At 40.8% G+C, this 225,985-nt stretch overlaps 6 protein-coding genes across 8 annotated transcripts; 4 read left to right on the top strand and 2 right to left on the bottom strand.

Annotated features, from left to right (window-relative positions):
• Window positions 1-9,146: 9,146 nt before the first annotated feature.
• On the top strand, window positions 9,147-207,549 carry ubb (ubiquitin B). 2 transcript variants are annotated; one of them, XM_012957522.3, is made up of 3 exons: window positions 9,147-9,252; window positions 11,511-14,707; window positions 206,213-207,549. In XM_012957522.3, the coding sequence occupies exons 2-3, from the start codon at window positions 11,517-11,519 to the stop codon at window positions 207,129-207,131; spliced, it is 4,110 nt and encodes a 1,369-aa protein (XP_012812976.2). In that variant the 5' UTR covers window positions 9,147-9,252; window positions 11,511-11,516; the 3' UTR covers window positions 207,132-207,549. The 2 variants fall into 2 exon arrangements, with proteins under 2 accessions (XP_012812976.2, XP_012812977.1); XM_012957523.3 differs by lacking the exons at window positions 9,147-9,252; window positions 11,511-14,707 and adding an exon at window positions 205,619-205,714 and having other exon boundaries at window positions 206,208-207,549.
• Window positions 19,369-43,291, bottom strand: LOC101734873. The gene is made up of 19 exons (XM_018091447.2): window positions 43,111-43,291; window positions 42,525-42,663; window positions 39,997-40,139; window positions 37,704-37,821; window positions 36,869-36,997; window positions 35,219-35,445; window positions 34,956-35,058; window positions 32,666-32,740; window positions 31,656-31,795; window positions 31,345-31,498; window positions 30,290-30,365; window positions 29,551-29,640; window positions 28,250-28,340; window positions 27,007-27,099; window positions 26,139-26,167; window positions 25,065-25,153; window positions 22,606-22,692; window positions 21,057-21,151; window positions 19,369-19,638 (listed from the first exon to the last, which is right to left on the bottom strand). The coding sequence occupies exons 1-19, from the start codon at window positions 43,174-43,176 to the stop codon at window positions 19,477-19,479; spliced, it is 2,106 nt and encodes a 701-aa protein (XP_017946936.1). The 5' UTR covers window positions 43,177-43,291; the 3' UTR covers window positions 19,369-19,476.
• trpv2 (transient receptor potential cation channel, subfamily V, member 2) lies at window positions 67,592-108,050 on the top strand. The gene is made up of 18 exons (XM_002938256.3): window positions 67,592-67,653; window positions 67,751-67,922; window positions 69,139-69,365; window positions 75,001-75,301; window positions 78,167-78,309; window positions 86,061-86,213; window positions 91,653-91,793; window positions 92,890-93,179; window positions 95,799-95,975; window positions 97,753-97,911; window positions 98,657-98,752; window positions 98,842-98,912; window positions 99,007-99,172; window positions 100,087-100,153; window positions 101,199-101,494; window positions 103,111-103,238; window positions 104,238-104,344; window positions 105,357-108,050. Exons 4-18 carry the CDS (start codon window positions 75,081-75,083, stop codon window positions 105,449-105,451), a joined length of 2,310 nt encoding a protein of 769 aa, XP_002938302.3. The 5' UTR covers window positions 67,592-67,653; window positions 67,751-67,922; window positions 69,139-69,365; window positions 75,001-75,080; the 3' UTR covers window positions 105,452-108,050.
• On the top strand, window positions 123,327-168,518 carry itgae (integrin subunit alpha E). Its single transcript, XM_031896662.1, has 32 exons — window positions 123,327-123,442; window positions 132,618-132,735; window positions 135,794-135,909; window positions 136,980-137,047; window positions 142,085-142,202; window positions 142,302-142,376; window positions 143,232-143,306; window positions 144,800-144,921; window positions 146,062-146,213; window positions 147,368-147,521; window positions 149,443-149,590; window positions 149,673-149,740; window positions 150,902-151,043; window positions 151,428-151,570; window positions 153,320-153,460; window positions 154,490-154,705; window positions 155,752-155,891; window positions 156,411-156,535; window positions 158,261-158,406; window positions 159,790-159,918; window positions 160,531-160,604; window positions 161,061-161,193; window positions 161,386-161,487; window positions 161,767-161,846; window positions 162,168-162,245; window positions 163,336-163,408; window positions 163,485-163,592; window positions 164,395-164,463; window positions 164,757-164,858; window positions 165,665-165,760; window positions 166,491-166,601; window positions 168,083-168,518. Exons 1-32 carry the CDS (start codon window positions 123,400-123,402, stop codon window positions 168,128-168,130), a joined length of 3,513 nt encoding a protein of 1,170 aa, XP_031752522.1. The 5' UTR covers window positions 123,327-123,399; the 3' UTR covers window positions 168,131-168,518.
• On the bottom strand, window positions 173,965-181,891 carry tbl2 (transducin (beta)-like 2). Of its 2 annotated transcripts, XM_031895900.1 has the most exons (8): window positions 181,684-181,731; window positions 179,827-179,954; window positions 177,958-178,142; window positions 177,194-177,340; window positions 176,810-176,958; window positions 176,204-176,330; window positions 174,802-174,954; window positions 173,965-174,509 (listed from the first exon to the last, which is right to left on the bottom strand). In XM_031895900.1, exons 4-8 carry the CDS (start codon window positions 177,214-177,216, stop codon window positions 174,053-174,055), a joined length of 909 nt encoding a protein of 302 aa, XP_031751760.1. In that variant the 5' UTR covers window positions 177,217-177,340; window positions 177,958-178,142; window positions 179,827-179,954; window positions 181,684-181,731; the 3' UTR covers window positions 173,965-174,052.
• bcl7b (BCL7B, BAF complex component) lies at window positions 182,580-192,857 on the top strand. The gene is made up of 6 exons (NM_001103072.1): window positions 182,580-182,696; window positions 184,979-185,054; window positions 186,236-186,314; window positions 189,352-189,504; window positions 190,152-190,231; window positions 191,455-192,857. The coding sequence occupies exons 1-6, from the start codon at window positions 182,605-182,607 to the stop codon at window positions 191,542-191,544; spliced, it is 570 nt and encodes a 189-aa protein (NP_001096542.1). The 5' UTR covers window positions 182,580-182,604; the 3' UTR covers window positions 191,545-192,857.
• Window positions 207,550-225,985: the final 18,436 nt, after the last annotated feature.

The raw sequence follows: 225,985 nt of genomic DNA, 5'->3' as shown, positions 1-225,985 counted from the left end.
GCAGGGTTAAAAAAAGACTTGGAACTAGGATAAAATACCTGCCAGTCCAGAGTCGGTATTACAAGAGTCCCGCTCTTTTACATTATAGCACTGCCCCTTGTGTCACGCCCACCCGCCCACCACAGCATGGGCATTAAGAACTTTTACAAAAGGTGGCAACCCTACTGAGAACTGAACTTAGATCAAGGATAGACAGCCTTTTGCCAAGTCAGAAATAAGATTACCCGCATTCTTCCATTTCCTGAAATTGCAGGCCCTAATGAGCTTTGTCATTCATTTCTATTTGCTGCATTCTTATAAAAGTAAGATCTCATGAATAATCTAGAAAGGGATAAAGAACACATCCAACTGTGACTGGTTTCATAAGCTGACCTTGGATCTCTCAGATTTTACATTGTGCCTGAAGCCTTGATTCAGCAGAACATTTCTTAACAGTGAATCACAGTTTCCTTGTGAAGGATTTTTGGGCTGAACCCACTGATATACACACAAACTGACATACACAAGAGGCGATTTAAAATAAGAATAGTTTAACAGGAAAGACAATAACAGTCACACACCTGCATTCATATGAAAGTCAAGTTTCTGTGTTATTGCCAAAACAAGCATATGAAACCTACAGCAGTGTTACTCAAGACTTTTTGTTCAGGGAACCCATGTAAACCTGCCTGACTGACATATGGCTGAAAACCAGTTTAAATAAAAATGCCTTTATTACAAGTCAATGGACAGCCATGTAGATTGAGGTACAGTAAAGTAGGTGAGATCCCCCATATGAAGGAGCACACATCAGCTGGAGAACACCAACCAGATTATCAGGCATGTCTGAAGCTCATTTACTGGGTTCAGAATATGCAAGACAACCCCAGGGACACATCTGGACACCAATTTTATTAGTTGGAAACATGAGACATCAAGCCCATCAAAGGTCACCACTGTTGGACTAGAGTAGTGGATACACTTCATCCAGGGCTGTAGTGGGAAGTGATGTCATTGCACAACATGCTGCACATGATGTCACTTCTGTGCTTGTGATGTCACTTCTGCCTGTGATGCCGACCAGGTACCCCCTACCCTCACTCTTCTGCCAGTGGAATTGATAGGAAAGTATCCAGTGGCAGTGAAAAGGTTTTTTCTTAATTCATTTACCATATAGGCATCCGAGGGCTGTCCTTCTAAAGCTGCCGCCCTAGGCACAGGCCCTCGAGTGCATTTATGGAAAATACAACCTTGACTTCACCATCTGGCAGTATAAGGGTGAAGACACAAGGAACTACTAGTAGCAGCTACCTGTCACGCTACAAAAATAGACAATACTGGCAACTAATAATTGTCACTACATGTGTTTTAGCAGAGGCAATTCTCAGTATTGCAGGGTATTGGCAGGGTATTTTCTGGCATTTAGTAGCCATGACAAGTAGCCGCTACTAAGTAGCTCTGTGTGTCTTCACCCTAACTGATGTGTCTAGTTTTAGTGTATGCCTGAATTTGCAATATGAGAGTGAAAAAGCAAAAGCCCTGAACCCAACCCAGCTGAACACCCGTGGGATGAATTGAAATGCTGTTTGAAACTAGGCCTATCCCTCATCATCACTAATGCTCTTGTGGCTGAAAGGAAGCAAACTGTTACATATTTTGCATGTTTATCTGTAACAAAAAAACGTTTCACAATCAGTATTACAAAATGACAACAAACAAAATCATTAGGAGGAATAAACCAAATATTAAAGAATACAATGAATAAGGGCTTCTTGTATATGTGGGAGATGGGTTAGGGCTAAAGGCCCCATACACTATAAGATCCGCTCGCTTGGCGATGTCGCCAAGCGAGCGGATCTTCACCCGATATCCCCACCTACGGGTGGGCGATATCGGGTAGAAAGTAACTTAAAAAAAAAGGGCCAAACGATCGGATTACATTTGTGGCTATGGGGCAGTCGGTTCGGGGACCGCATCAACGAGCCGATGCGGTCCCCGATCCGACCAGATTTTCTAACCTGGCCGATCGAGATCTGGCCAATTTCAGGCCAGATATCGGTCGGCCAGGCCGCTTTCTTCTGCCCATACACGGGCCGATTAGCTGCCGTGTATGGGCAGCTATAGTCGGCCCGTGTATGGGGACCTTAAGATATACGGAGCTACTTAATAGCAGCTACTTGTTTTAGCTACAAAACGCCAAAAAAGAAAACCCTGCCATAGACAATACTGAGAATTGTCTCTGCTAACACATATGTAGAGACAATTATCAGTAAATTATCAGCATTGTCTATTTTTGTAGCTGTACTAGTAGCTCTGTGTGTCTTCACCCTTACTAAACAATGACATTCTGGCAAATGCCAGAGGGGCTGCTGTAAGATGCCATAGAGTACAGACAATGACTATTTATTGGCATGGTGGGGGGTAGTTTGGGCCTCTGTGTACTTGAAATACCAAGGCCTATGTGGAATCTCAGTCCATACCTGTGCTTCTTATAGAAGAATCTCAAAACATTCAAAGTCTCAAGCAGAGAAACAGGCAAGAAATGTACTTGACCCCCAGAAGTCACCACATAAATAGACTATTGGCATCTCATTTGATAAAAATAGGAAAGCTTTCAAGCAAGGCCATCTGAATTGGAACAAACAGTTTGATATATTTGTTACTATTTAGGTGTAAATAACTGACTGTACTTTTTGTTTTCTTTTATTTAATACAAATCTTTTTGTACGCTATGAAATTCAGATATGTATCCTACCGGTTATTGTAGCTTTATGTTCCTCGCCCCATGAATCAGGCCTGTTACACAAGGTAGCTGTGTTCTCTGGCGTACTGGAATTATCTGTGTTTGCCTGCACAGTCATGGGATCTGGAGGCCAGCCAGTTCTCTGTTACAAGAAATGTTTTCCTGTTCCTTGAGGCAAGTAAAAGCAGCTCTTGCACAAACGTCATGTGAAATTAGTATTGAGAAAAGGAAAGTCATCCCTGCTATAAGAAATATGGCAGATTACACTATATACATTTCTGTTTTAAGACTAGTATTTGGAAAAACAGACGTTATCTTTATGGAAATGTTATACAGGTCTTAGAAAGGAACAACTTTAGATAATGGGATGCACAGTCCGGAGCCATACACGAGCTAAATTATTTAAAGTACATAATGTACCATGTAAATTGCAATATTTTATAGCAGCATATATAATTTATCCTTATAAGGCTCTGCCAATTTTACACTGAGCTGCTCACAAAATGACCACAGCTTGGTTTATTGATTCCCTACCCCCCATAGCTTGTAATGTAGGCAACAAGAAGGTCAAAAACTAAAGATTTCTTCCATGAAAGCTGCAGATGTTTCCCAGAAACCCTCCCGGACCTGGCTGAAGGGTTGTGGGACACAGTTGCCAACAGTTTACTCTTTATATCTGAATCTCTGTCCCTGGAATTTTTTTCATATGCGCCAGTGTTTTGTGTTTCCTAAAGCTTCCCCACAACACATAACACAGCCAGCGGCTGGTGTGGCCTCACATGATTTTAACTACATTTCCACAAAAAGAATGATACTTCAGTATCACAAATGGTAATTATTGCTTAATGCCATATTCCTCATGTAAAATCCTATATTCTCTTTGTTTTTTCTAAACATTACATAGCTCATTGCTGTTAATCTCTAATCGTTATGAGCCTATCCCTCCCGCTTATCATAAATTCCATTTACAGCTCTTTATGACGTAGGAAAATGTAACCTACTACTGATAGTCTGAAAGTCACCTGATTGCCTCACCCGCTCATACGACGTTCCAAATCAAGAGCAACGTGACTGTAGCAAGATCCCATTAAATCTGGGTTAATCTTTGTAGGAGACTGGATTTGTATTCAGCTCTGTTGCTCACATGCATGTCCTTTCAAATGGTTTACATCTGTATATAAGTCAGCTGTCCCAAATTATTAACTGAGATCTCTGAATCAAAACATGATGATCACTGAGTACTTGGCAGGCTGAAGCAAAAAGGCCGGTTGGGCAATATTATCAAGTAGGATCCAACCTATCAACCTATGATCCAACCTATGGTTCTTCAGTTATACTGAATAACATCTCCCACCCCACCCATGCAAGCCAAACTCACCTTATAGTCACAGTCCCTTCCCTGAGGCTATTATTCCCACTGCTACTATAGGCACCATCTCTCCCTACTATACCTGCTATCCCACAGCCACAGTCCCTTCCCAGAGGCTGTTATCCCACTGCTACTATAGGCACCATCTCTCCCTACTATACCCACTATCCCACAGCCACAGTCCCTTCCCAGAGGCTATTATCCCCCCACTGCTACTATAGGCGCCATCTCTCCCTACTATACCTGCTATCCCACAGCCACAGTCCCTTCCCAGAGGCTATTATCCCACTGCTACTATAGGCACCATCTCTCCCTACTATACCTGCTATCCCACAGCCACAGTCCCTTCCCAGAGGCTATTATCCCACTGCTACTATAGGCACCATCTCTCCCTTCTATACCTGCTATCCCACAGCCACAGTCCCTTCCCAGAGGCTATTATCCCACTGCTACTATAGGCACCATCTCTCCCTACTATACCTGCTATCCCACAGTAAATAACAGGCTGCATGGCCACATTAATCTCTGATTAAAAATACCAGTGATGGACACCCCCCCCCCCCCCCCCACAATGTGCTTAAAACAGGTCAAAAACAGTCGCCGCCATTTTTAAAAATCCTATTGCCGTATGGGACAAACTGAAATTGTTATAGCTGTCGTGATTGCTTGCCACAGTCAGATTTTTAAAAGTTGCAGCAACTAATCGCCCTGCCTGTCTTTTGCCCTTAGAGCTACTTGGACCCCCACACCCGAAGAGAGCTCATTCTTTGTGAGTACATTACATATCAATTTACATGAAAGGTCATTGGGCAACAAGCCCAAATGTATATTGGTGTTTGAATATAATTTACTGAGGGGGTAGGGAAGCCATTATATCATTGCATACGATGTTCTGGAATTGCTAGCTTGCTGTATTTACTGCATCTGTAAACAAACATCTGATTGGTTGCTGTGGGTTACTAGATGTGCGCAAACGTAAGACTTTTCAATTATTCATGATCCCCTAGATCTGTAGAGACACTGTTGTGTTACACAAAGCTGCTATGAATACAAGATGAGCTGCTGCCCCTGTGCATTGAGTGTGCACTGCTAGTATTCATGTCAGGGATGCATCACTGAGTACTGCATGACACAGCAGATCTTTGTTCCACGTATGCACTGCTCCACCACACCGCTTCCCGCTCCACCTCACAGATCCCCCCTCCCCCAAAAGTTTTACATAACACTCCTTTACATTAAAGCTATGGAAGTCTATATCAGCTTTTGTTCTAAATAATTGCAGTATTAAAGTCTTTTCTAAGGATGGTTCAGATAAGAAAGTTTACAGACTGCTTTCCAAAAGTTATGACTTGGTTATGAATTGGTATGCCACCTGGTCAGCATTTTATTGGCCAATATGCCTGTTGTTGGTGTAATTTAATATTATCATTCATTTATAAATAGTGCAACACACATTATACATCATTCACATCAGTGCCTTCCCCATCGGAGCTTAACATGTATGCCAAAAGAGAACAGGGAAAGCACACAATCTTCTTAGACCTAGATCCCAAGGGAAGAAAAAACTACTGTTATAGGTATAGCTTTCAGTTCAACCAGGCTGTCTCAGGCCATGCTGGCTTTTCATTTAACTAAGAGACTATTGGAAGCAAGTACATATGGAGCCTAAGCACAATACTAAGGCAGCCATACATGTGTCAATCTTATATACTCTCCAACAGATCAGCCAAGGGGGGAAATGAGTGGAGAGAATAGAAAGGTTGGGTACATGGGCATGGGTCGGGATCAGCGGGCCTCCATACAAGCACAGACCCTGATTTTATCTGTGCATGTATAGCCACCTTTACTATGACGCACCATGAATACTCACTTTTGATTGGCTCTCAGTAAACTAAGAAGATAGCATGACTAGTGACCACATAGATTTCTTTAGAATTGGAGGCAGGCCAGACTATGGCGGCCAGAAGTCATAACGCTGTAACAGTAAGTAAAACATAATATTAATTGCATCTTATTTTTAGGGATTGTAACAGAATCCCTTAATTAGCAGGATGACTATACATCCCCTTTAAGCTGTAAAGCATTATCCATAAAACCCTGTTTTTTTCAAACATGTTTATTTTTGTAAAGAGAAAGCAAACAATGTGATCTGGAATTATCTGCCTGTTTCTAGGTGTGCCCAGAAGGGAGAAAAAAAATCACTTCTTCCTCATGACTGTGAGTCACGTAGGTAAAACAGCTTTACATCTATGTAGAAATAAAGGTTTGAAACACCGAAAAACATTTAACATAAATTGAAAATATTTACTTAATGCAACACATAATGCAAAAAGTGTCCAGACAACCCTCTTGGAGTCTCTCTATCTATAGTACAGTGTTTCCTAACTCCTGATGTCCTATCTATGGCACAATATTTGTCAACATTTGCCCCTTTATACAGGTTATCATGTTTCTCAGCTCACCCTGTGCTGTATAATGCTTTTCAACGCCTGCTGTCATATCTGCTCCGCAATATTTGTCAACTTTAGCGCAATTAATTGCACAGTGGTGTGAATGTATGGAGTGTTATTCATATGAATGCCCCACAAATTATACATTTTTTCTGTCACACAAAAATTCAGAAACCATTGCACTGAATACTGGCAGAAAGTCTTCACTAAACTGAAATTCCAGTTTCTGAGGGTGAAACTACAATAGTTATTTAGAAAGTAAAAGGGAAAAATAGTCATTAAGAAACTAAAACAGAACAAATAGTAATTTACTGCAGAAAGCAAAAGAGAAAAGTCCATGACATTTCAGAGATACAGTAGAGATTTTCTTTAAACCAAAAAGGTGCCATCAGTGATATGTTACTATCAGTGGCATGACTATCATACAGCAGACACCATAGGGAGGCCTGAGAAAGAAGGGGGCCCTTATCCTGGTAAGGATTCCACTTTCCATTTCCACCCACCATCCCGCCTGTGCCTGTCCCATTATATCTCCTAGTTATCTCTGAGCCAAAGCAAGCTCATCCAGGAGGAGGGTTAGGAGTCTTGTAACTGAGAGGGCAGGTCAGTGCCATCAAAGGCCTTCCAAAAATGTTTTGCTGGGGGCACAGATAAGTGCTATTACACCACCTTTAAACAGTCAAAACGTTTGTGTGCCCTGTGTGCCATTAACCAAATGTCTGTTTTCATTTAATTTTTTTGGCTGAACAATCAAATCACATATGACTTGGTCAACCACATGGTCTCTATTTTCCTCTTGTTGGATTTGCACTCTACTAAACATCACTTGGTCTCTTCTTTTCCATTTGCACTCCTGATCACATTCTGTTATCTATCTTCCTATCCTGCCAAACCATGCAATTTACTTTTTTCAGCAGCTGCTATCACTCACCATGTGTTATGCCATGTCTACTCATAGTAGGAGGGTGGGAGCAGCTGCACAGTTGTTAAAAAAAAAAAGCAGGGTAATTTAAAAGTTGGTCAGGTTTACCATTTACTGAACATCATGTAGGGATGTACATGCATAGCAAAGAAAGCACTCTTTCTGACCTTAATGGTGTACTAATGGTAAGCATGTAATTCGGTCATACACAGTGGGTAGGCCCGGACTGGCAATCTGTAGATTCTGGCAAATGCCAGAGGGGCTGCTGTAAGATGCCATAGAGAGTGACTATTTATTGGGCCTGTGGGGGGCTGTTTGGGCCTCTGTGTACTTGAAATGCCAGGGCATATTTTGAATCCCATTCCAGACCTGACAGTGGGGCTCATTTACTGTCCGGTTTTGTCCAGGCAGGATTCTCTAAGAATGGCGCTGCGATTGGGAAATTGCCGCATCACAGCCCACCCCCCATGTCAGTCATGTCATGCCAGTCCCCGTGATGTTATGCCCTGCCTCCCTACCCGGGCAGGAGAGGGTGCAACCCTATTTACTGATGCTGGACAAATTTGCACCTATCAGAGTTCTCAACTTCTAACTTTAGGGATTTGAGGGACCCACACATTTTGGGGGCATGGGTAATGATGTCATTGCATATGCGCAAGGTTTACACAAGGTTAGATTTATTGAGCATGTGAACAAGTACCTTTGCAAGTACTAGTACTAGTACTCTAGTACTGCGCATCAACACAATATTTTTGAAATGCTGAAAACCAGGGCTTTACCTTAAGTATTGGGTTTCTAGGGAGAGTTTACAGCGCTGTCCTAGGCAGTAACCAATAGCAACCAAACAGCTTGCTTGGTAGCTTATTACTACCTCTAACTGGTTGCTATTAAGTACTGCCCTAGTCAAATACATCCAATATTAGTAAAAGGGCCCCACTGAGTAATGTATAGGCCCAACTTCTGGCTGGTACAAGGTGCCATTTATTGGACAGGGATGCTGTCTATGCAGTAGGGCTGCACTCCCCATAGTGAGAGGTGGGTTCACATTAACCAGCTGTTTTATATCTTTATCATTTTCAAATATTGAATGACAACTCCAGTGTCCCCAGTGTCCTCCAGTGTTTCATCAAACTGAAAAGCCCTGATATACATTCCCTAAATATAACCCTGTAACGGGTTGACTCACTAGGACACTACATGCCCGTACATGCCCTCTAAAAAATTGGCACTATGAAATGTTATTTATCCCTTTGTGTCTCATCACGACGGCCAAGCAAGCAGCAGCCATTACCACACAGATGCCTGGGCGGAAACGTCACTGTGTACCTTCTAGAATCTGCCGGGCGGCCCTAGTAACAGTCATTGCGTCAACTCCCACCAATCAGCGAAGGGCCGGACCCCCACCCCTGTTGCCTTAGAATATTCCGGCAGTCGCGACAACAATCTGTATTTTGTATCCTTCCGCATCGCTGTGTAGAAACAGTGTATTACCTTAAACATATTTGTAATTTCTAAGTATAACACCTTTAGGTTAAAACCTGCCGCTGCGTGACCATAAACTACACAAGTGGAAAGCGAAAGTTTAATTTTTGAATTACCAGCCTGACTCCTGGAACTATGTTTTCTCTCAGGCGCATGAATACGTTCTCGGTGACGTGACATGATTCCTCAAGGCTATAAATAGAGGTGTCTGGCGGCGGCTCGGGCTATAACCGATGAGGAAGCGTCTCCTGTGTTATATATAGCGGGACGAAATTATTTATTCGGCGTATCTAAAGCACTTGATAAGGTAAACGTTCATTTATTTTATTTCCTAGTTTTTGACTGTATTAATATGCACTGCTTTTATTATTTTGTGCGGTTATAATGAATCGGGACTGCTATAGAACTCTCTTTAAGCGGGAAGTTTGTGGCATTTATATAAGAAATTATTTTTTTTAGTTGCAGGCGAATACGTCCCATTTCCTTATGATGCTTTGACGCATATTCGAGTCTAGGACTCAAAATCTTTGCTTTAGTGTCAAGCTGCTTTTTGATCACTTTAGGGTTTTGTATGTAAGCAAAGCATTGTGGGTATTGTAGTCTTGGAACAGGAGAGGGGGGATGTGCTGAGAGACCCTGGACTTGCAGAGGGGCTTCACAGTCCGGCAGCTGTATGGCAGTCTATCCTTAATAAGAACCATCCACTTCAGATGAAGGGTGCTGGGAGTTATGGGCATGGATACTCATGGGTTAACATTACTTTAAATACGACTTCAATTCTAGGCTCTATTGGGCATTTATTAAACTGTTGCCTGGGCTACACCCCCTTCCTAGAATGAGACCAGTGCTATATTTGATGGGCATGTCTCATAGTCTAAATATGGAAGGTACATTCACAACATTGCTGTTATGGGCACATTCAGGCACATTGAGTTACATATACTGGGTGCCAGAAGGGTCAAAGTGGGCCAGAAAGCTTATTTTGTGTGTAAGGGTAACCAAACTTTTTCACACTTGTCTTTTAAATGATCCAGGTTTATATTATATCCTATAAACTAAAATTTGAAACTTCCTGCCTGATAACAGTAGCAACAGTGTATGGGTTTGATTCAGCTGTTTCGGTGCATTACGCTTTGTGTGAGTCAGGTTGGGACCCCTTTAACATTCTGATGATCCCTAAAAATATCATTTGGCAGCTTTTGTGTAGTGCCCTAAATGTTCAGCAAATTGAAGTAATTTTGCAGATTGAGTAAAAGGCCCTACTAAACCCTTATTAACTAGAATATGTTACATGGTATGTTCCTTATCTGTAACGTTGTAATACTGTTATGGGCGTGTATTCTTGCATCCATGATTCAACAATGCCACTTTAAAGGAGGATTAACATTAGCTTTCAGTGATGCCCCCTAGTTCCCTACCTTTTCTGCTATGTTCTAGACCAGTGCTGTCCAGCTTCAAGGGCTGGAGTTTTTCTGGCCTACATTGTGGAGGGCCGATAATGGAAGCCAGTTTTGGCCACTCCCCATTTTTTACTGCACGCATTACAAACCACACCCATATTATCACAAGAGCTTCTAAGACCATACCCACATTAATGGTTGCAGTGCAGCAAAACCCCAAATGGCTGGTGCTCACTGCAGGGATTTCACCCTTTATTCATAAATGAAATATACTCTTAAAATCCCTATGCCTCCCCTGTGGATAGCACAGCAACCCCCTGCACATAATTACACACCTTAGGGATCATCTAATGGCTATTTCCAACTGCTAACAAACTCCCAGAACAAACCCCTGCCAGGTTCACCTCCCACAATCAGAATAGGGCAGGCAGGGGAACACTGCTGTTCTAGACTGCGGTTAGTTAAGCTAAGTGGACAATATCACAGTTATTTTATATAAACTTCACATTAAAAAGGCTGATTAGTAATTCAGATTTATTACATGGCAACGTGGACACCAGTTCTTTATATATTTGAGTTAATAATCAGCCTATTATCTGTCCCTTTGACTTCACCTGCTTTGTGTTTTGATGATTAGACACCTTCTTGGCTTAACTTCCTATAGCATGAAGAGCAAACTGTGTCAGTGCCTTTCCTAATATGGGCAGAGGAGAAGATGGTGGATACTATGAACAATTTTAATGCATGCATTTGCTGTTTCAGGGCTCCTGAGCTCAAGGTCTCTAGTACAGCAAGTTTACATTTTTTTTTTTTTACCAATGATCTTTAGTTCTTTAGCTTTCCAAGGATAACTTGAAATAGATCCTTGAAAGACAAGGAGTTTTACAGGTTTCAGGCTTGAGCCCACAGACCCATTTATACTTTTTTTAAAGCTTGTAACTATTTATCCAGCACCTGCAAAGCTTTTTATGACCAGGAAAGTCCTGTTTATGAAAGGTTAATTTCTGCAGTTTTGGCCAAACTCATGAATGACATTTAAATCCCTATTCGGTGTTACTGGTAATGCACAAAAAACAGTTTACCAAATTACTGTTTAGCCAATGACTGAATGCATTGCACATACACTTTTGAACTGCTTACTGAGAAGGTTTTTGTTTTTATTTAGGTCAGAATGCAGATCTTTGTGAAAACCCTGACTGGCAAAACCATTACCTTGGAAGTTGAGCCAAGTGACACAATAGAGAATGTCAAAGCAAAGATCCAAGACAAAGAAGGTATCCCCCCAGACCAGCAGAGGTTGATCTTTGCCGGCAAGCAGCTGGAAGATGGCCGCACCCTTTCTGACTATAATATCCAGAAAGAATCCACCCTGCATCTTGTCCTTCGTCTGAGAGGTGGAATGCAGATCTTTGTAAAAACCCTGACTGGCAAGACCATCACCCTGGAGGTAGAGCCAAGTGACACAATAGAGAATGTCAAAGCAAAGATCCAAGACAAAGAAGGTATCCCTCCAGACCAGCAGAGGTTGATCTTTGCCGGCAAGCAGCTGGAAGATGGTCGCACACTTTCTGACTATAATATCCAGAAAGAATCCACCCTGCATCTTGTCCTTCGTCTGAGAGGTGGAATGCAGATCTTTGTAAAAACCCTGACTGGCAAGACCATCACCCTGGAGGTAGAGCCAAGTGACACAATAGAGAATGTCAAAGCAAAGATCCAAGACAAAGAAGGTATCCCTCCAGACCAGCAGAGGTTGATCTTTGCCGGCAAGCAGCTGGAAGATGGCCGCACCCTTTCTGACTACAACATCCAGAAAGAATCCACCCTGCATCTTGTCCTTCGTCTGAGAGGTGGAATGCAGATCTTTGTAAAAACCCTGACTGGCAAGACCATCACCCTGGAGGTAGAGCCAAGTGACACAATAGAGAATGTCAAAGCAAAGATCCAAGACAAAGAAGGTATCCCTCCAGACCAGCAGAGGTTGATCTTTGCCGGCAAGCAGCTGGAAGATGGTCGCACACTTTCTGACTATAATATCCAGAAAGAATCCACCCTGCATCTTGTCCTTCGTCTGAGAGGTGGAATGCAGATCTTTGTAAAAACCCTGACTGGCAAGACCATCACCCTGGAGGTAGAGCCAAGTGACACAATAGAGAATGTCAAAGCAAAGATCCAAGACAAAGAAGGTATCCCTCCAGACCAGCAGAGGTTGATCTTTGCCGGCAAGCAGCTGGAAGATGGCCGCACACTTTCTGACTATAATATCCAGAAAGAATCCACCCTGCATCTTGTCCTTCGTCTGAGAGGTGGAATGCAGATCTTTGTAAAAACCCTGACTGGCAAGACCATCACCTTGGAAGTAGAGCCAAGTGACACAATAGAAAATGTCAAAGCAAAGATCCAAGACAAAGAAGGTATCCCTCCAGACCAGCAGAGGTTGATCTTTGCCGGCAAGCAGCTGGAAGATGGCCGCACCCTTTCTGACTACAACATCCAGAAAGAATCCACCCTGCATCTTGTCCTTCGTCTGAGAGGTGGAATGCAGATCTTTGTAAAAACCCTGACTGGCAAGACCATCACCCTGGAGGTAGAGCCAAGTGACACAATAGAGAATGTCAAAGCAAAGATCCAAGACAAAGAAGGTATCCCTCCAGACCAGCAGAGGTTGATCTTTGCCGGCAAGCAGCTGGAAGATGGCCGCACACTTTCTGACTATAATATCCAGAAAGAATCCACCCTGCATCTTGTCCTTCGTCTGAGAGGTGGAATGCAGATCTTTGTAAAAACCCTGACTGGCAAGACCATCACCTTGGAAGTAGAGCCAAGTGACACAATAGAAAATGTCAAAGCAAAGATCCAAGACAAAGAAGGTATCCCTCCAGACCAGCAGAGGTTGATCTTTGCCGGCAAGCAGCTGGAAGATGGCCGCACACTTTCTGACTATAATATCCAGAAAGAATCCACCCTGCATCTTGTCCTTCGTCTGAGAGGTGGAATGCAGATCTTTGTAAAAACCCTGACTGGCAAGACCATCACCTTGGAAGTAGAGCCAAGTGACACAATAGAAAATGTCAAAGCAAAGATCCAAGACAAAGAAGGTATCCCTCCAGACCAGCAGAGGTTGATATTTGCCGGCAAGCAGCTGGAAGATGGCCGCACCCTTTCTGACTACAACATCCAGAAAGAATCCACCCTGCATCTTGTCCTTCGTCTGAGAGGTGGAATGCAGATCTTTGTAAAAACCCTGACTGGCAAGACCATCACCCTGGAGGTAGAGCCAAGTGACACAATAGAGAATGTCAAAGCAAAGATCCAAGACAAAGAAGGTATCCCCCCAGACCAGCAGAGGTTGATCTTTGCAGGCAAGCAGCTGGAAGATGGCCGCACACTTTCTGACTATAATATCCAGAAAGAATCCACCCTGCATCTTGTCCTTCGTCTGAGAGGTGGAATGCAGATCTTTGTAAAAACCCTGACTGGCAAGACCATCACCCTGGAGGTAGAGCCAAGTGACACAATAGAGAATGTCAAAGCAAAGATCCAAGACAAAGAAGGTATCCCTCCAGACCAGCAGAGGTTGATCTTTGCCGGCAAGCAGCTGGAAGATGGCCGCACACTTTCTGACTATAATATCCAGAAAGAATCCACCCTGCATCTTGTCCTTCGTCTGAGAGGTGGAATGCAGATCTTTGTAAAAACCCTGACTGGCAAGACCATCACCTTGGAGGTAGAGCCAAGTGACACAATAGAGAATGTCAAAGCAAAGATCCAAGACAAAGAAGGTATCCCTCCAGACCAGCAGAGGTTGATCTTTGCCGGCAAGCAGCTGGAAGATGGCCGCACACTTTCTGACTATAATATCCAGAAAGAATCCACCCTGCATCTTGTCCTTCGTCTGAGAGGTGGAATGCAGATCTTTGTAAAAACCCTGACTGGCAAGACCATCACCTTGGAGGTAGAGCCAAGTGACACAATAGAGAATGTCAAAGCAAAGATCCAAGACAAAGAAGGTATCCCTCCAGACCAGCAGAGGTTGATCTTTGCCGGCAAGCAGCTGGAAGATGGCCGCACACTTTCTGACTATAATATCCAGAAAGAATCCACCCTGCATCTTGTCCTTCGTCTGAGAGGTGGAATGCAGATCTTTGTAAAAACCCTGACTGGCAAGACCATCACCTTGGAGGTAGAGCCAAGTGACACAATAGAGAATGTCAAAGCAAAGATCCAAGACAAAGAAGGTATCCCTCCAGACCAGCAGAGGTTGATCTTTGCCGGCAAGCAGCTGGAAGATGGCCGCACCCTTTCTGACTACAACATCCAGAAAGAATCCACCCTGCATCTTGTCCTTCGTCTGAGAGGTGGTTGTTAAAGTGAAAAAAGACTTTGCTTCATGTGATTTGTTTGTTCACGTTCCTTAACAGTAATCTTGTATGTTCTAAATAAAGCATTTATTTCTCACTTTGGTTATCTAGTTGTTTTGTAACTACTCTGAATATTATATATAATTAATATGTTTTAAACTTCACATTTTTTACCCAAAAGACTTGGCTGCATTAGTGTTTTTTTTGTTTTTTTTCCCCCAAAGTAAAACTTGAACATGTAATTTAGTTACTAGGGGCAGTGGTGCTGAAATAATGACATTTTGATCATGCACTCAGGCTTTTGTAAAAAAAAAAATCAAATGTTGGCAGGGTCCATGTGATCCAGATAGAAGTCCAAATGCTATACTGGAAAGCTTAAAACAACTTTATATAGGAAGCATTAAAATCAACAATATCTTAGCCCAGTGATCCCCGACCAGTTGCTCCTGAGCAACATGTTGCTCACCACCCCCTTTTTATGTTGCTCCCTGTGTCCTCAAAGTGCTATTTTACATTTCTTGTTTTGGAACCACAGAGACCATTTTACTCCAAGCAGAGCCTCCTGCAGGCCAGCAGTCCACATGGAGCTACCAAATAACCAATCACAGCCCTTATTTTGCATCCTCAAGGAACTTTATCATGCTTGTGTGGCTCACCAACACTCTTAACATCTGAGCGTGACTGATGTGTAGAAAGGTTGGGAATCCCTGTCTTAGCCTGTCTGGCTGGTAATACCCAGGTCTGACTCCTGTGATCTATGCATAGCTTTTGTGTACTGCTCTTCAAAAACAGCCATCAAACACACTCTGGGACTGAGAAGTAAGGAGAAATATCATTAAAGACCACAACAAAAAAAACTGCAGCAATCTGCTCAAGAAAAAAAGGCCCAGAAGAAAGAATTTATTCATAAGGGGAAAAGAATTGTACAGAACAATTGGTTTAGTGTTTTAATTTATGATCTCTTTATGCTTTTAAAGCACTAGAACATGTAAAATGATTAGGATTTATACATCTGGCAGCACTTGTGGGATTGTTTTATCCAGTCTCCAGCGCCATAATCTAGAAAATCTAGGAGTTGAGGCAGATTACAGTGGTCCAGTTAACTAGGCCCCGCTTAGCTTCTGTATTCTGCCATGCAATTTAACAGTTTAATTACCTTGGAAATGCCTAGTTAGTCTAAATAAGGCTGTGTTTGCAGATGTCTTTGCAATTTAATGTTCCTGGTCAGTTTCTAAAGGGTTTCTAGGGTCCGCCTATTAAGTTAATGGATGGTTGGTTTTTTTTTCATACCCTCAATATTTTTCTCCTGTTCAGCTATATGTAACTCTTGTGAGCCACAGTCTAATGTAAAAAGACTTGGAGAGCAACACAAACATAAAAGTTCATGGAGGAGCCCAATAAGGGCTAAGATTGGCTATTTAGGGGCCTCTGTGCACACTTAGCTTACAGGGGGCTTTATTTGGTAGGAAATCTTGTTTTTTATTTAACCTAAACTTGCCCCCAAGTCAGGAATTCAAAAATAACTCCCTGGTTTGGGGGCACTGAGAGCAACATCCAAGGGGTTGGGGAGCAACATGTTGCCCCCGAGCCACTGGTTGGGGATCACTGATGTATCTGCTGCAATAAATGTGGCTACTGAATGTGCTCTGTCCTTTAGTGGAATCCAAGCAGTTATGGTTCTCAAAAACAGTCGATCCCCTGTGCCCATCACTGGAAGGTTCATTGTGTTACAAACTTATTAGCTGCCTGTGTATGAAGCCAAAATGTAGCAGTTATTTGTTGGGGTTCAGGCAGCATTAAAAATAGTGTGCAAGAACATGGGGTATCTAGATGCGGTTTCCTATATAGATTGGGAAGTTTATTTAACCACAACAGGCTGTGTTTTTATCATGCATAAGGTTATGCTAGCTCTCCAAGGCTAAATTAGGTGTGAATGAAAATAAAAATGCAAGTGACCTGTTTTTTTTGTTTTTTGAGTAGTGTCCTAAGCACAAGGCCTCCATTAAGGGTGTGGAGTATTACAATGATGCAGGGCATTTTTGCTCTCACTAACATACCCACTAGGCTTTCTATATGGTGCTATAAAGGTCCTCTCCGTTTTGACAAAACAGTCAGGGTGTAATGTCTGTAAGGAATGGCTGTTGTGACCTGAAATAGAGCACACAAGTAAGTGGGATAAAGTACAAGGGATATAGGCAATTGCACCCAGGTTATATTTCCCTTTGTGATTCTCATGCATACCAGAGAACACTAAAGATGGGCAATTCCTTCCAGCTCTGCAGTGATCCCTGATTATAGTTTAAGGATAGTGGAAATGTTTGTGCCTTTTACTTATCAACGCCATATGCCATTTTTAAAGGCCAAATTGTACAGCCCTGGGTGGCATAAGCCTTATCTCATTTGGTCTCAAAGGTCACTAACCGATTTAGTCAGGGCCTGATTGGACACCTACGCGCAGGGACAAATCAGGCTGATGGGATGGCACTAGGGGTCTACTGGGGGCCTTCAAATGAGGAGCCCCTAAACTGGCATATGCAGTACTAGTCCAACAGACTGGCTGATATTTGGATGGATGATGGTCAGAGGGTCCCATACACAGGCCAGTCTGCTGGAGTGTGGAGCTGTAGTTTTCTCTTCATTACCAAAAGCATTGAAGGCACAAGTATCACACTTTCTGGCTAATGTCGCAAGACTCTCAATCACACTGCAGAGTTTTATGGGTGTGTTCATGACCATACGCATGCAGTTATTCACATGCTTCTGTGTGGGTAGCCACACATCATTCCACATCAAGTAAACCTTGTTTAAAGGAATAGTGTCATGGGAAAACATATTTTTTTTCCATAACGCATCCATAAATAGAGCTTCTCCAGCAGAATCTCGCATTGAAATCATTTTTTTTTTTATTTCATGTGGGGTTAGCTATATTCTTCATTTCCCAGGGTGCCACAGCCATGTGATCTGGGCTCTGATAGACTTCAGTCTCACTTTACTGCTGCGCTGTAAGTTGGAGTGATAACCCCCCCTCCCTCCCAGCAGCCAATCAGCAGAACAATGGGAAGGGAGCAAGATAGCAGCTCCCAGTAGGTATCAGAATAGCACTCAATAGTAAGCAATCAAAGTCCGGTTTGGGACTCTTCCAGTAGTATGGGTGAAGGAGAAACAATAAATTACCTGAAAGTAGTTCTAATGTGTTGTGCTGGCTCCTTCTGAAAGCTCAGACTCAGGCACAATGAACTGAGATGGCGTCTACACACCAATATTACAGCTAAAAAAATACATTTGTTGGTTCAAGAATAAAATTTTAAATGGTAGAGTGAATTATTTGCTATGTAAATAAAAAGTCAACCATAAAACCATCATGACAGAATCCATTCAAGGTGCTTGTTCTGTAGTCTTAGGAGCATCAGATATGCTGCAGGCCTATATGTGATCCATTGGACATGCAGGGCTATGCGGGATCCATCGGATCATTACATAGGATCCATAGGGCAAGCACCTTGCTTGGACCTGGACCTCGCCTTATGGGATTCTCAAACTTCCCTCATAGATATCTGGCTGATTTTCGGACAGGTATCTATCAGGTAGGCCAATACATTGCTGATATGACCTGGAGTTGCCAAGTTGGTAACTTTTATCAGGCCATAAGCCTCTTGCAGCACTAAAACAACTTTAACCCCACTAACCATACTGCTCTGATAAAGGAATTGCTATTAAGTAAAGGGTGGGTCTCCCACTAGTGGCTTATGGCATTAAGAATGGCCGCTTAATCCCATGCCATTAAACACATTATACTAATGATACCATGCAAATCTTTTGTTGTGTACATGGCCACAACCTTTGGAAAAAGGCTTATCATATGCTATTAGAGGCTCAGTAATGGGAACCTATTATTATCCCTATATTCCTAAACCCTGTTGTAAAATATTTGCACACAAATAATTTGGTTCTGGGCAATTTTCTGTCACATATGATATGAGTGGAAGGGGTCCAGGGACTGCACCAACTTTTATCAGCCCATGTATGGCCAACTTCACCCATAAAACGCTCTGCCCTGCATCTTGTGGTGGTACAGTAAATCCTTAGCCCACGTCACCTTGCTCCCAGTGTAGCTTTGTTTTGGCAGTAAAAGAAGCAAATGCCGTGGGTTGGGAAATTCCTTACTGGGAGTTTTATTAGAACATAACAACACCAACGTATTAGGGGAATTCAGCCACTTAAGTGCGCAAATGATATTCCTTCACCAAATATAATCATGTATTGCTTATACGTTTCTAATTACTTTTTGCAGCATTTGGACAATTTCTTAATATTTAGCCTAATCCAAACCCTTGTAGTTACGTGACTGGTGTCGTAATACTGTTGTCCACAGATCATGCCATTTTTAAAACCATACTTAAATTCTAATATACAAATAAGGGTTTCAAAATCTGTTTGGTATTTGGCTATTTGGGGAGTATTCCATATTGGGGCCAATCTAAAATGTATAAGTCAGGCGCATCCCTTTGGTTTAGTCAGCTGACTTTCAGATCTAAGTATAGGCCCACTTAAAGTGTTAGCATGTTAACGCATGGGGTCCGAAATGCTTATAAATTTCCCTCTATTGTCCCCATGAATTTCACCAGTAATGGACAGCAAGAATAAACAGTCAAGACAATGTTCTTCAAAAGAAAATAGATGTATATATACACACAAAAACCTACACAAACCCTGCTAGAGGGGATGCCAGCAAAGCATAGAAGCAATGTACTCAAGTACAAGTGTTAGAATTCATGATTCAGGAAACCTTTCCCTTGATTTCAGAGAAGCTGCATAGCGGGCCTCTGTTTTCCTTTGGACGGCCAACGTTAATCTCCTTGCTATAGCGGATCTCTGTGGCTCCTGTACCCTGTCTAATTCATTTGTATCCAGTTCGTGGCCCAATATTTCTATCTGTAAATAAGCAATAGAGCAATAAAGCACAGGCGGCGTGGAATGGCACTGGGTTTATGTGGGCAGTTATAATATGTGCATATTGCACAGAGTAGCAATTATGTATGTATGAAAGTTGAGTTGATACCAATGCTGTTAATAGGGGTGAATGATAACAGACATGAAGTCCAAAATTAACCTTAGTTTCAGTGGGTAGAAACATTTAGGGTGATGGCCCACGGACAGAATTAATCTCGACTATAGCTGGTGACTTCCCAAAATGCCTTCCCAGCAGGAAACTTCTGAAAAGAAGCAATGCAAATGCCTTTCTACCAGCAATTCACTTTATTGCCAGTAGGAAAGCATTTTGGGAAGATTAGTTGCCTGTGGATTTATTCTGTCCGTGGCCCATCACCCTAAAGGAGAAAGGTGTAAAATCATTGGGGGTGGCAAGTTGTTAGGCACTATTCCCCATTCTATTTCTCACCCATTACCCAGGGCTTGGGCCTCGTCTTCACACCAGCCCAGACGTAACCTGCAGGGCTTAGGCAACAGCATGCTCGGTAGTGATGTACGGGTCGGCCTGATACCCGCGGGTTGGGTGGGTTTGGCCCGACCTCGCCACATCAACTGCAGGTTGCTGGCAGGTTCGGGTTGAGCGGTTCCGATCACCCTCCCCACCCACAAACTTACACTGCTGGCTTCCGCTTCCGGCTCTCTAATTTATAGGCGCACGCCTGGGTCTATATATAAGAGTCTATAAAATAGAGGGAGGAAGCCAGTTTGAGAGCAGCTGGATTAAAGTATTTCTCGACCCGCACATCACTAATGCGTGGTATAGAACTTTATTCTGGAATTTCTGTACAGCACAAGTGCCCTGCTAGAATTGGCACAGGATGAATGGAAAAAGATGGCTGTGTGGTGCTCAGCAAACAGTAATCCAGGCTGGAAAAGAGCAGTGCCAGTCATGTAAACAGGTAAGCAGCTATGTTCACAAGGTGCCTAACAACTTGGCATACCCCCAATGGCCTTTCATTTCCCTTTAAGGCTAATAGTGCATGGGACATATTCTGTGCTGGCATTTTAAGATGGTGGAGAAGCCCCTAAGTGCCCCTGTGCAGTCTTTGGTTTTATTGGATGAAATCCCCTTGTGTCTAGCAATGGCAGGCAGGTTTGGGCAGAAAATGCTCAGCTGGGAAGCAGTTGTGTTTTTAGGCAACAATGGCATCTCCAAACCAATAACGTAACTAAAGCATCTGGGGCACAGGTGCAGGCCAAGCATCTGCCCCCAACCCCACACCTGGGTCCCTGGTGCAATCGCAACCGCAGCAGTTCCACCCCGGGGCAGCTCCAAGGATACCCGTGGCCCTTTCATGTCAGTGGGGAGGGACTTGCAGCAGGGTTTTTGATTTAGGTAGCGGCAGTTAGTTATTTATTACCTCTGAATTCTTCACATCTTCTCTGTATTCTTTCAGATGCCTTTCCATAATTGCATTTAAAGTGTCCCGTTCAGCAAAACTTTGCCCATTAACAACTGGAAAATAAAGGGATCACCATATATTTGAGGGTGTACTTGCACGCATAGTGAGTAAAGTTACTGGGATGCTGCTCAGTAGCCCAATGCCGTAAGAGTCATTAAAATAGTTCACTCAGAGCTTAAGTTCCCCTTTAAGTGTGGCCATAGCAAACTAAAACTTACAGCTAAACACAAAGCACAAATAAAAAGAAGCTAATGTGCTATGTGCCCCCACGACTGGCCCTGCAAATGTAAACCGTCCCTGTACAATTCTTAATGCTTATTGGGGTGCCGCACAGGGAAAATGGGTCATATCCCCCATAGCCCCAAGGCATGGCTACCCCAATTTTTTGGTAAACTTTAAAGAGTAACTAAATCCTCCTGATAATTTAAAGGGGATGTAACTTTGAATTGTCCTTTGTACATTAAACCAATTATAAGCAATTTTTCACTTGGTTTTTGTGTACAAAAGAATATTTAACATAACACATTAGGCTGACTATGGAATGTCATTTTTCAAAACAAGCCAATGAGAGATGCCCACTCTTCTTTAGGTCAAACACTACTGATTTACATAACAAAAACCCTGCAGGGTAAAGCTGGCCATACACGTGGCGATCTCACGATGTTTCGTAAGACCGTCGGTCGCACGAAACATCGTCAGATCCGCCACACACCATTCAGGGCTGAATCGGCAGGTAAGGAGGTAGAAACAATAGGATTTCTACCTCCTTCTGCCGATTCAGCTCTGAAGGGAGAATTTTGGTCAGGCGCCTTCTATGGCGCCCGATCAAAATTTTCTAACCTGGCCGATCGGCGAGTCGACCGATATCAGCAGCTTCCTGCGATATCGGTCGGCTCGCTGACATGCCATACACGCACCGATTATCGTACGAAACGAGGTTTCGTACGATAATATCGGTGCGTGTATGGCCACCTTAAGTATTTTAAGTGCTTAGTGCTACTCAGTCACATTGTTTTCTTTTTATTTTAATTGCATCACAGACTCAAAGTCATTAGACAGTGTAGGACTCACGTACAATGAGGGGCCTTGACGTGGCACGTGAGCTTACATATTTTGGCCAAAGTGTGGTACTAACACCTCATTTTTTGTAAAAATTATTTTTAAAGGCAAACTAAGCGCTGGCAAACTTTCTTTCTCTTTGTGTATAATTAATGGCTTTTTATCGTTTATAGCAGCTGGTCAACTCCAGATTGTAGGTTAGACCGAGCGCTGGCACAATAGTGTGTTTCTAGCAGCTGGTCAACACTACAGCGTGGGTTAGACCGAGCGCTGGCGATTTCTTTCTGTGTTTTAAGTATTTTAAGTGGCTTCCATATATTGTACAGCTTTTTCCCTCTGGTGTGTAATAGATGTATATGGCCACTAGAGGTCACTATTGCTGCATGCCCCAGTGGTTTGTAGAAACAGAGGCTGTTGAAACTTCACCATTAAAGAACAATGATCTTACTTGAATCTGCAGACTCCATTATCTGTTTTAGCAGATCAAGTGCCACGGAATTAGATGTTTTTCCATTCACTTCTTTAACAGTTGTTGCTTTTGAAGGCAAACAAACAAACAACCAAATAAATAAATAAAGCATAAACACAATGCATTCTACATAACTCTATATTGATATACCTTAGTTTAAAAATAGAATAAAGTATCAGTTCCTACAAAATATGTTGGAAGTTAGAAGAAAAGTTGCAAATTGTATCCTGGTTTTCAGAACAGCTGTCCAGGTGAAAATTGCCTCCAAACTATGAAATCCAGACAGGACTTGAAGTAAATGACATGGTACTCAGTCAATCACTGTTTGCCACATCATGGCCCTTTCCCTAAAATCAGTGGCTGCCCACAAGTCATCACCCGCCCTGCTCCCTGATATTATTGACCGGCCTCTCACCTGGATTTCAATGAGCCAAAAGGTGGCAACCCTAATAGGGCTTGTGCTGAAAATAATTTTTGCCTACTGTTTTCATTAGAAAATATCTATGGTTTCCATTATTTCTTGCTTTAAACAGGGCCCCACCTCCACCCCCAACCTGCAAATGGACAGCGCCACAATTGGGGAACCTTGGCTATAGTTCATTCCTACATGCACACATTTAGGGAGTAGGGGGGGCGGATCAATGATGCAAAGGGGTGAAACTATGAAGCTGGCTGCTGGGTGCGATGGTCTTGAAGGGCGGATTTTTGTGGGATAACGCTAAAAAAAAGGCAGAAATGGGATGGAGCAGGAGCAGAACAAGAGGGAGGTCATTACTTATTTACCAGCAAATACATTGTCAGTTAATTCGTGAGTCAGACATAATCTGGGACTGCCCTAAACTCTCCTACCAAAAAACCCAACCTAGGAAACCTGAATCAAGTAGATTCATAACCCACTACTACAATGTAGACACTTTAAACATAGGTATTACTGTTTTACCATATGTTCTGCACGGAACCAACTGTTTACATTTACAAAAGGATGAGGCCATAAACCATCATGCACACTCCCTTGACAAGCTACCAATGTCAAACAGGATTATCTTTTATTGGTCGCCAACATATACAGTGTCTGTAGACTTTACTGGGGTGGAGCAATGGTAAATAAACAAGGGACGTTATAAAGAAGATTAACATGTAATGGCAACAAAGAGATTATTTTTAGAGGAGCCATAATGTAACTGGGTCCTGACAAATCTCTTTACCCTCTTTATAACAGAATATTATTACTATTATTACAGACAATGCATCCCGTAATAGTCTTTTAAGCACAGTCATAACCAGGTTCAGATTTGTGGGCAATACACAAAGGCTTTAAACTAGGGCAGAACATTTGCAGGGGCAGCATGCCACCTGCAGACTGTATTAATACAAGTAGAAAGAAAGGAGCCATAGGGGATTGGGGGCATCCTCACTGTTGATACACAGTTTCTCAGGGGTGTGCCCCTTTGCCAGGCCCTTAGAGCATTTTTAATACATTTTTTGACACAATAAATCATGGAGGGATGTCTCTGTATTGAATTACATCTACAGGTATGTTCCAGTTCTGTTTTTGGATTAGCTGTATTAAAAGGATTCTGCACAGGAAAACATGCATCAGTTAATAGTGTTGCTTCATAGTTATACATATAATTACATAGTTAAGTTGGGTTGAAAAAAGACCAGAGTCCATCAAGTTCAACCCTGCCAAGTAAACCCAGCACACACAAACTTATACTTACCTATCTATACACTCACATACATAAACCATATACTGTATACAAACATCAATACTAACTGTACAGTAGATATTAGTATCACAATAGCCTTGGATACTATGCTTGTTCAAGTTCAAACTCATCTAGGCCGCTCTTTAGGCATTAACAGAATCTGCCATTACCACATCACTAGGAAGGGCATTCCCCAACCTCACTGCCCTTACCATGAAAAACCTACTATGCTGCAGAGCTCAGCTCTGAAATCAATTCTTTAAAATAAATGATTTTTTTTTATAATTAATTTTAATATCAGACTAGCCATATCTTAGTTTCCCAGGTGCCCTCAGGCATGTGACATGTACTCTGATTAGCAGTTCTCTTGTGTAGTGCTGGATTCCACTGAAAGCTCAGACATAGGCACAATGCACTGAGATGGCACCTACACACCAATATTACAACTAAAAATTTGTAATTTGTTCAAGAATAAAATTTTAAATGGTAGAGTGAATTATTCACAATGTAAAGAGTGTAATTTAGAAATAAAAGCTACACCATAAAAATTATGACAGAATTCCTTTCAAGTTTATCAGGCCCCATAAATCTTTACATTTACTATATCACAATCTTATTCTATTTTATTTAGTTCACTATAATAAAATAACTTTTATTAAGGACCATGTCCTGCCCTAAAGTTGCCTATTTGCACAAAATGGAATGTGTGATGACATTATGGGCACCAACCTGCTTGCTGCTCTGGAGATGCTGGAGGTGCAATATGCGGAGTCTCATTAGGCGCCTGGGAATTTGCAGAAGGTGGAGGAGCAATAAGGCTGGAAATAAAACTCATATAAGATTCTACTGTATTGCAATACAATCCTACATGGAGACATCTTTATAACTTGGTACATGGTTCAGATATTTATCTTTGCTATCTTAGGTTTGTGCCACATGATTCTTTGCCAGTGGCTTTAAACTAATGGAGAAGGGCCTACACTCAGCAGTGATTTGCATTTATTCTCTGGTGACAGGCAGACTCCATAAACACGAATGCCAGTCTGCACTGCTGAGCTTCAATGAGATAAAAAACAATGGCAGAGAATAACCTGTGTGTGCTATGACCTCTAAAAAGGCATTAACTAATGGTTGCATTGGATTGTTGACATTAAAATGACCTCTAGAGTATGCATTTAGTTAAAAATATCTTTAAAATTCTGACATAGAGTATGATATCTGCTCTTTAGGGCCATGTTGTACTGGGCATTGTCACTGCCAGCAAAGGGAATGGATAAGCGCTTTCTCCCACGGTGTAGGTATGCTAGCAGAGAAAATGCCTAGAGTGACATAGCATGTAGTGTTTTAGGGGGAATCCAGACCCAAAAAATTGGGTATTATATAAACTTGATTCTCTTATCACTTTTGCAATTTACATTCATTTTCCATTTTTAGTGGGTTCTGAGTTATTTGTATTTTTATACTGCTAATAGAGGGTTTAGCTCAAAAAGTGCATAGACTGTTAGAGATGCTGACCTATTGAGCTATTAAGCCAAACCTACTAATAGTGGTCCAAAACTGCTAAAATCTCAGAAATGCCCAGAGGAACACTCTGAGTGTGTTTACATTAATGAATATTTAGGGTTTAGATGTCCTTTAAGCTATCAGCTTGGGTACCACTTTTACCGTAGGGAGGGTGTTTCCCAGTCATAAGAATGGGTTACTAACTTTCCCCTTGACATTAATGTTCCTCCCCCAGCTGTTCACACATGGTAGCAGGTTAGGGAAACAGAATAAGCAAATAAATGAGATCTTAGACATTACCTTTCCATGGAATATCCACCAGCGGATGTCTGAAATCAAATTCAGATAAAAATGTAAAATTACACTTCTTAGTTGTTAATCCCTTTAGCCATTGGTTATTTCATATTATGAAAGTATACAATATAGTGAATAATGTATCCCCTATTGTAAAATATATGGATATTATAAGTCACAGAGGAGTTCCATGACCAAATAAAGGTACACGGCTGAAGTCTGAGTGTTTTTATGCAGGTCATGGAACTCGGAGATGACTTCTAATTTCCTTATATTTTACAACAAGGGGTACATTATTTAATATAATACACAAACTTCAGTGAGTCATGTGACAGAAATTACATAACTAAGCACAGATTATAACTGATGACATCACTATGCACTGTTTACAGCATATTCATAGCTGCTGTCTATTATAATACACAGCAGTTATGAATATGATGTAAACTGTGCTTATTGATGTCATCAGTTATTATCAGTGTAATCGATGTGTAGTGCTGGCTCCTTCTGAAAGCTCAGACTCAGGCACAATGCACTGAGATGGCGCCTACACACCAATATTACAGCTAAAAATATACATTTGTTGGTTCAGGAATAACATTTTAAATGGCAGAGTGAATTAGTATTTATTATCTAAACAGTGTAATTTAGATAATAAAAATTTAGAAATAAAAATAAATAAAAAGCATGATGGAACCCCTTTAAATTTCAATAAACTTGTCCCATAGGGTTATAGTTTGCCCACTGCTGTTGAGCTTTAGACTGATCATGGCCTGTAGTTTGTTGCAGCCTGGGGGTCATATGAAAAGAGTTTGTGTTTTTTTTTGCCATTTATTAAAGCTAAGAATTTGACACAATTACTTTAAAACCTTACCGGTCTTTGCTGCATTAGTCTCCTGATTTGCCCTTGTAATTCACTTATTTGTGCCTCAGCCAGTTTCTGCTTCTCATAGCTCTGCTGCCGTTCCTACAGGAATCCAGTGTAGCAAAGAAAGCACAATGAGTTAGACACGAGCTCAGGCAAAGGGCCCTTGCAGTTTTACATCAAAGTAAAATGCAATAAGCTACTAGAATATATTTCAAATCATAATACTAAAGAGTAGGGTTGCCACCTTTTAAAACAGTAATTAACAGCAGACATGGGGGTGGCTACAAAAGGGGGCATTCTGTGAGGCAGAAGGGGCGGGACAACGAAGCGGGTGGCAGGGGGATGATGTTAGGAGTGAAGCTATTACATCATGGGTGAAGCGTTGTGTTTAGGTCTGGTGCCAAAAATTATCAGATTGCCTAAGGAATTCTGAAGCAGAGGCTGGGGGCATATTTTATTTTTTAAAAAAGATTATAAATCTTATATATAGGCACCCGAGGGCCGCCCCCCCAATACCTTCTGCCCTAGGCACAGGTGCTTGCATGCCTATATATAAATACAGTCCTGCATGGGCGGCTACTGCATGGAAGAGAGAAAAAAAGGTACTTTTCTGGTGGATCTGGGGCAGATTGGTGGATTAAGTGGGTGAGCCAGGGGTTGAATTTAAGTGTATTACCAATTTACCTGCTAGACCTGTAAAATATAGGCCAGGAGGCAACCTAACTATGCATTTGTACCAGCAGGGTTTTATGTGCTATAGATCAATTAGTACGCCTAAACAATCTATATTCCTAGTGAGTAGCCACTAACACAGAAAAATGGAAGATTGCATGCCATGGATGTCTTGTATGGCATAGCCTAAAGCTGGTCCCCACAAGATCAGGTTGATAGTTTATTGGTCCATGCATGGTGCCCTCAGGAAGTTCTGCCTGATGGATATGTGTCCAAAAATCGGCCAGCCATCTATTGGGCAGCCTGGCTGGAACCAGTGGCAGGCAGAAGAGGCACATGCCTAGGCAGCAACTCTGTGGGTGTGTGTGGGGGGGGGGAGCACTAGGCACATACCTTTTCTGTCTGCCTACTCCTAGTTCAGGATCCTGGAGACTCCATCCATCACTCTCTGGTGAGCTTCAGGGGGAAAAAGGTGATTGTGGCTTGCATTGGGCAATATCCTTTTGGGCAAGGACTGCATCCTTTTGGGCAGGCTGATGTATTGCCAGCTTAAGTGTGAAATTAGGGGGTGCCAAACCTGCATAAGCTCCTTTTCAAGATGAGCTTTCTGTGCATCAAACCTTTTCTTGGTGTCTTCAAGTAATCTGTTGAGCCTCTCTTCCTCCTGCCTGTATATCAGAGATATGGCAAAAGTAAAAAAGTTCTCTATATAAAAATAATTTACCATTATTACAGTATATATACAGATCCTGACATGGCTAGACAAAATTAAATGCTATATCCGACATTAGTGAATTAAAGTGATTATCTAAAGTATCTAAATTCAATAATGCGCTCTAGTGAAACCAGAGATTGCACTTTATTGCTTTTCTGCCACACTCAGTAATGTTATTGATGATAACTGGTATCAGATGCAAGTAACAATGTAATGTTTTCCCTTCTATTTATTCAATCAGACATCACTTAATCTTATAAACTCTCTAAATTAAATTTCTGTATGACCTCAAGACACAAATGTCTGTTTGTTCCCTGTATCAAAACAAGTGTTCCTGAAATTGTGTTGCTTTATGAATGACCTTCTCTATTTATCTGGGCACACTCTGTTGTTGTGATTCATTTTAAAGACCTAAATAATTGATGTTTGACTTAAATGTGTCTCTGTTGTGTGTGGGAAAATGCTGGCTCCTTCGTGACTGTGAATTTACAATTATTGTGTTTTTCATTTAAAGGCACAGTTACCCTTTTGTATTTGTCAAGGAGACATCTTTAGAGAAGACTGCGGCATTGCCTTTGTACTCATAAACAGCCATTAACTGTGCCTTGGTCCCATCCAAAATCCACCTGCCTCTTGTAATTATGTGTGTTTTTTACCAGTGGGAGGAATTGTCTTATTCATCAAATATACTGACCTGACTTGATTTCTTGATCAAGTATTTATAGACTTTTAAAAGGCTATTAAAGACACGTATAAGTATATATATTAGTGGGCCTGGCCGGTTCTGTACAAATTTAGGGTGCAATCAATCATTGAATAGAATTCGATATGGGTGCATGATATTTTCTAGATGTAAGATAAGTGGCACTATATTAAATACCATATCCCACTAGGGCCAGATTCATTTCAGTGAGAAAAACGTTTATCCTGTAAAAATGAACAAGATTCAATTTGAGATACAATTCAAGTCAGTAAAACGTCTTAAACTTTAGTTTGTGAAAACTGTTTGTTTGTGGGGAAAAAAACTGGAATTGAATTGGATCTTGTCCATGAGTTTTTACTGGATAAACCATGAGATAACTTTTTCTTACTGAATTGAATCTGGCCCTAGGTTTCCTAGCCTTGGTTCCAGTTGTTACATCCTCCCATAAATTTTCCTTTACTTTTTTTGTTCTTGTTCTCGAAGACGTTGTATCTTTTCTTCTGTTTTCTGTCTCTCTGCGACTTGCTTCCTAAGCAGCTCTCGTTCTTCTCTGTAGTGCCAAAATATAGAGACATAAAAACATTAATCCCTTGGCCAGTGGTGTCACTAGATGTTACTGGGCCTCACAGCAAATTCAATATAGGACCCCAAAACATTGGTAAATTAACCTATTCTACCCATTAATTAGGGGTTTTCTGGGGCCTCTATGCTCCTGGGCCCAACTGCAAGCACTGGGTCTGCTTCATCTGTAGTTATGTCTCTGTCCATGGCCTTGACTTTCACAAATAAACATGAAGGTGCCCATGCCACCAAAGTATAGGATTCTGCATATAGGTGAAAACAAGCATAGCAATTAGGATTCAAAGGGACCCTGCTTCACCTTATTCTACCCTGCTACATTATTCTTAGGACTAAATTCCTGTTGCAGGGCATCCGTCAAACAGATTCAAAACGTATAAATGCAGGGGCCCTTATAATTGCTTGGGCCCCAAGCAGTGCTGAAACTATGGGTAAGCAATAGCATCATGTGCCTTGGGCATGTTTGGGAGTGCATAACCAATACGATACGCGACTAATCTCCCCATGTGCCACTGCCTGTCTACTGCAGGCACACTAATTATAGCTAATCTGGGTGGTTGCTGTGGGTAGGTGTGCTGATGCATCTCATTGTGTTACCTTATGTAGATATGTCAACTCACCTAACTTGCCTTCTGTCTTGTGGCCTTTTTCTTTGTGGGTCTGTTGTTTTGGAAATGTGACTCCACAATGGGGTGGCTTGAAATACATAACATAAAATAGATCCTCTTATTAAAGAAGGTATTAATCTTGCATTCCAACCATTTGTATATTGGTCTCTATTTTTTTCTTACTCATTATAATCTGGGTCTTGGATTCATTTTTTAAAAATTCTGTTTTGAATAGTATGAAGAAACCAAATGCCATACCAATAACATGGGGCACATTTACTAATATGTGAACTGAGGAATCATGAAGAAGTCATTAAAATACTACCATAGTTACTAGATACTTTCATCAGTGCCATCAGTTCCTTGTCTTGCTGTTGATTATTATGTTAAGTTAGGGTTGCCACCTTTTTCTGTGACTAATACCAGTCTTGTGGGGGTGGGGTTATGATATAAGGGGTGGGGAAATGGGTGATCTGGGTGGGGAAAGGTAAATGGGGATGGTAAATGGGCAGGGAAATGGGTAGACTGGGTGGAGCAGAGGTGGGTCCATAGTTATAAATGGGTATCGGCATTCGTCAGGGAACGGAGGGATTTATTGGCCTTTACAAATTTAAAGGCAAGTGTATTGCTGGTAAATTTGCAATACTGGTGCTGGCCCTAGCTGGTTATTTACTGGCTAGGCCGGTCAAATACTGGCCAGGTGGTAACTTTATGTTAAATCTACTAGCAGGCACCAATGGTGTCTGCATGAGTAGCTATGGTCAACGAAGTGATCATATGGCAAAATCTGTGCCCAGTGAATTGTTACTATTTCTAATGTTGACCTTGAGTGTTAGGAAAAACCTGGTTTGTATAAGTTGCTGTATAATGGGGTAATTTCCCTGCTTTTCTATATAGACCCTTTCTAATACATGTAAGTTTGAACCAGCTTATTAGTACTGACACGTTTTTTCCATAATATGTACATGTGTTCTTAGCATATAAAATGTGTTATCAGCATATAACATGTCATTTGATGTTAAAATCTTGTAGTTTTCTTGTTTCTAGATCTGCTATTATTTACTCACCTTGTGTTGGGTCGTGCACCGGAAGTGGGCTGCTTCCTTCTCTGTTCAACTGGCTAAAGAGTTCAGAGTAGAAATACTTATCGATTACTATCTGAAACTCATCCACAGACAAAGCAGGACCTTGTGTCTTAATCACTGTTTCCAATTCATGGTGCTGGATAAGAAAAAGGAACAAGATTAAAATGTCAATTTTAATACCATATATTACATAAACACTTTGCAAGAATTTATGGAGCTGAAGAGGCTAAATTTACTATGTAAAATGTTTTATTTGGTTGTAGTAGTTAAAGACTTAGTAGTTTTACACTTACAGAAATGCAGGTGCTGAGGCGATCGTGCATCAGTATAAGAAATGCCAGGCTGAAGGCGGACAGGCAGTTATAAACAGGCTCATTAAGTCCTAAGATGTACTGGTCCCAAACATATAGTAAAGTGTTCATGTTCAGATAACCTATGATGAGACATATGGTCTGTTAGTGTACACAGCAAGGCCTAGATCCTCTGGAACAGTGGTTCTCAACCTGTCGGTCGTGACCCCTTTGGGGCTCAAACGACCCTTTCACAGGGGTCGCCTAAGACCATCAGAAAACACATTTTCAATGGTCTTTGGAACCGAGACACCTCTCCTCTATGGTTGGGGGTCACCACAACATGAGGAACTGTATTAAAGGGAAGGTTGAGAACCACTGCTCTGGAAACACACGCTGGATTTGGTCCTCTGGGATTTTTATGGTGCCCAACCTGATGAATGGCTCCTTTAATTAACAGGGGGATTATTGGATAATTCATCCACTAGATGAAACAATTTGGGTAACACTGTACTGGATCAAAGAAGGCAGAGCTCATGTAGCATTCTAAAGAAGTAGGCACACCTCACTAGTCAGTTGGTTTACGTCTGTTGTTTGTGTTTCCACTTCATTTTCAGGCACCAGTAATCTAGGATGTTGGGTAATTATTCACACAAATAAAGGTGGCTGGGCATTCACAGAGTTGAGAGTTTAAGGCAGATCATGTCTGGCTATAACTAGGATTGCCAGGGCAGGCCTTGCAGGGCATGACCTAAAATGTTCTGATTTTGAATTTGGAAGGGGAGCTAAGGTCAATGAACAAGTTGGAGTTTTGTTTGGACAACAGATAAATGACTTATCCACACACAGGGCTGATAGCAAGCACACTGCAATAAAAACTAGGACAGTTGCACACTTCATTATGAATAGGATAGAAATAGCCAGTATTGGAATGGTTTGTGCATCAGTAATGTATAGTAATTCAATAATAATAATTCAATACTTTGCTGGAAAGAAATAAAAAGAAAATATACCTACAAAGAGGACCTGAATGACTGGTTGTAACATCTTGGTTAATCCCACCTGGAGAGCTTCTTCTGGAGTTTTGGCTGCAGTTTAGAAGGTTAAAATATAATTTTTAATGATCATTCTGCTCTGTTCCCTGTCCAACGCAGATGCAATGTATTAGACAAAAGTAATTCTAGCTCCGGGCTGAACTTTCCCTTATTATAATTTTTTTTTTGTTACACAAGAGATAATACACCTTGTGAAGTATAGGATACTGGCCATTAACAAGTATTTCATTTGATGGAACAGTGATACATTTGTTTTTTATTATGTGTTTCTATCTTCTGTTTTTGCTTATACAGTGTAGTTTGACCTAGACAGCTTTTAAAAGGCTTATTTTTATATTTCTTTCATGGATTTTACACTTAATATATGATAAATGTTTTGTGTTTTTGAATAATTAGTACAGCCCACGATTTTTAGTGCTAAAAAATACAATTCATGAATACGAAAATAATACAGTAAATGGGCCCCATAGTTCCACACATGTCTGACCAGTAGCATTTTTTCCTATTTTAACATGACTAAATGATATGATGAGGATGCTGATGTTGATTCTTATGTTTGTTGTTTTCTTATATATCCAGATGTGACACATAATTGCATAAATGGGCTGACCTTCAGTACAAATTGGAACATCAATGTGTACGTTCTGCATGAAAGATAGATGTTATTTGCACTTTAAATCTGGGTTTCTTGTTTTGTCCATTATAAAATAGACTTTCTTCAAACAGAAAAACTGGGAATAGTTCAGATATTTACTTTGGTAATTACAAAAGTTTGGTATGATTGCATTTTGTCAGGTGCTATTTAAACCAGTCAGTTGCAATTAGTTGGGCTTGTGCATGTCCATCCTGCTGCCTGATCTGTCAGGCCCTCCAGCTCCTCCCTTTATCTGCCTAATGCAAAGATATGTATTTTGAGGTTAAAAGAAATGAGCTACATCTGATAAGGTTACACCTTTGCCTGCAGTGATCCCCAACCAGTGGCTCAGGAGTAACATGTTACGTTACCCTTGGATGTTGCTCTCAGTGGCCTCAAAGCAGGTGTTTATTTTTTAATTTCTGGTTTGAAGTTTTGATTGCATAAAATCCAGGTGTACTGCCAGAGAGCCTCCTTGTAGGCTGCCAGTTCACATAAGGGGCTACCAAGTAGCCAATCACAGCCCTAATTTGTTACCCCAAGGTACATTTTTCATTCCTGTATTGCTCTCCGACTCTTTTTACATTTGAATATGGCTAACGGGTAAAAATGGTTGGTGACCCCCTGGTTCCTTGTGTAGATCTAGTGGTAAGAGTGACTGGAATAGTTCATAATAATAGCAGATAATGCGAGCGCACAGAGAAGAGCAGAAATGGAACTCCTGTAGTTAGGTGACATTGAGAGTGAGAAAGAAATATTGTTTTGTGCTGGAAAAAGGGCATGGGATGACTCTATGCTGTGTGTGCATGCAGTATTTATAGTAGTAAAGGGAAATAGAATAGATTGTTTTGGTTTTTGTGTTAAAAGCAAATAGACAATTATACTGGGTGTGAACTGATATATCATCTATTCCTTATTACATTGTTTTCAAAGCAACTATTGTATTATTAAACAAAACAAGCAACACATCTAGCAATCAGGTTAGCCTGCAGTGACCATTAAAGTCAATGGTTGCCTTGGTCACTGGAACATTTTCTCTCTGGCTTAAAAACATGCAACGTCTTTAAGTTTGGTTCAATCAACAAAATGTTAAGTATTTGGATAAATCTTTAAAAAATTGTTTAATTTTTTTAAATGTACTGTATGTATGTATGTATATCTTTATTTATAAAGTGCTACTTATGTATACAGCACTGTACAGTAGAACAATAGATTAATACAACAAGGTATTATTAAAATAATAATAGATAAATACAAAGTATAAGAATAAATACAGTTGCAATAAGTTAGAAATCAAAGAGACACAAGGACAAAGGTGCCTGCCCCATAGAGCTTACATTATTAAATTGGAGGGTAACTTTCAGATACAAATAGGAGAATATAAGTTGTAAGTTACAGTGGGTGACACTGCAATAAAAGTGCTGAATATAACTGTAAATGATCAAAATAGAGTCTATGGGAGATGGCTTATTCAGAGATTTTTGGATAACAGGATTCTGTATAACAAATCCCATACTTGCAACTGAAAATCCCCCCATTAAACAAATGTTCATTATGGCAAAATGACAAGAGAAAGTAAATACTGAACTGACACTCTCTGACCTCAGTACCTACCGAGTGATGAGTATATATTTTCTATGGTATGTGCCAAATTTTGTGCAATGTTCTTTAACAACTGCGCCATTTCTTTAAAAAGACCATCACTACGCAATGAAACCTTATATGAAAAGACAAAAAGCATTTGTCAATGTAAAATCAGACTAGGCTAAAATGTGTTATACATAGTATAATTCAAATATGGATGAAATGTCATAAAATCATTATAGATTTTGTTAGTACAGTATGTTTACATATTGCCAGTTATTTCCTATATTTACCTCAGGGGTATGTGGCCTGTGCATGATAGATGGCCGGTAGTCCATAAAAGCCACATATTCTTCAACCAACTGGGTAGAACTAGAGTCAAGAGATGTTCTGGGGTTACTGTCTAAGGCAACCTGGACCAGAGGCAGAAGAAGAAGATACTCTGGCTCAGGAAGACTACCCTCCATGTGCTGAAGCTTATGGTAATAAGATAGAACATTACGCATGGTCCTTAAAACACCTTTAAAAAACAAAACAAAAAAAAACAACATTTATATGTATACAAGGTTATCTATTCCCATTCATCAGACACAAAGTCAACTCAGCACTGCGGAATATGTTGGCGCTTTATAAATAAATGTTAATAATAATAACTATCAAATGACATGTCATTTCTTTGTCAACAGTTGACTGTTTCATAAATACTGTATGTCTCCATTTAAAAAGTCTATCAATGGGGATGTTTTTCTTTCAAGCTATCCTGTACCATGCTAGAATGAACAGTCCTGCTAACGTTGAAGAGATTGGCATGCAAAGCTTCTAACTGTGAGGCCCTCCTTGTTACCATCAATCCAGAATGTTGTTGTCAGACTCAAAAAGAGATATTACATGGAAGGTCCAGACTAGAATTCAAAATAGCCCTAGCATTTCAGTTACACAGAGGCCTAAGCAGCCCCCCAGAGACCCAATAAATAGTGACATCTTACAGCAGTGATCCCCAACCAGTGGCTCGGGGGCAACATGTTGCTCACCAACCCCTTGGATGTTGCTCTCAGTGCCCCCAAACCAGGTAGTTATTTTTGAATTCCTGACTTGGTGGCAAGTTTTGGTTGAATAAAAACAAGATTTCCTACCAAATAAAGCCCCCTGTAAGCTGATAGTTCGCATAGAGGCGCCTAATAGCCAATCTTAGCCCTTATTTGGCACCTCCATGAACTTTTATGGTGCTTGTGTTGCTCTCCAAGTCTTTTTACTTTTGACTGTGGCTCAAGAGTAAGAAAGGTTGGGGACCCCTGACTTACAGCAACCCCTTTGGCATTTGCCAGACCTGGTACAAGGGGCAATCTGGGGTGCTTTGTCTTTGCAAACTTGCCTTTTTACCTTTTTATGGGCTATGCAAGCCATAACTACTTTGCCTTTTCTTCCAAACAACTCAACAAACAAGCTAAAACCTATTTGACACATAGTAAAATCTGAGTTCATATTAAATTAGGAGGAAAGGTAAAATCAGTGGGCTTCCCCAGACCGGTGTGGGTTTCTCCTAACAGGAAAACCAGCCAGGGTATAAGGTATTTTGGTACCTCCCAGTGATTGTATCATTCCTTTTTCTTTAATTATAATTTCTGGCAGAGTCATGGTGGTAATGGTTAGCACGTTTTCCTTGCAGCTATAGGGTTCTGAATTTGAGTCTGACCTGGGAACTATCTGCCACAGGGTTGTATGTTCCCCCTAAGTTTGTGTCGGTTTCCTTCTGATGCTCTGGTTTATGGCCACACTTCAAAAACATACAGGCAGGTTAACTGGCTTCCCATAAAAACAAACCCTAGTGTATTGTGTAAACATGATAGGGACAACTGAGGCAGGGACTGACTATTGTAAAATGCTGCATAAACATGTCTCTCTAACATAAGCTGTCAAAGCATGCAATGATTTTGATAACTTACTGTTATTTGCTTTCAGATGTTGAAATGCATGGACTTTAGTCAGTATATCTTGGCACTGGAGTGAAATATCCCTGTCCAGCATAGATCTGGCCTTGTTCATGGACAATTGCTTCAGGTATTCCATACGTGCTGCCATATTTCAACATAAAATATCATCAACAGTGGAACAGAAACATTATATATCTATGCACAATCTATTTCTTGACAGAGTAAAGACTATGGGCCTGATTCACTAAAGTCCGAAATAAGGAGTGCTATTTATAGCATGCGTTAAAAATCTTATCACTTCTTATTTTTCGCTCGATTCACTAAAAGGACACTTGTCATAATTAAGAAGCGATGTTCTTGGCGTTATTTATCTTGCGACGACATATTTTCAAGCAATATATTACGCAGCGCACAACATATTATGCAGCACGTTGCTTGAAAATATGTCGTCGCAAGATAAATAACGCCAAGAACATTGCTTCTTAATTATGACAAGTGTCCTTTTAGTGAATCGAGCGAAAAATAAGAAGTGATAAGATTTTTAACGCATGCTATAAATAGCACTCCTTATTTCGGACTTTAGTGAATCGGGCCCAAAAGATCTTCTGCTCTCACCCATTATACATATATATCTTGTTAGCTTGATGCACAGAATGTCTTAATGACATATATATATTGATAATGGGTGAGTGCAGAGGATCTTTTGTTGCTGTCTGTAAGAATTTTGTGGTCACAGCCTCATTGCTCCACGGCCTAATGGTTTAATTTAGTGGTGAGCATAACTTTCCCCTTTTTGCTATAGTATATATATAAGTGTATATATAATGTATAAGCACAATTTTCATACCCTTTGTGTTGGACAGTTGCAATTTCCATACTAAATTTCTTATGGAAGTAGGTAAGGGCTGATTGAATAGGACACGGAGTTTGAGTTTCAGAGATGGTCTTTTCTCCAGTATGTTCACCTGTGCAAAATATACAGAAACCATGATGCAATGTAACATATTATATTAAAGCTTGCTAGTTTAGGTCTTAATCAATGGCCATATTTCAATTTGAGGTTTTTGAGTTTCTTCAAATTTTTTTTTGTTTCTTTTGTAAACCAAATATTAATCAATTCCATATTAATCAATAAACAAGCATTCAAATTTTATAATGGTTTATACATTTTGTATACATAAAATATAGTTCTTCTTTAATATATATATATATTGAATACTATCTGTTAGATAGATGCTCAGTTCCCAAGTATGCCTAATTTATTATGCCTTATTTATTTATAAAATATTATGCTTAATAATTATCATCACCCCTTCCTCTGTCTAATTTCCATACTACAGGGACATGCCAAAAACCATTATGTTTTTGCTCTACCGGAGGAACTCTAACACAAACATGAAGACAACCTGTAAAGCTCTGGTCAGAATTGAACCCAAAACTTCAGCACTGAGGGGCAGTAAACTGTTGTAGAAAAGAGAGACACAAAAAGACAGCATTGGCTCTCAAGACCGTAGTTCTGTAGCCAGGCAGTCCCTAACGGCTTTGCTTTGGCATAACCATGCCTAGACATAATTGAAGAGGCTGGCAAAGGGCACTAAGGAACAGCTGCAGGAGAACATTTATTAGAAGACTATTCCCTGAGCGGGATTCATAAGCACTTGTTGTAAAGATCGTAATGATTAAATAATGTCTGCATCCAGCGGGCCATGGAGATGTCACCTAACACCATGTACAAGTAATTAGGATGATAATAATTCCCTTAGGACATTTTTCAGACCTTATATTATGTTATAATTTATTGAAGAGATATTGAGTCACAGAATAGTCCTCTGTGAATGAGCCCTCCTTTTGTGAATCCAGAAAACAGTATTTTTCCTTTACACATGCACAAGCACAGCACAGGGTAGAGCTTTTTTTACTGATATAATCTTGGTTTTATGCCAGCCAGCACCAGTGCAACTAGAATTTACTGGGGCCCATAGCCAAATTAACCTACCCTCAGGTGGAAATATGCGGGACAGTACCACATGGTACAGCAAAATGCTGTCTGTAAGAGATACACTTCCAATATTTTAACTGGAAGTTCATCTCATCTGGAGCTGATCACACAGTTGGCCACTGTGTACTGATAACCTGGCCCCGCTCAGCCCAGTTGGAGTGCAGGGAGCAGCATTGGTTTGGCCATCTCTGGCATCAAGGGACACACAAATGCCCCTGTTAGGGTCCCCATAAACTCTAGGAGCAAGTTTTATTGAATAAGTAATAACTAAGAGATAATCCTGATTAAAAAAATATATATCAAGGTTCCTAACACAGCAAAATAGGTATGGTATCTGGACATATATATATATTCAGCATCACTATTTGGTCAGGATTAAATATTTTTCACTATCTTACTAATCAGGGCTGGAACTAGAGGTAGGCAGAATAGGCACCTGCATAGGGAGCAACAGAGCAGGAGCGTTAGGCATGTACCTCCTCAGCTACCTGTCTACCCCTAGCACTGTCCGGCTGAAAAAGTGACAATGTGATGCCCCCCCCAATTGTCACAATCGCGCATCGCATCGCCGCTTCTGTTTCACATCAACCCCGCCACTCGTCAGCGATCAAGTTCTGTCAACTATTTTTTGGTGTATGTAGAATTATGTACTTCCGCAGTGCAGTAAGCAGAGTACAATTTAGATCAAAATTGTGGTCGCAAAGGAGAAAATGCTCTTGATGCATTTGTGCTGTGCCTACCGCAATTTCAGCTGATTCAGCAAAATCAAAGCAACTGCATGCACATTTAGATGCAAATTGGATACAATTGAGTGGATGTCTGCCTGGCATCATTTCTGATGTGTGGCATTCCAGTGCCATCTGTGGCCAATTCTTTAGGCACAAGTGTGCTGCGCCTATTGATGCTGGGTGTGAAGGGAACTCTGGGGACTCTGGAGGTGGCGGCTCCCCTGCATCAATAGGCACAGCAGCACATAATTTAGAACTGAAGGCAGAAAGGATTGAGTGTAACTATATGACTGAGGGTAACTATACAGAAGTGCAATGAGTACCTTTGTTTTTACACAAAACTGAATGCAGGGTAATTGCATATTGTAGAGAATTGCATATAGTATATTTATTTCCAACAAATCTTTACTTACCACTCCATCATAAATATGCCTAGTAACTAAGGCAGACTGATTCTTTGGAACGTCACTGTCTTGTACTTCATGAGCCACAGAGCTGTATAAATTCTCTTCAAGGCAGGAGCTGATATGGGTGGAAACCTTATTGTAAACGTCTCCTGCAACATCAATCAATCCATTAAAGTTCAAACAACCTGCCTGATTCAGCAACAGTGAAATCAGTTTGTCCAAGTGAATGACTTACAAGTACTAAAGTTTTAAAAAACCATTTTAATAAACAGTAGTGAATATTTCATAAACCTGGTTCACAAATGTAATTATTATTATGTTTTTACCCAATAAGCCTGTCCAAAACTGGGACAGGTGACAAATCCAATTTTGGTACACAGCATGCACAGGCTTAATTACCCTTTATGTGAATGGCTTATTAACATTCACTATTCTGCTTCTAAAGCTGGCCATACATGGGCAGAACAAAGCTGCAGATTTGGTCCCTTCAGACGGAATCAGTAGATTATCTCCCTTCTGTATATAGCACTGCCCTAGGACATCGTCCCCGTGCACCCAATTTCTAAAAATGATCCCTTAATCTGTATACTACACCCAGTCTAGCTCTGTCTTGCACTCCAACCCTTTCACTATAAACAAACCACAGACTGAGGGACAGGTACTAAATATTTGCTAAAGGCCAGAAATAGGTATAAAATGAGTATCTGCCTTCCACTTGTGCCCAGCGAATGCTGAAAATATCTGTGGCTGACAAGAGGTTAATGTTGCCCAGGGCTTACTGTAAATACTGCAATGTTTATGGTGCAGTGTATCAAATAATATGTTGGCAAGGGAACTGAAAGGCATGTGCAAATTAACTTATTTTCATAGCAAATAAGCAGTATTGCCCCATGATGAATCATTGTCAGTTTGTGTGCATTAAGAGATATTAGCTAGAGGCATTCAGGTTTTACTCTTCCCTATATGCATATAAGGTTGCTGTTCTGGGCTTTGGCTTCTTTGTTCTTTGTTGTAATGTAAAGTTATAACCACACCAGAACCTCTGGCTCATCATAATGTACAACTGCAGTCACATAATCACTAGCCTGCCCCCTCTCACCACAGAAAAACCCTCTGATAAATTTCAGACCCCAAATCAAGTCCACCGGTTCCCAGACACAATGGCAACTCCCACACATTAATGGCAACTCCATACTGAAGTGTCAGATTGGTGCATGTACAGTATGAGGCCAAAATGTCTGGGATCAGCCAGATGGTGGGTAGGTTTGACAATCCCACTGGGCGAGGACCTCATTGGGGCACTGATATGATCTGTATCAAGTGCCTGGTTTGATCCAATTGTTGGTCTAGACTAGAGGCAAAACAATCAGATCAGTTTGATTTGTTCACTATATGTCTGCCCATGTCTCCAAACCAGCAGATCATTCAGCGTAAAGCTGGCCATACACGCACCGATGATATTGTACGAAACCTCGTTTCTTACGATATTCGTTGCGTGTATGGCGGCTTAACGAAGCGACCAATATCGCAGAAGGCTGCAGTTATCGGTCCAAGCAAAATGTACATTCAGGGCTGAATCAGCAGAAGGAGGTAGAATTTCTATTGTTTCTACCTCCATACCTGACGATTCAGCCCTGAATGTCAGTGGTGGGGACGACCTTTCGTGCGACCATTGCTACATGTATGGCCAGCTTTAGGTTGTCTTTCTGTGTTTGCAGGGTCTGCTGTATGGAAATTACACCACTGCAGCCTCTGTATTCTATTTTACATTAAACAGCCACATCTTTCTGTACTGCACTGCACTAGCTTTTTATTTATCACCACAGGAATAATCAAAATTAAATCCTGCATGGACACTGAGTAAATATTCAAATCTCAAACTGCATGGAAAATATCATATATTGGGGCTCATACAGTATAACTTTCCAGCGCTCCTGCTCTGTCACTGATTATTGTCTTGTGTGGAGTTCCTCAGATTGACTATTTCTGTGTTGATATGCAAAAGCTGCAGCGAATGATAGTGCCGGATTTGTTATCTGGGTGCCGCTCCCCACCCGCATTTTCGCGTCCATTTAAACTCACGTAAACTCACGTATGGAGCAGTGGGGAGAGGTCCCTATTACTCTCCCCACTGCCGCCAAATTTGTGCCGCCCTAGGCCAGGGCCTTTGTGGCCTCGCTACAAATCTGGGCCTGCCTATGGGGGCCAGGAGATAAAAGTACAGAAGGTAAAAAGTGTCCATTTTGAATATGTGAGAGCACAAAATGTAGACGTGAGGAACAGGAAGTATTGAAGTTGGCAGTGTTGGTGGAGGGAGAGCATTTCTTTGATGGTGGTGCAAGGAATTCACAACAAAATATTTATAATAACTGCTTTTTAAATACAAATCCCCCACCCACCCCACTCCTGGTACATGCTAATTCATGCTTTCAAAACACACAGGCATTCAAACCTTTACCAAATACATGGCACAAACAACCTGTAGAGTAGAACTGCAAGACTCTGCAATCTCTGCAACACAGCTGTGAATGTACCTGTTTGCAAAGCCTTGGCTGCTTTTTCCAACACAAATACTTTCTCTGACTCCGACAGATCTGTGAATTGTTTAATGCTGCTTTCATTCATTTGCTGCTGGACGGCATCATGGAGTCTAGAAGAGAATTCCTTCCATATCTGCTCAGAGACAGACAAATATCTAAGATTTTATATATTTATATGCTCATTGTTTTCGATAGCTTACCAGGGCTATATTTTTATATAGGTACCCATGGACCAGTGCATAGGGTGGTAGCTTTAGGGGCCAGATGTCTTATGGGACATTTGCTCTGATCCTGGGTTTTACTGTCGTATAATAAAAGAAAGTTTTATTAAAAAGTTAATAATATACCAGCACCCTTATGTCTTCACTGGATACATAAGGTCCAGAGAGAGGGCAATTCCAATAAAATAATATAATTACATTTTTTATTGATTCAACCAAAATGGAATTACTATAAATCAATCATTAAAATCCCATTTTTTAGGCAGTGACTAAGTGCAAACATTTTTTTGGGGGGTGGGGGGGACCACATAGTCAGTGGGTGAACCCTATTGCAGGGAATTCAGGAAAGGCCCATGTACCTGGAGGTTCTGAATCTGTGACTTTGTGCTTTCCAACCAGGGGAGACTTGCTGAGAAGGCTGCCATGTCCTCTCTGTGCTTGGTGCCTGCACAAGGATTGGACTGTAACTGTCACTAAGGAAGGTAACTAAAACAAACCATTCAGAGCAGCGTTGGTCTGTACCAGAACACTGCAGAGCTAGTTTGTATGCTATTTACACAGCGATACACAATGGCTCAGGCTACTTCAGGTGCAAGGGAGGGGCTTGGTTTTTATTATGCACTTCTGTACTGGTTAAATTGAGCGATCAAACATAATTGCATTAGATTCCTACATTATAAAGTACAATAAGCTCAGGCTTTTCACAGGTAAAGCAAATCTCATCCAATAGAGATACAAACAGTAGAGTGCAGAATAAAAAAATTCAAAGCAGATTCATTTTAGATTTCAATCCCCCCCCCCTTGGTGCTGCTGCTTCAGTGCAATTGTGGGAGAAAAAGAATAATAAACTTCTCCTTATCTGTAAACTTAAAACACTGCGGCTGGGAAAAAGGGTTTGTTCATACTGAGCTCATTATTTGATTATAGGGTTTGGGGTTGTAAAGATAAAACCAAAACAATCATCAATTAGTAATAAGTAATGCAATTACTAGTAATGTAATGTAATTTCTAAAAAAAAAAAAAAAAGTAAACCTTTGTATAAATAATCTTTAAAGTGACTCTACCTACTTCGCTCTCAGCATTCAGTCTAACCTCTTTTAAGCAAAGCAAAAGCACAAATCTGCAGCACAGATCCTCCATTTCCTGTACGAGCGTGATTCTCTGCCCCCTTTAGTTTTCTGAGGAGTTACCTTTCATTGACTGCCTAGTAAGTCTTTACTGAGAATGCTTGAAAGTCCTGCTAGCAGGAAAGTCATGATGTGCAGGTTGACAAAAAGCTCAACCCAAACCCATCCCTAACTCACACCCTCTCTAACCCACTAAGCCCATTTACTTTGGACTATGGAACTATGGACATATTTGCACCAATGCAGTAACCTATAGGAGCCGAGCAAGGATTAGCCTACTGCAGGAAAATTTCTCATAGGTTGTTGTTAGTTTTAGCAAATGACCCCCGGACATCGGAGGTTGAAGCTTCCCGGCACTCTATACTCCAGATGGCGATATGTGATTGAAATTTGACTCATAGCACATTACAGGTATTTACTAAGCACTACATATTCCCAGCCACTACTTAAGCAATCAAAGTGCCCTTTATACCTCCCAGACACACCTACATCCTTACCACATCCTGGTTCTTACCAAGGCGGAGGCATATGTTTAGCAACATGTTTCTGAGTCTCTATTTGTCCTACAGGGTAAACAAGTGGAACCGATGGTTTGCCAGTAGCATTAGTCTCTTCTTATAAGGCATTAGGCATACATATAATATTTCCATTATTTCATACAATACATCAAAAATGTGAGGAAAGGGTTTTACTTGGACGACATGATAAAACTGGTTACATTAGCAGTGACGGGCTGGCCAGAATGTACTGTATATTGCATATAGGGCTGCCAGTACCGGATTTCGCCAATGGGGACCCAGAGGCTGCCCCCCTTCCCATGCCCCTTCCCTCAGCCACACTAAACTGAAAGCATTGGGTTGGCCATGGGGATGTCAGCTATTAATGTGTTAAGCTGGCTATATACAGGCTGATAATTCCTCCAGACCGAGCCAGCACCTTATAGGTTTACTGATATCTGGCCAGACTAGGAAAAGGCCAGTAGAAGAGGTACATGCCTAGTGCCCCCCCTACTGTTGTGCGCTAGGCACGGGCTTCTGCCTACCCCTAGTTCCAGGCTTGCATAGTGGAGCTTACTGTCTCAGGTCCCTATCACATACACTATGGTCAGTTTTATCAGGGGTTAATTAACCTGCCTGCATATTTTTGGGGTGTGGAAGAAAACCAGAGTACCTGGAAGGAACTAAAGGTGGCCACCTTAACACAAACATGGGGGGAACAAACAACTTCTTGCAGGAAGTCCAGAACCTACAGTACAGAGTTGGGTGTCCATCATATCAAGACCTGCCAATTGTAGTGAATCTAGTGATACATTTATGAGGCTGGTTCAACTTTAAGTTAACTTTTAGTATGTTATAGAATGGCCAATTCTAAGCAACTTTTCAATTGGTCTTCATTATTTATTTGTTATAGTTTTTGAAGGGTGTGCCTTCTTCTTCTGACTCTTCCCAACTTTTAAATGGCACTGACCTCAGCAGCCAAATATATATTGCTCTGTGGGGCTACAATTCTATTGTTATTGTTGGTTTTATTGCCTATTTTTCTATTCAGGGTCCTCTCCTATAAATATATCAGTCCCTTTTCCAATCCACTCCCTGGTTGCTAAGGTAATCTGAATGCTAACAACCAGATAACTGCTAAAATTCCAAACTGGAGAGTTGCTCAACTAAAATAAAACAATTCAAAAACCAAAATAATAAAAAATGAAGACCAATTGCAAATTGTCTCAGAATATTACTCTCTACATCGTACTAAAAGTTAACATAAAGGTTAACAATCCCTTTCATTGTTCGTTTGGCCAGATTGCCCACCTATTTACACTTGCCATAATGACCCATAAGTAAATCAGTGTGAAGGTGGCCAGAGAAATAGTAACTATACGCAGACAGACTGGCCCTGGTACTTTTTTGCATGAGCTCTGCTGATACAGCAGGAAATACTAAAGAGCATTACGTATTCTTCCGTGAGCAGATAAAAAATCACTGATAAACTAATTGCCAGACTGCTGAGCGATTATTCAGCAAATCCCCCCCTAAATGATGGCAGAAAAAAGAGAAGCAGAATGACAGCCCATACCATCCCTCCATGTTCCGCTGCCTTCTGATTTATTTCCCCATACACAGCATGGCCGCTGCACACTCAGCAAAACCAGAGGAATAGATTAATGCTAAAATCCCCAAATCATTGGGATCGGCAGTTTGTTTTATTGATACTTATTTGTAGTGTGGGGTGCATGATCTGACTGAAGGATATGTATACATTGGCACAAGTAGCTCATCTAAATTCAGTTTCTAGCCTCATGTAATCATTTTAATAATGATAAATATGTGGAGCAGTAGCGCTGACTCAAATATTCTGTGTGGTTTCAGCAATACAGCAATTCTGTCTCTGAGTGTGTGACAGGGGATGCAGCTCTCTCCCATTTATCAAGAAATCTGCCCATTAGACACACTATGTAAATTAGTGTGCATTGTGGGTGGGCAGTCATTACCAGTATAACAATAGGGGCCTAGGTTTGATTCCAACCAGGGCACTGTCTGTAATGAATTTGTGTGTGTGTTTTTCCTGTGCTACTGTGGGGGTACTCAGGTTCTCTTAACTGCCCATGTATGGGGCCCCCCGACAGGCCTTCCCATCTGATATCTGGCCTTAAATCGGCTAGATGTCTATGAGGCTGGCCACATTGGCCCTTGCTCCTACTTTTCCTATCGCTGAGGGCTAAATGATCGCATTAGCACGATATCACCCATCCAAGTTGGGTATATCGGGGAAATATTTACTAGTTTGGCGACCTTGCCAAATGAGAGAATCTTACCGTGTATGGCCACCTTAAAAAGGAACAGTAACACCAAAAAATGAAAGAGCTTTAAAGTAATACAAATCTAATGCACTGTTGCCCTGCACTGGTAAAACTGGTGTGTTTGCTACAGTAACTCTACTATAATTAATAAAATAAGCTGCTGTGTAGCCCCGGGGGCAGCCATTCAAGCTGGAAGAAAGGAGAAAAGGCACAGGTTACATAGCAGATAACAGATAAGTTCTGTAGAATACAATAGTGTTTTATCTGTTATCTGCTAAGTGCCTGTGCATTTTCTCCTTTTAATGGCTGCCCCCATGGCTACATAGCAGCTTATTTATATAAATTATAGTAGACTTTCTGAAGTAAACACACAACTTTTACCAGTGCAGGGCAGCAGCACATTATATTTTAGTTACTTTTATACACTTTCATTTTTTGGTGTTACTGTGTGCAGCTAATAGGGCCTTAGATTGTAAGCTCCACTATTAACTGAGCATCAACTCCCAGCAATTTTAGTCAGTAACAAGTGTTATCTAGTAATAGGGTGGCTACCTTTTCTGGAAAAATACCAGCCTTCCTATATTTTTGTTTTTTCCCCTACTAATAACATTGCCATTAAGCACATATTTTTACCAGTCAAACCCAGATTCATCCACTTATGTTTTCCTAGTTCTGAGAATTCTCCATACAAGCTTAGTTGTCAGGCAGTTGTTACCATAGTCCTATACATAAGCCTCTTGCAGCACTAAAAGAAGCTCTAATCCCACTAACCTTACTGCACTAGGGAAGTAATTGCCATTAAGTAATGGGTGGATCTCTCACCAATGGCTTTTATGGCACTTAGAATGACTGCTCAATCCCACGCCATTAAAGATGTGTACAAATAATACAGAGTTTTGTTGTCTACAAGACCACAAGAGGCTTATCATGTGCCATTAAAGGCTAAATAATGGTATTTGGCTATTTGTCCGTTCATTTGTAAAATATTTTAATTCCAAATAATTTGGTTGGCACAATGTTCTGGGTATAAGGGGGCTTGGGACTTAACAGTCAATTTGTGCCAGTGTTTGATCAGCCAAGTCACACTGCACAGTGGCTTTGGATACACATAAAAGATCACTCAAACTAAAATACTGGAGCATGTAGCGTTACACTAGTAAGCAAGGAATTACAAGTCCTTACATCCCCAATAGACAAGGATGAGGCCATTGTTATGCCAAGGATCTCATTTTAATGAGGGCTATAAATAAAATTAAAGTTGAAGCCTTGGGAAGTAGTCATGGGTTCCCCCCCCAGACACACACACACGCAGAGCTTTAGAAAGAGGAATTTAGAAGAGGAAGAATTGTTGAGCTCTAACAAAGATGGCAGTGTTTTCTTTCAAGCAGCAAATTCTGGCTCCAGTGGGTTACAGTGCAAAGCCACAGCTAATAAACAGCATTGGGGGGAACAAATTAATCACTGTGCGTTCAAAGATTTTGTGAGAAACCATTGGTCTCGGGGAATTACTCACATCAAAAGCTCAGCAACTATCTGCATGGGAGATCTTACACTGGAACTGTAGGATCATCTACAGCAACTGAAAATACAATCTAGAACTCAAGTAAAGTTATAATAGGATTATTGTAGTCTTAAGGGGGGGGGGGGTGGAACAGGAACAGACCAGCTAGTAAGCTTTGGCCCCACCAAGAAACCTAGTGGATTTAGTACCTAGTACAAAGGGATTTAGTACTTAGTCACAAACTCAACCAGTACAGAGACTTCAGAGGTAGACATAAGAAATAGAGGGACCCTTATGAGCCACTTCTGGTGGAGTTCTGAAGAGCCTAGGGACCAGAAGCAATAAAATGCTTGTGTAGGGGCACCTGAATGTAAAAGGATCCAATGAAAATAAGTGCAGATAGAGGATGGGTATGTCTGGAGAAGGAAGCCTAATAATGGCATTGATGGTTGTTTTTGGGTTCAGAGTTATTTTATTGAACATATTCAATAAATAATATTTTAAATAGGTGTGAGGTAACAACCTGCTACATACAGAATAGCATTAGACCCTACAAAAACCACTTTAAATAGAGGAACTATCATGTAATACATTATATTAATAATAATGCTTCCCCCCAAATATTAGAAAGCTAAGGTACACTGATAGGAAATAAATCATTTACAGCTGGGTAATGTAATAAAATTTACCAGATCCAGTCACCCATAGCAATCAATAGGTAACATTTTTAATACCAAAGTGGTACCTCCACCAGTGGCAAGGATTTATGTGCTCTCTGTATGGGGCCTAACAGGGGGCAATTATACACTCCAGCACTTGTGCCATACTGCCAGGGTGGGAACTGGGAATCAGCAGAGGAAGCATGTGCATAGGTGCAACAACAGGGGGCAGGGTGCTAGGCATGCACCGCCTCTGTTTTCCTTCCCTAGTCCAGGCCCTGGGTGAGATAAGAGAGGAAGGGAGTTTGTGGCCCTGACCGCGCTAGTGCACAATGGTGACAAGTGGAGGGTGGGTGTGGTGGTGCAAAGATCGTCACTCACAACTCCTGAAATGGGCTGGAACTAGAGGTAGGCAGGAGAGGACCTCAACTAGTGGGGGGCGCAATCAGTGTTCCCTCTAAGCGTGTGTGCAGCCAGTGCACACAAGAATTGTGTGAAAACACAACATTTTGCATTTATTCTGATCTGAGCACACATTTTTAAAAACTATGCACACAAGAAAACAATTTATTTGTGCAAATTGCTAAGGAGGAATTAGAAGTAACACTGGGCGCAATCCCCCCCCAAAAAAGAAAGAAAAAAAATCGAAAGAAAAACAATAAATATTAATCTTACTCATGGGAGTAAGGGGTTAAGCGCAGGTACAGGAGGCCTGGTTTCCTCTACAGGTGATGCTGCTAACTGGTTTCAGCAGACCTCCGAGAATGGCTGGCTTGTTGGCCTTCAAGTGGGGGGTGGTGGCGTCTAGGTGAGCGAGCTGTTGGGAAGTGCATGGTCTGTTGGACGGGTGCCTTGGGAGCCAGTATACCTAGATTCAGATCTGATATTAATTAAACATTTTCAATGGTTTAACTTTATTTGTTAATGTAATTGCTATTGAAAGCTGTATTTTCTGTTGTCTGGTTATGGCAGTAGAAGTAAATTCTCTTCAAGTGCCATTAATCAACTGTTTCTGCTACATTGTTTCACGAGTCAGAGCTAACAGTGCAACAAATGTGAACGGCCAGACAGATATGGCATCTAATAGCAATAACACTTACACATAACTAAATATTGGTAGTCAGTGTATATGTTTGGGTGGAGGAAAAATGTCAATTTCAGCATGGCATTTAGAGTTTGCATTTGTCAAGCTGAAGCATAGCTTTAATAAAAGGTAAATTAGTACATAGAATCCCTTGATTTAAAATAAACATGCATAAGGACTCCCTAATTTACATAAAAGGAACCACACTGGCTAATTTTATTCTTCTCTGATTATTGCTGTAAAGACACAAATGTCAACATTACTGCCAGGAAAGCGTGAGTGAAGCAGCACTCTCCTTAATCAAATGTAGCGCTGTATAACCGAGATGCCCGGGAATCCATTTCTGTGCCCTGCTCAGCACATTATTTGCCATTGAGTAACAATCTTCTGGGTACAGGCATGCTGACCTCAGCTCCTGAAATGGCTTGTACTTAAGAACATCAACTTACATTGATCCACAAACCTCATAACGGCCAAACATTGCTGTTCCAATCACAAACACATCTAACAACCTCACAACTACAATATTAATAGACCCATCCAGGGAGCTCAGTAGAATATCATTTCGTGTATAGATTTTATGACAATGAACTAGAAGCTATAAATTTTAATTGTTATTTCATGTTTTCTGTAAGTATCACATTCACATACAGTATGTTAGATGTTTTCCTATAATAAAGGGGAACTAAAGCTTCCCACCCACATAAACACTGGCCCATTAATCGCTGCCACACAAGGCAAAGAACAATCACTGCGTGCCAGGATTTTCATCTGTGGAGTTTGATAACTACCTGTAATATTTATGCAGATAGAATAGATTTCCAGCAGTTGTAATTTTATGATATTTATTACACTAAAATAAATTTCTAACAGTTTGAAAATGGTTTTAATGAATACTCATTTAAGTGTTAGTCAGTGTAGTGAAAACACCTACCTATTGCTTTCCGTCCCATCTTACCATGCACCGACTGGCTTGGCATTCACCTGTCAGTACACACAGATGGATTTTGGCACCAAAATGTTGATTTTTGCGTTTTCAAGCCATATTCCGCCTTGTCATTGCATAGCGCTCACAGAGTGTGACACTAAATTAATGCTATTAAATTTAAACATACACAAAAAATCATGTGGAATTAGTAAAAAGAGAAGAATAACTTGACATTCCTTTACATAGAAAAACATAAATGAACTTTGAGATGAAGGTACCAAGTAACCAAATATTACCATGATCCAACAAAAGAACGGAGCTTCTAGGGCTGTTTACTCAGGTATGGTAAAGCTTTCTGCAGAATAAATATAGCGTTCATAGCACAGGCATATCAGTTAATATCACAGGTGTAACAGTTATATAACAGGTGTATTAATTCATAGCACAGGTGTATCATTTCAAATCACAGATGTATAACTTGATAACAGATAAGGCTGATACCATACGGCCGTATTCTCGCAATGACACATTTGGCCAAATATTTAACATGATTAGAGATCAGTGAAAAGGTTATTACCCAGATGCACTGACATAGCTGAGGCCCACTGATTACCACTGACTGCATTAGTCACGTGTGAAATAAAAATAAAAGCTGAGTAAATAACTGAATGCATTAGTGCTCTATGTTTCCCAGACTGTATTTGCAGTGTGATGACTCCAGGGACGCAGCATACGGAAGTCTCCAATGGGCTTTGTTTACAGAAACTCTATTTGGAATGGAAATAAATGATGTGTAGATTACAGCGTGGGAAACTGTACACGTGAGAGGTTTCTCACATCTATGTTTGGGTTTCCCAGTTCATAAGGTTTCAGTGCCATTTTCCAAATACAGGATCATGTTTGGCTGGATGTAACCCCACCAGCTACCTGGGCCACCCCGCCTGATTTACTAACACAAAGAAAGAAGCCAAGGGAACAAATACCCTGCCCTGCTGGTATTACCTTACATAAAATGAAACCCCATTGTAATGGTCACATAATCCACATCTTCCGTATTAAAGCAATTTTTATTTTTTTTACTGGTAACTCTACAAATAAAATATACAACTGAATCAAAATTCTCATTTATCAAAAGGTGAAAAAAAGTGTAGAGTGCTAAAAAAAATAGTTTCAATTTCCATGTGTTTTACTTCAATGTACGATTGTTACCTGAGCGACATACTTCAGTGTGGCATACTTTCTTTTACCAAAATCAGTGCTAGTTCTATAGTGCATAGGGCAATCATACAGGCAATTCTGTACCAGTCTTATTTTTGCATTTAATATACCAGTGTAGTGTAGATTCTTTTAAAAATGCCTTTTAAGGACTATGTCTATATATAGCATGCCCATAAACAGATGTGAGGCTACTAACAATGGAATCTTATTTTTCATTTCAACAAATAATATCTTTTTTACACTACATTGTTCCCTAGAGTGATCACTGCTAGTGAAGTTACCACCATGTACATGCCATATATCTATTCTGATACAATTCATATAAATGCCATTCTTAAATGCCTTTAAGAAGGGCCTGGATGAGTTCTTGAACAATCAGAATATCCAAGGCTATTGTGATACTAATATCTACAGTTAGTATTAGTGGTTGTATATATAGTTTATGTATGTGAGTATAATGTGTAATGATACTGGCAGCTTCCCTACACAATTACACAGAGCAGGCTGCCCGTCATAGTATGGCTTTCCCTCAATATTATAGGCCTTCCTAAGAAGGAGAATCCCAAGCAGGTCCAGGCTGAGCTGCAGTTAAATCAATTACACAGAAGCTAAAACAGCCCACCACAGGTCTCTGGCATCCTACAGCAGCCCCTTTGGCATTTGCCATTATATACAGGCCTGTGCCCAAATTGGCATTATAAATAGGGTGACACATAACTGAACTGATAGAATTTAATGCACATTTGTTGAGAAAGTTTATATGGCTGATGGTGCCATAAAGGGGCTATACAAATTTGTAGGTGCACTTAGCACTATAAATCACTCCGATTAGGCAGTAGAAATCCTTTAAATGAGTAATTTACTTTATTGCACCCAGGCTACAGTAGAACCTTGAATGGTTTTTTTAAGAAATGCTGTCATCAAAATAAAGAATCTTTACTAATAACAGCACTGTGTAATGCTATGTAGTTTGGTGAAAATTACCAACACTCTTACTAAAGTGAATGATTAATGTATGTATGAAATCTGGGCACTACTGTTACTGTGACAGAGCGCTATTAGATAAATGTAAAGCTTGAATGGCTTGAGAATTAAAGGGATGATTATGTGGTAACAGTATCCCTTTAAATAAACGGCTGAAGAGTTAAAACAGGTTTGGGCCAACACCTTCAAGCTCCTAGCATCCTACTAATAGCCAGATAGCTACTAATGACTATAAATTAAATATACCTGTTATATAAACTGTTACTGTATATAGACATACTCTAGGGCAGGGGTCCCCAACCTTTCTTACTTGTGAGCCACAGTCAAATGTAAAAAGCCTTGGAGAGCAACACAAGCACCATAAAAGTTCATGGAGGAGCCAAATAAGGGCTAAGATTGGCTATTAGGGAGCCTCTATGCACACTATCAGCTTACAGGGGCTTTATTTGGTAGGAAATCTTGTCTTTATTCAACCTAAACTTGCCCCCAAGTCAGGAATTCAAAAATAACTCCCTGGTTTGGGGGCACTGAGAGCAACATCCAAGGGGTTGGTGAGCAGCATGTTGCCCCCAAGCCACTGGTATGTATGTGAGTGTATAGATTGGTAGGTGTGGGTTAAGTGTGCTGGGTTTACTTGGATGGGTTGAACTTGATGGACACTGGTCTTTTTTCAACCCTATGTAACTATGGGGATCACTGCTCTAGGGAGTATAGGGTCCCATTTGCTGTATGGTGGCACATTAATAGTTCCTAATAAATCTCACCATGGTGGGCAAAGATTGTAAGCTCTGTGGAATATGTCAGAATTATATAAAGGATAGTATTCATGTTTGTTTACTGCAAAAAGTGTCCCCCTGTTTGTACCACGACAATACTGTAAAAATGTACAATGTTGTGCGTGTAGTACCAATATACAGGTATGGGACCTGTTTTCCAGAATGCTCAGGACCTGGGGTTTTCCAGATAAGGGGTATTTCCGTAATTTGAATCACCATACGTTAAGTCTACAAAAAACTATTTAAACATTAAATATACACAATAGAATTGTGTTGCAACCGAGAATGATTCATAATATCTTAGTTGGGATAAAGTATTAGTTATTGTTTTATTATTACAAAGAAAAAGGAAAAACTCCAAAACTGTAATTATTTGATTGAAATTGGGTCTATGGGAGACAGCCTTTTTGTAATTCTCAGCTTTCTGGATAATGAATCCAATACCTGTATCAGTAAAGCTATAAATACATACATACTAGAAGAAACTATTTTGCATATTAACTAAATATATATTTTTTTTTTATAAAATAATATAGTATATAATAATATAATAATATAGTATAGTTACTTTTATAAAAAGATGTATTCACATTTTTATAATAAATTCTACCACAAAAATTTGTGAAGCAGAACAAAATAACTGTTTTATGCTTCAGAAGAAGAATGAGAAGACTGCATAGAATAGATAGTGTTCTCATAGACTGGAATGGATAGTTTTATGCTCTGATATATTTTTTTTTTTACAGAAATTCTTTTTATTGCTTTTATCAGTATATGGGAGTGGGGTACAGAAAGAAGGAGGGAGGGAGGGGGAGGGGGTACAGCCATAGTTGAGTTTTCCATATTATCATACAAAAAAATGCCAGAGTATTCACATATATAATTCAAGGTAAATCAATTAGGTGAGCGTCCAGCCAGCCTCCCCAGATTCTGTCATATTTATTCGGTTGGCCTTTGGATTCATACGTAAGCTTGATTAGCAGAAGCGTTTTATTGACCAAATCTACCCATGTAGTCTTCTGAGGGGGTAGAGGGGCCATCCAATGCATAATTAACACTTTTTTGGCGCAGTATAATAGTGATCTTACCAAAATTCTTGCATAGTTAGTTGGAACAAGGTCATCCACTAGGCCTAATAGATATTTCTGGTTGCAATAGGGGTGGGAGGGCCAATGTGTCTATCATATATCTGGTAATTTTCACCCAATACCTGCTGATGATAGGACATGCCCATATCATATGCCAGTATGACCCATCCACTCCTCCGCTTATTTAACAAATAGGGGCTAGTATTTGGCCCATGCAAAATAGTCTATTCGGGGTATAAAAAGTTCTAAGCGTAAATTTATGTTGAATCAGTCTGTCCCTGGTACAAATCAAAAATGTATTTATGCTCTGATATTTACTACTTTTGTTATACAAAACCCTTTCATTGCAACACAAAATACGCTATGTGAATAAACAACAGCATTTGTAAAAGCCAGACATCTTTCTGTTTAATTTTAAAATAAAGATCAATAAAGTAAAAGCAGCAAATGTGCTGAAGTTTCTTCAAAAAAGAACACTGGATATTTAAGTTGTTTTGTAGACAAACTAGCTGAGAATGAAAAAGGTATCGGGCAGTTGCATCTAGAAGTTTCATAGTGAGGGTTAAGTCACTTCCAGAATGCATTTGAATCCAATTCAGTGGACACAAGCCTGGTACACCTAATTATGCAACCCGCTATGGGAACCCTGGAGCAATTCCCAGATCCAGGATGGTGACATCTCCGGGGTTCCCCTGCAGGCATAGGTACAGTTGCACAGCATTGATCAGAATATGAATGGAGTAAAAAAGTAAAAATCCATTGCTCAGTAAGGAGCATGGTGCCAGGACACACAGCTGGCCTACCTGCCTCCCCCTGCCACCTAATGTGCGTTGCCTATGAGAAGCATGTTTGAAAAATTGTAATATTTAGTTGCCCTTCAAGAAGTCCACATTGATGTAGATGTGAGTTAGCTGCAGCCGCTATACAAATCCAGAAAACATTACAAAGAAGCTTAAACAGCCTCTGTGGCACAGAAAAATTCTTATTAAAATCACCACAATGTATATATTTCTAATAAAGTTTTCTAAGTAAAAGATTGTGACATTAAAGACTGATTTATAAAAATAATTCTATGGCTGGATTGTCTATTGTAAACAGTGTAACACCATATATATGGCCCCTGATAACATGGGGAAAACATAAAAATGATGTGTTTTGTGGTAATAAAAAACTTGCTAATGTAACTTTGCTCATGCAGGATTCTTCTGGTGGGCCCAGACTCTGGCAATACTATCACCATTCCCATCGCTTCTATTTACTTCTATTTACCTTTTATGTCTGTGCATAATTGTGAATACTTCTGTATATTTATAAAAAGGGTCAGATTCCTTCTCTGGGTTCATTTTGTGCAGCCTGCCTCCATCTTTTGCCTAGGGCAAAGCCACTGAGTAGCACGCTGTCCTGTAGAGCAGTATCCCAGGTATGCATGTGCTCATCCAGTTATAAACATTGCATGATCATAGGAAGGAAGAGAAAAGTCTCTTTAGGAAGCAGTATAAGGCTGATGTCCCACGGAGCAAGTTAGTCGCTAATGATAGATCTCTGTTACTGCAGGCGAATGCTCCGAAATGCCTTTCAACTGGCAACAATAGGAATTGTCGTGCAAAGTTGCCTGCAGGAGGAAACTTTCCGCTACTTTGGAAAGGCGAACCGATATGTAGGTCTTTCCCCGGTGGCTCCTATTGTTGCTGGTGGAAAGGCATCTCAAAGAGGTTAGGCTATTGTCCCACACAGTGAGTATAGGTGCCCATACACGGGCTGATTCTAGCTGCCGATATCGTCCCCTTAGGCCGATTCTAAGGGGGACAATAGGCTACCTTTAAAAAGTAGTTCCCCCCCGAGAAAAGTGTAAAAAACTTAGGGGCCCATTCATTAAAGTACAACAATTCCGATTACAAAAAATTTGTATTTTTTCGAAAGTTGGAGCTGCAGAGTGCCATTGAGCCCTATGGGAGACTTTCCTTGGGCCTGGTTGGGGCCGCAGAGTGCCATTGAGCCCTATGGGAGACTTTCCTTGGGCCGGGTTGGAGCTGCAGAGTGCCATTGAGCCCTATGGGAGACTTTCCTTGGGCCAGGTTGGAGCTGCAGAGTGCCATTGAGCCCTATGGGAGACTTTCCTTTGGCCAGGTTGGAGCTGCAGAGTGCCATTGAGCCCTATGGGAGACTTTCCTTGGGCCAGATTGGAGCTGCAGAGTGCCATTGAGCCCTATGGGAGACTTTCCTTTGGCCAGGTTGGAGCTGCAGAGTGCCATTGAGTCTCATGGGAGGCTTCCAAAATCATGCACTAAAGGTTCAAAGTCAGAAAGTTTTTTTGTGCCGTTTACAATCGTTCAGATACGAAAATTTTGTACCTTTCGGATCGTACCACAATAGTTTCAAACGACCACGATACAAAATTTTCATGCTTTTACCGCACATCAGATCGGATTTAATCCGAATTTTTACGTACTTTTAAAAGTCCGCAATTATTTGCCCTTCATTTGAGAAGACTGGAGGTAACTCAGCCAAAAATGCAAAACTGCATAGCCTATCTAATGCACAATGAATGTCTATTTTTCTAAATGAGAGTCGATGTTGGCTGATAATTGCATGTGACAGCTATGCATTTTTTTACACAGAAATCTTAGTAACGGCTCATTAAGTTTTACACATCTAAATAATAATGTACAAGTTGTGGCTTGCTAGTAATATTGTGTAAGCAACCAACCCCCTCACTCCAGGTGCCTTTTGTCCCCTCTTGAGATTTGCATTCCACCTTCCTAGAATTTGGAGAATGTTAGGGTATTAAACATTTCACTGTCTGTTACAGAAGATACTCTATATTGTTCATTTGGCTAAATACACAGAAGCAAACAACAAAATACATTTATGGATGCAAAAAATATTGCATAAGACATTAAAGGGGTTTACCTTGGCAACCAGGCAGTGGTTTAAATGAGAGTCTGGAATAAGAATAGGATGGGGCCTAAATAGAAAGATAAGGAATAACAAGTAACAATAATAATAACATTGTTAGCTCACAGAGCAATAGTTTTCTAGCTGCTGGGGTCAGTGACCCCCCTTTTGGAAGCTGGACACAAACAGGTTCTACACCTGTATATATAATTGTGTATATTATTATATTAATTGAACTGAATAGGGAAATTACAGGATGTAAGAATGTAAGGACCAATAACCATATGTCAATCTAAAAAGCGTTAAGAGAAAGAAGATATACATTCATTAATAACACTAATTAACTAAACTTTACCCATTTAAATTGATTACATGTGTATATATATATATACAGAGGGAGAGAGAGAGAGAGAACAAATGTAGGTACCGCAAGAAGCCTCTCGCACAGGAATAATTACATAGTTCTTTATTGTAAATTGTGAGCTAATGTTTCAGCTGAAACCTCAGCCTTTCTCAAAGCTAAAAATATATATACATATATCCCTATACAGGTAGGGGCCTTATGATCTATATGATAACTGGCATATTTAGGTGGGACCTCCCAATGCAACTGTGCTAAATATATCTGTAGAGGGCCAGTGTTATCTATATATTTACCCAGAGGGTTTCATTAAACCTTTTATATTAAAACCCGGTAATCCAGTCCTCAGACAGAAATGTCGCTGGAGTACACATCCAGATACACAACCTGTAGCTTTCTAGCAATTGTTAAACTACAACTTCCACATCCCCCTGTAGCTTTTAGACATGAAGACGCCCTTTACACCCATGCACTGTCCTTTCCAGATAAGTCAGTTTGTAAAATTCAGTAAGATGTATGGAAGACTGTAGGTCTTAAACAAGATCTTTCTTTTTCTCACACTTCACAATACCTTCAATTTCTTCCCTAAACTATCCCTCACTCCTTTGCTTCTTTCCCTGTTTCTCATAGATCTGACTCCTCCCCTCACTTCATTTTTGTTATTAATAACATTAACTACCAACCATCATCCCCCAACATGTCCCTTACACGTTTCTGAATGTGAAGTGGCTGCAGACATGCACGGGCTATTGGACCCTACAGATTGGCCAACAGTAGCTGCAAGTTGTAGCTGGCACATGTATACAAAGTGAAGCTACAGTATCTTATTGTCCTTCTCATACTGCCCGCTTATTGTAAAAAGTATGTTCAACTCTTCCCTCTTACATGTGTGTTCTGAAGCCAATATACCTGTAGGTAGTGATAGAAAATTTTTCACCAGGCATGGATTCGCAGGGAATTTCTGTGTTTTGCCATTGGCAGATTTTTTAAAAAATGAAGTGCATAAAAAATATTGTCACACAGTTTTTTTATGCTCATTTGAACATTTTATCCATTTCATGAATTTTTCACTGTTTCGCTAATCTTTTCTAAAACATTACACATTCACACATCACAAAATAACTTAAGATTAATGATTTGTAATTCTAAACCTTTGTTTTGTTACATGTACAGATATGTTTGGTGGTTTTGTTTAAAAGACATTCAGTTCCTATGGGATCTGCCCGTCTGTCTCCCTTTCCAGGCCAACATCACTCATTGTCTTTGTATTCATACAAGGTGATCAGGAGAATGAAATTACTCACAGCCGCTATTGCCAGGCCTGGGTGCATTAAGGGCCCTGTTGGATAGCTACCTATGCGCAGTTTTATTATATTGTATGCAATAGAAGTGCAGGTAGGGCCCCAAAAAGATTTATGAGTACCTCCAACTTTATATCCCAGTGTAAGCCAATTAGATGTGATGCATTATGGATGCTTTGCTGATCCAATCTGTGTGACTCTTGCTATTGCACTTCAGCATCTACAGAGCTGTCAACCCCCCCCTCCATTTTTACAGGAGTTACCCATTTTTGAAGGCTCTCCCGCCCCCCAGCAGTATTCTCCCAATTTTTCCAATGTCTCACAAAATCCTGGATGAATATTTGGGTGTGCAAGTGCAGTAAGCATTCTGTGATGTCATTTAATGTGTTTGCGCATGCACAGACAGAATTTTTCATCTTGACTGGTGATTCAGTGACGTCACTTCTGGGTATCAGGGGAATATTTTGCAGCATCACCCCCCCAAATACCACAGCTGTCAGGTTGACAGTTCAGCATCAATGAGAGACCAATCAAAACAGAGAACAAACCCAGATCCTTCTCACACAAAAAAGGGTAAAATGTCTGCAAAAGATTCACTTTGTTTCCAAAAGGTAATTTGTCCATACTCAACCCCCACACAACTACACCCCAATTATACATCACACAGCACTGGCAACCTTATTTTATGCTAAGAAACTTATAATTACTTTTTATTATAAAATGGATAAATCCTGTCTTATTAATCATATAGGGCAGGGTAACAGTGAACACTGAACAAGTTATCATATGTTGCTAGAGGAGCCCCTCAAAAATTAAAAAAAATGGTTGGATGCTAACCCAACTGTTAACCTCCCCGGAGACTCACTATAAGTAGGGAGTCCCCCTATCCCTAATTGTGCTTTTATCTGTAAGCAATATATCTTGGTCGATTGAAGTAATTGTCTGAAATGGGTCCCCTTTGCTTCTTCACAAATAGATATTTGGTTGTCAATCATCATCTTGACAGACGTCACTTATACCTACTGTTTAACTGCTGCATTACTGACTGCTGCATTTGAATGTTCTTTGATGTTATAATGTTCAAAATGCAAAACAAAAACCTTCACAGTTCAACCCAATACAGTATGAATAATCCACCAAAATGACACACAAATCTGTTACAGTGTATGTGGTAGCAAAGTGCTTTCTTCTCATAAAATATTTATTGCTGCTGAGAGCTTGGCAAACCATGTTCGTGGCGAGGAAACATTGTTGTTCTGTGTAATGAAAGTACTTTCAAATGACCAGTTGCCGAAAATGATAATCTTATCCTAAAGACAAGATTGAAAGGACAAGATTGAAAGGTATCCTCCCTTGCTAAAGAAGCATAAAGTCTGCTAATAAAATTGTAGCACTTTCATCCATGGGCACATAAGGATCTGGGGAAAGGCCACATGTAAATAGGGAAAGTAATTCCTAAATATTGGAGCATATTTACTAAAGTGCAAAATATGAAATTTGAACAAACTTTCTATTACTAAGACTTAGGGACCCATTTACTAAACAATTTTGAGAAAAATGTGTATTTTTTTCTAAATTATAGAACATTTTGGAACGTACGTAAACATTTTGGTAAAATTCCACTAGTTTTTTGTGGTTTTCGGTAAATTTCCACGAAAAATTGGGATTTTGCGCAAAGAATATGAACATTTGAACCCTGACAGTAGGGTTGCCACCTTTTCTGGAAAAAAATATGTATTGTTGGCCTGAAAATATATCTGATGTAAGAGAAAATTCACATTTTAGTAAATATGCCCCATTGACCAATTTTCCATTGAAATAAATGTGGTTCCTTGGTGTACCATGATGTGCACTTTGTGAGCTGTTTGTGTGTACAAAGTATGGCCACATTTAAAAAATATTCAAGGCCACTATGGCTGCCGGCAGCCAATTATTACAGGGGACTGTTACAGAGCAAATTCTGCAGACAGTACAGTGCATGTAAGATTCTACATCATAGTCAGTGTTACTTTCTCACTTTCAGCTGGCATCAATCACTGACCATACGCAATTATCTGGATGTCAAAAGAAAGGAAGAATTCACTAGACCTAGAGCAATACAAGCGTGCACCCTATAAATGATCTGACAGACTCTGTTGGGTACAACAGCTTTCCTGATGCCGAATATCTAATTTACTGGTGTAATGTCTCAAACACACCCTGATCTTACTCGCCCACACTCCTCAGTAGTATTAGTAGGGAAGGTCTCCAGGGGCAGTAATTTCCTTTAATCATTTGCAAATCAAAAGGCATTTTTATAATTGTCGCTTCCGCAGAAACAAAGAGCATTTTACAGACCAAATGTAAAGCTGTTTATTGATATGATTATTAGTGCAATTCCCACTTATATTTCTTTATTTTACACTTACTGCCAGTAGAGCCAAGCTGGTTCCCCTTGGGCCATGCCCTCATTAAACTTTTCTCTGCAACTAATGTCTCTGCTGGTGTTTTTTTCGAGTGTATTGCTCCATGGGGAACAATGGATTATGTTTTTGTTAACTTAGCCTTTAAAATGCAACTAATGATGTAAGTGTACCAAAATCATGTACATATGCTGGTCTCTTGGTCTGTATTTAAACATGTTGCTCACCACCCCTTTGATGTTGTCTCCATGGCCTCAAAGCGGGTGTTAATTTTAATATTCCAGGTTTGGAAGAAAACTTTGGAGGAATAAAGACGCTAGTTTACTCTAGGAAGAGCCTCCTGCTTGCTAGCAGTACACATGGGGCTACCAAATCCCTGTTGTAGACAATGGTAATTCCAACCAACTGCTAATTACACATTTTGAATGAATATTCAATCCCAATTTGCCTACTGCTATGGGTTCTGTTATCTAGATACCTGTTATCCAGAAAGCTTATAACTAATTGAATAATAAGTACTGTGAACAGAGCTAATGAGTGTAAAGCACCATCTTGAACCCCAGAGTACTGAAAATGCCAGAGGGCACGTGGGCATATGCAGCACCTTCCCCAATACTGTTTATTGTAAGGTAATGCACCCCATGGATACATATGTAACAATTTCTAATTTCTTTTCCCCTTTCTCCCCCTGCTCACAGGTTTTGGGTCCTAAGCTCGAAGCCTTGCACAACAAGATCGTGGCAAGGCAAAAGGAGCTGGAAGAAGCTGCAAAGTATGTATTTTACATGTGACATCTTTTCCACTTTTGACACATTAAAGCAAAATAAAGAAATGAGTTTCTGTTTAAGATCCTGTTTAAGTTTTCATGTCAGGCTTTTGGTGCTTTTGACTGCTGTCTGGTTGCTAGGGCTTAATTACCCCAGCAACCAGAAAGCTGTTTGGGAGTTGAAATGAAAGATGAATAGGAGAGTGCCTGAATGGAAAGTTACACAGTAAAAAATAAGAATAACCTTAAAAATAAAGCTTCAAAGTCAGACTATTTTTATGATTGCTGGATATCAATCTCAGTGGCAAAGCAGAATGAGGCAGAATATGGAGGTTAATAATTTATAAAAACAAAAAATATATAAAATGAGGATCATTTGAAGAGTTGCCTAGAATAGGACCATGTAAAAAATGGTGAACTTCCCCTGCAAGCAAGGTTGTCCAGACTGACATTATCCATGGTTTTGCTTTTGCAGTAGTACAATCCAATGTGAATAAATGATGCATCTTTTACATTTCTGCCAATGAGGAATCCTTTTACAGTGCCACTACTTACACTGTTTACTTAATAAGCCAAACTGGGTGTTAGCCACATCCTGTTCCTTCTCTGTCACAGTACCGGGTACTTTGCTTTAGAGCAGCTTATACAGTCACTTTTAGTCCTGGGCATTTAGTCAGGCCCTCACCCTTCCCCATGCACATGAATCTCCAGTCATACTGTATGTTTCAAATAAAGCTTGAGCTATTGATCACAGGCTAAGTGGCCACATCACAAAAAATAATATAACTCAGGAACGTCTAACCTGTTACTTCTGCTGAACTACAGGTCATAGACGGTCAATGGCTGTCAATGGGATTTTGTAAGTTGCAGTTTAGCAAGTAGCGCTATATATATATAAAAATATTTAAATATACATTGTATTATTGTGCTTTTACCGCAAATTTCCACAAGGTGCCCTGGGCACAATGCCTTCCTTGATCTATTGCTGAACAGCCCTAACTATAATGTGTCATACCGCATAAATATTTGCATTTATATCAGAAACACCTGGTTTGTAGCCTTCCAGCTGTTATGTTATAACGGAATTAGTTGTTCAGAAACAGCTGGAGGGCCACCAGTTAGACATTTATATTTTAGTTCTTTTATTTTCTCTCCAACTAGGGCCCAGGCATCTTGCATTTGGCAGCTCTCAGTCTTCCAGGTCTGTACTGAGATTCAGAAAAGGCCCTGGCATCTCAGTTACACAGACGCCCAAACAGCCCCCCTACCAGCCCAATAATAGTGACTGTCTATGGCATCTTACAGGTGCCCCTCTGGCATTATCCAGAATTCACAGACTGTCAGTCTGGGACTAAAGTCTACTCTGATAACTGAATCTCAGCCACAAACCCCAGAACTCAGGCTAGTACTGTATCTCGTATTGTAAGTATAATAGATGAGCCTATGACTGTGACTATGCCGCGCAGTGTTGTCGCATCTGGTTCCTGTGATCTGGCACCCTGTTTCTATTTACAGGATTGCTCATTTGCACATATACTCATCAACTCTCAGCTTCCTGCCTCCCCAGCGGCTGCTAATAACCGGCTGCTTGAAACAAGGGAGAAACAATTTGGTAGCAAATTAGGGTGAAGTCTGAAATATATATCACTGTTCCTTACTGTAAATGCTTTATCTCTGAAGCAGACATTCTATGGTATATAACATACACTAGGTATATATTTATGGCTGTAGCAGTCACCATTCTGGGAATATCTACTTCATTCTCACACTTTTAACCCCAATTAGCTTTCAAGCTAACCTGATCCTTACGCAGCCCTAGAGGAGCAGCACCATCGTTTGGTTACATTCACTTTATTTTCTGGCAACTGTGGGTTCTGGCAAATGCCAGAGGGGCTGCTGTAAGTTGCCATAGACAGTCACTATTTATTGGGCTGGTGGGGGGCTGTTTGGGCCTCTATGTACTTGAAATGCCAGGGCCTATTTTTAATCCCAGTCCAGACCTGGTTGGTTGCTCTCATACATGTATATACATGCATACACACACACACAAAATCTGACCATTGGACTGCAGTTAGGGATGGTTTAATTTTTATGCTGTACCAGGCCCCATCCGTCAAAATATGTATTGTACCCTTTGTTTAAACCCAGTTATTAACATTCAGATAATGGGCTTAATCTCTGTAACTGGTGCTTTTGTATCTTGTTCTATCAGCAGTTTCACAACTTTCAGGCATAAGGGATTTAAGAAATAGACTGGAATAAATGGGATAGACATGCAGTCTAAAATAAGATCTCTGGCAACAGACACCATTGTAACAGGCAACATTTTAATATCCTTAAAAGGAAAGTACAGATTTATTTTAAACCAGCAAAGTGTTTAATAAAAAAGTGGATAATAAAAAAGAACTTCTCTTCCAGTGACTTGCTGTTCTAAGACCCGTCCTAAACATGTTGTAACAATGTAGTAGTAGTCAGACATATCTGTCTATTAATCTATTAGCTCAGTGCTGTCCAACTTCTGTTGTACCGAGGGCCGGAATTTTTCGGACCTACGTGGTGGAGGGCCGATAATGGAAGCCAGTTTTGACCACTCCCCTTTTTGAAACCGCACCCACTTGAAACCGCACCCGTGTTATCACATGACCATACCCATATTAATGGTTGTAGTACAGAAAAAACCTGCCATACTCTGCCTGCCCTACCCTGCCTGTGTGTGTGCCATACTCTGCTTGCCCTACCCTGCCTTTGTGTGTGCCATACTCTGCCTTCCCTACCCTGCCTGTGTGTGCCATACTCTGCCTTCCCTACCCTGCCTGTGTGTGCCATACTCTGCCTGCCCTACCCTGCCTGCGTGCCATACTTTCACTGTGTGTGCCATTCTTGGCTGGTTTGTGCCATACTTGGCCTGTGTGTGCCATACTCTGCCTGCCCTACCCTGCCTGTGTGTGCCATACTCTGCCTTTCCTACCCTGCCTGTGTGTGCCATACTCTGCCTTCCCTACCCTGCCTGCGTGTGCCATACTTTCACTGTGTGTGCCATTCTTGGCTGGTTTGTGCCAAACTTGGCCTTTGTGTGCCATACTCTGCCTGCCCTACTCTGCCTGTGTGTGCCATACTCTGCCTTCCCTACCCTGCCTGTGTGTGCCATACTCTGCTTGCCCTATGCTGCCTGTGTGTATGGCCGCCAGTTGGACAGCACTGTATTAGCTTGTTTGCTCAGGGCTGCTTGCCACTGTCCCTTAATGAGGATACATTTGACTTCATCATGTCTCTGCAAGCCTCCCCTCCTCCTTTGTGTGTTCTTGTGGGAAAACTGCTCAGTGTATCAAACCACGGAGAGCAAGGAGCTGTATGTGAGACTGAGATAAGAATCATGGCTCATTAGCTCTTCTGAAGGCAGGACATAAGACTAGACCAGAATGAACTGTACTGCAGACCCAGTACTCTAGTGTTTAAGGATCAGAGGCAATGTAGCCTGTTAAACACAAACTGTGACTAGCTAATAATAGAGATGTAGCGAACTGTTCGCCGGCGAACTAATTCGCGCAAATTCGCGGACTTTTGCCGATGTTCGCCACTTTGGGTTCGCCGCGTTTTTTTTTGGCGCCGCGTTTTTTCGCCTTGGTTTTTCCGCCGCGTTTTATCGCCTATGCATATACATAGGAATAGCTTGCGGGGTTTTTTTTGGCGTTATTTTTTGGCGTTTTTTTGCGATTTTTTTTTTTTTGGCGTTTTTTTTACAAAGTATTTTTCAGAGAAATTTTAATAATAGCACAACCAGTGGCGCATCAGGAACTTAATGGGGCTAGAACTGAGATGATACAGAATTTGACTGGTCTGCACACCCTTTATCAACTTTTGGCAGCAGCATCCTGCAGAGATGGCAGACCCCTCATTTTACACAGAAGGGCTTTATAGTTTGGTTATTTATGTATTTGCCTTTTTCACCGTTCTGTCTTTTTTCTGCTCCCATGGCTGTTGGTCCAGGGTGGCACTAGCTTGAGGGTTATTCTACCAGCAGGCCCCAGGCTACATAGGAACTGGAGGTAATTTCTGAGGTTTTAGTAAAGTCATTTTTGTTGAACTCAAAATATATCCAGAAAAAACACTGGTCCAAACCAAGTCACTTACAATAAAAAAAGCAACAGAATAGGTTTGTAGGCATGAGACCAGACAGAAGATTGTCCAGTCTGATTAGGGATGGATGGAGGCTGCAAATGGAAAGGCGAGAGAGGAAGATGAGACATATATCAGCATGAGCAGTAAGAATATGTCTATATCTTTATAAAATAATTGCATAAAAACTTAGGGTTATATGGGAAACATTTGAGTGATTCATATTATATAACAAACTATTAGCATGCCATATTCCACTGTGTAGTGCACTGCATAGTCCCATTAAAATTTGTGTCCTTTCTTTACAGATATGGTTTTCTCTTTACCCTTAAAGTTGTTTTACTTACAGTTGCTTTATGGTCTGGTTAGAAAAAAATCTTTAAATCAAGCAAGGGTTAAGAGGAAATATAAAGGCTTCCGCTTATTTTCTCAAAGTGTCGTATTGGAAATATATTTAGTTTGGAATAATATGGTAGTGGTTAATGCTATATTAGTTTAGTGTGTTAAAGTGTTTAGTTCATTTGGGGATTGATAAGGAGGAAAGTCTAAATGATCACTATACATATGGAGAGAACAGATAAGGGGGAAAGCTACGGTTGTCTGAGATGGTTCTTTATGGAGGTAACTCTTCTTCAAATTTACAGATTTTAGTCTATAAGGGGCATTTTAATGTGTGAGTTGGCCTATGAGTGGGCAATAATATTATCCAGGAAAACCAGGTACAGTTGTTTACAAATTGCAAATTTACAAAAGCATGGCAATTGAGCTATGCTGTGATAGGCTGCTTGGTGATCCCAGACACACCCCTGATGGATTATGTGCTTCTGAGCAAAGCCTCTTGTAGCTGGCAGAATGCTGAGACCTTTTATTGGACTTATGCTTGAATTTGTGGATATGTGGTAGGGTGATCCTATTCTCATGTAATCTTATGCTTTTATTTTAACTCTAGTAATGGAAGCTGTTAAACATTTATATTTTGTTTCACATTCTGTTTAGCTTATAAACATTGAGGGCAGGAGTTGGGGCCATGGAAGAAGAAGGGGAGCTCAAAAGATTGGCCTAGTGTGGTCTAGGGTGGCATAAATAGTATATTCGAACCCCTTTGGGCTGCCTGCTGCCAGAAATGAAATCTGCACTGCATCTGGACTTCTACCCCACAGCAATAAAGGTACACATCATCCTAATGTATTATATAGCAACAAGAAATTATATATTTATATACCTGTAAATTAGCAATGTTTCTTACTGGACTGATTGCATTGCAGTCCACTGTTTGCCCCTGCACTGCGTGTAAGAGCCTGATACTCTGTCACTGTATTATACCCAAGTGATTGGTCCCTGTATTGTTGGTAGAAGCCACTGTATTGATGCTCCTAACTGTAAGCCCAGTGTTGTTCCTATATTGCTTATAACAGACCAATGCACTGCTGCTATCTTACTGCCTCGGGTTATATATTGTGTGTTTTATTCTGCTGTTTTCTGTGTAGGCTGGGCATAAGACAGCTCAGAATAGTACCTAGGCACCCAAATATTAAAAAAACCTTTACTATAACTTTACTATGCCATTTATGCTGCAGCAAAGTGCCAAACTTTTTAAGTCTTTGTGTACATTGTATCTTTAAATGTACTGTGCAGCCACCATAGCTTGAATGTGGCCATGGGAAAAAAAATTAAATAATGTCTTTACTAAAATGTTTTCTATCCTGGGCTTTTATACTGAAGTACTGTATGGAGTAACCTAAACTTGCAACAGGGATCAGTTCAGTAGTGACTGTTGGGTAGTTCCTCATTCTGTTAGGTCTGTGGTTTTCACTGGGTGCACTCCCATCTCTTTGCTATGAATAGTTCAGCAAGCAAAAGAACATCATATCTTTTCACACAAAAGGCTATCTAATTGTGGCAGATGCTTCCTTTGCTCAGGCTGTATACACCACCGAGAGGTATAGATGCACAGGAGATAGGCTTGCAGAAATGACTGGGGCTGCTGAGATGTGTGATTCTGTGTGTGTGTGTAAGCAAAAGACAAGCATTACAATGAGTTCCACTGGAGAACTGAAAAGCAGCCCTGAGAAAAGGCACAACAGTACAATGGAGCAACAGAGAGAGGGAAGAAAGGCAGTGCTTGTGAGAGCCAGAAGAAGGGGGTTTCAAGTGAAAAAAAGAAGAAGGGAGGTATAAGCAGAGGAGGGGAAAGAGGGAGTACACAGAAGGCACTGGTTGTTGTGCTAGGTGTCTGTGGAGTGACACAGAAGCATAGGAGGACAGATTTACTGAGGACAGAAGGACAAACAGAGACCTGAAACATCCCTGGACATAGAACAAACAAGGAGAAATGCTGTTATTGTGCCATATCAAACTCATCTATCCTTCACTCTTCTCCTCAGCACAAAGGGTTAAGCAGACCTACTCTTGCAACGTGACTTTTAAAGGCAGACTGCCCATCCAATGGCATGCAAAGACTTGTAGATGGGATTTTTAGGCTGTGGAATTCAGAGAGGTGCCTCACCATTACTGCAGTGCTCTGGATCTCCATCTGACCTCATCACAGACTCACTTGGGGTGTGAGGATTTGTTTGCCTTTTCTTCCTCCCAGGACAGGGACTGAGATCTGGTAAGTCATTTTTTTTTCTCTCCCCTTTTTCCTAATCAGCCTTATGAACTTAGTTTCTAAGAACAATTCAAAGTTTCGCAACATAATGAGCACTGTAATGAAAAGGGTCTAGGAGAATGTTTGTGCCTCTAGTTGGTTTAAGCAGATATATTTATGCTAGAAGTTGTTGAGAACCATTACATGTTCTGATGGGGTTGCAGAACCTTTCAGGAGGGGACTGATGTATTAGTATGATTACTTACATACACCCATTGCTTTCTTTAGTAATTTGCAGAGTACAATCTGCTGATCATTTTACAGTCTCAAATACAGACTCAGTACTTATTTTTGGACCCTTACTATTGTAACTAGTACTATCCCTGGGCTTTTGTTACCCTATTGGAAATGTGATTATTACTGTACATTCATATTAGAAGGGAATATGATGTCCTCATTGCAGTTCTTAAAACTTGATAAAACTCACAACTTTATACATTCCAAGTGAATATTTTATTACTGTTACATCAGCTATCCCTGTTACCCACCCTTCTAACTGTACTTATCCAGATGGAGCCCTGTGGATTGTGCTCCATCTATTCTCTCATTTTGCTCTTCGCACCTCTGTGTTAGAAAGAAGCTGGAGTTGGAGGCACCATCACCGCTGCTGACTTTTACAGCTGTACAGTAGGGTGTGGCCCCTGCTCTGAGCTTGAATTACTGTTAGTATGTGCAGGGGAACAGCTTTATAGCTAAGTTTACAATATAATCACATTGTGTTTTACTGAAAACAGACCTCTGGGAGTACAACTTTAATATTACACATAATACAAATTATCAGTAGTTTTAAAGTTATTTGTAAATATAATTGCTACTGTCTGTATCTGTCTGTCCCATTCTATTCTGTGCCCTGATGTTGCCCTGTTAAGACCATAGAAGCCAGCTGATAAACAGACCTGTAACAAAGCATACAAGGCTGACAGAATCAGCAGTGAAAAAGTGCTTTCAATAGACATTATATTTCCAAGCAACTTTAAAACTACTGAAGATGTTTAATGAACATACTGTATATTGGAAAGTTGCTTGGAATTACATTCTATTTAATCAAAATCTTAGTTGTGGGTTTACATCCATTTTAAAGCACATAGATGGAAACAGAGATTTTTGGGGGCATTTTTTTTGAAACACGCATCTGTACAAACTTGCTGGGATTATGAAAAAGATGTAGCTAGGGTCAAGGGAAATGCTTGAGTTTGGCTGGAAATATTTCTGTTCTTAGTCAGCAGAGAAATGCAGACTTGTAGCTGAGGACTCCCATTAGCACTGTCTATGGAAAATCAGGGATGCTGTTCCAAATCCTGGAAAGAGTGTAGGAGATTCTGCTTCCCCGGTTGTCCATTTTTGGTCATTTATAAAGGCAGGAGAAAAGGAAGCATATCCTTTCCCTAATAGCAACTGTCCCACCAAGGCAATACTTGTCTGCCCTGACTTGCTTTTATTGGATGTGTCGGGTATTTAATAATGCTTTAATAATGCAATAATTAGTTTTTCCTATTTATTATTAATAAACATAGAGAAATACTCAACCCTCTGATGGGTCTGGAGCTGTCTTCTTATGACACATATTACTATTATCCTTTATTTAAATACTGCCAACATATTCTGTAGCATTACTCATCATTCACTGACCCAATGAAGCTTACAGTCCCAGTCCCTATCGGACACACTATGGTATCTATTATCAGGAGCCAACTAACCTGCCTGTATGTTTTGGGAATGAGAGAATATTCATGCTCCTTGCAGACAGTACCTGGAATCAAACTGACACCCTAGTACTGTAAATGCTAGCCACTGCGCCACCACAGTTCTCTGTCATTTCCAAACAAACTGACTTACTGCGGCAGTAGCCATCTTTGGGGAGACGTGACTATGTCTGCAGTTCTACATCCACCAGCCCCGAGCCATACGTTGAAGCGAAAAGAAAACTAGCAACATTAAAGGAAAACTTTATTCCAAAAAAAATATGTCACGTCATGAAAACATTTTTTTTTAATTATAATCAATAAAATAGTCAGTAACTTTTCTAAAATAAAATCTAGTTTAAAATCTACTCTTTTCTAACCCCTCTCAGCAGCCTGTCTGCCTACAGGTAGGGTTTAGGGCTTATTTGTAAAGATAGATGATAAATTGTTCATTTGAAGGTTTCCATTGCAAACAATTAGCAATTAGTTTTGATCAGTCTTCTACCACTCAGAATATGACAGCAAAAATCTGATTGGGTGCTATGGGCAACTAACAGCTTCTATTATATTGTGTTTTAAATGGGCAGTTAGTGCTTAGGCTAATGACACACTAGTTGGTTTCTCCCCTGGCATATACACACCAGCTGAGAATTGCTGAACAGCTACCTTCCAGTAACTAAATATATATGTTCACTGACAGACATGGGATCAGCCCATCAACATACAGAATGAGAGGATTTCAGTGTGAAAATGCTGAAGTATGCTTTGATTGGTGGACCCCGAACCTTTCAGTGCTCACATATTCACTTAGTGGATTGGTATTTATGCCAGCAGAGATACCAACATGTATGCAATTGGCATCCTTGTTTATTGGTCTGTGCTCTCTGTTACTAGATGATATAATCGATTTAACTTTCACTTAAATTAACTTGCTGATATAGGGGTAATGAAGAGTAATTTGACTATTATTATTAACATTTATTTATAAAGCGCCAACATATTCCGCAGCGCTGTACAATAAGTGGGTTTCATACATTGGACATACAGAGTAACTTATAAAGCAACCAATAACTGATACAAGAGGTGAGGAGAGCCCTGCCCAAAAGAGCTTACAAGACTATTTAAATGTACAGAAGTTTCAATTTGTTTTATATATAAAGTTCCTTATTGCCATGGTGTATTGTTTTTGTATTCATCATAGTTCCTCTGTAATGTTACATGCTGTACACTGCTAATTTGCCCAGAGAAATAGGTCATGGCTGTCAGGGATGGCACCACCTTTACAATGTTCTGCATATGGGAAAAGGTGCCAAAGCACATTATAAAAGCATGGAAGGAAGTTAAGAATCCTTACTTAGTGTCAGTGTGCTAGTTCTACAAGTTTTTATTTTCAAACAATATGGATCACTTCCTGGTAATTTCAGCACAGCCTTCTGACATTGTGTCTAACTGAGCCAGGCCTCCATGTCTTGCTACAGACAGCAGCTTTAGGCGATAGGTCAGTGATCAGGGGGCCCTTGCACTATTTCTACACAGGGACCCTATGTTCACTATATCAGTCTCTAGTGGCAAGGAAGAGTCAGGAGTATTGGAGAGGATAAAGGGGGCATGGGGCAGAGAATATGTTGCAGGGAGTAGGTAAAGTCAAGCAAAACAGGGCAAATGGTGATAAAGATAGTGTGGTGTGTGGGGTATAGGGCAAACAGGCACTGATATACCCAAGTTGGGGATGGAAGTAAACTAATAAGAGGGTGGCTAAGGTTGGAGTGGAAGTAGGGCAAGGAGGAGTTGGTGATGAGCATATAGAGGGGTAAAGTGGCAGAAGTGAAAAATAAAGGGGAAGAAGGGGTAGTTGATGTTAGAATATAGGGAGTGACAGAGGTGGAGAATAAAGGAGATAAAGGGGTACTTAAGATGAGACTATAGAGGGGGTGGAGTGCCAGATGGAGAATAAAGGGGAAGAAGCATTGAGGTAGGAGATATGGGGAGGATGAGCTAAATGAGGTTAACTGCAGATGATGGGTACAGAGTGAGAGGGGGGCGAATTTGGGGGAAATAAATAGAGCAGAAGGTTGAAGGGCATACAATTTCTTTGCAGCAGCAGATCTGCCTATAGCTGTGCCCATTACCATTCATTGAGGCCTGGCCTTAGTCAATGCCTAAAATTCTAAGCTGCCTTAATAATCAGCAAGCATGATTCCTATTTATAAAAAGAATAATAATCCTTAACAGAAAAGGAACCTATTGACTTGTCTCTAAAGATGTGCGAGGCTGGCAGTCATTGCATTATTAAGCTGCGTTTGAGTACCTAGCATGTCAATATGTCTGCAGGATCACTGCGTGCCAGTTAGTCGGCCAGAAGCATTTAGGAAACTGTGGTGGTAAGCATGGAAACTGTGTGCAAAGCCTCCGAAAGGGTGTGCAGATAAGGCATGTCGGGCGGGGCACTCACATACACTCTCTATGTGAGGAAAAACACCATGTCAGCATGTTTTCAAATGCACTTTTCTCTCTATATCTACATCTGTAGCCTCCCTTTACTCACACAACAATGCTATTGCCTTGGAGGAGTGGGCCAGTACACAAGTGTATGAATATAACCGTTGATTTTTCAAATAAATGAATTTCTGCTCAGGCACCCAAGGGTCTTCCCCACCCCATGCTTGTTTATACCAAGAGTGGGTGCTGTGGTGCCACTGATGCAGGACTAGGTGGGGGCTGGATTTGCTCTTTGGGAAGGCACCCATAGGGCAAATCCAGCCCCCACCTAGTCCTGCATCAGTGGCAACACTGAACTGAATCATTTATTCAATGCTTTTTAATGGATCCTCGATAAGGGCCCATGTATAGTATAGCATGTGGTTGAAGCAGAGAGGGGGCAGGGTTACATAGTACAAGGCTATGGATCTATGGGGGATCTTTAATAGGCATTTCTTTTTAACAATACATTGCCAAATGGGATTTACTGCCCACAGTCTAACTGGTTCTTGGACAGTGAACTCCAAATCCAAGATTCAAAAGTCTTCATTGGTCCTAAAAGTTGAGGGATATTATGGATTTAAGTTGGCTCGCCCTGATCTACTACACATCAAATGATTATGGCAGCTCTGACTGACATCCTGGTATTATCCATGTAAAACTTAGTTCAGAAAAGCCTCACAAAATAGAAAATTAAGGCAATCACACAAGTGTACAAAGAAGTTTAAATTAATTCTGTATTGGGGATATGATCCACTCTAAAGGGGAACTCCACCCAAACACAACATAATTTCAAGAAACTTTGCAATATACATCAGTTAAAAAATATTCATGATTTCTAATGTAATATGGTTACCTGGCCTACTTTAATACTCAAAAAAAAACGTTGACTGTAACAGTAGTCCTCAGCCTGTCTTCAGTTGGCCTAATCCATGTGATGTCAATAAGGAAAGGAACATCACAGTGCAATGCATTGTGGGTTATGTAGTTCCTGCATGCTGTCTGTAAGCTGTGGAGACATTTTTACATCAATGTTTTAGTCTCTTCTCCCCTGCCAGGATTTCAAATGATGCAGAAAGAGAACTGTTTTACAGCTGGATTTCATCTTATAAAAATGGTATTTATTTATACTTTTTGAAGGAACAGATTACAGTGATAGGTATATTAGGGGTTTCTGTATTTGTGTGGGACTCTTTAACAAAGTTTTGTTTGGAAGCCAGAGTTCCCCTTTAAAGGAACAAACACAGACTTTTGGTTTAATCCCATTGTCTATGTCATTCAAATAAAAACATTTTAATTTACAGAAGCATCCAGTCCATGTCTGTTCCATTCCCTGTACACCTGGCTCTCAGGTAGTAAGCAAACAGAGAATTATTTGTGTGCGACAAGCTGCCATCCCTCCCGCTCTTACACAAATATATGCTTTGCCTGCGCTCTAGGTATCAGCAGATGCTGTTTGTTTAACTACCTGGATACTCATCACACGTACTGAACTGCAGAAACTCTGCCTGCTGCCACCATGTCGGGTACAGACTCAGATGGTCCCCCGAATGGGACACTCAATTTCGAATTCCATGATAAGGATTCCCAGGCGGCGTTTGACAAGGCAGACAAGAACAGTGATGGAAAGAAAGAGAAGAAGCCTCCCATGAACTCGGCCATTCAGAAAGAAAGCGACAACTACTCACCTCTAATTGGGATCAATGTGAATTTTTTGCCAAAAGTGACAGGCCATGGAAAGTAAGTGACTGCTGCACTTTCTTATATTCCTTTCCTATTGTCCACATCCTAACTTTTATAGAATATAACTTCATTGCGTCCCATGTGCTTAATATACAGTATATTTTCTCCTATCTCATAGGGGGATTGCTAGTTTTCAGAATACTGAATTTTTTGGTTTTTACAAATATTTCTTCTGCATTCTCAGCTTTCTTAGACCCAACCTGCTAATTCCTGTATGTGGCAGGTGATACCTACTGTAATGAAGGAAACTGCACCATCATAGGCAGCTACTTTCTTTTCTAACAATTGTCCCCACCCAGGTGTATATTCTACAACTCTGGCTGAAACTGAGCCTGCCTTTATTATAATCATTTCCTATTCTAACCTTTGCTGTTCTTCCCAATTACCGTTTCTTTTGTACTTTTTTCCTGAGACAAGCATACCAAAAAAAAACAATAAGAGAAAAGAAAAACAGGGAATATGATCCCATCATTAATACAAATCTTAAGCCTTTCTCAGATCTCTACCCATATGAGCAGAAGAATGCAATACCGACTTTAAGGGTGGTGGTGGCCAAACATGTCAGACAAAGACTTATTGTAGGCCAAAATTATATATTACAGTTTATTTGCTTTTATGTCTAAGTTGTGACCCTCCAGTTGTGTATTTTAGCGACAGCTGGAGGGCCAAAAGCTTGACCCCCCTATAGTACTGAAGTAGTGCATTTCTAAGCAAACAGGTCTATTTTAAGGGGTTGTTTACTTTTAAGTAAATGCTTAATATAATAATATGTTATAGAAATAACTATTCTTAGTAATGTTTCAGTTGGTCTTTATTTTTTATAGTTTTTAAATTATTTTCCTTCCTACTCTTCAGCTTTCATATGAGGGTCCCTCACCCCAGAAGCCAAAATACCATTGCTCTGTGAGGCTGCAATTTCATTGTTATTGTTATATTTTATTACTTATCTTCTACATAGGCCTCTCCTTTCCATATCACAGTCTCTCATCCATGCCACTCCTGGGTTGCTAGGGAAATTCAGACCCTAGCAACTAGCTAGCTGAAATTGCAAACTAGAGACCGCTGAACAAAAAAGTTTAACAATTCAAAAACCACACATAAAAAAAAATGAAGACTAATTGCAAAGAGCCAGAAGAATAATTTGTGCTTGAAAACCTTGAGTAATAGCAGAGAAAATATATTATCTGTCAAGTGTCACATGTTCTTCCTGTTTTGCTATACAGTATATAATGGCAGAATATTCCCAGGCAGCAGTAACTAGGGAAGAAGCCAGGCATTCTGTTCTGAGAGTCTAGTCATGCATACACTGGCTTTCCCATGGTTATAAGCCAAGACTGAATCTTCCCACAGGGCTTTAGGCCAGTCAGCGGATAACTGTATTGATAGCCAGTGTATGGCCAACTGTAGTATCCTCTGTTTTAGAATTACTGTTTTCCGTATTTCTCCTTATTGTCACAAACCTCAGCACTTTCTTATTAGCTAAATCCCTGTGTATAAGTTACCCTTTTTACTTTTATCGCACTATAAAAATACAGATTACAAATGCCCACACATAGCAGGCACTTGAGTGAATTATATTGGAAAAATACAAGAAGTCGTTTATGTTTTGTGCAGCAGCAGCAGAAATTATGCAGAAGAGCAGAAGAAAAACAAATAAGGAATGAGATTATTCCGTGACATGGCCCTGAGATACGGCCTTGAAAATGTTATTATGTCTGATGCATTTATCATAGAAGAACAATATTTTTATAGGGAAATCACTGTAAAGTAGTAGTCCTAGTGCTAGCAACTTTCAATTGCAATTCAATATTTATTCTTTATATTTTCTGCCACTTCCTCCTTTTCAGTTTTTAAATGGGCGTTACCCCAACAGCCAAAAAATTTTGCTCTTGATTTTTTTTTTTACTTATCTTTCTATTCAGGTCTGTCCTATTCATCTTTAGTCTCATTCAAACCACTGCCTGGAAGCTAGGGTTAATTTGGACCCTAGCAACCAGATAACTGCCAAAATTCCAGATAGTGGCTGAGCAAAAGCTAAATCATTCAAAACCAGAACAAATTAAACATGAAGACCAATTGGATATTTTCTTAGAATATCACCATCTGCATCATTCTTTCATAAGTTAATTTAAAGGTAAACTATCCCATTATAAAACCTCTCACTGTAGGTGAGGTGTATTTCCATTTGCACTGGATGTTATATTACATCTGTGTAACCTCTATTTAAGCTCAATACCTGCCTTCCTGCACTAGTACCAGTAGAACATGGGTTACACTGTACTCTCTCACCCAGAATGGGCCTTCACTAAGTGGAATAGAAAGGTGAGGGTGTAACTACACCTCTCTTGCTGCCATACAGAAAATAAAAACAGAGGGTGACAGAGGTTCTTGCAAACAACCAAATAACAAGTGTTTATTGAACATCCACAGGGTTTACTAAGCACTGAGAAGGACAACAGCATCTATGCCAGCTGCATTCTTAGATTTTCTTGATTTCTATAGAAATCATGTTCTGGAAGGAGCACTCATCCAAACATGTATACATTTCCTGGGTCCGAATAAGGATAGCAAAAAAAAGTAAAAAGTATTGCATTCATTATTATAAGTTACCGAGAAGTTCCATGACAATATAAAATCATGAGGCCAAAGGCTAAGTGCTTTTATACAGGTCATGGATAATATCCTCATGTTTTACAAAAGGGGGTACAGTATTTATTATTATACAAAAGTTTCATTGAGTCATGTGACAGAAATGACATCACTAAGCACTGATGACATCACTAAGAACCCATTAACAGGATACAATTTAAAGGATATTTATCACAAACACAAAAATTATAATTTATTCGATTTGTTTTGCAGGCAGCCGGTCCTTGACCCCTCTCAGGTTTATGATAGAAACAGGATCTTTACTGCTGTAACTAACGGTGATACCCAGGATCTGGCTGGGCTTCAGAACTATCTACACAAAACAATGAAACGTTTGACAAACACCGAATTTAAAGGTAGGGATGACATTGGCGTTTCCTCAATCTCAGGTAAAAACTCCAGATCACTGTTAAAGATAGCCTTGTTACCTTTCTAAAATCAATCCTGGCCTTCCTCTCTATCGCTCTTCTGTATTAATGACATTACCATTGAATAATGTTTTTGCCAGAGTTTTCAGCCAGGTGCCACCTTAGGTGTAAATACAGTAGATACCCTTGTAAACACAATAAAAGCCATATAAAATCTGCTGTAGCTGACCTTTGAAGCGATATAGGTGGTATTTTTTAATGAAAAGTGTTTGGAATAATACATTCTGGTGTTACTAACCTCTGTTGCACACTCCATATTAAATTGGAACCATTTTGTTCTTGGCTGATGTTTATATATTTCCTTAATCAGTCTAAAACAATTAGCATGGGTGCAGGTAAGGGCAGGGGAACACGGGGAGATTAGTCACCCGCGACAACGGAGATTTGTTGCGGCGTGATTTGTTGCAGCAATGCCATCCCACCGGCTAGAATGTAAATCGCCGGTGGGATGGCATATGCGGCACCACAATTTGCCGAAGTCGCCAAAGTTGCCTTGAGAGGAAACTTCGCTGATTCAGCAAATCACGGCGCCGCATATGCCATCCCACCGGCGATTTACATTCTAGCCAGTGGGATGGCATTGCGGGGAGATTTGTTGTGGCGAGACTAATCTCCCCGTGTGTCATGGCCCTAAAAGCAGCAATGAAAGCAAACAACCAGTGTTCTGCTGTTTGCAGTGTTTTGTTTTGTTTTATACATGGAAACTGGTTATTCAGAAAGTTCCGAATTACGGGAAGGCCATCTCACATAGAGTCCATTTAATCAAATAGATCACATTTTAAAAAAATGATTCCCAGTATCTTGTACTTAATCCCACCTAAAATAACATTAATCATTATTAGAGACAAAACAATCCTGTTGGGTTCATTTCATGTTTAAATGTTTTTTTTGGTAGACTTAAGGTACAAAGATGCAAATTACAGATAGACCCCTTATTCAGGAAAACCCCAGGTTCTGAACATTCTGGATAACAGCTCCAATACCTGTACATATGTATATACAATGGTCTGCCTAAAATAATAATATACCCCCACAAAATTTTAATGCAAACTCCTTGATTAAATGGTTCTGATCTTACCGTGCCCTGCGCCGATCAAAGGATCAGCAAGCATTGATTTCTCGTAGTAATCAGACCAGATTGTTTGCATTTCCGTTGTATTTGTACTTTACTTGGCCTTAGAGTGCTATCAAAAGGGATGGTCTGTACGCTGTGCATAATGAAACACACCCACTGTGCCATTAGACAATGCCCTCTGGCACACCCATTACAGCACCTTCTTTAAATGTAAAATAAAATGCAGAGGCCATTTAGAATGTTTTTAATGTATTAAGACACAAGCTAAATTGTTAATAGAATACATTTCTAACATTCCAACAGCCCATAGGGAAGCAAAATCTAGCAATCACTCGATGGTGAAAAATTCTAGAGCTGACTGAGTGGTTGGTAAGGCCCCAGAAGACAAAGGCGGCTATTAAGATGCGCAGTTAATCCGGAAGACTAGATGAGCCAGTTGTTTCCTTTTTGCCATTAGATTTCCTATCTCTTCCCAGATGGGTGTTGATAGACACATAGTGAATATACTGAGAGAATGATGATCACAAAATTCCAGAAAGATTCATTGTTAGTGATGAAACTGTACTTGCATGGCCATTAAAAGGCAAACCTTGACAATCTCTCATTCAGGTCAGTTTTATTGATTGCATAGGTAACCATTATACTATATATGAGCTATGTATTTGCCATGTGATTTCTGTTTTTATCCTCATAATTTAAAATGTCAATGTCTGAAAAACCCACAATAGTGATTTCCATTACAATATTATTATGTAGGAAATACTTAGCTCAAGCAATCCATGTTCCATCCATGTTTTTATGCTTTATGTTCAAACCTTTTCTCTCAATGTTTAGTTGCTACTATTATATTGGTTACATCTTTGGGTAGGTTACTATCATCAAAAGGGTTAAGGTGCCCATACACTTGAAGATTCGCTCGCTTGGCGAGGTTGCCAAGGGAGTGGATCTTCACCCGATATTCCCACCTACGGGTGGGCGATATTGGGGAACATGTGGGCTAATTCGATCGTTTGGCCCTGGGGGTAATGATATACATTATAATGGCGGCAATGGGGCAGTCGGTTCGGGGACCGCATCAACGAGCCGATGCGGTCCCTGATCCGACTGAATCTTTTAACCTGCCTGATCGATATCTGCCCAATTTCAGGCCAGATATCGGTCGGGTATGACTGTCGTTTCTGCTCCTACATGGGCTGATAAGCTGCCGAATCGGTCCAAGGGACCAATATTGGCAGCTACATTCGGCCCGTGTATGGGGACCTTAAGGCATCAGTAAAGGTTACATCTAAAAGATAATACATTCTAATACAGTAACCACAGGTTGAACAGAACAGCTGACCTAAAACATTCCAAAACATTCATTTAATTAATTTATCAGTTGTATCACTTATTGACTTGCCTAAAATGAAAACTGACATTAAAGGTGGCCATACACGTTAAAGTTACGGTCTTTCCTGCGACCATTTGCAGGAAAGATTGCTCGTACTCTCCACTAATGTTCAGAGCTGAATCGCCAGGAGATATACACAATAGGAATTCTACCCCTATCTGAGGATTTAGCCCTAAACGCTTGCCGTTGCTTGTGCGCCCAATCAAAATGTTCTGTCCCGTCCGATTGACGAGACAACTGATATACACGGCTTTTGCGATATTAGTCGCCAATCCAATATACATGCACCGAATGTTGTTTGAAACCTTGTTTCATATGATAATATCGGTGCATGTATGACCACCTTAAGGTGCACATTTACTAAAACGCTAACATTTCTCATTTTTTTATTTTAAAAAATGTAACTCATTTCCACAAATGTCTGACATTAATTTAAAAGTCTGAACTGAACATGCCCGTGCTGGAAAGTTGCAGAAACTCCGAATTTTCCGTACTGTCGCACCGAAACCTCTACTGTTTAAAATTGTCGCACAAAAAAACAGCGTAAAAAATCTGAAACCTCTGAAGTAAAATAAGGATCCTTCAGGGAACGGAAGGGAAATCTCTGCAGGTTTTAGTTGGCGAATTGTCAGATTCAGATTTTTAGCCATTTTGACGCATAGTTAATCTCAATTCAGGCCACTTCATCTGTAATTGTCAGTTTTCCTTGCATACAGACACCACTTAGTCCTCCAGCATTAGTCACATGTAACGGCTGCTGAAATAAACAGAAAAGAGGGATTGCATGCACAAACCCATATATCTGACAGAAATAGGATCCTCCAACCCCCACCCTAAGGCTAGTACAGATGTTTACAGGAAGAGGTCCCTGATCAGGGTATTGAGAGCCTTTAACTAAGATGACAAGCAAAGCAGAATCTTCCATTTTAGTCCAGAGCATATGACTGAATAAAGAATAATGAGATTCTTTGACTTCCTTTTTACTTCTAAAGCAGTGCTGTCCAACTTCTGTTGTACCGAGGGCCGGAATTTTTCCGACATACGTGGTGGAGGGCCGATAATGGAAGCCAGTTTTGACCACTCCCCTTTTTGAAACCGCACCCACTTGAAACCACACCCATGTTATCACATGACCATACCCATATTAATGGTTGTAGTACAGCAAAAACCTGCCATACTCTGCCTGCCCTACCCTGCCTGTGTGTGCGATACTCTGCCTGCCCTACCCTGCCTGTGTGTGCCATACTCTGCCTGCCCTACCCTGCCTGTGTGTGCCATACTCTGCCTTCCCTACCCTGCCTGTGTGTGCCATACTTTCACTGTGTGTGCCATTCTTGGCTGGTTTGTGCCCTACCCTGCCTGTGTGTGCCATACTCTGCGTGCCATACTCTGCCTGCCCTACCCTGCCTGTGCCATACTTTCACTGGTGTGTGCCATACTCTCTGCCTGTGTGTGCCATACTCTCTGCCTGTGTGTGCCATACTCACTGCCTGTGTGTGCCATACTCTCTGCCTGTGTGTGCCATACTCTCTGCCTGTGTGTGCCATACTCTCTGCCTGTGTGTGCCATACTCTCTGCCTGTGTGTGCCATACTCTCTGCCTGTGTGTGCCATACACTCTGCCTGTGTGTGCCATACACTCTGCCTGTGTGTGCCATACTCTGCCTGTGTGTGCCATACTCTGCCTGCCCTACCCTGCCTGTGTGTGCCATACTCTGCTTGCCCTATGATGTGTATGGCACACACAGGCAGCCTACAGTGACACAATGCTGGCACTGCTCCTACAGTCTGCACAATAACTATATATTAAAAAAACTTTTTAATTGAAGTACCACCTCAGTATATGTTCTTTTTGTAGTGTGCAGGGATTATTTGTGGGTTTCTACTGCTCCTGAGGTGTGAACAGGGGAACAATGGAGGTGATTACAGCCTGAGCCTGAGGTGTGAACACTGCAGGGGGTGAACAATGCAGAGATTAAAAGGTGTGAACAACACAGGGGATTACATATTTAAACAATACAGAGGGATTACAGCCTGAATCTGAGGTGAGAACCATGCAGGGGGGCAGTTAATCACAGTACTGATACCACTTAGAGCTTACACAAGAGTAAGCCATCAAAGCAGCCAGACAGGTGGGGGGCCACACAGAGGGGGGTCGCGGGCCGCCAGTTGGACAGCACTGTTCTAAAGGATTAAAACATTGTAAAATACTTAATAAAAGGCTAATCTTGTTTAGAACCATTAAAATATCTGTTTCTTGTAAGTGCTTCCAGTGGGACAATGTAAAGTTTTTTCCCCTAATTGGCGAGTTCACTACATGCAGTTTAGTTTTTACTTCTGATTGATTTCCAACACTTAACGGATTATTCTCAGAGCTTCTATCAGCTGCACTTTGTAGCGTGTCACATGGGGCATTATCAGCTGAATGTTTGTCTATGAAAGATGTTAGTGCAATGGAAAAATACATCTCAAAATCATAACAAAGCATTTTAATGAGCCAGCTTTTTAACATTTGCACTTACAGTCCAAAGTAGGTTTAAGTGCTACAGTTAAATACCGAACAAATAAAAATGCAAGCTTTAGTTGTTGCCTGGGAACATATTTATGCATTTCTGAAGCTAGTAGTCTGCTTTACAAAGGAGAGAAGGAAAGCAGAGGTGCATTCAAATAAATATATATGTGAAAAGTATATTTTATGCCCATAACAAAAGTGCTGGGCGGCTTTCATTGAAGCAAATACAAAATGTTCCACACCCGGCACACCAAAGTCAGAGGGAAAATAAACAGCCATGTGTAAGGTATAAGCCAAAATGTGCACTACTCACAATATGAAGCTAAATAGCTGCTAAAAGACCATCTCTATTGCACTTGGTACCAATGGCGTTTCTGGGGCTGCTGCCTCTTCTCTCATGCTCCGCGCTTACAACTTTTGCGTCAGAGCGGATCCAGAGGGGGCGCAACTCTATAGCAGAGAGCACAAGAACTAGAAAATGTGGCTCTTAAAGTTACCAGAGGTGGGTATTTGCTGCCCCTGGTAACTGGCAACTCACTTCCGCCTGAGGCAATATTCTCACTTTGCTTCATGGCAGAAGCGGCCCTGCCTGATACAATAATACATTACTGCCAAGTAATATATGCTTACTGTAACCGTATTGCTTTCGCTTGATAACAGATTCCAACAGGGTCTTTATCTTCTATAGTACAGGTAGAGGATCTGTTATGCAGAACACTTGGGACCAGAACCCTTTATTTAAACATTAAATAAACCATGGGATTGTTTGACAGCAATATGGATTCATGCAGCTTCATGTTTTATTATTACAGAGAAAAGGCAAATAATTTACAGAAGTTAGAATTATTTGCGCATAATGGAGTCTAAGGGAGACTGCCATCCGGCAATTCAGAGCCTTCTGGATAATGGGTTCCTGTAGTTCGTCCATTAGTCTGCTAGAACCTTTCTGCAGGGCAAGTTGTATGAGAGAATGATGATTGTTAGTGATAAAGCTGTACTTGCATAAAAAGCAAATCTAGACAATCTCTTATTCAAATCAGTTTTATTGATTGCACTGAGTACTAGTATACTTTAAATGAGGGATGTAATTACCTTGTGCTTTCAGTTCTTATCCTTCTGATTTATAATATCCATGTCTGAGTAACCCACAGTAGTGATTTTCAGTACATTACTAATATGACACCTACTAAAACAGGAAATTCATAGCTCAAGCAACTTGTTCCATTTATGGTGGGTTACCATCATCAAAAGGTGAGGCATCAGTTAAGATTACATCTTCTAATAGATGAACCACAAGTTCCCTTTCTGGGGTTCCCATCTGTTAAAAGACCTTGGTCCTAAGAGAAAATTGTCCCCAGGAATTCACTCTGTCTGCTCTTATTTAATCAGAAAAGTCCCCGTGTATGGCTTTCTGTATCACCCTCCCACAGTTTAGGTTGATTTAGATCAATCCTGAAGGCCAGTCATGGTGTGGAATAATTTGACTATATTGGTTAAAATACAGTCTCATTATTTGAAGTTCAGTGATGGCTTTAGGTGCAGTTATTTGCCATACCTATCAATGAATGGCAAGATATGCCCACCTAAGGTGTGTGATATTGGGCTGATCCGATTGTTTAGTCCTAGGATGATCAAATCTGCCTGATTTTCAATATAAGTATACTTAACTTATGTAACAAATTACCACTTGGGTTCTGGTCCTTTTCACGTTCAGATGTCATTGTTAAGCAGGCACAAATGGAACAAGGCAATTTCACTTGGCCTCCAATTTGCAGCTACTAATACAGCTATACGCTATCCATGTTACATATAAAATCATGAAAAGTTCTAAAATCCTAGCCACTGTTTTTCTGTGACATGGGCATTGATTAATCACTCCCCTTTCATTAAGCAGGTGTGGTTTTTCATTATAATTGTGCTGTTTCTGGCATCCCGTACTTTCTTTACTTTGAATAAATAGGACAGAGATGATGAGAAGGAATAAGATTTGCAAGATATTTCCTACTGTATCTGGCCTCTTAGCTGCGGGTAAAAATTCATACAAACTGCACACAAATTTCCACAGTAAAATGCTAAAGGGCTCTCATTTGCTAACATATGTGCTGAACTAAGTATATTTGCCAGTAGCAACCACTCGGCAGTAAGCTTGGCACAGTCTACTCAGTTGGAAATGGAAAAATGAATCAGGAGCAGAAGGAGCAGAGCAGGACCCTCTGATCTTGTTTTTATTTTGTAACTCTTGTTTATTAATACATGGCTGGAACAGTGTCTAATTCACCACTGAAGTTACGCTGTTAGTGGTCCCCTGCAATTACTCTGGAATGCTGGGAAATAATTTTGGTTAAATTATTTCTGTTTCTGTACCTTGAACATTGCACTTTTTATAGTATATGAGCCCCTTTGAGTTTTACACAGTAGGAGGGCTATGGGTACTGTTAGGAAATGCCTGGCCAAATTCAAAGACAACTGCAGCTTTGACATTGCTAAAACTACAAGCTGAGCAAGTAAAACCTTCAAGGTGGTGGGGGAAAAAGGAAAATTTTTATCTCAAAGGGGAAAGGGGATTGCCTGTGGGAAACCAAGGCCTCATGTGCCATCATCCTAAATGGTAAACCAGGGAAACCTTTCTGCTGGAGCTTAACATTATCTCAGAGCAAATGCTGATAGTCTCCCTATTAAATATGGCATCTGTTTTATCTTCAGATCCAGACACAGGGAAGACATGCCTGCTGAAGGCTATGTGGAATTTAAAGGACGGGATGAATGACACAATTCCGATACTGCTGGAAGCTGCTGAAAAAGGAGGATATCTGAAAGAGCTTGTTGATGCAGCATACACGAATGACTACTACCGAGGTGAGCACATTGTCATAAGCCAGGGATTTTACTTATAAAACATTAATTCCATTGGAAAGTAGTTTTGCGTGCAGTCATTAGTGGCAGTTGTTGGCTTGGCTGTGGTTTTTAGGGATGTAGCGAACCTCAAAAAAAGTTTGCAAACTTACGCCAAAAAGTGTGAATATTCGCGAACTTTGCGAACCCCATAGACTTCAATGGGAAGGCGAACTTTAAAACCTAGAAAAGCCATTTCTGGCCAGAAAACTGATTTTAAAGTTGTTTAAAGGGTGCCACGACCTGGACAGTGGCATGCAGGAGGGGGCAAAAATTTCTCTGAAAAATACTTTGTTGACAGAGCGTTGCGTAAAACCGCAAAGGCAGCTGGCAGACCTAGCGGAAATACGCACTATTTCGCACTATTAGCACCATGGAAATGGGATTTGCTGAAAAACGCCATGTTTGGCTTGTGCGGAGTTTTTAGGCCGAGAAAAAACACCACGCGAACCCAAATTGCGAACATACGCGAAAAGTTCGCGAACACCCGATGATCGCGCGAATTAGTTCGCCGGCAAACAGTTCGCTACATCTCTACTGGTTTTCTCTTTTGTGGGAATGCATATCTAGAAGTTACCCAATGATTTTTTTCAGATGTTCTAGATATTCTTGCAGCTATGACTAACTTACACATGCACCAATATTTCCTGATATCTGTAAACTTGCTAAGGGGTCCCAGTCTAAAGGTTGGACTTCCAGCAGGGGGAATAAGTCCAACAACCACTTGTCCTTAATATTCAGAGGCAAACATTGTCTCATGATTGAGGTGGGCAAAATTACAGTATTTCTTTTTGTTAAAACTTTATATAGACAGAAAGTGCCTATTTATTAAATGAAGCTAAATAATGGCAGATAGCTAGAACTCGTTTATTAAAGGTCTAATAGTGATGCATGGGTATAACTTGAATTCAAGCATCTTATTTATGACATGATTATTATATAAAACAGCAGCAGTGTTCCAAGAATGAGTTAAGCGCTATTTCAGATACTGAGAGAACAGCAGAATATTTTCCGTTTGCTAAAGTCATTTATTTGTTTCCATTCTATTAGTTTGTGTAATTTGCATTGATCTGGGGCTTTTAAGTGCAAGGAAGCATTTCCTTGTGTTTGTGGGATCTTGAATTTGGCAGTCAGGGCCCACGCAGTCCTGCCCAGCACTACAGCCAACTCTACACAATATAATGGATTTAGAACCCTACCACTATTATACGTCTCTGAGCTCTCTAGTTATCACTTGGGAGATCCTTATGTGTGGCATTACGCATTATATCAGTGGTTTTCTAACTGTGGGGCTGGCCTTTCTGTGTGTGGGGGGGGGGCTCAGTCTGTAGGTCAGTTAGGGTGAATGAAGATTTGCTGATTTGAAAGCCCAGCAGAACTCCCCAGCTAGCCATATGTATATAATGCTTTATCTTGCTCATGAACTAATTATATTTCATTATATATATTATATTTATGCTTCTCAGTTTTCCTATAATGAACTGCTTTACATTGTGCATAAACCATCTACTTGTAGGAACTTTACATGAATTGCTTTATGTTGCACAGATACCTGTATGAGCCAGATATTTGAACGAACAATATTATTCCCACAAACATTTGCATCATTATTGTGATGTGCTCATATAACAGGCGCCAGTATTGGCATGTTTCCTGCCTAGATTAAGTTTAATATTTTTCCTAACATAACATACCATAACATTTAATGCTATTCACCTCAAATATTGATGGGTCTGCTTTGCACAGTTCTCTCAAAGAGATTTGGTACGAATCAGGGACACGTCTGAAACATCCAGCTAGCAGGGCTGAACTAATTCCAATTTATGTTAAATGCAATCAGTGCTGCCCTGTATGAATTTCCAAGTGGTCTAGTCACCCTAACTTAGTGTTCAGAACCTGACAGTCCAATTTTTACCCAGACTGTCAAGTTCAGAACTGCCTGCCCAGATATCAGAAGACTAAAAACTGGACAGGAATCTTCTCTGACTGATGCTTAATTTGGCCAATCACAGGCTGTCGTGCAAAAGCCCTGTACTCTAAATGTCACCCCTAATGTCATCAACACCACCTCTGCTATCTCCTGCTCCACCCCCTGCCCTCCAAGGTTGAGAGGTGACAACCCCATTTGTACTACTATGTTTTTGATCTCTGCATGGGAAATCCGGCGACCCACCATTTGTTTTCTTGTTCATGTTGTAAGACAATAAATTGGTAATTGTGTTTCACCACAACAAGGTTGTCTGGTCTGAGTTAGAAGAACACTTTTACTCATGGACATGATAGGCCTCTTCAGTTTGAGACTTCCAAGACACCCCTGCATTAGAGTTTTATATATATATAGACATAAATGTCCAGATTGCTGGGAAGTATGGTAGAAAATGACCAAACTGCCTCATCAAATCTTAGTTCTAAGGTGAACACCACACATTAAAGTTTCATGCCCCTGTGTAGCTGCAAGTGACTATTGACAGAAGCATTTTGTGCATAAATAATGTATACATTTATCTAGATGGTCTCTCCTTGGCTGCTAATATACAGGCCCCGGTAGCAACAAAACAGCAAGTCAGTAGAAGTAATTAAGAGAAACATTAGACAAGACTGCTGATTCACAGAAAAGCCTGATACCAAGAGACTGATACTGTTACGTCCAATACTCTTCCTCCTCAGGCTGAACATGCAGTTCTTGGTACAGAAATCTTGTAAAATATTCTTGATGCCTCAGATTTGAATGTGAAGCAATCAGTGTCAGACTGGCCCACCAGGATACCAGGAAAAATCCCGGTGGGCCCAGGGGTCAGTGGGCCCTTCTGCTCCTGGCCTGTTTCGTGGTCATTCCCTATTTCAGAATGGGAAGAAAGAGGAGAAATAGAGGGAAAAATAGATCCTAGCATGTAAATAAAAGAGACAATGAGAATAAAGAGGTTGGGTGAGGAAAGGAGGAAAATAGTTTGGAGAGGGGGCCTAGGGTTCAAGGTTTTCTGGTGGCCCCTGGGGTCCCAGTCCGACACTGGAAGCAATACGAACACCACAGATTAGAAAATGGGGGGCCTGGGAAATACAGAGAATTTGCCGTCCCAAAATTATGTATATTAAAAACATGTACATTATTACCCCATGTGGCCCCTGCGATTCTGAAAAAATGCCTCCTCTACCTTAATAAATAATTACATGTGTGCCTTAGGTATTGTTTGCCTCTATACTAAGGTTACATAAATACTTTATCTGGGAATACCAGCCCACATGCCTCTCTTTTAACTCTTTAGTAATTACATTGGCAGTAAGATGAATAAAGTTTAGTACACTGACCCACATCAGTATCAGAATAGTAACTGTCAAACAGTGTCTCTCAGGAATGTCAATGTTGTTAACCATACAGTGATGGAAACTTAGTGTAAGTGGCCAGAGGAAGTTGTGTCAATGTTGTAACAGAAGGAAGTATTTCTTTCTACACTAAAGTTTTATAAATAGGAACATATGGAAAAACCTGCTCAGTTTTCTTACTTTGGGACTCAGACAGGGCAGTTACATTTACAGCCTCAGTGCTTTAGCCAGGTGGCAATATTGATATTTTGATAAAAAAAAAAGTGGCTATATAAACTGCCTCTCACACAGGTAGATGGTATATGGAGTTCTGGATTAGATACAGGGTAGGAATTATTTCATATTCCTCTAGCTCTGTAATTCTGCATTTCTATGAAATCAATATGTATTGGAAAATAGTGACCTAAACTACCATCTAAGGGAGATATTTCCTTATTCACTGCCAAAATATCTGGTCTTAGGGCCGTGACACACGGCAGATTAGTTGCGCTGTGACAAATCTCCCTTGTCGCGGGCGACTAGTCTCCCCGCAATGCCATCCCACCGGCTAAAATGTAAATCGCCGGTGGGATGGCATACGCGTTGCCGAAGTCGCCGAAGTTTCCTCTCAAGGCACCGCGTATACCATCCCACCGGCGATTTACATTCTAGCTGGTGGGATGGCATTGCGGGGAGATTAGTCACCTGCGACAACTGAGATTTGTCAAGACCCTTAGGTTTACTTTAATAAGGAATTTTAGAAAACCAAAAAAGATTAAAGCAGTGTCAGAAATGGTGCAGTCAAATCTCCAGCTATAGATATGAAAAAGATTGATAGGTTTGCTGGCTGCACCTTGTAGGAATGTTAATGCTCTGTGTGGGTGTTTTATGTTCCTGTACAATGATTTTTCTTATAATGTGTTCTAGTCTGAATACATTCTAGTCTATATATATAGTGCACAAAGTAACCCTATTGTAAAATACAAGAATATTATAAGTCAATGAGGCATTTCATGGCCATATTAAAGCATAAGGCCAAAGGCCGAGTATTTTACAACAGGGGTACTTTATTTATTATAATACACAAGTTTCGGTAAAGCTGGCCATACACGTGGCGATCCGACGATGTTTCGTACGACCATCGGTCGCACGAAACATCGTCAGATCCGCCACACACCATTCAGGGCTGAATCGGCAGGTAAGGAGGTAGAAACAATAGGATTTCTACCTCCTTCTGCCGATTCAGCTCTGAAGGGAGAATTTTGGTCAGGCGCCTTCTATGGCGCCCGATCACAATTTACTAACCTGGCCGATCGACGAGCCGACCGATTTCAGCAGCTTCCTGCGACATCGATCGGCTCGCTGACATACCATACACGCACCGATTATCGTACGAAACGAGGTTTCGTACGATAATATCGGTGCGTGTATGGCCACCTTAAGTCATGTGACAGTAATTACATCACTAAGTATCAATTATTACTGTAGGTGGGAAGTGTGGGATCTACAACAAGGTGAAGCCACTGCTCCTTTATAAACTATAGCAAACAAGGGAAAGTTGGGCTCACCATTAGATTTTAAACCATTACGTGGGGGAGCAATGAGGCTGTGACCACAAAATTCATACAGACAGCAACAAGAGATCCTCTGCACTCACCCATTATCAATATATACAGGACATTAAGACATTCTGTGCATTAAGCTACTAAGAAATGCCATTACCTTTAAGCAAAACAGGGGTTGTTTGCCCATATATTACAATATACTTCAAGCTGGCCAACTATGTCAGTCATCCCTGGTCTGGCCAGTCCTATACTCATTTTCATCATTAAGAATTGTACTGCTTCATTATACATTTAACAAAGGGACTGAGTTTTACCTGCAACTAACTTGCTTTTCAAATGGTTGCTCTTTTATTGGCTTTAATTGGACACCACTAAGCGCCGTTTATAAGGATATAATTTACAGGATATTTATGGCTCTTGTTTAATATAAATGTATATGTGTGTGTATATATATATATATATTTATTTATTACAAAGTACAAAGTACAAGTCAAGATTCTAATTTGTTGATTGAACCTGTGCTTCTCCCCTCCCACAGGCCAGACTGCGCTTCACATTGCCATAGAGAAGAGAAATATGCATTTGGTGCAGCTTCTGATAAAAAGCGGCGCTGACTTACGTGCAATGGCTGAAGGAGACTTTTTTCAGAAGAAGAAGAAGGGAATTAGTTTTTATTTTGGTATGTTAACTTTAAACACTGCTTCCTTTTCATAAGTCCTGTGAGTGCGGAACCCTTCATTGCCGTATTAGCTCTCTGTTTGGACTTGCACCCAGACTCCTGTGGTTTCATTGATGTGAGTGCCAGCTATTTTTGGCCATTTTATATATATATATAACATAATAAGGAGAGGGCACACACCACCAAAACAAAAGCTGCCTGGGTGTCGGGTAAGGTAGCCACCATGTAAAGAAACAAAGGACTCAGCACTCACAGGATTTGCAGAAAAAATAAAAAAAATCTTTAATGTGCAAAATCGAAAAGATTTTGCACATTAAAGAATTTTTTACATTTTTTTTATATATATAGTGCTACAAATGTTTGGAAAGTGTAATGACTTGCAAAGGCTCCAGAAACATGCACACAGCTAGGGAAATACTAGCAAGTGGGTCCGTGCTTTCTATACCACAGCACAGCCTAGTGGCCAATAATAGAATAAAAAAACACCTTTCATCCTGACTTTTAGGAACATGCTGTACCTTTGCTAGCAGAAGCAAAATGGCATCCTCCTGTCTTAGGTATACATTTAAATATAGAGAATCTTTTAATCATCCTAAATAGCAACAATAGTAAAATTCTGTATGGTTTATGAAATAATCACGGTCATTGTCACCCCCCTCTCAGCAAAGTGTCTCCCAATGTGCAGGCTTTGTAAGGCAGCTCAAATTCATCATGTAACTCCAACACAAACACAGTTATTTTTGTATTTTTTTTAGTTTTCCAGACAGAGAATTTTTAAATATTTATATTTAGAAACTCTACTTATTTCAATAACTTACAGGATTTTGTTTCCATGAAAGTTTCCCTTCAAGCAATCTACTCACTAACAATCTACTTATCATTTTATTATTATAACAGCCCCCTGCTCCTGCACAATAGTGGATAATCAGGATTTATGCAGTGCTGGTTTAGTTTTTTTTTTTAATTTTGGTTATTGCATTATTATGAACTGATTATCAGACAGAAACATAAAATGATGGTGTTATAAAGCAGAGTATTTAGTTACAGACAGTTGCTTATGGTTTTTATTTCTTACTCTTAAAATATTCTTCTACAGGAGAGCTCCCTCTCTCTCTGGCTGCCTGCACAAACCAACTCAACATTGTGAATTACCTTCTGGACAAAAAGGCTGACCTTGCTGCCCGGGATAGCCATGGGAACACCGTCCTGCACGCTTTGGTCTTTGTGTCCGATAATACAGAGGAAAATACTGAAATTGTTACCAAAATGTATGATGAGATCTTAAAGAAATCAGTGAAAACTGATCCGACACTTAAAATTGAAGAAATTACCAATTGGGAGGGCCTAACGCCTCTGAAACTGGCAGCAAAAACTGGTAAAATTGAGGTATGTACATACAAACCTATGTAATGAATCCCCTTCCTTTAACAAAAAAAGTTGGGGGTTTTAAAGGGTCTGACACCAGAAAGCGTAAAACAATGTATTAATTTATCATCAAAATCATCATCATTTATTGTATTTAGTAATCAACTGCATCTTATAAAGGAGCTAGACAATAATAGGCATCACTAAGCCACCAAATGACTCTTTGGGCTTTGCTACCCATCTGAAAGTTCAGTTATGAAGTTGTGATAAATGGATCAAACGTTTCAGAATATTTTGATTTTTTTTTCTATTTCTGCCCATGTAAGGGGAAAAAAGGGCTCAAAACAAGCTCCTCAAAAATCACATAGCCCTGTCAATTATTACATCTCCCCACTGGTTACTTGGTAGGACTGGAGGAGTCTTTCTCTGAGAAAATATTGTGACCTACGCTTTTTAAAGAGGACCCTAACAAATAATTCCAAATTCTTTTTGAATGTGCTAGTTAGGCAAAATAAACTTTACTTACACTATATAAATGATTTAAAATCTTGACATTCAGTCTTGAAATTTATGTTTATAAAAGTCAGCGGCAGAAAAATTTACCAGGAAATAAAGTTAGAGCAGAAATGTACATTAAAGAATATTATTCACATGTTTTGCAGTTACACTTTTGTAGAGACGAGATGCAAAAATAGTTTTTCTTAGACATGCTTTGGAAAACCAAACTTTGCTTGAAAATTATTCCAGTATATACCCAGTAGTCAGTAGTTGTAGTCCCTTTTGGTTGCCATGATTTGAAAGCAAGTTTACTTTAAAAAGGCAAATGAGAGACAGGAGTAGTTACCAACTGGAGTACTTTCACTGGGGAAAAGTGTCAGTGCTACTGCTCCTCTTCTACCAAACAAAATGACCAGCACCATGTGATGGTGGTTACATAGTTACATAGTTACATAGGGTTGAAAAAAGACCAGAGTCCATCAAGTTCAACCCATCCAAGTAAACCCAGCACACACAACCCACACCTACCAACCTATGCACTCACTCATATAAACCATATATACCAACATCAATACTAACTGTAGATATTAGTATCACAATAGCCTTGGATATTCTGATTGTTCAAGAACTCATCCAGGCCCCTCTTAAAGGCATTAACAGAATCTGCCATTACAACATCACTAGGAAGGGCATTCCCCAACCTCACTGCCCTCACCGTGAAAAACCACCTACGCTGCTTCAAATGGAAGCTCCTTTCCTCTAATCTATAGGGGTGACCTCTGGTGCGTTGATCATTTTTATGGGAAAAAAGAACATCCCCCAACTGCCTCTAATCCCCTCTAATGTACTTGTACAGAGTAATCATGTCCCCTCGCAAGCGCCTCTTTTCCAGAGAAAACAACCCCAACCTCGACAGTCTCACCTCATAGTTTAAATCTTCCATCCCCTTAACCAGTTTAGTTGCAGTCTCTGCACTTTCTCCAGCTCATTAATATCCTTCTTAAGGACTGGAGCCCAAAACTGCACCACATGGTTGCTAAATAAAAGTTCTTCTTGAACTCCTGATATTGCTTAAAGGGGTTGTTCACCTTTGAGTTAACTGTTAATATGATGTATTAGATCTCATATTATGAGATTAATATACTCAGTCAACTTGCAATTGGTCTTCATTTTTCATTGGTAGTTTTTTAATTATTTCAATTTTTGTTTTCAGCTCTCCAGCTTGCAGTTTCAGGGGCTATCTGGTTGCTAGGGTCCAAATTACCTTAGCAACCAGGGAGTGGTATGAATGTGAGATTGGTACATGAATAGGAGAGGGCCTGAATAGAAAAATAAGTTATAAAAAGTAACAATAACATTGTAGCCTCACAGAGCAATAGTTTTCTGGCTGCTGGGGTCAGTGACCCCCATTTGAGAGCTACAAAGAGTTAGAAGAAGAAGGCAAATCATTAAAAAATTATAAAAAAATAAATAAACAATGAAGACAATTAGAAAGTTGCTTAGAATTGGCCAATCTATAACATACCAAAAGTTAATGTAAAGGTGAACCACCCCATTAAAGGAAATCTATACCCCCAAAATAAATGCTTAACCAACAGATAGTTATCATATAAAGTAGCTGATTAAAGTATCGTACCAAACTGGAATATATATATCAGTAAATATTGCTGTTTTACATCTATTCCCTTGAGCCACCATTTAGTGATGGGCTGGGTGCTCCCTCAGAGATCAGCTGACAGGAAATAATGCAGCTTTAGGGCTCTGGCACACGGGGAGATTAGTTGCCCGCGACAAATCTCCCTGTTTGCGGGCGACTAATCTCCCCGAAATGCCATCCCACTGGTGAAAATGTAAATCGCCGGTGGGATGGCATATGCGGCGCCGCGATTTCCCCGAAATCGCATAAGTTTCCTCTCAAGGCAATACCCCACATTTTCGCTGGTGGGATGGCACTTCGGGGAGATTAGTCGCGGGCGACTAATCTCCCTGTGTGCCAGAGCCCTTAACTGTAACAGGAAGAAATGTGGGAGTAAAAGACAGAACTTTGCCCATTAATTGGCTGATTGTTTGGGTGTATAGTTTTCTTTTAATTAATTAGGATTTTGATGGCTACTATATCCTTGATGTTTTGCTCTCATGTAGTTGTTCAAACACATCCTTCGTCGGGAGGTGACTGAGCCAGAATACAAGCACTTGTCTCGAAAGTTTACAGAATGGACTTATGGCCCCGTGCACACGTCACTTTATGACCTTTCATCTGTGGACACTCATGAAGCCGATTCGGTCTTGGAAACCATTGTTTTCAAAAGCAATGCCAGTGTAAGTCTGACCTCTGTGTGCAGATACTGCAAAAATGTTATTAGAACAACAAATGTAAAAGATGTATAAATATATATATATATATGTAGCAAGGGGTTCTGACACTTGTACACTGCAGTTGTGGAATTTTTACCAAAATGCCTCAGAAACAAGAAACAAGGCTGGTACTAGAAAAACCTGACCAAATAACAAAAAGTGCTGCAGTTTGCTTTATTCAAAAACATCTCAAACATAGACAGCCTGACGCGTTTCGCGCCAAAAGGGGGCACTTAATTATAGGTACCATACGGTACCAGGTTTACCATAGCCATTCTCACTGAAATGTATTTGGGTTGTGTATTGTAATGCAGTGGAATGTAGGGAAGCTTCTCTGCACTTTTTGGTTGATAGTGTACATTATTAAACCTCAAGCACCATGAGAAATTCATAACTTATAACTTAAACCCACATATTTTATTTTCTGGCCCTGGGTGGGTGGAAGTTGAAGGTGCTAGTGCTACAATGTTGGGAGGTTGCAATGAAATGATAATAAGAAAAAAATGAATGTGTAAAGGGTCCCTGTGTTTTTCCAGACTCCTGTGCAGATGCAACAGCTGCATAAGTTATATGCCCCCTGCGCCCTACTCCATTTATACTGAGCTGCTACATACAGTATCTTAGACCTTGGTAAAAATATTAATGCACATAACAGAGCCTAATAAATTCAGTAACTAATGCTTGCTTAACATGTCATATTACAAGTCGAAGTCTGTCATCTCCCCCTAAGCTCTTGAACATCAGGTGCTACTCTGTGGTACACAACATTTATTGTATATCTCAATCTTGAGGCATCAAATGGGTAATGTAATAAAAATGACAAAAGTGTAACAAAGTCTTAAAACCCATAGCTACCAACCATGTTTGTTTTTAAACAAGTGTTTGCTAAATGCTGCCTGGTTATTGGTTGTTATTGGTTATTGGACCTGGAGCAAACTTTCATTTATATACCCTCAATGACTTGATCAATGCAATGGTCAACTGATGTGGCTCATTAGTACAATGTAGTGTTCTTGATTTGACTGGCAAGTATACTGTATGTGTTGGCAAATTTATCTTTTGTAATGTCTTGAAAAGGCTTAGTGTGAAAGGCTTCCAAGTGGCAGCTAAGCACTTTCTAGTTAGTGTTGACAGGGTAATATTGGCAGCTTAGTTCAGTATGGATTGCCTCAATTGACACTCTCTACTGTATCGACAGCCATATTTAGGTTCTTGCTAAGCACTTGGTAACTTAGCATAGCCTCAGGGATACGATACATGGGCAGTTAAACATTAGATACCCATTACAAATAAAATTCTATTGGCATGAATAGGAAGTTCTGCAAACCACCCACAATTAAGGCCAATAGCTTGTAAAGGACCCCAGCCTGCTCAAGAGATTAACAGAGCTCTTGCTATAATCAAATTTTTTAAATTAAATTGAGCCTCCGAACATAAAGTATGGTGGGACTGGCTGCACAGATCTGTCTGAAATTGTTATTGGCAAATGACAAGCATGCATGTAATAGCCCACCATTCTGAATACATTACCAATAGCGATGAGCAAATTTTTTTGTCAGGCATGGATTTGTGGTAATTTCCCCTTTTCGTCATTGGCAGATTGTTTTGTAAAACGGGTGCAAAAATTTTAATTCAGCATTTCTCAAATTTTTGCAAAGTTTCGTGAATTTTATGATGAAGCAAAATGGGACAGATGAATTCATCACTAATTACTAATACTTTCCCTGTATCTTTCCTGCAGAATCGGCATAACATGGTTGTACTGGAGCCAATAAACACTTTGCTGGAGGAAAAATGGGAAAATTTTGCTGGAAAAATATTTTATATCAAGTTTCTCTTATACATTTTATACATGATAATATTCACAGTGACTGCTTACCATAGGCCGCTGCAAGGACAAGTAAGTAAAGGCCAGAGGGAGGGTATATTAAAAGGGGATATATTTATTATTTTTGCTTTCTGTAGCTGTTTTTTAATACTGTGTGTAACAGGCCCGGACTGACAATGTGGATTCTGGCAAATGCCAGAGGGGCTGCTGTAAGTTGCCATAGACACTCACTATTTATTGGGCTGGTGGGGGGGCTGTTTGGCCTCTGTGTACTTGAAATGCCAGGGCCTATTTTGAATCCCAGTCCAGACCTGATACGTACATAAGATATTGTGTGAGTGGATCTCATTTCTTTGCACAGATGTATTTGCAATACTGTTGCTCATCCAACGACTCTAAAGAAAGTGCCCACTAGTGGAGAGTTTAACAAGAAAATACCTTTCAGATTATGGTTCTCTACCGTTAATTTATTCAGCAAGAAAAACCAGTCATAATTTCTATTGTTTTCAACATCAACATAAAAAAACAAAGCTTACTGAGCGCACAAAACATTTTTTGTGTCATGTAGGTTACACTGCACAACATATTTCAGATTTTTCCTTAAAGTAAGGCAAAATATTTCAGCATCTAAAGCTAAAGATAGCTTTACCCATTGATCAGCATGTCCCTTATTGTCTGCAATATCAAACTGCAATTAAATAATGCCCAGAAACAATTTGTTTTCTGCTTGAGCCTCATGGGTTTGATAGTAGAGTGTATTTGATTCAGTGTTGGGAACAATGCATTGCACTTGTGACTGATTTTGTTTCCTTCGCAGCCACCTTTTCCCTTGGAAGGGACAGCTAAAGGCAACCTGCGCGTCATTGGAGAAATTATCATGATGTTTGGAGCGATTTATATCCTTATATGTCAGGTACTGAAATCATTGCAATCATTATGTTATCACATGAGTAATGAAGCATAATAAGCACATCTCGTTTTTTTATTTTTTTCTCAATGCAGATTATTTACTTCTGGAAACGGCGCCCTTCCCTGCAGATTTTAATGATGGACGGTTACTTTGAGATACTCTTGTAAGTTTTTGCCTATTTATTAGCAAGCATTTAAAAACAAAATTATAGGTGTAATTCCTGCAATAACCAGCAAGACCTATATTTACCTCCCCAGTTTTCTCCAAGCGCTTATATTACTGTGCAGCGGTGCCACTTACCTGGCGGGAAGCGAAGTGTACGTGGCGCTGATGGTTTTCTCATTGGTGATTGGCTGGGTGGATATGCTGTACTATACCCGTGGTTTTCAGCAGACAGGAATCTACAGCGTCATGATCCAGAAGGTCAGAAACAGCATAGATCTTATTCCTATAAACAAGATCAACATAGATTTTATTCCTGTAAACCAGTGATCCCCCAACCAGTGGCTTGTGAGCAACATTTTGCTCACCACTCCCCCCTTTTGATGTTGCTCCCAGCGGCCTCAAAGCAGGAGCCCATTTTTACATTTCTGGCTTGGAGACAAGTTTTGGAAGCACAGAGACACAGTGTTACCCCAAGCAGAGCCTCCTGCAGGCCAGCAGTCCACATGGGCTACCAAATAGCCAATCACAGCCCTTATTTAGCATCCTTAAGGAACCTTTTTCATGCTTGTGTGGCTCACCAACATTTTACATCTAAGTGTCATTCACAAATAAAAAAGTAAAAAACAGTATAACAAAGACATGTATCTTGCTTGGCTCCCTAGGGCAGGGCTGCAATTTGTAAGGATCTATCTATTTTTCCCCTGATACTCCTATCAGTTGGCTTAGAAGAAATGCTAGTCTGTTACCCATGTGCATTCTTGTATACTGTAACATCCAAAAAATTGATACTCTCGCTGTTATATTTTATCTGTAGTTTAACTGGACTATCCAACTAATTGATGGCCAGAGATTGGCCCGTTTGAATCTACACATTTAAGAGAACATTGGATAATTGCATAATGGTCTGATGACCATTTTGAAACCATTATGAACCATGATGAAACGTCGGATTCTTTTAAAACAATATGTCTAAATAAACATATGATGGTTTTTTTTAAAGGGTGTGCCGGCCACTGAGCATTTTTTGTTTTATATATATATATATATATATATATGTTGGTAGATATGAGGTGATTTCCATGTACAGAACAGAAATCATTATACTTTGCCCATTTCTCTTTTTCGGTTTAGTACTGCATGTTACTCACAGCACGTTGCTTTCCTGTGTTTAGACAATCCTGCGGGACATGCTGCGCTTCCTCTTTGTCTACCTGGTCTTCCTCTTTGGCTTTGCAGCAGGTAATGAACTGATTCTACTGCGGTCTCTCCCAGACTCTCTTGTAGTTCTGGTGGGGAGGAGGGGGGGGAGTTGACTTAAAGGGATAGTTCACCTTTGGGCTAACTTTATATATAATTTCCTTTTTTTTTCATTTTAGCTACTTTAGCTACTTCTTCTTCTATACTTCTTCTTCTGTTATATTGTTATTGTTACTTGTTGTTATTTATTTAACTCTGTTTAGGAGCTGGATTACTACTTGGTACAGGTGGGCCTCCCTGTATGATGGAGGAAAGGAATTCCATGTTGAATTCACATACACACTGGGGCGTATTTATTAACATTGGAGACAAACATTACTGCTGATGTTGCCCATAGCAACCAATCAGATTTTTGCTTTGTTTCTTAACTTGTAGGTGACTGTTCAAATCTAATTGCTGATTGGTTACTATGGGCAACATCACCGGTAGTGTTTGTCTCCAGTGGTAATAAATAGTGATGAGCGAATCTGCCCCATTTCGCTTTGGCGTAAAATTAGCTAAGCAACAAGCAAACTTTTTTTTGGCCGTACGCATTATAAATTGGCTGTAATAATTGAAAAACAATATCTCAGAGTATCCTTATTTTTTTTTTCAAATGATTTTTATAGGATAAAACATTCATTATAAATTGGTTATACATATTTCTGTAAAGACAATGTAAGATATGTATATAGTATTATATACTGGGTTGTAACTCTAATTTTTATTTCAGTAGTGATGTATTTAATAGGGCATACAGTATGTTCTGAGTAAGATAAGCATAGGAGTCATTATGAAACAAAGGCTGAGAAATGGTAGTTATGGTGATTAGTGACATAAAGTTTTTTGTAAATGTTATTGAAAAACAAGCAAAGTGGGCTTCTGAACCTCTCTGGGGAACCCAAAAAGCAGCAAATAACACAGAAATCTGTCAGAAGGCTTATAACAATAGGATGCCTAAGGATCAAGTAAAGTCTGTATGTGTCTAGTTAGTCCATGGTAACCTGTACTTGTCCTCTAATGGCTCATTCAATGGTTTTGCCTTCAGCTTTGGTGACCCTGAATGGGGAAGCCCCTCAGGAAGCAGCAAATGGAACGGAGCAGAGTGAATCAGGCTCGTCCTATGGAGGGCTTTATATCACTTCTTTGGAACTCTTCAAATTTACCATTGGCATGGGAGACCTAGAATTTAATGAAAACTTGAAATTCAAGCATTTCTTCATGTTCCTGCTTATCCTCTATGTAATCTTGACCTACATCCTCCTGCTGAACATGCTCATTGCTTTGATGAGTGAAACAGTCAGTAAGATATCCAGTGAGAGCAAGAGCATCTGGAAACTCCAGGTGGGTCAACTTTGATCTCATTTGCTCTGTGACACAATGGTGACCATTCATCCGCCAAGTGCAGCGCATAAACCTTGGCCAATTTGGACATTTTTCTAGACTAAGGTACAGGCATCTGATACCTCTGCATAGAATGCTGTATCTGGCACCTTGCTGCCAAAGTCTGTCTGCAGACCTCATCTGCCTGTTTGAAAAGTAGATTTGATTTAGGCAATGCAAGGTAGCAAAAATATGTCAAAAAGCCCCATTAGATTTAAATGTATTGGGTTAATAAAGAAGCCTGTGTATGAGTAAAGATCTCCCTTAATTCTTGCAGGTGTTGCAAGGCTTTATTTAGAGGAAACCACAAAACATTCTACACTTGGGGGCTGCAAACCAAAGTGTCACAAAGGAAGCAGAGCTGATACAGAGATAGAGCAGTGGTAAAGTTGCATTTGTACAACAAGACAAGAGGATATGTCTCAGGCATTTGCAAATATATTAATCACCAGGGGAAGTAGGCTAATGGCAAAGCTTTCATTTTAGGCTGAAAGTTTCCATCATGTAGAGAAAGGTACAGATATACAGTATTCATCCGCTGCCATAGCTCAGGTAATGACAAGGTCTGCCATGCAAGTTGTATCAGAATCCAGCACAATAAACAATACACAATACATGAAACAATATCCTTGGGATGGCACCTTTTTATTAAGGTGGGAATACATGGGCAGATTTAAGCTGACAATTTGGGTCCTTCAAATCGATTCGGCAGCTTATCTGCCTGTGTATGGGTACTCCTGATGGACCTACTTGACCAATATCTGGCCTAAAATTGGCCAGATATTGTTTGGTTTTCCTGTCGGATCATGAAACCGCATCGGCTCATTGATGCGACCCTTGCCTCAACAGGTTCTGTTGCTGTCATTGGCTTGAGAGCCAAACAAACAATTTCCACCATGTTGGTGGAAAGATTGCTCATTTAGCGACCTTGCCAAACGAGTGGATCTTATAGTTTAAGGCCACCTTTACATTTTTTTTATTCTTTGAGATACAGGTGTCTAAAAACTCTAAGGGGAAAATAAGTCTGACACAATTGCACCCTGTGGTTTGTCACCAATCAGCCACAATCTGAACATGATCTTTAGGTGCAAGGCTGCTGTGCCTAATGACTAAGCCCATGGCAGGAACCCTGGAATATCTGCTTGATTGTGGAAGTAGCTCCCTGCACACTTGCACGTGTTTTGAAACTGGAGGCAGGATGGATGCACTGGCATCCATACACAAATATAGGGGAGTTCAAAGAGTGTCTTTAAATGCTAGTACCTTCAATGAATGGTGTCAGTGTGCACATTGTTGTAAATGAGCCCTACTGTTTTCATACACCGTATATATGCAACCTTGTTGGTACGGTGGGCCTAAAGCAAAAGATGAACCACTTAGGAAATGGCTGAAAACCTCAGAAATAGCCCATCGCCACTTACTATGATCTGCCTACAGAGCCCTCATGTGTACCCATATTGCCATTCTTTGGTTTCTACAGTGGCTAGTTATTACCAAACCAATGTCAATGACACATTATTTATCCAAAGCTAGATTTATAGCATCTCCCTTGTGTATTGTTTTCTTTATTTTTACAGAGAGCAGCTACAATCCTTGATATTGAGAGGTTTATTCCTCGCTTCATTAGAAAGAAGCTAAAAATTGGACAATGGCTGACTGTGGGAAAAAGTCCTGATGGAAATCCTGATAAGAGATGGTGCTTCAGGTAAGAGAAGGCTAAGATGGGAAAATTCTCCTCTGCAGTCATGTTTTGAGCATGGATAGGTGGGTGAACAAATCCTCATGGGAAACTTGTTTTTTTCAAAACCCATCAGTTAATAGAGCTTCTCCGGCAATTACATGGGAGTAGGAGAAACAATAGGTTACCTGAAAGCAGTTCTAATGTGTAGCGCTGGCTCCTTCTGAAAGCTCAGACTCAGGCACAAGATGGCGCCTACACACCAGTATTACAACTAAAAAAATAACATTTGTTGGTTTAAGAATAAAGTTTTAAATAGGAGAGTGAATTGTTTGCTATGTAAACAGTGAACACTATAATTTAGAAATAAAAAGTACACCATTAAAATCATGGCAGAATCCCTTTAAATAGCCACAGGCCAATTACCCAAAAGATTAATTCCATTTAGGATCATTGAACGTGCCTTTAATCTGCTAACACTCATATGGAGTTATGTAATAAGACATTAAGTTTGCCCAGAAGTAGTACCCTATAGCAACCAATCAGCAGGAAGCATTTAATGGACACATGTTTAAAAGCATCTTATTGATCACTATGGGCTACAGTTCCTGGGCAAACTTAGTGCCTTTTATTACAAATGGGGGATAATCTGTTACTAGTGTGGTGAGATGTAAGTTTTCACAGGGCAAACGTGCCATTGGAATGCTAGTTTTCACAACCATGATAAAATTGTTCCCCATTATTTACTTGATTCACCTCAATATTTAAGATTGTTTTTAGGAACAAATATACACTATGTGGTCAAAAGTATGCAGACCCCTGCCTCTTTAGCATCTAATTCCAAAATTAAGGGTATTAATTTAAAGTTGGTGCCCTATTTTTCAAATACTTTTTTAAAATGTGGAATAAATAAATAAATAAATAATTATTACATTACCTTTCATATTATTTCTTACATTCTCGATACATTATCACATGTACAGCTGATACCAGGCAGATACTTATTATCTTTTTCTTGTGCTTCAGGGTAGAGGAAATGGTCTGGGGATCGTGGGAGAAGGACCTCGCCAACATAAATGAGGAGCCGGGGGACACAGAGAAGGGGAAGCTCAGCTCATCTAAAAAAACTCCAGGTAAGGGGAATTTAGAGCACAAATATTTTCTGACTATAATGTTTTTGTAAAATAAAATGTATGATGTTGTTAAGTTTTGTGGACTTTTGTATACTTTCTGTGTAAAAGTAATTTCATTCTGAACCCCAGCACTTTACCTTCAGCACAGTGGTGTTTTAAAAATAGGTTCCCTGAATCTGAAGAAAAATATGATATGAAATATGATTTGACCTGGTTAACTCTTAAACAAAACATCATGTCTGACTCCTCTATTCAGCCTTAACAGCTACAACATCCATCCATTTGAGAAGCTAGTTATATTTTTCAATAAGGGGTAATACCATTTTGAGATTATTGGTGTCATGAACCATACAAATATGTTGTGCTGAGCATGGCAAGGTATAATGTTACAGCTGCAGTATACCTACATGTTCTTGTAATGCTCTCACAATGTTTAGTTAATGTACATTTATATATATATATATATATGACGGCAGTCACAGGAATTTCCACAAATCATAAAAAGTCACTAATAGAGAAAAAAAGGATTTCCTTTTTATTAATCCAACATTTCAGTTCCTTCCTGGAACTTTCGTCAGGGAGACCAGGAAGGAACTGAAACGTTGGATTAATAAAAACCTTGTAAGGAAATCCTTTTTTTCTCTATTAGTGACTTTTTGTGATTTGATTGTGTAAATTCCTGTGAGTGCCGTCATTTTTTGCAGCTGTACTTTACCTTTTTGCACAGGCACCCAGGTTTCAACCCCCTTCGCATGGTGTGCTACCTTTGCTTGGATTATATATATATATATATATATATATATATAATATGGAAAAAACTAAATTGTGTACCTGTGTCAAGTGGATTTGCTGTACAAAACCCATGAAGACTATGGTCCCATATTAGATTACTGTCCAGATTTTGCAGTTCCACAGTGTGGTACCGCTGGCCACACCACCTCATAGATTTTGGCATCCATATGGTTTATTTAGTCTTAAAATGTAGTATTTTATCCTTTTGTACTATTTTTAGGATGGACTCAGCTGGTTGCCAAAGCTCGGGAAAAATCAAAGGAAGAGGAAGAAATGCCCCTCAATACTGTGTCTACAAGCAGCCCAGCGGTGTAGAAGCCAGCACTGACAATGGCCTGATCCAAGGAATATGCTGTCAAAGGATTCTCTTCTCTACTCTCTACTGCCTACCCAGGACATGAGACATTGATTCCCATAGGTTTAGGGAACTAGGACATTTCTCATTTAGTTATTCCAAGACTTTCATCTGGAAGCTTCAGTGCTGATAAGGGAAGAAAATGTATTGAAAATACTAGACTGATATATTGTCAACCTCTGTTTCATCTCTCAAAATCTGCTGCAAAGTGCAGAATGCAGCACTGCCATGTGAATGGTAGCCCTGTACTTACTATATGTGGTCTTCCACTGATAAATACATGGCTAGGAGTCAGTGGCAGTAATCTATGATGGCAAACTGTTGGCTGCATCTTTAAAGCTGCAGTAAATTGTGTGCAAAAATTATTCTAGTGGCATACACAAATGACCATGTCATGATCCATAAGGAGCAACAAGCCTCCATCTGGGTGACTTCTCTAACTGCCTAGTATAATATTTGCCTACAAGTGCAGGTAGGGCACATATTGGCTTCTGGCTTAATTACTCATAACAGAGTCTGCAGCCCTCTGGGCAGTGTATGGGACCATATATTATGCAGTCCTCTATAATCAATAGCTGATCAGGAGTGGGTCACATACTGGTCCAGCTGGGCTGGAAATCCTATCAAATAAGTTTGTGCCTGAGGAGCAAATGAATATATCAGATTTGTTTGGGATGCGTATCAAGCAAATATCCTTTTGTATATTAATCTGGATGAACAAAGGCATCTAGCCATGTTACATACAAAAGAAAGTGTTGGGTACAAGTGTATCCCCATCTGGGATACTGTTGCTACTTGTTCCTGTTAACTTAGTATTTAGGAGAACAGTGTGACAAGGTTTCAGCATCAAGCAATCTGTCTCACACTCAGCAGTAATAAACACCATTTTTATGGAAGTCAACTCTACTGTTGCTCTTTGAATGGACTAGTAACTCAACTGGGCGATTTGACAACATTGTAATGAGGCAGTAAAATAACATTTTACTGTGTGTAGAGCTGTGTATAGCTTAGGAACATCCAACCTGCCATCAACTGTCCTCTTCCATTAGCTCTTACTGGGATGCACAGAGTTGTTGTTCTTAAACAGATGGGGCGGGCTGCAGCTTGCACAACACTCATATAGATTGTAGTATCTGTGCCATAATGCAACTGCCTTGTATCAAAGTAGGTTTTTATATTGCTGTACTTTATTGTCATGACATATATTTTTACTTTATAAATGACTTTTTTAAAAGGAACAAAGTTTTACTTTAGGATATAAATGTAAGAGAAGCTTTACTGATGCCATATACCATGGCCCTTTGTGTTTTATTTGCAACATTCCAAACTGGAAAAAGATTATTGGCCAGATTCAATTCGAATTTTGATTTTCTCTTAATTCAGTTCCAGACTTTCCCATAGAGCCAAATGCAATTCATTGAGAAAAACTTATCTCAATGTTTATCACATGAAAACTATTGAAGTCTATGGGAAAATCTGAATTAGGTTTTATCTCCATGAATTGAATTTCTCCTATAAGTTTTCATGTGATAAACCTTAAAATATTTTTTTTTCATTGATTTGAACCTGACCTAATGTTTAAAAACACTAAAGTTTGCTGAGTGTCTTCTGTGATATCAACAGCCACCTTCCTATTAGGGTTTCTTTCTTGACATGGATAGCGTCAATCTTGACCCTTCTCCCCAAAACTCTTATCCCCTTTCTACTAACACTCAGACTTCACATGGGTTGAAAAGCCTGCAGCCAAGTTTATAAAACATAAGTTAACAACCATATAACTTTACAATTACCACACGTTAATATTATAACACCCCTAGCTGCTGTAGGCTGCTCCTATGGAGATCCCTTGTTAACCACCCTTTTAATATTGGCTAATCACCTCCACCCCTAGCCTCTGACTTGCACAACTGCCGCCATGGCTCCTACTGACTAGCTCCAGTCACTTATTCCCCTCCCAATAGTTGTGACTAACAATTCTTTAAAGGGTGGGTGGGCGGGCCTGTTACAGTAAAGTGGCGCCAAATCTCCCCCACTCAACCCTGTTATCTCCCTCTGTGCCTTCTACCCAGTCGCTACCTGGACTACATTTCTCATGAACTCTTGCAGCCTAACACTTCCGAGTCTTCTTCCTGGCCCTGGCCCTCTGTTTCTTTCCAGTCCTTAAGGTCCCTCTTTCTAAATGCAATTTAATTGTACAGTCCTTTGCACTTCAATAAATAGTATTGGCATATGGTTGAGATATTTCTTTCGCTTAAGAGCAATTACGAAAATGATATATTTTGTAATAGACTTTGTGTATGACAATTGGTGGTCATTATTTTGTGATCTAAAAATAGTTTCATTTATTACTGGACCATAGCAAAAGTTGTTGCATGAACTATGTCTCATATATAAGAACATATATGTATAGTCTACAGAGTTTTTAAAACCAAATCTGGACACCAGCTGAAGGAGAATTAGCAGAAAAAGTGCTATTACTGGTGTGTTTCTTTCTTGTTTTTATGTTGTTTCCTTAAAGAAAAAATAAATAAATAAATAAATAATACCATTTCAGGCTTACCTTTGTCTATACCAGTGTTGTTCAACTTCTGTGGTACAGAGGGCCGGAATTTTTCCGACCTACGTGGTGGAGAGCCGATAATGGAAGTCAGTTTTGACCACTCCCCTTCTTGAAACCGCACCCACTTGAAACCACACCCATGTTATCACATGACCATACCCATATTAATGGTTGTAGTACAACAAAAACCTGCCATACTCTGCCTGTCCTACCCTGCCTGTGTGTGCCATACTCTGCCTGCCCTACCCTGCCTGTGTGTGACATACTCTGCCTGCCCTACCCTGCCTGTGTGTGCCATACTCTGCCTGCCCTACCCTGCCTGTGTGTGCCATACTCTGCCTGCCCTACCCTGCCTGTGTGTGCCATACTCTGCCTTCCCTACCCTGCCTGTGTGTGCCATACTCTGCCTGCCCTACCCTGCCTGTGTGTGCCATACTCTCCCTGCTCTACCCTGCCTGTGTGCCATACTCTGCTTGCCCTATGCTGCCTGTGTGTATGGCACACACAGGCAGCATACAGTGACACAATGCTGGCACTGCTCCTACAGTCTGCACAATAACTATATATTAAAAAACGTGTTCTTTTTGTAGTGTGCAGGGATTATTTGTGGGTTTCTACTGCTCCTGAGGTGTGAACAGGGGAACAATGTGGGTGATTACAGTCTGAGCCTGAGGTGTGAACACTGCATGGGGTGAACAATGCAGAGATTAAAAGGTGTGAACAACACAGGGGATTACATTTTTAAACAATACAGAGGGTTTACCGCCTGAATCTGAGGTGTGAACCATGCAGGGGGGCAGTTAATCACAGTACTGATACCATTTAAAGCTTCCACAAAGGTAAGCCATCAAAGCAGCCAGACAGGTGGGGGGCCACACAGAGGGGGGTCGCCAGTTGGACAGCACTGGTCTATACCAGTGTTGCAATGTCTGACTAAAAAACTGCCCAGCATAAGTGCAATGCTCCCTGGGGCACGCTGTGCTCTTGGCTGACAAGTTGTCAAGATATATCCCATTTCTATAAGAAAAGGTTCCATTACCAATACATATATTGGACATTAATGTGCATTTGTGCATTGAAGGGGTGGTTCACATTTACATTAAAACTACTGCTCTCTGAGGCTACAATTTTATTGTTACTTTTTATTCCTTATCTTTCTTTTCAGTCTCTCTCCTATTGATATTCCAGCTTCTCATTTAAACCACTGCCTGGTTGCTAAGGTAAACAAGACCCTAGCAACCAGATAGCTGCATCAATTCCAAACTTGAGAGCTGCTGAACAAAAAGCTAAATAACTGAAAAACCCCCCAAAAAATGAAAACCTGTAAATTGTCTCAGAATATCAATGTCTACATCAAACATTTAACTCTTTTACTGCCAAGCACGTATGGCATACGTGCTGGCAGTAAAAGGGCTTAAACGCCAATGACGTGTCTCATACGTCGTTGGCGTTTAAGCGCTGCCCTCTGCAGCGGCGGCATGTGCCGCCGCTGCAGAGGGCTTCTAACAATGACAGCCCCCCTGGGCAATGTGCCAGGGGGGCTGTCATCAGGGTCCTGCGAGCCGATCGCTCGCAGGACCCTCCAGGAAGCAGCAGACGCGATCGCATCGCGTCTGCTGCTTCCTGCTTCCTCCCTCTCCCCCAGCGCCGGCCCAACTGAGCAAGGAGCGATCGGGTCTTCAGGAACAGGTAAGGAGGTTTTTTTTTCTTGCATTTACACACTTTTACACACTTATACACACATTTACATACATTTATACACACTTACATACATTTACACACACTTACAGCACACATTTTAGCATTTTTTTATTTTTTATTTTTATTTTTATTTTTTTCATTTTTCACACTTTTATACACTTATTTACACTCATATACACACTTACACACTATCACACAACTTTTACACATGTACACACATGTATACACAAACACTTTGTTTTTTTTTTGTTTTGCTTTTTTTTTCATTTTACCACTTTGTTTTTATTTTCTTTTACCTAAAAACTGTTTATTTTGACAGCGTAACTATTGGATCAGATATTCTGGCCACTAATTACACTGTCATGTAACTTATTTTGTTGTTTCACTGATTTGCACAATTTTTGTGGTTTTATCACATTTTATCCCTATATAAGTGTTCCTGATCTGTTTTTAGCGTAGCTTTGCCAGGTGTAACTTTGGTGTACAAAAATAACTTTACCTATTTTGAATTCATCAGAATGTGTACTTTCCAAAAATATATGGTTTTCTGGGGGTCACTGTATAGTTAGGGGGGGTTACTGCACATAATACACTGACAGGGGGCTCTGTGTGCAAAAGCTGAGCTGGCAGGCGAGAAATCCTTATGCGCTATTTTCATTTTGGGTTCAGTACATACCGCAGACTTTGGTATATCTATGCATATTGGGCATCAAACTGTTCAGTAGGCCTCTGGTGTTCGTATTTGGGGTGACTTGCCTTTGTACGCAAGAAATTGTGTGAGATAAATGCGGCAAATTGCAACATTTTTAGGCGATTTTCTGAAATGTCATAAAAACCGATAACTTTAGGAAAGCTTTGCGGCTTGGTACTTTGGTGTAGAAAGGACTCTTTACCCTTGTTGGATTTGTCAGAATGTGTACTTTCCAAAAATATATGGTTTTGTGGGGGTCTCTGTATAGTTAGGGGAAGTTTTGGCACATAATACACTGACAGGGGGCTCTGTGTGCAAAAGCTGAGCTGGCAGGCGAGAAATCCTTATGCGCTATTTTCATTTTGGGTTCAGTACATACCGCAGACTTTGGTATATCTATGCATATTGGGCATCAAACTGTTCAGTAGGCCTCTGGTGTTCCTATTTGGGGTGACTTGCCTTTGTACGCAAGAAATTGTGTGAGATAAATGCGACAAATTGCAACATTTTTAGGCGATTTTCTGAAATGTCATAAAAACCGATAACTTTAGGAAAGCTTTGCGGCTTGGTACTTTGGTGTAGAAAGGACTCTTTACCTTTGTTGGATTTGTCAGAATGTGTACTTTCCAAAAATATATGGTTTTGTGGGGGTCTCTGTATAGTTAGGGGAAGTTTTGGCACATAATACACTGACAGGGGGCTCTGTGTGCAAAAGCTGAGCTGGCAGGCGAGAAATCCTTATGCGCTATTTTCATTTAGGGTTCAGTACATACTGCAGACTTTGGTATATCTATGCATATTGGGCATCAAACTGTTCAGTAGGCCTCTGGTGTTCCTATTTGGGGTGACTTGCCTTTGTACGCAAGAAATTGTGTGAGATAAATGCGACAAATTGCAACATTTTTAGGCGATTTTCTGAAATGTCATAAAAACCAATAACTTTAGGAAAGCTCTGCAGATTGGTACTTTGGTGTAGAAAGGACTCTTTACCCTTGTTGGATTTGTCAGAATGTGTACATTCCAAAAATATATGGTTTTGTGGGGGATCTGTATAGTTAGGGGAAGTTTTGGCACATAATACACTGACAGGGGGCTCTGTGCGCAAAAGCTGAGCTGGCAGGCGAGAAATCCTTATGCGCTATTTTCATTTAGGGTTCAGTACATACCGCAGACTTTGGTATATCTATGCATATTGGGCATCAAACTGTTCAGTAGGCCTCTGGTGTTCCTATTTGGGGTGACTTGCCTTTGTATGCAAGAAATTGTGTGAGATAAATGCGACAAATTGCAACATTTTTAGGCGATTTTCTGAAATGTCATAAAAACCAATAACTTTAGGAAAGCTCTGCAGATTGGTACTTTGGTGTAGAAAGGACTCTTTACCCTTGTTGGATTTGTCAGAATGTGTACTTTCCAAAAATATATGGTTTTGTGGGGGTCACTGTATGGTTAGGGGAAGTTTTGGCACATAATACACTGACAGGGGGCTCTGTGTGCAAAAGCTGAGCTGGCAGGCGAGAAATCCTTATGCGCTATTTTCATTTTGGGTTCAGTACATACCGCAGACTTTGGTATATCTATGCATATTGGGCATCAAACTGTTCAGTAGACCTCTGGTGTTCCTTTTTGGGGTGATTTGTCTTTATCTGATCTTTATCAAGAAATTGTGAGAGATAAATGCGGCAAATTTCAACATTTTTATGCGATTTTCGAAATGTCATATAAATCTGCAAACTTAGGAAAGCTTTACAGCTTGGTACTTTGTAGCAATAAGAAATATTTACCCATTATAGATTCGGGGGGATGTGTATTTTCCAAAAATATATGGCTTTCTGGGGTGAATGTACTTTTTTTGTAGCATTATCCCACATAAAGGATGTAAATGTGTTGATTTTGCAGGAGCTGAAATGATAGATCATATGGGGGTATGTTCCCATTGGGGCCCCTACATGCCACATACTTAGGTAAACCTATACATATTGGGCATCAAACTGTTCAGTGGACCCCTGGCGTTCAAATTTAGGGTGTTTTATCTTGGTACCTAACACTATGTGGGAGATAAGATGCTGCAAAGTGGAAGCTTTGAGGGGATTTTTGGAAATGTCATCAAAATTGCTAACTTTAGAAAAGCTGTGCGGCTTGGTACTTTGGAGTAGAAAGACATGGGTACCCATTTTAGATTCGGGGGAATGTGTACTTTCCAAAAATATATGACTTTCTGGGGTGAGCGTACTTTTTTGTAGCTTTATCCCACATATAATGATGTAAATGTGTTGATTTTGCATGAGCTGAAATGACAGAAATGACAGTATATATGGGGGTATGTTCACATTGGGGCCCCTACATGCCACATACTTAGGTAAACCTATACATATTGGGCATCAAACTGTTCAGTGGACCCCTGGCGTTCAAATTCAGGGTGTTTTATCTTGGTACCTAATGCTATGTGGGAGATAAGATGCTTCAAAATGGAAGCTTTGAGGGGATTTTTGGAAATGTCATCAAAATTGCTAACTTTAGAAAAGCTGTGCGGCTTGGTACTTTGGAGTAGAAAGACATGGGTACCCATTTTAGATTCGGGGGAATGTGTACTTTCCAAAAATATATGGCTTTCTGGGGTGAGCGTACTTTTTTGTAGCTTTATCTCACATATAATGATGTAAATGTGTTGATTTTGCAGGAGCTGAAATGACAGAAATGACAGTATATATGGGGGTATGTTCACATTCGGGCCCCTACATGCCACATACTTGGGTAAACCTATACATATTGGGCATCAAACTGTTCAGTGGACCCCTGGTGTTCAAATTCAGGGTGTTTTATCTTGGTACCTAATGCTATGTGGGAGATAAGATGCTTCAAAGTGGAAGCTTTGAGGGGATTTTTGGAAATGTCATCAAAATTGCTAACTTTAGAAAAGCTGTGCGGCTTGGTACTTTGGAGTAGAAAGACATGGGTACCCATTTTAGATTCGGGGGAATGTGTACTTTCCAAAAATATATGACTTTCTGGGGTGAGCGTACTTTTTTGTAGCTTTATCCCACATATAATAATGTAAATGTGTTGATTTTGCAGGAGCTGAAATGACAGAAATGACAGTATATATGGGGGTATGTTCACATTGGGGCCCCTACATGCCACATACTTAGGTAAACCTATACATATTGGGCATCAAACTGTTCAGTGGACCCCTGGCGTTCAAATTCAGGGTGTTTTATCTTGGTACCTAATGCTATGTGGGAGATAAGATGCTTCAAAGTGGAAGCTTTGAGGGGATTTTTGGAAATGTCATCAAAATTGCTAACTTTAGAAAAGCTGTGCGGCTTGGTACTTTGGAGTAAAAAGACATAGGTACCCATTTTAGATTCGGGGGAATGTGTACTTTCCAAAAATATATGACTTTCTGGGGTGAGCATACTTTTTACTAGCTTCATCCCACATATAATGATGTAAATGTGTTGATTTTGCAGAAGCTGAAATGACAGAAATGACAGTATATATGGGGGTATGTTCACATTCGGGCCCCTACATGCCACATACTTGGGTAAACCTATACATATTGGGCATCAAACTGTTCAGTGGACCCCTGGTGTTCAAATTCAGGGTGTTTTATCTTGGTACCTAATGCTATGTGGGAGATAAGATGCTTCAAAATGGAAGCTTTGAGGGGATTTTTGGAAATGTCATCAAAATTGCTAACTTTAGAAAAGCTGTGCGGCTTGGTACTTTGGAGTAGAAAGACATGGGTACCCATTTTAGATTCGGGGGAATGTGTACTTTCCAAAAATATATGACTTTCTGGGGTGAGCGTACTTTTTTGTAGCTTTATCCCACATATAATAATGTAAATGTGTTGATTTTGCAGGAGCTGAAATGACAGAAATGACAGTTCATATGGGGGTATGTTCACATTGGGGCCCCTACATGCCACATACTTAGGTAAACCTATACATATTGGGCATCAAACTGTTCAGTGGACCCCTGGTGTTCAAATTCAGGGTGTTTTATCTTGGTACCTAATGCTATGTGGGAGATAAGATGCTTCAAAGTGGAAGCTTTGAGGGGATTTTTGGAAATGTCATCAAAATTGCTAACTTTAGAAAAGCTGTGCGGCTTGGTACTTTGGAGTAGAAAGACATGGGTACCCATTTTAGATTCGGGGGAATGTGTACTTTCCAAAAATATATGACTTTCATATTTAGGGTGTTTTATTTGGTTACTTTATGACCTGTAGGAGATAAGATACTATAGACTAGAAGCTTTGAAGCGATTTTTAAAAAAAATCACAAATTTTGATAAAAACCAATAACTTTAGGAAAGCATTGCGACTTGATAGTTTGGAGTAGACAGACAGTGCCTATTCTGTATTCCCCAGAATCTGTTCTTTCCAAAAATGTACAATTTTCTGGGATAAACCTTCTGTTAGTGGAATTTTGGCCTTGAAATCCAAAGTATGCAGTTTTTTTGGAGCAGTGCTTTGGAAATTTGGTAGTGTACTGCTGGGAGTTTTTGACCTATACAAGTGAGAAATCTCCATAAAACTATATATATTTGGTATTGGCACGTTCAGGAGACATGGGACTTTCCAAATCAGTTGTATATTCGTGCATAAAATAATTTTTGTTTCTAGTATGTGTGATTATTTATGGAAAATTAGATTTTTTTTGCATTTTTAGACATTTAGAAGCCTATATCTTGTTACAGAATTGGAATTACACAAAAATTCAACCATATTTTGAAAGCTTAGGTTGTTCTGAAAAAAACGATATATTGTTTTCCTTGGTAAACTAAAAGTCCCCCCGAGGAAAGGCCCCTAAAGTGAAACAGTGCAAAATGTTCAAAAACTGTCTGGCAATACAAGTTCCGCTTTGACCAAAATGGCTGGCAGTAAAAGGGTTAAAGCTACCAAAAATGCCATGTAAACAAAACTAATTTTCTTGTCCATATATTGCAGCATATTTAAGCTGACCGACCGATCTGATTCATTAAGAATTCTGGAGCTTCATTATACATTTTTTACAGGGACTGAGTTTTACCTGCAAATGCTTGCCCTCTTATTAGCCACTGCTGGGATCACCTGACTGTAGCTGGGAAGGCTGGGAGCTAAAAGAAGGAGCTGGCCAGTGTGCCTGTATAAACTATAGCAAACAAAGGAAAGTTGTACTAACCATGAAATATTAAACCATTAGGCCCCTATAACTTCCACTATCTTAAAGCAATCCTACCATCTTAAAGGAGAAAGAAAGTCATTTTGGCATTTTACTGCCAATAGATTTGTCACATTAGTGCCACCTAGAACACTATATTTATTCTACAGAAAGCTTTATCACACCTGAGTAATGAGCCCTAGAAGCTCCCTCCTTGTTTAAGACAGCAGCTGCCATTTTAAGTAGCTTCCTGCTACAGCTCTAGCAGTTGGTAGCTAACATTCCTAAGGGAGTGGGGAGGGAGTTCTTAGAATTCTTATGGGAGGGTGGAGCAGGAGAGGGGAGAGAGCTGGGCAGACTCTGGCCCCCAGAATGAAGGATTTTTCTGAGAGAGTAAGTCAGATACCCAAGAACATAATTACAAAAAAGGAGACAAGAAATTGTGTGTTTCTTTTGATAGAGGACTCAGTGCAGCGTTTCTGTGAGTGCTTATGGCTGTATTTACATAGACCTTTCTGATAAAGCTTTCTTAGTTTATACCTTTCTATCTCCTTTACATAGGTATGCACAATTAAAAGTGCTGACATAGCAGAGCACAGGCTGGTTGGTTTGCTAGTTGGAACCTCTGCCTCCTGCACTCGCAGTCTGGGGTGTCTATAAATGACTGTTCCCTTTTAGCTATAGTAAGTAAAACAACATACCAATTATATTGATTTACTAAAAACTGGAACAATCTTACAACACATGCAAATGACTTCAGCATAATGTGGTTAGAAGTAACTAGAAATGCAATCGCTCACATGAATGTGGGGGAAAAGTCTGCAGTCTGTGGAAAAGAGATCACACATCTGATAACTAAAATAGCTTCTACCCCTTCCAGTGCCCTGGCTAAATGGGACTGCTGCCTCCCCCCCCCCCAAACCCAACTGCCTGATTCCTTTAGCTATCTGCCATATTTCATTTACATACTCATGTCTGCCCTGCCCCCTTCTGTGATGTCAGAGACAGGCAGTTTGGCTATGTAAGTGATGACAGCATAGCAGGTCTCCCCGTTTACGTGATTACTCTAATACATGGTATTTTCTGATTGATTTTCCCCAATCTTACCTTTTTCTTCCCCTGATCTACTCCATAAGCAGCCCTCCTTCCATCTATGCATCACTGCCCCACCCTTTCTTACCCCACCCATAATTCATCACGGTCTGTCCCCTTTGTTTCTCTAAACAACAGTAACCTTAGTAAGAGGGTATAGCATTATAATATCAGTGGCAAGCCAGGCAGGGCAGATTGGTATGTTGTTGTATAATATTGTGTTGTAAATCAGTCAATGGGTATGTGGGTTGTTTTGATGTTTGATGGTAAAAAAATATATGAAAGTCATAGCTTTAAAGATTGCCAGGATTCCAAATATTCGCACCCCAGTACTCTGTTTGCTAGGATTAACAGGAGCCCTTCAGTCTTACTCTAGGACATGCTATTTGCAGTTGCTATACAATGCTAAAAAGGCCATTGTGATGCACTGGAAATCCCTTCACCTCCTTCCTCTACAATTTTTGCAAAAACTAATGAACGACTCCCTTCCAAGCCAGAAACTCACTTATCTAGTGAGAGGCTGCCCAGAAAAGTTCAACACTATATGGGGTACTTGCCTTAGCTGCCGAATCGGTCTAAGGGACCGATACTGGCAGCTAGAATCGGCCGTGTATGGGGACCTTTAGAAATGCATGGGGGTAAATGTCTATGAAGATTCTCATTCATCCAGGTCATGATATACAGTATCTAGTAGAATTAAGTCTAAAACAACTGGACTTTTCTTGAAAACGTTTCACCACTCATCCGAGTGGCTTCTTCAGTTCAAATGACTGGTAGGGAATTCCCCGGTATTTAAACTCTTGATGGTAGTAGAGTCACAGACATCCAATCACAATGGTTCCATTGAACTTGTTCAGTTAGGTGTTAGCTGAAACAGACAGGTGTAAGAAGGTATGATCCAATCACAATGGTACCAAGATTCTCATTGATGAAGGTGTTAATCCTTCAAAGTAAGTGAAAGTGAAACTGCCGGGGTAAGGATGTCAACGCGCCATTGTATGTTGGTGACAAACGGTGTCTCAGGCCCCCTCCTCTGTTCAGGGATGGTTTTTCCAGGTTGGCATAAATGGCTTCCTTCACACCTCTTTCAAACCATCTGTCCTCTCGGTCCAAAATATGCACGTTACTGTCCTCAAAAGAGTGACCTTTTTCTTTGAGGTGTAGATAGACCGCTGAGTCTTGTCCTGAGGAGTTTGCCCGCCTATGTTGGGCCATTCTCTTACAGAGAGGTTGTTTTGTCTCCCCAATGTATAAGTCTGAGCACTCTTCACTACACTGGACAGCATAGACCACATTACTTTTCATGTGCTTGGGTTTTGGGTCTTTCGGGTGCACCAACCTGGAAAAACCATCCCTGAACAGAGGAGGGGGCCTGAGACACCGTTTGTCACCAACATACAATGGCGCGTTGACATCCTTACCTCGGCAGTTTCACAACAGTTCACACTTCCAGTCATGTACTTTGAAGGATTAACACCTTCATCAATGAGAATCTTGGTACCATTGTGATTGGATCATACCTTCTTACACCTGTCAGTTTCAGCTAACACCTAACTGAACAAGTTCAATGGAACCATTGTGATTGGATGTCTGTGACTCTACTACCATCAAGAGTTTAAATACCGGGGAATTCCCTACCTGTCATTTGAACTGAAGAAGCCACTCGGATGAGTGGTGAAACGTTTTCAAGAAAAACTCAGAAAAGTCCAGTTGTTTTAGACTTAATTCTACTAGATACTGTATGGGGGTAAATGTGAAAATAAACTGCAAGGTAAACAAGATTGTAAAAGAAGAATTTTTGTGTCTCATTCCATCCATTTTATCCAGTGAAAAGAGGGAAACTTACATTTATGGTTATACATACAGAGAAGCCTCTTTATGTTTTAAGTAGTTAGAAGCGCCTTCACTGTGAAATATTAAAATAATTGCTGCTTTAGGTAATATAGGTATGGGATCCCTTATCTGGAAACCCATCATTGAAAAAGCTTCAACATATGCAAAGCCCATCTCCCACAGAGTCTATTTAAAGCAAACAGTACCGGTATGGGGCCTGTTATCCAGAACGCTTGGGAAATTGAGTTTTCTGGATAAGGGGGTTTTCCCATAATTGGGATCTCCATACTACTACTAAGTCTACTAAAAATCATTTAAACATTAAAAAAAAAACCCAGAAGGATTGTTTTGCCACTAATAAAGATTAATTATATCTTAGTTGGGATCAAGTACAGGTACTGTTTTATTATTACAGAGAAAAGGGAATCATTTAACCATGAAATAAACCCAATAGGGCTGTTCTGCCCCCAATAAGGGGTAATTATACCTTAGTTGGGATCAAGTACAGGTACTGTTTTATTATTACAGAGAAAAGGGAATCATTTAACAATTAAATAAACCCAATAGGGCTGTTCTGCCCCCAATAAGGGGTAATTATATCTTAGTTGGGATCAAGTACAGGTACTGTTTTATTATTACAGAGAAAAGGGAATCATTTAACAATTAAATAAACCCAATAGGGCTGTTCTGCCCCCAATAAGGGGTAATTATATCTTAGTTGGGATCAAGTACAGGTACTGTTTTATTATTACAGAGAAAAGGGAATCATTTAACCATTAAATAAACCCAATAGGGCTGTTCTGCCCCCAATAAGGGGTAATTATATCTTAGTTGGGATCAAGTACAGGTACTGTTTTATTATTACAGAGAAAAGGGAATCATTTAACCATTAAATAAACCCAATAGGGCTGTTCTGCCCCCAATAAGGGGTAATTATATCTTAGTTGGGATCAAGTACAGGTACTGTTTTATTATTACAGAGAAAAGGGAATCATTTAACCATGAAATAAACCCAATAGGGCTGTTCTGCCCCCAATAAGGGGTAATTATATCTTAGTTGGGATCAAGTACAGGTACTGTTTTATTATTACAGAGAAAAGGGAATCATTTAACCATTACATAAACCCAATAGGGCTGTTCTGCCCCCAATAAGGGGTAATTATAACTTAGTTGGGATCAAGTACAGGTACTGTTTTTTTTATTACAGAGAAAAGGGAAATCAATTTAACAAATCTGAATTATAAAACAGAGTCTATGGGAAGTGATCGTCACGCTTTGTGGATAACTGGTTTCCGGATCCTATATCTGTACGATGTACTTGATAGTAACAATTATCCTTTTGGTTTTAATGCTAAATCATTTTTTGCAGACTTAAAGGGGTGGTTCACCTTTAAGTTATCTTTTAGTACATTATAGAATGTCCTATTCCTAGCAACCTTTCAGTTGGTCTTTATTATTTATTTTTTATAGTTTTTGAATTATTTGCCTTCTTCTTCAATCTCTTTGCAACTTTCAGATAGGGGGTCACTGACCCCAGCAACCAAAAAAACAATTGCTCTGTTATGCTACAGTTTTCTTTTTATTGTTTATTTTAATAAACAATAGGTCTTCTCCTAAATATATAATGGTCTCTCATCCAAACCACTCCCTGGTTGCTAAGGTAACTTGGACCCTAACACCCAAATAACTGCTGAAACTCCAGACTGAAGAACTTCTGAACAGAAAACCATATAACAAACTACAAATAATAAAAACGTAAAACCAACTGCAAATTGTCTCAGAATATTACTCTCTATATCATACTGAAAGTTAACTCAAAGGTGAACAACCCCCTTAAGGTATGGTGACCCAAATTACAGAAAGATCCCTTATCCAGAAAATCCCAGGTCCCAAGCATTCCAGAGGGTATAATACCTTACATAGACTGAGACATTGGCATGGCTGAGACGTGTGTGACAAAGTGACCTCAGTAAGGCAAGTGTCATCCATTTCATCACATGATTGTGGGCTGGATGTTAAATCCCTATGAAACAACAAGTTATACGTATGATCTTTAAATTCATAATCCACATCAGGCTCAAAAATTTCAACTTCAACTTACTCACAGGCTCACCATACCTCCCCTCAATCCGGATGCCCGGCTATTGTAAACATATGATAATGCCAGACTTGTAACACATATATTCACTCCACTGGCCATATCCAAGGTGCACAAACACTATCCAGAACATGTCCAGAAATAAGTATACTTTTTTTTTACTTTTTCTTTAATCAGACACAACTGATTTGACAGATTGGAAGGAAGCCATGACAGTCTATATGTGACTCATAGGAACCATTCCCCACCCCCTAAGGCTCACAGTATCACTTGACCCCTCCCTCACCTTGTTCCATTGCAAAGTGATGGATTCTGGGACTTAAAGGCCCTCTGTTTTACAGAGAATCTGTGCAGCAGCTGCTCATGTGGCACATAAAACTAGAGTAACCAGATAACTTGAAAATTCAATGACCCATCTAGTAAATACATGTTGCAGGGCTGCACTGATTGCATTTTAATTAAATTGCAAACAGTGCAGCCCTTCTAGATAGATTTTCTAGAGCTGTCCCTAAATTTTCCTATCACATTCACACACTAGGGTCAGCTTAGTCAGAAGCCACTTAAGCTGCCTGTATGTTTTTTGTGTGGGAAAGTACCCAGAGGAAACCCACGCAGAGAGAACATACAAACTTACCTGACTTATTCAAACCATCTGTGCACCATTATAATCTTTTAAAAAATCCTGTATAGTGCAGTGACAATTGGTATGTACAGTGGTGTGAAAAACTATTTGCCCCCTTCCTGATTTCTTATTCTTTTGCATGTTTGTCACACAAAATGTTTCTGATCATCAAACACATTTAACTATTAGTCAAAGATAACACAAGTAAACACAAAATGCAGTTTTTAAATGAGGGTTTTTATTATTTAGGGAGAAAAAAAATCCAAACCTACATGGCCCTGTGTGAAAAAGTAATTGCCCCCTGAACCTAATAACTGGTTGGGCCACCCTTAGCAGCAATAACTGCAATCAAGCGTTTGCGATAACTTGCAACGAGTCTTTTACAGCGCTCTGGAGGAATTTTGGCCCACTCATCTTTGCAGAATTGTTGTAATTCAGCTTTATTTGAGGGTTTTCTAGCATGAACCGCCTTTTTAAGGTCATGCCACAACATCAGGTCAGGACTTTGACTAGGCCACTCCAAAGTCTTCATTTTGTTTTTCTTCAGCCATTCAGGGGTGGATTTGCTGGTGTGTTTTGGGTCATTGTCCTGCTGCAGCACCCAAGATTGCTTCAGCTTGAGTTGACGACCAGATGGCCGGACATTCTCCTTCAGGATTTTTTGGTAGACAGTAGAATTCGTGGTTCCATCTATCACAGCAAGCCTTCCAGGTCCTGAAGCAGCAAAACAACCCCAGACCATCACACTACCACCACCATATTTTACTGTTGGTATGATGTTCTTTTTCTGAAATGCAGTGTTACTTTTACGCCAGATGTAATGGGACACGCACCTTCCAAAAAGTTCAACTTTTGTCTCGTCGGTCCACAAGGTATTTTCCCAAAAGTCTTGGCAATCATTGAGATGTTTTTTAGCAAAATTGAGACGAGCCTTAATGTTCTTTTTGCTTAAAAGTGGTTTGCGCCTTGGAAATCTGCCATGCAGGCCGTTTTTGCCCAGTCTCTTTCTTATGGTGGAGTCATGAACACTGACCTTAATTGAGGCAAGTGAGGCCTGCAGTTCTTTAGATGTTGTCCTGGGGTCTTTTGTGGCCTCTCGGATGAGTTGTCTCTGCGCTCTTGGGGTAATTTTGGTCGGCCGGCCACTCCTGGGAAGGTTCACCACTGTTCCATGTTTTTGCCATTTGTGCATAATGGCTCTCACTGTGGTTCGCTGGAGTCCCAAAGCTTTAGAAATGGCTTTATAACCTTTACCAGACTGATAGATCTCAATTACTTTTGTTCTCATTTGTTCCTGAATTTCTTTGGATCTTGGCATGATGTCTAGCTTTTGAGGTGCTTTTGGTCTACTTCTCTGTGTCAGGTAGCTCCTATTTAAGTGATTTCTTGATTGAAACAGGTGTGGCAGTAATCAGGCCTGGGGGTGACTACAGAAATTGAACTCAGGTGTGATACACAACAGTTAAGTTATTTTTTAACAAGGGGGGCAATCACTTTTTTACACAGGGCCATGTAGATTTGGAGTTTTTTTTCTCCCTTAATAACGTAAACCTTCATTTAAAAACTGCATTTTGTGTTCAATTATGTTATCTTTGACTAATAGTTAACGGTTTTTGATGAGCAGAAACATTTAAGTGTGACAAACATGCAAAAGAATAAGAAATCAGGAAGGGGGCAAATAGTTTTTCACACCACTGTATATACTGTTTATACTGAATATATATATTTGTTAGGGGGCTCACACAAAGTAACATCTAATATCTCTTGGTGAAGTATCCGGTTTTCCATTTATGACACCACCTATTAATAGCATGTAAGCTCTTTGGGGCAGGGATCCTATCCCACCTGTGTACAGAAACTCATAGCATTTATATATTTACTCTCACTCTCTGATTGATGCTGTTCCCTGTTTGTGTTTATGTATGTTTATGTGCATTGCGAACACTTTTGGTGCTATGTAAGAAGTAACAAATACAATACAATAAAAAGTGGTGGCATGGAGATGATTGAAAGTGGAACAACAATGAACAACAGTGGAACTAGACAGAAATGACAGCAGAGTGTGAGACCTGGGGAGTGAAGACGCACACACACCCACACACACCCACACACTGAGAGCTCAGTCTGAGCACTGTTTCACTACCAGGCTGGATTCATTCACAGCATGAGGACTGGCACCTCCATTCCCGGTTTTATCTTCATGATAAGTAAGAACTTTTTACAGCTATATTATAGATATTTAATTGCAGCAGTAATACTGATAAACCCTTTTCAGCAGCAACACCAATATGCTTCATCCTTTTTGTCTGACACTTGTACACTGTCTGACAGTCTGACACTCATCTTGCACAGACTTTCATGCTTTGATTGCATCATGGAGAATTTATGTCATTATTTTATACTGGAATTCCTGCTTATCCCAAGTAATTGATTCACTAAAATCCCATTTAGAAATTAAATTCTATACTTTTTGTATAGTTGGTATATGGGTCACTTCCAGGGTTTAAAAGCTAATTGACTTACAAGCTGGAAAAAGTTGGAGAGCTTTGTTTGTAAAATCAATTTTAAGGGGTGGTTTATCTCTGAGTTAACTTTTATGTAATAGAATGGCCAGTTGAAAGCTCATTTGGTCTAAGATATTTCTTTTTTCATTTCTTTTTGATTTTGTTTGTTTTTGTCAAGTAAAAGTGGGTGTGGTCTTAATATTAATGTTATTTTCCGCGACACAATTTGCACACTGCAGGTATTATTTCTTCCCCTATTTATATCCCTTTTTAGGTGAAAAAAAAACAGGCAGACCTATTAATGTATGTAGAGATTGATATTCTAAGTTATTTGTCATTGATCTAGAATTTTCTTTGAAGAGGTAGTTCACGTTTAAATTAACTTTAAGTATGAAATTGGAGTGCTATTCAGAGACAATTTGCAATTGATCCTCATTTTTTTATTATTTGCAGTTTATTAACCAAAACTCAGTTTAGAAGCAGATATACACCTCATTTCAAGGGGTTGTTAAATTAACCTGATGATATTCTGAGGCAACTGCAATTGGTCTTTATGTTTTTTTATGTGTGTTTTTTTTAATTATTACAATGTTTGTTTAGCAGCTCTCCAGTTTGGCATTTTAGAAGCTACCTGGTTGCTAAGGTCTAATTTAACCTAGCAACTATAAAAAATGAGGCACAAATTGAAAAGTTGCTAAGAACAGGGAATTCTTTAACATACTGAAACTAATTAACCTTAAGGTGAAATACCGCTTTAAACTGAATTTTATCCATATTATTGTTTTTTTTTATTACTACTTATCTTTCTATTGATGCCGTCTTCTATTCATCAACCAGACTTCCATTCAAACCCTGGTTGCCAGGGTAAGTGTAAGTGGGCACAGCAGATTAAAACTGAAGAGCTGCAGAGCAAATAGTTAAAAAAAATATAAAGTATCAAACCTAAGGGCCATTTGCAGTTTGACTAAAATACTACTAAATGCTTTAAACATTAATTGAAATGACCTGTTATATGTATATATTGTTAAATCTTACAGTTGTGTAATTGTGATATCAAAGGGCCAGTAAGAGCAATGCCATATAAAGCAAATTCAGGTGCCTATTAAACCTTAATACAGTGCTGTCCAACTGGTGGCCCGCGACCCCCCTCTGTGTGGCCCCCCACCTGTCTGGCTGCTTTGATAATTTACCTTTGTGTAAGCTTTAAATCTATCAGAACTGAGATTAACTGGCCCCGTGCATGGTTCTCCCCTCAGATTCAGGCTGTAAACCCCCTGTATTGTTTAAACATGTAATCCCCTGTGTTGTTCACACCTTTAAATCCCTGCATTGTTCACCCCCTGCAGTGTTCACACCTCAGGCTCAGGCTGTAATAACCCATATTGTTCTCCTGTTCACACCTCAGGAACAGTAGAAACCATGCACACTATAAAAAGAACATATACTGAGGTGGTACTGCAATTAAAAAGTTTTTTAATATATAGTTATTGTGCAGACTGTAGGAGCAGTGCCAGCATTGTGTCACTGTAGGCTGCCTGTATGTGCCATACTCTGCCTGCCCTATGCTTCCTGTGTGCCATACTCTGCCAGCCCTATGCTGCCTGTGTGTGCCATACTCTGCCTGCCCTATGCTTCCTGTGTGTGCCATACTCTGCCTGCCCTATGCCGCCTGTGTGTGCCATACTCTGCCTGCCCTACCCTGCCTGTGTGTGCCATACTCTGCCTGCCCTATGCTGCCTGTGTGTGCCATACTCTGCCTGCCCTATGCTGCCTGTGTGAGCCATACTCTTTCTGCCCTACCCTGTCTGTGTGTGCCATACTCTGCCTGCCCTATGCTTCCTGTGTGTGCCATACTCTGCCTGCCCTATGCTGCCTGTGTGTGCCATACACACAGGCAGGGTAGGGAAGGCAGAGTATGGCACACACAGGCGGCATAGGGCAGGTAGAGTATGGCACACACAGACAGGGTAGGGCAGGCAGAGTATGGCACACACAGGCAGGGTAGGGCAGGCTGAGTATGGCACACACAGGTAGGGAAGGCAGAGTATGGCACACACAGGCAGGGTGGGGCAGGCAGAGTATGGCGCACACAGGCAGGGTAGGGAAGGCAGAGTATGGCACACACAGGCAGGGTGGGGCAGGCAGAGTGTGGCACACACAGGCAGCATAGGGCAGGCAGAGTATGGCACACACAGGCAGGGTAGGGAAGGCAGAGTATGGCACACACAGGCAGGGTAGGGAAGGCAGAGTATGGCAAACACAGGCAGTGTAGGGCAGACAGAGTATGGCACACACAGGCAGGGTGGGGCAGGCAGAGTGTGGTGCACACAGGCAGGGTAGGGAAGGCAGAGTATGGCAAACACAGGCAGGTTAGGGAAGGCAGAGTATGGCAGGTTTTTGCTGTAGTGCCACCATTAATATGGCTATGGTCATGCGATACATTGGGTGTGGTTTCAAGTGGGTGTGGTTTTAAAAAGGGGAGTGGTGAAAAATAGCTTCCATTTTCAGCAATCCACCACGGAGGCCGGAAAAATTCCGGCCCTCGGTGCCACAGAAGTTGGACAGCACTGCCTTAATATATTTCACCAATGAGCTGATCACCAGCACTATGTCAGCCAACTTGCTGTTACCTTATATACAGAGATTATGTCACTTTTGCTTTTTTATATTGCACTAACTGCAAACTAAATGCTTTCAAACTTCAAATGCAGAAACAAAGAACGTATAGCCAGGCTTACACAGATCAGGTTGGACTCTCATTGGAGGATCCTTTTGCACATTAATGCAGCTGCAGGCTGAGGAAAGCTAGGGAAATGTTTTATTGTGTCATGTTGCTATAAGAATACAATCTTAATGTTGTCTGACTACAGCTCCCAGCATGCCTAAACCTTAATAATATGTTACATTACTCAGGGATTGAAGTGTGGGTTATCGGGGCAGTGCAGCAGGGTTCAGATCCCCATTAATAATGTGAATTTTTGACTAGAGAAGATAATTGTAACATCAGCATATCTGGTTTACCTTCAAACTAACTTTTAGTTTGTTATAGAATGGGCTATTCTTAGCAACTTCAATTTTTGATTGAAGTTTGATTCAAGTTTTTGAATTTTTTGCTTTCTTCTTCCAACTCTTTTCGGTTTTCAAAAGGAGGTCACTGACCCCAGTAGCCAAGAAAACTATTGTTCTGTGATGCTACAGTTTGAATTTTATGTTATATTTTATTACTTATCTTTCTATTCAGGCCTCTCCTATTCATATTCCAGTGTCTTAACTGCTTGGTTGTTCAGGTAATTTGGACCCTAGCAACCAGATAGCTGCTAAAATTCCAAACTGGAGAGCTGCTGAACAAAAATCATAATAAATAAAAAACCACACATAATAAAACATAAAGACCAATTGCAGTTGTCTCAGAATATCATCAAGTTCATTTAAAAACCTCTTGAAATGAGGTGTATATCTGCTTCTAAACTGATTTTTGGTTCTTGAAATTGATCCATTGGTTTAATTTAGGTCAAAAAGTTCAAGAAACACTGACCTAATGGGAGAATATAGCACCTTTCTAAGAAGCATTAGCGTGAAATGAAAACTAATTTAACTCATTTGAGTTTTTCAGCACCAAATGATGAAATGCTGTGAGCACATCTGTAACCCACGGTTTTGTCACTGAGGCCGGAAGGCTTTGCAGAAGTAGGTCTAGGATTCAGAGCAGATAGAGCCGGGGATGAGACGCACTGCGGGTAGTGTGGCTGGTGAGGTGTCATGCAAAGCTTCTTCTGCTTAGGAACATATGAATTATCTTTCTCATGCGCTCAGACTGAAACTGTGCCCCAGGCACGCACGTAGAAGCACCGCCCCAGTGATATCTCAGTGCTAATTCCCTTCCCCGCCAAATGAAATCCTAACACAGTGCTGTCCAACTTCTGTTGTACCGAGGGCCGGAATTTTTCCGACCTACGTGGTGGAGGGCCGATAATGGAAGCCAGTTTTGACCACTCCCTTTTTTGAAACCGCACCCACTTGAAACCACACCCATGTTATCACATGACCATACCCATATTAATGGTTGTAGTACAGCAAAAACCTGCCATACTCTGCCTGCCCTACCCTGCCTGTGTGTGCCATACTCTGCTTTCCCTACCCTTCCTGTGTGTGCCATACTCTGCCTTCCCTACCCTGCCTGTGTGTGCCATACTCTGCCTTCCCTACCCTGCCTGCGTGTGCCATACTTTCACTGTGTTTGCCATTCTTGGCTGGTTTGTGCCATACTCTGCCTGTGTGTGCCATACTCTGCCTTCCCTACCCTGCCTGTGTGTGCCATACTCTGCCTTCCCTACCCTGCCTGTGTGTGCCATACTCTGCCTTCCCTACCCTGCCTGTGTGCCATACTTGGCTGGTTTGTGCCATACTTGGCCTGTGTGTGCCATACTCTGCCTGCCCTACCCTGCCTGTGTGTGCCATACTCTGCCTTCCCTACCCTGCCTGCGTGTGCCATACTTTCACTGTGTTTGCCATTCTTGGCTGGTTTGTGCCATACTCTGCCTGTGTGTGCCATACTCTGCCTTCCCTACCCTGCCTGTGTATGCCATACTCTGCTTGCCCTATGATGCCTGTGTGTATGGCACACACAGGCAGCCTACAGTGACACAATGCTGGCACTGCTCCTACAGTCTGCACAATAACTATATATTAAAAAACTTTTTAATTGCAGTACCACCTCAGTATATGTTCTTTTTGTAGTGTGCAGGGATTATTTGTGGGTACTGCTCCTGAGGTGTGAACAGGGGAACAATATGGGTGATTACAGCCTGAGCCTGAGGTGTGAACACTGCAGGGGGTGAACAATGCAGAGATTAAAAGGTGTGAACAACACAGGGAATTACATATTTAAACAATACAGCCTGATTACAGCCTGAATCTGAGGTGAGAACCATGCAGGGGGGGCAGTTAATCACAGTACTGATACCATTTAAAGCTTACACAAGAGTAAGCCATCAAAGCAGCCAGACAGGTGGGGGGCCACACAGAGGGGGGTCGCGGGCCACCAGTTGGACAGCACTGTCCTAACACATGGGATATCTGTGGGATACAATAATGCTGTGCCTTTTTTAAACAGTATAGTATATATATACAGTATAGTAATAGTTTTGCTACGTACCTCATTGCCTAAAGGGAATATAATTTGTTATAATGCATTCAAGTCATAGAATTTGGTGTGTTTTGTAGAAAATTAGGCATAATCGCTTATCATTATTAAAATTACTCTTACTTTAAACCTTTTAAATGAGAATTAAACCGCCATCAGAACATTGTTGGACTGGGATGTCTGGGGCCCTCCTGGGCTGTCACCTCTGGGGCCCCCACCCCAGTCACGAACCTTCCCCCCATGGGGGCCCTGCACTGCTGGCTCTCCCTGCTGTCAGTGAGCCTCAGACTTGGGAAGGGAGAGCAGGCACTCCTGTTCCTGCATGTTCTTTCCCATACACAGCTTCCCATACTGCTTCTTTTCTTACTGAAGTAGAGCTGCACAGGGATTGGATGGGTGAAGTTTCAACTTCCCCTTCAGCCCATCCAATCCCTGTGAGGCTTTACCGGGACTTAACTTTTCCTGCTATTGGAGGAAAGAACATGCAGACACCAGAGCTCCCACCCTGACTTTTGAAGGGTGCAGCTCACTGACAGCCAGGGGGTTGCCTTATCATGTAAATGCAGCAATGTGGGTTTCCAGACTGTGGGGAGGGTACCTGAGGTGCCTGCAACTTGCTTGCTTTCAAGAACACCAAAAAAACTACCCAAAACCCCACCAGGCCCAGGGCTGTCACCCCCCATGGTGGCCCTGGTTGTGGGACTGGGTCGGGGGGTCCCACAAGGGCTGGGGCTCACCAGGTTTTTCCCAATGTCCTGCCGGCCCCGCTTGACTCTGTGTCTAAACCCCAGCACAGTGGAGTTCACAGACTAATCCTCTAGCGTGCCATCAGCCTAAAGCATATAAAGTTAAAAGAATGGCACAGGCGTACTACAATAATATGCTTGTCTGTATGCCATGGGTACAGAGTTAAACTAGCCCTCTGACAAATATTTTGCTTCTCTTTGCAAGGTGATTATATATGTTGATATATGAAGATTATTAATATTGGTCATGTGTATTAGTGCAACATGCAGGGGTGGATTAGCGCACAGGCAAACCTAGGCTATAGCCTAGGGACCCACAGAGCTCAGGGGCTCATGGGACTGATTCAATTATTTTTAATTTTTTTTTATGATTTTACAGTACTGCAGGCCTACAGCTTCTGCTGGGCCTGGTTGGGTGCTGTGCAGCCCCCCTGCTTGCTGGCTGGCTGGGACAAGATTTAGGCAAGGCGTGTGCATGTCTATACTTCATGTGCATCGGAATCGGTACACCCCTTAATGCTCATTTTAAGGAAAAGGAAAGTTAGAATTACTGGCGGTGCCAAATGTTAGGCTCATGGGGCGAATGCAGGTCTCTGCTACAATTCCTTTGCAGGAAAGAGCCCAAAGTGCAAAAAAATATGGTGCATTACACCTGTTTCTTGCACTTTGCACCCTGCCTTTCAAGTAGTAAATGGCCGCAATATTTCTTAAAGCAGCTACCTCAAAAATGTATGCTACATAGCACCTCACATGCTACCCCAGCTACAGTGGCCCAATGCAGTCTAAGTTCTAGCCATCTGCCTACAGATATTTGGCTTCTCTTCACAAGGTCATCATTTATGTTGATATATGAAGATTATTCAAATATTGGTCATGTATATTAGTGCTACTAAGGGCAACATGCAGGATGCAGGCAAATTAACACACAGGCAAACCTAGGCTATAGCCTAGGCTAGGGACCCACAGTGCTCAGGGGCCCATGGGGCTTATCTTCTGGGTCCAACTGCCCCCTACAGCCCCCCAAGAGATAAAATGAAAATGTTCAGTCTGACACTACATCATAGGCACTTGTACCAAGACTGCAGACTATAGGCATCATTTACCAGTCCCATGAGCACATGTGCAAGAGCACATAACGCACCCCTTAGTGTTTATCTATGGAGCACTCGCGCCCAGGGGTGTGCTTCTCTTTGCACGGAACACCAGATCAAAAATATGGCACTTTGTGCAAAGGGCAGCCTCATTTATTTATAAGAATGTTGCCATATGACAAGAAAAGCTGTGCAAGTGCATTAAAGATGAGTTAAAATTAAGAAGTCTACAAAATGTGTAAGCAAAGCAAGCAAACTACAGACAAATAGTTTTTTGTACTCTGAATCAGCTAGAAATTAGGGATGATTTACTTGTGCTTCAGGTTCATGTTACTATGTAACTATGTCTATGAAGATTCTCATTCATCCAGGTCATGATATACAGTATCTAGTAGAATTAGGTCTAAAACAACTGGACTTTTTCTTGAAAATGTTTCACCACTCATCCGAGTGGCTTCTTCAGTTCAAATGACTGGTAAGGAATTCCCTGGCATTTAAACCCTTAAGGGTAGTCATCAACGTACATTGCCTCTTTGACATCTTTACCCCGGCGGTTACACAACAGTTCACACTTCCAGTCATGTACTTTGAAGGATTAACATCTGCATCAATTAGAATCATGGTACCATTGTGACTGGATCATACCTTCTTACACCTCAGTTTCAACCAACACCTAACTGAACAAGTTTAATGGAACTATTGTGATTTGATGTCTGTGTCTGTACTACCCTCAAAGGTTTAAATGCCTTGGAATTCCCTACCAGTCATTGGAACTGAAGAAGCCACTCGAATGAGTGGTGAAACTTTAACGTTCCAGTTGTTTTAGACTTAATTCTACTATATACTGTACTAAGTAACTATGTGTGTGGACAAAAATTGTGTCATTGAGTTTTATCTATTGTCCCCATTGGATCCCATTTCAGTGGAGTGCTTTGGATAGCTTTGGATAGTGTTAAAGGGGGAGAAAAGTAGATCTAGTCAAGAGAAACTGTGACTGAAAGTGATGAACAAGTGATCTTTAATTATTATAGTGTGTTTATCAACTATACATTCCCTTTGGAAGGGACTTATCTTCAACTCATCTACAGGTAACTTCCAAAACTTGTTTTTTACTTGGCAGCAATCAATGTCAATGTTTGCATTTTTGGTAAAAACCAGGATTGATGGCTCTATATGACTACATGAGTGACCCAGGTTCAGAGTCTAACTGATCTGGGCACACATAATTGATCCTCCTACCAGCACTGCAGGGGGTCTTACCTCTGACTCCTTATCCCACTGGCAATAGGAGGAAGAGGGCTCATAGCACAGTTAAATTTTGATTGAAGTAATGGGCGAGTCCTCAAATAGTAGTAAAACAAGAGAAAGTAAACAATATAGCGTAATAACATTTATGAGGATAAAAACCCTGCACAGTACAGGCTACTTACAAAATCGTAGAATATAACAATCGTATCAGAGTGGAGCTCAATGTGTTTCGCGTGATCACCATCGTACTTCCTTAGGAGCCAAATAAGAATCCATATCCCTCTATCTGTCCTGTGTTTATAACGTTAAGTCTGAACCAATTCTCCACATCACTTCCACATCCTAAAGGCAGAAATGATGTCAGTGCATGCGCGCGCTATAGAATGGATGACTAGAGGTGTGCTGGCTGAACTAAAGTTCTATTAAAGTTCTAATAGAAGATTGATATTGGTGACAGACCACTTATAGCACTGAGTATCATATGCAGTTTATATTTACAGAAAAACCCCTTACCTGGAAAATCTCACATCCCAGATATTAGTGTATTAGGGTTTAGATAAGGTGCATATATTTGCATATATCTCTTTTTCTCAATTTTCGATGAAAATGTTGGCCAAATGTCTCATGTTTTTGTCATCTTTGTTTTGCAGCATTTGTAACTGTATCGTGCTTTAATATCGACACAGCCGAAATACTGAGCTTCAAAAAGAATGGGAAATCTCATTTTGGCCTAAAGGTGAAACAGTTTAGGATTGGACCAGAAGTGGGGTAAGACCATTAGGAAGGCCACCATAAACAATAATGTTATAGAATTTAATTTAATTTTTCCTACTAAGATGTGCAAAAACAGATGGCCAGATGCAGGGTCGAACTGGTCTGCTGGAGTACCGGGAGAAAACCCAGTAGGCCCCAGTCCTGTTGGGCCCCAGAGGCAGAAAATTTGCTGTGTGTCACTTAATTTGACGCGGGCGTCATTTTCTATGACATGCACATCAGCAATAAGCTATGCATGCGTCAAAAGCCAATGAGCATGTCATAGAAAGCGACGCCCACTTCAAATTAAGTGACACGTGGCAAATTTTTCCGCTGCGCAAATCATTTTGCCCTTCCCTAATGGGGAGCAGTGCAATGTGCCAGAGTGGTGGGCCCCTAGCGGGGGTGGGGTATGTCAGGTATGGTGGGCCCTTTGCCCAGATGGGCAAATGGGCCATTAACAACTTTCTAGACATAAGTCTCTCTCTCTTCCCTTTGAGCAGTGCATTATCAGAGAGCATCTCAGTGGACTGGCAATTAGCTTTTCCTCTGCTTGGAAGAACCAGAAAGTGACAATAAGTACTAAAGTGAAACTGGATTCATTTTATTGTTTTATGCCAGATACAACAGCAAATATTAAAACAGTAGGTCAAAAAGTATAGTCATTACAAGCCCTAATTATTTAGCTTATGTTGAAAAGGGTGCATACTGTCCCTTTAAGCGCCTCCTGCTATGAAACACATAGTGCTGCAGTAGTATGTAAGCATGGCGATCCTGGGGCTGCTGCCACCCCCTCTCTCCCGCTCTTACAATTTTAGCATTGGAGCAGGTCCAGCAGGGGCAGCATCACTAGTGCAGAGAGCATTAATGCACTCTCTGCACTAGCAGAGCCAAATTTTAGTTTTAAAAATTCAGCTCTTAAAGTTACCAGAGGCGGCCTTTGCAGCCCATGATAACTGGCCACTTATAAGCATAGCAGAGACTTATAGAAGGGTGGTGTAAATGTCATATAAACCCAAACCTAGGCAACATTAAGGAAACCAAGGCTCAGCGCCCTCATTATCCTGTAAATGTTCCCTTCCAGCTTTGGTCTGAACATCAGTTACTGCTGTTGCCAGTGTTCAGACTTTGACACTATAATAGTTGCTGCACTCCAGTTCAGCTTATGGTATATGATGAGAGTTGTTGGGGGTCACCCTCCCGATGCACCTGGCCTATCACTCACAGGGGCCTTGATAATTATGCTGTATGGGGCCCTGTGATTATCTTTATAATCAGCCCTACTTATATCCTACTTATATTCCAGTCTCTCATTGAATCCACTGCCTGAAACAGCTGAAATTCCAAATTGGAGAGCTGCTGAATAAAAAGCTAAATTTTAAAAAACCACGAATAATAAAAAATGAAGACAAAATGTAAATTGTCTTAGACTATGGGGCACATTTACTAAGACACGAATCCGAACCGAATTGGAAAAATTCCGATTGGAAAACGAACATTTTGCGACTTTTTCGTAGTTTTTGTGATTTTTTCGGCGCCTTTACGACTTTTCGGAAATTATTGCGACTTTTTCGTTACCAATACAATTTGCGCGAAAAAAACGTGAGTTTTTCGTAGCCATTCCGAAAGTTGCGCAAAATCTGGCGATTTTTTCGTAGCGTTAAAACTTGCGCGAAAAGTTGCGCCTTTTTCGTAGCGTTAAAGTGATACTGACACTAAAAAATGACTCCTCAAAATATGAATGTACATAAAAAGTTGCCTATAGGTCATGTTGCTTGATTTTTGCTGAGAGATTTGCTTTTGTAAATAATGTAACTTGAATTTCCTAAACCTGACTGTTTTGCCAACCTGACTGTCCCTTCTCAGCCTGTCAGTTATAGCTTCTAATGCTAACGGCCTCCTGCTGGACAAATATGGCAGCTCCCTTATAGGGGAACATGGGGGATCAGACAGGTAATATAAAAGCATTGGGCAAATACTTTTATGGCAAAAAATAAAAGACAATGTTATGATAATGTTATGATCATGTTATGATAATGTTATGATAGATGTGTCAGTATCACTTTAAAACATAAAAGGCGCAACGTTTTAACGCTACGAAAAAATTGCGACTTTTCGCGCAAGTTTTAACGCTACGAAAAAATCGCCAGATTTTGCGCAACTTTCGGAATGGCTACGAAAAACTCGCGTTTTTTCGCGCAAATCGTATTGGTAAGGAAAAAGTCGCGATAATTTTCCGAAAAAATCGCAAAATACCGATCATTACGAAAAAAACGCAATCGGACGCATTCGGCCCGTTCGTGGGTTAGTAAATGTGCCCCTATGACTTCATCAGATCATACTAAAAATTAATTTAAAGATGAACGACACCCACTGACCAAATAAATAGCGCCCAAACATTCTGCGGCACATGTGCCATTTCCTGCTGACTCACTGGTTCCTTGTAGATCACTGCAACTTCTTTATCGTCTGCATCTTCTGTCTGAGAGGTTATGGTGTGAAAATCTATTACTGTGAAATAAAACGGCTCTCTGAAAAATACATACCAATTATGTACTGAACAAGTTCCTTTTTTACTTTACAAGAAATCCCACACAGTTTTTTTTCTCTGTGATACAGTATATTTGTTTCGGAGAAATTAATCACAGAATTATTATATTTTTCATGGCCTTTTTATTTAAAGAAAGACTGGAATATGATTATAGCAAAATGATTCATTCCTGACCCAGCCCTATCAGACATTACCAGAGTAGACAGGGCAGGCATGAGTATATAAATAATCAATGGCAGAAGGTAGGAAAAGGAATCAGAGCCTGCTAATGCCATGGGTGGGGTGGGGTCTTGGACTGGGTTTGGCTAGCAGGCAGTCGTGCATTCACTGGCTACAAACAGGTCACGGCACTCCTTTTAGGTGCCTAAAGATCTGCAGCAATTCAGAAAAATGCAGGTGCATTTACACAGTATTAATATTATTAACTAACATTATACAGAGATATGTCTTATTCATTATATATAGCCAAACATTTCTCTCACACGGGAAATACTCACTTTCTATTTTACTATTCTGATCTAGAGTTTATGTGACCTCACCTCTAGAAGAGTTTGGAAGCAGAAAAGCTGAAGGAGTTTTTAAATGCCTTATCGATTCAAATAACAAGATTAAATGCACACAAGTTGATCTAGATCCAGGTAAAGTATGGAGCTGTTTTTTTAGGGTGCAAGGGAATCAATTAAATTTTAGCAAATATAACAATGAAGGCATAAAAACACCAAATAATGTTGAATAGTCAAGGTGCTTGTGATTTTTCTGTAAAAAGCACAATATTCTAAAGCTCTTATTGGATATCTAGTAGGAAGAGGACTGTTTTGGGTAACATATGGCCCAGTGAGATGTTGACAGTTGAAGGGGTCAAGTCAGTCGGCAGCCAATGTCTGTATATGTCAAAAGCAACCTAGTGAACATCTACAAGACAACTAATGCAATGTACTAAAAGTCCTGTTTGCATCAGGTTAACCATAGTAACCAATCAGCAGTTAACATTTATGCAAACCATCTTATTGGTTGCTACGGGTCCTCATGCAAATGTTGTGACTTTTATTATATAACTCTCAAAACTGCCTCAGAGAAAAATTTATCTCCATTGCAGATGATTTGTGTTTGAATAATTCCTGGCTTTTCTTGTTGGAGATGTTTTTCTATGTCCATAAGAGGATAGTCCATTCACGTTGCTCTGAAAAATATCTCTTGTAATATTACAGACTCTGGTGGTCAAATTATAATTAAAAAAAATGGATAAGACTTCTTAGACAATATTCTTCGAGCAATATTGTTGGAACTATGCATCTTTCACTAAGTGAAGTTCCTTTTTTCCCACAATGTCATACAAATGGTTGTTTTTATTTCCATATGCCTTAACAGTACAGGTATGGTACCTGTTATCCAGAACACTTGAAACCTGGGATTTTCCTGGATAAAGGGTCTTTCCATAATTTTCCATAACTTTGTCTACTTAAAACCATTGAAACATTAAATTAACCCAGTAGGATTGTTTTGCCCCCAATAAGGATTAATTATATCTTAGTTGGGATCAAGTACAAGGTACTGTTTTATTATTACAGAGAATAAAATAGAAAAATATGGGAGATGACCTTCCCGTAATTCTGAGCTTTCCGGACAATGGGGTTCTGGATAAGGTATTCCATACATGTATTTAGTTTATTGTTGCTTCTTTTTGTAACGATATTGCTTTACTTGATAGGAGAGAGCCAGCTGCCAGGAACTGCCTACCCAATTGTAACCCTTGCTCAAAATGGGGACACTATGGTGGTAAGTTTTACCAGCTACATAAATCTCATGGATGGGTCTTATGAGTGACAGAGTCACATATTTTACATATATAAATAACATTAATAACTGCAGCGACAGCATGGTTTTACCCAATGTTTTCAGAAAATATTAGGTACTATAATTGGAACGCTAAACCTGCAATTTTTACATCTGCTTTGCTCGGAAGAGAAAATATTATTTTCAGGGACAATTGAATAACAAGTGCAATGCTGGCTCCAAGTCTATTGGTCTATAGCAACTAATCAGTTTTTTGCTCCCAAACAACTTTCCAACATTCCAGGGGGAGCTCCCATGGAAAGGTGAGCAAATGTGTGTGTGTGTGGTACTTTTAAAATGCACTACATTTTAAACATTGACAGACACCTACTATTTCAATAATGACTTTGGTCCTAATTTTGCAGCTACTACAGCCTCTGCCCCTCTGGGAAGGTTTTTCATTAGATGTTGGGACAATTTTGGTGGAATTTCCTTCCATAAAAGCATTGGTGAGGTTGGGTGATTGGGCCTGTCTGTTCCAATACTGCATGCCAATTCATTGTCAGGCTGCTAGGATGATTCTCAGAGAGTTACAATGCAATTCCAATAAATTGTACAATGTTTTTACAAAGTCTGCTCTCAGTGAGTACACAAATCTATTAATACAAAAGCACAGAAAAAAAAACTATCTAACCCTTGAATTAAAGAAGGATAATTGCCTGTTTGTTTTCTCTATGTGTTTTGCCCTTCAGCTACCTTTATCTATTTCTATAGATAGCTATCCCAATATTTGACATCTGATGACCATGTTCAATAACTACCCAAATTGGCCCCTAGATACTGGATGTTAGATATATGTTTGTTTAAGTGAGAAGGAAGGGGTTAATCACTGGAGGAGTGCCAAATTTTAGTCAGCCCCAGTGATTGTAATTAGTGATGGGTGAAATAATTGGGCAGCATGGATTTGTTGCAAATTTCTGCATTTTGCCATTGGAGGATTGTTTCATGAAATGGGTGTCAAAATTTGCCATGAGAAAATTCGGAGAGTGACAAAAAATTGTCACCTGCGGAAAAAAAAATTGTTGCGTTCGTAATAAAAAACGCTGCGCCGTTTCACAAATTTTTTATCCAATCTCGGCAAAGCGGAACGGGACAAATTCACTCACTACACTCACACTAATTGTAATTCCTTACTCCGTACTCAAGGCTGGTGCTCCTCTTAGCAGAAAACTGCACCGGTCCAGGGTTCTTCTGTAAAATATGATCAACAGAGATCTTCTGCTGTCTTTAATCCTCTACAGGGCCGGAACTAGGGGTAGGTAGAAAAGGCACGTGCCTAGGATGCAAAGGTGGGGGGTGCCAGGCATGTACCACTTCTCTCTGCCTACCCCCTATTTCGTAGCTCTTCAGGATCTCTGACCTGTTTGCTGCCCCGCACGACACATCTCCACCCCAACATGTGTTACCCCTCCCCCTTTGTGCGTCACCACAGGAGCGTGGGGGAGGCCTAGACTAGTACTCTCTGCCTTGGGCGCATGAGTGACTTGGCCCCGTGCTGATCCTCTGGGCGAGGGCAGACTCATGTGCCACAGAGTAAAAAGGTAGCTTTTTTGTTAAATTCGGCTTTTTTTGCTCTACTGCGCATGTGCACCCACTTGAGGAAATAAGAAGCAGAAAGAGGATAGCTCATTTGCACATAAATATCAAAGCCCTGCAGTCATACAAGCAAAGACAGGCTTCAGTTCCCTATCAGGTCAGTCTAGCTGCTGATTGGTTCCTATCTTAAAGTGTAGTGTGCTGAGTGCCACTGACCCCCCTGCACAGCCTGGGAAAGGGGGCAGCAGGAAGTGGAACAGATGGGCCAGACTGTGGGATTTTTGGAAAAAATTTCAATTAATCAGCCCGAAACACTACTTTTTAAAGTGCATTTTTTCTATATTTAGATGAGTACAGTTTATTAGTATAATATTGTTTTTGAAACAATATGCCCCCTTTAAACAAACTGCCAATGCTCTACTTGGCTGGCCCTTGTAGGGCCAAGCATCAGGGGCAGCTGATCTATTAGATTACACTATTACATCTGTGTATGCTTTTAATAGGCAACTAAGAAACTCTCTCTGGATGTAGGATACAGCCCAAGGGATAATACAATGGCCGTGATTGCTTGATTCTGTGAGTTGGAACTGTAAAATGCGTTGCTAAATGCTATGACAAAGGAACGGTGTAGGTTCCCCTCAGTCTGGCACCGAAGACAAAAACAGAACAAGTTGATGTTTAGTGGTAAAGCAGAGAGGGCACCGGTGTTAGTGACAGTTAGAGCAGGTGTTACGCACAGCAGGAAGATGACATTGTGGTTTTAATCTCTGTATCTGGTAGGTATTCTAGGAAGCATTAGCTATAAGCTCCCAGGAGAAGGTTTGCTGTAGGAGAGACTCATGTTAACCTGATACCATGCTTATAATTATATAATAGCACACATCTTTTAGAGAATATCTATAATTAAACTGTTGATGGGAGGTTATTAAACAGGCACCATCTTCAGTCACAGTGCAGTCAGTACCTCAGTAGATCCATATCTATAGTATACACAAGCCTTTTGGAGGGAATGCATAATAACATCCATAAACAAGCGTAGGCATGGGACACTATTTCCACCTCACTATTTCTACTCTTTTTGGCCACGCCAGTTGTTTTTAATAACAGACAGGTGTCAATGAGGTGAAATGTTCTTGAAAACGCCCTATCCAGAATAGATGTTAGGAAAGAGAGAGGGAAAGAGAGAGGACTGTGAGTACAATCATCACTAGCACTGCTATCACTGAATGATAATTCTCCTGGTTATGGGACCTATTATCCAAAATGCTTGGGACCTGGGGCTTTCCAGTAACTTTTAAGTATGGATGCACCGAATCCAATATTTGGTTCGGGATTCGGCCTTTTTCAGCAGGATTCAGCCGAATCCACGCTCCTGGCCGAACCGAATACGAATCTTAAAAATCATGTGACTTTTTATCACGTAAACAAGGAAGTTGAAAATTTTTTCAGCGCATGGTGACATTTAGCCCTTCCAGAACTTAATTAGCATATGCTAATTAGCATTCAGATTCTGTATCTGGCCGAATCCTTTACGAAGGATTCGGGGGTTTTTAACATTAAATAAATTGCTTTTCCTGTAATAAGGATTAATTATATCTTAGGATCAAAGGTAACAGGTATTGTCTTATTATTATAAAGGAAATCATTTTTAAAAATGTTAAATATTTAATTAAAATGGATTCTATTGGAGATGGCCTTTGAGCTTTCTGGGTAATCACTTTCTGGATCCCATACCTGTGCACAACTTTATACAGGCTTTGTTTCATCAGTGATAACTGAAATTGGAGCAATATCTTAGTGCAAGGGCGGGGGATTCAATATGGAATGAGTCAAGTGACATTAAGGGGCTGATTTATCAACTTTTGAATTCAAATTTTTAATGCAATTCAAGTTTGTTAGCGCTAAAACTCGAATTTCAAAATTTCAAATTTTATTAATTTATTCAACAAGACATCTAAAAGCTTCTGAGTTTATGTATAAAGTTTATGTGACTTTTAGATTCAACTGGAAGCTTTTTTGTTTTCGAGTTTTTTGAGATTTTTTTAAATTTTTCAATGGGTAGCCAAAGTAAAAAATGATGATGAGTAGAATGCAAGTTCACCATATTCAAACTTTTTTTCTCTTTTTAATTGATTAAGTTGTTTAGATTCAAGTTCTTTAAATAACTAAATACACAGTCAAGTTTGGTAAGTTTTCAAGTTTTTTTTTAATTAAAAAAAAATAAATTGGAAAATTCACCAATTTGAATATTGATAAATAGGCCTTAGCTATTAAAATAGTTGGGCAATAAATTGTTTTAGCTTTTAGCCCTTTAATATGTAGTACTAATATAGTTCAGCGAAGAGGATCTGTTTTTTTGTCTGTATTTATGATGTGGCCACAATCTCTTTCTACCGCTGTTTTATAATTTCAGCATTTAATTGAAACAGTTTTTTTAACATCAGTTCCAAAATTACCAATGGGTTTAAATCATATTTGTAAGCATTACTGTTTACATTGCCTCAAAGGAAGAGTTGTAACCAGAAGAGTTAAAATACAATGGTCCTTGTAGCCCCAGGCCTTAACCAGTTCTCAATACGACTTTTAATCTGGCAAAAGGTTTACAGTGCAGATTGTAGTAACCAATACTAGGACCACGAGGGCTCCCTGTATGTGCCTTAAGGAGTACAATATTTTGTTCCACCCCTGGCAGCCATAGCACTGGTGAATGAGCCATTACAAATCTATTTCTCTCAGTGTGTCCTTCTGCATTATCTCCCTACAACAACAGCTATTTCTGTCAGATGAATTCTACATAATGCTGCCACCTAGTGTGTAAGACACTCGAATATACACAATATTCCATTATATTGAGAACACTGGACTGAGTTGATAAATGTATAAAACAATTAGAGTTGTCCTTTATCCATAGCTGTATCTATAGTTAGGGCGTAGTTAAGTTCAGCATTAGTATTTTGTAACACCAAGTACAGTACGTAAGATTATAAAACTAAGTAGCAATGAACAAACTTAGCAATTCAAGATCGGTCTGTGCAGCCCCAAAGTTTAAATAAGCATGCAGAAGTGTATATTTGTCAGGCACTGGTGTATCTACAGAGGAAGCAGACCCCATGGTCATGGGGGACTGGGGGTCTGGACCGTGGGGTCTGCTTCCTCTGTAGGTCTAAGAAGTCCCCCCTCCTGAGCGCATTTTTACTCAGCGGAAGTGGGCAGAGAGTGGGGGACACTGATGGGCAGGTGGGTGGAGGGAGGACCAGGTAGGCACAAGGCCTATGTGGGAAGGCCATTGTTATGCCGCTGTTGTCAAAAACCTATTTTCTCTAAGGCTTGGCTTTTATCTGTTGAAGGTCCAGCCATAGAGCCCAAACCAGTATAAGCTTTTGCATAGTAAGTTTATTTATTCTAGTCTAGCATACCAGTTACTTATATTTCATTTTATTGCAGGCCTGCCAGCAACGAAAGGGACGCCAATACAGAAGCATGACAGAAGAATTAAATGGTGTGTGTTTTCTGCTCGAGAAAGGCCAACACAAACACACATTCATCAATATTACAAAAAATGGTAATATTGTTAATTCTCTTTATATATAGAAATATATATATATGTGTGTGTGTATCTCAGTGCATACCTTTACCTGTTTTACTTTACTTTTATCTGCAGCACAAAAGTCTTTGGCGGAGATTAATAAAAACAACAACAATAATAATGTTGAAAGATTTGGGGCCTTAACAAGTGGTAAGTTGTGTTGGAAAAGGATGAAAACTAACAACCTTTCTATTTCTGTGAAATATAATATGACAAATATGACAGCAGGAATTCAGTAAAAAATAGAATGGGATAAAGAAAGGGAAAGAAAAGCAGAGACAGGTTTGTAGAGTGGCTGTTGGACTTTCCCAGTTCCAGCCTCTTTGGAGTTCAAGCCTTTGTTCAGGACCCACCTTAATTCCCAACAAGTTTACAGATATAGAAAAACATTAGTTTATCAGTCATTAAGCCATAGTTCCAAAAATGTAAAAGGCTGCAAATATGTTTAAAAAATTTTGCCGGCTACCTTAATGCGATTAAGACCTTGGACGCAAGTGCGAGTATACTGAGGAGCACAAATTTGCTCCCCTTAGTGCTCATTCAGTAAGTACCTGCATTGCCCTGCTGCATTTTATACCTCCTGGAGAGAGGCACACAGTGCAGCACTAGAGTGTATGAGGTAGCCTGGCCCTAACCACTTGCTATAGGGCCCCTTTCTCCCTGCGCCCACTGGCGCTCCCTAATTTGCACATCTGAATGTTACAATAGTTAGTGCACAGACAGGGGCAGGGATGGTTGATGCCTATGTGCCCTCATGAATACAATACAGGCAACACCCTATTCGCCTAAAAGTACAGATCCTTGTGCTTCATTCTAGAGCTCAAGGACCTGCAACCACATATGGTGACTGGGGGGCAGGGTGAAAAGTGCCAAAAACATGGCAAGTTGTAGCTGTTTCTTGTGAGTGAGTGAGTAAATTAATGAATGAACTAAATTATAAAGTGGTGCTTGAAAATCCTCAGATTTGAATGATTAGCTGACAATCCTTTTCTCTGCCCTAAAAAGATCTCATCTATGCAAGACCCCCAAAAGGTGCCCTGGAAAATATAAACAATAACAACAATTTGCAAGATGACGGAGGTAGGTGAACATTTATTAGTACAACAGCCATTTTTTGTATAACATTGTCCCATCTATGGCTAATGCTTAACAGGTCCTGTGCATAACTGCAAAGCACTACTGTTTGTAGTTACCAGACAACGAGGTCAGTTTGTCCAGAAACAAGCTGTGTATCATGCCAAAATCTTGTTTATGTGCCAGAATGGGGGACCAGATGCCCATGCCCATGTACTGGCTACACTTTTTAGTTGATGAGGGAGGGGAAAAGTGAGATGAGCTGTGACATCTAGGAAGTGCTGAACGGAAAGCTAAAGTTATTGTCTGCCCCGCCTCTATGCCTAAGGCATAGAGGCGGGGCAGGCAATATTTGATTGACAGATGGGATTTATAAATGACTTTATAATGGGTTTCGATGTGTTAATATAAAAATGAATTTGGGTTTCATGTTTAATTTGAAAAGGACTTTTATTATACAGCTTTTTATGTCTGGGTGACAGGTCCACTTTAAATCTGCTAAAAATCAGAATAGATAGGATTGTTTTGCCTCCAGTAAGGATTAATTATATTTTAGTTGGGATCAAGTACAAGGAACTATTTTATTACAGAGAAAAGGGAAGTCAATTTTAAAAAATTGAACTATTTTATTAAAATGGAGTCTATGGGGCCAATTCACTAAAGGGTGCAAAAACGAGTCTTATTTATAGCGTGTGTTAAAAATATTATCACTTCTTATATTTGGAGAATTAACGATCGATTCACTAAAAAGACACTTGTCTGAATTAAGAAGCGATTTTATTGTCGTTATTTATCTGGCGATGACAGATTTTTAAGCGATATTTTAAAGCATGCGATATATTTATGCGTTATTTCGTAGCAGGCGATATTAGCCTGAAATATGAATAGAAGATGGTCTGCTTAGAAAGATGGGTGATAAAAAGTTACAGTAACAATAAAATTGCCTTACAGAGCATTTGTTTTTTTGGCTGCTGGGGTCAGTGACCCCCCATTTTAAAGCTGCAAAGAGTCAGAAGTAGCAAATTATAAAATTCAAAAACTATACAAAAGAAAAAATGAAGGCCAGTTGAAAAGTTGGTTAGAATTAGCCATACTATAACACACTAACAGCTAAATTAAAGGAAAAGGAATCACTGTGGCCAGAATGTTGAGCAAGTTGTGGCACTCACTCATTATGTGCATGCGAGTGTCAAAACATGACTGCCTGCACCGGAAGCTCCCTCAGCTTAGCGCAGGTGGGGGGCAATTTTTTTTTTTAAAAAAGCTATTGTTTCCCCAACCTCTGGTGGGGAAATAATTTAAGGGTGATAGGTGCCTATTAACTACCCCTTTAAAATCCTCATGTACTTGCATGCAAAACTGCACTCCCTACCCAAAGTAAGAGCTTCCCAAATGTATGTTTCCTCCCTTTAGCCTGTGCCATTTGTGCCATTTGCCAATTTGTGTCCCTGATGCCTTTGATGAAATAAAATATTTTGTATTCAACTGGCTCTTGCCAGACACAGGCACTGAGATTGCAATAGTTCTAGATGGATCTGGGAGCATATCAGAAGAAGATTTCCAAAAGGCAAAGGATTTTATTTCTAACATGATTGGAATGTTCTGGGAGAAGTGTTTGCAGGTATATGGGTTTTCCTTTTGTTTCAAATTAAAGCTAATAACAAAGCAGATTTTGCTTGGGTTAATAATGTTCATTGCTGGGCTATAATTAATAGAATTTATTATCTGTTTACATTGTATTATTCTCTACAGGGCTAAACAAGGATAGGGTCTCCAACATCAGCCCTACCATCCACAATTACTTTTGAATAAAGGATCCCAGCTCTACCATATAAACGTATTTCTTTTCTTATTTTAATAATGGTGAAATACACCATTGTGTTGGAGTCCCAAGTAGAGAAGGGATGAGAAGCTTTACTGGTTCTTTGTCAGCATTGTGAGTGTCTGCAGGCCGCCTTCTTTGTCTCCCTGGTGTAGGAGTTACAGAATAAGGTGGACAACTTGGTGGCCATTCTAAATGGCAAACCCTGAATGAGACAGAGGAGCCTGTCTTATTGCCCCCAGAGCCTGCAGGCCTGCTTGAAGTATAGCTTAAATAACACCATAAATATATAGATATATGAATTCCAAACTATACTTGAAATATCTATCTGTAATTTTTCTGGAAAGGCTTTTGGGAGCAGTTCTTGAATATAAAGTTCCATTAAGCAGAATATGGTGTTAATTTGCTTAGAAAATAAATGGTTGACTACAGCAGAGCTGATTGCAAACATACTGCAATAAAAGCAATAACCCAATTGGTCTTCATAGTATCTGTGAAGAACAGAAATAAATATAAATAATGTCAAATGACATTTTCTGGACCTTTAATACATTCGAACTCCAATAATAAAAATGACTAAGACAAATGCATGAAGAAATCCAAAATTATAACCATGTGTCTTCAAGATTTGTGTAAAATGAGATATATGGAGCCAAAAAGTATGCGTGCAGCTTACTGGGTTGGTATGTACTGTACCCCAGTAGAGCAAATACTTTTCCCTGCCTGCCCAAGTTATAGTAATTCCTTTGTGTTCCAAGACACCATGCCAAGGATATAAAGCCACTAGCACACCTGGTCTCACAGGCCCATAATGGAGTCAGCACCCTCTAATATCAGATTAATAAAAGCAATAATAACATTGTGGGTCAGTAATAGGGATTTAAAATCTTCTGTGTTATAGCAAAAGAAACAGTGTTTCTCTCTTTCTCATATTTGCAGTGTGAGTTTGCTGTTGTGCAGTATGGGGCTATCATCCAAACAGAGTTTGACCTACTGGAGAGTCGTAAGGGAAGGTTCATTTTACAAAAGGTTCAAGATATAAAGCAAGTGGGAAACGTAACCAAAACAGCCTCAGCCCTGGACCATGTCCTGTAAGTACTGATGCCACAGGTATGTGATGGTAGCAGGGAGTGATACCTACATTTGCTTTGACTGGCATGAAAGATTCTTTGGTCAAAAATGTCTGCTTGGTAGAGGCAAAGAAGCATTCTGCATGTTTTAATTTAGAATTTTTTATTAGGTTTAAAGAATGAATGCTAAAGAATGGATCAGCTAAGGTGACTTCTAAGGCTGATGCCACACGTGGCGTTTTTACGCTGCGTATTTTCTAATTCTCTCAGCGGCTGAAAAACGCCCGATATCATCATCCATAGAAATAACTTGAAAAGACTCGAAGCAAACCACACAATGTGGAAATACGCTAGTAAACGCCTTACCATGGATTTTTCAAGTGTTGGCTGAAATACGCCAGTATTTGCAAAGCAAGCTATTCCTATGTATACACAAAGGCAGCTGCCAGACCTAGCTGAAATACGCAGCGTTTTTTACTATTTTGCACTATTAGCATCATGGAAACGGGATTTGCTATGTCACCAGTACTAGGCTGAAAAACGCCATAGTCAGGGGCTGTGTGGCTTGTGCGGCGTTTTTAGGCTGAGAAAAAACGCAGCGTAAAAACGCCACATGTGGCATCAGCCTAATACCCTCATATCTTACAACTGGTGGTATATTATTTATTATGATGCAGGTATGGGTTCCATTATCCCGGAAACCAGTGATCCAGAAAGTTCTGATTTACAGGAAGTTCATCCCCCATAGAATCCTTTTTAATAAATAATTCAATATTTTAAAACATATTTCCTTTTTCTCTGTAATAATAAATTTGTACCTTGTATGCGATCCTAACTAAGATATAATTAATCCATATTGGAGGCAAAAAAATCCTATTGAGTTTATTAATTTATGGAGATCCAAATAATGGAAAACCCCAGGTTCCGAGCATTCTGGATAATCTGGATAATGTATAAGTTTCGGTGAGTCATGTGACACAAATTACCTCATTAAGCAACATTATAAGGATAGAATTTACAGGATATTCATGGCTCTTGTGTTAGTATAATATATATATATTTACAAGAAAAAAGTATCGCACTCACAGGTCAAAATTCAAATATACATATCTTCTCAAGGGAGAACAAGGTATACTGTATATATATAAATATCCTATGGCCTCTTTGTTGAACAGAGAGTCAGTTTTCACTGAAGAACACGGATCCTCTGAGACAGCCACCAAGATAATACTGGTACTGACAGATGGAGATATATTCATGGATCCTATGGATATAAATGATGTTATGAATAATTCAAAAATGAAAAAAATTGAACGCTTTGTGATTGGGGTAAGTCCATTTCAGGGAACACAAGGAAGCCAGCTGTGCACAGTTGTGTTATTTTACAATCTCTTTGTCTGATTTTGTATAAATCCATTGCATAACATTAAAGGCATCTTCACTCATGATTGAACATCGTTATTATGGAAAAATTTCATTCCATTTGCTTTGCAGTTTTTTTCAGCATATACCCCTGTACTGTTTATTAACTTTTATTTTTATAGTTATTAAGATACAAAAATAAATGGAAACAGATACATTTCACAAAACATGGATTACCAGGCAGCTCCTTTAAAGCTATACTTTAAACATTACATACCTAATATGAATCAAAGGAGAAATAGATTTCATTATGATTTGAATTTTTTGTGATTGTATTTTCTGTCATTTTCATATTTAAGAATAATCTAGACTGGCATGTTTATCAATTTTCCAGTTTGTGATTTCAAGTTTGTTTTTATAAATCGAATACACTCGCATATGAAATGCTCACTTATTTATTAATAAGGAAAACATGTTTGAATAAAAATATCTCAAATTTTTTGAGTTTACAAATATGGCTTGCCTTTGCCTAGGACAACTACTTTTGACTCCTATAGAAACTCGCAAGCTCTTAGATGGTGATTTTTTACATTCAAGTTTTCAGATTTTTGGCACTTAACAAATACCACATATTCGAGTTTTTGGAACATAATATTTAAGCGCAAAAAAACTTGAATTGTGAAAGAAAATTAAACTCAAATGTTGATAAATCTCCCCTTTAATCTTGATTGTAGAAAAAATCTAGATTATCATTTTGTTTAAAAGCTGAAGTTGCATTTACCAGTGGCTTCTATGGCATCTTGGCAGGTTTTAGGTGGTGAGATTTTTTAATTTGCTAAATTGCTGCAAAATCAAGACCATGAATATTCAGAAAGCAGCAATTTGAACGTTTATTTTATGTTGAAGTTATTCATTTACTTCAACAGCGCTCCCCTCCCCCCGGCCCCCGCCATCAACACAACTCCTTCCTCCGAGCGTGCATACTTAGGTTGAGGGGGACCTGTGGGCCCTGGAGTGCTCTGGCAGGGATTGACTATGGCCCCTTAGTGCATGCCCCTTAGTGCTCATTCAAAGAGCACATCTGTTTGGGTCTGGCTGTGCTCTCCATAAAATCCAGCAGGACATGCAGAGCACAGAGTAAGTGGTAGAAAGTCAGCCCTGTTCCTAATGCCTGCCATAAGTACAGGACCCCGATCAGACTGTGCCCATTGGCATTCCGTGCTCAGTATGTCTGAATGACATGCAAGTTTGGGGACAGACAGAGGGTCGTAGGGGAATGCCTACATTGCTACCCCCGCACACCCTTGCAGTGAATGCAGTAGGCAAAGCTCATAGTAATCGGCTGCACTTAATCATCCATGTGATTCATGTACAATGATGGCATTAGGCCGGTAATATTCATCAGGCCACAGTGATTCCTGGAAAGTGTCACTAGCACATGCCACTTGGGATATGGTTCCTTCTCCTTATTTATTTACCACAATGGGATATTGTTTGTAAGATCTATTTGCAAAAACTTGTAATTATTGATGAGCGAATTTTTTTCACCAGGCATGGATTCACAGCAAATTTATGCATTTTGCCATTGGCGAATTGTTTTGCAAAACTTCCGTGAAAATTTGCTGCAGAAAAATTAATCAAAAAAGGAGCGGTTGCGTCAAAAAGGGGCGCGGCACATGTCAACTCGGGCACAGTCGTGTCAAAAAGCAAGGGCGACAAAAAAAATAGATGTGGGCAACAAAAAAAATCGCACAACAAATGCATTTTGCTAATTTTTTGCCGTTTCGCAAATTTTATGGCGAAGCGAAACGGTACAGATTTGCTCATCACTATTGTCAATATATCTACATTATCTGTTATTCAGAGAAGTTTAATATGTTCATTCTAGGTTGGAGAGGCATTTCAGAAAGAAAAGGCTTTAAAAACACTGAAAACTATAGCCTCCCAGGGGGAAGAACACCTCTTAACAGTTGATGATTATTCCAAACTGGAGGGGCTTCTTACATCTTTACAGCAGAAAATTATTGGGATAGAAGGTAAGAATATAGAGTATTTTTAGTTTTCATCATCAGTGTTTTCAGTATTCTCAGATAGATTTGATGTTATGTTGTTCTGCAGGAACCAAAGGTGATGCCTTCGAATTGGAACTAGCCGAGGCTGGATTTGCAGTTCATTTGAAGAACAACGTATGTGCATAAATGACTGAAATTCACATTAAATAAGGGTCAATAATACACTTTCATACAGGCTGCTTTGATGAATTATATGTGATGCAAGGGAGCCCTGGAGTTATCCCCAACATGTCACATGACTCTCAATTTTTATTTACGTAAGGTTGGGAAGCTCCAGGCCTCATGTAACTTACCATGCAACATGTATTCTAAGTAAAGGTCAGGTCATTTAGTCAAGTTAAGATGATAGTAATGACTGCTTATAGTAAAGCAGAGATACATGTCAATTGTGTCCTGTTGAGTTGGCCACACTTTGAATTTTGCAGACTAAACAAAATTACCACTTTTTACTTTCACAAATCTTTCACCAATGCACTTGAAACCCTAAGATTTACTAAAATCTGAAAAAGATGTTTTTACTTTTTCTCTGTGTTTTCTATAGGAGAAAAAAGGTAAAATTGTTTATTGTAAGTTTTTTTCCTGGCCACTTTCCATGTCAGCATCACACCTGGACTACTCAACCATTGCAAGGCACTTAACATGCGGGAATAAGAAAGAAACAAAACCAGAGAGCAAAAATGATTATAATAATATGTCATCACTTCCAAGAACCTAGGTCTCAACAACAATGTTTGAAGAAGGTCTGTGCTGAAGACCAAGAAGCCACCTTACTTATGTAGAAACATTAGAAAAATCAGTGTAAAATGTTTTCTTTTGGCCTTACAGTATGTTTCCTCCCATGTTAATATTCTGGCAAGGGGAGAATCAGAGGGAATGAACTCAATTGGAAAATGAGAAGCATCCATAGGTATAATGCATAAGCAATAACTGAACCATACCCCAAGACGAAAATAATATAATTACAGTAATAATTCCCACAAGAAATGAGGAAAAGAGTGAACAACTTTGCAATGAACAAGAAGAAAAAATCAGGAGTGAAAGAAATAAAAAAACTGTGGAGTAAATAACAATGCAGAAAAAACAAGAGCTTTTTTCTATGGATCCTATTGCAATGAGTTGCTTTTAGAACCACCTTCTGACACTCCTATAAAAACAACAGCAGGGAGAACACCCAGGCAGTTACTCTTATCCGAATGTCATATATTTTATCATATGTAACTGAATTATGTGTTTATCCATTAGATATTACTATAAACACAGGCCTTTTTCTCACAGGAATCTATGATCCTCGGTACAGCTGGTGCCTTTGATTGGTCTGGTGGATTGATGCTTTATCAGATGAACACACAGCCCCACAAGATCACATTCCTTAATGAGACCAAGGAAAAAACAGCAGAAGCAAGCTACAGTTACCTGGGTAAAATGATTACTCTGGTATTTATATTGTTACAATAATGAACATACCTGTAAAGGTCTTTTGAGTCTTTAATTATTCTAACTGTGGGCATTCCTTTTCCAACTCTGGCTATCTCAATATGAATCTAAATGTTACTAATTATTCTGGTTTATTGCTATTTTCACAGCAGAATGTGCCACCTTTGTGCAACAACTTAACTACTACAATGCATTTTAACTTTAGAAATCATTGGCAAGAGTCTTTTACTTATTCATTTGAATTGGTTATTGCTGGTACATAGAAATGTTATCTCTAACCTGAATTTAGTAGAACAATTCTATCCTGTTGCTCAGTGCGTGAGATTTGTTAAATGTATTGATCCGTGCATTATTTATCTTTCCTCAGGATACAGCGTTACAGCAGCACAAAGGCAACACACATCCCTCTATATCGCTGGTGCTCCTCGTCATTCAAATGTTGGGAAAGTCTTAATCTTTGAAGAGGATATCAGAACCTATCGACTTGCTCAAGAGCTTACAGGAGAACAGGTAGAATGCTGCTCCTGTGATGGTACCCATAGAAAGTGCAGACACACAGGCAGAATATGGCAGGCTGTGTGTGCCATATTCTGCCTGCCCTACACTGCCTGTGTGTGCTGTACTCTGCCTTCCCTACCCTGCTGTGTGTGCCATACTCTGCCTGCCCTACACTGCCTGTTTGTGCTATACTCTGCCTGCCCTAGCTGCCTGTGTGTGTCATACTCTGCCTGCCCTATGCTGCTGTGTGTGCCATACTCTGCCTGCCCTACACTGCCTGTTTGTGCCATACTCTGCCTGTCCTATGCTGTCTGTGTGTGCCATACTCTGCCTGCCCTATGCTGCCTGTGTGTGCCATACTCTGCCTGCCCTATGCTGCCTGTGTGTGCCATACTCTGCCTGTCCTATACTGCCTGTTTGTGCCATACTCTGTCTGCCCTATGCTGCCTGTGTGTGCCATACTCTGCCTGCCCTATGCTGTCTGTGGGCGGTGAACCTGGCAGGGGTTTGTTCTGGGAGTTTGTTTGCATTTGTAAATAGTCATTATATGGTCCCTAAGGTGTGTAATTATATGCTGGGAGTTGCTGTGCTATCAACAGGGGAGGAGGAAGATATGGATAACATGGGTGATTGTGATAACATGAATGTGGTTTGAAGTGGGTGCAGTTTAAAAAATGGGAGTGGTCAAAACTGGCTTCTATTATTGGCTCTCCACCATGTAGGCCAGAAGGAGTATGGCCCATATGGATAACATGGGTGATTGTGATAACATAAGTGTGGTTTGAAGTGGGTGTGATTTAAAAAAAGGCAGTGGTCAAAACTGGCTTCCATTATTGGCCTTCCACCATGTAGGCCAGAAGAATTCTGGCCCTCGGTACCACAGAAGTTGGACAGCACTGCCCTAGAGTATTTACAATTCAGCTGTAAAATACGATGGTATAATGACCCTTCAAAGATTCCTTTCTCAGCTGTACAGAATAGAGGTACAGAAGGCAAATAACAAAAAAGGGACTTAATTGGACAAAACGATTTTAAGGTACCTCATGGGCATACCTAGGTCTTTGAATAAAAAGAGATCTTTTATTTTACATATTTCAACATATTTATAGGTTAGAAAAACGTTTATTTTTTATATTAAATCTAAAATACACAAAAATGCGAGGTTGTGGGAGCACTCCAAGGCTAAATAATTTATACAAGTACACTGGAAGTGCAACTGATCTGGCCAAATTAACTAGCATACTAAAGAGAGAGGGGGATTGATCAATGTACATTCCCTGGTCCCCTGTTCCATAAGTAATTTAGTATCTATGTTAGTGCATGTAATTAAAAAACAGGGGTTTTTAGTTACAAAATTATGATCATAAAATTGGTGCACTAGCACAGATACTGAATTACTTATGGAACAGGGGACCAGGGGATGTGCACTGATCAATCTCTCTCTCTTTTATCCAAACCTTGTAACTTTTTTAATATGCCAGTTAAAATTAAATGTAATTCATGCTTATGGGTGTAAGAGTTTGTACAAAGCACCATTGAACTCTAACACCCTACTGATTCTGTTACTTTTAATGCAACAAAAGTTTATGTGGGACTTGCTGAATTTTTGGAAATAAACAGAAATTGATTTGTGAATAGGATATTATACCACTCATATACTCAAATCATTTGGCTCAGATACAAACTTAACATAAGGATCTATGAAAACTCCAGAAATAAAGGGAAAAGCTCCACAATTTTTTCTTTCTATCTTTTCAACAGATTGGATCCTACTTTGGTTCTGAGCTGTGCTCTGTGGACATAGACATGGACAGTAACACTGATTTGCTTATGGTGGGAGCACCTTTTTACCATATCAAAGGAGAAGAAGGACGAGTCTATGTTTATAGACTTAACGACGAGGTACTGGTGGCCTATATAGCACACAACAAGGCAATGAATAAACAATGACCAGCACTCACCACTAGCCAACAACTAGTATTGTAAGATGAAGGGATTTTTTTTTTTGGCAGATCAACTATTAATAAGTAGTAACAAGCAGATATCTTTTGCTTGCTATGATTTTGTGGTGATATAAACTGTTTTGTTTCGCCAACAAACTTTTTTTTTTGTTAATATGCACTATATTTTCTCTGAAAAAAATACATTTTAAAACAGAGAAAACAATTAATTAGAGTGTTTATGCACATTTTCTATTTAGGCAGAGGATCTGCTGCCATCCACTCCTTTGTTAAATCCCATTGGTGGGCACGATGCCAGCCTGGAACAATGAGCGGATTTTGGTTTGGAAACAGTAAATTTTGCATATTCATGCAGAAATCTGTTTAGTGTAGCTCCCCACCGGGCTGACACCGTGCCTATCAATGGTCTCAATACAATCTCTCCAATGTATCAAACAATGTATCCAAAGAAATGTGCCAAAGAATCAGTGCCATGAGGCTAACAATGCTGATCATTTCTTTGGATACAATGCCTATCAATGGGGCTACATGAAGGAGCACATGACAGCAGATCTGTTCCTTGTGTCCCTTCCCTAACTTCTCATTTCTGGTTTTAGGCAGTGTTATGTGTGTAGCATGAAGCATGAAAATTCCTTCTGTTTTCAGACAGTCTGGCCTCACATTTCCTGAGAGAAGCTTTTTTCTAACTGCTTTTGGTCCTTCTAACTCTTGATAGGAGGCAGGACCAGACTGACAATCTGTGGATTGTGGCAAATGCCAGAGGGGCTGCTGTAAGATGCCATAGACACTCACTATTATTGTGCTTGTGGGGGCTGTTTGGGCCTCTGTGTACTTGAAATACCTATTTTGCATACCAGTCTGGGCCTGGAAAGAGGCCAGCTCAGTATGAGATTCACACTATTAATAGACTGCCACTATTAAACAGGACACCATTAATTCATGCTCAATCCAATTTTTTTTTTGTTACCAGGGTCATCACAAGTTTTTTGAAACACTAGAGCAACCACAATATCCGTTTGCAAGGTTTGGCTATTCCATAGCTAATGTTGGTGATATCAATAAAGATGGATACCGAGACATTGCCATTGGGGCTCCTCTTGAAGGTCACTTGGAAAACCCAGAATCTTTTGGAAGTGTTTACATTTACAATGGTGAAAGCAACAGTATCCGTACCACCCCTTCCCAGGTTTGTGGAGCAATCCATACTGCATGAATCTACTGTATGCATTAGCCCATAGTCTAGATATTAGTTGATTACCTAATTATCTAATTTAGCAATTTCTTGGTTTCACTTGCTCAGCTTGGACTACACTTTCTCTTTCTGTGCAGGGTTGGGAGAAGGGAATCTCATCAAGGCATTTCACCAAAATAAACAGAACAAACCTACAATGCTACACAACCTACTAGCTTTCCATGGGGGTATTATATCATTACATGAGGGCTAAAGGTCCCCATACACGGTCCGATTCTAGCTGCCGATATCGGTCCCTTAGACCCATTCAGCAGCTAATCGGCCCGTGTATGGGCACTAGCAATGGGACTACCCAACCGATATCTGTCCTGAAATCGGCCACATCTCGATCGGGCAGGTTTAAAAATCTAGTCAGATCGGGGACCGCATCGGCTCATTTATGCGGTCCCTGGACCGACTTTGCCTATACCCGTCGTTATAATACGAACGTTTGGCCCCCGGGGTGGGGGATATCGGGAGATACCGGGAGAAGATCCGCTCACTTGGCGTCATCGCCAAGCGAGCAGATCTTAAGGTGTATGGGGACCTTAAGACTGCTGGTACTAAAGGGTGTGGCCAGAGAGTAAAAATGGATGCTTATACATGGCTGAAATTACCAGACAATTCTGTAATGCTTATATGGAGTATAAAAAATGGAAAATAAAATATATTTTAATCCATTATCTTTGTTCAGTATTGGTGGGATAAACAGGAAGTCACCTAAAATATCACTTACAATGCAAAGTTCTGGTACATGGGCTGCCATTATCAGCAAGAACTTATGTGACTTAATATTTTGTAGATGATGGGGTGAAAGCAAGTCTTATTTCAGTAATAATTCCATATCAGGTTACTTACTCACTCATAAGTTCCGCTCATAATAAAACAAGGTTAATTGCAAGTAAAACCAGCCTATGATTAAGTGCGCACGTGCACGAAACGCGTCAGGCGTTCTGTTTTTAGATGGACTAATAAAGATCACCTTTCATTTATTTTCTAAGAGGATAAGGGCAAGCACTATAAAGAAAGCACCTCATTACTGTCCATACTTTGGCCTGTCCGTTGATGGAGGACTGGATCTCACCAACGATGGATATCCCGATGTAGCCGTGGGGTCCCTTGGGAATCTCATCATTTTAAGGTAAGTGATAAAACCACTGTTTGCTGCAGAGAATATGAATGGAAGGTTTTTTTGAGCCTTTAAACTTTTTTTTAAAACCTTTAAAAATTGTTTTCACACATTTTTACTCATGAAATATGAAATGAATGTACAAAAATGAAATCCTATTTTTGTACGTATGTAAGGTTTTCTTTTTTTTTTTTTCATTTTCTATATGAGTGATTTTTTTTATAAAATATGTTTGAGGACACAATCAATAAGCTTGTGTCACTTCAACAATTGTAACTTTTTCCCTTTTTTTTCCCTAATCAAGTGACCCACTCACTATATTTATATAGTACCAACATATTCTGCCGGGCTTTACAGATATTATACATCTTTGACATAATTGCCTGACCCTAATGTTATTGGGAATCTTCTCTTTATTTTTTAATTTCACGTTTCATGCTCTAATAATATGGAGTATGCCTTCAATTCTCAAAACCAAACCACAGAAAAATCTACACTTTGCTGAAAAACTTCTCCTTTATGATTTTATAGATCTCGTCCAGTTATTAAATTGCAGGCCAGTGTGGATTTGACACCTAAAGTGATTCCTGTTATTAATGGCAATACAAGCCTAACTGCAAGACTGTGCTTTACCATAACACCATTTAAACCACAAGGTAACTGATTAAAATGGTAACAAGTGGCAATAATAATAATAACATAATAATTTTCTCTTTTGAATCTGTATACAGGTATGGGATCCGTTATCTAGAAACCCGTTATCCAGAAAGCTCCAAATTACAGAAAGCCCCATAGACTCCATTTTAATAAAATGATTCAGATTTTAAAACTGATTTCCTTTTTCTCTGTAGTAATAAAACAGTACCTTGTAATTGATCCCAACTAAGATATAATTAATCCTTATTGGATGCAAAACAGTCTTATTGGGTTTAATTAATGTTTTATTCATTTTTTAGTAGACTTAAGGTATGGAGATCCAAATTATGGAAAGACCCCTTATCCGGAATACCCTTGGTCCCGAGCATTCTGGATAATGGGTCCAATACCTGTATATGTTATATAACACACAATGGCTCATTTGCTTTTAACAAATTAAAGCAACATTATGACTGCCTTTTCTGCACTGGTGCAATTTAGCACCCACTTTGGAAAATCAGCCCCACAATTGCAATGTTACAGTTTTTGATGTACCATTAGTTTAACATTAAAACCTTAACAAGTCTGTGATAATTACAGAGACTAACGGAACAAAATTGTTTTTTTAATAAACTCTATTAAATCCTATGAAATTTGGGAACTCTGGAGTTCCTGCTGGAATTTGGTCACAGTAACTAAAAACTGTGCTTGCTTTCTAATGCCATATAGCATGCAAATGATTGGGTAACTTTCTAAATTGTATTACCTATTAGTAAAGGGGCCAATTACTAGTTTAAAGGAGAAGGAAATGCCAAAATGTTAGGCACCCCCAAGTGACTTAAATCACTTACCTTGTACCCTGGGCTGGTGCCCCTGTTAGGAGAGAACAGCTGTAGGAAGCGCTTCCTCCTTCCTTTTTCTTCTGCCGGCGAAATCCATGTGCAGGCGCATGCGCAGTAGAAAAGCTGACTTTCTTGTTTAAGTTCGGCTTTTCACTCTACTGCGCATGCGCGCGCAAGCGAGTAGGAAGAAGGAAGCGCTCACTGCTACCCCGGGCTGGTGCTGTTCTCTCCGTACAGGGGCACCAGCTCGGGGTAGAAGGTAAGTGATCTAAGTCACTTAGGGGTGCCTAACATTTTGGCACCCCCAAGTGACTTAGCCTTTCCTTCTCCTTTAAGAGGAGCCAATTACCAATTAGTTCAGATCAGTCTTCTACAAAAAATAAAAGCACAGATCTAATTGGCAGCTCAAGTGGCGCAAGCCAGCCTTAAAATATTTTGTGGCACAAATCATAGATTTAGCAAAGCAGGTTGAATAAGATTTTAGCACTTATTGCTGCTTCTGAAATAGTTTTAGTCGATGGGTTGAAAGACTGCAGCTTCCAATCTACCAATAAAAAACTAGCTTTTTTGTTTTGTCAGTAGATTCTTAGAAATGTAAAAATTTAATGTATACATGATACTCGTTATACATATTTTTCACATCAAAATTGTAATTCTCTATTAATAAGAAGATTACAGAAAGGAAGAAAAAAGACAGATCAAGGCAGAGTAAGTGACCCCCCCTCCCCTTTTGGGGATATTCAAGAGATAATAAATGCACTGGTGTAACACCTCTGTAACTATCCATGGGTGCCAAGCTTCATGCAATTCTTGGTGCTTAATTAAAGCAGTTATTTTGTTTCTCGCTCTCTTAGCTTTATTGTTTGACTTTATTTTGTTTTAACCTTTACATTTTTTTTTTAGAATTTTTAAAATCCCATCTTCATTATGCTGTGGACCTCGATGTTGAAATGAAACAGAAACGTATTGAGTTTAGGAAAGGTGACTCTGGAAATGGGAAACTCTTTCTCGTAAATGTCAAGTGTTCAGACCTCGTGTTAACTGTGCTGGTAAGCATTTACATGGAATCAACACATAGAATTCAATAAGTTCCAAGTGCAATAATATTTGTTTGTGGAAGTGAGGTACAGAAAGTTGGTCATTGTTGAAGATGAAGGGGAAATGGAAGGGTTATTGCTGTAACAATAATGATGCAGAATCAGCGGTCAAGACTACCATCAGTAATCATGGGGCACATACTACTAAGTTAGCAGGGCCCTCCTCCCAGGGTGCCCCAGTTAGTGAAAGAGAGAGTATACTTTCTTTGGGGGGAGAAAGGCCATACCTGCTTTTTTCTTTATTTTGGCACGGCCTTGCAATTAAGAATTTGTTTATAAGCTCAAAAGCTGAATGATTTCTTTGGAAGAGGTCATGCCAAATAAAGAGAAAAACAGGTATGGTCTTCCTCTCCACAAAGAAAATATACTCTCTCTTTCACTAGGTTGGGAGTGACACAAGGATACTGCCTTGACGGGGCGTGTCAGCTTTGGCATAGTTTCTTCAAACCATGTAACTAAATGTGTTTTACCAAATGTAGACATTTCTCCTTCAGTGTGTGCAAGATTAGGTTTTCATTTTCTCTTAAAGCTACAGTACATAACAGAGTGCTGGGGTAATGTGTATAGTATATAATACGAGCCACTCACCTACCTGCGCCCAATTAGTTTGATTGAACCATGGGATGAGCTGCATTTTTGGGATATATTTTTATATATGTGTATATGTATGTATAGTAACTGTGCTGGAAACATTTCCTATTATGTATAAAGGGTATTGATACAAGTATGAATATAAGACATAACGATAGATTCTCTTTTGATTGGTTTCTGAGATATTTGCATGCTTATATTAGTTAATACTAGAAAGTACATGTTTTGGGGGAAGAATCATGCCTATGTGCAATGCAAACTTTCATTAAAAATCAACAATATGCCACATTTGACATTAGCGTAAAGCACATATGTGTATTGTCAATATGTGGATCTGGGGATGAACCCTTGATGACAGCAAACGTAAAAAATCACAACTTCCAAAACCAGTCCCCAAGCTGCATTTTCTAGATATCTGCTAGCAGTTGTAGTGGATTAGGTGCCCTGGTAATTTTGACAGATAAATCTGTGCTTTTCACTGATCCACCTTAGCTACTCTATTCTGTCTAAAATGTTCCATCTATAATACTGGTTGATCCTCTGAACTACTCCACTTGAGCACCTGTAATCTGCACGGAAAAGGACTATATATTTATTTTAATAATTAAGTCTCTTCTTAATCATAATGGTATTTTTAGTGCTGAAGTGTATTAGACTCCTATCTGATCTAGTCAATAGTTGAGGGGCTTTATTATTTGTGAATTATTGTTACATATTAACTCCTGTTTCTTTCCATTTTTTCAGCCATGTACCGATTGCTTTACCAGTATTAAAATTAAGGTTTCCTATACCTTGGTTTCTGATTTAAACAGGGACCTTCCAGCACCAATACTGGACGTGTATGACAATGCCCACAATCACACATATTTTGAGGTAGGACTCCTGGTATCATCAATGTCACATTAGCACATGTTCCCATAGTTTACTGTAATTACTTATATTGGCACTAACAGAACCCTGAAAAATGTGGGTGTGGGTATTAAGCTCTAAACTCACATTTTAATATATATGCCCCTAAAAAGTCGACCCGCACTGGAAAAGTATAAACAACTCTGACCTAAAGAGTTCCCTGTTATGCTTATGTTAAGGCAGATATGTTGGGTGCATCATGGACAATCAACAAACCTAAGAGGGAATAGACATGAATCTTTAAAGTTTTATATTAAAACAATACAATAGCAGAAAGAAATTGGTGCATGTAAGTAAGCTTCACATGGCAGTATGGAAATGAAATAAATTAACAGGCATTCTGGGCAGGGGTGTCACTACAGAGAAAGCAGTTGTAGGGGGGCCCAGAAGTGTATAGAGCCGATAAGGCCCGTATTATTAAGCAATGCTAATATATCTTGGTAAAATGGGTCAGCTTGCCAATGTTTTGGGGGCCCAGTAACATCTGCTGTAGTTACACCACTGACTCCAGGTGCCTCCAGCTTTGCAAACTCCTTGCATATCTAAAGTAAAATACTGGCTGCTTTGTTATTATAGATACCCTATGAAAAGGACTGCAATAATAAGCCTGTCTGCGTTCCTGAATTGCACCTGACAACAAGGCTTTCTGGGTAAGAGTGTAAATAACAAATCTTTTGCTATGATTTGCTCATTTACTTCTCACACTTGCTCTGCAGCTAATGACACAAGAAAGACAGTCACTTTATAGTATTTATAGTACAGGTATGGGACCAATTATCCAGAATGTTTGGGACCTGGGGTTTTCCGGATAAAGGGTCTTTTTGTAATTCAGATCTCCTACCTTAATTCTGCTGATAAAATTATTTAAACAGTAATTAAACCCAGTAGTATTGTTTTGGCTCCAATAAGGATTAATTATATTTTAGTTGGGATCAAGTACAAACTACTGTTTTATTATTACAGAGAAAAAGGAATTCATTTTTAAAAATCTGAATTATTTGATTAAAGTGGAGTCTATGGGAGATGGCATTTCCGTAATTCGGAACTTTCTGGATAATGGGTTTCCGGATAAGGGGTTCAATACCTGTATCTACATTCTCTCTTAGGAATGAGCTGATCGTGGGCTACACCAGAGATCTGATCATGAATATCTCCCTTGTGAATTCAGGAGATGGTTCATACCTGACAACAATGATGGTGATATATCCCAAAAGCCTTCAATTCAAATTGGTAAAAACGGTAAGAACCCCTGTCAGGCTCCAACTGCCCCAATGTGGAAGAAGAACTCAGATTTTAGAGCCAGAATGAATTGATTCATTTAATTCATGTCTTTCTCAAGTATAAATGAATTTCCTTTAAATATCTGCAACTGCACAGTTAGATAACCCATAGCATATTCTGCATGTTATTTTAACTGTGCTAATTTTGCAGCCGGCGTTTCCTGTCGTCAAGTGCTCTCCTCCTGAAATGCTTCCCACATTCAGTTCAGTGATGAGCTGCAGTATAGGATATCCTGTGTTCAGCAAGTCTTCTGTAAGCATAAACTATTTGCATAACATATTGGTGTATATATATATATGTATAAAGCTATACCGCAGAAGTGTCAGCCTCCCAGAGGTGATTTCCAAGTTTTGCCACAATGACGGTGGCAGTCACCCCCTGGCCTGCACCTGAGATTACGATATATATATTAATAATATACATGCATTGCAAAAATGTACATCTCATTTACAAATGAAAAATAAAAGGTTGTTTTTTTCTGAGTTTGATGCATGTATGTGTTTTTTTTCTTTCATTTTATATTCTTTGTAGGCAGAGTTTTCTATTATCTTGCAACTGGAAGAAGTCAGGTTTCCTACAGAAAAGGCAGTCATTTCTCTGAATGTTAGCAAGTGAGTACACATGCAACAGTGGGTAAATTCTGCACACTATTTCACAATATTATGCTGGTCCAAAAGGCAGCTGTCTGTGTCTGGCTCTTCAGTGAGCCCACAGTCCTTTTCTGTAATGGGATTGTGACATTTCAGGTGTGACTTTTGCCTGACAGCCAGGGAACAATGAAGACACATACAAAGATGAATCTGCACCAGTAACACTAAAAAGTAAACTAAGAGCAAAATATAAAATGACTGAATTAAACAATGACTATTACCCACAACATGCAGGCTGAATTTTAATACACAAAGCTCATAATCTAATTTTATTTTCTTTAGCATTAATGATGGCTCCCAACCTTTGACTAAGCCAATTGAGCTTTCAGTAAAGCATTCCTTCACTGCCATCCTCACTGGGTAAGTGTCAGCTAATTGTTAATTGTTTCTTGTTAAGACCTTAAAATATACGTGACAATGTGTTTACTTCTTAGAAATTATGATAACTGTTGGGAACCGCAGCACAAGTTTTTGTGTTATATTATTACATGGAAATGGATCCACCGGATTGGTTCCTTTAAAAAGCAATGTAAACATGGCTGAATATAAAAATATATTACATTTCACATGATTTGGTACCAATGTAAATATATTGGTGACTAACTTCATATAGTGATTTGTCTGTTCTGCTTCTTACAACTCTAGTGGCCACTCTCTCAATACCATTCCTAGGCCATAGACGGAAAGGGGTGACCCCAGTTGCAAATATTATGATCTGAGATTAAGTGCACTAGTTCACTAGGGGTTACTTATGAGAAATCAATTAACCAGAGCACCCAAAGGAAACCAACATAAACATGGAGACAAAATACAAATACCCATCAGACCAGGTCACAGCCACTGTGTCACCACATTTTAATAGGCAAGTAAAAATGTTTATTGTCTAATATAGCTTTCCCCGCAATATAGCCATTGGGGGGGTGATATTTAAACCTTCTTTTAACAACAGGGTCATACCTTTGTTCCAGTCTCTGTACCACATGGATGGTAAAGGGATAATTCTATCAATTCTTTTGAAATTATTATTATTAGTACAAACATGTATTATAAAACTGTACAATAAAGGGGTGTATACATGAACAACTGATACAAAAGGTAAAGAGGGCCCTGTACAAAATAGTCCATGTAAGACAACAAGCAGATGCCATTTTAGTTTCACTTTAGAGCATTTCTGTCTGTTTCCATATAGTGGGCTAATTTTTTAATATAGTATATATTTAGGGACTTGATTATAATGTAATAATTATATCAATGAAGCTCTGGGGGCTTTAACAATATCTTACAATATCTTACCCCCATTAAAAGAACCCTGGCCAACAGTAACTGGAGTACTGAATAGAACCTTGCCCATTGTCTTTTTTCCTAAGCTAATTTATTATTTGTAATAAGAAATAACCACCACATCTAATTGTGCTCTAATTAGCTAACTTATGTTCATTGCTCACAATAGGCCCAAAACAGAAATTTTTGTGAATGTCAGTGAAGAGTCAGCTCATAGTGTGGACATTCAATATACCTTTCATGTAAGTATCCCAAATTACTCTGCACATTTTACTGATTTGTCTTGGCTGCGTTTCTATTTGAGCATTTTTTTTAAAGGTTAATGGAGAGAATCAGTTTCAAGTGCCACTGATTTTGGACGTGCAGATGCCAGTTAAAATAAAAGGTTTCAATATTGGGACAGTTAAAGCCATCCAGAAGACCAAGGTATGTACTTGTCTTGTAAAAAATACTTATGTACATGTATGCTATGTAAATATATACCAATCCCAATTAATTACCAGGCCAGTGTATGCCTTCCCGTATAGGTCACTAAACATTCAGAAACTTTTGGCCAAACCCCTTAAGCCCCCACCTAAAACTACACCCTTTGACAGGGATTTAAGGGGAAATCTTAGGTGAATCTTTCAGACAGGAAACTGTTTGGGAGCAAGCAGAACAGGCATGGAGCAGGGGCAGGACTAAAGCAGGATCAAGGCAATGGGGGGGGGGGGCAAGAGATAGAGGCAAACCACAGTACTCAAGCCAAAACTACCTTAATGCTCAGGCCAGGAAATGATGTACAGGAAGTGCTTAAATCAAGCCTGGACTTGGGTTCAAACAGGCCCTGGCATTTTAAGTACAAAGAGGCCCGAACAGCCCCCCCACCCAGGCCTGATAAACAGTGACTGTCTATGGCATCTTACAGCAGCCCCTCCACAGATTGCCAGTCTGGGCCTGGATTAAATAGGGCACACTGGCTCAAATTGTCTGGCCTCAAAGTTAGGGAGAATTCACACTTCATATTTTACTGCAACCCTTTATTTATTCTTGAAGTACCACTCCTTGGCAGACAGAGGGGGCTAGAAGTTGTAGACCAGAAAAAGTTGAAAGACCAGTATTTGGACAGTACTACTTTACAATAACCTGGCCCCACAAAGTCCCACCTACCACAAATGTGTTAAGGTTCTTTTCATGTGTTGTTTTATGACCAATGAACCTTATAAATATTTGATTATTTTATGCACAGAACCCAACGCAGTGTAAAAATGAAACCAAGCCCTGCAGATCAGACCTTCAAATTGCAACTGCAAAGCAGGTGAGGTATTTTAAATTGCAAAATGGCTTCTGCTACATTATTTCAGTAGCCAGAACCAGCAGTGAAGAGAACAGAGACACAACAGATACTGTTTTCAATACCAATTACATTTAAAAATAACCAAAAACCACTGAAAATGTGTAATGAATGCATATTGGAAAGCTGCTTGGATTTATATTTCTTTCATTAGGAAATGTTTGGCATTACATCCCTTTAAAAGCCACACCGCTTGAATTGTCTTACAGCTGGTATAGTATTGAATGATCTTGCCATTTATTTTCTCTGTGTGGTAGAGCCTTGGGTCTTGCACTTGCGTCAATATCAAGTGCAATATGACTGATGATCGAGAAGATATAACTGTCACAGCCGAGATGTCCTTGCTGGAATTAAATAAGGTAAATGTCGCCTTGATATTCAACAGCCCACACATATATATATATATACGAACAGAGTCAAAAGCCGCACACACAGGTCTTATGAGAAAAAAAAATGCAAAAAAGTTTTTTTTATCAGTGTTTCTGGATTATCTAGAAGCTATCTAAGCTTTCGCTTCCCCTTTCTGCTTACTGGTCACATGGTCTGCAAGTAATTTATTTCAGTGGGAAGAAAGTAGCTATTAACATTTGAGGTCATATTACATGGGAGTGTGATGTAGGGGTTTAGTTAAAGGGAATCTCCTGCTTAACCACAATTTACAATTTAGCCACTGCAAAACATTGCACCAATGCCAATTCCACATAATATGTACAAATCTGGCTCCATGTGCTTTGTTCCTGCAACTAAATACAGTTTCCAGTGGTATGGCCCTTCCCCAGTGTCATGGGGCACAGTGAGAACCTTGCCTAAGGGAGTAGTGTGCTGCTGGGGCAACAGAATGCTTTAAAGGGGGTGGTTAAACTTTAAGTTAACTTCTAGCGTGTTATAAAATGTCCAATTCTTAACTTAATCAGTCTTCATTTTTTTGTGATTCTTAAACTATTGGTCTTTTTCTTCTCCCTACTTGTCAGACTGGGTTCACTGACCCCAGCATCCCACACACTATTGCTTTGTATAGCTACTATGTTTTTGTTATTGTTATTTTTTGTTATCTATTCCAGGCAGCCCTGCCAGCACTGTATGTAATGCATGACAAATTTCAGACCTTAATTCATCTATAACACTAGACACACTCTAATATACCTTTTTTTGCTTTCAATTGTAGCTTATAGGAGACACCCAGGAGCTGATTGTAACTGGGGAAATTCTGTATAACAGTTCATTATATCAGAATCTAAAGCACGGAGACCACAAGGCTCAGGTGAGCACAACTCGTGTGTGCAAATGCCATCTATACAATTAACATACATATAACATAGATAATATGTTTGGTACAGCAAGGGGCTGCTTACTTCAAATATCCCATAACTAAAAGGAGGTGCATCTTACTGATACTGACAATGAAAGCAAACAGCTTTATTGGTTGCTATGTATGGATGCACCAGGTACACATGGCACACCATTTACTGTAATGAGAAAGCTGTGTGTGTCAGGTTTGCACTTTAGGAAACAAGCAGACGACTCTTCATTGGTTTAAGTGCCTTTAGACCATATGGATTCATTGTGTCGTATGGACAGTGTTTTTCCACTGTTTTTGGGAATCAGGCTTCTTACTCGCATGTTCATGTTTGTTATGATCAAATGTATCTATGCTGATGGTATGACCCTGTGACTGTCCGGGGACACACAATCAGGAGTGGAAGGCAGCAGATTGGCACATGGGCCATATTCTTCGCTGAGTTTACACAATCCCTGTGCCATTGGCCTAAAGAGAAGCTTAGGCTTGGTTTGGTCAAAGATCCAGTTTCACCCTTATATATTTTTTTTTTTTTAAGGTGAAGTCTGCAGTCAGACCACTCTTCGATTTTGGGTGCTTGGTCAGTTGATATACATGAAGAGAAAAAAACAGCACTCCATATTCCGTGAATAATAATATTTATTGCCTAATTGTGCTGCATCATAAAGCATCATAAAACTTTTTTCTCCATCAGATTACCATCACACTTCTGAAACATGAGATCATTTACACATTGCCAGTCATCATTGGGAGCACCATAGGTGGAATTCTGCTTCTTCTAATAATTGTTGTGATTCTTGTCAAGGTACAGTATGGAACTGGAAGTCACTAACTCTGAGAATATTCACAGAGAGACACAGCAATACCTTACTGTCCCTATTGAGTAGTCCTCATTCTGTCCTATGCAGCATGCAGTCTATTATAACCCCCTCTGGGAACAATTAAGCCTATATCTATCCAACTACAAATAATAATAAGCCCCACTGTTAAAGGGCACCTGTCACCCTAAAATTGTTTTCCCCACCAGAGGTTCAGGCTAATAGAATATCCACTCCAGTTAAGAGAGACAAAAGTTTTTATTAAAAAAAAATTGCCCTCCTCCCCCCAGCAGTAGGCCACCCCCATCAGGAGGGAGCACTTAGCATGATCGGCCATGTTGGGCACAGAGAATTGTGCTATAACTTTCAATTCTGTGCATGTGCGACTTCTCAAAGTGAGAAACACTCATTAAAGGTTCACAAAGGTTCAATAACACAAGTTTTCAGCCCAGAGACTTATTTGTTTTGTATATTTAGAACACTTTTTGCACCATTTATCCAGCATTAGTCATTTGATACACTTTGATAGATAAGACACTTTATTACTGTATCCAAAGCTATTCTATTTGACTAAATTTTACATATGGTTTGTAGGCCTTTATTTGTGCCCCTATTGGCCCACAGTCAGTGTTGTTGCTGGTACTGGGCAGGAACCCATACGCACTGCTCAATGGGCACTGTTTCTGGGTAGAATTTTTAAAAGATAGACTCTAAAGATAATCATTTTTGTGATTTTTAGGGTTGTATTAAAAAATACAGATATGTTTTCCAGAATGCTTGGGACCTGTGGTTTTGCTTTATTAGGATCTCTATACTTGACTATGACTACTAAACTATACTTGACTATGACTACTCTATACTTGACTATGACTACTAAAGTAAACATTTAAACATTAAAGGTGAAGGAAAGGCTAATAAAGAGTTAATCTCAAGCTGCAGGCATACCTTCAGTTGTCTCAATAGTGCCCTTAAGTCTCCCCATATTTCTCCTGTTCAGATGATCAGAAGCCTCATAGGAAAATAAAAATCTGAACTGTGTAAAGAAAATTCCCATAATGCCTTGCTCCTGCACCACGACCAAGACTGCTGTACTTGCTCAGTTAGTAAGTCAGCTTCCTGCTGATTGGCTCAGATCCACATTCCTAAGGAGGGGAGGGAGTTCTTAGCATTCTTGAGGGAGGGGGAGCAGGAGAGGTGAGAGAGCTGCGTGTCTCTGGCACAGGAAAACAAAGAGACAACAAATCCTGTTTCTTTTGACAGAGAAGTCAGTGCAGCGTTTCTGTGAGTGCTTATGGCTGTATTTACATAGACCTTTCTGATAAAGCTTACTTAGTTTTTACCTTTCCTTCATTATACCTTGGTTGGGATCAAGTACAAGGTACAGAGAAAAAATGTTTATAATGTATATACTTTTATAGAGATGAATAAGAACTGAAAGTATATTTAATGTTTTTCCTGCTTTTGGCAGTGTGGGTTCTTTAACAGAAAGTACAAAACGGCAGAGCTGGAGGAATAACTTCAGAGAAGACCAGATTTAGTGCTGAAACAAAACGCACAGAGATCAATGAGCCCAGACTGCAAATGATGCTTTTACTGAAATGAGTGCAGCAACCTCAGCTATAGAAATGGCAGATAAGCAAAGGGGAGAAACGCCTTGACTACTGGCTTGGGACTGACGTCATGAACCTGGGGTGGGCACTCATTAACCTGTTAAATGGAAAATTGCCATTGAAGACATGAGATTGCACACGTGTTCTACTTCTGTAAACAACCAGCAAAATATACTTTTTTTGTACAAAAGAACTTTTCTCTATTCATGTGTAGTTACTATATTGTGTAGGAATTTCTGTATTTAATCATATTTGTCAATAGAAAATAAAATTCTGTCTGTATATTAAAATGGACACAATCAGTGTCGGACTTGAGTGTCCAGGGCTGTTATTTTAGATACCCCCCCCCCCTCCCTCATTATAATGATCGTGAAACTTGTCAGCAGCCTATACCTGGGGGAGGAGCACCTGGTTCTAAGTGGGGAGTGGGCCTGGGTCAGCGGGGCCCACCAGCTTTTTTCATGGTGTCCTGCTGGCCCGATCTGGACACTGTATCCAGTGGTTAAAGGAGAAGGAAAGGCAAAGTCACTTGGGGGTGCCAAAATGTTAGGCACCCCCAAGTGACTTTAACTGCTTACCTCGTAAGAATAAGAAAGAGTAACCTTGAAAGTGCATAGTGTTTAACAAATAAATACTAATGTGAATATTGCAACAGTAGCAGTACCCTTCTACCGACACTGTAATACCAAGTGTTTAATTGATTGATCTATAAGAATTCTTTTGTTATCACAAATTGCCAATGCTAATTGCAACTGGACAAATTCCTCCACTTAATTCATTCATAAGAAAGTGCTAGTGCTCGATTAGTAAAAATTCCCTCCCACTCGAATTCAATATGTAAAAATAATCACTGATTAATCAATCAAAAGGTTCATTAACATACTAATTAATCAATCAATGAAGTTTATCAATTTATTTAACTATAGAACATTAACTATACAGAAATACACAAAATACAGAAATACACAAAACAACTGGTATGGGAGAAAGGGAGGAGGATCAGGGAGCAGGAGGGTTTCAGAGATGGAGGGGGACACGGTAGGAGGATCAGGGAGCAGGAGGGTTTCAGAGATGGAGGGGGATACGGGAGGAGGATCAGGGAGCAGGAGAGTTTCAGAGATGGGGGGGGAGAAAGGGAGGAGGATCAGGGAGCAGGAGGGTTTCAGAGATGGGGGGGAGAAAGGAAGGAGGATCAGGAGGGTTTCAGAGATGGGGGGGGGAGAAGAGGAGGAGGATCAGGGAGCAGGAGGGTTTCAGAGATGGGGTGGGGAGAAAGGAAGGAGGATCAGGAGGGTTTCAGAGATGGGGGGGAGAAAGGAAGGAGGATCAGGAGGGTTTCAGAGATGGGGGGGAGAAAGGAAGGAGGATCAGGAGGGTTTCAGAGATGGGGGGGGGAGAAGAGGAGGAGGATCAGGGAGCAGGAGGGTTTCAGAGATGGGGTGGGGAGAAAGGAAGGAGGATCAGGAGGGTTTCAGAGATGGGGGGGGGAGAAGAGGAGGAGGATCAGGGATCAGGAGGGTTTCAGAGATGCGGGGGGAGAAGGGGAGGAGGATCAGGGAGCACAAGGGTTTCGGAGATGGGGGGGGAGACTGGGAGAAGGATCAGGGAAGGAGACATGGGGCTGATACTAGCGGTTACTAACTACAGTTGGATCCAGTAAGGATTTTGTGTGATTTAGTCTTATTTCTCTACTTTTAGTGCATGGAACTGTTATTCGGTGGAAGAATATAAAGGCTTCAGCATAACTATTCTGTGTTAAGGGTGGGAACATAAGTATGGGATAAAGAAACAGTTGTTCTCTGATCTAATTGCATTGAGTTATATTAGATGCTACATATGTTTATTCTGCTTGTACTTCTGAGCTGACTGAGATTTAAGGTAGAAATCTGGGGCTTTGGCACATCTTGTTGCTGTTCCAATATTCTGCTTGGCTACTTGCTCTATCATTATGGGAATTGTAAGACTCTGGTTACAGGTTTACAGGCAGCTGAAACTATTTTCTTTATTTTGCTTTATGTCAAAAGTGGAATAGATGTCACATGTAAAATACATACTTCGCAGCTTCTTCCAGCTCCTTTTGCCTTGCCACGATCTTGTTGTGCAAGGCTTCGAGCTTAGGACCCAAAACCTGTGAGCAGGGGGAGAAAGGGGAAAAGAAATTAGAAATTGTTACATATGTATCCATGGGGTGCATTACCTTACAATAAACAGTATTGGGGAAGGTGCTGCATATGCCCACGTGCCCTCTGGCATTTTCAGTACTCTGGGGGGCAAGATGCTGCTTTACAGTCGTTGGCTCTGTACACAGTACTGTCTTATTATTCAATTAGTTATGAAATTTCTGGATAACAGGTACCCAGATAACAGAACCCATAGCAGTATGCAAATTCGGATTAAATACTCCAAAATTCAAATTACAAATTTGTAATTAGCAGTTGGTTGCTATGAGTAACAGCATTACCATTGTCTACAACAGGGCTGTCTAACTGGCGGCCTGCAACCCCCCTCTGTGTTGCCCCCCACCTTTGTGTAAGATTTAAATGGTATCAGTACTGAGATTAACTGGCCCCCTGTTCACACCTTTTAATCCCTGCATTGTTCACACCTCAGGCTCAGACTGTAAGACCTACGTTGTTCTCCTGTTCTCACCTCTGTAGTGCCAGTATTGTGTCACTGTATGTACTGCCTGTTCTATGCTGCCTGTGTGTATGGCACACACATGAAGCATAGGGCAGGCAGAGTATGGCACACACAGGCAGGGTAGGGCAGGGCAGGCAGAGTATGGCACACACAGGCAGCATAGGGCAGGCAGAGTATGGCACACACAAGGAGCATAGGGCAGACAGAGTATGGCACACACAGGCAGGGTAGGGCAGGTAGAGTATGGCACACACAGGCAGAGTAGGGCAGGCAGAGTATGGCACACACAGGCAGGGTAGGGCAGGCAGAGTATGGCACACAGGTAGGGTAGGGCAGGGCAGGCAGAGTATGGCGCACACAGGCAGGGTAGGGCAGGCAGAGTATGGCACACACAGGAAGCGTAGGGCAGGCAGAGTATGGCACACACAGACAGGGTAGGGCAGGCAGAGTATGGCACACACAGGCAGGGTAGGGCAGGTAGAGTATGGCACACACAGGCAGAGTAGGGCAGGCAGAGTATGGCACACACAGGCAGGGTAGGGCAGGCAGAGTATGGCACACAGGTAGGGTAGGGCAGGCAGAGTATGGTGCACACAGGCAGGGTAGGGCAGGCAGAGTATGGCACACACAGGCAGGGTAGGGCAGGCAGAGTATGGCACACACAGACAGGGTAGGGCAGGCAGAGTATGGCACACACAGGCAGGGTAGGGCAGGCAGAGTAGGGCAGGCAGAGTATGGCACACACAGGCAGGGTAGGGCAGGCAGAGTATGGCACACACAGGCAGGGTAGGGCAGGCAGAGTATGGCACACACAGACAGGATAGGGCAGGCAGAGTAGGGCACACACAGGCGGGGTAGGGCAGGCAGAGTATGGCACACACAGACAGGGTAGGGCAGGCAGAGTATGGCACACACAGGCAGAGTAGGGCAGGTAGAGTATGGCACACACAGGCAGGGTAGGGCAGGCAGAGTATGGCACACACAGGCAGAGTAGGGCAGGTAGAGTATGGCACACACAGGCAGAGTAGGGCAGGCAGAGTATGGCACACACAGGCAGGGTAGGGCAGGCAGAGTATGACACACAGGCAGAGTAGGGCAGGCAGAGTATGGCACACACAGGCAGGGTAGGGCAGGCAGAGTATGGCACACACAGGCAGGGTAGGGCAGGCAGAGTATGGCACACACAGACAGGATAGGGCAGGCAGAGTATGGCACACACAGACAGGGTAGGGCAGGCAGAGTAGGGCACACACAAGGCGGGGTAGGGCAGGCAGAGTATGGCACACACAGGCAGCATAGGGCAGGCAGAGTATGGCACACACAGGCAGCATACAGTGACACAATGCTGGTACTGATCCTACAGTCTGCCTAAAGTGTGAAGAGGTGAACAATATGGGTGCTTACAGTCTGAGCCTGAGGTGTGAACAATGCAAAGACTTGATATGGGTTATAGAATCAAACACTCTGAACCAAAAGTGTTGTGCAACGGGGCAATACCACCATATATGGCCCATTGTACTTGATCCCAACTAATGTACAATTAATCCTTATTGTATTATTGTGAATAAACAGAATCAATCTGCAGGCATTGTACTGTAGAGTATTCTAACATTCTAGAATTTTATAGACATATCCTTAATGGCACATGAAATGGAAAGTTAACTGAAAATGGAACAGGACAGGATTCCCCTAAAAACCTCTGTATCCTGACTGATCTGTCTGAGTGAGCCCCATTGATCTACTATCCATTAGTAACTTCTTATTCCTGTGGGTTATAAATGTGCCCCAGAAATCATGATTTATTTATGCAGCACAAACCTATCCTTATCTATACTTTTGTCAAAGTGGAAGAAAAACAGCTGGAGCAATAAAGAGTAGTGTATTAAAATATGATACCAAGCTCAATAAGCACATTAAAATTTAGCATTTTTGGTAAATTAGCAACTTTATGTCATGAAAAAAAGGAAGGCAGCATAACTACAGGCTGCTTCTACTGCAAATGGCTATGAATAGACTTTGGCACGTGGGGTGCTCACATTTTCTTCATTGGAGTATATGCAACTTTTTCTGCCCCTGGGGAAATTGCTGGCAGTTGCTGCCACTCTCACATCAGTTGATAGAAAGATTTCTCACTGGGGCTAATGGACCGACTGACAGGAATATATAGCTTTTTATTTGTAAGGTCAGTTTTTCAACAGGTTGCTGATTACAAAGTGCTAATACCATGTTTTTTTCCCCATTTTTCAGACCATAATAGTTCACTTTAAATTTTGAATAAATATAAATTTTATCAAGCATCTTTTAGTAACAGTAACTGAAGACACTGCTGGGTGTGACAAAAGGCCTGCACTTCACTAGAATGTGGCTGCTATGCTGTTTTAGTGCCTAGTAAATAAGAGTTTGTCTTCCTTTCTCTATTTGATGGTTTATTGTGATTTCAACTTGGAAAATCAGTTTCTACTAGATAAGCACAGGGCGTAGGCTCATGACAAATTGGGTGCTTCTCTTCTCTCCCGCGTGTGATTAAACACCCGATAAACCTTCATTTTCGCGTGAATTACCTCACGTAATACACATTACATACAGCTATCCCTCGTAATTGGCTGAAAATGCAAAGCAATTTTGACCAATTACTCATCATCACCACATGTAATGTGTTTTACATGCCATTATTCAAATGAAAGCAAAGGGGAAAGTATTGTTAGGTGCTTCAGGATATTTCCCATCAGGCAATGAAGTGGCCCATTGGCCAGTGGTCTTTGAGGACAGGAAAAAGGGTTTTTTACTAGGTTGTGCCACTTTGTTAGGTATCCCCAGTGAATATTATCACCTTAGCCTCCGGGGTACTTTTCTATTACGCACCACACTGCCAACTTCGGCCTTGGCCCAGTAAAAGTTCTGATTTAACGCTGCCCGCTCTTGGCCAGGGGAGCTGCTAGGCAGGGAGGTGCTCAATAGAACAGTGGTTACCAATTATATTCACTAAAAAATTGGCACCCCAACCCAGCGAGTAAACCTTTCCATTTTAGCTCTGCTACAGTCACATCTGGAAACCATATGGAGATACCCAAAGGATAAGAGAAAAACACTGACTAGGAAATGCACACTGAATTCCACAGGAAATTTAATTTATGCAGAATACAGAAATATCTTTGTTAAAAAAAACAAAAAAAGGTGTTGAAGGTCCATCAGTTTGTCTGCTTGCACACAGCATCCAGGGCACTCTGTGCATCAATGATCTGTTGTTGTAGCCTGTCTTTTGTGCCTTTATTGGTGGCTTTCTTTAGCATGTCCTTCATGTCACCAATGGCTGCTCTGTACCCTGCCGTGTTGTGGAACACACGTATAGCGCGATCTCCAGTGGAGACCAGGAATCTATTGTTGGTATCAAAAAGGAGGTCCGTAATGACATCCCCATGCACCGAATGGAACTCCTCCTCAACTGCCCCTGTTCGTGTGTTGAACACTGTAATGTCGGAAATGCTGGAAATGGCCAGAACACGAGCATCGGGGGACAGAGCTATCCGGCAGGGATTGCTTACAGAGATCTGCCCTGTGTACAGCAGGTACGGGTCTTGCTGCTTTTTGTATTCAACATCTGTATCCCACAGCTTCCAAGTCCCATCCTTAGATACAGTAGCCATCCTGTGTGGAAAATAAATCATTAAAATTGTACATTGCGCATCAGGGATACAAGGAAATACAGACTGGCAATGCCATTAGAGGCGGTGCCAACTAATTCTATACTGATCATTAAAATTGTAGATTAACAGTAAATCAAGTTTCAGAAGCAACAAGCAGATTTGCTCTGGGTTATACTACTATTAATATCTTGCCCAGATACAAGTTTTAAAACCTGGAAAGCTTGCATTTCTGCTGAATGAAAGGCAGAGAATGGGTTTAGCCTTATACACAAAACAGAGCTAAAACCACTTACCTGCGGGAGTCATTGGAGAAAGCAAATCCATACACACCGGCAGAATGCCCCTTCAGATCAAATGCTCTAGACACCTCACGGAATTCTCCTTGCTTTCCAAAGCACACCTCCCAAACTTTTACATCTGGAGTGAAACCACAGCTTGCCACAAATCTATTAAGAATTAAATAACAGAAGCATTAAATGACAGGGCCAATCATAAATAGGGATTTCTCTTTATTACTCAAATTAGCAGGGATATGCTGTCAGCTTAGGCTGATGCCACACGTGGCGTTTTTACGCTGCGTATTTTCGGCGGCTGAAAAACGCCTGATATCATCCATAGAAATAACTTGAAAAGACTCGAGGCAAACCACACAAAGCGTAAATACGCTAGAAAACGCCTTAGCACGGATTTTTCAAGCGTAGGCTGAAATACGCCAGTACTTGCAAAGCAAGCTATTCCTATGTATACGCAAAGGCAGCTGCCAGACCTAGCGGAAATACGCTGCGTTTTTTGCTATTTCACACTATTAGCACCATGGCAACGGGATTTGCTTACGTCACCAGTACTAGGCTGAAAAACGCCATGTGTGGCTTGTGCGGCGTTTTTAGGCTGAGAAAAAACGCAGCGTAAAAACGCCACGTGTGGCATCAGCCTAAGTTTCAAACAAATGCAGTTAATTAACTGCTTGCAGTCTTTTCTGTCATTAGACCATGAAAAATGCACTAGTAGGATGCCATGATGTATGTCTGTCACAAAAACAATATGGCACGACGCACCTCTGCTCAATACTTTAAACTATTAAACACTTAGAAAAATAAGCATTTTATGTATTATGTATTATAAAGAGATATTTTCCCCACTTATTGTCAAAAATATTTAGCCATAAAATTATTAGACAGAAAACATATCTACACAACTATGTGTATTACTATGAGGGAAACCTGCCATGGTTGCATCACTCTGCAGAGGTAAAATTAAGGGGCAGATTTATCAAAATGTGAGATTACAGCTCACTACAGAATGCGGCTGAACCAAATGAAGTTGTGCATCTGGGCCAAACGGGGCTGATCTAATCTTTTATTCCCCAAACCAACAATCTAATACTAATGAGGGCCTATGGAGACAAGTCTAAAGAGGAACTTAATGGGCCCTTACACAGGCCAAGAAGCTGCCTGGAGGGGCTGAGTTGGCCCATGTATAGCTAGCTTAAAGCTGCATGTAAGAAAACTGGCACTATCAAAGCAAATCTAATTAATTGCTACATGTCTCATTGAGCTATGGATCTCTGTTCATTGTACTATATGTTAAATATGCAAAGAATCTGCCTGTTTATCAGCAACAAAACTCTTCACGCATATTCCCTCTAGAAGCATTTATACTTTTATCTTAACTACAGGAAGGGACAATGGTTCTCACCTCCCACAAGGAGAGATAGCAGCATATGCATTATTCATCTGGTTGGTATTGATTGATGCCAGTACCTCGCCCTTTAAATCCCAAATTAAAATAGTGGTGTCATTTGAAGCGGTCATGATAAACTTCCCTGTAACAGACCAAAAATACAATGTGAAGAACACTACAGTAATTCGACTAATACATAACTGTTATCAATATATAATAAACATGAGCATTAATGCATGGCAGAGCTCTCATATTGTTAATATCTTATCTATTAAAGCACTGCTACTTCATTCCCGCAATAGATCTCTGCTACCGCGGGTGACTAACCTCTCCAAAACGCCTTTCCATCGGCAACAATAGGAGTCGCTGGAGGAAAGGCCTATTAGACATTGCATGAATATGCCAACTTTGTGCAACTTCGGAAAGCCAAAGTAACGCGTAGGTCATTCCACCGGCGACTCCTATTGTTGCAGATGGAAAGGCATTTTGGAGAAATTAGTCACCACCGGTAACAGAGATCTATTGTGAGTGACTAACTTGCTCCGTGGGGCCTTAGCCATACAGATGTGATCAAAATTAGAAAACATAAGGCATATGGCAAATGTTCTTGAACTTTCCTACCAGTTTCTGCTATTCCAATGTTAATAATGGGGGCTTTATGTCTCTTGGCAAAGTCTTCAGGAGCCGCTGTGAAGGTGAAGCCATCTTCCTTTTTGGTCATTTTAAAGACCCGAATGGTCTCACCATTAGCCAAGAAAACTATAAATGCCCTTAAAACAAACACATAGGAATAAAGAAAACTTTAAAATATGAACTGTTGGAAACTTTAAATATGAGCTAGTCTCTCTAACCATATGTTTGGCAGACAAGAAACAACTATTCCTGAACATGGCTTAAGTACTGAAGGAACGCTACATAAAGCACCAAATTTAGGCAATAAACTAGTGGCTGTCTGCAAAAAACTAATATAAAATTGAAATATTCCAGCTGTATTTAGACACACACCAAATAAAACAACAAGTCTCCATTTCTTGAATGGTTTTTCAGCCACCGGGAGAGACAGACTGCCCTTCTGGTACCTCGGCCCTGTGATTGGTTGTAAGGAGCCAAGCCAAGGTGAGGAGTACTGCAGAAAGCTGCTTCCCCCAGCAGCTGAAAAGAAGAAAAAAAAACACATTATATTTCAGATATCAGCCAATCAAGAAAAGCAAAAGCATTTTGTTTTGCGCTCTAAGTTTGTGGCCACAATTTGCTCCAAGCCTCCAGTTTGTGAGAAGGTGACTACACCTAGGAAAAGTTGAAACAAGTAGTCCTCTTCCTTCCAACACACAACAGCCAGGGTATATTGGTTGCCATAAACGGGCTGATAAAAGCTGTCGACGGTTTGGCAGCTTACGGCCCATGTATGAGGCCCTCAGACGGGCCGGCCTGACATTTCTGGCAACCTTTCCAAACAAGTGGATCTTCCAGTGTATGGACAGCTTAAGTATCAGTGCTGCCACACAGACTGCTGATTAGAAAAATGTACCAGTAATTTCAATAAGTATTTATGGAGATTTCCCCCCAATTAATTAAGAAGCAATAATGTTATGCTAATATCCTTATATTTTCCTCAAACGTTATGATTACTTTATTATAGATACTTTTCTCCATTCACATCATCACGTCTATTTGCATAGGAGTTTGTTGAACAATGCAATGTTCTTATTTGCATTAGTGATTATTTTGTAACTAGAGTGTAATACACAGAGTGGTATATGAGGCATTACCGACAGTCTGGGCTAAATCGAACATGTGTAGCATGGTCCAACTCTACATTAGCCCTCATGCTGCGGTGTTCTCGATCTAGAAAATCCTTGGTGCTCCATATCCTCACTGTTCTGTCATCAGAGCAGGATGCAAGGTATTTACCATTACTGCTGAAATCTAAGCATGTCACATTCCCACTGTGTGCCTGCAAGAGAAAACCAAATGAAATTAAGACCTATATGCTGGATCATACTTAAAACTTTAAAGCCCAAGTCAGCCTAGGAAGTCCTGATTGGGCAAATAAAAGTCATTTAGATCTCGGAGTCAACGCCAATCGAATACAGCGTGCTAAAAACAACTAGAAAGGGACACCAGTCAAGCAATTATGGTAAGTCAAAAAGTAACAAACTAGCCACCCATAACAGGGTAGTTCCCCTTTAAATTCACTTTTGGTATGTTATAAAACGCCCTAGTCCTAGTTTTTAAAGTATTTCCTACATCTTGCCAGCTTTCAAATGACAGTCCCTGACCCCTGCAGCCAAAACAACTATTTCTCTGTGAGCTTCCAATTTTATTAATATTGTTATTTTTTTATTCAGGCCTTCTCCAATTCATATTCCAGTCTCTTATTCAGCCCAGTTACTGGTTGCTACAGTAAACATGACTAGCAGCCAGATAGCTGTGGAAAGTTCTAACTGGAGGGCTGCTGAACAAAACAAAAAAAAACCCACAACAAAAATGAGAAGCAGCTGCAAAGTCTCTCAGAATATAAATATCTATGTTAGAGTAAAAGTTGATTTAAATGAGCAACCACTTTAACAGTATATTGCCAGCTATAGAAAGAAAGCAAAAGGCAAGCAGTGTCCCAGGGGACCAATACTTTATTGGTCCCATATCAATTCCAAATTAAACTGATGAGGTTTAGTCCAGGTCAAAGTTACGGAAAAAAATGCTCTACACTAAATTGGTAAAAGAAAACCTAAAAGTGATGCATCACATAGAAAAAAGGCAGGCACTTCCGGAACAAAAAATCCAAAGCAGCTCGATTTAAAGTAAAAACAGTTTATTTTAACCATACATAAAATGCCAAAAAGCCTTATGCGTTTTGTACTTAGAGGGGTACTTAGTCATAGGAAGTGATGCACTCTAGCAACTAACCTTTAATTACTGTTATTTGTACTTTCAGTAGAAAGACTTTGCATAACATGTTTTGAGGCTGGGGCCGAAGTCACATTGCTTGGTGCCATATCTCAAAACCAGCCCTTGTTTCAATGGCCCGTATTCAAAGGCAGCTTGGCAGTGCAATTGCTAGGCAACTATTTGCAGGGACTCTGTATGTTCTCCTCATGTTTGTGAGGGTTTCCTACAAAATACCAAAAAAGACACAGGTATTTGGTTCTAGATAAAATTTACCCCAGAGTGTGTGAATGTGATAGGGACCCTAAGGCTGTAAGCTCCCTTGAAGCAGAAACTCATGAATGATGTATACTCTCGCAAAGTGCTGCTCATTGTCTCTCACTGCTCTACTGCCCCTAATTGTAGATTGTAATTATTCCTTGTTATTTATTATATAACATACAACATATCTGTGAGACACAATGCTGTCTTATACATTAATATTTCCATTTAAGAAATCTTATGTAACAAAACTTGTATCCAAGTATAAACATGCCCAAAATGACAAAACAATGTGTTCCGCGGTTCTGTCCCTGGAGGGGACAATGCAATAGTTTTTGTATTGGCAGGCACATAAATAATTCAATTCCTGGGACAACTGAAGCTGCCAATAGGTCTTAAAACTTTAAAGCGTGAAAAGTGTTGATTGTATTATTTCAGGGTTAAGCTGTTATTGCCCTTTGTATTTCCTGTACTGCAAGTTAACAGGATACCTTGAGAGAGGCTGCAAGGAGCCGGTGTGTAAAATTGTGTTGCTGGGGCTTTTCTTTGCGCAGCTTCTGCAGTTTTGGCTTCTTTGCCGGTAGTTTCTCTGGTGCAGCTTCTCCATTTGCTTTTTTGGCTGAAAAACACACAAAGCAACCAAGTTAAATGAAAATGCCTTACACTGGGCAATGACATCCAAACATCTGATAATAAACATAATTGTAAAAGTGAGAGATAACAGTACTGGATTGCAAACATTGTCATAAACCATTAACAGCATATGACTTTTCAAAGGGCAACTAAAGCACTGTATTATATCATCACACTGCGCCTGTGTACGCACACACACACGCACGCACGCACGCACGCACGCAGGTGTTCTTACCTGCTTCTGTACTAGGTTTAACATGGTATAACGTAGGCACCAGGCTGCAGGATATTCTCATAATGTTTTAGTATTATACTTAAGTTTTCTTGGCAGCTTCCTGTTATGGGAAGGCTTTTCAGATTGTCAGCTCTATTGATTAGGCCCAACTGTACCTCTTGTATCTGCTGTATTTTTGCATATAATCTATATGTTCAATTTATACATCACTGAGGAAGATGTTGGCACACTATAAACCACCTGTTAATGACTGATTTTCATGCAAATATAATGCAATTCCTTCAGTTTCAGCCAGTGCACTATATTCACACCTACTGGAAACAAATGCTACACAATCAGTAGCGCTGACATGAAGCCATAGAGGAACTGGTAATGTTGCAATACACCGGCACAGAAGTTGGCACTGCACATGAGGCCTAACGCTTAGAAATATAAAGCCCCACAGGCTGCAGTTAGGGGCACGTTCTTAGGGTGCTGTGTGATTTGTGCCTCTCTGTGCTCCTACAGGGCTTCGGGCCCCTCAACCCCAGAAACGTACTGGGTCTAACGGGTTAATTTGTTCTATATAAAGTGACTGCAGTGTCTTGCAGGGAAGTTAAAGTGAGGAAGAGGCAGAGGAAAAGGACTATATAAAACTCCATACAAAGAAATATGAATAAGGATCCATTCCACAAGCCAACGAGCCCATTAAATACAGAGGTACGGAATGCTGGCACTTTATGAATACGTTTATATACACTGTGCTTGTTTCTATACAGGGATGGGCTGAGTTAAGAGGGAGCCCCTAGAAAATCTGGGACCCCAAATGAAGGCTGGGGGGGGGGGGTTATATAAAAATGAGATCCATCCAATCCAGCCTGCAGTCAGTGGGATGCTGGGGGAATTACAGCTGGGGCTGCAGGGAGTTGTGTATATCCCCCCTATGAGGCCAATGTGATGCTGGGGCTGCAGGGAGTTGTGTATATCCCCCCTATGAGGCCAATGTGATGCTGGGGCTGCAGGGAGTTGTGTATATCCCCCCTATGAGGCCAATGTGATGCTGGGGCTGCAGGGAGTTATGTATATTCCCCCTATGAGGCCAATGTGATGCTGGGGCTGCAGGGAGTTGTGTATATCCCCCCTATGAGGCCAATGTGATGCTGGGGCTGCAGGGAGTTGTGTATATTCCCCCTATGAGGCCAATGTGATGCTGGGGCTGCAGGGAGTTGTGTATATCCCCCCTATGAGGCCAATGTGATGCTGGGGCTGCAGGGAGTTGTGTATATTCCCCCTATGAGGCCAATGTGATGCTGGGGCTGCAGGGAGTTGTGTATATTCCCCCTATGAGGCCAATGTGATGCAACAGAATACCCCCCCTGCTGCACCCTAAGCCAACTCTGCCCACACTGATGAGAGCCATTCATCCCAGAGCAGCGGCATAAAGCTACTATTCACAGAAGCCCCAATTAAAGCCAGCCCGGTGCGGGTTACGGCCTCTCACCGCTCAGGTCCTGTTCGCTGTCGCTCTGTGGGCGCTTTCCCAGTAAGGCCAGAAGCAGGATAATTCCTCCCAACAGCACCGACACCACAACCACTGCCACGGCCGCCTCCATGTCCAACAAGCGCTGGGCCACGTCACACGTCACAGGGACGCGCACGGCGCCACATCACAAGCCGCGGGAGCGCGCTTGTCCCTCAACCTTGCAAGCCCCTCCCCTCTCAGTAGTGCACATAGCGCTAGCGTGTCCGAGTGTGGGCAGGCAAACGCTACAGTGCCGCTAGCCAAATAAAGGATATAACCTCTGACCTGAAAGGCCTGCCCCAATCAGCCTAATCAGCTACCTGCCCAATCCCTGCCTCCATTGTGTTACCGCCCTGCCCCTTTCATGTCTTTAGGAAAGGTGGCAACTCCAGCTCCCACTAAACCCGCAATGTAGAATCTACATCAGTACTATGCAACCAATTCCACTTGCCCTGTTTCATACCGCCTGGCATATAGAGAGTTACCCCTCAGTTACTGTTTCTTTCTTACAACTAAAGAGACGTTCATTACTGATTTAAGTGGGAAAAGTAATCTGATCAATTGGCCTCTCCCGTACCCACAACTGAACCATGCTGCTGGAAATTGAATAACTTTTAATAGCTCCACCTTTTAGTGATGGGCAAATAGACGTTTATAAAATAAAGCAATAGGCAGACATTATGCCCCAAGCTATCCCTATCACATGTTGGCAGTGACTGCATGAACATTATTTTCCCTTTCATTATATGGCAGATTTTCAGCTTGCCACTTGCCCCGCCCCCAGACATTAGCTCTCCTTCCTTTCCCTGACAGCGGGGGTTCAGGGATCAGTGTCGTCACTATCCGAGTACGATAAGGCCACGCCCCTTGGTGCCGTCACGCTGAGGTGTCCGTAAGAAAATGTCGGGCCGCTCAGTGAGAGCCGAGACCCGCAGCCGGGCTAAAGATGACATCAAAAAAGTGATGGCAGCCATCGAGAACGTCCGCAGATGGTGAGGACGAGCTCAGAGAACGATAAACAGGGCTGCGTTGCACTTATTAGGCGCGACTTCTAGCTTGTAAGAGAAACGACAGATCTCTGATGCCGGCTTGATACTTACAGTGATAAAAACGCTGATTGGTGGAGCGCGTGATGGACGTTGTAATGGGCCAATCGCCGCGCAGCAGTCAGGAGATAACTTTGGAATGAGAGACAGTGACAGCTCCAAAGGGTGGGGAGGATGAGATACAGAGAGGCTATGCGGTAATTGGCTGAAGTACGCTCCGCCTTTCACAGGGTCCCTTTCCAACTGTTGCTATGGGAACATATTAAGCGCCCGAAGTTTATTATAGCGCAGATGCAGTTTTTGAGTAATGGTATCGCTCTTGTAGGGGGCGCAATCATTGTGTAGCAACATTTAGTTTTCAACTATAAGTTTAAAAGGGGATGTAAACTTTAAAGTATCATTTTGTATTATATATCGAATGGTAAGCAAGTTTTCAATATGTACAGTAGCCATTACAAATGTTCAATGTTTGTAAATGCAATTGCTTCTGTTTTATACCCTGGTGCTTCAATTATTATTGAAAATAATGTAGCAGGAAGTGGAACCAAGTCATTATCAGTCTGTGACTAATGGGCAAGGCTGCCGCTGCTATATTGTTTCCAGATAAAGAACCAGCAGTGCAAAAACAAACATGTCAGTGCAACAGACCTGGGTCTTTGCCCACCCCTCAACCTGTCACTCACAGTAACAGCCCAGTCACCCTCACCCAGTGGTTTGCACCCAACGTGAAGCTCGCCACACCATTCTAAGGGCTCTGGTACACGGGGAGATTAGTCGCCCGCGACAAAACAAAACTCGTGCGGTGGCGCGATCGCCGAAGTTGCCACCTTTTAGGTTAAAAGAGTTTCCATTGATGCTTTATAGACCAGCAGATAAGGCCTAACTCTCACAGGCACCGCCTGTTGCATTCTGTGCAACTTTCCAGCATACATTAAATAAAACTCAAATTACGGTGAAGACACACGGAGCTACTACTAGCAGCTACTTGTCACAGCTACAAAAATAGGCAATGCTGATCATTTACTGATAATGGTCTCTGTGTGTTTTAGCAGAGGCAATTCTCAGTATTGTCTATGGCAGGGTATTTTCTGGCATTTAGTAGCTGTGACAAGTAGCTGCTACTAAGTAACTCTGTGTGTCTTTGTAAGGGTTAATCGTTAAAGAGATTAACCCTTACAGTCTTCACCCTTACTGTTGCTGAATACAGTTTGGTCCTTTTTGTTAGCTGCATGGCTTGTCCTGCCTATTGAAACTATATAGCAAATGCCAGGTCTCCTTTGGCATCGGCAAACACTCTAGTTCTCACAATGCTTTGCCTGCTTCTTGGGTCTTTTAATCACAGAATATGAAAAGCATTGTTGGAAATGGGGTCTTTATTGGAGGAGAACTGGATTTTGACTATTGTTTCAAGGGTCAGAGCCCACAGTGCAAAGGGTCAGACTGATGCTGCTTTTCAGTTGCAATTACATTTGCAATAATGTGACAATCACTGTAATTTTATTTTTTATATTGGTAGAGTTGTCCTTTTTGTTTCAAGTGCCTAAAATGAAGACATAAAACTATTTAGGGGTGGGCTGGTAAGTGGCCCTTGCCCACCCCTGACCCAGTAACCCACAATAATAGCCTAGTCATCCTTTCACAGTAATATTCAACCAAAGTAAAGCTCGTCCCATTCAGAATGCCCCAGAATTCTTCAAAAGGGCTTCCTAACCTGGGGCAGCACATCTTTCAAGTATTGCACCAGCCAGGTACGGCAATCTGTGGGTTCTGGCAAATGCCAGAGGGGCTGCTGTAAGATGCCATAGACAGTCACTATTTAGTGGGTTGGAAGGGGGCTGTTTGGGCCTTTGTGTACTTGAAATGCCAGGGCTTATTTTCAATCTCAGTCTGGGTCTGGCACCAGCCCCAGTCACTTTTGTTCAGAGAAACAATTTCTGTTTCACTCAGGTGCCTTGGGTGAACATTGGAGCCTGGGGCAAGATGGCGATGGCCTGTGCTTTACAAATGGGGAGCAAATTGGCACACACTGATGGTTTAATGTTGTTTTTATGTTTCTATGTTTTGTTTTCAGTGGAAAGCCAGCAAAACAGCTACTTAATCACAGTTGTTATTAACAGGAAAGAAAGGAAGGTCCGTATTGGCATCAACAGTACCCATTGCCCACAGAATAGCTACATAGATTCACCCATTTTATTTATAAAATATCTTTTCTGACTTTACTCTTGCAGGGAGAAGAAATGGGTGACGGTCGGCGATACATCCCTGCGGATATTTAAATGGGTTCCTGTAATCGATGGAAAGGATGTATGTATGACACACACTCAAAATAAACCAGCTTTTATCCTTTCAGAGCCAAACTAGGAAAGGCATTTGAATCATAAAAGGATTAGGCTGTTTGTTTTGGCTGAGCAGCCACATTTGGCAAAAAATTAAGTGAGAAGAGGAAAGTCTTGTGATGTTGCGCTTCTCACAAAATTTGGTTAGCAAGAAGAGAACAGTCAGCTGTCTTTTCTCTGATCAGCTGTAAGAAGAGCAACATCACAAGACTTTCCTCTTCTTCACTTGTGAAAAATGAACATCAGGGGGTGCTGTTGTTTCCAATTCATTATTTTAGCAGAGTAAAAACTGCTTTGGTTATTTGTTATACACTGAACAGATTTCACAGTAATACACTATAGTACAAATTTCATGGGCCATCAGGCAGAACTGAGTGTGTTTGTTCCAGATTAATGGAAATACTCATTATAAGCCACCTATAAACCAGACAACATAGAGAACAGTAAGTTGTAAGTAAGTTGTGACCACAAGTAATGCTTATTTGGCTGCACTGCTGTGCACCCCACAACTGATGGTCAATTCATTACAAAAGCTGAAATAAAATCTAGCTTTAACTATCAGTTACATATTGTTTTAGTTTCATATTAACCTAGTTGCATTATTAAAGGGGTGGTCCACCTTTTTAAAAGTTTACCCTTTGCTGTCCCTATTGCTAAAAGAAGCATTTTGTCAATAGAGACCTTATGCTCCACTAGTATGCAAACTATTCTGGAATCAGAACAACTGACCTCTCTTCTGGCTTGTGGAGCTCAGCTGGATCTCCATATCACATGGCCACTCAAGACTGATGGTTGGTCACCTATAAATCAATAAAGACTGATGGTCTTTTGATTGCTGGGTCTTCATATTTTAAATAATGTTTCGTGGGATTGTTCCAAGTTACCAGAGAACAGTTGTAATTGTTTTGAATTGTATTGTAATATAAGATTGACAGGGCTGATAGGGGCACCAAAACTTCTGTGTTATGAGCATAGCAGCAAGCACAATTTCTCAATGGGTACGCACTCCAGACACAAGTTTGGTATAATTGTATTTAATGGGCATAATAGCAACAAGAAAGGATATCCTATTAATGCCAGTAAGGGACTGAAACAGGATAAGGGGGTTTGTAGTTGGGCGCTCAAACTTACCAATATCTCCCTTGGCAGAAAGAGAAAATGAAGGGGAGCGTGCCTGCAGATGGTGCTGCGACTCCTGCCAACTCCTCTCTGCTGCTAGAATTTCAAGGTGAGCCCCAGGATGGATGTCACCATACACCCACAGTCACACTGTTCTCTAATGCCACAGGTCTTTCAACAGTTATTTATTAGTAATTATTATAAAGAGAAAAACAAAACATAATGGAAATAATTCATTTTGATATAAATACATATTAATGATGTGAGGCAGAAAGCCCTTCAGATATTGCAAAATATGTCATGATTGTTCAAAATAAAATTGCACAACTGCAACTTATTGATGACTGTGACAAAGAATTGGGGGGGGGGGGTAAGAAACTGTAGTTTTTCATATATTTTTAAGCGATTTCAGCAACTGTGATTGTCCAATTTTTCACGGAAAAGAACCCTGTAGTTACAGTGGAGGAAATAATTATTTGACCCCTCACTGATTTTGTAAGTTTGTCCAATGACAAAGAAATGAAAAGTCTCAGAACAGTATCATTTCAATGGTAGGTATATTTTAACAGTGGCAGATAGCACATCAAAAGGAAAATCGAAAAAATAACTTTAAATAAAAGATAGCAACTGATTTGCATTTCATTGAGTGAAATAAGTTTTTGAACCCTCTAACAAAAAAAGACTTAATACTTAGTGGAAAAACCCTTGTTTGCAAGCACAGAGGTCAAACGTTTCTTGTAATTGATGACCAAGTTTGCGCACATTTTAGGAGGAATGTTGGTCCACTCCTCTTTGCAGATCATCTCTAAATCCCTAAGGTTTCGAGGCTGTCTCTGTGCAACTCTGAGCTTGAGCTCCCTCCATAGGTTTTCTATTGGATTAAGGTCCGGAGACTGACTAGGCCACTCCATGACCTTAATGTGCTTCTTCTTGAGCCACTCCTTTGTTGCCTTTGCTGTATGTTTTGGGTCATTGTCGTGCTGGAACACCCATCCATGACCCATTTTCAGTTTCCTGGCAGAGGGAAGGAGGTTGTCGTTCAGGATTTCACGATACATGGCTCCGTCCATTTTCCCGTTAATGCGAATAAGTTGTCCTGTGCCCTTAGCAGAAAAACACCCCCAAAGCAAAATGTTTCCACCCCCATGCTTGACGGTGGGGACGGTGTTTTGGGGGTCATAGGCAGCATTTTTCTTCCTCCAAACACAGCGAGTTGAGTTAATGCCAAAGAGCTCTATTTTGGTCTCATCAGACCACAGCACCTTCTCCCAGTCACTCACAGAATCATTCAGGTGTTCATTGGCAAACTTCAGACGGGCCTGCACATGTGCCTTCTTGAGCAGGGGGACCTTGCGAGCCCTGCAGGATTTTAATCCATTGCGGTGTAATGTGTTTCCAATGGTTGTCTTGGTGACTGTGGTCCCTGCTAATTTGAGGTCATTAACTAACTCCTCCCGTGTAGTTCTAGGATGCTTTTTCACCTTTCTCAGAATCATTGACACCCCACAAGGTGAGATCTTGCGTGGAGCCCCAGAGCGAGGTCGATTGATGGTCATTTTGTGCTCCTTCCATTTTCGAACAATCGCACCAACAGTTGTCACCTTCTCTCCCAGCTTCTTGCTAATGGTTTTGTAGCCCATTCCAGCCTTGTGCAGGTCTACAATTTTGTCTCTAACATCCTTGGACAGCTCTTTGGTCTTTCCCATGTTGGAGAGTTTGGAGTCTGCTTGATTGATTGATTCTGTGGACAGGTGTCTTTTATACAGGTGACTAGTTAAGACAGGTGTCCTTAATGAGGTTGACTAATTGAGTAGAAGTGTCTAACCACTCTGTGGGAGCCAGAACTCTTAATGGTTGGTAGGGGTTCAAAAACTTATTTCACTCAATGAAATGCAAATCAGTTGCTATCTTTTATTTAAAGTTATTTTTTCGATTTTCCTTTTGATGTGCTATCTGCCACTGTTAAAATAAACCTACCATTGAAATGATACTGTTCTGAGACTTTTCATTTCTTTGTCATTGGACAAACTTACAAAATCAGTGAGGGGTCAAATAATTATTTCCTCCACTGTATATTTTTTATTTTTGTTTATTGAGCAGGTAAAGATTTTGTAATGTGGCCACCCCCCCCCCCCCCTTGACTCCTTCCCATGGCTAGTGGCAGAGAGGTCAGTTATGGGGTCATAAATTATTTATCATAGGACTCCCACCTTAACAAAACTTGGTCTCTTGGGCCAATGATCACTATGCAGACAGTCAGATCAAGGACCCCATTAGTGAGCTTATGCGGTCTTTGATACAATGGGAAAATCAAACCTGCCCAGTCAACATCTGGACAATGTTTGGGCAGATATTGGTCAGGTAGGCCAATCTGAGGGACCCATACACAGGCAGATAAGTTGCCGGGTTGCTCTGAAGGGGCCAAATCGGCAACCTAAATGTATGCCCATCTTATGGATGTTGATATATAACTTGTTGGGGGATAACTGCAGCCTGCAGCAACCTGCAGGAGGGAAGATTATTTGCCCATGGTAGCACAGGCGACTAATCGCCAGGCAATCCATGGCCTTTAGGCAGGCGGTTTTTTTATTCCTAGCATTTGAAGCAGCGTAGGTGGTTTTTCACGGTGAGGGCAGTGAGGTTGTGGAATGCCCTTCCTAGAGATGTGGTAATGGCAGATTCTGTTAATGCCTTTAACAGAGGCCTGGATGAGTTCTTGAACAATCAGAATATCCAAGGCTATTGTGATACTAATATCTACAGTTAGTATTAGTGGTTGTATATATAGTTTATGTATGTGAGTGTATAGATTGGTAGGTGTGGGTTGTGTGTGCTGGGTTTACTTGGATGGGTTGAACTTGATGGACTCTGGTCTTTTTTCAACCCTATGTATGTAACTATGTAACTATGTAACATTGAACAGGGTTTATGTAGTTAATCTTTCCATAAGAAAACCAGAAGCGAATCGTTTCTCATGCTAGTGACTTAACCAAGTGCATGATTCTTTATACTCATTACATTTATAACCCTTTCAGGGCCATTTATGTTGCAGGAGTTTATGTATTATTGTCTGATCTAGTGCAGTATGACACAATTGCTTTTTTGTTCACCGGTTATTTTTTGCTTTCCACTTTTTCTTCCCTTAGATGAGACCAGTAACCAAAGTTCATTATCTGATGTCTACCAGCCAAAGGTGGAAAGCAGCACTTCCAGCCCCAGCCCTCCACGTAGTGTCTCCCCAAGTCCTGTTCATACCTTAGACTCTCAGCCCCCTACATTGGGTCAAGAGAGTCTAGAAGGTCAGTAGGAGGAGTTTAAAGGACTAGTCTAACATAATCAGTACTATGGACTATACATGCCAATTATTTATGTTTTGTTCATGTACAAAAGTTGTGCAGGTATACCATCAACCTGTTCAGAATTACAGGAATGCCATCTAAGTAATAATAAAACAGTAGCTTGTACTTGATCCCCAGTAAGATATAATTAATCCCTGTTGGAGGCAAAATGATCCTATTGGGTTAATTTTAAATTTTTAATAGACTTTAGGAATGGAGATCCAAATTACAAAAAGGTGTCTTATCCAGAAAAGCACAGGTCCCCAGCATTCTGGATAACAGGTCCCATATCTGCACTTGAAGTAGTTTATGGTATATTTTATTTCTTACCTAAATAAATCCCATCCTAGTCTGCTGTGTGTTCTTTAACATAACATGGGTAAATACAATTTTATGGCATGGGTATTTTTCCAGGTTTTAGCTTATGTTTACTAAGGTTTGCAGTGCGCAAGGGTACCTTTTTGGTTATTTATTGGTGCCTTATTTGTTCATTGTTAATGCCCATATACACAGGAAAGATACATTACCAAAGTGTTTTACTACTAATTAGGCTTCTAGAAGATGTTCAGTAGGTGCAGTAATTGTACAGTCTGCATTTATTTCTCCAGAACCCTCCATGCCTCACAAAGAAGTGGCTGATGAACCCCCAACTCTCACCAAGGAGGAGCCATCTCTATCCACTGCACAGGTACAAATAATAGATAAAAAGAGACTAACATATTCAGTGGGAAGGATACAAGGTCATGCCAGTTGAGGTATAGTGGTAGTCTTCTGAATAAGCACCCAACATTTCCAATTCAGAGGGTTGACCTCTCCATCATCATACCCTTAAGGCAGGGGTCCTCAAACTTAGCCCCTCAGGCAAGGGGCCAGTTCATGGCCTCAGACAGTTGGACGACCGGACTGCCATCACCACCTCCCTCCCCGTAGTCAAACTATGGCCCACTCCCCCGCTCTTGCATTCTCTTCCAGCACCACCCACCAACCTACCCACCAAACTGCCCCTCCCCCCTGTGCACGCTCTGTCCGACTGTCCAACAGTCTGTCCACCCTCCCGCTTAGTCCTACCTCTTCCAGCTTCCACAGTCTTCCGTCCATTCGTCCCGCTCCCCACTGACTCCTCTCTCTCCGATTCCAGGGGTGAGGACGCAGAGGGGGGCCAGGTAAATTACCCTGGGGGGCCGGATGTGGCCCCGGACCGTAGTGTGAGGACCTCTGCCTTAAGGCAATGGCAGGTGCTTTGGGTGTTTTTTTTTGTTTTTTTTCTTAAATAGTACATAAACTAGGACTGACAGTTACATCAGCCTTTGACTTGCAGGTGCAAAAGTATTTTTCAGAAGAGTAGAATGCAGTCAGCACCTTGAGCATTGAGATACAAGATGCCACACACGTACTATTTACACTTTCTTTGTCCTTTAAAACATAGGTGTTAATGGGGGATGGGGGGGCAGGGGGGTTGTGGCCATTACGGTGTGTGCCAGCAGTGCAACGGTTGACCCCCCCCCTGGCCCCCATGCTTGAAAAATAATTAATGCCCACTGCTTTAAAGCCTATTGCAGGCTGCATCAAAGCCTATGGCCCCCTGGTTTTCGGTTAATTTGCATGGCATTTAAAGTGCCCCTCTGCCCATGTGATTTTAGATCCTTAGATGAAAGTAGGTGTTTTTTAATTACTCCCTGCTTATGTATTTTTAGTGATTCTGATCAGATTTTATTATGGATGGATTTGGTTTGTGGTTTATCCACATCTTTTGTGAAGGATTTAAGAGCTGTTTACTTTTAAACTGCACCATGTTAATTAGTATTTTATATTCTGCGTAGTTTTTGTTATGGGTTACTGCAGTTTACTCCATGTTAGGAAATGAGCACAACTGACTTTTAATCTACTAACATATATTTTCTTTAATTTCAGGCAGGGGGATTAGATGAATCTGGAGCACCGCCTCTTAAGAGAGTATGCACAGAGGGGCCCTCTCAGGCTCCTGCCATTTTGGAAGGCTAGTTCCAGTTACACATCACACCTACTCTTCCTGCTACAGCCTTCGGAGATCTCTAGATGAGAAAGATTGCACTTGAGGCTGGAAATTGTGCAATTATGTGAAAATGCACCTTTTCACATGAGGGGTGATCACACAACCTCATAAGTGCACAAGCCTTTGCGTATATTCTTTTGCCAGAACCTTAGCACTCTTCTGTAATATCATGGCAGGTCTGCGAATGATTGTGCCAAGAAACATGCTTCCTTCTGCCAATCTAGATCTTCAGCATAACAGACATTTCCTAGACTGTCGTAGCACATTAGAGACATGAAGCTTGTTGCTTTGTTTCTGTAGAGTCTGCCACAAACTCTATTATGCCAAGCTCTCCAGGTGATGTTATCCCACAACCTGAAGTATAGATAGAATTCGTATTATCTATTATTTTTATCAAAGTTTTACCAATCGTTTTAGTCCCATTTGTCGTGTTACCCTTTCACCTGGCCCCATATCTGAGACCTATTGTGGACAAATTACTGCTACAGAAAAGAACCTTCTAAGTGACTCTCCCAGGATTGGCAGATGGTCACATCACATCCCAAACCTAAGATTGTTTCATAGTCTCCTTAATGCCCAGACTTGTGGTCTCATCACTGCTCAAACCTAGAAAAGTATGATGGTCACATAGACATCAATGATTCAGACTGTCTGATTGTCTCATCACTGTCTGAATTGGGATTGTCTGAGAGCCAAATTACAAACCAAATTTGGGACTATTTGAAAGTCTTGTCACCATCTGAACCTGGCTGAGACTATCCAAGGGCCTGCTCATCATTTCGTAGAAGGCGGCCACCACCTAACAGAGGACTTTCTCGAGGACTCTTCCTTACCAAAACCTGGCACTTTAGCTCATGACCACCCAATCCCAAGACAAGCTAATGGTTTCATCACTGGTGAACCTGGGACTGTCGGATGGTCTAATCACTGCGAAAGCCCAGAAAGGTCTGATCTCCTTACTGCCCAAAGGCCTCATAGACATCAATCACTGGGACTGTCTGACTATCTTATCACTGTCCAAACAGGGACTGTTTGAGAGTCTCCTTACAGACCAAACCTGGGACTGTCTGAGGGTCTTGTCACCATTTGAACCTGGGACTTTCAAATGTCCTGATCATCATTTGGCTAGGAGGTAGCCTCTGCCCAATAGCACATTTTGAACACATTTGCTGAAAATACCCAGAAACCTACCTTACTCCATTGCTTAACTTAAGATTACTTTTCTCTGCCTATACTATGCTTAGACTTCTTTGATCGTAAAAAAATATCTTTTGAATCAAAACAACTGCAGAGGAAGCTTTTTAGTTTGGATGTATTTTACCACACAAAGAATATTTTTTAAAAATGAAGCTATTTGAAAAATTGTATATTGGTCTTATGCATGAATATGTTATATGGAACAGAGAATTCCACTTGGGATATTGCCATAAGGAAACAGCATGAAACACAATGCAAAGGGAACTAATAATATAGGTAATATTTTAGATATAGGGTCTTTTACCTTAAAGCAAGTTGTCCAGAATAATAATTTATATAGCAAATAACATGTCCAGTTAGTACAAAGAAATTGCAAATCAGTCACAAATTAACAAGGGAGTACTTTGTATTTGGTGACTAAGCAAGCATACTCCCAATCTAATTGGGTCAACAGAGTTATAGCCTAATAAGTGACCTATCAAAGACTCCTAAACGATTGGTATTTATATAAATATTAGTAAATATTGCCCTTTTAAACCCTAAATAAACATAGGAGATTTCCACTAATGCTGATATCAAAAGCTGGAATACATATACTGAATAATGTAACCCCTCTTGTAAAATTGCACCCCCTACTGTAATTTATAAAGATATTATAAGTCACCGAGGAGTTACGTGACCACACATATAGCTTACTTGACCAATATCTTTATAAAGTACAGTAGGGGGTGCATTATTCATTATAATCTACAGTATTTATATGAGCTCTTTGTACTTACTCTATTTTATTCTATACAAAGACACACTTTCTGTTTCATGTGTTGTTTTAGCTTTTTGTCTTGTATCTTCATGTAGTCCTTATGTACTTCATGTACTGCATCATTCTCCTCCCATGATCTGACTGAAATGGCCAGCCATGCAGCACTGTACAGGTTAGTGAGAGGAAGGGAAGGGGGAAGAGCAGAGATTAAAGGAGAGTGAGAGGGAAAGAGGAGGGAGTGAGACCAGAGTCTGATTGAGAGTGGGGGCAGAGGGTGCAAGGCTCAATGGAGGATGGGAGCAGAACCGGAGAGGGACAGAGTGGGGGAGACCAGAGACAGGTGGCTTGGTGCAATACAGGTGGTAATACTGGAGAGGGACAGAGGGGGGGAGACCGGAGACAGGGGGCTTGGTGCAATACAGGTGGTAATACTGGAGAGGGACAGAGGGGGGGAGACCAGAGACAGGTGGCTTGGTGCAATACAGGTGGTAATACTGGAGAGGGACGGGGGGAGACCGGAGACAGGGGGCTTGGTGCAATACAGGTGGTAATACTGGAGAGGGGGGGAGACCAGAGACAGGTGGCTTGGCACAACACAGGTGGTAATACTGGAGAGGGACAGGGGGGGGAGACCGGAGACAGGTGGCTTGGTGCAACACAGGTGGTAATACTGGAGAGGGACAGGGGGGGGGAGACCGGAGACAGGTGGCTTGGTGCAACACAGGTGGTAATACTGGAGAGGGACAGGGGGGGAGACCGGAGACAGGTGGCTTGGCGCAACACAGGTGGTAATACTGGAGAGGGACAGAGGGTGGGACAAAGAGTGAAAATTGAGAGGGAAGGAAAGAGGGAGTAAGCTGCAGGCGTCTTAAGTTACAAAATGGTGCGTTGTGATGTAGGAACACAGCATTTATAAGGATATAATTTACAGTCCCATAGGAAAATGACCAAACTGTAGATTACACAGATATAAGTCACTGAGGAGTTCCCTGACCATATAAAGGCATAAGGGCCAAAGGCCTCAAGCCTCTGGGGTGACTTCTAAAATCCTCATATTTTACAGTAGGGGGTACATTATTTATTATAATACACGTTTCAGTGAGTCACGTGACACAAATTATATCACTAAGCACTGATTATAACTGCTGACATTATTAACTATTTATAAGGATAAAATTTACAGGATATTCATGGCTCTAGTGTATTATAAACTTATATTTCACTGCTTGTTGTGGTCTTTTGTGTAATAAAGCTGCAGATATAAACAATACACTGATAAATAACCATCTGCATAAACAAAACAGAGGTACTTTAACATCATTAAAGGACGTGTAAAGCCTACATTTGCCTACAATGTATAAATTGGGCACGTATTTCCCACCCAAATGGTATCCTTTGTACTGCATATATCCCCTCTGCTTGCCAGCACCATCACATTTTCCTTAAGCAAATAGCAGCTTTCACCCAGCAGCCATTTCTCTCTGATATCATCAGTAATGCTTCCATCTGCAAAAAGTACATGTGCACTGTAACGTTCATGCAATCAAGAATGCAGGCTTACACAGGCAGAACTTACTTTGATAAAACGTTCTGCTTTGCTGATCTGAACTCAGGAGGGGAGGTTAGGAGGAAAAAATAGGATCTCTGAGCTATGGGAACCAGCAATCTCTTCACTGGGTGCTACACTGGAGGGTGTTTTTAGTATTCTGAGCTGAGAAGAACTGAGCATGCTCAGTAGCCATCAGCCACAGTAAATTCCTGGGCAAGAGGGCAGAGAAGGAGAAGGAATGCCAAGAGATTACAGGGATGCTGCAGCCTTACCAACAACCAGAGTGGCAGGTTTTGAAAGATTTCAAAGAGGCTATTTACTGATTATTTTTTGGGGGGATTACATGTCCGTTAATATTTATTAAAATTATTAAATGATGTCATGCAGAATGGGAAGTGTGTGAATAACAAGAGGCGAATACAAATGATGAAACGGATATTAATCTGATCATTTAATACCTGAAAGATATGATTCTGTCCGGCAGACACACTAAGGACGGCTCACAAAAAACAAAGATGGTTTGTTGTTACTGCAACACTGCTTGCCCCTGTCTGTTTATCTGTTACAGGGAACCATATTTGTTGATTCATCCTCTCAGAGGGCAAATTTCACACAAAAAAACAACCAAAACAGAAAAATATCAGTGCATTCTATTCATGTAACAGAATGTTCTATTTTAAATTGGAGGCCCCAGCCTAAAGCAAAGGCGAGATTGATGGGATATTGTATATTGCATTACCACCCGTTCCACATCCTAGTAATCTTATAGCATCTAAAAAAGAGTTGAAAGAAGTGATTGCTTATAGAAAAGGAAGCTAGAATTAAAGGCAAACTAAAGTGGCACGTTTATTCTAATTGTATAAAGGACAAGGAAACCCTCAATCACTGTGTGTGCCCCAGTCCTGTTGGGCCCCACTGGCCCGAGCACATTAGTAGGCTATGTGGTGGAGCACTGGGGGCTGGAATGCATTGCGCAATACTTAACTGCGCTGGTTCCAGTATATATGGGGAGTTGTAGGCCCTAAACTGTGGAGGTGGGGTGAGGCCGGAGTGGTGGACCCTTTCATCAGGTTTTCCGGTGGTTCCCACCTCCTCCAGTCCGACACTGCCCACACAAGGAATACCAGGTGATAATTAGAAATTGTAGTGCACCCAAGCCAAGTGCCCAGGCCGGTGCACTGTTTTATAGTATTAGTATTTTTGCTCACAAGTTTGTGCCTAACAAATTGGCGCCCCTCAATGTACTGTATAATAATAATAATAATATCCCACTACTTAAATTTGGAATGTTGGGTGCTATAGAGAGGGGGGAGGCTTCTAAATAGGCCCAAAGGAAAAATGATTTTATCTTCTTACCATGTACATTCTCTTAATATAAATAATTCTGCACATAGGCACTTGTATCTATACATGCTCCTCTGTATTGCACCAAATGTATTTTGCGCTTGCTTTCATAAATACATTCCTATGCAGTGTCTAGTTTGCAGCCAATTCTGTTTTGTTTTTCCTCTAAGCTCTAAGCACAAGCTGAACTTTGTTTCTTCTCTACTGTCTGTCCTTCTGTCCTCAGCACAAACAGATCAATGTACCAATATGTGAAATATAAATTAAGCTTCTGCTCCCTGTCTTTGTATTGTCTTTTTTGTCCTTCTTTGAGTCAGGGATAAGCAACGTTTATGTATTGCAGCTGCCATTATGCCAGACAGGGAAACAATAAGAGTTATGGTACTGCACCAGCCACGGTTGCCAACATTGGCATTATGGAAGGAAAAACTGCTGTCCTTCAAGGACTAGAGACAACTCAGGCTCAGTTATAATGATATGCAGTTCCAAACATGTCCAGCAGATGGAAGGAATGTCCAAGTATGGCTTATGCAAAGCCACTTTTTCATTTGAGAAATCCGGACTGGCAATCTGTAGATTCTGGCAAATGCAGGGTCAGACTAGGCTGGTGGGCCCTACGAACCCAGGCCCCATCCCCACCTGCCGCTCCCCCTGCTGTTACTGCCCTCCATCAATGTTGGCGAATATAATATACACACATGGGGAAAAGGGCCTGGTGGTGGGTGAGCGGGAAGTCAGGGACCCCAGAGTATACGGCCCCTGGGTTAGCAGCCCTGGAGGGCCTTGCACAACCCAGTATGAACCTGGGCAAGTGCCAGAGGGGTTGCTGTAAATAGACATTCACTATTTATTGGGCCTAGGTGTTGTGGGCGCTGTTTGGGTATGTTCATGTACCTGAAATGCAAGGACATATTAGGAATGTAAGACCAGCTCTGGATGTCCCTTTTATCAGCCGGCTTCAGATTGAAAGTGGCAGATGTGAGTTTGCACACCATTCCCTTCAGTTATAGGCTAGTGTTTAACTTAACAGCTTTGGAGCCTTGGAAGAACCTTGGGAAAACAATTTTCTGGACTCTGTGTATCAGTGGACCCCCACTATTTCCTAAGGTCCTGACCATCACTGCAGGGTCTGTTCCCCTTATTGCTACATAGTGGTCTAAAATGCATTGTACCAGCCGGGTGGTAGTGTAAAGTGGGGGCAGGTTGATGATTCAATAGGGCAGGGCAATGACATAGTGGTCAGACCTTGGGGGGAAACTGCAAGGAACAGCAAAGACATGGGGTAAGATAGGCATAGATCTGGGTAAAATACTGACCGGGTGGCAACCCGTTTGCTACACCACTGATCACCAAATACATACACTGATTTTTATTACTTTGTTTCTTTTCATCCAGTGACAGCCATTAGCTTTGATCTGTCTGATTTAGGTGGATGAGTGGATGTAAATCAGTACAGGGGCTCACTTGGCCAGTGGTTGTTAATGAGCTGCAGTGTGTTTGCTTCTTTTTCAGTGTGGATGAGAATGACTGACGGAACCTCCTTGTTTCTGCATGTCTCTATCTAAGAGTGAGCCTGGTTCACTTTCAGTTGCTCTTTACTAGGCTGTCACTTCTATGTCATTGGGCTGCTTTGGGCTTGCACAGCTGCTCTATAAAAGAAATCAGGGCTTTAATTGCCCATTAAAGGAGAACTAAACGTTAAAAATAAATATGGATAATATACTGTACTAACTGCACCAGTTTAAAGTTTCAGAATCTCAATAGCAATGATCCAGGACTTCAAACTTGTCACAGGAGCTCCCCATCTTAAATGTTTGTGAGACTCACATGCTCGGTGCGCTCTGGGCAGCTGTTGACAAGCTGAGTTTAGGGGTCATCACAAATTATCAACAGAAAAGTTTTGATGTTAATTGCCCTGGTTTCTAAACTGCCATGTAGTGGTGCCATCTGTATTAATTACTAATCAGCCTTATATTGTGATATTTATATTCTATACATACAGTATATTGTGATATTTATATTCTATACATACAGTATATTGTGACATTTCTATTCTATATATACAGTATATTGTGACATTTATATTCTATATACACAGTAAATTGTGACATTTATATTCTATATATACAGTATAGTGTGAGTGGGTCCCTAAGCTCAGAAAGTGACAGCAGCACAGAGCATGTGCAGGGAATCAGCAGAAAAGAAGATGGGGGGCTACTGGGGCATCTTTGGGGGCACAGATCTTCCCTGCTAAGGGTACAAACCCAACATAATATCCAACATTTCCCCTACTTCTTTAGTTAGGCTTTAGTTCTCCTTTGAGTTGCTTTGAAACTACTTACTGGACCTCATGAGAAGCCTCTCTGTACCTATTGTGTGCCTATAAACAGACATGTGTGGTCGGAATCACTGTCCTCCTGTAGGGTAAGGATGCAGTAACCTTTAACTTATACCCATGTTATGCATTATATACATATAATTGCAGGACAACACCTGGGTAGCTGGGACATCAATTAGTTTATATATAGTTTTAACAAGTAGTCTGCTGGGCAAGCCACCTGTTCTATGCTATTTTTTATCATATATATATATCATATTAATGCAGAGAGAGACTTATTTATTTGCTTATTTGTGTGTATTTATATCAGTGGGAGCGGCCCTGATTGCTCTTCTGAGGTACCACCATCCATAGACTGTAATATAGGGCAATACAGAGCAATAACTCAGAACACATACTAGTGCCCCTGTCTTGCTCCCAAATAAAAATACGGTTACTGCTGCCTGTTGCCATTTCAACAAACATATGGCACAGATTAAAGAGCCCACCCCAAAAGTATAATGTATGTCTGTGACACAATGGCCTTTTTATGGGACCCCATAGATTCTGTTTGGTGGCACTAGATAGTTAAAGGTGCAAGAGAATGCCTAAAGGCCCCATTCTGAAAACAATAAAAATGTAGTGAGATCTAGGAGCTGTTATTTAAATGCTTTCAATATGACCAAGCAATGTACCCAGCCAGGAAGCTACGTGGCAGAATGAGGCTTCAGCAGTTATTCCAGTTTACAGGTACTGAGTCAGACCATATAGTAACCGAGCTTTCAAAGATGGGTAATAAAAGGATTACTAAATATATGCAGATAAAATGAAACTAACTTGTAGATGGAAGAAGAAGACAGGGTTCAACAGAACTCAGGATGGAAGTATATTTGAAGAGGGAACACCCCCTTAAAATGCTTTAAAATGCCATTGCTATTGAAGTATTTTCTTGCCCCTTTCTGACATTTTCTGTCATCTAGATTGTAAGCTCTATGGGGCAGGGACCTCCATCCTATTGTGTTTTTGACTATTAACTTGTTGCAACTGTATTTATCTTGTATCTATCTGTATTTATTGTTATACTTTGTATCTATCTATTATTATCTTTAACCCCCCTGTTTGTATTAATGTATTCTACTGTACAGCGCTGCGTACATAAGTAGCGCTTTATAAAGATATACATATATACATACATACATTGCATTGCTGATTCTGACTAGTAAAAAAGTCTAATATGAGTTAACTGATTTGTGATGAAGCATACATGACTTTAGGGGTCATTAACAAAGATCCTGGACATAAGGGCAATAGCACTGAGCAGAGCAAAAGCACTTCGGTACAGTTGTGCCCAGTGCCATTGCATCCATCTTGTCTCTTCTGATACAGCTTGCCCAAGTGTGCCTTATTGACACCTGGGAATACTGGAATTTTAACACCAGCTGTTAAGTCACCATTTTTTCACCTTAATTTGTGTCAGGTTTGACAAAATATGTATGATGTACAATGGCAATTGTACATCATACTGGCAATCTTTAGATTCTGGCAAATGCTAAAGAGCTGCTGTAAGATGCCATAGACCAGGGATCCCCAACCTTTTACACCCATGAGCCACATTTAAATGGAGTGTTGGGGAGCAACCCAAGCATGAAAAAGGTTCCTGGGGGTTGCCCATAAGAGCTATAATTGGCTATAAAGCCTACAGAAGGCTCTGTTTTGCACTGTACTTGGTTTTTATGCAACCAAAACTTGCCTCCTTACCAGAAATTCAAAAATTAACACCTGGTTTGAGGCCCCTGGGAGCAACATCCAAGAGTAACGTGAGTAACATGTTGCTCCTGCGCCACTGGTTGTGGAACACTGCCATAGACAGTCACATGTTGAGGGCTGATGAGGGCTGTTTTGGTCTCTTTGTACTTGCCAAAGCCTATTTTGAACCATTAATTGGATTAATTAATTGGCTTGTGTGTATTGAACAACACAATTCCTGTGGGTGCATCTCCAGAGGCCCTTTCAGGTTGGCTGCCATTCCCTTATGACTGCGTTAGGCTAAATGCAGACCATTATGATTTTTGCTACATTAATTGGGACTTATAAATATAATTATAAAGGAACAATCTAAATGAGACCTTTCCTGTAATTCAAAAAAAGAGAATATTGGTATTCAAGAGTATGTATTAGTCACCTATTTAACCTATTAACCCATTTAACACAGCTTTGGTCCAATACATTAGGCACCTAGTGCTAACCCTGTTTCTGTTGGGGAACTCAATGCAGAGAAACACTTACAATGCCATTTTCTCTTTAAATCAGGGATCCCCAACTTTTTTTTTACTTATGAGCCACACTGTGATTTAAAAAATGTTGGTGAGCCACACAAGCATAAAAAAAGTTCTTTGGACTAAGGACTGTGATTGGCTATTTGGTAGCCCCATGTGGACTGTTGGCCTGCATGAAGCTCTGCTTGGAGTAAAACTGTCTCTGTGCTTCCAAAACAAATATCTATTGATATCTGGGATCATATTACATTACCTACATTGTGATTTTTTTCACACCTTTTGTAGCAATTGACAAAACCCCCTTCAGTCTGAAAAATCGTGCTAATCACAGCCATTCATAGAATTTCCCGACTTGCTAGATTATTTTGCTTGCTTCCTTTCTCTCATCTTTCACTTGTACAAAAATAGCCCTTGTGTTGCAAAAATAATATTATAAAGCACCTCAGTGTTCCGTGACCTTTATAAAGGCATTTGGCTTACGGCGCTGGAACCAGCTGGACCTTGTCATGTAACGTCCTTTACTAAACCTCACATATAACATTTCACAATTGTGTTATTTCACTCAGACCTACCATTTCCCATGGTGGTCTTAAAAATTAGCACATTTATGGCAAAATCCCCTGCATATAGTGGGCCAGATTTAATTCAGTGAGAAAATTATATCTTATGGTTTATCGAGTGGAAACTCATGGACAAGATTCAATTCAAGTAGAAAAAAACTTTTCTCCTAATTCAATTCCAGTTCAATTCAATTCTGCTACTGCGGGCGACTAATCTCCCCGAAATGCCTTCCCACTAGCAATAATGTGAACTGCTGGTAGAGAGGCATACATATTGCTAAGTCACCAATGTTTCCTTGTCAGGGAGATTAGTTGTCCGCAATAGATCTCTGCTACTGCAGGCGTCAAATCTTGGGCATTAGTTTTCATATGATAAACATGAAAGTTTTTCTGAATTGAATGGTATATGAAGTTGAGTCTCGTCCATGTGTTTTCACGTGATAAACCTTTTTCTGGCTGAACTGAATCCTGCCCAATGCTGGAAAAAACAAAAACACTGAAGAATAAAGTTATACATTTTTCCAAAACTGAGTACATAATGATATTAGGTATCAAAAATGAAGCAGAGCATATTAATTCTGATAAAAAACACAACATATTCTTTCCCAGCATTCCCTAAGGGTAGCGTCACACAGTGTGTTTTTTCCAGTGGCATAAAGATAGAGAAATGGCATAGGCAGAGAAATGCCAATCTGACTTGCATTCATTCTGCGTGGAAAGTTTGCATAAGGCAACATTTCTTTGGGGATTTACATGATAATATACACAATGTATAAGGGCGCTCTGCCTTCAACCCCCTACACAAAGATTGTGTAACGTGTGAATTTTTGGGGGGTGGGACTTTTGAAATTACGTCCTTCCCCCTCGATTGCTAGAAAGACTGACCTTTTAATATTTAGTTAATGACCCTTTGAGTGACTTCAGAAAGTCAGCTGTAAATAGAACACATAGTAAACAAATGATAAATTCACAAACAGTAAAACTCCAATATATTAATTTATCTGTGTATATTTACTTGTAGAACAGAATAAATTGCTTTTCCCTATTGCCGTAGCGCAGTCTGTCAAAACCAAGGATCATTTTACCTAAAGGAGAAGGGAGTTCCGGGAATGACTGGGCAAGCTGTGAATCAGTGTGAGCAATACGCCAGGAATAATCACAAAATGAATCACAAAATGAAATCACAAAAAGAAATTAGTTGATATATAGTAATTATATAAATATACATTCTCCAGTGGAAAGTGTTCTACTGGGGGCCTTGCCAAACAAATATGCCACCCTCCTCCCTAGCCTGGAATTATAAGTAGATGGTCCCCTGAAAACCTTCCCACCTGGTGCAATTACTGCTGCCCAGTCAGCTACCCAGCACACAACCAATAGCCACATCCATGGAGTCCCCACACCACCTACCTAGTAGCCTAGAAGTGTTTCTGACTCATACCTTTACTTGCTGACACCAAAAGTCAGTAGGGGTTATTTATGAATGCACCGAAAGTGAGGGTGCACTAAAATGGACGCATCCACTGAACTGGGAAATCCAACTCTAAAACTGTCAGATGCAACTTGCTTTGCATTTCATCAGTTAAAGTAGAGGTAATACCAAATTTCGGGGTTCAAAGCAAATAGGGTCTCAGCCTGACAACAGGTTTAAATTTGAGAATAAAAATGTACTTGCTGTTTTAGATATCAGTAAAAGTACAACATGGCTACTATTGTTACTATTGTCATGTATTTGAAAGTAAGGTTTAAGATAAGGTGGCCCTGATAATATTTTGGATAGAAAGTATAGATTGAACTTTATAAACCACTGAATTAATATAACAGGCTGGTAACCCTAAAATATAATAACCCTTTACCAATATTTGCAGTTATTTCCCACTGGGGAAGGATACAGAGACTTCCCTTGGATGGAGAATTGATTTTTACATTTAGAGTAGCAGGTTCTATGTCCCTGAGATGTGCTTATGACCACATACAGTCCTGGGAATGGTTTAGGACAGGGGTCCCCAACCTTTTATAAGCCTAAGCTACATTCAAATGGAAAAAATGTTGGGGAGTAACATAAGCATGAAAAAATGTTCTGGGGTCGCCAAATAAGACCTGTGATTGGCTATTATGTGGAATGGCAGCCTGTTTGACATTATACTGGGTTTTTATGCAACCAAAACTTGCCTCCAAGCCAGGAATTCAAAAATAATAAACTGCTCTGAGGCCACTGGGAGCAACATCCAAAGAGGCTTGGTAGCAACTGGTTAGGGACCACTGGTTTAGGAGTACCCCTCCGTATACAATAACTGGCGTGAACTCAGTTTGATGTGGTTGCTGGAATTATATTTGATCTCCAGGTATCTTTGAGCTGTTTCACATATGCAATCATGGTCACACCTAAGCTAAACTTAATTTCCTTGTACAAGTCACACCAAGAAAAATGTAAAGTAAGCTAGTTAAACAAACAGCCATGCCCAAACAGGATAGACTAGGTATGGGCACATTATGCTAAGTCAGAAATGATTGAAAAGGGGATTTATATAACAACATATATAAGAATTTCAGGATATCTGTTTATAGAAGACTAATGGAAGGCTTACAGAGCATTGGTGCATGGTGCAATAAGACAGCTTGACTTAAATGGGAACTAAAGATCTGAGTAAACCTGAAAGATTTTGTGTGTATCAATATGAAGGGGTGCTATCTTTTTACACGTGTAGGTGTATTATACAACTAAATTATTACACAACTAAATTATCACATCCATGTCTCCTTCCTTTCAGTTTTATGTCCCAAGTTTGCTCATCTTACTCTTGTGCTAAGGGCAAATCACCCAGGCACAGTCCCAAAGGGGTACATCTGGAACTCACGTGTGCCATTACATATATATTACATGCCCAGGGTCTGAGGTCTCAGTAGATAAAACCCAGCCTGGAGGTAAGCACAAGGCACACTAGGCTTCCATAAGTTAAGTTGCTTAAGTTGGTTTTTGTTAATGTCCCAATGGAAAAATGTAATTGTTATAAATGAAAGAAAGAACAGAGATACAATGGCAACTATATATATATATATTTCTAAGTTAGTAAAAAAAAAAAACAGATACTTGGAAATACAAAGCATAAATAGATCATGTTTCCAGAGACTGTGTTTACTGAGTTCCCTCTCCGTACTGAGTGTTCCTTGATATCTCCCTTGTGTTGGACTGGTGTTTGTTTTCTGGAACAGTAACTCTGACTGTCTCTCTCATTCCCACTTCTGTTCTCTTCTCAGTTCGCCTGATAGTCTTGGGGAGAAAGATTCCTGTCTCTATTGCTGCAGAAGCCCCAAGTCTTTTAAAGGGTACGGGCAAACACTTTTCCTTATTTTACTGGTTTTAGGTTGCTGTAACATCTAAAGTATAAAGAACAGTAATATTGTCAGTAATTAAAATTACACCAAAATAGTATGTGTGATGTACAACGAGCATATCTCTAACCATAGGTTTTAAATTAAAAGTGGCACTCAAAGACTTTGTGCTAAATGCCAGGTAAAATTAGATTCTCAATAGAACAGAAGAGAGAGAGATCATTGTTACATTAACTTCCTTGTACATGTATTCTCCAGGGTTATGGAGAGTTGGAAATTATATTTGTCCATAGTCAAGAGGGTAAATAAAGTGGCACTAACTAGAGGTAGTAAGGCCCCAGCCGGATTTAGAATCAAGTGAGGAGAATGAAAGAGAAATGAGTGATATGAGAGTGATATGAATATATTCTGCCTGCTATTTTGTTGAGAAACTGAATATTACATTTCACAAAGCAGGTAACATGTTGCTGAAATCTGGCAGATTAATGAATCAGAAAGAAGAGATTTGTAGATTTCAAGGTACCTGCCAGTTGCCATTCCGTCCTTTTCATAAAAAATGCAAATAGGAATTACCAAACAGGTTTAATAACAGGGTGAGGCTCGGTGCCCTAATTTAGAACAGCAGAACACATAATTATAGTTATTAGGAATGCTCATATTGGGCAATAGCTGCTGAATATTTTAGAACTTGCCTTTTGTTTGCACAGGTATATAAATACTGCTTCTGTGCTGCACTGAGCATCCAGTTTAGTCTGAAGAGCGCAGAGAACCATCTCCCAGCAAGCAGCAGGTTTTAAATCAAGGTAAGGTTTGTCCAGTAATTTGTATTTAATCCCCACACATGTGTGTGGATGTGCTGATATACAATAGATATTGTAGATAGACACTTTTTCCATTGGTTTTGTAGGTGATTTGCCTGCTGGGCTGTATCTATGATATATTGTTTCGTACCTATTATGGCTTCTGACTCTGTATGTTTGACTTGTAAAAACTAATTTTGGGGTATACTGTCTGTTAAATAGAGCGGTTGATATTTAGTACACCTTTTAGATATTTTATAGCTTTCCTTGAGAGACAGTGGGATGGTGTAATAAAGCAGCTTTACAATAGGTATATATCTGTCTTTTGTATTGTTTTGAATTGAGAAGTCCACTTTGAACACCAGATTTGTATTCCCTTACAATTATAGTATGGATGTGCAGAATATATAGTATTGTCATGTATACAATATATCCCATAGTAAAAAAAGTTTCTTGGACATTTGAATTGATTCTTAATGTATCTTTTACTTCACAGTCAATCATGCAGATCTTTGTAAAAACCCTGACTGGCAAGACCATCACCCTGGAGGTAGAGCCAAGTGACACAATAGAGAATGTCAAAGCAAAGATCCAAGACAAAGAAGGTATCCCCCCAGACCAGCAGAGGTTGATCTTTGCCGGCAAGCAGCTTGAAGATTGCCGTAGTCTTGCTGATTACAATATACAAAAAGAGTCAACTCTGCATCTTGTCCTTCGTCTGAGGGGTGGAATGCAGATCTTTGTAAAAACCCTGACTGGCAAGACCATTACTCTGGAGGTAGAGCCAAGTGACACAATAGAGAATGTCAAAGGAAAGATCCAAGACAAAGAAGGTATCCCTCCAGACCAGCAGAGGTTGATCTTTGCTGGCAAGCAGCTGGAAGATGGCCGCACCCTTTGTGACTACAACATCCAGAAAGAATCCACCCTGCATCTTGTACTTCGTCTGAGAGGTGGAATGCAGATCTTTGTAAAAACCCTGACTGGCAAGACCATCACCCTGGAGGTAGAGCCAAGTGACACCATAGAGAATGTTAAATCAAAGATCCAAGACAAAGAAGGTATCCCTCCAGACCAGCAGAGGTTGATCTTTGCCGGCAAGCAACTAGAAGATGGCCGCACCCTTTGTGACTACAATATCCAGAAGGAATCCACCCTGCATCTTGTCCTTCGTCTGAGAGGTGGAATGCAGATCTTTGTAAAAACCCTGACTGGCAAGACCATCACCCTGGAGGTAGAGCCAAGTGACACCATTGAGAATGTTAAATCAAAGATCCAAGACAAAGAAGGTATCCCCCCAGACCAGCAGAGGTTGATCTTTGCCGGCAAGCAGCTGGAAGATGGCCGCACCCTTTGTGACTACAATATCCAGAAAGAATCAACTCTGCATCTTGTCCTTCGTCTGAGAGGTGGCTTTTGAGTTTGATATTCAAATCAAAACATAAGTAGAACTTGACTTCAGGCACAGGCAGAACATTAAGCCAGTAGAGTTAATTGCTGATTAACTTCATTTGGGCAATTTTGCAGCTGTATTGCTTACTGACCCCCCACCTTTTTAGGCTTGAATGGTATAAGGGTGAAGACAGATGGGGCGATAAGTCGCCGCACTTTTAAAATTCCAGTTGCACCGACTAATTGCCACTGCTTCTCATAGCGGTGATTTGTACTGCGTTGTCGCAGTGACTTGTATATTTTGTGTGGAGATTGTGGAATTGCTGTGTTTTTTCATCACTGCAACTGGGTTTTCCTAAAAGTCACAGCGACTTATCGCCCTGTCTTCACCCTAAGAATCCATGACACAAATATGCCTAATAAAATTTTATATAAATACCAACAAACCATCTCTGTTATGTCTCTTTATGATGTGTGTGTGAAAATGCCACTTAGCTGTGGGAAATAAATGTAACACAAACCTAAACACTCCAGTATTATTACTATACAATGAAGCACTGTCTATTGATTACAAGCCCTGAACATTATTAGCAAGGGATCTATATATTTTTAGCAGTGCCAAGGGGATTAAGTAAAACAGTAATGCCAAAAAGTAGATGTGAAGTGCTAGTTGTTCTTTAGCTGATGCCCAGAAGACCACATCTGATCGATTAGATAATGCATGATTTGGGTTTATAAAATAGTACTGGGATACCATAATGTAATGTGATGACATCTACCATCAATCAAGATAATACTGCTTTCATGTGAGAACCAGAAGTATCAGAAGTAAAATAAAGCATTTTCCCTAAACAACATGGATTAACACAATACTAAAGCTAATTTGTAGGTAAAAATCATTTTTTTTGTGTAGAGATCATTACTCCTGGCCTAAATATTGTTTCCAAAGTAGTTTTTATGCATTCTCAGCATGATATAGATTTCATAATACCCCCATCTCCTTTCTACAACCGGGGGATTTTGACAATACTGGTGGCACCTAGGTTGTACCCACAAGCATCACTTATATGGGGGCTCCCTCTTTCTGCTGGGGAGACACATTAAATTCTGAATCAACCTATATTTTGGGGTGACTGGTCTTTGAAGTACATATATAGGGACCTGTACTTTGCCAGCAGGTTGTCTTCATCTTAACATGATCTTCTTGTTCCTGAAATATCAGCCATGGAATCAAAATATTTGCATGCTCTTCCCCCATGTAATGAAGTTTGTTGGCAAGGTAATGGACTAATGGACCTTAGAGATTAATATGAAGTGCCACAAGCTTTTGCAAGGTATTGCAGTACCTCCCTGTAGCTCACCCTTCTGGTACTCCACAGGGCCTTCCTAACAGCTTAAGTTGGTAAACACATGTGGTCCTTCACATTTAAGAACCCTGATCACCCTGACTCTATCACTGTAGCCCTGAGCCAGTGGAAGCTCTGACCCTTCTCCTAACTCCTGAATAGAGACCAAACTGCTTAGCTATAACCTTGGTTTAGCTCCAAAGAGCAACCCTAACACAAGCTGGCCTGCAGATGGACTTCCATTCATGCTCTGACTGTACTTTCTGCTCTGAAGTGTGTCAGGGGTAGGACTTCCTTTCATGCACTCACTGTGAGCCCTGATTGTACTTCCCGCTCTGTAGTGTGTCAGGGGTGGGACTTCCTTTCATGCACTCACTGTGAGCCCTGATTGTACTTCCCGCTCTGTAGTGTGTCAGGGGTGGGACTTCCTTTCATGCACTTACTGTGAGCCCTGATTGTACTTCCCGCTCTGTAGTGTGTCAGGGGTGGGACTTCCTTTCATGCACTCACTGTGAGCCCTGATTGTACTTCCCGCTCTGTAGTGTGTCAGGGGTGGGACTTCCTTTCATGCACTTACTGTGAGCCCTGATTGTACTTCCCGCTCTGTAGTGTGTCAGGGGTGGGACTTCCTTTCATGCACTCACTGTGGAGCCCTGATTGTACTTCCCGCTCTGTAGTGTGTCAGGGGTAGGACTTCCTTTCATGCACTCACTGTGAGCCCTGATTGTACTTCCCGCTCTGTAGTGTGTCAGGGGTAGGACTTCCTTTCATGCACTCACTGTGAGCTCTGATTGTACTTCCCGCTCTGTAGTGTGTCAGGGGTAGGACTTCCTTTCATGCACTCACTGTGAGCCCTGATTGTACTTCCCGCTCTGTAGTGTGTCAGGGGTAGGACTTCCTTTCATGCACTCACTGTGAGCCCTGATTGTACTTCCCGCTCTGTAGTGTGTCAGGGGTGGGACTTCCTTTCATGCACTCACTGTGAGCCCTGATTGTAGAATGCACTTGCCAATATGAGCAAAGCATCACCCTTTACACTCTTGCTTGGGGAAAAGTCAAATAACTTTATATTAAATAACATTAAAATAGTAAATGCATAAACTTGGGTTATTCAGTGACAGCCTTCCAAAGTCGCCATTGAAGTAAGAGAGTCAGTGTAACAGAAAATAGGTCAGATATAATTAAATGTGCAAACAGGACATTTCATAGACTTGACTGTACTCCTTCAAATACATCATCCTGGTGAGCTCTTTATTGGATCACCTCTATTATCCTAATTAACACACAAAAGGGGGAAATACTTATGTCTGCAATAATGCTGAAGGAATAGCAGGAGTGCAATTAATGTAAGTACTGGTTTAAAGCAAATATTCTTTGCAAAGGGTATCATGCCAATTACAAGACTCCTCCTGGCACATAGTATTAGAATGCTTTATGGCACAGCAACAAAGATTCTTGTTACGCTATCAATACTTACATTTTAATTAGGTTGTCTATAAATGTATTGATAACATTGCTATAACCTTTTACCGAAATAATAACATTCCGGCACACTTATGGTATATGTACTGGTAAAAATATCTGCACTGCAATTAATAAATTATTTATTTATTTTCTGGTATTTATATAGTACAACACATTTCTGCAGGGATTATACCCCATTCACGTCAGTCCCTTTCCCAGAGGAGCTTAAAGTCTAAGATCATTATTACATTCACACACACACACACTAGAGTCAATTTAGCCAGAAGCCACTTGACCTGTCTGGGAGGAAACCCACATAGACACAAGGACAACATACAAACTCCTTGCAAATAGTGGCTTGATTGGTATTGAATTCAGGACCCCAGTTCTACAAGGCAGAAGGTCTACTCAGTGAGCTACTGTGCTGCCCATAGTTGTTGTTTAATGGGAAAAGAAGCTGCCACCTTAATAGTTGTTTATTGATGTAATTATTTTCTCTGTCCAGTAGGGGGAAATCTTGCTCCATCACTGTATACTCAACAGTTGGTAACAGGCCTCATTTATAATTTATGGGGCAAAGTGAATTGTGCAAAAAATGGGCTTTGTATATTAGCTTACAGTTTGCACCCTTAGGTACAGCGCTCTTCTAGAAAGGAGCAGAAAGATCCATGTCTTGCTTTGAATGCTGTGCTGTTTGCCTTTGGCCGTGCTGAATACAAAAGGGGAGGGAGGCCGTAAGCACACAGAACACCCGGGCTTGCACTTCGGAAAGAAGTACAAGGCTCCCTTCTTAATAAATAGGCTGCACACTGCATCTAGTGCAGATATGGTCTTTTGCAAAAGTACCTGCCAGTGCTACAGGTTCATGGGCTCCTTGTATGGATGCTGAGGTACAATGAAGCATTTAGCATTGGTACAAAAAAACATTGTTTCATGCTTACTATCTTTGTTAAATGCCAACCATCACTTTTACTCACTGTTGATATCATGGATATGTCAGAGCTCCAAAACAGCTTTGTATGAGATGCTTTGTGAAGAAGGTTGATTACACTGCTCTAATAAGGCACAATGGGGCTTCAATGATACTTAATGCTTCCCTAACTGGCCATGCCTGATCACTGTTTTAAGTTTTAGCACTTACTGTAGATGTATTCTTGTGTCTGTGTTTTTTCTGTTGCTTCTGCGCCACATAATGCCAACGGTCTATACAGTGATAAGAAACAGACCTACAGTGACAGCAAAAATTAAATGATTTTACCATTGTAATTACATAATAAAATAAGGTGATAGGATTCTTTTTGTTTACTTTATTCGGTACAATAGACAGCAGACTACATGCTCATGGAGAGAAGAGGATAATACAAAGAACAATACAATTAATGTCAGTAGGCCATTGGTATTGTATATGCAGCATAGTTTCAGCACACCTAGCACAATCACATAGCACTGCCTGCACAGGGAAAAAGCCTGGTCTCCTGCAATAACAGCACATGTCTTTCACGCCAGTCAGCTTGTTCATAACTGCATTCAGGGCCGCCATCAGAAATCACGGGGCCCCTCACAGCAAAATTTTCTGGGCCCCCCCTTCTCCCACACCCTGCCCCCCAATGGCCCCTCCCCCAGTAACCGCTCCCATCAGTACAAAGGACACACAGACATTGGTAGCCAGGGCCCCCTAAACATTGGTAGCCAGGGGTTACATTTTGCAGTGGTGCCAGGGCACTCTCCCAGCATCATCCAGCTCCCCTCCCAGCATCCTCCCCAGCATCCTCCAGCTCCCCTCCCAGCATCCTCCAGCTCCACCCCCAATAGGATTACCCGCTTACCACCAATGACAGGGGCCCGGAATTGATTAAAGGGGGCCTGAGCTACTAAGAAAACTGTAGCACGGCTGGGCCCCCTTTAATGGTAAAATTGCCCGGGCCCGGGACAACTGTAGTCCAGTATAGTTGCAAATTGTTGCAGTACTCTATTACTAACACCAATATATTCTCATTGCAGGGATCAAGACTATTCGTAACCACTACATTCAATTTAGGTATACATCAGGGATCCCCAGCCTTTTATACCCGTAAGCTGCATTAAAATGGAAAAAGTTGTGGGGAGCAACACAAGCATGAAATAAGTTCCCTGAGGTGCAATAAGAGCTATAATTGGCTATTTGATAGCCTCTATATGGACTGGCAGCCTACAGAAGGCTCTGTTTGTCAATTACACTGGGTTTTTACGCAATCAAAAGCTTGCCTCCTAACCTGAAATGTAAAAAAATAAGCACCTGGTTTGAGGCCACTGGGAGCAACATCCAAGGGGTTTGGGAGCAACATCCAAGGGGTTTGGGAGCAACATCCAAGGGGTTGGGGTGCAACATCCAAGGGGTTTGGAAGCAACATCCAAGGGGTTGTGGAGCAAAATCCAAGGGGTTGGGGAGCAACATCCAAGGGGTTGGGGCGCAACATCCAAGGGGTTTGGGAGCAACATCCAAGGGGTTTGGGAGCAACATCCAAGGGGTTGGGGTGCAACATCCAAGGGGTTGGGGTGCAACATCCAAGGGGTTTGGGAGCAACATCCAAGGGGTTGGGGTGCAACATCCAAGGGGTTGGGGTGCAACATCCAAGGGGTTGGGGTGCAACATCCAAGGCGTTGGGGAGCAACATCCAAGGGGTTGGGGTGCAACATCCAAGGGGTTGGGGAGCAACATCCAAGGGGTTGGGGAGCAACATCCAAGGGGTTGGGGTGCAACATCCAAGGGGTTGGGGTGCAACATCCAAGGGGTTTGGGAGCAACATCCAAGGGGTTTGGGAGCAACATCCAAGGGGTTTGGGAGCAACATCCAAGGGGTTGGGGAGCAACATCCAAGGGGTTGGGGTGCAACATCCAAGGGGTTTGGGAGCAACATCCAAGGGGTTTGGGAGCAACATCCAAGGGGTTGGGGTGCAACATCCAAGGGGTTTGGGAGCAACATCCAAGGGGTTGGGGTGCAACATCCAAGGGGTTTGGGAGCAACATCCAAGGGGTTGGGGTGCAACATCCAAGGGGTTTGGGAGCAACATCCAAGGGGTTTGGGAGCAACATGTTCCCCCTGAGCCACTGGTTGGGGATCACTGGGATACAGTATATATTTTACTACAGTGCAAAGGGATACAAAGCCAGTACTGGTAGTTTAGTCTTAGGATCAATGTAGTTTGGGTGAGTTTATCACTATTTGAAATGTTTACTATTTTTTTAGTATAAGTAAACATTTTGCTCCAGAGGAAATAATGGAGATTAAGGAGCTGACTATTCAGTAGACGTGTGTTTGGGCTTTAGTGCTGCAATCTTAGTCTCAATACTGTTCCAAAAGGCTCAATTGCAGTTCAACATTTTGATAAAGTTTCTCTTCATCTTTGTGGATCCCGCCCGGTGGCACAAAAACACTGAAGCCATTTGTGCATATGTATGTTAATGCAGATTTGTATTGTATTCTATTAACTCCAAAATATTAAGCAGTTTATATTCGTTAGACCTTTTGCAATTAACTTTATAGTTCAGGCAATAGCCAGGGAAAAGGGAAAATTCAATACCAACTTACCGGAATTTTCCTGGCTATCCATTGCAGCATTCACACTTTCCCACCCCATTTTGAATATAATTGCTAAGATACAAAGACACTCTTGAGGGGAAGGGGTGGATATATATATATATATAGGGGTGGTATCTGGAGTGATTGTCTAATTATATTTAATTCTGTCCTATCAGCGGGTGGAATTACCCATGAGTGAATGCTGCCATGCATAGCCAGGGAAAGAAAATTCCGGTAAGTTGGTATTGAATTTTCCCTTTTAACGGTCTGTGTAATTGCCACTGAAGGCAGTATCTGTGTTTGTCCATATCTTTGCTCTAGATCTGACTCTTGACACAAAGTAGCAGATGTCCGTTACCTTCCAGGTCAACTGGTATCTGCTACATGTTTTTAGGAGTCAGAACCAGAAGTGCAGAGAATATAAAAGGGACCTAGATCTTCTAGAGCAGGATGGTTCCAATCAGAAATTGATGGGCTACAGCCTGCATTAAACACCGATATACTGAGGGCTGCTGTTATAATCATGGACCCTTGCCTACAGGGGCCCCAGTCAGCTGGATGTGAAGTAGAACAATGAAAAAAAAATTGCTGCACCCTGATAGTTATCCCCCCTGATTCGCCCCAGGGATACTCCCAATTACCCCTCCTCTGCCTTGTGGCCCCTGACTGGAGCACCTACTTAATGGTGTCCTGTGCATGCTGGGAACTGTAGTCTAGCAATATCAGGGGCAGAGATAATCCTGAAGCAATATTATCGAACATATATATTTTTTTTCACCAGCCTGCCCTATGAGCTATTGACTCCCTGCTCTTTGATCACGTGATCAGCCCTGGGGGGCATTTAGCTTTATATCCACCCATATAATATTTGTTAATGTTTATGGTTCAACAAACAAATATGTCAAAGTATTGCCATTGCTTTGTTGCAACAGAGAGATGACAGACATAACGCTCTCTCTCATTGGAGAATTCTCTTGCATATTTAAGCTTGGGGGCACACATGGGAGAGTATTAGGGAGGGTTAACATCCCCTTTAGTAATGCTGAATATATACCTGTACTCACAAATATCTTTCCCACATACTAACTTATTCCACCATACAAGCACCGTCTATAGCAGTGATGCCCAGTCTGAAGTCAACTGTTGCAACTACAACTCCCAGCAGACTTAGTAGTGTGCAGTGTTTTAGCAATATCTGTAAGGCCGCAGGCTGTAGAGCTACAAGATATTATTGCCAGCACTGGAAAAGAAAATTGCAGACTACCAAGTGTAGGAAATGATAGAAGGACCATCAGCGCCATCAGGTGGCTGAAAAGGGGTATTGCCACAGAGGCAGATAGGATGTGAGTCTTCCAGTAAAGGGGATATAAACCCAGCCATGATGCTGTCCCACTGCGCCCCCTAGTTTTACTTTACCCCTTTAAAGGGGTTTATATCCCCTTTAAATATATTTAGTTACAATACTGACCTACACAGGGCATTGCAGGAAATTATTCTTAAAATGTGACCTTGTCTGATGTGAGAGCAGCGCCCCCGTGTGGTTATCCTCTGTACAACAGCTCAGCCCTGCACAGCTGATCCACCCAAGAAACTTTTTATTCACAGTCACATCTCCCCGGCATATGGTGCCAATAGAATGAAAATATGTATTATTAAAGTATAAATATTTACATTTGTCTGGAAGCCTATATTTGCTGGGGGTTGCAGGGAGTTGTTATTCAAGAGCTGCTGAATGGAGGGGTGTGCAGGTTGGACACCCTTGATTATATATTTATAAATACTGGGCAAATTTGCACCAGGGCAGTTACAATCAGATGTTTGATTTCATTATTCTACTTCCAGCTGGTTCAAAAAAGCTATGGGTTACTTCCCAGGTGGAAATTTGCCCAGTCTTTATAAATGATTTGTTGTTGGCTCCGCCAACTTTTCTAAATTTGGGACACTATAGGGCGAAGAAATGTGGAGAGTTTGGGTTTTGTACCCCTAAAACTGGAGGAGTAGCGTTTAGAAAATGGGGGCGCTAAGAATAATAAGAATAACTTGATAATGGGCGTCACACTGCCCGAAACATGTTGTGTTTTTTTGGTCTGAAATAAATAGCATTTTAGCAGAATTCTGCTTTATGGTGCTCTCCTCTATATTTGGATTGTATTGAATGGCTCAGCGGTGTGCCTTGCGAGGATTGATGCATCAAGCCTGATCTAAGGGCTGTGCGGTTGAATACCTATTTGTTAACTAAAGAGGAACATTTCCTGAAGAAAATGTGAGTGGTGCTTGCCGTGGCAAAACTCGTGCCCCAATATTACAATGTTTCCTTCAGTTTTGTTAATTGCCCCCTGCTGGGGCAATTAACCGCCCACCCCCTAGAAAAGTCATTGCACCCCATTCCCGAATAAGATGCACGGTTTGACACCTCATTCATGGGTCTATGACAAACGGTGGTTAATTGCGCCCTACTGGGGCAATTAACTGCCCACCCCTCAGAAAAGTCAAGTTTTTGGTTTGAGAGGTTTTCATGATTTTTGTATTGATTTGTATTGAATATTGTATATTGAATACTCTTGTGCAAATGAGGTTTTCGCACTCTTATTTGTATTCGTTCTGCGGTTTTATTCCTTCGTGTTTTTTACATTTGAATCTTTTAATAAATAAGAAATTTGTGAGATTTTTGTGGGAGAATTTTGATAAATCTGCCGGTAACTCGGCCCAGTAACATCGTTCCTTGGTTCCCTTCCATGTGCATCCCATGTTTGTATCCCCGCACCTTTTTTTCCAGTGAATCTGATCTATTTTCCTCTCTTAATCAGGTTCCGTCGGTTGGTTTTGGCGATTCCACCTGCCCAGAGCCACCGACCCCTGGTACAAACAACTGCCAGGTAAGTAGTAAAGAAACTATTTTATTTTCTGAAAGTGAGTTAATTAATGATAATGAGCTACAGAACTATAGTAAGTTGATCCCATAACTAATCGTATCGCTCTTCGTCAGGAGGAACCAGTGCAGATTGCTGAGCCTGGCAAGGAGATTGAGGTAAGCATAAGGCTAATAGAGAGGGATAAATGCACATCAAAGTCCCTTATCAGCCAATTGGCTTATTTACAACAGAAATCATACAACCGTGCTCATCTTTTTAATTTCCCTTTCTTATCCAGGAGCGCCCAGAAACACCCGGGGCTCAGCCTTGCCAGGTAAGAAGAAATAATTGTTTCTGCTCTCTTACACTTTAGCAGCCATATTAATGTCATTCCTACCGTGTCCCTTTGTGATATTTATACCCTTTCTCAAAATCCTCATTACTACATTGAATTGATCTGATCTGGGCCTTTTCTATTTCTTAACTAGGAGGAAGCAGCTGAGACTCCCTTAGACAATAACACCTGTCAGGTAAGTAAAAGGGAAGGGAGACATATTGTGAAAATGGCACCACTCAGTATTATATTACTTTCCTTTATACAAGTTTTATCTCAGAATGATTTATAAGGCTAAGCTGATACAATATTATTCTTTTTTCCCCCAAAACTAGGAGGGAGCAGGCAACGCTCTGCCGCAGGTAAGCAGCAATGGGCACAATATGTTACGTTTATATGTTGTGTTGCGCTGCAATAAGGTGTTTAACTGAACTGAGTTTAATCCCCATTTTCTGTATTTCCATTAGGACTGTCAGGAGCCGGAAAAGAGCATTGATGATGTAAGCAGAAAAAAAACTTTTACAAACTTTGCATTCAGTTGCGCTGTGAAATATTCGTTTCTGATCTTCTCTCTGTTTTATCCAGGAAGAACAACATCATTCGTCATCCTCCTCCTCGCACCATTCCTGTCACTGCGAGGTAAGCAGAAAATAATCAATGAACGGAAAAGTGCAATTAAAGAAATTGTAAAGATTTGTTTTATCATATTCTGTACTGATCGGAGTTTTCTTATCTTAACTAGGAGAATCGAAGGGGCATGCCTCCATTTGAGCCCATTAAACTCTTTGGGGTAAGCAGCAAAGACAATTATATTACAATTTCAATCCCGGCATCAGATCGCCCTACAGAACATTTTAGCATCTTCTCTAGGGAACTGAGTTAATGTAGTTCTGTGGGGCTGAATTAATGGGAATAGTTTTATACGTTGGGTTAGATTGCAACACGCAGACTGTAGTCTAAAGATTGTAACTGACTTTGTTTTTAATCCCCTTTTCCTGTCTTTTCAACAGCCAACATCATCGGAGGAGAGCAGTGACAGTGTAAGCAGAAAAAGAAACCTTTTACAAACTTTGCATTCATTTGCCCTGTGAAATATTCATTTGTGATTTTCTCTCTCTTTTAACCAGGACGATTCCTCATCCTCCAACCATTCCTGTCACTGTGAGGTAAGGAGAAAATAATCAATGAACGGAAAAGTGCAATGAAAGAAATGTTAAAGATTTGTTCTATCATATTCTGTACTGATCAGAGTTGATCTCATAAAATAATGTTTTCTTACCTTAACCAGGAGAACCGAAGGGACATGCCCCCATTCAAGCCCACCTTTTATTTTTGGGATTTGTCAGAGGAGAGCAGTGACAGTGTAAGTAGAAAAAGAAAACTGTTACAAACTTTGCATTCATTTGCCCTGTGAAATATTCATTTTTGATCTTCTCTCTTTTATAACCAGGAAGAACAACTGAGCGAGGAGGAAGCCCCCTCAGAGTTCAGCTCGAGGCGCTGTCTGCACTCAGTGGTCTTTTAACCAGACCCAGAGAGCAGCGGCAATAACATCAGCCTCCTGAGGTAGGGATAATATTACCTACTTTATTGTACCCATTATATATATTATTGGCTCATTTGTTGGTGAATTTGTTTTTCTACATTTAATAAAGTCACATATCAAATGCTCTTCTTATTTATTAATAAGGAAAACTCTTTCAGATAAAAAAAAACTTGAATACCTCGAATTTACTAATTTGTAAAAAATATGGCACGAGTTTGCCTAGGGCAACTCCCATTTACTTCTATATAAACTCACACGCATTTAGATGGTGACGTTTTACATTGCAGTTTTCAGGTTTTTTGCACTTAAATAACAGACATTTGAGTTTTCAAATCATAATTCGAATTTGAGGTTTTTCGAGCGCAAAAAAATCTTTAATCGTGAAAAAAAATCGAACTCAAACTATTTATAAATTCCCCATATATGTGAGAACTAAAATTTTACCTAAAATAATGGTACGCCAACAATGAATTAACCATTCCTTGTCCTTTATATATTTATTTTAACATTTTACCTAATACACTGAATTCATATGATAAATCCTTTTTCTCTTCCTCAGGTGAAGCAAGAACATCTGCTGAGCTGTAACACCTGCTGTATGTAGTAGAATTAGGTCTGAAGCAACTGGACTTTTCTGAGTTCATCTTGGAAACGTTTCCCCAACTCATCCGAGCGGCTTCTTCAGTTCAGATGACAGGTAGGGAATTCCCCGGCACTTGAACCCTTGAAGGTAGTACACTCACAGACATCCAATCACACTGGTTCTATTGAACGTGTTCAGTTAGGGGTTGGCTGAAACTGACAGGGGTTAGAAGGTGAGATCCCGTCACAGTGGTACCATGATTCTTATTGATGAGGGTGTTAATCCTTCAAAGTACATGCCTGGAAGTGTGAACTGCTGTGAAACCGCTGGGGTAAGGGTGTCAAAGCGCCATTGTATGTTGATGACAAACAGAGTGAGGAAACAGCTGAAACAAGACACCACCCTCAACAGCAGAACAAAGCTGAATCCAGAACAAGTTTGTTCCTTACTGGGCCTGTGTCTCAATACCACCTACTTCAAGCACAAGGGAGTTTTCTATGGACAAAAACATGGTGGTGTTGAGTGGAGATGAGTTTGCCTGTGTCTCCAGTTGTAGTGAACCGTTACATGAGAGAAATGGAAAAGAAAGCCCTGGGCACCTTCAAGGGAACTGAAAGATCAGTACTTGCTGTTTGATTCCCACCGCCCTTTGGAACATAAACTTGGTGTTATTAGGGCTTTATACCATTGGGCTGAAACTGTGGCACTAAATGCAGAGGCTGAAGAGAAGGAATACAAACCTCTAAAAGGAGCTCTGAGAACTTGTGGGTCCCCAGACTGGGCCTTTATGGAAACTAAATGAGAGACAGGTAGCGATGAGCAAGTTTTTTCAGCAGGCATGGATTCACAGCCATTGGCTCATCAATAAAGACAAGCAAAGAGACCAGGCCAACACACTCCTAACTGAATAAGCTCAATGGAATCGTCGTGATTGGACATCTGTGACTGTTCTGTTCCAGTCGTACTTTGAAGGATTAAAACCCGCATCAATGGGAATCATGGTACCACTGTGATTGGATATTACCTTCTTACCTCTGTCAGTTTCAGCCAACCCCTAACTGAATACGTTCAATGGAAGTTTTGCTTTGCTGAGACACCCGGGAAACTATGGGGGGGGGCATTTACTAACCGGCTTTTTTGGGTCAGACGTAAAAATGTCTAAAACCCATGAAGAGTTGTGGGGAAAAAGTTGCAACTTTGTTTTCAAACTTTTTGAGTTTATCAGATTTGACTATGTAATTCAAGTTTGTGGGGTGTAGTTCAAAGCTGTAAGAGTGGCAGCAGTTTTTTCCTTCATAGAACAGACTATGCAGACCCCCTGAGGTCACAGTGGGAAGTGCAGTAGAACTTTTCACACCCCTCCCATACCAAGCAATGGACCAGTCCCAGCACCCATGTGTATACTGGTAAATAGAACAGTGTATTTCATGGTCTAGGGCAGTTCTCTTTCCATGGGGCAGATGTGGGAGCCAGTTCATTGATTTCAAATTGTTTAATGGGCAAGAGTTCCAATTAAAGGCCACAGGGCCGCCATCAGAAATCACAAGGCTCCTCACAACAAGTAGCTCATAGCCAGTATCCTGGCTATGAGCTACATGGTCAGTATGCGCATGTTTGTGCCCTTATGGCCAGCCACACCAGAACTATCGTATTACCCACTGACCCCCAATGACAGGGTCTGTAATTCTTTAAATGGGGCCCGAGCTAAAATACTGTATTGCAGCAGGGCCCCCTTTAAAGCGCAGATTGTCCGGGCCCGGGACAACTGTCCCCCCTGTGCCCCCCTGATGGCGGCCCTGACTGCATTAATGCTCTTACAGTGCTTGCACTGCCTTTGCTACTAAGCAGGCCTGACTGTGACATATGGGTAAGTATAATGCATGGAGGGGAATGCATACAAGTGAACTATATAACTTTACGTAAAAATTAGTATCCAATTGACACATTAAATTAGTGTCTAAGACTGGCAGGTAGGAGCCTATGTGCTGCTTAACCCAGGTTATATATGGGTAGCGATGAACAGCAGAATCCATGTATAGGCATGCATCAAACCTGGTAATTTTGTATTCGCCCAAACCCCCAAATCCTTGGGTATGGATACAGCCATTTACCTAACTGAATCCAAACACGGAGGTGGAAATTTCCTCAGAAACACCAGTGCACGCACTAAGCAAGTTTTTTCCAATACAAAGGGTCCAGGATTTGGCGCATCCCTAATGTATTGTGAGGCAACGTGATGGTTAATGAAAGTAACAATGAATAAACAGCCATACAGAATAAGGTGAAATGAAAGAGGCAAGTCCAATACCAACCAGTGGATAGGCAGGTGACAAGCAATAACAAGTCCCAGGCACGAGGTCTGGGCAAAACCAAAGCAAGTCTGTGTGTCAGGCCATGGTCGAGGCAGGCAGCAACAACAATACGTTCATGGAGCAGAGCGAGGTCAAGCCAGGAAATCAGACAAGGAGGAACAAGGTGAATTCATGCAGGTACAGGACTGAAACAGGAACAAGGCTGGAGCAGGAAGGGACTGACTTACATAGACCCTTAAAGGAGAATGCAAGTCAAACTTTAAAAAGCATACTGCCCAATAGTCCTCCTATTGTTTAGTACAACAACAACAACAACAAACATTTGTAAAGCGCTTTTCTCCCGTGGGACCCAAAGCACATAAAAATGCCACACTTTTGGCTCACCTAATCAAATACTTACTCAGTCACACTTACTTCACATTTTCTAGAACAGGCAGCCATCTCTAAAAAGGTATTCTCCCTTCCTTTCCCTCCTTGCTTCATACTGCACATGTGTTTCATTCCTCCCCCCCCCCCCCCGATCCGCTTCTGATTGGCTGGTGGGCATGTGTAGCTCAGAACAGGAGACAGGATCAAGTTACACACATGCTCAGAGAATAGGAAGGCTGCCGCTGGCACCTACAGGAAGGGGAGAGAGATTTCAGTGATGTCACTGTAGTCTTCACACTGCTGTAGGCTGCCAGCACCATATCTCAGAGAAGCAAGCAGGGATCTGGGGATTTAGATATGCAGTAAGTACTTAAAAAGAATGCCTTTAGACTTACTTTTAATTTCTATTAACCTTTCCTTGTCCTTTAAAGAGATACTGAAACCTAAAATTAAACTGTTTTTAGACATATCATGACATTGTCTTTGCTATAAAAGTACTTCCTGGTGCTTTTAATGATGTGATTACAGGCATCTGGCCCTAATGATATTGGAGGAAGGAATAGTAAGTGTAGCAGAGGAAATCTTTGCTTATGTGAATTAAGCAGAGACAATGCCAAAAGCCCCAGTGGCACGGCAGGGAAAAGTGCATGTAAGCAGCACACAGTCCAGGGTTTAAATGCTCACAAGCACTGACCATAATAAATCCTACAAAAAGCAACCCACCCCTGTGCATAGGCACCTACATTACATAAGTTGGCTTATGTTAGACAAGATCAGGGGGGGTCAATTATGGCCACAAGCCCAATTAGCTTTCTTTTTTACCCACAAAACAGTTTTTTTTCTCAGCTAAATTGCAGCAGCAAAGGGGTGATACACCTAACACAATTGCAGCTAGCGCTCTGAGAGAGAGGCTTCATTGTTTGTATAGAGTAAATAGTCCATCATTCCCTCACGGGAAACAATCAGAACTTTATCCAACCAAAAGGTGTTTGCACTTACAGCTACAGAGATGCAATGTGTTGTACTGGGAAACATACACCTAGCTTAGAGAAAAAAAAGTAATAAAAAATAAAGTAAATTATAGACTCCTGCTAAAGGTAGGCATACCTTCCCCTTTATCTATCAGTAGCTACACCCATCCTGCAGCACCTGTTATTCCTGTGCAGAATCCTCATTCTCATTGGCAGGGAGGCCCCAGCCATGGTGTGTGATGGGTGCAATTTATCACTCTATTAAATCAACAACATTCTTGACTGAATGGAGATTTCTGTTCGAGCTATGTGTAATATTATGTCATTATTTAAAATGAAAAAACTGGACAGGCAAGTGTGCACTACCTGTCTGCTGTTTAATTATCAGCCATGTTGGGCGAGATCCATACCTCCATACATTGTAGGAGTTTACAGTGATAGGTCTTAGTATAGCAGCGCCCAGAATCATCTCTTTCTATAGCAGCACCCAGAATCATCCCTTTCTATAGCAGCACCCAGAATCATCCCTTTCTATGGCAGCACCCAGAATCATCTGTTTCTATAGCAGCACCCAGAATCATCCCTTTCTATAGCAACACCCAGAATCATCCCTTTCTATAGCAACACCCAGAATCATCCCTTTCTATAGCAACACCCAGAATCATCCCTTTCTATGGCAGCACCCAGAATCATCTGTTTCTATAGCAGCACCCAGAATCATCCCTTTCTATGGCAGCACCCAGAATCATCTGTTTCTATAGCAGCACCCAGAATCATCTGTTTCTATAGCAGCACCCAGAATCATCCCTTTCTATAGCAGCACCCAGAATCACCCCTTTCTATAGCAGCACCCAGAATCATCCCTTTCTATAGCAGCGCCCAGAATCATCCCTTTCTATAGCAGCACCCAGAATCATCCCTTTCTATGGCAGCACCCAGAATCATCCCTTTCTATGGCAGCACCCAGAATCATCCCTTTCTATGGCAGCACCCAGAATCATCCCTTTCTATGGCAGCACCCAGAATCATCCCTTTCTATGGCAGCACCCAGAATCATCCCTTTCTATGGCAGCACCCAGAATCATCCCTTTCTATAGCAGCACCCAGAATCATCCCTTTCTATAGCAGCACCCAGAATTGCCCCTTTCAATGGCAGCACCCAGAATTGTCCCTTTCTATAGCAGCACCCAGAATCCTCCCTTTCTATAGCAGCGCCCATAATCCTCCCTTTCTATAGCAGCGCCCAGAATCCTCCCTTTCTATAGCAGCACCCAGAATCCTCCCTTTCTATAGCAGCACCCAGAATCCTCCCTTTCTATAGCAGCACCCAGAATCATCCCTTTCTATAGCTGCGCCCAGAATCATCCCTTTCTATAGCAGCGCCCAGAATCCTCCCTTTCTATAGCAGCACCCAGAATCCTCCCTTTCTATAGCAGCACCCAGAATCATCCCTTTCTATAGCAGCACCCAGAATCATCCCTTTCTATGGCAGCACCCAGAATCATCCCTTTCTATGGCAGCACCCAGAATCATCCCTTTCTATGGCAGCACCCAGAATCATCCCTTTCTATGGCAGCACCCAGAATCATCCCTTTCTATGGCAGCACCCAGAATCATCCCTTTCTATGGCAGCACCCAGAATCATCCCTTTCTATAGCAGCACCCAGAATCATCCCTTTCTATAGCAGCACCCAGAATTGCCCCTTTCAATGGCAGCACCCAGAATTGTCCCTTTCTATAGCAGCACCCAGAATCCTCCCTTTCTATAGCAGCGCCCATAATCCTCCCTTTCTATAGCAGCGCCCAGAATCCTCCCTTTCTATAGCAGCACCCAGAATCCTCCCTTTCTATAGCAGCACCCAGAATCCTCCCTTTCTATAGCAGCACCCAGAATCATCCCTTTCTATAGCTGCGCCCAGAATCATCCCTTTCTATAGCAGCGCCCAGAATCCTCCCTTTCTATAGCAGCACCCAGAATCCTCCCTTTCTATAGCAGCACCCAGAATCCTCCCTTTCTAGAGCAGCGCCCAGAATCATCCCTTTCTATAGCTGCGCCCAGAATCATCCCTTTCTATAGCAGCGCCCAGAATCATCCCTTTCTATAGCAGCACCCAGAATCCTCCCTTTCTATAGCAGCGCCCAGAATCGTCCCTTTCTATAGCAGCACCCAGAATCATCCCTTTCTATAGCAGCGCCCAGAATCGTCCCTTTCTATAGCAGCACCCAGAATCCTCCCTTTCTATAGCAGCACCCAGAATCCTCCCTTTCTATAGCAGCACCAAGAATCCTCCCTTTCTATAGCAGCACCCAGAATCCTCCCTTTCTATAGCAGCGCCCAGAATCGTCCCTTTCTATAGCAGCGCCCAGAATCCTCCCTTTATATAGCAGCACCAAGAATCCTTCCTTTCTATAGCAGCGCCCAGAATCGTCCCTTTCTATAGCAGCACCCAGAATCCTCCCTTTCTATAGCAGCACCCAGAATCCTCCCTTTCTATAGCAGCACCCAGAATCCTTCCTTTCTATAGCAGCGCCCAGAATCGTCCCTTTCTATAGCAGCGCCCAGAATCCTCCCTTTATATAGCAGCACCAAGAATCCTTCCTTTCTATAGCAGCACCTAGAATCCTCCCTTTCTATAGCAGCGCCCAGAATCATCCCTTTCTATAGCAGCGCCCAGAATCCTCCCTTTCTATAGCAGCGCCCAGAATCGTCCCTTTCTATAGCAGCACCCAGAATCCTCCCTTTCTATAGCAGCGCCCAGAATCTTCCCTTTCTATAGCAGTGCCCAGAATTATCCCTTTTTATAGCAGTGCCCAGAATCCTCCCTTTCTATAGCAGCGCCCAGAATCGTCCCTTTCTATAGCAGCGCCCAGAATCCTCCCTTTCTATAGCAGCGCCCAGAATCGTCCCTTTCTATAGCAGCACCCAGAATCCTCCCTTTCTATAGCAGCACCCAGAATCCTCCCTTTCTATAGCAGCACCAAGAATCCTCCCTTTCTATAGCAGCACCCAGAATCCTCCCTTTCTATAGCAGCGCCCAGAATCGTCCCTTTCTATAGCAGCGCCCAGAATCCTCCCTTTATATAGCAGCACCAAGAATCCTTCCTTTCTATAGCAGCGCCCAGAATCGTCCCTTTCTATAGCAGCACCCAGAATCCTCCCTTTCTATAGCAGCACCCAGAATCCTCCCTTTCTATAGCAGCACCCAGAATCCTTCCTTTCTATAGCAGCGCCCAGAATCGTCCCTTTCTATAGCAGCGCCCAGAATCCTCCCTTTATATAGCAGCACCAAGAATCCTTCCTTTCTATAGCAGCACCTAGAATCCTCCCTTTCTATAGCAGCGCCCAGAATCATCCCTTTCTATAGCAGCGCCCAGAATCCTCCCTTTCTATAGCAGCACCCAGAATCCTCCCTTTCTATAGCAGCGCCCAGAATCTTCCCTTTCTATAGCAGTGCCCAGAATTATCCCTTTTTATAGCAGTGCCCAGAACCGTTCCTATAGCCAGCCATTACAAGGAGTGTGCAAGTCAGCGTTTAAAGCCTGTGC

Source organism: Xenopus tropicalis, chromosome 2 (genome assembly GCF_000004195.4).
Source record: "Xenopus tropicalis strain Nigerian chromosome 2, UCB_Xtro_10.0, whole genome shotgun sequence".
In the NCBI taxonomy this organism is placed as follows: Eukaryota; Metazoa; Chordata; class Amphibia; order Anura; family Pipidae; genus Xenopus; species Xenopus tropicalis.
The sequence above is the reverse complement of the archived record's forward strand: the minus strand, read 5'-3'. Positions and strand labels throughout refer to the sequence as shown.

Excerpts from the sequence above, each read along its gene's own strand:
- ubb (XM_012957522.3), top strand. The coding sequence starts at position 11,517 with ATGCAGATCTTTGTGAAAACCCTGACTGGCAAAACCATTACCTTGGAA. Across the intron at positions 14,708-206,212 it reads GTCCTTCGTCTGAGAGGTGG|CATGCAGATCTTTGTAAAAA; the intron begins TTGTTAAAGTGA and ends TTCACAGTCAAT.
- LOC101734873 (XM_018091447.2), bottom strand. The coding sequence starts at position 43,176 with ATGGCAGCCTTCTCAGCAAGTCTCCCCTGGTTGGAAAGCACAAAGTCA. Across the intron at positions 35,059-35,218 it reads ACAGGCCACATACCCCTGAG|GTTTCATTGCGTAGTGATGG; the intron begins GTAAATATAGGA and ends TTTTCATATAAG. Across the intron at positions 19,639-21,056 it reads AAGATGTGAAGAATTCAGAG|ATAGAAATATTGGGCCACGA; the intron begins GTAATAAATAAC and ends GCTTATTTACAG.
- trpv2 (XM_002938256.3), top strand. The coding sequence starts at position 75,081 with ATGTCGGGTACAGACTCAGATGGTCCCCCGAATGGGACACTCAATTTC. Across the intron at positions 98,913-99,006 it reads GGTTACTTTGAGATACTCTT|TTTTCTCCAAGCGCTTATAT; the intron begins GTAAGTTTTTGC and ends TTACCTCCCCAG. Across the intron at positions 103,239-104,237 it reads GATAAGAGATGGTGCTTCAG|GGTAGAGGAAATGGTCTGGG; the intron begins GTAAGAGAAGGC and ends CTTGTGCTTCAG.
- itgae (XM_031896662.1), top strand. The coding sequence starts at position 123,400 with ATGAGGACTGGCACCTCCATTCCCGGTTTTATCTTCATGATAA. Across the intron at positions 153,461-154,489 it reads TTTATAGACTTAACGACGAG|GGTCATCACAAGTTTTTTGA; the intron begins GTACTGGTGGCC and ends TTTTGTTACCAG. Across the intron at positions 156,536-158,260 it reads AACACCATTTAAACCACAAG|AATTTTTAAAATCCCATCTT; the intron begins GTAACTGATTAA and ends TTTTTTTTTTAG.
- tbl2 (XM_031895900.1), bottom strand. The coding sequence starts at position 177,216 with ATGGAGACTTGTTGTTTTATTTG. Across the intron at positions 176,959-177,193 it reads GAGACTTGTTGTTTTATTTG|GGCATTTATAGTTTTCTTGG; the intron begins GTGTGTGTCTAA and ends GTTTGTTTTAAG. Across the intron at positions 174,955-176,203 it reads GCTATCTCTCCTTGTGGGAG|ATTTGTGGCAAGCTGTGGTT; the intron begins GTGAGAACCATT and ends AATTCTTAATAG.
- bcl7b (NM_001103072.1), top strand. The coding sequence starts at position 182,605 with ATGTCGGGCCGCTCAGTGAGAGCCGAGACCCGCAGCCGGGCTAAAGAT. Across the intron at positions 185,055-186,235 it reads CTGTAATCGATGGAAAGGAT|AAAGAGAAAATGAAGGGGAG; the intron begins GTATGTATGACA and ends CTCCCTTGGCAG. Across the intron at positions 189,505-190,151 it reads GGGTCAAGAGAGTCTAGAAG|AACCCTCCATGCCTCACAAA; the intron begins GTCAGTAGGAGG and ends TTATTTCTCCAG.